Below are 243,793 nucleotides of genomic sequence, written 5' to 3' on the forward strand. Positions count from 1 at the left end.
CAATTGACAAACCTGTATTGAGACATCATTATCACTCAGAGTCCATAGTTTAGCTCAGGGTTCAGTCTTGGGGTTGTACATTCTATGGCTTTGGACAAATGCATAATGACATTTATCCACCATTATAGTATCGTACAGAGTGTTTCTACTGCCCTAAAAATCCTCTGTGCTCCACCTATCCATCCCTCCAAGAGCTCTTCCTATTTTTAAAATAACAACGATAGTAATGATGATAATGAGTATAATGTGCACAGCTCAATGCATTGCAATAAATGGTAAACTCTAAGGACATCATATTACATTACGATAATGATCAGAATAAAATGCATAATGGAAATATATCATAATAATAATATCCATGTAAGGATTAAACAGGAAGAGCTATCTGCAGCAATAAACACACACTAATTTAAGCTCTGAACGCCTTAGTAATAGTCCTTGACCTTGGCTACACATTGGAATTACCTGTGGAACTTAAGAAATTCCCAGTGTCTTGTTCCCACCCCTCGGGATTCTGAGTTAATTAGTCTGGGATATGGTCCATGCTAGTCATGTTCTCTAGGTGTTTCCACTGTGCAGCCAAGTTTGAAACCCATGGCCTTGGAGCTCGCTACTCAAGGTGTGGTCCTCCCACCAGCCACAGCAGCAGCACCTGGGAGCTTATTAGAAATGTACAGTCTCAGGCTCCTCCTTAGACCTGAGGAATTAGAATTTGCAGTTTCACAAGACCCCTAGGTGATTTTGTGCACATTACAATCTGAGCAATGGCTGAGTGTGGTGGCTCAAGCCTGTAATCCCAGCACTTTGGGATGCCAAAGTGAGTGGACTGCTTGAGCCCGGGGCAACTTGGTGAAACCCTGTCTCTACAAGAAAAAAAAAATAGCCAGAGGTTGGTGGTGCGCACCTGTAGTCCCAGCTACTCGGGAAGCTGAGGTGGGAGGATTGCTTGAGCCCGGGAGTTTGAGGCCAGCCTGGGCAACATAGGGAGATCCCATATCTACAAAAATAAAAATAAAATTAGCCAGGAATGGTGGCACATGCCTGTGGTTGCAGCTACTCAGGAGGCTGAGGCGGGAGGATCGCTTGAACCCAGGAGGTTGAGGCTGCAGTGAGCTGTGATCCCGCCACTGCACTCCAGCCTGGGCAACGGAGGGAGACTCTTCCAAATAATAATAATTATTATAGTTATAACAACATCTGAGCAGCACTGCCTGGGGCACCTCATCACCTGCCCCCAGGCCACCTCCCCTACCCCTGCCCAGTGGTTGTGTTCCTCAGCCCCTCAGCAGCTCTCCATGTCGAGCAGTTTTTCTTTCCTTTTCTTTTTTTTTTTTTTTTTTTTTGAGACAGAGTCTTGCTCTGTTGCCCAGGCTGGAGTGCAGTGGTGCGATCTCAGCTCACTGCAACCTCGGCCTCCCAGGTTCAAGCAATTTTCCTGCCTCAGCCTCCCGAGTAGCTGGGATTATAGGCGCGTACCACCACGCCCAGCTAATTTCTTTGTATTTTTAGTAGAGACAGGGTTTCACCATGTTAGCCAGGATGGTCTCGATCTCCTGACCTCGTGATCCACCTGCCTCGGCCTCCCAAAGTGCTGGGATTACAGGCATGAGCCACCGCGCCCGGCGTCGAGCAGTTTTTCGATCACTTTCCTCTCTTGGCTTTCAGGACGCCACACACCCCTTTGGTTTTATACATTTCTGGCTCCTTTGCAATTTTTTCCTTGATTCTTCTCCTCTACTGACCTGTAAATGCTTGAATGCCCAAGGTCGGTGTTGGGTCCTCTCCTTCGCTGTCACATTCTATCTTTGGGTGTCCTCACCTGATTCCATGGTTTTAGATACCATCTATTTCAATGTAATTTTGTGGCTCCTGAGCCATGAGTAGTGTTGGGAAAATAAGTACCTGTGTCAGGGCCGACTTCAGGGACAGGTGGCCTGTGCAGCCCCTCATTTGATTCAATGCTCTGTGGTCACTGTCTTGAAATTTGCAAGTATTTTTGAGCAAGGGGCTGTGCATTTCCATTCTGCGTGGGATTTGCATTTGCAATTTGCATAATTTGCCCTGCAAATGATGTTGCTTGTCCTGACCTCTGCTCTACCAAGACTCCCAGGAGCGGGGAGCTCCCTGAAGGAGCAAAGAAGCTTGGAGTCAAAAAACGGCACAGCATGCCCACCATGAGCTTCCCCCACCCCAACTTATTCCTCTTCCAGGCTTACCCCTTTTTGGCAAATGGCACCCCCAATATTCTGCTTTTCAAGCCAAGAATCCTTGATCACTGTTTGCTCAACTCCACATGTATCCATCAACCTCTGAAATACATTTTGACACTGTCCCCTTCCTCTGCAGCTCAAGCCCTCCTTGTGTCTTGCTGGGGCATTTGTAACTGGTTCCCCCTGCCTCCTCTTGCCTCCAGAGCAGCCAGAATGGCCCTTGGTGGGAATGGGGGAGGAGGAGGTCGGATCTCAGCGTTCCTTAGGGAACACCTCCAATGGCTTCCTCCCTGCAGCCCCTGCTGACTCATTTCCTTCCTCCCTACCGCTCCTTCCTCTTGCACCCCACCCTCCAGCTAGACTGAGGGTCCTTCAGTGCTTTCCTCTGGGGTCTTTGCACAGGCTGTTCCCCTGCTTGGAACACTCTCCCTTCCCCCATCCACACCCTCCATCCCCCACAGGGCTGACTTCCAAGCTTCCCACAGCCCTTCCCCTGAACAGCCTTCCCTGACGCCCTTTCCCACTTGGGGCTGGTTGTACCCTGAGCTCCCCTGGGCCCTGGGGATCCCCATCCAGAACTTTTCTATTTTCATTTTCTTATTTTTGAGACAGGGTATCACTGTGTTGCTAGAGTGCAGTGGCATGATCTCGGCTTACTGCAACCTCTGCCTCCCAGGTTCAAGTGATTCTCCTGCCTCAGCCTCCCAAGTAGCTGGGATTACAGGCGCACACCATCACGCCCAGCTAATTTTTTGTATTTTTAGTAGAGACAAGGTTTCACCATTTTGGCCAGGCTGGTCTCGAACTCCTCACCTCAAGTGATCCGCCCACCTCAGCCTCTCAAAATGCTGGGATTACAGGCGTGAGCCACTGCACGGGGCCCAGAACTTTTCACACGCAATGCATTTTGATTACTTGCTTTCATGCCCATAGCCTCTGCTAGACTCTAATTTCCCTGAAAGGAAGGGCCATGTCTTTCCTGTTCACTTGTATCCCTGATCCCTAGCACTGCTCCTAGGACACAGTCAGGGCTTATTCAGTCTTTGTTGAATGAATGAGTGAACGAGTGAATTCCCCCAGCCTTTGCTGCTTCTCTAGCTCTGCTCATAGGCCAGAGTCCTGAGCAATGGGCCATTCTCTTATTTCCCAGGCTGGGGCCTCACTACAGTAGTCACCTACCATGCACCCATGGGGATAGTGCTAGGGACATAAACACAGTCCCATGAGCAGCCAAGAAAACTGCTGTCTCTTCTGGTCCCTTTGGTGACAGCTGCCTACCTGTGCCAATCCCTCTAGTGATCCTTTGGGGCTGTGGCTTCATTCCTCAGGTCCCTCCAGGCCACCTACCAGTGTAGCCATTGTGATCAGCTGCTCCCCATCCCCATTGCCCTGGCTGCCTGTGCTGGAGCTGGCTGTTTTCCCAACTCTGCATTCAGTGACAACCCATTGGTGGCTTGAAATCAGCCATGGTGTGAATATTTACACCATGGAAACTGGCAAATGCTACAAATTAGGGCCTTGCTGTTGAGGAGCTGGTCTACCAGCACCCCACTGGGTTCCATTCTGACTGCAGATCCAACACTCATTCAGACCCCTTGGGCTTTGACAGCCCTACTCTGTACCCAGCTTGACCAGGCTTCTCTCCTTCAGATAGAATCCAGTTACATTGGCCCCCAATCCCACCCACCAGACAGCAGGTATAGGACAAGACCATGAGCCTTCCCCAGAGCCTGGTCTGCTGGAAGACTAGCAGAAGGAACAACCATAGACCCCCTCAGCCCACCTAGCTCAGAAACAGTCTTTGAGATGGGCACTTCTGGCCTCTGCCCACCTCTTAGGGCACCTCCCCAGCTCTTACTGTCAAGCTGCACCTCTGGTGTGGATGTCACCCAGGGGACCCCTTTTTCTCATGGCCTCTCCATGCTCTAGCCACATGTGCATACCACCTCTCTCTGTCCTACTGGGCCACCCAGCCAGACTGCCTGGCACCCAGAGACCTTGCTTTCTCTTTTTACAGTATGACTATTGGCTTATTGATTATTTTACCCATTATTTTAATACATTTGGCCCCTGAACAATGCAGGAATTAGGGACATTAACCCCCTGCGTACTTGAAAATCCATGTATAACTTTTGACTGTCCTCAAACTTAACTACTGATAGCCTACTGTTGACCAGAAGCCTTACCGATAACAGTTGATTAGCGCATATCTTTTATGTTATGTGTTATAGACCGAATTCTTACAACAAAGTAAGCTTCAGAAAAGAAAATGTTATTAGGGAAATCATAAAGCAGAGAATATGTATGTACTATTCGTTAAGTCGAAGTGGATCATCATAAAGGCCTTCATCCTTATCATCTTCACGCTGAGTAGGCTGGGGAGGAGGAGGAGGGGTTGGTCTTGCTGTCTTGGGTGAAAGAAATGGAAGAGGTGGAGGAGGCAGAAGGGGAGGCGGGAGAGCAGGTAAACTCGGTGTAACTTTTATTTGAAAAAATTCACGTGTTGGCAGGGCACGGTGGCTCATGCCTGTAATCCCAGCACTTTTGGAGGCCAAGGTAAGGGGATTGCTTGAGCCCAGGAGTTTGAGATCAGCCTGGGCAACATGGTGAAACCCCATCTCTACAAAAAAATACAAAAAAAATTAGCCAGGCATGAAGGCACACACCTGTAGTCCCAGCTACTGGGGAGGCTGAAGTGGGAGGATCACTTGAGCCTGGGAGGCAGAGGTTGCAGTGAGCTCAGATCTCGTACCACTGCACTCCAGCATGGGTGACAGAGTGAGACTCTGTCTCAGAAAAACAAACAAAAAAAAGGCCGGGCGCAGTGGCTCACGCCTGTAATCCCAACACTTTGGGAGGCCGAGGCAGGCAAATCACGAGGTCAGGAGATCGAGACCATCCTGGCTAATACGGTGAAACTCCATCTCTACTAAAAATACAAAAAATTAGCCGGGGGTGGTGGCAGGCGCCTGTAGTCCCAGCTACTCGGGAGGCTGAGGCAGGAGAATGGCATGAACCTGGGAGGCGGAGCTGGCAGTGAGCTGAGATCACGCCACTGCACTCTAGCCTGGGTGACAGAGTGAGACTCCGTCTCAAAAAAAAAAAAAAAAAAGAAAAAAGAAAAAAGAGAAAAGAAAAGAAAAAAATCCACATGTAAGAGGACTCACACAGCTCAAAACCCATCTTGTTCAAGGGTCAACTATAGTTGTATTCATAATTAATATTTAATTAAAATAAATTAATACTTAATAAGTAATTACTGAGGCCGGGTGAGGTAGCTCATGCCTGTAATCCCAGCACTTTGGGAGGCCGAGGCAGGCAGATCACCTGCGGTCAGGAGTTTGAGACCAGCCTGGCCAACATGGTGAAACCCCATCTCTACTAAAAATATAAAATTAGCTGGGTGTGGTGGCACATGCCTGTAATCCCAGCTACTCGGGAGGCTGAGGCAGGAGAATCACTTGAACCAGGGAGACAGAGGTTGCAGTGAACTGAGATAACGCCAATGTACTCCAGCCTGGGCAAAAAAAAAGAGTGACACTCTGTCTCAAAAAATAAATAAATAAAAATAAGTAATTACTATTGCTTGGTTATTTTTAATTATCATCCCACCCTCATAACAAAAGCAAAGTGTATGCACATACACACATATGTAAGTAAAGGGAGCTTTGAGAGCCGGCCCCAGTAATTTTAAAATTCTACCTTCTTTCCAAGTGGTCAACAGTTCTCAGACTCGTCCTGGGAAGGGGGCAGTTGCACACACACTGATGGCCTTTTGCTCACACAAAGCTCCTGTGTTCTGGAATGAATAAGCTGCACAAAGAGACACTAAAGGGACCCACAGAACGCTGACGAAGGCTGTCGCCCTTGTGGGCAGTTTCATCACAAGAGGAGGCTTGTGTGTGTCCGGGGGCAGAGTTAAAGCTGGAGGCTTCAAGGATTGCTCTCGGCCTCATCCCACTCCTGGCTGCGGAGCCTCAGTCATTTGTTCATTCACTCATTCATTCTTTATCGCCACAGACCCTGTCCTAGGTACAGGAGATTCGGTGGTGAACAAAACTGTCAAGGCCCCTGTACTCATGGAGATTATAGTCTGATGTTCGTGGCAGACAAAAATCAGGTCAAGAAACAAAAATGACTACAAAATATGATAAGTTCTCTAAGGGAAATAAACAGAGTGCCAAGATGTAGAAGAAGGGAGACTTGCATTAGATTGGAGGAGGAGGTCAGGTGTGGTGGCTCACGCCTGTAATCCCAGCACTTTTGGAGGCTGAGGCAGGCAGTTCACCTGAGGTCAGGAGTTCAAGACCAGCCTGGCCAACATGGTGAAACCCCCGTCTCTACCAAAAATATAAAAAATTAGCTGGATGTGGTGGTGTGTGCCTGTAATCCCAGCTACTCAGGAAGCTGAGGCAGGAGAATCACTTGAACCCTGGAGGCAGAGGTTTTAGTGAGCCCAGATCATGCCACTGCACTCCAGCCTGGGTGACAGACTGAGACTCCATCTCAAAAAAAAAAAAAAATCTATCTAGATCTAGATCTAGATATAGGAGGAAGAATCAGAGCTGGCTCTCTGAATTGGACCTGAAGCATGAGAAGCAGTCTCAGGAAGAGCTGTTCAGGCAGAGGGCACAGCATGTGTCAAGGGCCTGAGGCAGCAGGAGGCAGCCAGTGGGGCTGGAAAGCAGGGATTCTCAGGAAAGTGAGTCTGGAGAGACTGGCCAGGCTGGGAAGAGCCTGCGGGCTACAGTGAGAATGTGGGTTTTGCTCTTAATGACCTGACCCATTGGCTTCCCAATGGTCTGTGCTGTTCCAGCAAGGAGCAGGCCTGGCATTGGGCAGGGTTTCTTTTACATTTGCTGAACATACGAGTGAGCCAGGCCCCTCTGCAGGAGCTGAGGCTAGGGACGGGATAACAGAGAGGAGGTTGAGCAGGGGCCAGGAGAAAGGGGAGAGGCCTGGGCTGGGGCGGTGGCCTCGGGGGCTGCAAAGGAGGCAGATGGAGAAATGCGTGAGGACAAAACCTGTGGACTTGCGGAAGGAGGTGTCAGGGAAGTAGGGAAGTGGGAGACAGAGCCAGGGTGACTCAGAGGTTTCTGGTGGGGCAGCCCTGGCAAATCTGATCACAGGGGCCACCCCTGCTATGTCTCAGGTCAAGATTGTTGGTTTTTCTTCCTTTCTTTTTTTTGAGATGGAGTCTCTCTCTATGGCCCAGGCTGGAGAGCAACGGCACAATCTCGGCTTACTGCAACCTCCACCTCCCAGGTTCAAGTGATTCTCTTGCCTCAGCCTCCCAAGTAGCTGGGATTACAGGCACCTGCCACCACACCTGGCTAATTTTTGTATTTTTAGTATAGACAGCATTTCACCATATTGGTCAGGCTGGTCTTGAACTCCTGACCTCAGGTGATCTACCCACCTCAGCCTCCCAAAGTGCTGGGATTACAGGTGTGAGCCACCACAGCTGGCCTGCTGGTTTTTTAAAACATAATTTTTACTCTGTATGTGTGATGTTGACAACATGATGCTATATAGAGAGAGAGTCAGGTGGTTACTGTAGCAAGGCAGATGAACATACCTATCATCTCACAGTTACTTCTTTAAAATGCATGATGAGAGCAGCTAAAATCTGCTTGTTTAACAGAAATCCCCAATACAATACAATTTTATGAACTTCAGCCCTCACAGCGCCTGTTAGATCTCTTGGCTCCTTCATCCTTTATACCTGCTATTTTGTATCCTTTTGACCCACATCTCCCCATTTCCACCTCCCACCCCACCCCTGTAACCACTGCTTCATTCTCTGTGTATTGAGACAGAGAATCTTTTGAAAAAATGTTCCACATATCAGCGAGATCATGCAACATTTTTCCTCCTGTGTCTGGCTTATTTCACCTGCGTAACGTCCTGCAGGTCCATTCGTGTTGTGGCAAATGACAGAATCTCCTTTTTTAAAGCTGAATTATATTCCATTGTACATATATATCACATTTTCTTTATCCATTCATCTATCAATGGGCATTGAGATTGTCTCCGTATCTTGGCTATTGTGAATAATGTGGCAATGAACATGGGAGTGCAGACTTCTTTCCAAGGTGACTCCATCTCTGATATGGTTTGGATCTGTGTCCCCCACCTAAATCTCATGTCGAATAGTAATCCCCAGTGTTGGAGGAAGGGCCTGATGGGAGGTGATTGGCTCATGGGGACAGAGTTCTCATGAATGGCTTAGCGCGCTTGGTACTGTATAGTGAGTGAGTTCTCACAAGATCTGGTTGTTTAAAAGTGTGCAGCACCTCCTCCCTCTCTCTCTTTCTCTCTTCCTCCTGCTCCTGCCGTGTAAGATGCCAGCTCTGGCTTTGCCCCTCCACCATGAGTAAAAGCTCCCTAGGCCTCCCCAGAAGCAGACGTCACCATGCTTCCTGTACAGACTACAGAATTGTGAGCCAATGACACCTCCTTTCGTTATAAATTACCCAGTCTCAGGTATTTCTTTATTGCAACGCAAAAACGGACTAATACAATCTCCTTTGGGTATATATCCAGAAGAGGGATTGCTTGGTCCCGTGGTAGTTCTATTTTTGATTTCTTTAGGAACCTCCACACTGTTCTCCATAGTGGCTGTGCTAATCTATATTTCCACCAACATTGTACTGGGGTTGCCTTTTTTCCACACCCTCACTAACATTTGCTGTCACTTGTCTTTGTGATAACAGCCATCCTTACTATGAGGTGGTATCTCATGGTAATTTTAATTTGCATTTCCTTATGATAATGATTTTGAGCACCTTTTCATATACCTATTGGCCATTTTTATATCTTCTTTGGAGAAATATCTGTACAGGTCATTTGCCCAATTTTAAAATTGGATTATTTGTTTTTCTGCTATTGAGTTGTAAGAGTTCTTTATAAGTTTTGGATGTCAATCCCTTATCACATATGTGGTTGGCAATGATTTTTTCCCAGTCCATTAGTTGTCTCTTCATTTTATTGATTGCTTCCTTTGTTGTGCAGAAGTTTTTTTTTTAATGTAGTCTCATTTACTTATTTTTGTTCTTATAGCCTGAGTTTTTTGTGTGATGTCCAAAAAATTATTGCCAAGGGCAATGCTGAGGAGCTTTTCCCCTGTGTCTAGGAGACTTTATGGTTTCAGAAAGAGTCTAGGAGAGTGTAGGAGCTTTATGGTTTCAGGTCTTACATTTAGGTCTTTGATCCATTTTGGATTGATGTTTGCATATGGTATAAGATAAGGGTTCAATTTTATTCTTTTGCATATGGAAATCCAAATTTCCATTTGGATTTCCATTTATTGAAGAGACTATCTGTTCCCCATTGTGTCCTCTTGGTGCTCTTATCAATAACTGATTGACCATATATGTTTGGATTTATTTCTGGGCTCTCTGTTTTGTTCCATCAGTCTATGTTTCTGTTTTTATGTTAATAACATACTGTTTTAATCATTGTAGCTTTGTAATATAATTTAAATCAGGCCAGGTACAGTGGCCCACACCTGTAATCCCACCACTTTGAGAGGCCAAGGTGGGTGGATCACCTGAGGTCAGGAGTTAGAGACCAGCCTGGCCAACATGGTGAAACCCTGTCTACTAAAAATACAAAAAATTAGCTTGTCGTGGTGGTGCGCGCCTGTAGTCCCAGCTACTCAGGAGGCTGAAGCAGGAGAATCTCTTGAACCTGGGAGGCAGAGGTTGCAGTGAGCCAAGATTGCGCTACTGCACTCCAGCCTGGGTGACAAACAAGAGCAAAACTCTGTCTAAAAAAAAAAAAAAATCAGGAAGTATGATGCCTCTTTATTTTTCTTTCTCAGTATTTCTTTGGCTATTCAGGTTTTTTTTGTGGTTCCACATGAATTTTAAAATTGTTTCTTCTATTTCTGTGAAAATGTCATTGCAATTTTGGTAGAGATTGTATTAAACCTGTACATTGCTTTGGGTATGGACATTTTAGATAACCTAGAGGAAATGGTTACATTCCTAGAAAAATGTAACTTACCAAGATTGAATTGGAGGAAACAGAAAGCTTGAACACACTAATAACAAAGGGATTGAACAAGTGTATTAAGCCATTTTCACATTGCTATGAAGAAATATCTGAGACTAGGTAATTTGTAAGAAAAGAGGTTCCGTTGGCTCACGGTTCTGCAGGCTGTACAGGAAGGATAATATTGGCATCTGCTTCTGGGGAGACCTCAGGAAACTTACAATCATGGCGGAAGGTGAAGGGGGAGCCAGGCCTCTCACATCATGGGAGCAGGAGCAAGAGAGAGAGGGGGAGGTGCCACAGACTTTAAAATGACCAGATCTCAGGAGAGCTCACTCACTATGGTGAGGGCAGCACCAAGGGGATGGTACTAAGCCATTCATGAGAAATCCACCCTCATGATCCCATCACCTCCCACCAGGCCACACCTCCAACACTGGGGATTACGTTTCAATATGAGATTTGGGTGGGGACAACATCCAAACTGTATCAAAAAGTAATTTAAAATCTTCCAACAAAGAAAAGCCTAGGACCAGATGGCTTCATAGCTGAATTCGGCCAGCCATTCATAGAATTATTACCAGTTCTTCTTAAACTCTACCAAAAAAATAGAGCTAGAGGAAATACTTCCAAACACATGTTATGAGCCAGAATCACCTTAATACCTAAGCCAGACAAAGATACCACACAAAAAAATGAAGTTACAGGCCGATCTCTATAATGAACATCAATGCAAAAATCCTCAATAAAATATAAACAAGCCAAAATCAACAACACACAAAAAAGACTACACATCATGACCAAGCAGGGTCTATTTCTGACAGGCAAGACTGGTTTAACGTGCACAAATCAATCAATGTGGTACGTTACGTTAACAGAATGAAAGATAAAAACCACACGATCATCTCAGTTGAAACAGAAAAAGCACTTGACCAAGTTCAGCATCCTTTCTAGATAAAAACTCTTAACAGTTCTGGCAGAGGAAGAAAGTTTCTCAACACAATAGAGGCCATTAATGAAAAAATCACAGCTAACGCCATAATTAATGGGGGAAAATCAAAAACTTTCCTACTGAAATCTAGAACAAGGCATGGATGCCCACTCTCTCCACTTCTATTCAACATGGTGCTGGAAGTACAAGCAAGAGCAATCAGACAAGAAAAAGAAATAAAAGTCATCTAAATCAGAAAGGAAAATGATCTCTATTTGCAGATGACATGATTCTATATACAGAAAATCCCAAAGATTCTCCACAAAAAACCCTGTTAGATCTAATAAATAAATTCAGCAAAGTCATAGGATGCAAAATCACACACAAAAGTCAATAGCAGATCTATACAAAAACAACAGCCTAGGTGAAAAAGAAATCAAGAAAACAATCTTATTTACAATGGCATTAAAAAAATACCGAGGAATAAATTTAACCAAGGAGGTGTAATAGTTGTATACTGAAAACTAGAAAGCATTGATAAAGAAGATGAAGATCCAAATAAATGGAAAGCTATTTCATGCTCATGGATGAGAAGAATTAATATTATTAATATCTGTACACCCAAAACAGTCTGTATTATTAATCTGTACACCCAAAACAATGTACAGATTTAATGCAATGAGGTCAGGGGGTTTTAATTGCAAGTAAAAAAAAAAAGAAAGAAAGAAAGCTTCTTCAAAACAGCCCAAGAAGAGAAGGGGATTTATTAAAACAGGAGGGTCCCAGAGATCCAAGGCTGGACATGCATCAGCTTCAGGAAGGCAGGAGTAGGGACCCAGAAAGTTGTCAGGAGACCTGGAGGTAGTGTCTTAGGCTCCTTGTGACTATCTCTCTTTTTATCTCAGTCTTCCTCCTTATTTTCCTTCCTTTCTCTCTCCCTCTCCCCGTCCCTTGTCTCAGTATCTCTCCTGCATGACTGCCTCTTTCTATCTTTTTTCTGCCTCTCTGCCTGTCTCTGTCTCTCTCTCCCATAACTGCATTTCAACGTTTCCATGATTGAGTCTTCTCTCTGCCATTCTATGAGCATGTGGCCAGCCCAGCCCAGCTTTATGCCTCCTTTCAAATAACCAGCCAGGAAGGCAACCCAGTATCTCTGATTCTCAAGGCCAGAGTCACTGGAGAAAGAAGCTGATTGGCTCAGCTTGAATCAGCCTGCACCTCTGGTCTAATCAGCTGTCGCTAGGGGAGCAGAGAGGTACAAATATGGCCCCTGAGGCTCCACCTCGGGGAGAGGAGGATATAAGAAAACGGAGCCAGAGGGCTGGCCAGGAGCACAGATGCCCACCACACCTGCCTGTCCAGCTGGACCCTCTCAGAGATGGGTTTTGACCTGAATTGAGCTTTGGTCCTCTTGGCCCCTTGGCCACGGTCATGTAGACTGCTAGCTGAGCTTCATTCCCTTCATCTCTGCACATGGTACTTCCCTTCTCTGAGTCTCTGCTTCCTCATTTGTGAAATGATAGTAACAGCCCCTCCCAGTGGGGTGGTTGCAAGGCCACATGAAGTTATGTGGGCAGAGGACCCAAGGCCCTGCTGGCCACAGTGACCATGACACATCTGAATTCCCTAAAGTCCTACAGTTCCCGTGGTCCTCACCTACCTGCGCCACTCCTCCCTTCTTCCCCTACCTCCACCATCTTCCCCCACTGCCAGTATGGGCCCAGGATGCTTGTGGTTACAACCAGTGAGATCTACCTCCCTCTACCACCACCCACATATCACTAATTTGAGAAACACACACCAGGGTGCCTGGGTTTAGCTGTTGAAACCACACATTCTGACCATCTTCTCAGTCCACTGAGCCTCCGTGGTCAGCCTGGCTGAGCTCTTTGTGGACCAGACATTGTTCTGCGGTCCCCACTCTAAAATCAGGTGGGGGACACTAGGCAGCATTAAGGAAGCATTAGTGCCTATAGGATATCAGACACCCCAGATGCCCCAGGGCTCTCCTGGATTGCTGCCCTACACACTATGGACAGATGCAACTGTTGATGTCATTTCTTTTTTTTTTTTTTTTTTAATTTGAGACAGCGTCTTGCTCTGTCACTCAGGCTGGAGTGCAGTGGTGCCATCTTGGCTCACTGCAACCTCCACCTCCCAGGTTCAAGTGATTCTCCTGCCTCAGTCTCTCAAGTAGCTGGGACTACAGGCATGCACCACCACACCTGGCTAATTTTTGTGTTTTTGGTAGAGACGGGGTTTTGCCATGTTGGCAAGGTTGGTTTTGAACTCCCGACCTCAAGTCATCCACCCACCTCAGCCTCCCAAATTGCTGTGATTACAGGCATGAGACACCACACCTGGCCCATTTCTTCTTATTTTTGTTATTTTCTTATTTATTAAGCCAGTGTTCCCTACTGCCTACTCTCTTCTTACTGGAGGCTGACCACTGGGGACTTCTGTATCTATGGAAGATGTGGGTATTGAACTTGGGAACCTCAGGCCATGACGTAAGGCTGAACAGGCCTTACCATGTCCTTTGGGTGCAAGAAGATCACGTGGAGAGGCACATCCAGCACCCAGCCCCAAGGCCCACCTCCTTGTCCCAGAACCCTAGTCCACCACAAACCTCCCACCTTGTGCCCCGACAAGAGAGTTCAGGTTGTTCCCAAATGGAGTCTTCCATGGACCTATGAATCTGACCAGGGCACCTCAGCTGGGCTGGCCTCTGAGCATGTTTTTTGTTTTATGTTTTCTTTTTGAGACAGAGTCTTGTTCTGTTGCCCAGGCTGGAATGCAGTGGCACGGTCTCGGCTCACTGCAACCACTGCCTCCCAGGTTCAAGCGTTTCTCCCAGCCCAGCCTCCAGGTAACTGGGATTACACGTGCCCACCACCACACCCAGCTAATTTTTGTATTTTTAGTAGAGCTGGGGTTTCACCACATTGGCCAGGCTGATCTTGAACTCTTGGTGACTCGCCTGCCTTGGCCTCTCAAAGAACTGGGATTACAGGCATGAGCCACTGCACCCAGGCCCTGACCTCTGAGCCTTTGCTGCACCAGCCTCTGTTCCACACAAACCTTGCCTGTACCTTGACCCAGCACCAGACCCTTCCTGACAGCTCCAGCCCCTAAGACCCAGGGGTCTGCGACGGAATGCTTTATGCTCACTCAGGAGGTTCCTACCTGGAGGTGCTTAAGCCCCAATGCAGAAGTTGATGAAGCTGCTTTCTAAGTTCAAAAACCTACAACTAGCTTTTCCCTTGGGTGCAGCACACACCTCGGCAGGAGGATGGGGTTGGGGGTTCAAGTCCCAGCCACCACCTCAAGTCTGGAACTCTCCTTTTCGTTCAGGCCCTATTGCTTACTCCAGAATCCATATTTTCTCATGGTACATTCCCCCTAGGAGGCCCTGCAGCCACCCACCCCACCCACAACCCAGCTTCCATCTCGGCTGCAAGTAGAAAAACTCTAACTCGACTGGTAGACACTCCTGTCTCACAGAGGGGAACACTGAAGGCCAGCAGGGCTGTTCCCGGGTCAGTTATGTCCGTGGCTGCATGATAAGTTGGGGTACTGGTCCGTAAATATTCACAGGCCTCCATCTGCCCTGGATGAGTATACATCCTGAATGGTGTGCCGGGTTTGGTCATGTGACTCTCATCAGCAATTGGAATGTGAGTCAATTTCTTTTTTTTTTTTTTTGCTTTTTTGAGAAAGGGACTTTATCCATTGCCCTGGCTGGTGTGCAGTGGGACAATCATAGTTCACTGTAGCCTCAAACTCCTAGGCTCAAGTGATCCTCCTGCCTCAGCCTCCAAGTAGCCGGGAATACAAGTGCCCACCACCATGCCCAGCAAATTTTTAAATTTTTTTTAGAGACGGGGGTCTCACTATGTTGCCCAGGCTGGTCCCAAACTCTTGGGCTTAAGCAATACACTTGCCTAGGCCTCCCAAAGTGCTGGGATTAAAGGCATAAGCAACCATGACTGGTCATCCAAGGCCTTACATGTGCTCATGTGAGTTGACTCAGCCCCTCGCACTCCTGAGACCTGCCATGAGAAGAATTCATCCCAGCTGTAGCATCCCTTCAGCCTGGTTCCCAGAATAAACACACTGGGGGAAGACCAGAGCCCAGCCTGCAGCCTGACGCAGCGGGGGCCAGCCCATTCTAGGTTGGCTAAACCACATCAACTTGCTCGCCTATGACCTGGGAGCCTGAGACAAGACTGCACTGGTCACTGAGTTTGGGGAGGGCTGTTTGCAGCATTATTGTAGCAACAGCTGACTAGTTCATGTGTTCATGGCAGGTTCACTTTGTCCTCAAGCCTGTCCCCAAAGGTCATGGATGGCTGCTGCAGGGCCGGGAGTTATGTCTTCAGTCACGCAGAGAGGCAAGCGAAGGGGGCAGCTTTTCCTCTTGCCATATATCTTTTCGTTTGTTTTATTTTTAGACTGGAGTGCTGGAGTGCAGTGGCGCGATCTCAGCTCACTGCAACCTCTGCTTCCCAGGCTCAAGCAATTCTCCTGCCTCAGCCTCCCGTGTAGCTGGGATTACAGGTGCGAGCCACTACTGCCCAGCTAATTTTTGTAGTTTTTAGTAGAGACGGGGTTTCACCATGTTGGTCAGGCTCGTCTCGAACACCTGACCTCAAGTGATCCACCTGCCTCGGCCTCCCAAAGTGCTGGGATTACAGGCGTGAGCCACCACGCCCAGCCCTTCCGTTCCTTAAATTCAGTCCTAACTTTTCGTTTTTGATCAAAGGGAATGTTTCCCTCTCCCCAGTAGGCATCTCCTCCTGTCTAAGGAGCAGAGTCCTGTTGCCCAGGCCCTGATCGATCACTGGCAAGAGGGATGAAATCATCCCAATAGGTTCACCTTGGTGCCCATTTCCTCCCTCCTTGTGGCCAGAAAGGGAGCCCGTGAATCACAGGGGCACCCAGTGGTCAACCCAAATCAGATTTCCGTCAGTTAGGACAGAAGTGGAGCAGGGCAATTGAGTGGGAACCCACAGGGCTGGCCACTGACTCCTGCTGCCCCAGGAAACCAGTGATCAAATGTTAGATGTGTGAAGCATATGTCAAATGCATCAGTGGAAAAACAGCACTGTGGTTCTTGTTTCCTGCAATTCCAGTAGGTCCTCCCTGCATTTACATCTCTAAGGCAGTGGGGGACTGCCAGGTTGTCATTCACAGGCCCCCCCTTTTTTTTCTGAGATGGAGTCTCGCTCTGTCACCCAGGCTGGAGTGCAGCAGCATGATCTCGGCTCACTGCAACCTCCATCTCCCAGGTTCAAGCCTCCTGCCTCAGTCTCCCGAGTAGCTGGGATTACAGGCACACAACACCATGCCTGGGTAATTTTTGTATTATTAGTAGAGATGGGGTTTCAACATGTTGGCCATGTTTGTCTTGAACTCCTGACCTCAGGTGATCCACCTGCCTCAGCCTCCCAAAGTACTGGGATTACAGGCATGAGCCACTGTGCCTGGCCTTATAGGACCATTTTGAAAAACAACATATAAAATGGATAAAGTCAGAGATACTCTAGTTCCTAGGGGATATTGGTTGGGGGGGTGGGGGAGTAGAAGCCCAATTTTCTCTGCCTTCCTCTTCACTCCCTCCTACTGAGGACCCCAAGAGACATTGTCAAAAAAACCCAGGATTCTGTCAAAGTCATTTAGGAAATTATTGGAAAGCAGAAACAGAGCTCACATTTTCTGAGTATCTACTACATTCTAGGCAATTGGGCACAGATTTGCTTGGAAAATATCCTCTATGCTCATTTTAAGAAGAAATGAATCATTGTCTGGGGCCCTACCATAGCAGTAGAGCCAGGATTAAAAACCAGATGCCTGGGCCGGGCGTGGTGGCTCACACCTGTAATCCCAGCACTTTGGGAGGCCGAGACAGGCAAATCACGAGGTCGGGAGATTGAGACCATTCTGGCTAACACGGTGAAACTGCGTCTCTACTAAAAATACAAAAAGTTAGCCAGGCGAGGTGGCAAGCGCCTGTAGTCCCAGCTACTTCGGAGGCTGAGGCAGGAGAATGGCGTGAACCTGGGAGGCGGAGCTTGCAGTGAGCCAAGATGGCGCCACTGCACTCCAGCCTGGGCGACAGAGACAGACTCCGTCTCAAAAAAAAAAAAAAAAAAAAAAAAGAAAGAAAAAGAAAAAAAGAAACCAGATGTCTGCCTCCAAAACCCATTTTTGGTCTCAGTCACAGAGCAGTAACCCTCAACTCAGCTAAGGGCTGGCCTTGGGATGGTCCCCAAGCTGGGCGTTTTGGAAACAGCGCCCATTCTGGAGCCTTGTGGTGGGTGATTTTGGAGAGGCCTGGGTTTGAGCTCCAGCGGTGAATACAACTTGCTATGCGGCCTTGGGCGAGTCTCTTCACCTCTTTCAATCTCGGTTTCCTTATCTGCAAAATGAATTGTTGGGTCCTTACATCTGTGACATCTTAGGACCTAAATTTAGCCCACTCCAGTTGGCCTGGATTGATAGCTGCTGGGTGAGCCCTCCCACAGCGAGGAGGCAGGAACAGCATTGAAGGGCCTGGGCCTCCCAGAGAGGAAGTGAAACTGGAGGCCTCTGCCTTCTTCCACCCTCTCTCCACCCTCACGCACTGCCACCTTCTGAACTAATTGAAACCCAGCCAGAGTGGGCCCCCGCCAGTGACTCAGCCCCTGGCCCTATCTGATTGTCAAAGTCAATTCCTAGAAGTTGAAGAGAAGTCACTTCTCTTCTGCTGCCATTGCTACCACCTCCCACTGCAAGATGAGTTCTAATTCTGTCCTTCAACCACACTCAGGAGGAAGGCAGTGAAGACACAAGGGGCTTTCAGGGGAAAGTCTGGGTTTGATGTGCGGAGGCTGGGCAGTGCTGGAAGGGGTGAGGGAGGAAGGGGACCGTCCTTGTCATGGTTGGAAACATGATGTGCAAAGGTGGGGAGGGGGTGGGGGCAGGCAATATCTCAGCTTGCCACTTATCAGCTGTGTGACCTTGGACACATTCCATCATCTCTCTTTGCCTCAGTTGTACATCAAATAAACAGGAAAGCCCTCCTTCCCAATTTCACTTCTTAGTAGTAACCGCCGCTAGTGGTTCAGAGTTGCAGATACCAATCCAGAAGAGCAGAAATGAAGATGGGAATTGAGATGGAAAGTAGATAGATGGGCACAGAGTGGCTGACTCTACACACAGCGGTGGGGTCATGCTGCGCTGGACAGTGGGGACAAGGGGAAGAGTGCGGGCTCTGCTCTGAAGAACTTGGCTTTGAAGAATTTTCTACCTCCTTCACTGAACTCCAAGAGAACATAAACCCAACAAGGCAGGAACTCTGCCTGTCTTACCCAGCAAGATACCCCCAGCACCTGGGCTTGTGCCTGGCACACAGGCACTTGAACAGAGGAACATCAGGAGGCAGAGAAGCTAGAGACCTGGCTGCTGCCCCTTGACTGTAAGGTAAGCCGGCAGGTACTGGACAATAGCACCTGGTACCCGGTTTCCAAGCGCAAAATGCACATGTCTGCTGCTTCACTTCTGTCTTCCAAATCTTACTCAAAATGTATTTTTTTTTTTTTTTGAAACAGAGTCTTGCTCTGTCGCCCAGGCTGGAGTGCAGTGACACGATCTCGGCTTACAGCAACCTCTGCCTCATGGGTTCAAGGGATTCTCCTGCCTTAGCCTCATGAGTAGCTGGGATTACAGGTGCCCACCACCATGCCTGGCTAATTTTTGTATTTTTAGTAGAGATGGGGTTTTGCCATGTTGGCCAGGCTGGTCTCAAACCCCTGACCTCAGGTGATCCGCCCACCTTGGCCTCCCAAAGTGCTGGGATTACAGGCGTGAACCACCGTGGCTGGCCTCAAAATGTCTTATGACCAACACTACCCCAGAGCTATGCAGGGAAGGGAATCTGGGAAACATAGTTTCAGTTTAGTCAAGTTGTCACAATACAAAGCCACCTCAGTTCAGATAATCAAGACACCTTCAGATTGTACTGTGACAGACAGCAGGAGCGCTAACATAATCTGGGATTTAGACAGTGACTGTGGACTGATGTCTGCCCAATGTGAATACGCACTGCTCTCACCCACCTTTCCGACGGGGATAGAAAAGAATACACTCTACAGATCAATAGCCACATACTAAGAGCCAGAGGTGATGACAATCTGTTCAATTAATATGCCACATCTGGCATAGCAGCTGTGATTGGTCCTACCACTTAGTTATATTTGCAGTGATTTACCATCTTCTGCCATGATCCACCAGGTTTTTGTTTTTTGTTTTTTTTCTGGATAGAGTTTTGCTCTTGTTTCCCAGGCTGGAGTGCAGTGGTGCAATCTTGGCTCACCGCAACCTCCGCCTCCAGGGCTCAAGTGATTTTCCTGCCTCAGCCTCCCGAGTAGCTGGGATTACAGGTATGCGCCACCACACCCAGCTAATTTTGTATTTTTAGTAGAAATAGGGTTTCTCCGTGTTGGTCAGGCTGGTCTCGAACTCCTGACCGCAGGTGATCCACCTGCCTCAGCCTCCCAAAGTGCTGGGATTACAGGCATGAGCCACCACGCCCGGCTACCACCAGGTTTTTACAAAGGTTCTCTTGGTGACCTAAATGGGGGTATGATAGGAACCACCACTCCTGCATCCTTTAAGTCTTTGAGGGTGGCTCTCGTCTCTGCAATTGCTTCTAATATGCGGTATCACTTCTGATTTACTATCTTAGCCAGGCTGGGGCAGTCCATTCTGACATATCCACCTCTATGAGCCTTTTTTTTTTTTTTTGACAGAGTCTCACTCTGTTACCCAGTCTGGAGTATAGAGGCACAGTCATGGTTCACTGCAGCCTCAACCTCCTGGGCTCAAGCAATCTTCCCACCTCAGCCTCCTAAGTAGCTGGGACTACAGGTGTGTATCACCACACCTGGCTAACTTTTCTATTTTTTGAAGAGATGAGGTCTCACTATGTTGCCCAGGCTTGTCTTGAACTGGATTCAAGCAACCCTCTCACTTCAGCCTCCCAAGGTGCTGGGATTGCAGGAATGTACCACTGTGCCTGGCCAGCTTTTTCATTCCTTCCTTGAAACTTTGCCATGGCAGTTTTGTCATCTCTATCTCATTTGCTGTAGGCTCACTTCATGTCCAAGCCTCAAGTAGCCATCTCAGCAGCATTATAGAATGGGACCAGGGCTCTGGAGTCACAGGAGAGTGTTCCATATATCCTCATATCCATATGACCTTATATCCTCTGTCCTCTAATATAGGATGATCACTCCCAGGGGTGTTCTCCTAGTCCCTACAAGTACACATGAGCCAGCTCCTGCACAATTCATCTCCTACTAAAGAAACTTTAGACCGTGCCAAGACCTGACCCTAGTTATTGGTCTGAATAGCAGTTGGGAAAAATTGAGGATGTTGTAGAAGAATCCACATTATCTTGAGAAGCAAATCATCCACCTCAGGTGAGGTTTTGCATTATCTCCCATCAAGGGGAGGCTGCTCTTCTCTAGCAAAGAGGATGGGGGGACCACTTCTACCAGTCCAGACTTTCAGGGGAATCTGAGGGTCCGGTTTAACAGGAATACCCACACAAATGTTCCCCTCCTAGGTTTCAGGGTCCCAGTCTTTCCCTATTGGCTCTCTGATTTCAGCATAGAAGTCTTTCTGGAGTTGTGAATTTAGCCCCCTGTGTACTGCCACTACTCTTTCAATCAGATCTTAGGTCTGATTTTCAGCACAGTCTGCCTTCTGGCTTCAGGAGTTAATGGTCTATTTCAGCACCACCCTGTAAGTCTTCTGGCTTTCATACTGGGACAGAAATTGATAGTTGGCTAATCTGAGCCTGCCATTTTCTTTGTTTAGGGCTTTAATTGCAGTTAACTTCAGCCAAACACCTCAGCAATCCTTGCAGTTACCATTGCCCCCCTATCTCTCAAGTGCTAGAGATATACCACTGTGTTTCCTTCCACCTACAAATCTTCCCAATGCAATCAGGTAAGAGCCTTAGCAAGGCTGAGGCTACAGCACACCAGGGGTTACCACCACTTCACTTACCACCAGCAATGTGGTTTTTATTGCCATCTTGACTGTGAGTGATTGCGTCCGAGAAGCCCATCTTGAGAATCTACTTCCCAGGACCATTTGCAATACCACCTGTCTCAGGTTATGTTCCCCTGGAAGCAGATCCTGAGACGAGGATTAAGTGTAAGGAGCTAGTTTATTTTAAAGCTGATCTCAGGAAATAACAATAGGGAAATGGGGAAGCAACACAAAGAAGGAAAAGCAATAAAGTATACATGTTAATAAGCAGGCTCCCACTATGGGCAACTAAGGCTCCATGTCATCAGGGAACTGTCAGAGTAGAACATGCCCTAGAGCTGTCCTACTCAAGGGGAAAGGAAGCTGGTATATTTATCCTTCCACTCCTATGAACCCTTGGCTGAATGCTATTCCTGAGGGTGTTAACAACCCCACGCTTCTGGCCTCAGCCAACCAACTCTGCAATATGGTGAAGAGGAAGCACTCAGGCAGAAAATCAATCACAGGTGCTTGTGCAGGACACCATCTGCATGTACCAGAAAATCAAGTACCCAGGGGATCTGGGTGGGGCACTGACTGCAGCAACAGGTCTATTGAGAGTACAAGATATACATGCATTGCAATTATAAAAGAACAAAAAGAGCGAAGTTACTGAAAGCTTACTATGTTTAAGCATTTTACATGCTGTTAACTCCTTTCATCTTCATAATAACACTGTTAGTTGACTACTATTAGGATCTCCATTTTACAGGTGAGGAAACTGAGACACGGAGATACTAAGACGTGGAGATACTTGCCCAACATCCCACAGCAAGTAAATCACTATTCTTCTAGCTCCATGAGGGCTGTTGACTGTTCATCGATGTATATTTGGTGATTTTGTTCACCAATGTATATTTAATAGACATTTAATGTATCTTTGCTTTGTAAAATGTATATTTACAATGTATATTTAATAGATTAAATGAATGATGAGATAATCTCGTATGTATGTGCAGTGTGCTCCTCGAGGACTGGAACTGGATCTTTTGGTCTTGGTATTCAGAGCACCTAGCACTCAATGAGAATTTATTGAATAAACGAGTGAATGACTTAGGAAGAGGCTGAGAACTGGAAGTCTCTTCCTCTGCCACAAATAACTGTGAGAGCTTGGCTAAGTCACCTCCCTGGCTTGGCTTCAGTTCCCCACTCTAGAAACACCCCACACCACACTTGCCTCGTACCCTTGCAGACCCTTGCTTAAGTACCACCACTGCCATAATTCTTGGACTCTCATCGGCACTACCAGTCCATTGGCCCCACCTCTTCTCACTATCCATTGGTCCCCTCCTGGCTTCCTTCCTCTACTTGAGTGATTCAATTTCACCCCATCATCTTCCCTTGGTGTGTGAGTTTCCTACGGCAGATGTAACAAATTACCAGAAACTGCATGGCCTCAAGCAAAGCAGTCTATTCTCTCACTGCTCTGGAGGCCAGAAGTCTGAAATCAAGGCGGCAGCAGGGCCGAACTCCCTCTGAAGTCTCTAGAGGAGAACCTTCCTCATCTCTTCCAACTTCTGGCTCCAGGTGTACCTTGGCTTGGGGCTGCATAACTACAGTCTCTCCTCCATCTTTACATGACCTTTTCTTCCTCTGTGTCTTGTCTTCTGTTTTTTTTTGTGTGTGTGGTTGTTATTCTTGTTTTTTTTGTTTTGTTTAGAGAGAGTCTCTCTCTGTTGCCCAGGCTAGAGTGCAGTGGCGCCATCTCGGCTTACTGCAACCTCTGCCTCCTGGGTTCAAGCGATTCTCATGCCTCGGCCTCCTGAGACGCTGGGATTACAGGCACCCACCACCACACCCAGCTAATTTTTTGTATTTTTTAGTAGAGTCAGGGTTTCGCCAAGTTGGCCAGGCTGGTCTTGAACTCCGGACCTCAAGTGGACCCACCTGTCTTGGCCTCCCAAAGTGCTGGGATTACAGACTTGAGCCACCTCGCCCGGCTGTCTTCTATCTTTATAAGGACACTGTCATTGGATTCAGGGTCTACAGGAATAAACCAGGATGATCTCATCCTGAGATCTTTAATTACATCTCCATAATTCAATTACATCTCCAAAGACCCCCACCCCCTCTTTTTTTTTTTTTTTTTGAGACAGAGTCTTGCTCTGTCGCCCAGGCTGGAGAGTGGTGGTGCCATCCTGGCTCACTGCAATTCCACCTCCCAGGTTCAAGTGATTCTCCTGCCTCAACCTCCCGAGTAGTTGGGATTACAGGTGCACACCACCATGCCTGGCTAATTTTTTTGTTTGTATTTTTAGTAGAGATGGGGTTTTGCCATGTTGGCCAGGCTGGTCTTGAACTCCTGACCTCAAGTGATCCACCTGCCTTGGCCTCCCAAAGTGCTGGGATTACAGGCGTGAGCCACCACGCCTGGCCCAAAGACCCTTTTTCTAAATAAAGCTACATTCACAGGTTCTGGGGAGTTTGGCTGTGGACATATCTCTTTGAGGGCACCATTCAATTTACTACACCCGGTGACTTCCTGACTCTATGTGCCTGTGCCATCCCACCCAATTGAGTATCACTGGAGAAAATCACACAACTAAGCTTCCGGGTTTCACTCTAAATTCATGACCACAGACCTCAAATGGGCACCTCAAGCTGCCCCACAGAGCCTTCTGTGTTTCTCTTTTCTGGAGTAAGCATTTCCTATCTTTTCACTTTTCAAATGTATTACCCCCTTGCCACCCCATCTGTCTCAATAGGTAACCATGCCCCAAATACCACTGATGGAACAGATGCTCAAGAGGCGTGACTGCCTTCTTGGTCTTGCCCCATCCCTGTGAACCTATCGCATCTGCCTTGGTCTTTGCATCCTCCTTCCAGGCATCCAGAGGCCATGTCCCTTCCCTTCCCAGAGGCCAATGCCATTACTTGTGCTCTGAATCCCATTCCTTCTTGCCTTTTGTTTTGTTTGTTTCTTTGAGACACAGTCACTCTGTCGCCCACGCCTGTGTCATGCAGTGGCGCTATCTCGGCTCACTGCAACCTCTGCCTCCTGGGTTCAAGTGATTCTCCTGCCTCAGCCTCCCAAGTAGCTGGGACTACAGGCGCATGCCACCAAGACCGGACAATTTTTGTATTTTTGGTAGAGACTGTCTCTACCAGTCTTGAACTCCTGACCACCTGATCCGCCCACCTCAGCTTCCCGAAGTGCTGGGATTACAGGTGTGAGCCGCTGCATCCACCCTGCTTCCCCCCTTTTTAAGGGCTTGAATCCTATTGTGTGTTCCTCATCAGTACCTCCCTCTCCTGTTAGCCCACAGACCTGCTCCAGGGTGCTGCATCTTGAAAACTCCTCCCACCTTGGGCCGTTCCCCTCCCTTCCTCCTCTCATTATCTTGGTAAAGCTGCCTCTGACTCCTCACCTCCCATCTTCCTTTCCTTAGCCCAACCCTATTGCCTCTATTCCTCTGAACAGAGTCCTAGGGCTCCCGGGAGGCCCTGTAGGAGTAAAGGCAGGAGGTAAGGGGCTCCAGGCCCTCCACTTCTCTCCAGCCTCAGCAGTGGAACACTCATCTGTTCAAACTAGGCTATTCCAGCCCGAGCCACCGAGACCCCCTGTTCCATCACTCCGAATGGAATCTCAGCCTCTCTTCCTTATGAGGCTTTGTTTTGGGGATGCACTTCTTGATTCTTGGTTTGGGCCTAATTTCAGCCAGTTCACAGTGGTTTGAGCTGAATTAGGACAAATACAACCAGCCACTGCCAGCTTCAAATGGTTTGAATCAGCTAGATCAGTTTACCAGTTCACTGAGCTCAGATGGATTTCAGTGATCCATTGTGGCTAAAATCAGGCCAACCCAGAGAGTTGAGAATGGGCCCAGTTAGAGAGACCCCATGACAGGATGGAGCTGGAGTCACTTCCAAACCTGTTTGCTGGTTTCATCTAGTTTGCTCTGGTCATAGTGAGCTTTTGAAGTGTCTTGGGGGTGGAGGGGGACACCATAAATTTATGCTTGGAAAAAAATTTCAAAATGTTTGGAAACCACCGGGGGAATAATTACTAAGATGTCCAGTCCTGCTCTCTATGGTTTTAAATGCTAAGGGAAGGCCAGTGTTGATGTCCATTTTATTTTTATTTTTATTTTTTGAGATGGAGTCCCACTGTGTCGCCCAGGCTGGAGCGTAGTGGTGTGATTCCAGCTCACTGAAACCTCCGCCTCCCAGGTTCAAGCAATTCTCCTGCCTCAGCCTCCCAAGCAGTTGGGATTACAAGCGCCCGCCACCACATTCAGCTAATTTTTGTATTTTTAGTAGAGATGGGGTTTTGCCATGTTGGCCAGGCTGGTCTCAAACTCCTGACCTCAGGTGATCCACCCGCCTTGGCCTCCCAAACTGCTGGGATTCCAGACGTGAGCCACTGTGCCTGGCCCATTTTATTTATTTTTTATTAAGTTTTAGAGCTTTCATTTTTCATTTTTTCACTTTAATTTTTATTTTTAAACACTTTACTTTCTTTAGAGCAGTTTTTTGTTTACAGGAAAAGAAGCAGAAAGCGCAGAGAATTCCCATATACCCCACCACCTCCAACCCCACTATTTCACCTATTATGAACATCTTGAATTACTGTGGTACATTTGTTACAATTGGTGAGCAGTATTAACACATTATTATTGACTAAAGTCCATAGTTCACACCGGGACTCACTGTAGAATACATGACACAAATGTATAATGCATGATGACTCATGTATACAGATTTAATGTACAATGACTAACATATAATGACAAGCACCCACCATGACAGCGTCATGCAAAATAGATTCACTGCTCCAAAATCCCCTGTACTCCACCTCGTCATCTCCCCTCCCTTCCTCCACCCCCAACTTCTGGCAATCACCAATCTTTTTTTTTCTTACTGTTTTAATAGTTTTGCCTTTTCCAGAGTGCCATATAGTTGGAATCATACAGTATGTTGCCTTGTCAGACTGGCTTCTTTCACCCAGTAATATGCATTTCCAGCTCCTCCATGCTCTTTCATGACGTAATAGTTCATTTCTTTTTTTTATTGTGGTAAAATATACATAATATAAAATTTTTCATTTTAAGCTTTTTTTTTTTTTTTGAGACGGAGTCTAGCTCTGTGGCCTAGGCTGGAGTGCAATGGCGTGATCTCGACTCACTGCAAAATCTGCCTACCAGGTTCAAATGATTCTCCTGCCAAGTAGCTGGGATTACGGGTACTCACCAACACACCCGGCTAATTTTTGTATTTTTAGTAGAGACGGGGTTTCACCATGTTAGCCAGGCTGGTCTCAAACTCCTGACCTCAAGTGATCCACTTGCCTCGGCCTCCCAAAGTGCTGGGATTACAGGCGTGAGCCACCACACCCGGCCTCATTTTAACCATTTTGAAGTGGTATGAAGTACATTCAAATTGTCGTGCCACCATCCGTCACCCAAACCGAAATCCATAACCATTAAATCGTAACTCCTCATTCCTACAGCCTGTTTCTTTTCATTACGGGATAATATTCCATTGTCTGGATGGGCCACAGTTTGTTTATCCACTCACCTATTGAAGGACGTCTTGGTTCTTCCCACATCTTGCCAATTATAAATGAAGCTGCTATAAATATTTGTGTGCAGATTTTTGTGTGCACATAAGTTTTCAAGTCATTTGGGTAAACACAAGGAGTGTGATTGCAGGGCCTCTGTCTGACCTTATTTCATCAACCACACTGAGCACCTGCAGTGCGGCAGGAGCCAGGCCCAACACTCTATGTCTGTTACCTTATTTAATAACAGCCCACAATACAGCCGGGCACAGTGGCTCACGCCTGTAATCTCAGCACTTTGGGAGGCCAAGGCGGGTGGATCACGTGAGGTCAGGAGTTCGAGACCAGCCTGGCCAACATAATGAAACCCTGTCTCTACTAAAAATACAAAAAAATTAGCCGGGCATGGTTGTGCACACTTGTAGTCCCAGCTACACTGGAGGCTGAGGCAGGAGAATCGCTTGAACCCAGGAGACGGAGGTTGCAGTGAGCCAAGATCATGCCACTGCACTCCAGCCTGGGTGATAGAGCAAGACTCTGACTCAAAAAAACAAACAAAAAAACCCCCACAATAACCCTGAAAACAGACGCTGTTATCCCCAAATTACTGAGGAGCAAACTGAGGCTCAAGGAAGTGAAAAAAACTTATCCGTGGTCACATATCTGTGAACTGGCATGGCCAGGATGCCAATCCAAGCTTTCAGATTTAGAGAAATGTGCATGACTGAGAGTTGGGGCAGAGAGATTATTTCCAGCTTTCTTTTCTAACCGTTTTTTTTGTTGCTCCTTTTCTCCTTTTGACAAAACAAACCAGTTTGTTTTCCGATCTGATTGTTCTCAAAGGAATGTCCTTTCCTTCTCGGTTACTCTCGGTTTAATTGGAATAGTCCTCTGACTCAGGAATGACCTACTTTTGGTTAATAAAGAAACCTCTCCACCCCCACAAACACTGTCCTGTGAGTCCCCTTCCTCACCCAGCCGCATCCCTGGACTCACTTGGAAACAGCTCCTGGTTGTGGAAAAACAAACATCTTCAAGTGGATAAATCCCTTTATCTTATGAGACCTTCTCCCAAGTGTATGTCCTGTGATTGTGGGGTCCCCGGGGAGACCCAGAATCAGGGCAGGCACGTCGGGAAGTGTTGCAGGCAGCAACCACCATGGGTGGTTTTCTTTATGGTCCATAGTGTTCATGGGCAATAGAGCTGAAGTTCACAGGGTCACGTCACCCTGTATCCAAAGGAAAACACAACCAGTAAAGAGACTGCACCCACCCATGCCAACAGCTCAGCCAGGCCCAGTCAGTACCCCCCAGTGGCCTCCCCTTCCTTCCCCACCCCAGCCCATTCTCTCCATCCCCAAGCCCCCTTAAGTACCAATAATGGAAGTGCTTACCAGGCCCCGCAACAATTCACCCTTATCTTTTATTTATAGCTGACAAAGCTCCAAGCAGGAAAAATATAATCACACTTTAAATAATGGAAGTTGTAGGTATTAGAGCTACACGGGCAGTTACCGGAGTTGCAGCGATGTCTCCCTGCAGACCTGACGGGGCGCATGCCGACTACATTTTTAATTTTTAAAACATATTTCTTCCCAAATTATTCTGCATTACCGAGGAGCCACATTTATGGGGGTGATAAATTACTGTAATAAAGTGCCTTTTCCTCAAATATATAGGAGGTAGGCGCGTTGAGCACAGCCCAGCACAGGCAGCCCCAAGACAGCGGCAAGAAGTCCCAATGCCTCCCTCCTCGCTTTAATTATTTGGCTGATGTGTCCTACATTTTTAATACAGTCACAAGTTTTCTTTAAGCAAAGAATTCGAACCAGGCACTAATTTGTATTTGTGTATGCTGGTGCCTGGGAAGACATACGTATGTGAGTATCTGTGTGTGTACCCTTGGGCAGTGAGACATGCGTGATTGCAAACCAATGTAATGTGCGTGTGTGAGCATGTCTGCAAATATGCATGCATGTTTACCTGTGCAAGTGTAGGGGGGCAGCTTGTGGATGCCCAGATATGACCCACACGTGTGGATGCCCAGGAGTATGAACAGATCTCTGACTGTATGGGGCATGCACGTATGAGCACATTTACATGGATATATGTGCATTAGCTAAAGACGCATTTTTGTGTAGACCTGTGTGCACTGTACACATAGCATGCATGGATTTGTGCATGTCAGAGCACACTAGTGTGGACGTATGTGTTCAGGCATGTTTTTCTAGGCTGATCTGCCTTCTTGCAGACCTTTGTGTGCCTTTGAATCATTTCTTCTTCATTGAACCACCTCCCCTTCTGTCTTCCCTCCTTCCCCAAACAGTGAAGCACTGAGGCTAAGCCAGAGACTCTGAGGTCAGACTGACTGGGTTCAAATCTCAGCTCTGCCTCTTATTAGCTATATAATCTCAAGCAAACCATCTGGTGCCTCAGTTTCCCCATCTATAAAATGGGGTTCATATGAAGAGTAGTTACCTTGTAGGGCTGCTGGGAAGATGAATGGGTTTAATACACAGAAAGTGCCACATGTGTAGTGAGCACGAGCGCTTCCTCCTTCCTGTTGGACATAGCACACGCTTCCTTGGGAAGTTACATGCTAGAGGGAGCCAAGGGTGGGGAAGCCACGATCCTGTGAGGCAGTGGCCTAGCTCAGCGCCTACCCTCCTCCTGCCCCAGCTCATCTGGTGGGAGGAGAGCCATGGCGGAGGGCGGGTGAGCACTCAGCTACACAAGTTTGTGGGTGCTCGAGGGCAAGGCTATGCCCACTTCATCTCTGCTCCCCTGGCCCCAGCACAGGGTCTGGCAGAGTGAGCACCATGGGCATTTGCCATCTGGACAAAAATGTGAACAGGTGAATGGGAGGGGAGATGGGGTAGAAGATGAGTGTCAGTGGCTTATTTGGGAGATGGTGATCACAGGAAGTAGGAGAGAGGGAGTAGGGACAGTGGGGCAGGGAAGAGAGAAAAGCCAATAAGGGTCTTTCTGTGCAAATGAGCAGGTCCCTGGGTGGGCATACGGGGCTCAGTTCCACTGGGGCCCCACCAAGGATCTTTACTGCCCGCCACTCCTTCCTGAGGGAGGGCCTCCCCTGGGGACTTTTGCAGCCCGGACATTTCTCTGTTACCCTGCATGAACTTGATCGCTGGGAGCTCCTGTGGTGCCAGAGAAAGCCCAGGCAGGGGACTAGGAGTGAGAACATGTAGTGGGGACAGTCCACTGCAGGGCAGGGAACTCATAGGTGGACCGAGGAGATACAGGCCATGCATCAACAGAAGCTGCTACAGGGCCTTGTTGAACATCCAGATCCACAGATGGACCTGAGGGTGGACGCATCTGCCTGTGGATGGCGACACGTGTACTACTCCTGGCCTGAGATTCACAAACTCAGGGCTCCTTTCCCTTCCCCACAAACATCCCCCAACCTCCTTGATTCTGCATGTGCTGCTCCTCCTGCCTGGAAAGGCCTTCAGCTACAACCAACCTGAAACATTCCTTTAGGCATCTGTTCGGGCTCCGCTCAAATATCATCTTGTGCACCAAGCCTTCCGGTCAAAAGGAATCCCTTCCTCCCCTGCAGTCCCCTGGGGGCTTCCCTTGAACCCCAAACATGACCCTTACTGGCAGCCATCTGGTGTTATAACAACATAGAGGCTGACACATCTGTCCCCCACCAGCCATGGGCTCCTCAAGAACAAAGAGCATGTCTGTGTCACAGCTGTACCCCCAGTGCCCAACACAGAGCCCAGCGTGGATGCAGTGCCTCAGTTTCCTCACATGGATCATGGGGGATAATGGCATCCACTTCATCCTGTCCTGGGGAGGGTCTGATGAGTGAATGTGTTTAGACTGCTATACTTGGAGCAATGCCTGGCACTAGGGAAGCATCGGACACATGTTATTCTCATCAATGTGGTTCTGAATAGACTTGGAAGACCCGGGTGAAAGCAGTGCCAGCTTCTGTGGGGCACCTACAACTGCCCTCTGTCACCCTGTTTTACAGATGAGCACACTGAGGCCCGGGAAGGGTCACACAGCTAGACAGGGCAGAGCCAGGACCTGAGTCCAGGTCTGTGGCCACAGTGCCTGTGTCCTCTCCTGCACCATGATGCTGCAGGCCCTCTCTGTCTCTCTCTGTCTCTGTTTCCGCCTCCCTAACATTCTCCCCACCCAGGTGTAGCTCTCCAGAGGCTGTCGCAGGTAGTGGATGAAACATGGACTTTTTTTTTTTTTTTTTTTGAGACAGAGTGCGGTGGTGCGATCTCGGCTCACTGCAACATTTGCCTCCCAGGTTCAAGCTATTCTCCTGCCTCAGTCTCCCGAGTAGCTGGGATTACAGGGGCCCGCCACCACGCCGGCTAATTTTTGTATTTTTAGTAAAGATGAGGTTTCACCATGTTTGCCAGGCTGGTCTCGAACTCCTGACCTCATGATCCGCCTGCCTCAGCCTCCCAAAGTGCTGGGATTCCAGAAATGAGCCACTGCGCCCAGTCGGACATTGATTTTTAACAAACATGGGTTCAAATCCTGGTCTGCCATTCACCAGCTATGTGACCGTGTTTGGCCTGTGGCATCCGCTCCCTGAGCCTCAGTTTCTCCACCGTCTCCTCAGGACTTGAGGATGCTGTCTAAAGGCAGATTTGCCATAGCACTACAAAAGTGTCAGCTTTGGGGCTCCTCACTTGCACAGGCCCCTTTGGAATACAAATTCACTTTCATAGGTAAGTTTGAATTTGATTCTTTTGTCTTCAAGCTCCCCACTCCAGTCTACCCCAAGACTGTCTCAGATCCTTCCAGCCGGGATGAAAGACCAGGGGCAGTGTGGCAGAGCACCCGCGTTTACCCCACTCCCATACTCTGCCCAGAGGTTGGGTCCTGTCCACTGTCAGGCCTCATGTCACAGATGGGGACACAGGGGCCTGGCAGGGCGAAGGGACTTCAGGAGATCATACAATAGGTTAGTGTCACAGCCGGACTTGGAGCCACGTCTCCCAGCTTCAAGGCTCCCTATTGTGCTGTGGGGAAGGGGTGCACAGGGCTGGCCCGGGGACAGGGCCTGTTCCTCACTTATGAGTGCCGTGGGCTGGGGCTCAGAGGGTGACTTGGTGCCTTGTAAGGGGGCCAGGGGCAGTTGTGGGTGGGTGTGTCCGGGGATTGCTGCTAAAATAAGTAGCGGCTTCCTCTGAAACGCCTCTGTGGTCTGTGGAGGGGAAGGAAGTGGAGGACCGGAAACAGGGGAGGCAGAGGGGTGAGAGGCTGAAACTTCTGCCAGCATAGCAGAGACCAAGCTGGGCACCCCCCACCCACCCAGACACAACATTTGGCCTCCGCCAGGCTGCAGCCTTGGGGCTGCAACCAGGAGGGCCTGGGAAGCTCAGGCCCAGCCCTAATATGGCCACCCAGAGGCTAGAGAATCCCTCTAGGTTGCTCCTGGCTGGCTGGGCTTCTTCCCTTCCTCAAGACACCAGTCACTTCACGCGCCATTCTCTTTGCCAGGAATGCCCTTCTCTACATTTTCCTTTAGAGCCCAACACCGATGTCACCTCTTCTGGGAAGCCTTCCCTGACCACTCACCACACACACACACACACACACACACACACACACACACAGAAGCAGGACAAGACAGCCGCAGACCTTCACCATGAATAGTGGCATTCATTGTGATAGTGGTGTCCACCCAGTGCTTCATGTTTATGAACCGCTCTGCATGGATGATCTCATTGAATGTTTACAAAAACACAATGTGTGGTTCTATCAATAGCTTCATGTTACAGATGAGTGAACCAAGGCTCAGAGATGAGCAACTTCCCCAAGGTGGCATAGTCAGAAAATGGCTGAGTGGGGAGTGTGACCCAGGTCTGACTCCACAGCTAGGTCATTGAACCATGCACCATCCTCTTAGACTGGGATGGGAACAGTGTTGTGCAACATGCCTGCTCCAAGGAGGCTGCATTGTGACCCTAGCAAAGCTTCATTTTCAGCCTTGCCCTTCCCAGCACCCCTGGAGTAGCTGGGAGCTATAGAGTACTCTAGGGAGAGAGGGAAACCAGCTTGTAATGAGGAAGCATTTCCATGTAAACATTTCTGGTAAACTGTGTGAAGAGATCTCAGAAGTATCTCTAAGCCCTTGATACTGTCTTGGGTTTTGTTTCCTCCTTCTAAATAAATGCTTTTGAATCTAATTTTGTATTCTGTTTCTACAGATGGGGCTTCCAAAATTGAAAAGCTTCAGACTTCACAAATCCTAGGTCCACCCTGCGGTGCCCTGTGACTTAACCACTGCACTGCCTGGGCCCGCCCAGCCCTCTCCAAAGCCCGCTCTCACTGTACTGGGGTTTTCTATTTATGGATCTGCCCTGCTACCCGCCACTCCCACAACCCCCACCCATAGATGGGCCATGAGCTCCTCATGGGCAGAGGGCGAGCCCTGGTTTCTTGGTACCCTAGGGACTGCTTGGTACATAGAAGCCCAGGACAGATTTGTTACATGAGGGAATAAAGGAATAAATGAATGAGTGAATGAATGAATATGGATCCCTTCAATGCCATCAGGAAGTATGAGAGATACAACTCCAGCTTTAAAACTCCAGGTCAGCTGGGCATGGTGGCTCACCCTTGTAATCCCAATACTTTTGGAGACTGAGGTGGGCGGATCGCTTGGGCCCAGGAGTTCAAGACCAGCCTGGGCAACATGGTAAAACCCCATCTCTACAAAAATTAGCTGGGCGTTGTGGCATGCACCTGTCATCCCAGCTACTCGAGAGGCTGAGGTGGGAGAATTGCTTGAGCCCCGTTAGTGGAGACTGCAGTGAACTGTGATCACACCACTGTACTGCACTGCAGCCTGGGCGACAGAGTGAGACGCTGTCTCAAAAAAAACCTCAAGGTCCATCTCCCTGTGTGCCAACCCTGCATGGGTGTTGAGGGTGACTGATAATTTGGACACGGTTCAGCTGAAGCCAGTCTCTAGCAAGGAGGCCCAAAGCCCCTCCGGTCACTCTGCTCCCTACAGAGGCAGCACTCTAGGCCCCAGGCCTGGACCTCAAGCCTGCAGCAGGGCCCCTGGCCACCCCCTATAGCCTTGGAAGCCCCTGAGAAGAGGCCCTTTAGTGCAGCTGCAGCAGGTCAGACGCCTCCTCTGGAGAAGAAGGAAATGAAAGTGCTGTGGTGGGTGAGTCATCAGAGTGTGCCTCTGGAAGGATTGATGCCATGAGTGGCATAAGGGGGACAGGCTGGGAGGGAAGAGACACCAGGGTTAGGAGCCCTTTTAGTATCCTCCAGGAAGGCCCCACCTCACCTCCCGGCCCCTCCCAGACACTGGGGTCTTCAGCTTGGAGAAGAGAATGCCTTGGAGATGCCACCTTTGTCCTAGTCTCTGAAGTGGGTAGAAATTAGACACGGTCCACAGCAGAGGGGGAAGATGGAGCCAGATGGGGAGGTCACAGAGGCTAACTGGTTGCCACCAGGGCCGGGCTCTGGTGGGCTGGCTGCTGCCTGGCAGTAATGAGGGCCAACAGCAAGTAGGGTGGTCTCCTGCCATGGGTCAGGATGTGGATTCTGGATTTGAACCTCATGTCCTTAAACCCCGGCTCTGCCCCTCACGAGCTGCAGGATCCCAGGCAAGTGGCTTCCCCTCTCCACACCCTCTCCTTCCTCTGCTGTAGAGTGAGATCATAGCACTTAATGCATAGGATGAGCAGGACACGATTAGATACATTAATGTATGTAAAGTGCATAGAAGAGTGCCCGTTCCCAGGAAACCCACAATGAACGGTAACTATTGTATCAGGCAGCATCTCATCAGGAAGCCTGAAATGTCCTAGGTTTTGAACAGAAGGGATTTAATACAGGGGCTTGTCTTCCAATGGAAGGACTGAGAAACAAAACAGGGAATGGTGCAGCCGCCCAGGGATAGGACTTTGCAGTCATATTCTACTTCCTACTGATGCTCATCCTCAACCTAGTTGCTTTAGGTCTCAGAGCTTCAATGTTTTCACATGTAAAAATGGGAATAAAAAGGACTTTTTAAAAATTTTTATTTATTTTTATTTTTTTAGATGGAGTCTTGCAGTCGTATTCTACTTCCTATTGATGCTCATCCTCAACCTAGTTGCTTTATGTCTCAGAGCTTCAATATTTTCACATGTAAAAATGGGAATAAAAAGGAGCTTTTTTTAATTATTATTTTTTATTTTTTAAGATGGAGTCTCGCTCTGTCGCCCAGGCTGGAGTGCAGTGGCATGATCTCGACTTACTGCAACCTCCGCCTCCTGGGTTCAAACAATTCTCCTGCCTCAGCCTCCCTAGTAGCTGGGATTACAGGCATGTGCTACCACACCCGGCTAATTTTTGTATTTTTAGTAGAGACAAGGTTTCGCCATGTTGGCCAGGCTGGTCTCCAACTTCTGACCTCAGGTGATCCGCCCACTTTGGCCTCCCAAAGTGCTGGGATTGCAGGTATGAACCACCGAGCCCGGCCGATATTTTGGTGTTTTGTTTGTTTGTTTGTTTTTTTTGAGATGGAATCTCACTCTGTCATCCAGGCTGGAGTGCAGTGGCGCGATCTCGGCTCACTGCAAGCTCTGCTTCCTGGGTTCAGGCTATTCTCCTGCCTCGGCCTCCCGAGTAGCTGGGACTACAGGCACCTGCAACCACGCCCAGCTAATTTTTTGTATTTTTAGTAAAGATGGGGTTTCACTGTGTTAGCCAAGATGGTCTCGATCTCCTGACCTCGTGATCCGCCCGCCTCGGCCTCCCAAAGTGCTGGGATTACAGGCGTGAGCCACCACACCCAGCCGATATTTTGTTTTTAAGGATGAAATAGGATAATGTAGGTAGAGTGTTTGGTAGAGTGCTGGCTCAGTGTAAGGACTCAACAATGATCCTAGCAATCGCTTATGCAACACACTAGTTCTCACGACAGTTCTATGAAGCAAGTAATATGATCACTATGACTCCCATTTAACAGAAGAGAAAACTGAGGCATGGAGAGATCAAGTCATGCAACTAGTAAGTGGCAGAGCTGATCTGAACCAAACTGTTGGGCTCCTAAGTCCCACCCTTAACCATTACGCTATGCCCCCTTCCCATTTCACCATCAACAGCTCTCTCCCCAGTCAGCCTCACTCAAGCTCAACGCCTCTCTCCTTCTCAGAATTTTACCCAGGGCTTCCAACTCAGATCAATAACCAGCATCTGCTCCCAAGGGTAATACCTGACACCTGACTTCTCACCTTTTTCCCAGGCCTGGGGCCCTGGAGTCACCAGGGTTTGAGTCCTGACTCTGCCCATTTTCCAGCCGCGGAGCTTGTAGAAGGCACTTCTCTTCCTGAAGCTTCCATTTCCTCCTCTGCAGCATGGGGAGGGAGGCTTGTCCTAAATTTGTTGGCCTGTGGTGGAGACAACTTGAAGCCACACTCACGGAGCACGTCGCACTGGAAGCGTGTGTGTGTTCAGTGTGTTCCCTGGAAGCGTATGTGTGTTCAGTCCATGAAACTCTGATCAACAGTTAATCATATCCCCAGAGTCCTGGGGACACTGCCAAGTATTTCTTTGCTTTTCCTAACATGTTCTCAGCCCCTGCAGTGTGCATCACGGGCAAGTGTGCTGGGCAGTCCTGTGTGCTTGCCCCTCTCCTGCAAACTGCTTTTCCCAGTTTCCTTTGCCAACTGGCTTCCTGTTAGGTTGGGCCAAGGGGAAGCACTGGCAGGAGATTGGAGCATGGGAGGAGGGGACGATCTGGGTATTTCTCCCTCCCTCTGCTTAGGGAGGGAATGGGAGTGGCCTTTCCCCAGCACAGGCTGCTCTCTTCTGTGTCTTTGGCTTCTCTAGAACCACCCGGTCATCCGCAGTTCCAAGTCTCCAGGTGGCTGGCTCTGATGATTCAAGTTACTCCTGGGCAGTATCACTGCCTCTTCCTTTTGTCTCTCCACCCCTAAGTGGTAGCACCTTTTGCCATTGTGGAACAAGCAATTGCCTCACCATTTGCTGTTTGGCTTTTCAGCTCTTCCCTCTTCCAGGTAACCAATTCCCTATATTAAATTTACTCTGTTGGAAATACCTAGAGTTGTTTCTGTTTTTCTGACTGGCCTTGAATTTTACAGTGGGCATCTTCGGCCCAAGAATTGTCTCCCTCTGCTCCACTTACAGAGTTTTTATCCTAGAGGGGCAGCATCAGACCCCTGAGGTCATGTCACAGGCAGGACTAATGGAAGAGGCTCTAGCTCCTTCTAGCTCTTTGCAGTAAACTTACTACAAGACAGAAAAGCTTTCTCATGCTACCACTGACTGTCTCTTGTGACATAGGTGGAGTAGCATTGCGCTACTGTGCTATCTCTCTACTTCACCTTCCTGAAGACTTATTGCACAAAGGGTGGGTGAAGCTGTTGAGAACCAGGGCAGAGAAGAAAGTAGTGAAGGGGGCAAAGAAGCCCTTCCTGTCATACTAGCAAAGTGCCTAGTACAGGGTAGGCATTCAGCAGGGTATCCATTCCTTCCCCTTCAGCATCTGTTGAAAATCAGGCTGGAGCCTCAAATATTGGAACCAGCCCTAAGGGGAATGAAGGCTCGTTCTGTGTCAAGACAGCTGCCCCAGGGTTCCACTCCTTAAGGAACAAAGGAGTGGGGACAGACTCCTTTCTGTGAGTAGAGGGGTGGTACTGCCTCCCACCTAGTGTCTCTGGGATTCCTTTTGGAGGCTGCTGACAGCGGTCCTCTCACCTTGGCCTCCCCACCCCCGTCTGCCCTTCCAGGTTCCTGGGCAGAGGTCCCATGAGTCAGTCCCCTCCCTCCAGCCCATGGTGGTGACTCGCCAGACGGAAGACAGCGGGTCCCTCAGGCCCTTGCTGGGCCTGCCCTATCCCAGGATCTGGGTCCCTAGCTTCATCTGTCACTTCAAAGCTTCCTGTCCCTCAGCCAGGGACTGACGTAAATTCTAGGCGTTCTGGGCTCTCACTTTCCTCGTGTTTGCATGTTCTTTGCGATGTGGTATCCAAGCCGCTGCAGAGGTAGGAGGAGCCTGAGGATTCATCCAGTCCAACCTCCTCCTATGCGGTTCAGATGGGAAAACTGAGGTTCAGAATAGAGACTTGCTGGAAGCCTGAAAGTCACTGACAGGTTGGTAGGGGCACAGGGGGTGAATCGTGTGACAAACTGGGCCAAAGCTCCAGGGACACGGGTCCTACACTGGCACTTGCATGGACATCCATGTTACCTGCACTCATGTGTAGTAAAGAGGTCATGCGTGTTTATAAACCATAGTATCACTACAGAGATCACAGGCCCAGCAAATGGGGCTCACACAGGCATGCACACGTACACAGATGTGTATCCTCAATGGTAAACATGCCCACCCACCATTGTGCACACATACGTGTATTTACACCTGCATGCACACTCATCGGCACACAATCAGAGCCACACACCTGCATGTGCCCCCACAGAATCACATGTGTGTGCAGTCTCACCTATCTGCACTCTGCCATGGGCCCCATTACATATATGTATGCAAACAGATAACACACACACATATCAATCGACAGGATGACTCACACACGAGGACACACGTCATACCCCCACAGACTAGTGCATGGACCACACTGCAGGCACAAAGCAGCATCCAGCATCCGACAGCCTGCCAGTGTCACTCCTCTGAGAGTAACCACAGCTCCATGCACAGGCAGAGGCAACTCAGTTCACAGGTGCCACCTGTCCACATGCAGATGCAGACACACACACACACACACACACACACACACACTCTCTGACAGCTCCCCATTGCCCAGCCTCCTCCACTGACTCCCCACAGCCAAGTGCTCTGACACCCTCCTTGGTGGGACCCTCTCTCTTCAAGGGACCCAGAGCCACCTGGCTGTCTTTGGAACTAAGCAAGCACCCTGCCTACCCCCAGCCTTGTCCCCTAAACTGGGTGGTTTAGGTCTGAGGGGTGGGGAGAAGGCTGCCCAGAGTCCAAAGTTCAGGGGCCAACATCTTGTTTGCAGGCGCTAGTGGAAATTGCACAACCTGCCAGCTGGGTGACTTGGACTTATTGTCTCCTAGTTCCCCTTGGCTGCAGGCCCAAGCCCAGCCAGTGACCTGTTTCTCTGGAAGAGGGTGGGGAAGGTGGTTCCTCCCTCCCCTGCCTGGGGAACTGGTGGCCCTCCCTGGGGGCTGGTGGCTGGTCCCCAGCTATGTGTGCAACACACCTGACACTGAGATGCACAGAACTCAGCATCCAACCTGTCCTTTCCCGGATAGGAAACTGAAGCTCGGGGAAGGAAAGGCTTGCCCAGGGTCACCCAGCAAGGAGGAGGCCCAGCGGGACTGGAACTCAGGCTTAGTTTCCTTTCTTTTCTTTTCTTTTTTTTTTTTTTTTTTTGAGATGGAGTCTCACTCTGGCCCAGGCTGGAGTGCAGTGGCGTGATCTTAGCTCACTGCAACCTCTACCTCCTGGGTTCAAGAGATTCTCCTGCCTCAGCTTCCTGAGTAGCTGGGATTATAGGCACATGCCACCACACCCAGCTAATTTTTAAATATTTTTAGTAGAGACAGGGTTTCACCATGTTAGCCAGTCTGGTCTCAAACTCCTGACCTCAGGTGATCTGCCCGCCTCGGTCCGTCAAAGTGCTGGGATTACAGGTGTGAGCTACCGCACCCAGCTCAGTTTTCTTTCAAACCCTTTATCAAAAGAAATATAATCCAAAGCCAGACAGTACTAATGCAAATGAGCAGAGCTACCGTGGGTGCAAAAGGAAGGGACCCCAGAGCCCGTGAGTAGAGACCACTTTCCCTTTCCACAGCTACCATGGCTAAGTCATTAGTCAAAGGATCACTGTGCCATATCACCAGATCATTGAGCTTAACAAGTCTATCCCGACTTAAAACATTTTATTTATTTATTTATTTTTGAGACAGGGCCTTGCTCTTGTCACTCAGGCTGGAATGCAGTGGTGCAATCTCAACTCACTGCAGCCTCAACTTCCCGGACTCCACCCATCCTCCTGCCTCAGTCTCCCAGGTAGCTGGGACCACAGGCATGCACCACCACACCAGGCTAATTTTTGTATGTTTTGTAGAGATGGGGTTTCGCCATGTTGCCCAGGCTGGTCTCAAACTCCTGGTCTCAAGCGATCTGCTCACCTTGGCCTCCCGAAGTGCTAGGACTACAGGCGTGAGCCACCCCAGTGAGCTTTTTTTCATTTTGTTTTAATTTGTAAAAGTTCCCACTGTGTGCATGAAATGAATTAGCAAGGCCATCACGGCTACAGGGATTCAGGATCTGGGGCCTTCAGATCCCTCTCACCTCTGGGACCTGCAGCCCAGACTGGGCTTAGATCTCTATTCTGTTCCTCTCCAGTGGCAGCATCAGGGACATGGCGTAGAGACAAACTGAACATTCCTGAAAATCCAAGAAATCTTCTAAAGCTTTAAAAACCCATCCCATGCCTGCCTGCCTTTTCCCTCTCCCCTTCGCTGCCTTTCTGTATCTCTCCCTTCTTTCCTTTCTTCCTCCTACCTGCCTTCCTTTCTCAGTGCATTCGGTCAAAATCATGAGGCTCGAGGATGACAGTCACAGTGGCCCTTGTGAGGGTGGACCTCGGCGGCAGCCTGCTGGAATCAAAGATGGGTATGCACCGGGGTGGAGCAGAGGTATAGCTTAGCATGGACAAGAGGATTCAGGTTTCTCCTTGATGAGGCAGGGAGGCACAGATGCAGAAAGGAGGAAACCAGCTGGGCGCGGTGGCTCACACGAGTAATCTCAGCACTTTGGGAGACCGAGGCAGGTGGACCACCTGAGGTCAGGAGTTCAAGACCAGCCTGGCCAACATGGTGAAACCCCGTCTCTACTAAAAAATACGAAAATTAGCCAGATGTGGTGGTGTGCACCTGCAGTCCCAGCTACTCAGGAGGCTGAGGCAGGAGAATTGCTTGAACCCAGGAGGCAGAAGTTGCAGTGAGCTGAGATTGTGACACTGCACTCCAGCCTAGGCAACAAGAGCAAGACTCTGTCTAAAAAAAAAAAGAAAGCCAGGTGCAGTGGCTTACACCTATAATCCCAGGACACTTTGGGAGGCCAAGGCCTGTGGATCACTTTGTAGCAGGACGAGCCGCAGACAAAACTCCTCAGACACCGAGTTAAAGAAGGAAGGGGTTTATTCGGCCGGGGGCATTGGCAAGACTCCTGTCTCAAGAGCCGAGCTCCCTGAGTGAGCAATTCCTGTCCCTTTTAAGGGCTCACAACTCTAAGGGGGTGCATGTGAGAGGGTCGTGATCGATTGAGCAAGCAGGGGGTACGTGACTGGGGGCTGCATGCACCGGTAATTAGATCAGACCAAAACAGGATAGGGATTTTCACAGTGCTTTTCTGTACAATGTCTGTAGTCTATAGATAACATAACCGATTAGGTCAGGGATCGATATTTAACTACCAGGCCCAGGGTGTGGCACCAGGCTGTCTGCTTGTGGATTTCATTTCTGCCTTTTAGTTTTTACTTTTTCTTTCTTTGGAGGCAGAAATTGGGCATAAGACAATATGAGGGGTGGTCTCCTCCCTTAACTTGACGTCAGCAGTTCAAGACCAGCCTGGCCAACATGGGGAAACTTCATCTCTACTAAAAAATACAAAAATTAGCCATGTGTGGTGGTGCGTGCCTGTAATCCCAGGTACTCAGGAGGCTGAGGCAGGAGAATCACTTGAACCCAGGAGGCAGAGGTTACAGTGAGTCGAGATCACACCACTGCACTCCAGCCTGGGTGACAGAGTAAGACTCCATCTCAGAAAAAAAAAAAGGAGGAAACTGAAGAAGCCTGTGGTGTTGGGCTGGAGTTGGAGCTCTCAGTGAGAACGCATGGTGAGAATGTGTGTTTATGTGGAGAGAGAGAATATAGACAGAAAGGTGTGTCTATATATATACATGTATATGCACCTGCATGCATATGTGTATACATATATGCATATTTGATGTGTGTGTGTGTGTGTGTGTGTGTGTGTATTTTTCAGCTCTGTTCACCAAGAAGGTCTGGGAGCAGCAATGCTCTGCTAGCAATGAACATACCCGGTGCCAAGATCTTGTCAAAATACCATTTGGAGGAAGGCTGAGTCCTGGCTGGGAGGGAGGAAGAACAAGATGAACCTGGAACACCTTGTTGTGGCAAAAAGTCACTAAGCATTCAAAGCATGGTGTGGACATGTCAAAGGGACACAGGGGCCAGCTGGATGGGGCCACACCAAATCTGGTGTAACTGAAAAATCAAAATTAATAATGATAGCAATGAATGATAACCCACTGAATAAAATAGAAACCCCTGACTCCAACTGCTATAAACAAAAAGCGAATAAGTAACCGGACAGAAGAGAAAGCTTTTCCTGACAGTAGAATGCCAAATCATACAGAAAGAAGGAAAACCACCTTTGGCAAATATGATCATAATTATTATTTCAGGTAAGAAACATTGATGGAACCAGGTTAAAACTAGGGATGTAAATGGAGTGAAGAACAGGATATTAGCTTAGCACTGGAGCCCCGGAGTTCCAGTTCAGCCTGGGCAATATAGCTTGAGCCTATCTCTAAATAAATAAATAGACAGAAAATGAACACTTCTAGGAAAAACAGAAAGCTGCACAAGAGAACAAATGCAATCACAGTACTCTACATGGCTGGGCTATCAACACTGTTCACATGGCCACAAAATAAACTCCCAATATTTATCTAACCAAAAATTATGAGATGAGATGATCATATAAGGAAGATGGTACCAGGGGAAGTAGGGGCAGGGTGTTATGGGAAGCAAATTCTAATCTTCCAGAGTAAGAAGAGATTAGATTATACATAAAACTGAAAGTCAAGAAATAACAGTATAGACATGTGATAACAGTGGAAGCATAAAGGCAAATAAAAAAGAAACTTGTTTCTTGTTAAAAAGCAGTTACCTCTGATGGTTGGGAACTGGGAGCAAAGATGGATTAGACAGGAGACAGCTGTTTTTCATTGTTAAGTCTTGCAGAATAAAATGCATGTAAAATTTTTTGAAAGTGAAATCAAAATATAAAAATATAATTAAAAGAAATACATGTTTAGGCCAGGCACGGTGGCTCATGCCTGTAATCCCAGCACTTTGCGGGGCCGAGGTGGGTGGATCACTTGTGGTCAGGAGTTCGAGACCAGCCTGGCCAACACGGTGAAACCCCATATCTACTAAAAATACAAAAATTAGCCGGGCGTGGGGGCACACTCCTATAGTCCCAGCTACTCAGGAGGCTGAGGCAGGAGAATCACTTGAGCCCAGGAGGCAGAGGTTGCAGTGAGCTGAGATCACACCACTGCACCCCAGCCTGGGTGGCAGAACAAGACTCCTTCTCAAAAAAAAAAGAGAAATACATTTTGAGATAAGCAGTAAATTTGGATAATCGGTTGAGTTGACCATTTAACAAAATCTTCAAAGGATCCTTCAGATGCTAAAGTTCTGATAAGACAGAAAATTACTTTTTTTCACAGGTTTTTTAAAACAATCAGTCTAAAAGCTAAAGTTCCCATGTGATACTGTGAAAAACATATTCATAGGATATTATTTAAGAAGAATAGACTGGGTACAGTGGCTCATGCCTATAATCCCAGCACTTTGGGAGGCTGAGGTGGGCGGATCACGAGGTCAAGAGATTGAGACTATCCTGGCTAACATGGTGAAACCCTGTCTCTACTAAAAATACAAAAATTAGCTGGACGTGGTGGCACATGCCTGTAGTTCCAGCTACTCAGGAGGCTAAGGCAGGAGAATCACTTGAACCCGGGAGGCAGAGGTTGCAGTGAGCTGAGATCGTGCCACTGCACTCCAGTCTGGTGACAGAGTGAGACTCCATCTAAAAGAAGGAGGAGGAGGAGGAGGAGGAGAAGAAGAAGAGGAAGAGGAAGAGGAAGAAGAAGAAGAGGAAGAAGAAGGAGAAGAGGAGCACTAGAAGAGCAAATGTATTATGACCCTTAACTTTGGACAAATTAAATAGTCCTTAAAATGGAATATATCCATTGGAAGAATGTACATTAAACATAATTTTAAAATTTTTCTTTTTTTTTTTTTTTTGAGACGGAGTTTCACTCTTGTCACCCAGGCTGGAGTGCAATGGCACAGTCTCGGCTCACTGCAACCTCTGCCTGCCGGGTTCATGTGATTCTCCTGCCTCAGCCTCCTGAGTAGCTGGGATTGGAGGTGTGTACCACCACGCCCGTAGAGGTGGGGTTTTGTTCACCATGTTGGCCAAGCTGATCTCGAACTCCTGACTTCAGGTGAACCACCCTCCTCAGCCTCCCAAAGTGCTGGGATTACAGGAGTGAGCCACCACGCCAGCCAAAAAGAATATTTCTTAAACAAGTTTTTGAAAAACCAGTCAATTTGGTAATATGAGGCAGTGGTCCTTCAATGAGCTTTCGGAGAACTGCCTTTTGTCCAATCGGCCTTTGAAGGTGTGGCAGCTTCCCCCACACCTGAAGGAGGTCCCACCCCAGGACACAGGCCCTGGCCTTGGGCATGGCAGGCCAGTCTCCCCCAGACCCACCCACTGGCAGCCTCCCAGCAGGAGGGAACTCACACTCCTCACAACAGCACTTTGTGGTGTAAATACAAAACCCCATTTTACAGATGAGAAAATGGAGTCTTGAAGAAGTGAATTGACTTGCCCAGCACCTCATAGTCAAAAAGTAATCAAACTGGACTTGGCGCACAGGTTGACAAACCCCAAGGCCAGGCTTCTCTCCTTGCTCCCCCAACCCTTGGATCTCCCACCTGCTGGCGCCAGACCTAATTAGGAGCTCTGCTGGCCCCTGAGGTGGGTTGAGAGGTGGGTGTGTCATTAGACTGTGAGATTCTGGAAGCTCCCGCCATGTGTCATTATGTCTAATTACATGAGTTCAGGCTTCTGCGTGGGCTGGTGGAGCCAGAGTGTCTCCGTGCCCAGGAGGCCAGGGAATTTCTGCAGCCAAGAAGTGGATGAGAGGCCGCTGAAGGACCCTGGTAACGTGTTCCCCAAATCTCCTGGAGAAAGCCAAGTTCCAGGCCCCTCCCAGAGGCAGAAGGGTGGCCCTGATGGGGAGTTGGGGTCTGTCCATGCTTCTCGGGGTGCACTTAACCAGACTCCTACCTGGGCAGGGGATAGAGTAGAAGGAAATGGCTGCATGAGGGGCACAGCCCCTAGTCCCCTCATCCCAGCCCCAGACAGACAGACAGACAGACAGACAGACAGACAGACAGACTCACACATGCATATGCACACACCAAACACAGAAACATGGTGTTGGAACAAATATCCGGACTTTTTTTTTTTTTTTTTTTTGTAGATGAATCTTGCTCTGTCACCCAGGCTGGATGGAGTGCAATGGCATAATCTTGGCTCACTGCAACCTCTGCCCCACAATGGGTTCAAGCGATTCTCCTGCCTCACCCTCCCAAGTAGCTGGGATTAAAGGGGCCCACCACCACACCCAGCTAATTTTTGTATTTTTAGTAGAGACAAGGTTTCACCATGTTGGCCAGGCTGGTCTAACTTCTGACCTCAGGTGATCCACCCACGTCGGCCTCCCAAAGTGCTGGGATTACAGGCATGAGCCACTGTGCCCAGCCAAATATCTGGACCTTTGAGTAAAGAGCTGCTTACACTTTCATCACTTCCACTGGGTGTTCACTCTGGGGGAAAGGCAAGTGAGAAGGAACATGGAACAGGGACAGAACGTGGTCATTGCCCTCCCCAGGCAGACATGGGTGAGGGAGGCAATCTTTCGCACATGCTCATTTAATAAGCAGGTATTGGCCAGGCGTGGTGGCTCATGCCTGTAATCCCAGCACTTTGGGAGGTCGAGGCGGGTGGATCACAAGGTCGGGCATTCAAGACCAGCCTGGCCAAGATGGTGAAACCCCATCTGTACTAAAAATACAAAAATTAGCCATGCGTGGTGGCAGGCACTTGTAATCCCAGCTACTCAGAAGGCTGAGGCAGAGAATTGCTTGAACCCGGGAGGCGGAGGTTGCAGTGAGCCTAGATTGGGCCACTGTACTCCAGCCTGGACAGAGTGAGACTCCATCTCAAAAAAAAAAAAGAAAAAAAAAAAAAGCAGGTATTGAGTGACTTCTGTGTGCCAGGCATTGTTCTAGGCATTGGGGTTATAAAATAAAGTCCCTGTTCTCAAGGGGAGAGAGAGAGTAACCATACATTAAATATGTAATGTACCAGATGGTGACAAGCAGAGTGAGGGTGAGCGGCCACTGCTCATAGATGATTATCTGTCTGGAGAAACAGTCAAATCTTTCCCCACTGACTTCCTAAACCCCGAGGATAGATGGAGAAATGACTTGGGGAACAGAAAAAAGGACCCACCACCCCAGGTGCCTCCTCCTCCTTCTCCTCTTCTACTCCCTCTCCTCTAATGTTGTTTTTCCTTTAAAAGTTACTTAAAACAGACCAGGTGCAGTGGCTCACATCTGTAATCCCAGCACTTTGGTAGAGCGAGGTGGGAGGATCACTTAAGGCCAAGAGTTTGAGACCAGCCTGGCCAACATGGCAAAACCCCATCTTTACAAAAAATACAAAAATTAGCCAGGCATAGTGGTGTGCACCTGTAATCCCAGCTGTTTGGGAGGCTAAGGCACAAGAATCACTTGATCCTGAGAGGCAGAGGTTGCAGTGAGTGGCGATCAGGTCATGGCACTCCAGCCTGGGTGACAGAGAGAGATTTTGTCTTCAAAAAATATACAAATAGATTTTTTAAAACAGTTACTTAAAACATACGGGAGGTGTAGAAAATTGTATGACAAATACTCATGTACCTGCTACCCATGTTAAAAAATGAAACTTTAGGCTTGTAAAAAAATAAAAATTGGCTGGGCGCAGTGGCTCATGCCTGTAATCCCAGCACTTTGGGAGGCCAAGGCAGGCAAATCAAGAGGTCAGGAGTTCGAGATCAGCCTGACCAACATGGTGAAACCCCGTCTCTACTAAAAAGGCAAAAATTAGCTGGGTGTGGTGGCGTGGGCCTGTAATCCTAGCTACTCAAGAGGCTGAGGCAGGAGAATTGCTTGAACCGGGAGGCAGAGGTTGCAGTGAGCCAAGATTGTGCCACTGCACTCCAGCCTGGGCAACAGAGCGAGACTCTGTCTTGAAAAAAAAAAAAAAAAACAACTTACAAATATAATCAAAGGTCCCCATGTTAGCCAGGAAAGGCTCGGTTACACTGTAGTAACAAACAAACTCCAAATTTCAGTTGCTTTAAACGACAAACGTCTGTTTCTATCGCATTCTCGATCCAGCAAGTGTTGACTAGATTGGGCTATATTCATTGTAGTCTCATAGGAACCCAGTCTGAGGGATGCTCCACTATTTATGATGCTGTCATCTCAGCAAAAGCCTTCAAGGTTCACCAGGTAAGGAAAGGAGCGAGAAGACTCAGGTGCTAGCTCTTAGATGTTTCCATTTGGAAGTGGAATGTGTCAGTTCTCCTCACGTTTCATTGGCTAAAGCAAGTCATGTGTCCATGTCCAACTTTGAAGGGGAAGTGAAGTATAATCCTCTCACGAGCTCAGAAGAGAACTGACATGGTGGTGAGCATTGTTAATACCTACCACTTTTCTTATTCCATTTCCATCTACCCTTCACTCCCAGCAATAAGACCCATCTAGAAGTTGTTGTACATCCTTTTCACCTGTGGATTTTAAAAAACTTTTAGTATGCCTGTATACATCAACAAAGAATATATAGAAAAAAATCTGCCAGGTGCGGTGGCTCATGCCTGTAATCCCAGCACTTTGGGAGGCCGAGGCAGGCAGATCACTTGATGTCAGGATTTCGAGATCAGCCTGGCCCACCTGGTGAAACCTGTCTCTATAAACAATACAAAAATTAGCCAGGTGTGATGGCACATGCCTGTAATCCCAGCTACTGGGGAGGCTGAGGCACGAGAATTGCTTGAACCCAGGAGGCGGAGGTTGCAGTGAGCCGAGATCACGCCAATGCATTCCAGCCTGATTGACAGAGCAAGACTCAGTCTCAAAAAAAAAAAAAAAGTATGTATATATATATATATATATATAGAGAGAGAGAGAGAGAGAGAGAGAGAGAGAGAGAGAAAGAAATCACAAAGAAAACCAGAAAATATTTTGAGCTGAATAACAATGAAAATGTAACATATCAAAGCCTATGTGATACAGATAAAGCAATACAATAAAGGGAAATTTATAACATTAAATGGCTTTATTCAAAAGGAAGAAAGTCCCAAAATAAATACATTTACTAAGCTTCCACCTTTAGGAACTAGACAAAGAAGAGCAAATTAAACCCAAAGCAGGTAGAAAGAAAGAAATAAGATAAGAGTAGAAATCAATGACTAGAAAACAGAAAAACAAGAGAGAAAATAAATGAAACCACAAGCTGGCTCTTCGAAAACATCAACATTGATAAACCTCATCTTCAATCAGTAGAAAAGAGAAAGACACAGGCCGGGTGCAGTGGCTCATGCCTGTAATCCCAGCACTTTGGGAGGCCGAGGTGGGAGGATCACGAGGGGAGGAGATTGAGACCATCCTGTCTAAAATAGTGAAACCCTGTCTCTACTAAAAATACAAAAAATTAGCCAGATGTGGTGGCGTGTGCCTGAAGTCCCAGCTACTCGGGAGGCTGAGGCAGGAGTATTGCTTGAACCCAGGAGGTAGAGTTTGCAGTGAGCCGAGACAGTGCCATTGCACTCTAGCCTGGGCGACAGAGCGAGACTCCGTCTCAAAAAAAAAAAAAAAAAAAGACACAAATTACCAACAAGAAAAATGAAAGGCTGGGTGCAGTGGCTCTGCCTGTAATCCCAACACTTTGGGAGGCTGAGGCAGGAGGATTGCTTAAAGCCAGGAATTCAAAACCAGCCTGGGCAACACAGTGAGACCCTGTCTCTACAAAAAATAAAAAAATTCGCTGGGTGTGGTGGCTCGTGTTTGTAGTCTTAGCTACTTGGGAGGCTGAGGTGGGAGAATCCCTTGAGTCTAGGAGGTCAAGGCTGCAGTGAGCTATGATAGCGCCATTACACTCCAGCCTGAGTGACAGAGCAAGACCTTGTCTCAAAAAAAAAAAAAGAAAGAAAGAAAGAGAGGGCATCCCTACACATCCTATGAACATTAAAAAGATAATAAGGAAATATTGTGCCCAAAGTTATGACCACAAATTTGACAACTTAGATGAAGTGGACACATTCCTTGAAAGACACGAACTAGCAAAGTTCTCAAGAAGAAAGAGAGGGAAGCAGAAAAGATAACTATTGGGTACTGGGCTTCATAGCTGGGTGATGAAACAACCTGTACAACAAACCCCCATGACACATGTTTACCTGTGTAACAAACCTTCACGTGTACCCCCAAACCTAAAATACAAGTTTTTAAAAAGAGGGAAAACATTACTTTTTCTCTCTTTCAGTTTGAGAATCTAGCAGTTAAATTTTTTTTTTTTTTTTTTTTTTTTTTGAGACGGAGTCTTGCTCTGTTGCCCAGGCTGGAATACAGGGGCGCGATCTTGGCTCACTGCAAGCTCCGCTTCCCGGGTTCACATCATTCTCCTGCCTCAGCCTCCCCAGCAGCTGGGACTACAGGCGCCCACCACCACGCCCAGCTAATTTTTTGTATTTTTAGTAGAGACAGGGTTTCACTGTGTTAGCCAGGATGGTCTCGATCTCCTGACCTTGTGATCCTCCCACCTCAGCCTCCCAAAGTGCTGGGATTACAGGCGTGAGCCACCACGCCCGGCCTACAATTTTATTATGTGGATATGTATGTTAGCTATTTCATGTTAGCATATATGTAGCAAAACCAATAAAACTGTCATCAGCATTGAAATAATGAAATGTGTTGGCTTTTATTTTTTGAGACAGAGTCTAGCTCTGTTGCCCAGGCTGGAATGCCGTGGCATGATCTCAGCTCACTGCAACCTTTACCTCACCGGTTCAAGCCATTCTCATGCCTCAGCCTCCCGACTACCTGGGATTACAGGCGTGTGCCACCACGCCCAGCTAATTTTTGTATTTTTAGAAGAGACAGAGTTTTGCCATGTTGGGCAGCCTGGTCTCAAGCTCCTGACCTCAAGTGATCCACTTACCTCAGCCTCCCAAAGTGCTGGGATTACAGGCGTGAGCCACCATACTCGGCCTTTTTTTTTTTTTTGTAAGACAGGGTTTCATTCTGTGGTCCAGGCTGGAGTGCAGTGAAGCAATCTCGGCTCACTGCAACCTCCACTTCCTGGGTTCAAGTGATTCTCCTGGCTCAGCATCCCGAGTAGCTGGGATTACAGGCGCGTGACACCACACCCAGCTAATTTTTGTATTTTTAGTAGAGATGGGGTTTTACCATGTTGGTCGGGCTGGTCTTAAACTCCCGACCTCAAGTGATCTTTCCTCCTCGGCCTCCCAAAGTGCCAGGATGACAGGCGTGAGCCACTGTGCCCAGCCATAATATGTTTGGCTTTGAGTACACTGTTTAAATAAAGCAACACCTAAGGGTATCACTGGGAGGTCTATGAAATAGGCTGAAGTACTAAAAACCAAGCAAAAATAGTAAGAAAAGCTGAGAAAGAAACATGGAAAGGAAAAAAAAAGGAGTGAAAAAAGATTGGCAATGTAGTGCCTCACCAAGAAAATGTCTTTCATGCTGTTTAGTGATATTCTTGGTTAAAAAATTTCTAAAAGCTGTGGAAAGCAAGTCAAATTTTGTTCTAGCCTTCTGCTGGGAAAACATTAGGTAACAAATATGCCTCAAATCTATTGTTTTCCAAAATATTGTGTTCGTGCTTGAAATATGCCATTGCCAAATAAAGTCTATTTTTGATATATATAAAAAAAGAAGAAACAGAAAACCTAAATAGTCCTATACATCAATTAAGGAATAGAAATTCATAGTAAAAACTTTCTCATGGAAAAATTTCCCAGCCCAGATGGCTTCACTGGTGAATTTTATCAGTTAAATTTATTTTAAAAGAAATATTAATTCTACAGAAACTCTTCCAGAATGTAGAAGGAGAGAGCAAAACTCCTAACTAATTCTATGAACTCAGAATTACCCTGATACTAAAGCATGACAAAGATACAAGAAAAGAAAGCTATAGACCTATATCCCTAATGAATACAGATACAAAAATCTTTAACAAAACATTAGCAAATCAAATCTAGTAACATACAGAAAGGATAATATATGAAGACCAAGTAGGGTTTATCTCAGGAATGCAAGGTTGGTCCAACATTCAAAAATAAATCAATGTAACTCAACATATCAATAGACATAAAAAGAAAAACTATATGGTCATCTTTTTTTTTTTTCTGTCACCCAGGCTGGAGTGCAGTGGTGCGAGAAAAACTATATGATCATCTTAATAGAGGCAGAAAAAACATTTGATCAAAATTTACTCATGATTTTTACAAAAGAAATTTTCAGCAAACTAGAAATAGAAGGGAACTTTCACAATCAGATAAATAATATCTACAATAAGACCTACAGCTAACACTATACTTAATAATGAAAGATTGCTTTCCCACTAAGATTGGGAACAATGCAAGGATCTCTACTGCTGCCACTTTTATTCAGCATTGTACTAGATGTCCTAGATAGTACAATACAACAAACAAGCAAATAAATAAATACATAAATAAATGGCCAACAGATTGGAAAGGATTAAGTGAAACTGTTTGTAGAGAACATGGTATCTACATGGAAATATATACTACAAAGCTAATAGAAATATGTGAATTTAGCAAGGTTGTAAGATACAGGGCCAATATGCAAAGTCTATTGTATTTCTACATTAGAGTAATTTTAAAATTTAACATTGAAATTAAAAACCAGCTGGGCGCGGTGGCTCACACCTGTAATCCCAGCACTTTGGGAGGCCAAGGTGGGTGAATTACGAGGTCAGGAGATCAAGACCATCCAGTTGAAACCGGATGTTGAAACACCGTCTCTATTAAAAATATATAAAAAAAAATTAGCCAGGTGTGGTGGCAGGCACCTGTAGTCCCAGCTACTCGGGAGGCTGAGGCAACAGAATGGCATGAACCTGGGAGTTGGAGCTTGCAGTGAGCCGAGATTTCGCCACTGCACTCCAGCCTGGGGGCCAGAGCAAGACTCTGTCTCAAAAAAAAAAAAAAAAAAAGAAGAAGAAATTAAAAACCAATACCATTTACAATAGCATTAAAAATATGAAAAGTTAAGGGACAAATATCATGAAATAGGATTTGTACATTGAAAACGGAAAATCATTACCAAGAGAAATTTTTAAAAATCTAAATAAAAGGAGAAATATACCATGTTCATGGTGAGAAGACTCACTACTTTACCAAAATATTAACAATTCTGAAGAATTATGTTAGTACTTTCCTAATTGATATTGCAATTTCAATCAAAATCCCGGCAGGCTTTTTTTTTTTTTGGTAGATATTGATAAGCTGTTTCTAAATTATATATGGAAGTGCAAAGGACCTAGAATAGCCAAAACAATTCTGAAAAAGAAGGAAGAAGTTGGAGAACTCACATTACTTTATTTCAAGACTTACTATAAAGCTACTATATGCAAGACAGCATGGTGATAGCGTAAGCTTAGACCTATGGATCAGTGGAACAGAAATGAGTCCAGAAATAGACCAATATCCATTTGGTCAGTTGATTTTTGACAAAGGAACCAAGGTAATTTCAATGGAGAAAGAATAGTCTTCTCAACAAATGGTGAAGAAACAATTAGACATCCATATCCAAAAAAAAGAACCTCAACCCTTACCTCTCACACCATGTAAAACTTCAAATGGATCATAGACTTAAATAGAATATAAACCTTCAAAGAGATAATAAAGGAAGATATCTTTGTGACCTTGATAGATAAAGATTATTTAAACAGGATGCAAATAACATAAACCATAAAAGTCAAAAATTGAAAAATTATCCTTCAAAATTAAAAACTTTTCCTTTATGAAAGTCACTGTTGGAAAAATAAAAAGACAAGCCAAAGACTGGGAGAAAATGTCTGATAAGTAACTGGTCTCCAAAATTTTAAAATAACTCATAACTCAATAATTAGAAGACAAACTAAACAACAATAAAATAGTCAAGTGCTTTGAAGAGGCGCTTCTTCAAAGACAAATGGATGGCAAATAAGTGCATAAAATTCAACATCATTATTCATTAGGTAAATGCAAAATAAAGCCACAATGACCAAGTGCTACACACTTACAGAATGGCTAACATTTTTAATACTAACAATACAAAGTGCTGGTGAGGATGTAGAGCAGCTAGAATATATATTGCTGTCAGGGATACAAAATTGTACAACCATACTGGGAAACAGTTTGACAGGTTTTTTATTTCTTTAATAGATGAACCTTGAAAACATTACGCTAAGTGGAAGAAGCCAGTCACAAAAGATGTATTATCTGATTCCATTTTCTGAAATTTCCAGAATGGGTCAATCCAGAGAGATAGACAGTTGATTAGTGGTTGCTTGATGCTTGGTGGGGAAGGGGTGATTTCTCTTTTGGTGACGAAAATTTCTTAAAATTGACTGTGGCGATGGTTGCACATATCCGTGACTATACAACAAACAAACACCGAATTGTACTCTTTAAATGGATCAAGTGGCTTGTGCGCTAATTATATCTCAATAAAGCTGTTGTTTTTTTTTTTAAATAAAAATATTGAGCTAGGTGAATCTTCACATTTCTCCCACTCTCCATTTCCTATCTCCACAGTTTTTCTTTTTTCCAACAAGTATTTCTTGGCTGCTCCCAAGCAATTCTTGTTTCCAGTTCTCTCTCTCTTCCTTTTCCCCCGTCAAATGTTCCTGCATCAGCCCATAACCTGAATGGCCAAAGAAAGGATTCTCCTGGGGAGTGGTGGGTGCAAGAGAAGCTACAAGGCAAACACAGAATTCTCGTTCTCCATGGGGCAGGCCTTGGGCCCCAGGACCAGGATTAGGTAAGGCGAGTGAGGTATCCAGGACCCAAGATAAAAAGAGGTGCTCACCCAGGGCATGTAAGTGAAGGTCGGCTCCTGAGAACGGATGCATCCTTACATCTTTTTTTTTTTGTAGTAAAACACACATAACAGAAAATTTACCGGTTCAACCATTTTTTTGGTTTTGTTGTTGTTTTTGTTTTTTGTTGTTGATGTTGTTGTTGTTTGAGATGGGTCTCGCTCTGTCGCTAGGCTGGAGTGCAATGGTGCGATCTCAGCTCACTGCAACCTCCGCCTCCTGGGTTCAAGCGATCCTCCTGCCTCAGCCTCCCGAGTAACTGGGACTCGAGTGCGCCACCATGCCCAGCTAATTTTTCGTATTTTGGGTAGAGACGGGGTTTCACCATGTTGACGAGGATGATCTCAATCTCTTGACCTTGTGATCCTCCCACCTTGGACTCCCAAAGTGCTCGGATTACAGGTGTGAGCCACTGCGCTGGGCCAGTTCAATCATTTTAAAGTGTATAATCAGTGGTTTTCGGTACATTCACAATGTGTGGAACCAGCACAACATTGTCTAATTCTAAGACATTTTCTTTTTTCCTTTTCTTTTCTTCTTGGTTTTTGTTTTGTTTTGTTTTGAGACAGGTTCTCGCTTTGTCACTCAGGCTGGAGTACAGTGGTGCAATCGTGGCTCACTGCAGCCTCAACCTCTCAGGCACAGGTAATCCTCCCACCTCAGCTTCCTGAATAGCTGAAACCACAGGTGTGTGCCACCACACCCTGCTAATGTTTAAATTATCTGTAGAGACGGAGCCTCACTATGTTGCCCAGGCTGCTCTCAAACTCCTGGGCTCAACTAATGTGTTTGCCTTGGCCTCTTAAAGTGCTGGGATTACAGGCATGAGCCACTGCACCCAGCCCCAAGACATTTTCATTACCCTAAAAGAAAACCCTTTAGTCACAGGTATGGTTCTGGGTGTGAGCTGGCTTTGTGATCTGTGGAGCTGAGGGTAGAAGCTTCCATTTGAAAGTCTGCTCAAGTGGCTGCTGGAATGTGGCTGGACTTCAGGTAGACTATACCTTAGTTGGCTCTACAGAGGCATCTAAGAAGTTGTCCAGAATTTGAAGTTCTACAAAAGGAGACCCATTTACAATACACACAAGGGAGCTGACTATTGAAAAGAAGCCAGCAGTGAATCCTTTGGTGTGCCTTTGTGTTGAATAAATTGGAATTTTTATAGATTGGGTTTGCAGCTCAACCAAGTTCTGAAAAGTGTGAGTCCAAACCACATAGAGGTGAAGGTGGCAGGACTCAAGTTTCTATGGTTTTAAGGGTACAGGGACTTTCTCCTGGACAATAATCTCATCTAAGAGAAGCCTAGGGCCTCCCACGTGGGCTCGTAGAGAGAAGGCTCCAGACTACAGAGAAAAGGGGAAACTGTGTTTTCCCCGCCCACAGAGACTGAAGGTCAGACCAGATCATGCTAAAGCAAGAAGACTTGGTACTCTTCCCTGGGGAATTTGTAGGTTACCAAGATTGGCAGGGAAGGGGAGGAGAACCAGGGATGTTCTAGAGTGTCACTCAATCCCCATGTATGGAGGGAACATTAACCCTGTGTCACACACTTGGCACTTGGTACTTATTATTCCATTTAATTTCCCCAGCAATCCCTTCACTTACAGGCAAAGCCTGCAATTATCAACAAGGTAAAGTGGCTGACCAAGGCCATAAGCAAGTCAAGCCCTGGGGCTAGGATTGGAACCCAGATCTCATGGCTCGAGTCTTGAGGCTGGCTCCACCAAGCCACTGTGAAGTCCCCCTGAGAGCAACCAAGAGCCAGGCATGTCGGGGGTAACGGGACCAGAGAGGATGTTCTCAGTGGGAAGTGCTAATGTGACCCTGTGGGAGGGACATTCCTGTCTTGTCTTTTTGGTTTGTTTTGGAAAGTCCCACATCTTTTGCAGAACTGCTTCCTGGTATCCCTGTCTGGAATTTACACCAAGGACAGCCAAAGGCCGAGATTGGCTTAGAGGCCTGAGGAGTGGAGATCAGAGAAAAGGGTCAGTCCATCCTGTGCAGCCTTCCCGGCCTGGGCCCCTGTGAGTCGATGGAGGAAATCAGTGGCCGTCGTTCCCCTATCCCTACCCTGAGAAGGGGTACTGGAGGCCCTGGGAAAGCCCCCTGAGCTAAGAGGGATCTTCCTTGCCCAAAAATAGCTGCCTGGGATTCAAAGAGACTGCATGGGAAGAGGAGGAACTTCAGATTCAGACCTGGGTTCAAATCCTGGTTCCATCCCTTACTTGCTGGGTGACCTTGGCCAATGTCCCTCACTTCTCTGCACCTTGGTTTCTCCATCTGTAAAGTGGGATCAACCATCATCCTATGGAAGGGGCCAGTCCACAGGAAACATCTCTCATCAGGGAGTGGGAGCTGTTAGGAGGTTTCTCAGCATTCCTCCAGCTTCTAGAAGCCCCCTTCCAAGGAGTAAAACCTGTGCCTAAAGTGCTAGTGCTCTGGCCTAGGCACTGGCTTGGCCCTGGGGAGCTACCATGATGGATCAGTTATGGTCCCTGCCCTTTGGGAGCTCAAAGTCTAGGGAGGGGGACAGAGCCTAAGCAGGCAGAGCCACACGTGGGATAGGGCTACAGCAGAAGGACACACAGAGGCCCCGATAGGGAAGGAGGATCCTGCCTGGGGTCAGGGAAGACTCCACAGGGACAGAGACTGCGGGCGAGAGTCTAAATCTTTAATAACCTGTTTGTCATAGTCACTGACCAATCAGAAAGGACACTGGCTGTAAACAATCCACAGGACCCACCAGTGTCTACCAGCTGATGATTAATGCCCTGGGAAGGGGCATTGATTGGGGTGCTGGCGGATGAATAAGAGTTCTTTCAACAAGTGGGAAGAAAGGGCACCCCAGGCAAAGGGATCACTACGTGCTCAATCCTGGTGACAGGAAAAACCATGGCTGGAGCATAAGATGTGTTGGGGGAAGGTGGGGCATGACAGCAGAGAGGGTCTCAAATGCCACTAAGTTTGGGAGACACAGTTAGGACTTCTCTGATGTGGCACTCCACACTGGTGACCCAGCTGAACAGGCACTGCAGTGAGAGTTTTCAGAGTCTGGACACGCCTCCTCTCCCAGGTCCACGACATCTACATGGGGCAGAGCTCTTACTAGGGGTCCAGGCTCAGGCTCCATTCTCTTGGGAGAGGGGCTGGCAAGATGGGTCAGGAAGAGAGGCTCAGCCAAGGGGCTCTAGAGAGCCTGTTGAGTGGGGAAACTGAGGCCAATGCTCAGATGTATAAGTGGGATCAAATCAGTGGGAGGTGGAGACACTGGTGACCTAAGCTTCCCTGAGCTTCCCTGGCTTTGAGTCCTCCCCTTAGAGTGGCACTGAGGCCTTCTGTTAGCTCAGGGAAAACTCAAGGATGTTTTAAGGGTCGGGTTCTAGCACCAGCTCTGCTGATGATGAGCTGCGACCTTGAGTAAGGCACGGACCCCTCTGGGCATGAGAGACCCTGTTGATCGCTTCCTTGGAAATGGAAGGTGTCCCAGGCTGATCCTGTTCTGCCAGTCTCCCTGACCTGGCATCATGGAGAATGCAAGGGCTTCAGATTCAGGCAGAGCTGAGTTTGAATCTCTGCTTTGGAAATGGACTGGGTGTTTGACTTGGACCAAGTGCTAAGCTCTGGGCCTTTATTTCCTCATCTACAAAACAAGGAATTGATTGGTGAGGTCAGCGTTGAATGGAATAAATGAAAAACTCTGGTGGGGGGAGGGGGACGGCTGGGCACAGTGGCTCACGCCTGTAATCCCAGCACTTTGGGAGGCCGAGGTGGGCGGATCACCTGAGGTCAGGAGTCCAAGACCAGTGTGGGCAACACGGCGAAACCCCGTCTCTATTAAAAATACAAAAATTAGCTGGGCATGGTGGTGCATGTCTGTAATCTCAGCTACTCAGGAGGCTGAACCAGGAGAATCACTTGAACCCGGGAGGCGGAGGTTGCAGTGAGCCAAGATCGCGCCATTGCACTTCAGCCTGTGTGACAAGAGTGAAACGCCTCTCGAAAATAAAAAATAAAAAAAAGAAAAAAGAAAGAAAAGAAAAAGAAAAAACTCTGGGGACTGGAGCCAAAATAGTAAAAGGAGGTGGTAGAGAGCCTTGCTTCCCCCCTCACCTCCTATGAGGTGCCCTCTGCTTGCAGAATCTCTCAGCAGCGGGACTTTTGCAGAAGCTGCAGGTCAGTGGTGAGTGAGGAGGGAGGCTGTATCATTGATTGTTCTCCCAGGACACTTTGAGCATGAAAGGGGGCACCGTTAGTAATAAACAGCCATAAACCTGGGCTGTCCCAAGGAAACCAGAGTTTATGATGCCCCTGGTGATGAGTGGAGATTCAGAAATTGAAATGGAGAGGCGGAAGCGGGGACACGATTGAGGAGGGATGTGAGCAGGTGCCAGGTGGCGCAGCCTTTGGAGAGAGGGTGTGGTGCCCAAGTAGGCTTTGGGAGGCTTTTCTGCAGGAGGTACCGATTCACTCCCCTCTTCTGGGTCCCAGGTGAACTTCAGGAAAGAGCAGCTTTGCTTTGCAGCAGTTTGGGAGCTGGATTGGGGCTGGATACATTTTGTAACCTTATGCCTCTGCATGCTGGTTGGCTGCTTCACTTTTTTCTTGGTTATAACTTCCTGCAGAGACTGGTCTTCGGCTGGGAGCAGGAAGGCCCCCTTAGAGTTGGGTTAGGAAAGTAAAGAGGCTTTTATGATGCCTAGAAGGCAGTAGCTGCTCAGTAAATGTTCATCCCCTGCCATCTTAATCAGCAAGGGCCTTTGCTCTGGGGCCCTGGTCCACGGTTGCTTCAAGCCCCCAGAGGAACCGCTGCCTTCATACTCCTCCAGATGGTCTAAGCCCTCCTGCCTCCCACCCCTGCCACACACGAATGCTGAACCTAGGAGTGCAGGAAGTCCTCTGAGAGCCTGCTGGATCAGTTTCCTTTCCGCTTCCTTTCTCTTCCTCTCCGGTGAGGGCTGGGACGCAGCTGGCGGAGTTGGGGGGGTTCTCCCCCAGACTGCTTCTCTGCACAGCCCCCTTAACGCGTCACTCACAGGGCCTGCATTCCTCCATCCTTAATGCCTCCTCTGGGAACACAGGCTTCCAGAAACCTGAGATGACCAACCAGCCGGTGCAGGCCAGAGGGAGAAGGGCCCAGACGGTGAGGGGGAGAGTGAGGGGCTTGACTTCTGCCTTTGCTGAAAAGAGAAACCGCAGGCCTCCCCCTCTGCTTTCAGCTTCTGGGACTTCTAGACCAGGGAGCAAAAAAGCACTGGCTCTTGCCAAACCCACTTAGGGAGATGGAAAAGGAACAATGGCATAATAGTTTGTAAAGGTGGAAGATCTTTTGTCATATACACCAGGTACAAAGGTTTTCATACTGAGGACCCTTTACTGTCCCTTTAGGCTTCTAGAACAATAGGGCAAACTACTAGCAGAACCAAAAACAGAGAGGTGAACTAGGATTAAGTAATGGCTCCCAACAACCGCCTTGCAACTCCCAAATATTTAATAAGCAGCTCTTATTTAATAATCAGCTCCTGCCAGCCAATGTACACCAGCTCTAGCATACCACTGGTCCTATCTATCCCCCTCTCAGGCCCTGATCACCTGAGGTAGGGAGTTTGAGACCAGCCTGGCCAACATGGTGAAACCCTGACTCTACTAAAAATACAAGATTAGCTGGGAGTGGTGGCGGGCGTCTGTAATCCCAGCTACTCAGGAGGCTGAGGCAGGAGAATCACTTGAACCTGGGAGGCAGAGGTTGCAATGAGCCAAGATTGCGCCACTGCACTCCAGCCTGGGCGACAGAGAAAGACTCCGTCTCAAAAATAAAAATAAAAAATAATAATCCTGGCCACACAGCCAGGAAGCAGAGGTTCAAACCCAGGTTGGTTTCACAGCATCGCATCACCTCCCAAGTGTATATGGCCAGGTACAGTTGGAAGCATCCCCACTCCTGCACCCTTCTCCCTGGTTAACTAGTGAAACTCTTCCCTTGGGGATTTTATTCATTCCATTGATGTAAGCCCGTCCCCACCTCACTACACTCTTGCAGTCTTAAAATTATGGCTCACTAGGCCCAAAAGGATCTTTAGAAATTAATTTGTCCAATTCTTTTCCCTATGGATGGGGAAACCGAGGTTCAGAAAGAAGACAAGGCTTGCTTGTATCAGCCCTAGATCTCCTGAGGCAGAGCACTTCAGTGCAAAGGGTCTTATCAGACAGACCTGGCCTCAAGTCCTGACTCTGACATTTACTTTCTGGGCCACCTTGGCTAGCAGACATCACTTTGCTGTTCTTTGTGTGTGTGTGTGTGTTTTTTTTTTTTTTGAGACAAGGTCTTGTTCTGTCACCCAGGCTGGAGTGCAGTGGCACGATCACAGCTCACTGCAGCCTTTATTTCCTGGGCTCAAGCAATCCTTCCACCTCAGCCTCCCGAGTAGCAGGAACTATAGGTGTGCACCCCCATGCCTGGCTGATTTTTATGTTTTTCGTAGAGATGGGGCCTCATTATGTTGCCCAGGCTGGTCTCGAACCCCTGGGCCCAAGCAATTCTCCCACCTCAGCCTGCTCCCAAAGTGCTGAGATTACAGGTGTGAGCCACCACGCCCAGTCAAAGTCGCTTTTTAATTTTTATTATTTATTTATTTTATTTATTTATTTTTGATGGAGTCTCACTCTGTTGCCCAGACTGGAGGGCAGTGGCAAGACCTTGGCTCACGGCAACCTCTGCCTCCCAGGTTCAAGTTTTCTCCTGCCGCAGCTTCCCAAGTAGCTGGGATTACAGGCACCCGCCACCGTGTCCAGCTAATTGTTGCATTTTTAATAGGGACAGGATTTTGCCATGTTGGCCAGGCTGGTCTCAAACTCCTGGCCTCAGGTGATCCACCCGCTTCGGCCTTCCAAAGTGCTGAGATTACAGGTGTGAGCCTGGCCTATGCTACTTTTTTGAGCCTCAGTTTCCTCATCTATTAAGTGGAGATCATAATACCTTCACTGACGGGTTGTTGTAAATATTCAAAGAGGTCCCAGGTTGGGATGCAGCAGCCTCATTCCTGGCATGCAGCGAGTGCTCATGCAGGCAGCCTTCCTTCTCCCCAGCAAAGGAAAATGGAATCTTAAGGCTCTGAGACCAGGGTCATTCCTTTATGGAGCCTGAGAGGGGGATAGATAGGACCAGTGAGTGGTATGCTAGAACTGGTGTGCATTGATGGGCGGGAGCTGATTACTAAATAAGAGCTGCTTATTAAATATTTGGGAGTTGTTTTTGGGAGTTTTATATCAGCCATGGTAGAAGTATTTTTTACACCACAGAAATCAGCAAACTCTACGAATGAAGGATTTTGTTTTTTATTTGTATTTATTTTATTTATTTGTTTATCTATCTTTAAGATGGAGTCTCTGCTGCCCAGGCTGGAGTGCAGTGGTACAATCTCAGCTTACTGCAACCTCCACCTCCCAGATTCAAGTGATTCTCCTTCCTCAGCCTCCCAAGTAGCTGGGATTACAAGCATGTGCCACCACACCCAGCTAATTTTTGTACATATATATATTTTTCAGTAGAGATGGGGTTTCACCATATTGGCCAGGCTGGTCTTGAACTCCTGACCTCAAGTGATAGTTTTTTTTTTTTTTTTAAATAAAGGCCTATATGGCCGAGCACGGTGGCTCATGCCTGTAATCCCAACAGTTTGGGAGGCCAAGGCGGGTGAATCACTTGAGGCCAGCAGTTTGAGACCAGCCTGGCCAACATGGCGAAACCTCGTCTCTACTAAAAATACAAAAATTAGCTGAGTGTGGTGGTGCATGCCTGTAATTCCAGCCACTAGGGAGGCTGAAGCAAGAGAATCACTTGAACCCAAGAGATGGAGGTTTCAGTGAGCTGAGATTGTGCCAGTGCACTCCAGCCTGGGTGATGGAGTGAGACTATCTCAAAATAAATAAAAATAAATAAATACATAAAGGCCTATAGTATGGAATTTTTATTTTATTTATTTATTTTTTGAGATGGAGTCTTGCTCTGTCACCCAGGCTGGGGTGCAGTGGCGCGATCTCGGCTCACTGCAAGCTCCGCCTCCTGGGTTCACGCCATTCTCCTGCCTCAGCCTCCCGAGTAGCTGGGACTACAGGCGCCCGCCACCACACCCAGCTAATTTTTTGTATTTTTAGTAGAGACGGGGTTTCACCGTGTTAGCCAGGATGGTCTCGATCTCCTGACCTCGTGATCTGCCCGCCTCGACCTCCCAAAATGCTGGGATTACAGGTTTGAGCCACCGTGCCCGGCCTATGGTATGGAATTTTTCAGTGGTAGGAAGTGATTGAGGGGATCATTATGATAGTCAACCAAAGAAAAAAAATCACAATGTATAAATTTGGAAAAGGAGAGGAGACTTTGTTTCTTATAAAATGTTGTAGCCTGCAAGGGGGCCATCCCACAAGCAGGGAAATGTGTCTTCGGATAAGACCAGAGACTGTTGCTTCAAAGGAGGAGGGGTTGGGGTAGAAGCTTGATGCTGAACAGGTTGCCTAAACAACATATATATTTAACAGGTTACAAAAGAATATTTATGAAGATGGTCATGACACATGTGAATTGAACAAACAGGTATGTAACATAGGACCCATGTTCATTTCGGGATGCAGACTTAACAGTTAAATGTTTCATAATTAGGCCCTATAAGTCAAAAGGTCTTTTCGAACACAAGGCACATAAGTGCACCATCTCCATAAATTCACCAGGGCCCGTCTACAGTCGGTGGTCTTTTTATCAGGAGAAAGTTACTGAAGTTAGTCTCTTGTATAGTGAAAGTTGTAGTTATGGTTGGTGGACCAGTAAGTCAGTATTTGTGAGTTGGATGAATTGCAATTGTTTTAATATTAATATTATTTTGAGGCCAGTGTTTGTTTAGTTGTCAGAGAAAAAGACAAAGCTTGTGGCAGTTAAAACACAGTTTATTTTTGAACTGTAGGGTGTTTGACTTAACCCTTGCCTGGCATGGCCTTAGGTCTTGTTTATAATTTTTTTTAATAGGGTCTCACTCTGTTGCCCAGGCTGGAGTGCAGTGGCATAATCTTGGCTCGCTGCAACCTCCGCCTCCTGGTTCAAGCAATTCTCCTGCCTCAGCTTCCCAAGTAGCTGGGACTACAGGCACGTGCCACCACACCCAGCTACTTTTTGTATTTTGAGTAGAAACGGGGTTTTACCATGTTGGCCAGGCTAGTCTCAAACTCCTGACCTCAAGTGATCCACCTGTCTTGGCCTCCCAAAGTGCTGGGATTACAGGTGGAAGCCACCACACTCGGCCTATAATTTGGTATTTTGTTGTTACTAAGAGTCTGTTTTGTCAGTCATATGATCTCTATTTTAACATTAATGTTGGAGGCGGGACAGGGTGGCTCACTCCTGCCTGTAATCCAAGCACTTTGGGAGGCCAAAGCGGACAGATCACTTGAGGCTAGGAGTTCAAGACCAGCCTGGGCAACATGGCGAAACCCTGCCTCTACTAAAAATACAAAAATTAGCCGGATGTGGTGGCGTATACCTCTAATCTCAGCTACTTGGGAGGCTGAGGCATAAGAATCCCTTGACCCTGAGGCAGAGGTTGCAGTGAGCCGAGATCACACCATTGCACTCTAGCCTGGGCAACAGAGCAAGACTCTGTCTCAAAAAATAAATAAATAAATAAATAAGTGACTCTTGGGCTTCCTGTGCTAGCCAAATGTATCTGCATGTCTGCTATGAATTGCAGCTTTCCTACGTCCCAACTGTGTGACCTTGGGCGAGTCACTTTACCTCTCTGAACCTTTTCTGTGTGTGTGGTGGGGAAACTGAGGCAAATTCCCAGCTATATATGTATCTATAAAGGATAACCCTGACACTCGCCTCATAGGCTTGTTGGAATAATGAAATGAGATGACGTATGGAAAATGTGAAGTGCTAGGCTCTGAGCTCGATGAACAATTGGTATTGATATTATTTCAGCCACATGCTGATTCAGTGTCTTCCCATACAGAACTGTAACCTGGTGAGAAAGACGTTAACACCTACAGTTTCCTAATGAGGCTCCAAGGCTCTGAGAAGTGAAGTGACTTGTTCAAGGCCATAGTGCTAGAAGGTGGCAGAACCAAGCTTTGAACCCTGGTCTGATTGGCTCCAAGGCTGGGGCTCTGCCAAGATTCCCTGGCCTCAGTCCAGCTCTGGGGGGCTGACTGCAGAGCAGGGGTTGTGGTATTTGGCCACAGGCTGCAGGCAGAATGTATACGGTCAAACGGCCACCTATCCTAGGGGCCTGCCTGAGCAACTCGTCTCAGATCCTGAAGTCTGCAGCTTTGAGCCATGCGGCTCACACATGCCTCCTTCTTTGGGGGCTCCGGAGCCCCAGATTTACTGCCTTTCCTCCAGTGTGCCTCTCTAGCCACTCATCCTATTTCGGGGGAATCACCCCAAAACAGCAAGCACCACCCCCAACCAGGTCCCTCAGAATACCATTTGAATGGTGGAAGGAGACTTTCTTTCTTTTTTTTTTGAAGCAGGGTCTCACTGTGTCGCCCAGGCTGGAGAGCAGAGGCGAAATCATAGCTCACTGCCACCTCAAACTCCTAAGCTCAAGTGATCCCCATACCTCAGCCTCCCGAGTAGCTGGAACCACGGGCATGTGCCACTATGCACAGCTAATTTATTTTTATCTTTTGTTTTTCTCTCTCTTTTTTTTTTTTTTTTTGTAGAGACGGGGTCTTAATATGTTGCCTAGGCTGGTCTCAAACTCCTGGCCACAAGCCACCCTCCCACCTCAGCTTCCCAGAGCACTGGAATTTCAGCCATGAGCCACCATGCCAGCCCTAATTTTCTTTCTTGATGATGGGTTAGACCCTGGCCACTTACAGTCCTGGTATGGAGGGCAGGTTTGGAGCTGAGGGGAGGGAGTAGAAGTACCCAGACCCTGGAAAGCCCCTTCTTGAAGAATCTTCTCTGATTCCCTGCCCCTGCCCTCTTCCTACCCGCTCCCATCCCTGTTTTGCCAGGTTCCTCCTCTGGTTCCTTCTCTCCACTCCACCCCCCAAGACAAGCCTGGCGTGTCCTGATGCCTGGAAAAATTACACCCATTCCCAGCCAACCAGGGCCAGGGCTGAGAAACCTACAACCAAATGCCTGCCTCTTCCTTCAGAACAGTTGCTTCACATTTGGGATTTGGGGTTGATGGACAGATGATGTCATTGGCCCCAAATCCAAGGGGCCTCTTGCCTCCATCTGCTCTGAGAGCAGCCAGCCCTACCGGGCATGCAGAGGAGGCCTCGAGCTCACAAGAGAGACTCACTCCAGCCACATCAGCCAGGAGTTTCAGGAAGGGTGTCTGGGCCCCCTCACTCATCTCCAAAGCCAAGGGGTTACCTGGACACCTGGAGAAGAAATATGGCCAGGGTGGGACCCAGCAGACTCAGTTCATTTATTCCCCTACACCGTCATGCTTGGTAGCACACAGAAAATTGGAACACAGATTCTGAGCCTGTCAGACATCCTGCTACAAAGTGTGCTTGAGCCAGGTGCAGTGGCTCATGCCTGTAATCCCAACACTTTGGGAGGCTGACGTAGTTGGATTGCTTGAGCTCAGGAGTTTGAGACCAGCCTGGCAACATGGCGAAGCCTCATCTCTACAAAAAATAGCAAAATGTACTGGGCGTGGTGCTCACGTCTATAATCGCAGACTTTGGGAGGCTGAAGCGGGTGGATCACCTGAGGTTGGGAGTTTGAGACCAGCCTGGCCAATGTGGCAAAACCCTGTTTCTACTAAAAATACAAAAATTGGCTGGGTATGGTGGCACACACCTGTAATCCCAGCTACTTGGGAGGCTGAGGCAGGAGGATTGCTTGAACCCAGGAGGCAGAGGTTGCAGTGAGCCAAGATCGTGCCACTGCACTCCAGCCTGGACAACAGAGTGAGACTCTGTCTTAAAAAAAAAAAAATTAGCTGGGTGTGGTTGTACATGCCTGTAGTCCCAGCTACTTGGGAGGCTGAGGTGGGAGGATTGCTTGAGCCTGAGAGGTTGAGGCTGCAGTGAGCTATGATCACGCCACTGCACTCCAGCCTGGTGACAGAGTGAGACCCTGTCTCAAAAAACAAACAAACAAAACAAAACAACAAAGTGTGTTTGAGACAAACTGGTTAATCTCTCTGAGCATCAGTTTTCTCCTGTGCATGTTTTCTCACCTGAGACACGGATATCCACATCAGAGAGCTGGTGCTGGTGCTACCTACATGCAGGACTCAGTGCCTGAATGAGTGAGAGGCTGTTTGTTCATGTATTTAGTCACCTGCCTGTTATTGTTTCATGTGACATGAAATTCAGGGTGGCCATATAATTTATTATCTGATCCTGGCCACTTGTGAGTGTGAAAAGCGGCACTGGTTTTTTTTGTTTGTTTGTTTGTATTTTGTTTTTTGAGATGGAGTCTCGCTCTGTCGCCCAGGCTGGAGTGCAGTGGCATGATCTCAGTTCACTGCAACCCCTGCCTCCCGGGCTCAAGCGATTCTCCTGCCTCAGCCTCCCGAGTAGCTGGGATGACAGGCACGTGCCACCACACCCAGCTAATTTTTGTATTTTTAGTAGAGATGGGGTTTCACCGTGTTGGCCAGGCTGGTCTTGAACTCCTAACCTCAGGTGATCCACCTGACTTGGCCTCTCAAAGTCCTGGGATTACAGGTGTGAGCCACCGCACCCAGCCAGGGGGTACTATTATTAATTATGCCAGGACAGTAGGCATCACCCAGGACCATCCTGTGGGCACAGGTGATTCTTTGTTGGGAGAGAGTTCCAGTTTTCCCAGAAGGATTCATTTGCTCTCGTCGAATAATCTTGTGATTATTAACAGCAACCCCTTTCCCTCTGCAAGTGTCCTGCTTTGGATGATCAACTTTAGGGTCACCTTGGTTGTCTGCAAAGGCCACTGCATTGGGGGATTCATTTTTTACACTATACAAAAAGAGGGCGTCTTGTCTGCTGGGCCCTTCGCCACATACTGATGTCTGGGTGTCCCGCCAAGAACTTCCAGGAGAGTTTAAGCAGTTAAGTCACATTTTTAGGAGCAGCAAACCCTGCTGGCTGCAGAAGGAGTTGGGACCCTCTCCGTCTCCTCCCCAGCCCTGCCACCACTCCCTGTGTGACCCCAGGCCAGTTCCTGCCTAGCACAATGTGGGGATGGGTCTCCAAGAGTCCTGTCAACCTTGATCTTCTAAGATTTCCTGTTACCCGATGACCCTGGGGAATTTCAGTAAAAATTGGGATGCAAGAAACATCACACCATCATATGGCTCACTGGTCACATCATGAATCCTAGGTCTTCCCTGTGCCAGGCTCTGGGCAGCTGCTGGAAGCCAAGGCATATCCATCAACACTCCTGCTTCATGGGAGGAGAGTGACGAAGCCAGCAACAGATCGGCCTATTCAACTCAGCATCAGGAGAGAACAGGTGCCAGAAAGCAAGCAGGGATACAGTCCCAGTGTACTGTGAGCTTACAAACGCCTTCAAAGGCCAAAATCACATTCCCCCAATACCCCATTGCCATGTCTGTTGCCCCTCAGCAGCCAGAAACTCCTACTCTCTTCCTGAGGAGCACAGTGATTTTGAGGGTTTCTCTGGGGGACTGACATCGCACCAACTCTTTTGTGATTTTAGTATTCATGGTCTGTGAGTCTCAGTCTCCTCATCTGTACAATGGGCAACAATCTCTACCTCAAAGTGCAGTTGAGAGTATCAGGTAAGGGAACAGACAGGAAATGCAGTTCATATGCAGTTCATGGTGATCCCTGCAGGCCGTAGGATTTGAGTCTGCTAGTTGAAACGGCAGATGTTAGAGCGGGTGGTGGAGGGAAGTTCAGGGAGGTGCGGGGAGGTGGGAAATCAGAGAGTGCATTTCTGCCTCTTGATAGCTGCGTGGCCTTGAGCAAGTCCCATCTGTAAAGTGAGGGTGGGAATGAAAATCCTTGATAACTTCTTTTTTTCCCACATTCCAGAAACCACCTGGGGTGTGGGGTCTCCAACCGTGTAGGGTGAGGACTCAGAGTTGGCAGCAGTCACTGCCAAAGGCAGGAGGAGATAACCGGTTAGCAGGCCCTGTCACAAGAACAGCAACGCATGAAAGACAAAATGCTTCCCTGCGGCAGGAAGAGCCGATGACACACTGCATTTAAAGTATTCCTCCAAGCCCCACCTCATTCTTCCCGGATCCTCTAGCCTTGGAGCACAGCCTCCAACTCTTCACTGAGCATTTTCAGGAGTACAATCTCAGGCGACTACCCCAATCCTGCAAGAGAGGCTGCCTGCCCCGCTTTGACAGATGAGGAAACTGAGGCCCACAGTGGGGAAATGGATGGCAGGAACTTGAACTGCAAAGAAGAGGCAGACTGAGTTTTCAAGTCTCAAAAGAACCTATGTCTGGACTCTTAAAACAACTCTACAGATGCCTGGAGCAGAGAGTTTTAAAAATTAGCTCCAAAGCTAACCTCATATACAGGCATGGGGACCCGTGGAGAGAGTACTCTTCTCTTCCTCTCCAATGTTCCTGTCCCCAACCAGACCATAAAATCTTGAGGGCAGGGGCCATGGCTGAAACTTCTATTCTCTCCCACAATATTTAGAACAGTACACAGAGTGTTTGCTCTATGCGGATTAAACAGAGCAGATGCTTGCTCTATGTGGATTTTTTTTTGTGTGTGTGAGACAGAGTCTCACTCTGTCGCCCAGGCTGGAGTGCAATGGTGCAGTCTCGGGCTCACTGCAACCTCTGCCTCCTGGGTTCAAGCGATTCTTCTGTCTCAGCCTCCTGAGTAGCTGGGATTACAGGTGCCCGCCACCACACCCAGCTAATTTTTGCATTTTTAGTAGAGACAGAGTTTCACTATGTTGGCCAGGCTGGTCTTGAACTCCTGACTTCATATGATCCACCCACCCTGGCCTCTCAAAATGCTGGGATTACAGGCGTGAGCCACCTCGCCCGGCCTCTATGTGAATTAAATGCAAATCGTTTGGAATACTATGCAGTCATATAAAAGGAAACAGTTTTTCTGGAGCTAACAGGAAATGGTCTCCAAGAAGTGAAGAAAACATAAGATACACAATAGTGTAGATTGTATGCTATTATATGAGCAAAAAATAAGAAGAAATACATATACATTCACATACAAATGACCATATACACGTGCATACATATATACACGCCCACACAAAACACACTGTCTGGGACAGCATGTATTTGGCAACATTGGCTCCCTCCAGGGATAAGAACCAGGTGGCTGGGAGATAGGGGTAGAAAGGACACTTTTCACTTTGTTCCCTTCTGTGCCTTTTGAATTTTGAACTGTGGGCAAGTATTATCTATTCAAGAAACAAATTAAACATTTTTTAAGTTAAATAACCAAAAATGAGCCGGCTACTTTATAAAGTGAGCCACATGATGATGTGATGTCTCCTACATCCCTATCCTGACCGAAATTCCCCAGGGTCATCGAGTAACAGGAAATCTTAGAAGATCAAGGTTGACAGGACTCTTGGAGACCCATCCCCACATTGTGCTAGGCAGGAACTGGCCTGGGGTCACACAGGGAGTGGTGGCAGGGCTGGGGAGGAGACGGAGAGGGTCCCAACTCCTTCTGCAGCCAGCAGAGTTTGCTGCTCCTAAAAATGTGACTTAACTGCTTAAACTCTCCTGGAAGTTCTTGGCGGGACACCCAGACATCAGTATGTGGCGAAGGGCCCAGCAGACAAGACGCCCTCTTTTTGTATAATGTAAAAAATGAATCCCCCAATGCAGTGGCCTTTGCAGACAACCAAGGTGACCCTAAAGTTGATCATCCAAAGCAAGACACTTGCAGAGGGAAAGGGGTTGCTGTTAATAATCACAAGATTATTCGACGAGAGCAAATGAATCCTTCTGGGAAAACTGGAACTCTCTCCCCACAAAAAATCCCATCGCAGGGAAGCTGGCAAGAAGATATTTTGTAACAAAGGGACTTCAAAGGAACATGGCCTGATTCTAAGTTCTTCTTGCCTCTCCTCTCTCTCCCACTACCCCCTCCCCCAAAACTAACAACAATAAAGGACTTGAGTTAACCTGGATTCAAATCCTGACTATTTTCTGAGCCTCGGTTTCTTCATCTATAAAACATAAATCATGACCCCTATCTCCAGGGATGCTGTAAGAATTAACTGTCTCATACAGATGCAGAGAAGGTACCCGGCAAGCGGTAGTTTCTCTTCCCTTCGTGCAGAGAAATAATGAAACAACACACACTGAATCCTGAAACTCTTTGGGGGTGAACGGAGACAGACTTTCTCCCAGACCAGATGAACAACGCCTCGGTGGGCAGAAGTGTGAGGCACCGTGTGCAGGGAGACGCTCATCCTAATTCTGGGTGTCATTTTGCAAAGCACTGCTTCACGATGACTCATTTTGGGACTCCCTAAAAACTCCTTTGAGTTAAAAACAAAAGTTGAGTGGGGTTCAGCTTGCATTGTACCTTATCACTCCACTGTGCCCTCGTCAGGGTAGCAGAGTACTGCAGGGAATTCAAGGATCTCTGAGCAGGTTAACCCTGATATTTGCCCCATAGCGTCACCAGGAGCTGGGACCATCTGCACAGGGCCCAGGACAGAGGGAAAGAAGTGGCCATGAGGGATGGAGGAGAAGGAGGAAGGCCAGGAAAATGGGGTGCATGGGCCTCCCCCACCCTGCTCCCATCTAAGGGGGAGGGGGACCCCCGATGCAAAAGCATTCCTGGGTCCTCCTACCCATCCCTGCTTTATTTCTTCATCAAACTTTTTTTTTTTTTTGAAACAGAGTCTTGCTCTGTTGTCCAGGCTGGAATGCAGTGGCATGATCTCAGTTCACTGCAATCTCGGCCTCCTAGGGTCAAGCAATTCTCCAGCCTCAGCCTCCTGAGTAGCTGGGATTACAGGCATGTGCCACCATGCCCAGCTAATTTTTTTATTTTTAGTAGAGATGGGGTTTCGCCATGTTGGCCAGGCTGGTCTTGAACTCCTGACCTCAGGTGATCCACCACCTCGGCCTCCCAAAGTGCTGGGATTACAGGGTGAGCCACTGTGCCTGGTCTCCACCAAACTTCTTATCTTTGAAATGCCAGACATTCACAGTGTCTTCCTCCCATCCCACTCTCCCACCTTGGCTGAAGCCCCAAGAGAGTCAGGGCTAGATTTTGTTCACTCCTGTATCCCAGAACAAGGCTTCTTTATTCCCCTAACACTCAGCCTGCCTGCAGCCAGACCTACCTCTGTTGATTATCACTGGCTGTGTGACCTGGGACAAATTGCTTGACCTCTCTGAGCCTCGGTTTCCTAACTGGAAAATGAGGACATCACAAGTATCTGTCATAGGGGTTCTGTGAAGCTGGGGAAGGGCTTTGCAAGCAGTAAAGTCTTACACAGATATTGTGTGTTGGGGGTGGGGGCAGTCCTTTTCCTCCCAGTGGCCTGGTGTGGCTCTCAAAGTTTCCTTCAAAAGGGAGTTTCTGGTTCTTGCTCTGTAGCTTAACTGAATAGCTGCCAGAGCATGGGACCTGCCCTCCACACAGTGGGCCCCTACTGACTTCTCCCACTCCCTCATTCAGGCCTCTGCTCAGATGTCACCTCATCAGAAAGGCCTTCCCCCAGCACCCCCTATAAAAAAGCACCCCTGGGTCCTCCTACCCTTCCCTGAGTTATTTCTCCATCAAACTTTTTTTTTTTTTTTTTTTGAGACGGAGTCTCGCTCTGTCGCCCAGGCTGAAGTGCAGTGGCGCGATCTCGGCTCACTGCAAACTCCGCCTCCCGGGTTCACGCCATTCTCCTGCCTCAGCCTCCTGAGTAGCTGGGACTACAGGCGCCGGCCACCACGCCCTGCTATTTTTTTTGTATTTTTAGTAGAGACAGGGTTTCACTGTGTTATCCAGGATGGTCTCGATCTCCTGACCTCGTGATCCGCCGGCCTCGGCCTCCCAAAGTGCTGGGATTACAGGCGTGAGCCACCGTGCCCGGCCCAAACTTACTATCCTTGAAATGGCAGATATTCACAGTGTCTTCCTCCCACCCCATCCCTCCCCCTTGACTGAAGCCCCAAGAAAAGGCCATATTTTGTTCACTCCTTTATCCCAGTGCCTAGAAAAGTACCTGGCCCATGGAAGGTGCTCATAGATGTGTCAGGTGAACCAATGAATGAACTAATGTTTGCTGCACGAATATGGCCAGTATCACAAATCCTCTAGTAACACTGCAATACGCTGTCTCAGAACTTTGATTTCTTTCTATTATTTGTTGCAGTGTTTATTTCTTCTATTTAACTTTTCAATCTGTCTGACATTTATTGTGCTGTATATCATGTGAGGCAAGGCTGTAAACAGATCTCCAGCTAAACGGCTAAACAATTTGCAGAACAATCCATTTCCTCCCCATTGGTTTGTGATGTCTGCATTTTCATCCACAAGAGCTGGGACCAGGCCTGCTCCTGTGGGCCAGCTGCTGCCTGGTCTGCCCTCTTGTTCCAGAAGCCCAGGGCTATGCTGTTCCTGAGGCAGGGCTGCCTAGTGATTGGACATACAGGCACTGGAATTAGACAATCTGCCGTCCGCTTTCCAGCTCAACCACTTACCATCTGGGTGACTTTGAACAAAAGAATTTGCTTTTTATTGTTGTTGTCCAGGCTGGAGTGCAGTGGTGTGATCATAGCTCACTGCAGCTGCTAACTCCTATGCTCAAGAGATCCTCCCGCCTCAGCCTCCCGAGTAGCTGGGACTGCAGGCAGGCACTACCACACCCAGCTAATTCTTACATTTTTCTGTAGACATGGGGTTTTGCCATATTGCCCAGGCTGGCCTCAAACTCCTGGCCTCAAGGCATCCTCCCACCTCAGCCTCCCATAGTACTGGGATTACAGGTGTGAGCCACCGCACCCAGCCTGAAATTTCATTTCTAAGCCTCAAAGCCCATCTGTAAAATGGGCACAAGGGTAACGTTGGCACACGTGGTGGACGCTCAGTTGGTGTCATTATTACAGATCACAGCCAGTTGAAGCACTTCCATTCATTTGGCAAACAGAAGCCAGACAGGCATTCACCCTGTGCCAAGTACAGTGCTGTGCCCAAGCAGGCAGTCAGCGTCCCTGGCTCCAGCCCTCCTGGGGTGCAGCACAATTTTGAACGTGGAGGGGAAGCAGCAGGGGTGGAAACGGCCCAGCCAGGAGCGGCCGCTCTCGGTGCGGGGAGGAGGTGAAGTGAGAACTGAGCTGCTTGGGTCTCAGGGAGGCTCTGATTTCTAGAGGGGGTGTTCAACATTCTTTAGTAGGGACTTTTACTACTTCCAGAAACCTCTGTACATTGGCTCTTGCTGGTCCCCCGGGGGCCACAGGAAGTGGGAGCTCCAGATGAAGAGTCGCTGGCACTTTGAGGGCAGGGGGCAGGGCTTTCCCCTCATCGGAATACTCTTGGAGCCTACTTCAGTGCCCGCATTCAGCTGGCGCACAATAAGTGCTTGTTACTGTGCCAATTTCAGTATGACTAGGGCTGTGGCAGAAGCAATGCTAGGCGATGGGGAATCCGAAGACGCACTTGGAGGAGTCCAAGGGTTGGCTGACTGCAGACCCTCATCGTAAGTCTAGAGCCGGAGAAGATGGGGAGACGCCGGCTTGCGCCCTGTGAGTCTGGGCCTCAGTCTTCCCATCTCTGAAATGGGGAAGGGGTTCCTCGGCCGAGCTGATCGGCCGCAGAACTCGGCGGAGTCGAGGGGTCCAGGCCCAGGAAGGACGCCGCCGGGGCGCCCCCCGCCCCTCAAGCTTGCGTGGCGGCAGCGCGCACGAGCGCTGGGGGCGGCGCGGCCCCGCGGCGGGGAGGGGCGGGCGCGCGCGCGCGCGGGCCCGCGCAGGCGGCGGCGGCGGCGGAACCGAGCTGACGGGCGTGAGGCCGCTGCGCCGCCAACTCGTGTGGGACGCACCGCTCCAGCCGCCCGCGGGCCCGCGCACCGGTCCCCCCGCGGCAGCCGAGCCCGCCCGCGCGCCGGTGAGTGGCCTGGGGCTGGGGTCGGGCCGGTGGGGCCCCGCGAGCCGGGAAAGGGCGGGGGCCAGGCGGCGGGGCCGTCACCCCCAGCCGGGCCGAGGACGGGCGCGCGCCCAGAGCTCCGCGGGGGAGAGCGGGAGGCGGGCGCGCGTGTGGCCGCGCGGGGCTGAGCGTGTCGGCGGCCAGGCGGGCGGGGGCGGCGTGTCCGCGTGTCCCGGGGTGTGCGCGTCCCCGGCGGGTGTGCGTGTGCACCCCGGAGCGTCTGGTGGCGTTGTTGGGGTGAGTGCGTGCGGGGACGCGGGCATGGCTCCCCGCTACCCACTTCCCGAGTGGGGACGACGGGCGGAGGAGTGTGCCGGGCGCCGCAGGGAGTACGTGCGGGTCTCAGGGAGTGTGTGTGTGCACGTGTGTGCATTCCAAAGTGATTTGTGTGCAAGCACATGCGTGAGCCTAGAAGGGCGAAAGTGTGCCTGTGTGGGTGTGAGTATAACGAGTGTGCAGGACCGTGCGAGCGTGTTTATTACTGAGGTTGAGGGGCCCCCTTTGCCCCCACCAGGCCTTTGCACAGTGATGGCCCCCGAGCCAGGGAGCCCGTGGAGAGAGAAGCGGCCTGGCATGTGCTGGGGGTCGGGGCTGGGCCTGATCTGGTGAAACAGGGGCTGGGAGGGCAGACTCAGAGCCTGGCTGGGCCTGACAGAGGCAAAGGTCTTAGAGCCAGGCTGTGGCAGGGCCACTGGCAGGACCCTCTCTGCACACACAGGCTGGGCGAGCGGAGGCTGTGGTGGGCCCCTCGGCCGGCCACCCGAGGACGTGTGTTTTCCTAAATATCCTCCGGGCTCTCCTGTCTTTGTTTTTGTCTCTCTCCAGCCAGGCCTGGGGGGCTGACCCTAGACTTGCCTGTGTATATGGGGGCCTCTCTGCCTGCCCTGCTAAGTAGACGGATCTTTTGATTTATTTATACCTCGCCTAGGCTCCAAGTGTGAATCCCAGGACAGTAACAAATTGATCACAGCGGGCTTGGGACACCAGCTTCCGAGGTCTGTCCTTGCAGTTTTGACTGACAGGCTTTTGTGTGTGTGCGCGCTCTCTAACTGTTGAAAATCTTTGCAGTTGAAAGTCTTAATTGCTTTAAGGCAAACTTTAGAAACTCCAGAGCTCCCTAGTTGCTCTGACTTTTCCAAATTCAGCTTGCCTTTTTTGGGGGAAAATGTCGCCTTAGTTTGGTGTACAGTACGTGCAGGCAGGTCTTGGAGGCACGTTTAAAAACCCTGTCGTTAATGGAAGAAGAATTTCATTGAAAGGGACGCAGAGCCATCTGGAAGCGCCTGCCCCGGACTCAGCGAGTTTGAGCTTACCGAGTGAACTTTGGACGTCTTCTTTTAGCAAACAAAACCTGGAAGGAAGCAAAAAAGACCCATATTCTTTTTCTTTTTTCTCCTGAAAATGAAAAAAAGAAAACACCTTCTGGGTTTGCTGGAAATGCCCCCTCTCCTTCCCCCATCAAGGCCAAGCCCTCCCTGCGTCCCCCACCCCCAAATAAAATATGCCTGTGGGGAGCCGTGGAGTGAGTCACTCCCTGGCAGAGAGCCTGACGGGCAAACATTTGGGAAGGTTCTTGCCTAACTTCCCAGAAGAAAAGGCCCAGGATTTAAAATGGTCCCTGTGGTTTGTCAGCCTCTGCTGTCCCGTCTGCTTCGGAAATGACTAAAAAGTAGTTTGTATCTCCACAAAATAAAGTCTCAGACTGAAGGCCTTAGACCCAGGTTGGTCTGGATTTAGAGCTGTTTAGGTTTCCAGAAATGGAGCGCCCGGCTTCAACTGGTGGCATTTCTGGTGGGTTTGAACAAGGACAGAGGAGGGAAATGGGGAGGAAGTTCCCTTTTGCGGAGCAGAAGGGGCTGTGTGCTGGGAGCCGTTCTGGGGGTGTGAATCTCCCATTGGTCTTCTGTGACAGAAAATGCTTTTGGTTTTGTGCACAAGGAAACTGAGGCACACGGGGGTCAAGCCTGTGTCCTGGGGCAGCTGAGAGGAGGTGGGGGCAGAATCCGAAGTCACCTGCCCAGCTTCACAGCCTTTCCTCTTTCCATTGCACTTGGGATGTGGTATTTGACTGGCTAAGGTGCACAGACCTAGTGCTGAGTACTTTAGCACACATCCGTTCATTTTCTGCTCATCGTAGATAGGGTTTATTATCCCCATTTCACAAATAAGAAAACCGAGGTTCAGAGACATGACTTGCATAATTTCGTTAAAGTAGCACCACGACAGATGGTCCCCATTTATTTTTATTTATTTATTTATTTATTTTTGAGACAGAGTCTCACTCTGTTGCCCAGGCTGGAGTACAGTGGTGCAATCTCAGCTCACTGCACCCTCTGCCTCCTGGGTTCAAGTGAGCCTCCTGCCTCAGCCTCCTGAGTAGCTGGGATTACAGGCCCGTGCCACCACACCCAGATAATTTTTGTATTTTTAGTAGAGATGGGGTTTCACCGTGTTGGGCCAGCCAGCCTGGTCTCGAACTCCTGACCTCAGGTGATCTGCCCGCCTTGGCCTCCCAAAGTGCTGGAATTACAGGCATGAGCCACCATGCCCGGCCATGTCCCCATTTACTGAGGATATACTGTGTGCTAGGTCTGGTGCCGTATTTCACCCAGTCCACTCACCAACACTGAGATGGGAGCTGTCACGATGCCCATTTACAGATGAGGAAACCGGGGCACAGAGAGATGAGAGAATGCGCCAAAGACCATGTGCTAATACGCAGCAGAGCTGGATTTGAACCCAGGCTTGTCTGAGCAGAGCCCATGGTCTCCCCACTGTACTAGGAAGCTTAGCAGGCACTGTGGGCTGGGTGCCTGGCCTGTGCTGAGGCTCAGTGTCATTTTCCTGATCTTACAGAGAGGGAGGTTAAGTAACTTGGGCAGGGTCATAAACCCGCAAATGGCAGAGTCGGGATTCAAACCTATGTCTCTGATTCCAGAGTTCCTCACCTTAAACCACATCTGGCTGCCTTTGTCGTGCTTTGCTCCTGTTGCATGCTACAAAGCCAAGTAGGTTAAGACAGGCTAAGTTCCTGCAGGGCTGGGTTGCCCGAGACCTGGGAGAAGTCTTCCAGAAGGCACTGCTGGCCTTCCTCGCCCAGAGCCAGAGCTACTGGAGAGAAAGGGCCTCCGTTCACATTTTTTCTTTTCTTTAAGTGCCCCAGATACTTTTCATAAGGGAAGTGTCAAAACAATTGTCAAAAGGAGAAGAATATTTCCTTCCTCTTCTCAGGCTAGACCAAGCAAGGGAGTTGGAGGGTGGAGAGTGGAGGGCTCTGGTGAATCATCCAAGATTAAATACGGGTAGGCACTGCCAGGTTTGTGTGGAGATGAGGCTGGGACACTGTTCGCAGGAAGAGTCCGGTGTTCTGACTCCCTGATGTCACCTTCATGGGCCTGACTCACAGTCCTAAATATCTGACAGCGATAGTGATCACTTGTAGGTAGGCTTCTTGTCACTTGTCGTTTAAGTCACCTGCCTGCCTTTTTTCCCTGCTCATTTCCATTTCGATCACGGCTTCTACTACATGTGCTTGAAATGAATGTTGTGTGTGAGGACCTGTGTGGTTTGGGCCGTGTTGTGCCCCCCTGCCAGTGTCCTTCGGTGTTGAAAGGAAAAGGTATTTCTCTCCCTTCCATGTGTATTCTGCAAATTGACGAACATTTGCAAATTGCTTTGAGATGCGTTAATTTAAGGTGTGAAATAATAGATCTTGTGCGAAGGCTCAGCCACATTTCTGGCATTGATGGATTTTTCTCCCGTCTGGCCTGTGATTTGGGGAGGTAAAAATAGTCCTTTTTTCCACATTTTTATCTTTTTTTTTTTTTTTTTTTTTTGCTGTCATCATTCTTAGGAAGTGGTGTGCACATGCCATGGAACTTTACATGGAACATGGAGCTCTGGGGAGCAGGAGTGCTCTTGGAGTGAGGGGTGGTCTGCGGTGGCCCAGGCATCCCCTGGCTGTCCGTGAGATGGCTTTGAAATGAGCAGGCACTGTTGAGGGCCTCAGTGGCTTTTTGGTATTTAGCTGTCTTTTCACTTATGACTCTTGGGTAATGGCAAGATAACTTTTGGGGAAAATGTTAGTTTAAAAAGAAAAAAAATCAGGCCAGCACTTTCACTCATTCCTGTCTGAGCTGGTCCCTTCCTTTGGCCAAAGCTGAACTAAACCAATGGCCTTCTCAGACTCGACTTCCAGACAGAGGAGCCGACATTGGGGCAAATCAGTTGGTGGTGTAATTTCCTGTGACGTTAACTTTGGGAACTTGAACTTGGAGTGGGAGCTAGCATTTTGACATCTGTCCCTCTAACAGGACTTGCTTGTGTGGAAACAGACCCCCACATACACGGGCTGCGCCATTGTCTCCAATTCTGGATTTTTCCACAGATGACTTCTCGGGTGGTCTGGTGGTAAAGGCACAGGTCTTCTAGCCAGGCCTTTTGGCCTCCAGCAAGGGCAGGATCACAGCACCCCACCAGACCTGACTGGCCACTGGCACTATAGCTGTGGCTGGCGAGTTGGGGGGCCATGGGAATTGAAAGATGGGGTGGCCGAGATCTGAAATGCATTCAGTTGCAATGGCCTGGATCTGCATGGAGCCGTTCTTTCTTTCTCTTAGACATCTGCGTGATGGTGACCTCATAGAAAAGAAAAAAGGGGCTTTATGTAGGAATTCCATAGAGTGTGAAGGAATTTGGACGGGAAGGGGGAGGGAAGTTGCCATTCAGAGCCTGCAGTGCCTGCATTTTCCCCAAATTGTTTAACCCTCATGCTTCAGAATTAGGCTGAGGTTTGCGGGGTGGGTCATGTTGACCTGGGTGAACAGAGATCCCTTTAAGAAGAACTTCTTCATGTTCCAGAGGCGCGTTCTTACTGCAGGTGAATGGCAGTATGGGAATTAGTCCACAGGCCCCTTCTCGAATGCCTGCCCTCTCTTGTTCCTTGTCCTCAACGTCTTTGAAACTTGGGCTTGTTGGGAAGACACCTGCAAAAGGATGGGTGCACATGACCTTCAGCTCTAATGAATCCAAGCTGCTGATGAGGACTTCACTGGGCTCCCAATCCAGAGAGCTTCGCACACACCCACTGCGGTTGAGACGAACACTGGGTTTATTTATTGTGGACTTTTGGAGTCTGAAGGACTCTTGCCACCCATCTGTTTCACAGAACAGAACCTGAGGCTCAGAGAGAGCAAGGCGCTCCCCCACAACTGCATTGAGAGCCTGAGCCCGGGCACCCGATGGAGTGAGTGAGGCTGGAGTCCCAGACCTGCCTCTCACGAGCACGTCGCCCACTGAGCCTCAGCGTCATCATCTGGAAAACAGGGACAATATTATGGCCTCAGAAGCTTTGGGGGAGGAACTAAGTGAAATAATGCATTTCAGATGCTCAGCACCTTGTAAGTGCTTGATGCTCATTCCCCAAGATTACATGAGAGACATGGAAAATCTTTAATGACCAAGGACCCACCCAGGGTCACTCAGCCGGGACCCTTGGTCCGTGGCCCAGAGTGTCTCCAGTGCCCCTGCATTGAGGCCCTATACAAGGCCAGAAGCAGGTGCCGGGGACCCCTCTGGATTCCACCAGAGCACCTTCCTAGGATCATGGCTCCCAAAACGGAAGGGAAGGAGACAGCGCAGTTTGCAAAGAGGCAGGATTTAAGCACCAGGGTGGCCCTGTGGCGCCTCAGGAAAATGTTTGCCTGTCAGTATCTGCTCTCGTTCCCACCTGCCCCCACAAGGCGAGGCCATAAGTCCTCGGCGTGGTGTTGGAGGGTCTCTGAAGGCCCTGAGAGCTGTGTCAGCCACTGTGTGTTATGAAGCGAGGCAGATGTTTTGTTAATTATTTACACAGCGTCGGCCCCGCGGAGGACTGCGCTGACAGGAGCGGCTGTCACAGGTCTGGCCGTGGGGCAGAAGTGAGCAGCCCTCTTCCCCCAGCAGTCCTCCTGAAAAGGTCTGCATGGCAAGGCCTGAGGGAGTCCTGCACATTTTGTGCCCCCGCCCCCCCAAAGCCATTTGGGTTTCCCTTAAACTGGCTTGTTTTCCTGAGCCGGTGGAGAGATCCTTGTCCTCCGGAAGTGGCCATCGCTCTGGGGCGGCTTCTCTGCCAGCTCGTCACACCGTAGACCCAGCTGTAGTCTGTGTGGTGGGAGAGGGTGTCACCAGGCTCTGGAGGTCTACTCCTCTGTAGTCACCTCATGCAAGCAGGGCTTCACAGGGGCCCAGCCTCTATTCCCTCATCTGGAAAACGGGCCAGTAACACCAGGCACCAGCCCCGTGATCCTCAGGCACCCTTGGGGGTGATCTGCCTTAGAAATTCAACTTTAGGATTAGAATTCTGCTAAGAGGTACCATATGACAAAAAAGGTAATGTAAAAATCACAAAGACCAGGACAGGCTCACGCCTGTAATCCCAGCACTTTGAGAGGCCGAGGCGGGCAGATCACTTGAGGTCAGGAGTTTGAGACCAGCCTAGCCAACATGGCAAAACCCCATCGCTACTAAAAATACGAAAAATTAGCTGGGCGTGGTGGTGGACACCTTTAATCCCAGCTACTCGGGAGCCTGAGGAGCCTGAGGCGTGAGAATCACTTGAACCTGGGAGACGGAGGCTGCAGTGAGCTGAGATCGTGCCACTACACTCCAACCTGGGCAACAGAGTGAGACTCTGTATCAAAAAAAAAAAAAAAAAAAAAGAGTTCTGCAAAGAATGGCGTCTGGCATCAGAGCTTTCCCTGAAAGGCCAGTAAGGATGAGGAACGTGAGCTCCAGGGAGGCGAAGGGGGCAAACCCACCTCCCTGTTGCCTGTTTTACATAAGAGGGTTTTGCATAGGAATCATTTTAAGATACATGAAATAGCCAGAATAGATAAATCCACATAGACCGAAAGCAGATTGGTGGTTTCCAGGGCCTTTGGGGAGGGGAGACTGGGGAGCGACTGTTTAAGGGACATGGGTTTTTATTGGGGTGACGCAGATGTTTTGGAACTGGATGAAGGTGGTGGTTGCACAACATTGTGATTGTAATACATCCCATCCAGCGGTTTGCTTTAAAATGGTTAACTATATCTGAGAAAAATGTTAAACAGAAAGGTTTTGGCCAGGCACGGTGGCTCATGCCTGCAATCTCAGCACTTTGGGAGGCCGAGGCAGGCGGATCACGAGGTGAGGAGTTTGAGACCAGCCTGACCAATATGGTGAAACCCCATCTCTACTAAAAATACAAAAATTAGCTGGGCGTGGTGGCGTGTGCCTGTAATCCCAGCTACTCGGGAGGCTGAGGCAGGAGAATCACTTGAACCCAGGAGGCGGAGGTTGCAGTGAGCCGAGATGGCACCACTGCACTCCAGCTTGGGCAATAGAGTGAGACTCTGTCTCAAAAAAAAAAAAAGACAAGTTTCTCTTGCTTTAAAAAAAAAAAACCTCTCCTTTTACAGATGGGGACACTGAGGCCTAAGAGAGACATCATGACCAGCCTCAGGTCCCACATGCAGCCTGCTGCTCTGTAGCCTAAATCAGATCACTGTCCCAGCTTTCAAGTCAAGGCTCTGGTTGTGACACCTGGGCCTGGACTGCAGGTGGAAAGTTTTGATGGAAAAACACAGACCGTCCACTGTCCTATGGGCTAAGTGGACTCTCTTCTGCTAACCAGAGATGCTTGTGCTGGCTGGTGCGTGGCACATTATCTCATTCCTTCATGACGTATGTCCGGATGGAAGTCCTGGGTCAGGCATTGTGCTGGGAGCCCACACGAAGACCCTCTAATGGCCCCACCCATTGGCCTCTCACCACCTGGTGGGGACAGAGGCTGTCACAACCCCTTCTTAGGTGCTCTTGATCAATTTGCAGGTGGCATCTTTTGGAATGTACTCTCTGGGGAAGTAGGAGAGCTTCCGGCAGTGAGGGGTGTTTAAACCCACCTGGAAGGAGACGTGGGGTTTGCCAGAGGGCTGAGAGGGCTGGGGTAAAGGGCAGGTAGACACCAAGGTGGGGAGGCAGGTGGGGCCGGGGAGTGAGAGCTGGGGCTGTGGAACTTCCTCCTGCTTCCTTGGCATTTGTTCCTGTCGGTAGATGGCCTTACCAGGCACTTACTGTGGACCATGTTCTAATCTAACCCTTAACCTGAGGGAACTCACTTCATCGTCCCAGTGATGCCGTGATGTGGGTACCATTATGCCCACTTTATAGATGAGGAAACAGAGACCGAGAGAGTCCAGGATCTGTGGTGCTTGACGAACATCAGTCTGAGTGCTGTGAGGACACTCACAGCATGGGGGTCTGAGCTGAAAATCGGAGGACAGAGGCTGCCCTCCGGAAGTGACCAGGATGTGTCCTCAGGAAGTGACCAGCTGCCGGTCAGGGCCTGTGTGAGGGCCCTCAGGCAGCTGGAAGGAACAGCGTGCACCCAGGTACCATGCCAGGGCCCCTGAGCATCCGTCTTGTCATCGCATAGTTGTAACCTGCCTCACAGACTGAACATGCACTCTAGAAGGGGATGATGGGACTTGGTCTGTGGACCACAACAGTGTTCTCCATGCCCAGCATTGTGCCTGGCACATAGGAGGAGCTCAATTAATATTTGTTGAGTGAATGGGAAGTTTTAAGTAGGCACACGGCCGGATCCTTGGGGAATGTTTATATGGAGTGAACGAATCTGTTAGCAAACGTTCCTCACTCCCCTCAGTGGGCTGCGCAGGGCTGCATAGGGCTGCGTTGAGCTGAGCTGGCCCTGCCCTGGGAGAAGAGGTTTCTTAGAGAAATGCTCATCCTCGAATTATTCCAATGAGAGGAACCTAAGCCCAGAAGGGCTCTACCTCCCAGAGTTACAGGCTGTCCTTCCTATGCCGCTTCCCTGCAGAGGCAGCTCCCACATGTCTGCATAGGAGGGCTTTGGGTTGGAATGGGTTAGTGCTGTGTCTTAAAGCTGCATTTTCTACCAAGCACACGCTTATTTTGTTTAGAGGGCATATCTTTTGGGGTTGCTTTGAGGAAAGGCTAACCAAGCCACCTCTGAGCACAGACGTGACTTTTCGGCAAATGAGCAGGACCCCAGATTCCACCCTATCTTAGAAAGTAGGAAACCCAGCATTGAAAGAGGAAAGATTCTGTAGCTGTTGTGGCCTTGGCGAGCCACCAGGGTGGGTGCCCAGATGGCAGGATCACTGGGCACCACCACACGGAAGAGAGCAAAGGAGAGGGAGCCCGCCCCTGGGCTTGGCGGGTCCGGTCGAGTCCGCCTGGATTCAGTTACACCAGGACTTCGAGTGGGCACGGCGTGCTGGACTGAGTCAGTGTGTGTACATTTCCTTTGCTCGTCTCCCCGGGGAATGTAGTGGCCTTTTGTGTGTGTTTCAAATGCCAGCCTCCTTACCTAACCCAAGAGGAAATGAGGACTGGATTTTGTCTGTGCAGAGGCTGGGACAAGTGTGGGAGCCGCCTGCTCTTGGAGCCAGCCTGGTGGTGACAGCGTGGCATTTGGAAAACATTCTGTGGTTTTCCCCAAGGGGTGATAGGCATACCAGGTGCTGGGCCGCCCCTGGGCTGGGCACTGGGACCCTGAAATGAGGAAGCCCCGTGACCAGGTTTCACGATGCCATTCAGCAAGGAATGGCTGAGCACCACACGCCTTCTTGGCCCCTGGGGAAACACACAGGAATCAGATGAGGTCCCTGCCCCGTCTTCCTGGGGAAACATGCAGAGAAAGTACTTGTACTCTGAGCTAACACCTTTCACTCGCACAGACCTTTATGGTGTTCTGTGTCTTCAGACATTGATCTCCTGTAGGTGAGACACATCATGGCCCCACTTTCCAGACTCCCTCCCAAACAGGCTGTGATCTGTAGAAGTATTTAGTGCCATTCAGGGACAGGAGAGGCGGTTTGGAAGATGCTGTTTGCTGTGCGAAGTCCCTGGATGCTCAAATGGCTTATGGGGTGGCATCTTTGAAATTACACAGTCCTGAAAATTTCAGGACATATGGTCACTGTGCTGTGCTAATGTTAGCAATTGAGATATTTAATGACCCAGAAAAAACCCCTTTTCCTACCCAGCGCAGGTTACTGGAGAGCCTTTATTTCTCAGGAGGAGGGTCTTACACAGTGTAATTTGGACCAGCAGATAGGGAGTCATTATCCCTCATTCATTTATTAGCTAATTAAGTGGTTTATCTGGTCACACATTTACTCCTTCAATTGCCATTCATCCAGCACTGTTTGCTGATGTACCTGGCCTGGTGCTGGGTACTGGGGGTGGAATGAAACAGAACAAATATGACTGAGTCCCTACTGTGTGCCAGCCCATAGGGTGTGCTGTGTGCCACAGGTGAATGCATTCACTTCCCGGTGGACGTTTAACAACCACCTATCGTGTGGAGACTCATGGAGATGCAGAAATGCAAATGGCAGTCTGTAGTGGTTTGGACACTTGCGGTGTTTTGATGGGGTCTTTAGTCCTGGCTCTCTCTCTGCTTGCTGTGATATACCCAGTCAGCCACTGTTCACAGGCCACGTGGTGACGTCCCCAGAATGAACCAGAAACAATCCAGATGCCCCAGGAACCGACGTGAGAACAAGGCATCCCCTTCACACGTTGTGTCTCAGTTCAGCGTCTTGCCACCACCCAGCATTTTGAGACAGAATGTGAGATCGCGTGGTTGGCTAAATACATAAATATTTTATGTCTCGATATTCTGAAAATGAAGCCCAAATGCACAGAACTGCAGCACATCAGTGCTATAGATCATATGTTATAATAATCTGATGACATGTTGTTTAAATATTTATGGACTGATGCGACATGACAATGGGGGAGAGAGGAGGCTCGCAGCAGAGTCTCGGCAGATGCGGGAAGGAGGGAGCCGATTCCTGTGATCCCGAGAAGCGTCACAGGACACCTGGGTTTCTGATGTGATGTTTTGGGGTTTTATGACAAAAACAGTGGCTGACATTTATTGAGCGCTTGCCAAGTGCTGTACCCTTCACTGATACCATGTCATTGAATCATCACAGCATCCCCAGAGGGTGGGGCTCTTATTAACCCCAAGTTACAGAGGGGAAACTGAAGCCCAGGGCAAGTCAGTGGTCCACCCCAGACCCCACAGCTAGTGAGTGGCCCAGGAGCAAATCCAGGCTGACCCCATTCTGCATTCTAGCCCTTAATTACTGTGCCGTGCTGCTCTAGGGGTGACAGGTCATATCCGAAAACCCCCCACCCCTGCTTGGATGACCCCTTGCTTGGTACTAACTGGACTTTTTTTTTTTTTTTTGAGATGGAGTTTCACTCTTGTCACCCAGGCTGGAGTGCAATGGCACGATCTTGGCTCACCGCAACCTCAGCCTCCCAGGTTCAAGCGATTCTCCTGCCTCAGCCTCCCGAGTAGCTGGGATTATAGGCACCCACCACCACGCCCGGCTAATTTTTTTTTGTATTTTTAGTAGAGACGGGTTTCACCTTGTTGGCCAGGCTGGTCTCGAACTCCTGACCTCAAGTGATCCGCCTGCCTCAGTGGACTTTCTAAATCACAGGAAAGGAAGGTGATGTCTGTAAAATGTCGGATGGGATTGGGAGGCACAAGGAATGAATAGCTTAGGAGGGGCAGGGAGACGTGTGGAAGGGCCACTGCAGCCCGGTGCCTGGCACATAGTAGGTGCTCAGGAAATGTGGTTCTTGAGCCTCTGTCCTTCTCTTTGTTGTTGGTTTTGCAGAGTCATTAAGGGAGTTTACTGCAGACTATCCCCCATACAAGTGTCCTGTGGCCCCTGAGCCTTTGCCTCAGCCTCTCCCTCTCCCTGCGGTGCCCTGGGAGGAATCAACTGACAGCCCTTTCAGTCTCCCACAGTCCAGCCAGTTAAATCAAGGTGTTCCCCTTTTATAGAGGAGTCTCCTAGAGCCAACCGCAGCATCCCTGCCTTTGGGAGCCACCTGGAATGTGCCAGCTGCAGTGGCTGTTCCTTCCACACCCCCCTTGCTGTCTGTGGGGCTTGCCACTGAGGGCTCCATCCCCCCGCATCTGCTGCCATTGGTCCTGCCTGTTGCGTTACTGCTCTGTGCCCTGGAGCCCCTCCAGCACAGACGCCTCGAAAGGTTGATCAGACATCCTCAGCACCTGGAGTGGGGCCTAGCACACAAGACGGCAATGAACGGCCAACCCTAGAAGTTCAACCCACAAGACCTGCAGGGCAGGGGCTGAGTGTCCGAGAAGCCTCTTGGGAAGTGATGGTCTTAGACCTAGTGGTGTCTTCCCATTCTGCAGAGGCCTAGGGGTGTCCCCAGGTCCCCAGAGTGGGAGGGGAAGGGTCAGAAGTCCATGGAAATGAAACACAGGGCCAGCTACAAAATTTATGGGGCCCAGTGCAAAATGAAAATGCAAGTTCCCTTGTTCAAAAAGCAGTAAAAAAAAAAAAAAAGTTTTTTCCTTTCCTTTGCAGTCTCTTTCCATCTGTCATGATGTTTTTTGTTTGCTATTTAATGTCTTACTCCCTGGACACAAGATACTTTCAGGGTGAGTGCATACCTCACAGGTGCGGGTGCACCTGCCCCTGCCTCTCCTGCCTGCATCTGGGCCCCTGCTGCAGGTAGCGGGTGGCAGAGGTTGCTGGGTGCGGGAGCAGGCAGCTGAGTACCTGTCCTGGGGAGGCAGCTGAGACTCTGTGCTGCCAGCATGTGCTCCATTATTCCACCAGACTCCACTTAACACAGATTCAAAGATGACATGAAGCATTTCAGGACAGTGAAAGCACAGCATGAAGCCCTACGCTTGGGGCTCCCTTCTTAGGGCAGGGCCGGGTCACCTGGACATGAAGCCAGCCTGATGGGAGGGGCCGTAGCACCCACACACACATTTCACACAGAGCAAGGACCTTTTGTTGGTTTTCTCCATGGAGCTGGGGCCAGATCTGATTTGAAGGGAAAGTTCTGTGTTAAGCACTGTCTACAGACTGCTGGCCCAGCAGGTTAGTTGGCCAGCCAGGGGCTCTCCCTCTTCATCCTGAGCCTCTGGTGCCAAAGACACACCATGGTCAGCCCTCCCTGACTTAATCTCTCACACCATTGCCAGAGATTGTTGCACTAACAAACCCATCCCCTCTGACTTCCGCTCCTTGAGTGACAAGGGTCAGAAATTAAGTGGCGCAGTTGCCAACCTTCTCACTCGGGAACAGCGCCAAACACGTGGTGCCCCAGAGATCAGAGAGGGTGAGGAGCTCGGATTCCACCAGCCACCACGCTGTTCCCAGCCCCAAAATGGGGAGGCTCAGCAGCCACAGGGAGTGACGTCTGGTTACTCTGAAAACACGGACGAGGAGGCTCAGGTGAGGGGTACTTACTTAGTACCCACCGTGCACCGGAGACCCGGCCAACTACTTTCCGTGTGTTGCCTTCGTTAATCCTTGTGACACCTTTGAGCTGATCCTGTTTTTCAGATGAAGTTAACTGAGGCTCAGAGAATGAAGCTGCCAGTCCAAAGCCATAAGCCACACACTTTAGAAACTGAGATTTGAACCCAGGCCCGGCTGGCCCCAAAGTTAGTGCTCTTTGCACGTGAATCCCAGGCACACTGGCTGGCTGAGGTCCATCCCTGGCTGGGCCTCTTGCCCCCGCGTCTGCTGCATCTGCGTGGGTGCAGGACAGGGGCCAGACCTCAGCGCTGCTGCCTGTCTACTCCTGCCCCTGAGCAGTCACCCTTGTTCTTGGCAGGGAGCAGATCTCAGGGCCACGGCTCCAGCTTTTCTCCTGCAAGGCCTGGCCAGCTCTGTGGCTGTACTTATGCCCAGAGAGACAGGTGGCAGCGGCAGAGTTAGGCACACCTGGCTGTGAGTCACACCCACCTTGTGCTCCTCGTGTCTCTTGGGCTTGTCACCGCCCACTCAGGCCTCTGTTTTCCCGTTTGTGGAGCAAGGGGTAATAGCAGTTCCTGTCTCTGGGGCAGTTTTCCCAAACTATTGTGGTAAGGGTGTATAGTCCTCAGTTCCACGCCAGGCCCAGAAAAGGCATTTGATACTCTGTGTTGATGGTAAACGACATAGTATGGGGTGAGATCGGAGCTTGGTGGCCCCTGTGACACTCGGGAGCACTACCCCAGGCCAGGGCATGTTGGCAGGCTCTCAGTCCAGAGCTGCCCTCCCTAAGGAATTCATCCCTTCCTTGTTTTCTTTGTTCATTCATTTCATCCCACAGAGCCAGGCGCTCTGTTGAGATACAGTAATGAGCCCCAGGCATGAAGTCCCTGCCTGCACAGGGCTGGTGTTGTGGTTCCTAAACAAGAAACAGGTGCAGGGTTCCTGGCCAGGCAGCGCTGGGGAGAGGTAGCTGGGACAGCGTGGTGGCCCATGGCTGCCACAAAGAATGGAGTTCCTTCAATCTCTTTCTTCCATTGAAGGGCAATCCCTGGGGATTTAACATGGTGCCTTTTGTGTGAGGTCCCAGCACTCCCAGGGTCCTGGGAAGGCCTCATCGGGCTTTGCTTTGCTTCAAGCTGTCTTTGAGAAATCAGTTTTTCCAGTTGCAATGTGGGAGTTTTCCCCAGGCTCTCCTGAGACTCACAACCGCTCCGCCTAACGCTGCTGGTCATGGGGACCTGCCTGGGCCAGGCCCTGGTCACATGTGATCGCATCGGCTTCTCTTGGTGACCTCGAGAGGCAGGTCCTATTAATTCATTTTACAGATGAGGGAAGGGAGGCTGAGTGAGGCTGCGTCATTTGCCGAAGAGCGCACAGTGTGCCCACTGCCAAGTCAGGATTTGAACCCACGCCCGTGGCTTCCAGACCACACTATCGGAACTACTCTGCCCTGGTGTGAATGGATGTTTTTTTTAATTCTCGGCAGCAGAAAAACCACAGATTCTGCTCAAAGCAGTAGACTCTCAGCGGCCCATGTGTCAGGGCCGTGCTGGGTGCTGCAGGAGGGCTCTGCAGAGAAGAATAGAGACAGACTGTTGGTGCTAAAATCGGCCTGAAAAATGACCGTTTCCGCATGAGCCGGGATTGCGTTGACTCCTTGCTCCAAGGCTGTGAGGTGTGTGGGGTTAGGTTCATGTGACAGATGAGGAAGTGGAGGCTCAGAGAGGCTGTGTGGCTTGCCGAGGTCACACAGCCCCGGGCGGCCTTATTCCACATCCACCTGCTCTGTCTGCCATCATCTATGGTGGTCTCCGGACTAGCTTGGGCCTCCCCAACTCCCTCATTTGGATAAACTGAGGCCTAACGAACAATTCAGGGCTTGATCCCGAACGGGGGAGGGGACGGAACCCTTTGCATACTTGTGGAAATGGACACTCATTCCACAGCGAAACTGCCTTCAAAATGCCAGTGATTCTCAGGGCAGGAGAAGACCTAAGAAATGAAAGCGGGCAGGAGAAGACCTAAGAAATGAAAGCGGGCAGTCAGGGCACGTGTGTCTGTGACAGCAGAAGGGCCCGTGTCCACCCTTCCTGGGACCGACAGCCAGGGTGATGGGGTTTTATAGCATCTGGAACAGGCAAGCCTTTTATAAGAAAATGTTTCCAAAGCTGTCCCGTCCCACCGTTGGCAAGCAGTCCTTAAACGGCAAAGAAACAGCCGTGCTCCGCATTCACGAAATGGTGAGCTGGCATTTAGGCCATTTATTTAAAGCGGGAGTTGAGGAGGCTAAAGACTTCAGTTCTGAGCGGCGGCTCACGGCCTCGCTGCAGCAGGGGAGCGTAATCTTCAGGGTTTTCTTCCCATTTACGGGTTTTTTTGTTGTTGTATATTTGTAAAATGAGGCTTCTGCTGGCAAAAGCAGGTTTTAGCGAGTGCGGCGGCTCTTTCAGGACCTAATAAGGCCCCAACGGAGGGTGAATTCCTGCAACACTTTCCTTCCCCACAGGCCCCCCCCCCCATTCCGTCTTGCCTCATACACTTTGGGCACAGGGTACCATTCATCTTGCTTCCCATTAATGGAATTACCGCCATCACTTCTGCGGAATGAGATGGGCCCTTTGGAACTGCCTTGGGGACAGAGGCAGGATTGGCCGCTGGGCAGTTTTGCTTAGAGGGGAAGGGAAAGAAAGAGAGGGAGAGAAAACTCTTACAAATGGATGCTTCCTTGGGTGGTAAAGATCCTTGGCCGTGGAGGGCAGAGGCCGCAGGGCCCATCCAATTTGCTTCCTACTCATGTCCCGTGTGAGCCTCGCTGTGGCAGGGCATGTGATGGCCCCAGTGGCAGATGTGAATGAACGGGGCTTGACACCTGTGTACCACAGCCCCTTGACTTCAGAAGAAGGGAAGGAGGGACCCAGCATTTATGGACTGCTGACAGATGCCTGGCACTGTATGCTGGCCAAAATTTGGGGAGTGGTATCTCTGTCCTCATTTTTAGATGAAACAGCAGAGGCCCAGAGAGTGTAGACACTTGCTTTGAGTCACACAGCTCATGAGCAGTAGCGCTAAAGTTTGAACCTCAGTCTGTCCATTTTCATGGAGGACCAGCAGTGCCCCTCCTTGAGGCTCCAGAAGCAGCAGATTGCGGACTCACAGTCTGGGTACCTGTCAGCAGTCTGTCCCAGCATCACCTCCCAATTCCCCAAGAAAGTGGGCAGACATCTGGAAGGTTTTTGCTTTCATGTAAGAATGCTGATCGAGGACAATGCTGAATATCATGTATTCCACCCGGACATCTGATAGAATTTCAGGGGTCTGGGATCCTGAGAATGAGGGAGGGAGGTCGGGAGCTGACCTGTCTGACACACTGTGCTTGCCATTCTGCATGTCCGTTTGCAGCAAGGCTGGCAGTCATTGTCCTCTCCAGTGCCGGCTCTGATAGATTGATAGGGGCTGCCCGAGATGCCATGTTGAGAAGGCTTTGGAGACTGGCATTGATTAGCAGTGTTTCCTGTGTGCACAGGAATGAAAAGATGGGTGTGAAAAGGACCAGACCTAACTTAGTACAATTCTTAACCTGAGCAGGGACCCCAGGGGCACCAGCCCTGCTTAGTTCTTGTGATTAGTTCATTGTGTGCCTCACCACACTTCCATCCCAGTAAACTCCAGGAGGGCGAGACTGTGCACAGTGCACAGTGGGAATTCCACAGATAACAGAAGGAAGGATTGATGAAGGCTCTGTAGCCCCCAGAGAGCCAACAGTTGGAATCCTACAGTGAGTGTTTTTAAAAACATTATTTTAAACTTCTAGGGATGAGATGTAGGTGCCCACTTATTTAAACCAGAGCCATTTCATCCATGTCACTAACTTGCTGGATGTCTTTTGAGTCTTGGTTTCACCTGCCTGAGCCTCGGTTTCCTCATCTTCACTCCCAGCACTGTGGAGGGGTGACCTGCTTGATGACGGTCGTGGAGCCCAGAACCCATGGGTAATGGGGTCAGCATTCAGAAGTGTCAGCTCCAGCTGCCTGCCCCCGCCTACCAGGCCCTGTCCTCTGCCGGGCGGAGCTCCAGGTTCTCTGGGTCTGTAATGCTTTCCATCTCACTTCTCAAACATCACTGCTTCTGGGGAGTCTCCTCTGACTTCAGCACACTGCTTAGAAACCCCTGGTTGGTGCCTCCATAGCCCCATCTGCATCTTCCCCAGCATGGCCCCCGACCCTGTGAGGCCCACTAATGGCCAGTCCCCTGCCCCGGGATCCCCTCCAGGGCTGGGACTGGCCCACTTTCCTCTGTGGTCCCAGTGCTCAGCCCAGGGCCTGGCCTGGCAAAGGCCTCGGTGACGGTAATGAAGAGAGGGAGCAATGCACCCTTCATTTGTTCCTCAGGCCTGTGGCCATGGGGACGGCTGAGATGCTGAGACCACTGTGTCCAAAGCCCAGGCCTTTTTTGGGGACAGATAGGTCAGCGGGACGGATGGAACCAGCTCTGTGACTCACACACCCGTTGTGCCTGCTACGGTGATCCTTTAAAGGACAGTTGGGTTTGATCCTGTGGGAGGTGGGTGTTTGGAAAGGTTTTGAGCAGGGGAGTGGCCCCCCTGAAGCAGAGTGTGGCCCGTGGAGGCTGGCGGGCTGGGAGGATGCTGTGAACTTCAGGAGAGATGAGGGGGAACGGGGCTGCCCTGGGGAGAGTGGGAAGAAGTGGGGAGCAGCCTGGAATAGTGCCGGGCAGCTGGTGTCCACAGCCTGAGCTCCTACCTGGATACCCCTGGATCAGGGAGCAAAGAATTCAGGGCTGCAAGTCAGAAAAAATGCTCCAGGGGCTTCAGTGGCTCCAGAGTCTCAGGAATCATCTCTGGATGGGTGACTGGGGCAAGGGTGGGCTGAGGCCCTGGTCTTAGTCTCCTCACCAGTCAGGGAGGGCAATGTGCTTTTTGCCCTTGACTCTCCTCTGACCCTGGCCCTCCATACCTGGATCTGGCTTGGGGGCAGGGTGAGGCCGAGGCCCACAGAAGCCATAGGGTCAGCCGAAGAGCAGGAGTGGAAAAAGAAAAATCACGAAGCAATAATGAGCCCGTGGCACATCGAAGGGGCCATTGAATCCCCGTGGACTCAGGACGACAGTGGCCAGAGCAGTGGTTGTCTGTGTGTGGCTGGAGTGTGTGCAGAGGGGCCAGTGCTTGAGCCTGAATCTTCACAGCCCTTCCTCCACACATGCAAATCCTAACAGTATGTTATTATTGATATGTAAATATTAGCAATTAGCTTTTTAAACAATAATTCCTCCTCCTGCTGCTATTGTGGCTTGCTCATCAGAGCACCCTTCAGATCAGTAGGAGTTGGCCAGGTGGCGAAGGCCTGCAGTTAGAGCATGGGGAGACTGCGTGAGCAGGGTGCAGAGGTGGGAAACAGCAGTTGCAGGAACCCGTAAGTGGCTCCGTGGAGCTGACGTGGTGGAGGACAGACGTCACCTGGGCTTGGGCTTGATGGGTCAAGGGGTCTTAGGTGCTAAGCTCAGGAGGGATGGCAACCTGGAAACCTTGAAGGTGGGTAAGGAAGGGGAGATGGGGTCTTAGGAATATGTTTCTGGTGGCGTGTGTGGAAAATGACGGTGCTAAGGCTGGGAGGACTTAGAGGCCAGTGGGGAGGCCCAGGTGCTGATGCCACTGTGGACATTCCTGAGCCTCTCAGCTACCTGAGGCCGCACTGCCACCCAGAAAGAATCCTTGGCTGGGCTGGGCGTGGTGACTCACACTTGTAATTCCAGCACTTTGGGAGGCCAAGGCGGGTGGATTGCTTGAGGCTAGGAGTTCGAAACCAGCCTGGCCAACATGGTGAAACCCCATCTCTACTAAAAATAACAAAAATTAGCCAGGCATGGTGGCACACACCTGTAATCCCAGCTACTTGGGAGGCTGAGGCAGGAGAATCTCTTGAACATGGGAGGCGGAGGTTGCAGTGAGCCGAGATCGTGCCATTGCACTCCAACCTGGGCAACAGAGTGAGGCTCCATCTCAAAAACAAAACAAAGAATCCTCACCTCTTTCTCCCGTCCCACCACCTGCTCCTACCCTTTCCTGCTGGGTGTTGGGGCGGTGGAGAGCTCTCACCTTGGCACCCTCAGCCTCTCTCGGCTTTCCTGTGTAAAACCAGGCTGATGCCTGCCGACTTGTGAGAATAAATGATAAAATCTGTGATGCTCCCAGTGCTGCCTGGGGAGAGGAAGGAAAGTGTTGTCTTCCCTAAATTCCTATTTCTGCGTGTCATTTATTCTCTTCCCTGTCAGAGAAGCTGTTTTGATTCCTGGGGACAAGAGAGGCCCGCGTTCATGGGAGTGCACCTGCAAGCCCCATCCAGGCAGGTTGGTGGCCACGGAGTTCATTTGTATCCCCAATTTCCAGGCTGCCTCGTGAATCTGCAAGAGCCCTGCTCCTCATGTGCTGTGGAGAGCGCATCGTGTTGTCCTTGTGACTGATTTCTGATCCTCCCTGCATTTATTTGTTTATTTGGGTCTGAGAAGTCCGAGGTGAAACTGTGAGAAGGGGCACCTTTGAGTTTTAATACAGGATGCACCATCATATAAGGACACTTTGGTCAACAGCAGACTGTGTATGTGACGTTGGTCCCATAAGATTATAATGCCATCTTTTGACTGTACCTTTCCACGTGTAGACACACAAATACTGACCATTTCATTACTGTCGACTGCAGTACTCGGTACAGGACCACGCGTTACAGGTGTGTAGCCCAGGAGCGACAGGCGACACCCTATAGCCTAGGTGCGGGGGAGGCGAGACCGTCTGGGTTTGTGTAAGTCAACTCCAAGATGTTCACACAGTGACAAAATCGCCTCATGATGCATTTCTCAGAGTGTGTCCCTGTCACTAAGCGATGTGTGACTGTTTATATCTGTGGCACTTTCTATGCGTTGGGGGCATGGGCTGGGTTTGTAGGTTCCCCTAGGTGAGCAGGAGTGTCCCAGGCATTGAGGAGGGCTGTTCCCAGGTCTGTCTAGGCGTCGTTTTCCATGGAGGAGAGGTTGCTCAGGAAAGTGAGCCCAGGCTAGCCCACAAGCCCTCACTCCCTCGCAGACCCAGGTAGCTGCAGGAGGATTCTAGAGGAGACTGGGTTCTGCCCACCAACAAGGGGCTCAGCCACACACCCCCACCCCTGGCCCACCACAGGACTTAGTGCCACTTGGGATGCGGTCAGAATGTTTTTAGGTTGAATGGGTGCATGAGGGTGGGGAGACGCATGCGTCAGATACCGGCTGGATGACTTCATGTATGTTGGTTGACACATTTTACAGCTGGGGATACTGAGACTCAGAGAGGCAGAGGGTCTTGGCTAAGATGCCCAGCAAAGAAGTCTTCATACCACATCTGACTCCCCACTCCCTTGAGAGCTCCTATCACCTAAAGCACCCGCCGCACCTCCTGCCTCAGTGCTGGGGAGGATCAGTGGAGACCAGGGTGGGGGGACCAAGCACGATCTCGGACCTCCTGTGTACTGGGGCACTTTGCCCACACAATCTCATCTTCGGTAGATCTCTTTCCTGGTTTTCTGATCACAAAATTGAGGCTTAGAGAGGTGATCAGTCTGGGCGAAGTTTCCCAGCAAGTAGGTGGAGTGTCCCATATTTCAATTCTGGCCTGGCCTGGAGAGGACACTTGCCTGCTGGACCAGGTCGAGGATGGGGGGCTTCGACCCGTCTTGGTGGGATAGCCTGGGCTATGATATCGGAGGCATCACTTTCCCACCAAGAAAGAGCAGGAGGGTCTTTATGGGGGCAAACAGGGCAGGGAGCTCCCCCTCGGACCCCTGGGAAACATGGGGCTAGTTTGGACCGGACACCAGCCCAGTCCCTTTGCAGCTTGCTCCAGCCTTTCTCTTCCCTTTTTTTGTTTTTTTTTGAGATGGAGTCTCGCTCTGTTGCCCAGGCTGGAGTGCAGTGGCACGATCTCGGCTCACTGCAACCTCTGCCCCCCGGGTTCAAGTGATTCTCCTGCCTCAGCCACCCGAGTAGCTGGGACTGCAGGCACATACCACCATGCCCGGCTAATTTTTGTATTTTTAGTAGAGGCAGGGATTTCACCATGTTGGCCAGGCTGGTCTTGAACTCCTGACCTCAAGTGATTCACCCACCTCGACCTCCCAAAGTGCTGGGATTACAGGCGTGAGCCGCTGCGCCTGGCCCGGCCTTTCTGACTTCACCTGCCCCACCTGTGCAGTGGGAGGACAGGAGAACCCCTTTGTCTGTTGAGTGCTGATTATGTGCCAAGGAATTTGCTGCATGATCTGATCTGATGGCCCCAGCGACTCTTTGAAACCCAGCCCCTTATTGGCACCACCCAGTCACTCCCTGGCTGCATTTCCCTCAAGGCACGTATCGCTGTTTGAAATGACCATGTCTGTTCACTCTCGTGTCTGTGTCTACCTCCCAACCACGCAAAACCTGTGGGAGGGGAAGGCCTTCTCTGGCTTGCCCGTTCCTGTGTCCCCAACCCCTCGGACAGTGCATGGCTTTACGAGCTTCTCAAGAAATGCTTGGCAAATGATGGCAGAATGGGTTAACCCTGGTTTTCTCAAAAAGGGAATGGAGGCCCACAGAGGGCAGGCCCATCCCTGGGTCACACCGCCAGGGCAGGATTGGTGCCCCTGCCTGTCCAGGGTCAGCTGGGGCTTCTCTCACTGACCAGCTTTGAGCCTGGAATTCCAGGTGTGCCTGGCTGTGTCCTTGCAGGTTCACACCGCCCAAAGAAACTTCCAGTCCACACTTGTGGCTTTGGATCAGCTCAGAAAAAGTGTGTCCTGTGACTGCTCGAGGAATCTGGGCATTTAGCCCAGAAAAGAGTGTGTTTCCTGGCTTCCTGAGAACTGGGGCCCACCCTGCCCCCGGTCTAGGCGTGCAGAACAGGAGGGAGGGGAGTTGAAATTGGGGCCTGGAAGGGTATGGCGTCAGACCTTATCATCTGAGTGAGGCTTGCTGCTCACGCGGAGACTGTCCCGGCCGAGCACTCCAGGAGAGGGTATCCCTACCATCGGAGCGTCCTTAGAGATGGCAGCGGCGCCTGGAGTTGCTGGAGAAGAAACATTCCTCATGCTCATGCGAATGTTTCCCTGGGCTGCTGTCCCAGCACTGGGTACCGTGGGGCAGACATGGGTGTGACGTTTTCCAAGCATGAGGTGACCAGTGTCCATTGGGTCATCAGGCCTCCAAGGCCACATGTTTGGAAAGCTATTCCTGGAGCACCAGGCATCTGGCCCCTCACTCTGTGGCCAGGCACGGGTTTATGAGGGGACCCTGCAGAGAGCTGGGGTCCTCAGCCTTGACATCTGCACATTGTGTATAATTTCACGCTTTGCTTTGCTTTTTTCTCTTCATTTTTTTCTTTTTTTGAGACAGGGTCTTGCTCTGTTGCCCAGGCTGGAGTGTAGTGGTGTGATCTCGGCTCACTGCAGCCTTGACTTCCTGGGCTCAAGGGATCCTCCCACCTCAGCCTCCCAAGCAGCTGGTGCTACAGGTGCATGCCACCACAGCCAGCTAATTTTTGTATTTGTTGTGGAGATGGGGTTTCTCCATATGTTGGCCAGGCTGGTCTCGAACTCCTGACCTCAGGTGATCCACCCACCTCAGCCTCACAAAGCGCTGAGATTACAGGCATGAGCCACCGCACCCTGTCTGCTTTGTTTTTCTTGAGAAAGATCAGAGTTTCCCTGCTGCATCTCCCGCTTTTCGCTTGTGTTTTCTTTTCTTTCTCACCAGCGGGCTGCCTGGTGACTGACCTGGGGGCCTCCTCCCTCAGACCAGGAAATCACCCAGTACTCAGAGAGGGTTCACTAGAATTACCCCCATGTTCACTGGAATATACTGGTCACATTTCTGAGAGGGAGACCCCCTTTTTGTACTCATAGGAGAGTGGAGGAGGTCGGCCATGCTTCTCCTCAGCCAGGATTGAAAAAGTCACCTAGCATAGTGGCCTGAGTCCACTGGTTCCCAAATCCCAGACCCAGGCCAGGCCTAGGGCTGTGTGAAGTCTTCCACGGACCCACAGTGAAATAAGAAAAGGAAGGCCTGGCTTGGCATAGCTACTTTCCATGTCAGCTGTTTTTTCTTTTCTTTTTTTTTTTTTTGGAGGCGGAGTCTCACTCTGTCTCCCAGACTGGAGTACAGTGGTGCGATCCCAGCTCACTGCAAGCTCCATCTCCAGGGTTGAAGCGATTCTCCTGCTTCAGCCTCCTGAGTAGCTGGGATTACAGGTGCCTGCCACCACACCCAGCTAATTTTGTATTTTAGTAGAAACAGGGTTTTACCATGCTAGCCAGGCTGATCTCGAACTCCCGACCTCAGGTGATCTGCCTACCTCAGCCTCCCAAAGTGCTGGGATTACAGGCATGAGCCACCATACCCGGCCTGTCCTTTCTTTTATGAAAGATGGTGATACTAGGTAGACGTTTTATTTTAGATGCTGGAAAAATGTGGCAACCTATGTCTGTCTTCAAAATTTGGGAGAAGCTGTCCAGGCCTGTGACACCTCCAGGCCCAGAAGCCATTGATGTGCTTCTGCACCCCAGACACAGAAGTGGAGCCCGGGGCAGACTTTGTTGCCTCAAGAACCTCTGAGTCATGGCCACACGTGAGCCTCCAGCTCTGCCCTGGTGTGCGGTGGTGCGTATTGGCTTCCTAGGGATATTATAACAAATTACTGCAAACTGGGTGCTTGAAAACAATAGAAATTCATTCTCTCATGGAGAATCCTGGAGGCGCGATGCCTGAAATCAGGCTGGTGGCAGGCTCAGTTCCCGTGGAGGCTCTGACAAAGCACCTGCCATGCCTTTTTCTGGCTTCTGGCAGGCGCCAGCCACCCTCCTTGTTCCTTGTTCCTTGTTCTGTGTTCCGTGTTCCGTGGCTTGTCCACACGTCCCTCCAGTGCTCGCCTCTGTTGCCACATGGCCTTCTTCCTTGTGCGTCTGTCTCTGTGTACATCCCTCATAGAAAGACACCCGTCATTGAATTTGGGCCACCCTAATCCCATGTGACCCCAGCTTAACTTGATTAGTATCTCCAAGTAAGGGCCTATGCCCCAGTTCCAGATAGACAAGTGTTTGGGGGAAACATTACTCTGGGGGCATAAGGGATGAGGAGGGCAGATCCGGGGAGCCTGCCCTCATTCCCAGGAGGAGACGGGAGACCAAGGAGCAGAGTCTGGTGGGGGAACGCTGTCACCACAGCAAGGGCCAGGCTGGGGCCACAGGGGGTGGGTCAGACACGCCCACTGAATACTCAGGGGCACAGGGGAGGGCCGGGGTCTCCCTGACTCTCTGCATCCCAGATTCGTTCCTACACTTTCATACAGGCCCCAAAGACAAGTGCTGAGTAGATCTTGGTCTTCGGCACGATGTTTTTTAAAAACAGGCTTGCAGCATTTGGTCCTTTGGTGGCACCAGCCAGGACCACTGAGGGCTGAGAACGTCTCAGCGCCCAGCACAGGCCGCCAGCCCTGGCTTTGCTCTTTTGGGTTGGAGAGCGGCCCCTCCCAGTAATGACAGGGCCCCGCCATTCCCGGCAGCGCCCACCAGCACAGCCTCCCCCGCTTTGTGGACAAAGGGCAGCCTGTGGGGCAGGAAGGAGGGAATCCAGCCTCCCCTGTTCCCCCAGAGGCCTTTATCTATTTTGGCAAAGGCCCTGTGATCAGACGTTTCCGCCCTGACAGCTCCCTGCCAAGTGATCTCAAGCAAGGGAGTCCCAGAGCCCTGCTGAGCCCCACTTCTCTCCTGTGAAGTAGGAGGCACAGTTCCAGCCCTGTCCCTCTCAGGAAGCCTGGGGATGACAAGGCAAACTCTTCCCGTGCCTAGCCCAGGGCCTGGCACATAGTAGGTGCTCAGTCAATACTGAATGAGAGAGAGCATCTTGGAGCCCAGAACGTAAATTTCATGCCACTCCTGCGACAGAGCCTCAGTGGAGCCTCTTGGGAAGGAGAATCTATAGGCATTTCCTTCCCTACATCCTGAGGACACAGTTAGCTGAGACGACCGGGCAGGGGTGGGGAAGTTGAGTGTGCGCGTGTAGCATTGGACAGAGGACAGAGGCTGCTAAGCTGCATCTCAGGCATTGATTGGTCACATGACCCATTGAGTAAAACCCACCTAGACTTGGTATGGCGGGAGGGAGGGTCATGTGCAGGGAGCCCTGGAAGGGAGCCTGGAGAGCTGGGTGCCAGCCCTGGCTCTGCACCCCTTACCAGCCATGTGCAGGTCGTGGCAGTGCCCTGTGGATCCTACTTCCTAGCCTCCCCTCTGCAGGCTTGATGCCACTACTGTCATTTCGGCCTCTATCCCACAATTCACACAGGGCTTGCCTCACCTCCAGGCCTTTGCACGTGCCATGCCCTCTGCCTGGAGTGCCCTGCCCCCATTCCTCCACTCAGAGCTGCTTCCCGTTCTGAGGAAAAATCTCATGCCCCAGGTAGACTGCACGCACATTTCCCTGTGTTTCCACACCCTGCTTTGCAGAGCAGTGGGCACCCTGGTTGTAGTTTAAGGGACGCCTGAGAGCCCCATTGAGGATGGAGATTGGTCCCCCTTGTCTGGCACACGCTTGGTGCCCAGCACTTGTGTGTCCATTGAGTGAGCAAATAATGGAATGTCTGGAGGCATGTGACGCCTCTGCTGTGTGGCTTGGTTTCCTCATCTTTAAAATACCAGATGTGGGCCAGGCACAGTGGCTTCCGCCTATAATCCCAGCACTTTGGGAGGCTGAGGCGGGAGGATCACCTGAGGTTGGGAGTTCGAGACCAGCCTGGCCAACATGTTGAAACCCTGTCTCTACTAAAAATACAAAAATTGGCCAGGTGTGGTGGTGCATATCTGTAATCCCAGCTACTTGGGAGGCTGAGACACGAGAATTGCTTGAACTACGGAGGTGGAGGTTGCAGTGAGCCAAGATGGCACCACTGCACTCCATACTGGGCGAAGAGTGAGACTCCGTCTCAAAAATAAATAAATAAATAAAATAAAATACTGGATGTGGACTGGCGGAGTCCTTGGGGATCTGGTGAAACATGAGGCCTCAAGTGAGCGGACTCAGGTCTTTCCTGCTCCCAGGAGTGGAATGGGAGTGTGGCAGTGACCACGCAAACGTTTGTTTAATGATTATTCAATGTTGACCCAAAACTATGAACAAAGCTCCGGGGATTTTCTGGGCGTTCAGCACAAAATTCCCAGTTAATGGGTTCCAGTGCTTAAAAAGGCAGGACTGAGGCGGTCTCTATGGAGTTGTTCTGACTGCAGCTGGGCCCTGTCCTTCCACACCTGCCCCTGTAGGATTTCTCTGCTCTTGCATGTCTAGTGGGAGCTTCCCTTAATGACACAGTATCTGCCAAGATTCATCCCCAACTCCAGGCTGGCACCAGTGTTCAAGCCCCTGCCTCTGCTGTCTCCCAGGTCTTCAAATTTGCATCACTCTGACTCTCAGTTTCCCCATCTGCAAAATGAAGGCAGGAATACCCACCTCATGGGGTGAGCCAGTGGACCCAAATACATGGTGCAGTAGGTGCCACGGAGTAGTGGCACGTGATTTTGTGGCTGTTAGTGTGAGTATTCCTTATTTTAGAGAGTGGAGGAAAACAGATCAGCAGATTGTTTAAGCCAAAAAATGTCTGTTGTCTGAAGAATTTCGTTTTGGAAGGCAAGCCCGGGTTTTGGGTCAGAACCGTATTCCCTCAGGAACAGCACGGTTGAATGTCGAGGCATATTTTACAGGCTTGGTGACCGCTCAAGCCTTTGAGCCCTCCATGCGGGTGCTCTGAGGTCAGACTTTTCGGGAAGCCCTCACACAGCTGGTCTGCTTGTCGCGTTGGTAGCACCGTTTCCACAGAGCAGGCTCTGTTTGGCTATGAATAGATGTTTTTCTCACTCTTTTCTTGGATGCCTGAATGGCAGGCTCCCCTCCTGCAGTCTCAGAGGCCGACCTGCATGTAAAACTCCAAGCGGACATCAGAGTGGGGTCGTGTGTTCCTGCCTGGACTTGAGGCTCTCAGCAAGGCTCAAAGAGCTGGGTCGATGGCCGCCATGACCCAGGGAGCCTCCCGAGAGTCTCCCAGGCTATAGTTTCTAAAGGCTACTGAGTGAACTGAAGAAATCAGAGTTCATGGAAGAGGCAGCAGATCGGAGCAACAGCCGAGATCGAGGAGGATGGTTCAGGATCTCCAAACACAGGCCCGCTGGCTCCACGGTGTCCAAGCCGCAGATGCAAAACCTGTTAGGACAGGAAGGACACGAGACAGCAGCCAGGGCCGGCCGCAGGCAGGAGGGCCGGGCCACCAGCAGTTAGGAGTGTGGGTTCTGGAGCCACACAACCTGGGTTCAGATCCCAGTTTTTCCACCTCTATTGGGCAGCGTACTGTAAGCCTCAGTTTTCCCCTTCTGTAAAACGGAGATAATAATTTACCTGTCTCACAAGGCTGTTATGAGGATTAAAGTAAGTTAACATCACTCAAGTGCATAGAATGATGCTGGGTACATACTAAATAAATACAGATAAACTGAGGCCCAGAGAGGGCAAGGGACTTCGCTGTGGTCACTCAGCAAGTCATTGGGGCAGCCAAGGCTGAAACTCATGACTCCTAGTCTCGTGAACGGTTCCCCCTCCCTGCCCTCCCCCTCAGTCAGACTTTTTCAACACTGCCTTTTGCAAAGGAAATCGCGTGACCCTTCAGCCCACAAGAATTCCGACTGCACAGAATGTCTGAAACCTCTTCGGGCTGGCTGGGGGCCTTGTTGCAATTCTATTCAGCTGTTAGTTCTTTTTTTCCCCTCTCTTTCTTTTAAAGCTCTATAGGATCCTCCTTTCCCTTCTCCACAAATAGAAAAATTAACCTCTTGACAAAGGAGTTGGAAGACTTGAGTCCCTGCTGTGTGTCCCGGAACCAATCCCCCAGCCTTAGGTTCCCCGGCTGTGAAATGAGAAGGTGTCCCCTGTTGACAGGGAGGTGGCCCCACCTGCCAGTCTGTGATTGCCACAGAGACAAGCCAGCTGAGAGGTGCCACCTCGGACGAAGGTCGGGTGAGTGCTGATTAAACAAAATCTGGTGACGCATCCTTCTAAGAAGCGAGGCGAAACCCACCAGAGATGCTGCGTACTTCTGCCCACCTCCTCGTGTCAAAGGTGATTTGAGTCATCAGACTGGCCTGCACTTTTCTCGCTCTCCTGTTTCCTTGTAGTGCTCCTGAGCTCCTGAGCCACTCGGGGCTGAGGCCCGGGGGCCAGTCGTGTCCCGTCTGCAGGCCCGAGGGCGTTAGACCTGAGGGGCCTGGTCACCTTCTGATTTCTGCTGGGCACCCCAGCCATGAGCTCCAGAGGCTGCCAGCCTAGGGTGTGAATCTGTCTCCGAAGCTGCTGACACGAGTAGGGACTTCCCCTCTCTGAGCTTTAGTTTTCTCATCTGTGAAATGGGTGCATGAGCCCTGCCTGGCAGGGTGAGATGAGGTACACAAGCCCTATCCTACTTCACTCCCCTCTTCCTTCCTGCTGAGAGGCCCTGGCTCACCTGGGATCCAGCTGGGGCACAGCAGGTGTTGATATGTCCAAGTCCTCCCTGGCTGCGGGGGACAGAGGGACAGCTGGCCACACCGGGAAGCCTGGGGACAGACCCTGGGACATCAGGGTCAGGAGCGTCCAGGGTGCAGCCCCCTTGGCCTAGTGATGGGGATCCCTAGGGGAAAGACCTAGGGGCCAGGAGGTCATGGAGACAAGACTCAAACCCAGGATTGGGGCCCCCAGGTCCTCCTGTCCTTTGTGTAGGCTCACTTTCAGGTTACCCTGGCACCAGCAGGGGCCAGCCTGGTTGGGCCTGGGAATTCAGAGGTGGGTGCCAAGGTGGGCCTGGAGCACGACGTAGGCAAATGCGGGGCCAAGCCCCACCTTGCTACCCGCTGATAAGGGGCCTTGGGCAAGTCATGGCCACTCCTGAGCCCCCATCTCCTCATCTCAAAAATGAACATCATTCCCACTCTTCCCACCTTTCAAGGTTGTCAGGAGGCTCCCTACGATAGTGTGGACAAAAGTCACTCTGCAGACCATCAAGAACTGCCCAGGCCAGATGTGGTGGCTCATGCCTGTAATCCCAACACTTTGGGAGGCTGAGGTGGGTGGATCACCTGAGGTCAGGAGTTTGAGACCAGCCTGGCCAACATGGTGAAACCCCGTCTCTACTAAAAATAGAAAGATTTGCTGGGTGTAGTGGCATGTAGGTATAACCCTGGATGCTTGGGAGGGTGAGGCAGGAGAATCTCTTGAACCTGGGAGGTGGAGGTTGCAGTGAGCCAAGATTGCACCATTGCACTCCAGCCTAGGTGACAGAGCGACACTGTCTCAAAAAAGAAAAAAAAAAAAAACCGCCCAGAAGAAATGTGTCATGTCACCCTCTGGGGCATTTCTGTATCCCTGCCACCAAGACAGAGTCTGGTATGGAATAGGTGCTTAGTAAGTGTTGAATAAATGAATGATAAAAGTTACCTATTACATACCGAGTGTCACCCAGGGAAATTTCCATAAAGTGTCCTCATCTTCATAGCAACCGCAGGAGTTTAGGTATGACCCATTTTACAGATAAGGAAGCTGAGGCTCAGAAAGTGAAATTACTTACTGAAGGTCACACTGCAAGTGGCTGAGGAAGTCAGGATTCACACCTGTCTCTTGAGTCCACGTCCTTTCAGGTGCTCAGGTGCCCACTGGGTTATTCCTTCCCTGGGGTACGCTGGTGAGTGTTCAACAAACAGTTCTAGGATGAGGGAGATTTGTACACACCTCTGACTTCTAGCATTTGCCAGTTCCCATGGTGTAAAGATTCTCACCATGGCTGATTTCAAGCAACCAGTGTGATATCAGCTGTCTCACAAAATCCCTGCCCCCACGAGCCAGAAGCCAGCTTAGTGCACCCCCATAGCTCTCTCATTTGCACAGCCCCTTGCTCGCCCAAGGACAGCCACAGAGTTAAGAGTGTCCCTCGAGGCTGAAACAACAGACCAGAACTAAGCCAATGGCTTGGGTGGGAGTACCTGTGCCTGTAGACCCCAGCCCTGTCTACCAGAGACCGTGGAGCTCCCTGGGGTGTCAAAATCACACAAAGACTTGGTTGGATGGATGAGACCTGAGGATGGATCTGCAGGATCGAGACTGGAATATTAAGCCCTGCCAGCCCCATGGTGTGCGATATTCCTGCCAGGCCTGGAGCAGAGCCCTGTAAACGCCGGGATATAATGGACAATAAAAGTCGCCAGAAAACAGTGACTCTCCTAGGACCCCTGTCATCTCTGCCCCATGCTGCTGCTGGAACCATGAGCCCTGTGATCATGAGGCACAATCGTCATGTAAATATATAGGGTCTCTCACCAGCCACGGGCCAAGATTTATTTTATGGAGACAGTGGGGGAGGGGGCCAGCTCAGTTTCATTGTCCTGGTAACTTTGTAAAATGCTTTGCCATCACTTCCCAGCTCCTGGGAGGATGCAGCAGGAGCCGTGCAGCCTGTCTCACCCTCCCAAAAGGGGGATCCCCAGAGGCCCTGGACACCTCCTTCCAGGTCCACAGGCCCAAAGGCCTGGTGTCCATAAGGCTGGGGTTCCCTGGAAAGTGGGTTTCTGGAAATACTTGTTGCAGCGATATCGCTGTTGCATGAGTGCTGGTTGTTTATGATAACAGGAATCATAACAGTGGCAGTACCCACATTGATTGATTGAGACAGAGTCTCACTCCATCACCCAGGCTGGAGTGCAGTGGCACGACCTCAATTCACTGCAACCTCTGCCTCCTGGGTTCAAGTGATTCTCTTGCCTCAGCCTCCTGAGCAGCTGGGATTATGGGTGCCCGCCCCCACGCCCAGCTAATTTTTTGTATTTTTAGTAAAGATGGGGTTTTGCCATGTTGGCCAGGCTGCTCTCGAACTCCTGACCTCAAGTGATCCACTCACCTCGGCCTCCCAAAGTGCTGGGATTACAGGCGTGAGCCACCCTGCTCAGCCCAGTACCCACATTTATTAAGCTCTTCTGCATACCTGGGCCCTGATAGTCCTGGGCTGGTATTTTACCTGCATGTAAAATACCTCACTTGGTCCTCACGGCAACCCTACAAGATGGGTCCTACTGTGACTCCTAGTTTATAGAAGAGGGAACTGCAAAGGGACGACCCTGGGACTGGCCCAGGCTCACATGGGCGGATGGAGGCAGCACCGGATTTGCACTCAGGGCTCTCAGACCCCTGAGCCTGCTGCCTCTCCACCTCCCCAGAGCCTGGCCTGCTCTTCCCAGATCCAGGACACTGCCTCCCTGCAGCCCCTTTCATTGCCCCACGTTGAAATTAACAGCCCCTTCTGTGATTCAGCAACGCAGTTAAGCACTTTGGGGTTTTTTGGTTGGTGTTTTGTTTTTTGTTTTTTTAGAAACAGGGTCTTGCTCTTTCACCCAGGTGGAGTGCAGTGGCACAATACTAGCTCTCCACAGCCTTGAACTCCTGGGCTTAAGTGATCCTTCCATCTCAGCCTTCCAAAGTGCTAGGATTACAGGTGTGAGCCACCATGCCTGACCTAGTTAAGACTTTGATTGGAACCACCCCCCCCACCCACACACACACACACTCCATCTGCTCCTTCGATGAGGGGAGGGTGCTCTGGACACACTGCTGAGGATATCCAGGTCAGGACTCAGGCCTGCATTCCCATCCAAGCTCTGCCTCTGCAGCTAGGACTCCCTGAGGCTCAGCTTCCTCATCTGTCAAATGGGTACACTGTCTGCCATCCAGGGTTGTTTTGTGAGCACACAGGCTGGCACTATCCCTGAAGGATCTGGCCCAGCACCCGACACTGATGGGTGTCCTGGAGGCATGCCCCCATATACACACCTCCATGGCTGTGTGTTGGGGAGCCCAGGAGGCATCCAAGCCACAGCCCCACGTCGCTATGGCTACTATGCATGAGGAAGGCAGTGTGCAGGGGCTGGAGGGCTCAGAAGTGATCCAGGGTCCAAGAACAAATTCCCTTAGCAATTCCAGACCAAAAAGATCTGGTTTTCTAGTGCCCGGAAATGAGCATGTGATTAAAATACAGGATCCCCAGTTTAATTTCAGAGCAACCCAGTGAGTCACGGATCCTCTGTCAGCCATATAAGAAACATCTGCACAAGAAGGGCACTTCTAGACTGTGGAGTCCAACCCACTCATGTTGCAGGTAGGGAAACTGAGGCCCAGAGATAGCCTGTGACTTTCCGAAGACCATGCAGCCCTATGGGAGTCCGGGCTGTATGAGTCCTGGGCCACCAGACCACACACAGCACAGCTCAGAGCACAAGCCACTCCTGCGGAGCTAAAAATGGCCACATACTTCCTAAGCCCAACTCCAGGGTTCAGTGAGGATACTGGTCAGGAGAGCAACACAGGAAGGTGCAGGGGTTGCCATGGCGTGGCCCCAGATGCTGTGACTATGTGCCAGCCCCATCACACCGTATGGGTGGTAGGACTGGGCAAAGAAGATGCCATCACCCGGATGCACTGAGCTGTGCACAGCTGCGTGGCGATTGTGCTGGGGGCTCACGGTGACTCTCAGGAGGCCCTGGCCTGGCCTATCTGGAGCCTTCTCTGTGAAATGAGGCTGGTAACACCCACTAGCAGGGTTGTAGGGGACATGGATCTGTGGCCACCTCCTCAAGGGGTGCCGCACGCACCAGGTCCTGACTGGGAGTCCAGCCCCCAGGACCTGTGGACGGCTGGCCTGGGCCCAGCCTCAGCCCCCAAGGGTGCTGGCACCTGGTATGTGCCTGACAGTTGGGGCTGGCTGGCGGGAAGGTGTGTGTCAGGTGGCAGAGCCTTGGTGCCAGGATCTCACTCACGCGTCCTCCAGGGCCTTAGCTGCCGTATGCCTGTGTCAGTCCCAGTGGCGATGAGCTGCAGATGGGGCACAGGGGTGGTTTGCCCAGGGCAGAAGTGGCTCATTCTGAAAAAGGAAGCAGGTGCTGGCCATGGAGAGCCCCGCTTGGGGACCAAGGGCTGGGGCTGGCCTGCAGAGCCCAGATTCCTCTCACAGACTGGGTGGCGAGGGGTCTGTCTGGTCTCTGTGCCCTTGATCCCACGGTGTCCTGTACTGGGAATCCCCTTCCCCTTTATTCCAAACCCTGCTGGTCCTTCTGGGCCACCTCAGGTTTTCTACCTGTTGTCCGAAGCTCCCCGTGACCTGGCCCAGCCAGAAGCAGCAGCCATGGGTTCTTTTCCTGAGCAGCTTCATGCTTTTTTTGGCTTGTGGGTAGCAGTTCCAGGGCCTGCTCCTGGGGACCTGTAAGAACAGGAACTGTGTCTGAGTCATTGCAGGGTCCTAAAGGGAAGACAGGAACACTCCACATCCTCTGATCCTGGACCCGCACCCTCGTTTTGGAGAATGCAGGGCCCGAATAAGGATGCAATAACAATCAAATAACAACCCCACTGATGGGGTATCTGCTATGTGCCTGGCCTGGCCCTAAGCTCTTTCGACTCGTGCGATGTCGTGTAATCCACCAGCACCCCGGGGAGTAGATACTACCCTTGTCCCTGTTTTACCCATGAGAACGCAGGTGCACACAGCTGGGACGTGGCTAAGCCAGAACTTGAACCAGGACTGCCGCCTGCCAGGGCTTTCATCTCATGGGCAACCAAGGATTTGGGCCCAGTTTACAAAGGAGAGAATAGAAAGGGTTAAGCTTTTAAAGGAACAGCAAGGGCCGGGCACAGTGGCTCTCGCCTGTAATCTCAGCACTTTGGGAGGCCGAGGCCAGCAGATCACCTGAGGTCAGGAGTTCGAGACCAGCCTGACCAACATGGAGAAACCCCGTCTCTACTAAAAATACAAAATTAGCTGGGCGTGGTGGTGGGTGCCTGTAATCCCAACTGCTCGGGAGCCTGAGGCAGGAGAATCACTTGAACCTGGGAGGCGGAGGTTGCGGTGAGCCAAGATCATGCTGCTGCACTCCAGCCTGGGCAACAAGAGTGAAACTCCATCTCAAATAAATAAATAAACAGACAGCAAGAACGGTTATGCTTTTCAGCATTTTGCTGGGCTCCAGTGTGGATAGGTGGGGAGCGAGCACAGGACCAAAGGAAAGGACCCTTGTCCCTCCCTGAGCCTACACCAGTCTAATCGGGTGGCGCTGCCATCAGATTCCAGTCCCTGGTGAGCAGGGGGCTCCGTGGCGGCTGTGACAAGTTCCATTCGCCTTGGAGGTGGCAGCCGGAGCTATTTTTAGAGCAGCGCGTGGTGGGGGAGTTTCCTTTTGGCGGTGTCTGGGGACTGGAGTCTTGGGAAGGGGAAGTCCCATGCAGAGACAGAGGCCCTTCTTCCTGCACCCACCCCAGCCCAGAGAGGCCACCCAGCTCCCTGGAGGCCCAGGCACCTCATGTCTGCCCTCAACCCAGAGCGGAGCAGACCTTCCCTGGAGCTTCTCAGGAGCCACTTCAAAAGGTACCCAGACGTTCTCTGCCTCCTGCTATGGGAACCGCTTGCTCTCAGGGGTGTGTCCAGCGAGGGATGGAGAACCAGGCCCCAGGGACCTCCAGGGCTGGGGCTCCAGGGACCTCGACCTGGCTGCACCTCTGCCACCCACCGCTGGCTCAACCACCTGCTGGTGGGGCTGCCCATTCGGCCCGTCCCACCAGCCTGGCAGGACCTTTGCCACTAGCCTGGGACAGGGGTGGCTGCTGACGGCTGGTTTCACATTGAGTAATCCCCCGGCTTGGCCAGTACTTCTGAGTTTCCAGGGAAGCAGAAAAAGCAATTCTTTCTCTAGGGTGGGTTTTGTCTGCCCCTTCCTGCCTGTAGGAAGGAGAGAAAATTAGGGGAGGCCAGGGGCTTGAAAGCTTTCCCTGCATGGAGGCCGCTGGATGGGATTCTAGATGCTCACCTGGGACCCAGGGTGAGCTTTTTACAAACACCGAAGCCCTCCAGCCCCCGGGGCTGTTCCACTTGGTCGTCCTTCCACTGTCGGTCAGCAGGGTAGTAGCTGCGGTTCTGCTCTGAAATCCATCCCTTCCCTTAAGCCCCAGCCTCTCTCCAGTGGTCCCCCTGGCATGAGTTGGTCTGGGGGGCCAGGCTTCTCCCTCCTGGCCTCAGGTGTGTCTGTACTGAGTCAGCAACCAGTTACCCAGCCTCTCCTCTGCCACCTGCTGGGGCCATGGAGAGAGTGGTTTAGTCTCTACCCTGAAGGACATTCCCATGTTCAAGGGGAGTAAGACACATGAATTAGAGACAGCACGGGGGAGTAGGCTGTGGAGCTGGGAGTGACTGGGTGAGTCCAGGAAGGCTGCCTGGAGGAGATGTCCAGGAGAGAAGTTTGCTGGGAGGCAGCTCATTCCAGGCAGGAGGAGCAGAGCCTGCCAAGGCCTCGAGGTGAGAGCAAGATCGTTTCCCAGGCAGGCAGGGGTCTCTGGGATGGTGGGCCTGCTAGCAGGCCTGGGACTCCTAGAGTGAGACTGCAGCTTTCCCCAGCTGCATTGTGGTCGCCAAGGATCACCTCAGGCAAATGATTAAAATGCAGACTTTGGAGAGGGTTGGATCTGAGTTCAAAAACAGGCCATGCTGCTTATCAGCTGCATGAGCTCGACAAGTCATTTAACTTCTCTGCACCTCAGTTTCTTCATCTGTAAAAATGAAGGGCTTGCAGACCTCACAGCAGGGATGTGCTGAGCTGCTGCCTGCAGTGCCTGACACAGAGGAAGCCCTCAGCAGATCTCAGCTTCATCTTCAGGGAGGCTGGGAGTGGACCCAGCATTGACCAGGTTCCAGAGTCAAGAACCTTCTGGGCAGAAGCCAAATGCTTTGTTGCTCCTTTAACTGAGGGACAAGATGTTTATAGCTTCTGCTTTTTTTTTCTTCCAGAATTGGGTTTTATTACCCGAGGAGGAAGTGAAAGGTGATTGGGATGCTCCTGGATTTTCAAAAAGGCACTGGGAACCCTGCAGTGTGTGGCCCAGTTGGTTTTAAATCGCCAGTGACTTTTGTCTGATCTATGACCACAGGGATGCTGAGCCCTCAGCAGAGGTTCCTTGGGGTTGCGGGAGGGTGGGGAAAGCCGCCTCCACCTACTAGTCAGAGATTCATTCTGCCAACTCCCCCTGGGTGCCCACTTTTCATGGGACCCTGGGTGAGGCACTGAAGGTTTAGAGATGACTGCAAGGGTCAGTCCCTGCCCTTAAAGGCTGGCAGAGGAGGCAGACATGGTGTCACAGGAAGCAGTTTGTGTCCTCAACAGCCTACCTTTAGGGAGAAACGTGTGTAGATGCCACCAGATGGGAAAGGGAAGAAGGGGCCTTGGTGCCCCCTGGCTGCCCACTGTGTGCTCACAGAGTCCTCGCAGCCTCCCTGCAAGCTCGGGCTGTTCCTTTTTGTGGATGGGGACGTTTAAGGCTCAGGGAGGGGATGGGACTTCCCCAAGGTCCCATAAGAAGTGCCAAGACTATGGCCGGGTGTGGTGGCTCACACCTGTAATCCCAGCACCTTGAGAGGCCAAGGTGGGAGGATCACCTGAGGTCAGTAGTTCGAGACCAGCCTGACTAACATGGCAAAACCCCGTCTCTACTAAAAATACAAAAATTAGCTGGGCATGATGGTGTGTGCTTGTAATCTCAGCTACTCGGGAGTCTGAGTAGTGTGTTAGTTCCTCCCTGCCAGCCAGTCTGCCTGGGTATGGTAATCCTTCCAGCCCCTGGGCTTATGCTAAGTTTCTTTCTATAATTGCTCCATCTGGCTGGTCTGAGAAGCAGGTTCAAATGGCAGGAGAATTGCTTGAACCCAGGAGGCAGAGGTTGCAGTGAGCAGAGATCGCGCCATTGCACTCAAGCCTGGGTGACAAAGCAAGACTCCATCTCAAAAAAAAAAAAAAAAAAGAAGTGCCAAGATGAAGGAGGGGCGAGAGATCTGGTCCTGGCAGATGAGTGGGACTTTGCCCATTGAGAAGCACCGATGGGTTTTTAGTCCAAGGCTGGTGTGTGGAACGACGTGGAAGGACCAGGGTGCTGTGTTGCTGGGGAGGGAGACCGCTCATTTAATATGGCTGCATGCAAGGCCTGGGGGATGTTGGGGGCAAATGCCTGAGGGCAGGCTCGTGTCAGGTGGTCAGGGAATGGCTTGCTCTAGTGTGCGGACCTTTTGCTGTGGAGTTTCGGAAGAGATTGGCAGGTTCAGCCTTGTGCGTTAGGAAAACCTTTCCATGGTGGGCTGGAGGCTGGCTACAGGGGAGTGTGGAGGCTGAAGGTAACTGTAGGGACCCAATGAGAAGGGACAAGGCCAGCACAGGGTGGAGGCCCTGGGGTGAGTGAAGACATTTGGAGGAAGAATGGGTGGGACTGGATGAAGACCAGGTGTGGGCCCTGGGGGAGGGCAAGGCATCCGGAGGCTACAGCGGCCCTGTTTCTGGGTGGGCACCGTGTGGCCCCCAGTCAGCTGGCCTCCTGATCCTGCAGGCCCACCCTGGGGGAGGCCCCACCACCCTGAGGAAGGGGGCAGCGGGGAACCTGTCTGCATGGCCACCTTCCAGGAGTGGCTTATGGTCCTGCATCCCTGCACCTTCGAGCAGCCAGGCTTCCACTGGTCATGGAGCTGCAGAATCCGGGCAGGATGCATGGCTTTGCAGGTGGAGGGCTGGGGCGAGCATGAGGGAACACAGGACCCAGCCGGAAACCAGACTCCATCTGTGGCTTGTCCCCTCCAGCTCGACAGGCCCCCATGACTCTGGCCTGAGATCGGGCTGCTTCCTGTCAAGTGATGAATGGGCAATGTCTGCTTATCCTGAGACCAGACGAGAAGGGGGGCTGGGGCTGGGGAAGGGCCCAGCAGCCAGAGCCACAGCTCTAGGCCAGAATTCATTCATTCAGTCATTTATTCACACCCTCTTCCAAGGCAGTTTGGACCAAGGCAGACTTGGTTTCGAGTGTCAGTTCTGCCTGCCACCTGCTGTGTGACCTGGCACCCGTCACTCAACCTGTCTGAACTTTGGTTTCTCTTCTGAACAGTGTGGATCACAGCGGCACCCGCCTAGGGGTCTGTAAGTGTGAACGAGGTACAAGCGGCACTGGGCACCTGCCTGGCGTATGTGTGGTGCACGCTGTGTTGGCGGGGACTGTTATTCTGGTCCTCCCTGCCAGCCAGTCTGCCTGGGCGTGGCATTCCTTACAGCCCCTGGGCTTGCGATGAGTTTCTTTCTGTAATTGCTCAGTCTGGCTAGTCTGAGAAGCAGGTTCAAATGGCAGCTCCCTCCCGACTCAACTTTGGCAAGCCATGTTTCTCCTTGGAGCCTTAGTTTCCTCATCAGCAAAACGAGGGTGATGGTACTTTGCAGGTTTCTTGGGAAATGCCGTTTTACCCGTGGATGTTGGCTGATGTTGAAGTTGGTCCAGCCTTGACCCAGCCAGTGGCCAGTGCAGTGAACTGTCCTTGCCGGGCCTCCGATCTCCAGCTCCCTAGGGCACATGTCGGGCAGTGGAGCCTCTGCAGGCTGGCTGAAGGCTCCAGGCAGTGGACATCCATCCTAGGCTCCTGCCACCAGGAGCCAACTGGACCAACAGACATCGCCCCTGGTGCTGGCGCTGGTGCTGCCAGTACCATTCACTCGGGGCAGAGAGAAAGCTGTGTGTGCCTGAGTGTGAAGCCACAGGGACAGCTTCCTGCTTTAGGGAAAACAACCTGTGAAGCTGTCCTCTCGGCTGAAGGCACAGAGGAGGGGCCTTGCTCAGGGAAACTGGGGAGGAGTACAGTGTCTGGCCAAGGCTGACCTCCAAGGCCAAGAGTGTGGTTCTCCCTGGGCTTGGCAACACCTGTCAGTCTGGGAGCCACAACTGCCTTTGCCACCTCTACCCTCTGCTTCAGTGGACAGAACGAGACAGAACGAGCCTGGTGGACATTAGATGACCCCTGACCATGTCTGTGCACGTGCACACACAGGAGCAGGAGAGGCAGTCAGGACACACACTGTTACCACCTCCGGGGTTCAGAGCAAGGAGAGGTGTTAAGATCCAGTATATGAATGCACTTCCATGGACCCCAGTACACATGGACCCTTGCAAGCTCATGCCCCCAAACCTGCTCCAAGCAGGGTCCTTGGACAGAGCCCTCCTGGTGTCTGAAGTCATGCGTCACTAGCCGGGCCACGATGAGCCACCGTTCTCCATGAAGTGTGGCATTTGACAGGAGGCACAGGAGGGACTTCCCCCTAGGTGAAGTTTCCAAAAATTCAGAGGCAAGGGCCACATGACAGCCTTGGTCAGAAAGACCACTTGGAACCTCAGAGCCAGCCCATTACAGCAGCTGATCCCTTCCAGCAGGTGCCTGGATTAAACCCAAGCGCTCATGTCTCCCTAGGGTCACAGCCCACGTTAGTGAGAGCCTCATCCATGGCCGGGCAGGGTGCGGCACAGCAGCTTTGCAGAGGCAGCCACGGCTCACAGAGATGATGAAGACGTTTGCTCCAGAGCAGTCCTAAAGAAGCCATGCAGCATAGGACATAGAGCAGCGATCTTGGGTCCAACAGCCCCAGCTGTGTCACTTAACAGCTGTGTTACCTGGGGCAGGGATGACCCTGGGCAAGTCCCTGCCTCAGGCCCTGTGTCTGTCACATGGAGGTGATCACTCCTCCATTGTACAAGTGAGGGTTAGCTTCAATAGCTAAATAGCCTCTTAGCTAAAGCCTCAGAGGTCTCTTCCCATGTGCCAGGCTCTGTGCTAAGGAGTTTACAGTGACCCTAAGAGGAAGATCTGACTGTTAGCCCATTTTCCAGATGAAGAAACTGAGACGCAGCGTGGTTAGATGAAACCAGGCCAGGACCTGGACTCCCTCAGTCCAGCTCCCCGCCAGCCTCACTGAACCCTGAGGCTCCTCCCAATCTGGTCCCTCGGTGCCTGGGGACACACAGCACACGGCAGCCTAAAGCCAGGAACCTGAGCTGGGAAGCCTCACTGTGCAGCTATCCACAGTGCCTTGCAAAATGTAGGGCCCTTGCTTGAGGCAGAAGAAAAGCCCTCTTTGAGGTGGTGTTCAGTGTGGCCTGCAGCTCTGGGTCTTGCATTCCATGGATTTTTGGCCCCTGACTTGGGCTTGGCAGCTACTACCTCATTGTTCTGCAACTTGGCAGGAGCCGCGGGATCCCAGGGATGGGCAGTCCTCAGTGTTACCCGGAGGTGCCTGCACGCATGTGCTAAGGGTCTTTTCCCTGCTCCCTGTGGCTCGTCCTTCCACGTCCCCTTTGCCTTGGTCTTTCTGCATCTGAACGCCCTAAGAAGCAGTTTCTGGCAGGAACTTCCGGAGCAAAGGGCTTGGGTTTCTGTTGGGGTGTGGACCAATAGAACAAGATGCCCTAAAATCCAATACCCATGGAGAGCCCCAAGAGGCAGTGGATTCCTTGGAACAAAGAGGGGGTTTAGAGTCACTGAGATCTGGATTTGAATCCTTTCTCTGCAGCTTATCAGCCTAATGGCATTGAGCCTCTTTTCCTCTGAGCCTCGGTTTCCTCATCTATAAAATGGGTCTGCCAACAGCCCCGAGGGTGAATGGGAAAGACCTGGCCCACAGGAACCCTCATCCCTTCCTTTTTCCCTTCCTCCTTCCCCCCACGCCTCCCCGCCTCCTTCCCCTCAGCAGGGACCCTCTCTGGCTTTCGGTGGGCAGGGGCTTGCAGAGTCCTCCGCGGCTGCTGCTTTCCTAGAACAAGGAACATCAACACCCGCCGGCTCCTCCCTGGAGGCTAACAGTGCCTCAGGTTCTGTTAGGTTCTGGACAGAGCAGCTCGTAATGACTGGGGTTTGGCAGCAAAGGCAGTGTAGACGGTGGTGCTGCATCAGCTTGCTGTGGTCAGTGGGGCAGAGTCTCCGGGGGCTCCTGCCCCTGGGGACCCTGTGGAGGAAAGGGGCCCTTGTGGTCCGCCAGCCCTGAGATCACCCCTGTGCATCAGCAGCACAGGCCCGATTCTCAAGTGGAGAGAGGGCCCATTCTGGGTGGAGCCAGCTGGAAAGGTGATGGTGTTGCTGTGTAAGAACCTGCGGGGAGTGCAGTGCTGTAGTTTTGGACAAATATGCAGTTGTTGGTTCAAATCCTGGCTCCTTTTGTCTGTGATCCTTGGGACCCGGGCAAATCTCTTAACCTCTTCGTGCCTCAGTTTTCTCATCTGTGAAATGGGACCATAACAGTCCTTACCTCATGGGGTTGTTGACAAAATGAGATGGGCTAATAGAGGTGAAGAGCATAGGGCAGGACCCAGCATGATCAGGGCCCTGCAATTATTAGCTCTTATTCCCAGTCCCCCTTGCACTGCTTCTGGAGCCCTGCCCATGTGAGGCCACAGGTGAGCTCCTGAGAGTGTGCAGACCATGGCCTCTGGCCACAGCTGTTGGAGAATGCGGTCAACGCCACGTGGGGAGGGATGACATTCCCAAGCACCTGCTAGGCTCCTCCCCAGTGGTATTTGCCCAAGGTCTCAGCTGGTGAGTGACAGGGTCAAGATTCCACTGCCACAGTTTCCAGTACATGGGAGGCCCTGGGGCAGGTGGGCAGGTAAGCCGATGTGTGCATGGGTCTCGCGGGGGTGACCTGTGGGCCGAGGCTGGTGCTTTCTGAGATAAAGATGGAACCTTCTCACTGAAGACAGTTCTCCACTCTTTCCCTGGAGGTATCCCTAAGGGCAGAGGACGGTGAACATGTCACCCCGAGGGGTCTGGGGGTGCAGCTGGAAGCAGCTGCGGAGCCTGCAGGAGGCTCGGTTTTATCTTCAAATTCATGCGCATTTTACATTCTGCTCCCTCTCATATTCCCCCTAACAAAGATGCCTGGGGAAGGTGCTCGTGTTTATCTGTTTATCCTGGGGCTCTTTATACCCTGGGTCTTCCACTGTATCACCTGGGGATGTCACCTGCACTCCAGTGCAGGAACTTGGCACAAATGGTGGAGACACTGAGGGTGCCATGGTCCCATCTGCATTTGAGGGCTTGGCAGGGAGAGCACTGAGCGCTGGGAGTCCCAGGTGGGAGATGAGGCCTGTGCTGAGGCAGAGGCAGGGGTGGGGAGGGAAGAGGCAGGTGCACCCATAATGCCCCTCCATGTGACACTGATCTGACAGTGCTCTGTGTGCACAGATTAAAAAGACAGCAAGAGACCTACTGACTGATCTGTCCACACTAGGATGAACCACATCAAATGACCAAGCCTGTGGGTCAAAGTTGGTTGAGTTTCTGCAGCTTCCCAAGCAGGAGACTGCATGATCCAGGCTTGGCAGGACTTGCAACCAGCGAGGGCCCCCCTGACCCTGAGTTGGGCGTGTTCTGCAGTCCATACCATCCACTTCCCTGTGGTCTCATGTCCTGTCATCTATTTTGAGAGAGCAGGTTTACCCCAGAACAGTCTGTGGAAGGTGTGGGGCAGGGAGGGGAGCTGGGCTGCCCTGAGGACACAGAGGGAGAAGGGTGCTGGGAGCCAGTCTGCAAGTTCTGGGGAGTCTCAGGGTGCCTTTGAGGGCACAACTTGGGAGGCCAAGCTCAGCGGGCGAGTTAGGGTTTGGTGGACATCTTTGACACGTCAAAGGGCGTCACAGACATCCCTGGAGCCTGAGAGGTCTGGTCGGCCAACCACTGTAGCTGGAAACAGACTACAGTGGGGAGGAAGGAAGAGTGACTTGCACCCTGAGACACAGTGACCGGACCCCTAGGAGCTGGCTGTGACAGCCCAACAGGTGTTGATGCCTTTCCCACCTCCTGGAACACCCCCTTGTTAATGGGGACGTGGGTCTACCTGGGAGGGAGTGGCAGGGCTGCTGGCCTAGCAGACCGGGGGAAGACTCTTGGTTTGGAATTTGACTGGGGCGTAGGTGACCAGGTGAGACAGCAGGAGGCGGGGTCTGTCTGGAGAGAGATGACATCTTTGGCTGGGTCCTCCAGAAGCCAAACCTGAGATGGGGATATGTAGGCATGGGATTTATGAAGTGCCCCTGGGGGGACCACCCAGGGAGGAGGGAGGGCAAGGCCAGGAATGGGCAGGAGACGGACCAGAGGTTCCTTCTCAGACAAAACCCGCTGACCGTGCCGGGGGCTCTAGGGTGCGAGTCACATCTCGGAGGGCCCCGACCTGAGACAGGGGACTGGCTTTCATCCTCACCCCCTCAGCTGTTGAATAAGGGCCACCGCAGGGGGGCCCTCCATTCCTCAGGACTTCTGGCTCTCCAGGGGTACAGCTGAACTGCTCCAGGAGCCTAGGCCAGGCCTCAAGGGGTTCTGCCTAGGATGTGGTCACACGAGAGGTGCCCCTCGGGACATCCAGGGCTTGTCTGGGAGAAGGAGCAGCGGCCAGAAACAGGGGCCCCATCACATGCGTGATCTAGTCCCTTCCATGCACACCATGTGGGATCCCTGGCACGCAGGAGGTGCTGCAGAAATGCTTGTGGGGTGAGTGCAGGTCTCTCCTCCTGGGGAGGAGGAGGGCTTTTCCCCTGGCATCAGGAAGGATCCCGGTGGCTGGGTCACGCAGCTTCTATGCAGATAACCTCAGACCCTGCCCCAGAAGCACTTGTCTGATGGGGGAGGCCAGAGGCTAAAATATTGGGGGAGATGCTCAGATGGCCTTGAGCTCAGGACTGGGCACACAGTGGGTGCTTAACCAGGGACCTGTGGCTGCTGTGACTACCTATGACCAGCATCTCTGGCTCTCCCAGGGCAGCCCAAGCCCTGGAGGCTGAGGGGGGCTGTTCCTTTGCACAGGGGTCTAAGTAGGATGGCAAACAGGACCTCTTGGCCCTGGCCTTCCCTGTGTCACACATGTGGTGCGCCAGGGCCCAGCCAGGACGAGGATGTAGGTTCCTTCCCACAGCAGCTGTCTGCAGCCTGACCCAGGCCTTTCTCTTCTGAGCACCCAGGCTGCCCGCATGGGTATAGGTGGGGGTGACAATGGGGGATAGGGGTACAGAACTGCTCCCCAAGAAGCAGGGGCAGTGCTGTGGAAAGAACAAGCCTTTGGACTCCAGCAAATGTGGTTGAATCCGGTGTCTTCCTTCCTGGCCTTGGGGGCTGCTGATGGACGTTTCCCTGCCTGGAGCCTCTTCCATTGGGGATAATCCTAGTGACTTAGGACAGTCTAACAGAAGGAGACTGTGTCACCCGGGGGTGTCAAGTTGTAGCCCTGCCACTTCAGAGCTGGGTGACTGTGGGCAAATTACTGAACAGCTTTGCACCTCAGCTCACGCATCTGTAAAATGGGGTGAGCGAAAGTCCCTCCTCCTTCTGAGGATCTCAAAGAGAAAGTGAACAGGCTGCTGTTTTCTGTTGCAGGTCGTGCCCTCGTGAGGCTGGCATGCAGGATGGCAGGACAGCCCGGCCACATGCCCCATGGAGGGAGTTCCAACAACCTCTGTCACACCCTGGGGCCTGTGCATCCTCCTGACCCACAGGTAAGCCCCTTACCTTTGTCTGCAGCACACTGAAGAGTTCCCAAGGAATACAGATCCCTGAGCCTCCTTTGTCCAAACTCCTACTGGTGGAAACCCTTCAGCTCCCTGAAACAGAACCTCTTTTTGAATGCTCCCAGTGACGGGGAGCTCACTACCAAATCTAGTGAGCTCATCATTGAATTCAGTAATACTCAGAGAAGCCTCCTCTGCCAAGCTCTAGGCTGGGACCCTGGACCCTGATCCTGCCCCTGGAGTGTTCCAAGTGGATGGAACAGCTTTATCTCAGGGATCAGCATGGATGGAAGAGTACAGAGGGTGCTGTGGAGGCCCTGAGAACAGCGAGGGACTCAGAGGAATGGGCTGACTGTACTGCGGGTCAGAAAATTCTTTCTTACAGTGAGCCAACATTGCCTCCCATTTTGGTCTTAACTGTGTTTCAGCCCCCTTCAGCCTCTTCTAGAAGCAACCGAGTTTGGGAGAACACTGGCTTCTTAACGCCTGCCTCACGCTCTCTGTAGATACCTTGGAGAGCCAGGCAGGCTTCAGCAGCTTTTCTGAAGGTGACTTCTAGGTTTCTGAACTGCCTTGTGCACCCCATGCTGCCCGGGCCTGGCACGCCCTCTCTGACCCCTCTTCCAAGTCAGTGCAAATGCTGCTCCCTCTGGGGAGACCTCCACTTCCACCCTGCTCTCTGCTCTGGGCTGCCCGCGCACCTGTGTCCACACACCTGGGCGATGCCCGTGATCATGTCTCACTGGGGCACTAGTTCCTGGGTCTGCCTTACTTTATAGACCAAGAGCTCCCCTGGAGCGGGGCTTTGCTGGTGGGACGATCCCACGCCGGGCACAGAGGGGCCCTACATGCTCACTGAGTTAAGGAACTATGGATGCGTGTGCGGTGTACCCATGTGGGACGGGGCTGTGTGCAAGACACACTCCGGTCTGCTCTTAGGAAGCACACAGCCTCATGGGAGAGAAAGATAAGGAACTGAGCAGAAGAACCTTGCGGGCCTAGGGAGCCCAGCAAGGCACCTGATCCAGGGCCAGAGAGGCTTCCTCATGGAAGTGGCATGCAAAGGCCTGGAGGGGACAGAGAGCTTGTCTGGGCAGGTCGAGCAGAGCCAGATCCTGTAGGGTCCTGTGGCCAGCTTAGAATGATGAAAAGTTCTCTTATATGCTGTTGGCTTTTTGTCCAAAGGATGTGAGACCTAAATTCAGGGGAGGCTCAGAGATAGCCACCCTCCTGAGCCATGGAGGGCTTGATTACAGCTTCTAACTGCCTAATCCCTCTTGGAAGACTTCAGATTGGCTGATGTTTGACCTCAATGGCAAGGTCGCCATGTACAGTTGTACAGGTTATGCACTGCACAAAGCTTCTAGGCTAAGGAGGCTGGTAGGTCTGAAATCTTTCTCCTGTGCTTGCATTATCACCAAGTCATGCTCCCTGGTGGACAGCTGCATCAGCCAAAGGAGGGCAGTGATGCTGCAGATTGACACAGAGGCGACACCTGAGCTAATGGACACTGTGTTTGTGTGCGTATCTGGTGGGGGTGTGTGTATATGCATACACACAAGCATGCAGAGGGTCCATGGGGCATCTATGCTATTTGTACTCATGCAGGGGCCCATTTCCTAGGTAGAATCTGAGGAGGCAGATCCCATAAAGCTAGAAAGCCCCAGGACACTGTGGGTCCAGAGTCTACCAGGACATGGTGCTGATGGCTGGGGGCAGCAGGGCCTCCTCGGGTAATGTAGCAATTTGTCATATTAAGTCATTCACTAACAATTGAATCCCCCTTGATTAATCTCCCAGAATTAGCCAGTTGCATTTTGAGCAATTAGGGTTAATTACAACCTCATTTGGCAGAGGAGAGGGCCCCGTAATTATTTCACGAGCAAGGCGAAGAGGCGGTGGGCTGCGGTGGCAGCGTTCGCGACGTCTCGTCGCACATGTTGGAGAGGGTAATGACATAGTTAAGTGTAATTAGTTACGATTACTCGGAGCTGGGCTGCTCTGGGCAGCGGCTGTCGGGCAATGATGCACCCAGTCCCACCAGCATCTGGCTGGGTTTGCAGAATGGAGGCGCAAGGCCACCCATGTGCTGCGCCGGCTCCAGGTTGGGATGGGAATGGAGGACTTTCTCCTCGGCTCCTGAAGCCTTGGGGATTTAAACACTGTCTGGGGAGACATCCCAGCCGTGTCTCGCCTGTTTCAGGACATAGAAATGCCTGGAATTAATGGGCCAGGCATTTTCCTTGATAGCAGGAGGCACCGCTGCTTCCCTGAAACCATCCTCAGCGGAAGGAGCCAGGCTAAGAATGCTTTGATGTGGGCCAGGCTGGTTCCACACCCAGCTCTTGGACTCTCATTAGCCTGGTGAGACTGGGAAAGCAACCTCTCTGAGCCTCAGTTTCCTCATCTATAAAATGGGATAATAATGCTGCTTCCCGCATGAGGCAGCTGTGAAGACTAAGTGAGATAGTTACTGTAAACATCCAACACAGCACCTCACATCGTGGGTACTGAGGAAATGGTATGTCATGGATCTTATATTTTAAAAACCATTTCTGTTTTCATAGCTAAAGACCTCCGAGCTGGATAATACCCCCAGTGTAGAAAGAAAGAAACTACAAACACCCGAACTGTGGTTTTTGTTAACCTGCTATGACCAAGGCTAGTGGCTTGTTCATTTCAGGAAGCTTTCTAGCCTTGAGAGCCAGCAGCACACGAAAAAATATTTGCTGAATGCGGCAGAACCATATATGAAATTCATATATACTTAGGAAAGCTGAACATGCTTGGTTTTATAGAGATTTCTAATGAATGAATGAATGGAATTGAGGAAAGAAGCTTAAAATGCCTCATGCTTTAAAAATTTTACCAGTGTGCTGCAGAGAGCTTTTATTGGGAATGAAGCGTAAGCCTCACCCGACACACTAAGAACCACGTGAATTTCCAAGAAGGGGAAAGGTATTCTTGCCTGAGAAAGCCCCGGCTAATGTGTCTTCCATCTGGAAGGTCTTTGCAAACCCAGTTGGGATGTGCCAAGTTCAGTTATATTTGGGTGCTCTTCCGACAGAACTTTGCAGGGGATGGGGTCAGCTCTTTCTAGGTGTGCATTGCACAGGCCAAAATCTTTATCAGAATCTTCCCAAAGCAGTGATGCTAGTTGGTTAAGGTTTAATGACCAAATATCAATGGCTATTAAAATTCAGTTAGTGGGCCGGGCACGGTGGCTCACGCCTGTAATCCCAGCACTTTGGGAGGCCAAGGTGGATGGATCACCTGAGGTCTGGAGTTCAAGACCAGCCTGGGCAACATGGTGAAACCCTGTCTCTACTAAAAATATAAAAATTAGCTGGGCTTGGTGGTGTTCACCTGTAATCTCAGCTACTCGGGAGGCCAAGGCATGAGAATCGCTTCAACCCGGGAGGCAGAGGTTGCAGTGAACCGAGATTGCACCATTGTACTCCAGCCTGGGCAATAGAGTGAGATTCCATCTCAAAAAAAAAAAAGAAAAAGAAAAGAAATTCAGTGTCTGCTAACTGTTGTCAATTCAGCAACTGTTTTTTGATTTTTTTTTTTCTGCCATGGGAAGTGCCCAGTGCCTGCCTTTGGGGGGCTCCCAGTCTGCTGAGAAGCTCTGCATGTTGCAGAGGTGGAAGCTCCCTGGGAGGGTGGACAGATGCTGGGAGAGCCCAGAGAATGGGGAGGCCAGTCTGCTAGATGGATCATCAGGAATTTGGGGTAGGACAGGGAGAGGCCCCAGACCTGAAGGTGCATGCCAATCAGGTTAGAGAAGGTGTTGAAATACCTATGCTTAGAGAAGGTAAAAGAATGTATGGTGTTTATGAAGGTCTCAAATCCATACTGTCTCATTTGAAATTGAATCTGTAGCAAATGAGGAGCCCAATATGAGTTTTCAGGTGGCAAGAGGGTACTTGGGTTGGGTTCTAGATAGATCACTGGTGGCTGGTACTCAAGGCTCAGGGAAGGTAAAAATAGGGAGGTAAGGAGGGCCCTTCTTCACCAGGTGAGATGATGCCTCATGGGGCTGCAGCACTGGGGGCTGGACATGGGGAGAGAGGGTTCCAGAGACTTCCAGGGGAAAGCAGCTGCACTTGGTAATGGAAGGGATGAGGGAGGGGGGGTGTCAGGAGTGGCAGCTGGATCTCTTTGTGGTTTCGCCGTTTATGTCTCTGCTTGTGAGTCGTCGGAGCTGGTTCCAGATCATCTTTCGTATGTTTAAGCTTAGGTTTTTCCAGACTCTGTTAATGAGAATTGTCCTGGGGGAGCCACAAAGATTTAGATCGTTTTGGATTTTGTTATTAGGAGTCTTCCCTGCGATGGGCATTGGCTCACTGATCTCATGAGCCAGGGGCCCACGGAGTGCGGTGCAGACGTCTTAGCTGAGCCAGTAATGGTGGTGTTTGTACAAACAGCCCAGTGCCTGGGACTCATCTCACTTAGTACTCCTGCTGACTCAGAGGAGTTGCTTACTCAATGCTCCATTTTGCAGGGAAGGAAGCTGATGTCATAATCTACCATCACACCGTCAAGGGGCAGAGTTGGGATTGGGTCCAGGCCCGTGGGACCCCACAGTGCCCCTTTGGGCAGCTAGGTCTTTGAAAGGGAAGATTGGCTTTGGGTCTGAAGTTAGCCAGATCGTGAGGAGCTGAGCTGAGCTGGCCTCAGAAGAAGTCCGACAATGTGGAGTCTTTGTAAATCGTGCCCTTTTGTGCAACACAGATTTAAAATATATCGCTATATACACATCTACCAAATCCATTAGAGGTTCCCTACCCACGGTGTCAGATGTCTTTAAAGGTGAAATTCGTTTATAAGAAATGTCATCCTGATGAAGTGTGCTTTTTAAAATCATAGAAACGGTTGCCTTAAAATTAATGATGCATTGCAAATATCAGGGAAAAAAAGACCCATCCAGTGTAAAGATGATTAAAATTCAGGTCAGAAGTCTGACTTAGTCAGGCTAAATTTTTTAATGAGATTTCAGAAAATTAATTGGGCGAATGCATTTTTATTTTTTTAGCATGTAATTTTATGCTCCTGTTTAAAAAAAAAAGATTTGTCTATGGCTGAGGCTGATTGTGGTTCAAACATTTTAAACTCAAATTAGCGCAGGGTGGGGGGTGTTTGTGGCCTAATTTGATCTGACTTGGAGAAGAGAGCGTGGGTTTCTCAGAGCTTTCTGGGTGGGGGTAGCTACAGTGGTCTGAGACATCCTCCCTGCCCCCCAGTCTCCCAGTCATGCCCTGCCTCTTCCTGAGAAGGCCAGCGACATTTCTTGGGAGGTGGGATTGGGATGGTGGTGGCTCGGGGACCTCGGCCATCTGATTGGCTCCTGCTCACCAATTTCCTGCTGCTCCCCAGGGCCCTTGTTCCAGCGGTTCCTCCATCCTCCTCCTCTCAAATCCCATGTGCCTGCCCCAGGCAGCCCAGGCCTCCTCCCTCGTGCCCGCGGTGACAGGCAGCACAGCGAGTGGTGACGCTGCAGGGTCAGCCTCCCTGTCCCCCAGCCCCTTGATCCGTCTCCTCTGCCTTTGGGGAGAGCTGAGGGGCTCCGTGCCCTGGCAGAGGGGCCCGAGGAGTCAGAGGTGGCCTCCTATGGTGTTGCCCCACAGCGCAGCCCTGGAAGGGAGGCTGAGGGCGGCTCTTGCCTAGCATGGTCCCTTGACAAATGGTCCTGGGTGACAAAGTCGCAAGGTTGTGTCTCTTACCTGCCCGCAGGAGCACGTCAGCCCCACCGCCTCACTGCAGCCCCCAAGGTTACTGCCACCTGCCGAGGGGTGGGAATGGCAGAGTGATGATATCAACAGCCAAGAACCCCTGGGCTTGTCCACTGCTCAGGCCGTCCCAGCCCCCGGGGAAGCAGATCCACCACTAGGCCCATTCGACAGATAGCAGCACAATCACCGTCACCACAACAACTGGAGAATGACATGTCCCAGCACCTAGTGCCAGGCCCTTCTTCCAAGGGCTTGCATTTGCTCATCCATTTAACCCCCAGCAGCCCCCTGAAGGGGATACTGTTATGATCTCCTCAGTTTCCAAAGAGGAAACTGAGGCCCAGAAGGCTTGCCCAAGGCCCACAGCCGGGAAGTGGCAGAATTGAGGTTTGAGCCCCAGCCTCCAGGCCCCAGCATTGGAGTCTCAACATCAGAGCCAGAGCAGTGGTTACCCCTCTGCCAACTCGTGCCCTGGGGTGGGGTTGGGGGTGTTATTTTCCCCAGGAGCCACAACAGGGTTTCACACAGAGCAGGGACAGTGAGCAACAGAAACCAGTTTTCTGGGCTGGGCGCGGTAGCTCACGCCTGTAATCCCAGCACTTTGGGAGGCCGAGGCGGGTGGATCACCTGAGGTCAGGCGTTCAAGACCAGCCTGGCCAACATGGTGAAACCCCATCTCTACTAAAAATACAAAAAATTTAGCCGGGTGTGGTGGCGGGTGCCTGCTACTCCCCAGCTACTTGGGAGGCTGAGGCAGGAGAATCGCTTGAACCCGGGATTCAAGCGGGAGGCGGAGATTGCAATGAGCCAAGATCGCGCCACAGCGCTCCAGCCTGGGCGACAAGAGCAAAACTCTATCTCAAAAAAAAAAAGAAACCAGTTTTCTGAAAGGCCATCGGGGTGGTCGGTCATTAGTCAGCAGTGATCACATTTGGGGCCACCCTGGGCGCACTGTTCTGGGGCCAGCCCCATGCCCGTGTTGCAGTTTAGAGCCACACAGACACTTATCACCAACATCATCTTCCAGAGTCCTCAGAGAAATCCTGGAGCCGGCATTACTGTGCCTATGTGTGGACGACCAGCCCAGGGTCACTTGGCTGCAGGGGCGAAAGTAGAACTTGCGGGGAGCTGACCCAGGAGCGGGGGGAGGTCTTGGAGGTGGCAGCAGAGAGCAGCCAGGCCTTCCAGGCCAAGGACACAGTTCACCCTTTCCCTTCTGCTGGGAGCCCCCAGGTGCACCAGGGCCAGGACTCTGCTGGCCCGGGCAGCTGCCCCCAGGAGCCTGGTGTCTCGAGGTGCCCTACACCTGAGCAGAGACCACCCTGGGGACAGCGTCCCATGGCAGCCCTGGGAGTGCAGTGGTGCCCCAGAGCCTGCTGGACCATGTCCCCAGCACACGTGCTCCGTCTAGGAGGCTGCCCCACCAGAGGAGCTGGCCTCTAATTGGGTCGGATGGACTGTGACAAGAAATGCAAATCTGGGTCATCCATATGCATGTGAGCAGCTGGAGCCCCAGCCACCTCCACCCACATCCACCAGGAGCTTCGGCCCCACTGTGGAGCTGCACAGTGTAGCCTCCCAGGACAGGCAGTGTTGGGAACCCCGGCCAGATTCCCACTAGACACAGTAAGAAGCCTGGTCTTCCAGGGCAAAGACCCTCAGGGATCACTTCCTCCAAACCCTTCACTGTGCCTGGGGGGAACTGAGGCCCAAGAGGGGAGGGAGCCCACCCCCATCACCAGCAGTGCAGCTGGCTCTAGATCTGACAGGGAGTTCTAGCCTGTTTCCTGATTTGCGAGATGGGATTCATAACCCTTGCTTCATGAAGCTATTAGGAGTTTGGAGACATAGAGTTGTCTAAGCAGCTGGAAACTGGCACATAGTAGGTGTCTAATGTACAACACCTCATGGTTATTTTTATGAGTACGTGCGATTCCTCTAAGTGCTCAGAAAGCCGCCCTGGCTATTTATGAGGGTATGTGATTTTGGCTGCATTCCTAGAGGTGACGGCGTCTGAGTCACAGAGTCCCACTGTGCGCCAGGTCGTGTCAGGCACATTCCATGTGTCATTCCACAAACATGCTCCAAGCAGTTGCTCTGGGCAGGGTCAGAGCCTCAGTGCAGAGGACGTGGAGGGGACTAGACGGGGGCCCTCTTTTGAAGAGGCCGGTGGCAGGGCCTGGGGCGGGGCCTGGGGCAGGGCTCAGGTGACTGAAAGAATGGAGGCTGGAGCAGGAAGTGGCAGGCCTGGCTGGTCAGGGGGTCTTGAGCGAAAAGCCGAGGAGGGATCTGAGCTGAGAGCCCACCCGATATGGAGCAAGGGCTTGGGCACCACAGTCCCCAGTCCTGGGGTCACACCCCAGCTCTGCTGTTCTTTGCTCCCTGATCAGAACAGGTCACTGCTACCCTCCAAGCCTCAGATTCCTGAAGTGGGGACAGCAGTGAGGCCCACTCACCGGGTTGTTCTGAGGACCCAAAGAGTGGGCACTTGGGCAGTGTCTGCACAGAGCCCAGCATGCAGTAGACACTCGGGATGCCTGCTCTTCTTAGGTGGGTGCTCTGTGTACAGGTGTATTTACCCGACAGACATTAGCACATGGTGGATAAAATCATCATCTTCCTCCTCCAGCAGCCCTCCAGATCGGGTCCTCCGGCAGGACCCACCATGAGAGGTAATTAGGCCTCGAGGCTTCAAAGTCAAGGTTGGCCCAGCCCTCACCTTGCTGTGTGCTGTGAGGCCTGGACTCCCATCACTCACTCCTGCAGGAGGGTGTTCTGTAGAGTTCCCTCAGCCAAATCTGGAAGAGACGTTTTCTTTTTTTTGAGATGGAGTCCCACCGTCACCCAGGCTAAAGTGCAGTAGCATGATCTCGGCCAACTGCAGCCTCCGCCTCCAAGGTTCAAACAGTTCTCCTGCCTCGGCCTCCCAAATGGCTGGGATTTACAGGCACACACCACCACACCCAGCTAATTTTTGTATTTTTACAAAAATTTTTTGGCCAGGCTGGTCTCAAACTCCTGACCTTAAGTGATCGCCCGCCTCAGCCTCCCAGAGTGCTGGGATTACAGGCGTGAGCCACCGCGCCTGGCCTGGAAGAGACATTTTCACTTTACTTTTTCCCCTGCTTTTCCAGTGAGTTTCTATTATTCATTAAGTCATGATTCAGGGTCCCAGAGTAGGGATCACCACGTAACCGGGTTCCTCTCAGGCACTCTGGGAGAAGGACAGAGAAGTCGATGGACCCAGCTTAGACCTGCCCAGGAGACATGCCCCTGCTCCACAGGCATCTCAGGCTGAGACCCAGCTGGTCCGGCCAGCAGTTCCTGGTGTTTCCAGGTGGGGAAGCAGCTGTCAGAAGGGCCAGTCCTGTAGTTCTCGGTTTGGTCTTGATGCCTTCCGCCAGGGTGCTGACTCCTACAGACGCCCCGGTGCAGTGCCCAGCTCAGTGTGACCCTCACCAAAGGCCCATTTCATGCTAGAAAGTTGAACTGCTTGTTCCTGCTTCAGTGGGGGCGGTGGCATGGATCCGGGTGATGTGGGCATGGCTGGCCCCTCTGGGCCCCAGTTGCCTCATCTGGCAAATGGAGACACAGCCGGGCCCATCTCACCGTAGGGCAGGCCAGAGATGTGGCATCCTCTCCCCTTGTCTGTCTCCTCCTTCCCTGGCCCAGTGTTGGCGCCGCCTCCTGCCCTTTCCTGAGGACTCACTGCACAGGTGTCCTGGGGCCCTCCTGGCCACTGTGGCCTCACCTGGAGGCTCCACCCCTGGGCAGGTCCTAGCGCAGGATCATGTGTTCCAGTGCTGGCCTCGCAGAGTCTGTGGAGCTCTGGTTTCTTCACGACACCCTAAAAAAGGTAGTTTATCTAAAGGATGGGCTCAGAGTGTAAGGCTGCACCTTTTTTTCAGAGGTGGACAGAGTCTCCATCACCCAGGCTGGAGTGCAGTGGCATGATCTCTGCTCACTGCAACCTCTGCCACCTGGATTCAAGCGATTCTCGTGCCTCAGCCTCCTGAGTAGCTGGAATTATAGGCATGTGCCACCACACCCAGCTAATTTTTATATTTTTAGTGGAGACGGGGTTTCGCCATGTTGGCCAGGCTGGTCTCGAACTCCTGACCTCTCGAACTCCTGCCTCAGCTCCCAAAGTGCTGGGATTACAGGCATGAGCCACCACCCCTGGCCAAGGCTACGAATATTAACCTCGTTTTTCTTGTCTGAGATGGGGAACGGCTGCCCCAGGAAGGGAACTTGCCATTTCTTATGATGACATGGGGCATTTTGCATGGTGGCCACGGGCTGGGGATACCTGAGCTGCACCCGGCTTACCGGACCCCAATTGGGCATCAAGGATTCAGGAGAGGATGAGATGGGGAAGGCCCATGATCCCACGGAGCTAGCCCCCGGGGATGGGACTCAGAGACAGCAAACAAACAAGCAGTCAGATAATGAAGGTGGTGATGAGGGCAGTGGGGAGCGTGAACAGCCTGTTTTTCACCTGCACTGGGGGTCCTTGAGGGGACCCAGGGGACCCTGTGCAGAAAGCCCCTGGGGGGCTGCCTGGGAGGCTCCGAGAGCAGGGTTGGCAGCAGAGTCCCTCCTTCACTTTAGAGGGTGCTTTTGGGGTGCTGGGGCTCTAGGGGTCATCCCCAGGCCTCTGCTCCAGCCTGGCTGCTCACGGAGGCCCTCTGTCCCCACTTCCAGAGGCACCTCAACACCCTGTCTTTTCGCTGCTCGTTGGCGGACTTCCAGATCGAAAAGAAGATAGGCCGAGGACAGTTCAGCGAGGTGTACAAGGCCACCTGCCTGCTGGACAGGAAGACGGTGGCTCTGAAGAAGGTGCAGGTGAGCTGACGACCCATGGGGTCAAAGCTGCATCTCGGGAGGCGGTCTCTGCATCTGGACGGGGTGCCCAGGCTAGTCCCTTCTCTCCCCTCCTCTGTGAACGAGGGAAACAGCACCCAACTCATTGGGTTACAGAGAGAACCAGGTGGACTCCTGTTGATGAAAGTTCACTGTGAACTGCAAAGGAAAAGAAAAGCGAGCATGCATTGAGCGCCTGCTGTGTACTGGGTCATGCAAGGAGCACATGGAGCCTCTCAACAGTCCCGTGGGTGGGGATTGTCATTTCATCTCTCAGATGAGGAAAATCTCATAACCCCCCAGGGCCCCAGGGTGAGTCGTAGGGGAGCTGAGGTTCATACCATGTCCACCCATCCTTGCGCCTGCGGTTGCTCCACAGTTCTGGGCCTCCTGCCTTCTGCGTCCCTCCTAAATGGAGGAAGTAGGTCAAGCGGCAAAGTCACGACAGGAGCCATGTCCATGAGAGCCGCTGGGCCCGTCTGAACACAGCTTCGCTGGAGGAAATGGCTTTAAATCCTCCAGCAAAGCTTCTCAAGCCCCTTGATTTGCTTACTTGTCCTTAAAGAACAAGATTGAGAGCCTAGGCAGAGGAGGCCCGGGAGAGAGAATGGCGTCGGGGAAATGGGGAGAGAACACCAGCAGCTTCAGGGCGCTGGAGGAGTAGCGGGGTCCTCTGTCCAAAAAAGGACCAGTTTCTGTCTTGATTTTGTTTTTGTTTTTTTTTTTTTGAGACAGAGTCTCAGTCTGTCACCCAGGCTGGAGTGCAGTGGTGTGATCAGCTCACTGCAACCTCTGCCTCCCAGGTTCAAGCAATTCCCCTGCCTAGGTCTCTTGAGTAGCTGGGAGTACAGGCATGCACCACCACACCCAGCTAATTTTTATATTTTTAGTAGAGACGGGGTTTCACCATGTTGGCCAGACTGGTCTTGAACTCCTGACCTCAAGTGATCCACCCACCTCAGCCTCTCTGGGATTACAGGTGTGAGCCACTGTGCCCGGCCCTCTCTCTCCATCTTCTGGGGAGGGGCTCACCTGGGCTCTCTGTCTTGGTTCTTTAGTGCCACGATGGGTTTTGTGGTGGGACAGTGCTGGGGGGACCCCCAGTGAGCAAGCCCTACAGGGGCTGGGGGCGCAGGGGGGTCACGGAGTCCCTCGGTGAGGCGGTGGGAGAGCCGGGACTGGAAAGCAGACCCCGTGGCCCCCTTTGGGACACTGGACACAGATTGTAACCACTCTATTTCTCTTTTTCCTCTCACCCAAGATCTTTGAGATGATGGACGCCAAGGCGAGGCAGGACTGCGTCAAGGAGATCGGCCTCTTGAAGGTGAGAGCCCTGGGCCAAGCGGGAGCCTTGCCTCCTCGGGAGGTTCTGGGGCCCTGGCTGGGCCACATCATGTCCATCACAGCCCTTGGGTGCCAGGAATCCGCAGCCCCTGCTAAGTTAACAGACGATAGCTTTCTAGGGGCAGCGGCTGGTGTGTTTTCTCCTGGCCAGGCAGGAGCGGCCCCTGTCTCATCACTCTGCCCAGCCATCGGGGTCGCTGCCTACAGACTTTCCTCCTTGCTGCACGCCCCTCCTGCTTGTACATGGCAGTACCCGGCATAGAAGTCCAGCAGCCCTGACCCTGCCTCGCAGTGGCCTATGGACCAGGCTTGGCCAGGGGAGGAGTTCAGTGTGGGGGCCACATCCAGACTGCAGCTTGTCTGGCTCTGCCTCTGTCTCCATGTCTGTCTCCCTCTTTTTCTCTTTCTCATCCTCTTTCCATCTCTCCTCTCAGCCTTTTTCTTTGGTTTTGTTGTTGTTGTTGGTTTTTTTTTTTTTTTTTAGAGGCAAAGTCTGTTGCCTGGACTGTAGTGCAGTGGCGTGATCATAGCTCACTGCAGCCTCAAACTCCTGGGCTCAAGCAATCCTCCCGCCTCAGTTTCCCAAGTAGCTGGGACCACAGGCACATGCCACCACACCTGATTTTTATTTTTTATTTTATTTCTTTTTTTTTTTTTTGAGACGGAGTTTTGCTCTTGTTGCCCAGGCTGGAGTGCAGTGGCACAATCTCTGCTCACTGCAATCCCCACCTTCTTGGTTCAAGCAGTTCTCCTGTCTCAGTCTCCTGGGATTACAGGCACCCACCACCTCACCCAGCTAATTTTCATATTTTTAGTAGAGACAGGGTTTCACCATGTTGGCCAGCCTGGTCTCGACCTCCTGACCTCAGGTGATCCATCCACCTCAGCCTCCCAAAGTGCTGGGATTACAGGCGTGAGCTACCACGCCCGGCTAAATGTTTAATTTTTTGTAGAGACGAGGTCTCATTATATTGCCCAGGCTGGTCTCAAACTCCTGAGGCCTCAAGCAATCCTCTCATCTCAGCCTCCCAAAGTGCTGGCATTACAGGCGGGAGCCACCGCGCCCAGCCCCCCATATTGGAAAAAGAGAAACATACTGGATTTGCTCGGCAGTTTCCAACAAAGTGGGACTGCTGGTGGCAGGGATGCCCGCCGAAGCCACAGCTGCAGAATTTCAGATTAGCAGTTTATTCTGCCACACCCTGTCCTGTGTTCTCAGGCCTTGGTCCTGCCCTTGGGGACTTCCAGGCTGGTGGGGAAGCAGGTGGGGAGCAGATGGTGACCTTCTAGGGTGATGCAGATTGACTGGTGGGCCAGGAGCCCCGGGGAAACCCGCTTCCTGGGCAGGCCTCACAGAGGCCAGGGCACCATCCCAGAATCTGGAAGGCCGAAGTGAGCCTTCTTCCAGGCACCGCAGCAGCGTGGATTATAGGAGGTTGGGGAGACAGAAGGCTGGACATGGCAGCAGGGCCAGATACACACTCAGAACAAAAGGGGAGACCCTGAAGTGGCTGCAAGTCGGGGGGCCATGGCTGGGTGTGAGTTGTGAGTGCCTGCTCTGGTGGCCCCTGGCCACAGTGGGTGATGGAGTCAAGGCTGGAGGCAGGAGGTGTCCTTACCACTAACTATTATAGGTCAAAAAATATCCCTCGAAAACATTGTTTAAATGTTTAAGTAATGGTCAGCTTGCTGCCACTTACCCAGCCCTGAGGAATGTTTGTCGTGATCACCCACTGCCCCCTCCCCACCTCATGTGCCCTTCTCCCCGAGTGAAGGAACCCACAGGTGAGCATGCTGAGCACAGCCTGGTCTGGTCCCTGGTCACACAGATGTGCCACCGCAGCCCCTGCCTTGCAGGAGCCTGAGCCTGGCGTAAGCCCACCTGGCTGCGGAGGGGATTCGGCCCCTTCTCCAGGGCTGCCGTGCAGCCAAGGGCGCCAAGCCTGGGTTTCAGAGGACACACCCCTCGCTCACTAGCTGTGTGGTTGTGGGCCAGCCATGGGCCTCTCAGGACCTCACTTTCCTCATCTGTGAAGGGGGCGTGATGACAACAGGGACGCTGGAGGAGTCAGTGAGGAAACATGTCTAACGAGCTCGGGGCAGCGCTGGTGTGTGGTACGCTCACTGCCCAAGGCCACCCAGTCGTCCTGGTTGCCACTTCTGCCCGCCAATGCCAGCCGCCTTCCAGAACACAGGTCCCACTCCACAGGTAGCCCATGGGAAGTCAACAGGATGTGCCAGGGCACGAGGTGCTTCCTACAAAACAAAAGGAAACGTGGTTCTTGGAGGGGTGACTGTTGACATATCATATCATTCATGCCAAGAACCCAAACCCAAAACCTCTCAAGTGCAGGGGCTGGTGGGGTCAGCAGCTGCCAAGCGTGGGACAAGAAGGTGGGTCCTGTTGGAATGCAGGCGTGTGTTCATTCATTCTGTGCAATTTCTGAGCACCACTGAATGCTGGACACCAGGATGCATCCCAGGGGGAAGACAGATCATAGACAGACACTCTGTGTTACATCCGAGAGGGCCTGGAGCTTGGGAGCAGAGCCCCTGATGGCAGAGATTCAAAGGACAGGGACCCTTACTCTCAGCTCTCCCTCCCTTCCCTCTGGCCACCACCACAGCCAGACAAAGCCCAACCACGTTGTGTCTGCAGCACCTTCCCTGTCCCTGGCCCAAGTGTGTCCCCTTCCAGACCCACCTGGGCCCACCAAGAGGCCACAGGCTGTGAAGTGGACACTCCATATGGACCAGGTTCTAGACTCAGCTCGGCCCCTGCTTGCTGTGGACCCGTGGCTGATCCCTTCCCCTCTCTGGACCTTGGGGATTTAGCCCAATGGACATCTGGAGTCCATTTCTGCCTGTGCCTCTGTAGACTGCCTGGGCATTTAAGGGAGCCCTTCCTTAACCCCTTGCCCTCAGACGTGCAGGGAAACGGTGGAGGAAACTCCCTCCTACCCTCCCCAGGAACCAGCGCCTCCTTGATGGGGCTTTGCTTCCTACCCAACCCCTCTCATTTCTCCGTTGTTGGAGAAACTGTCATGCCTGGACTGCTGATGACCTGGGCAGTTTTTGGGGAGTCCTCCCTGAGAGGGTGTGAGATTTCCTGGTGACATAATGAGGTGAAGTTCAAGAGGAGGGTGAAGGAGCAGGGTGTTCCCATTTATCCTAGTAGCAGTTTGCCCACGCCGTAGGTCGTGTCTTAGAGATTTGAAGGCACTTTCAACTTGCCATTCACTCGCGTTGACACTTTCTTTGGTAACTGAAAAACATGTCTATGGAGCGTAATGTGTGCTGAGGGCAGCGATGTGATGGCCAGTGTTCGCGCAGGATGGCCTTCTCAACACAAAATCTGGGCAAGAGGATTTTCCTTTTTCTTTTTTTTTTTTTTTTTTTGATACAGGGTCTTGCTCTGTCACCCAGGCTGGAGTGCAGTGGCGCGATCTTGGCTCACTACAACCTCTGAGTAGCTGGAATAACAGGTGTGCACCACCACACCCGGCTAATTTTTGTATTTTTGTAGAGACGGGGTTTCGCCATGTTGGCCAGGCTGGTCTTGAACACCTGACCTCAGGCGATCCACCCACCTCGACCTCCTAAAGTGCTGGGATTACAGACATGAGCCACCACGTCTGGCCCACCTTCTTTTTTAAATTTCCATTTTTATTTTAGATTCAGAGGGTACACATGCATGTTTGTTGCAAGAGTATATTGTGTGATGCTGAGATTTGGGCTTCTGATCCCGTCATGCAGATAGTGAACATCGTACCCAGTAGGAAGTTTTTCAGCCCTTGCCCCACTCCCGCCCCCTCTTGTAGAGCCCAGTGTGTCTACTGTTTTCATCTTTATGTCTGTGTGTACCCAGGATTTAGCTCCCACTTATAAAAGTGAGAACATGCAGTATAGATGTGTTTCTGTTAATTCTCTTAAGATAATGGCCTCCTGCTGCATCCATGTTGCTGCAAAGGACATGACTTTTATTCTTTTTTGTGGCTGCATAACATTCCATGGTATACATGTACCACATTTTTTTTATCCAGCCCACCATTTCTGGGCACGTAGATCGATTCGGTGTCTTTGCTATTGTGAATAGCGCTGTGATGAACATACAAACCCATGTGTCTTTTTGGTAGAACCATTTATATTCCTTTGGGTATATACCCAGTAATGGAATTGCTGGGTCAAATGGTAGTTCTATTTTTAGTTCTTTGAGAAATTTCCAGACTTTGTTCCACGGTGTCTGAACAAATTTACATTCCTACCGACAGTATATAAGTGTTCCCTTTTCTTCGCAGCCTCACCAACATCTGTTATTTTTTGACTTTGTAATAATTGCCATTCTGACTGGTGTGAAATGGTATCTCATTGTAATTTTTTTTTTTTTTTGAGACTGGGTCACACCCTATCATCTAAGCTGGAGTACAGTGGTGTGATCACAGCTCACTGCAGCATCAACCTCCCAGGATCAAGTGATCTTCCCACCTTAACCTCCCAAGTAGCTTGGGCTACAGGCCTGTACCACGAAGCCCAGCTAATTTTTTTTTGTAGTGACAAGGTCTCACTCTGTTGCCCAGGCTGTTCTCAAACTCCTGAGCTCAAGCAGTCCTCCCGCTTCAGCCTCATGAAGTGCTGGCATTATAGGCATGAGCCCCTGCACCCAGCCTATTGTGGTTTTGATTTACATTTCTCTGATGATTAGTGATGTTGGGCATTTTTTTCCTGTTTGTTAGTTGCATGTAAGTCTTCTTTTGAAGAATCACTGTTCATGTCCTCTAACTACTTTTTATTTTATTTTTATTTATTTTTTATTTTGAGACAGAGTCTTGCTCTGCTACCCAGGCTGGAGTGCAGTGGCACGATCTTGGCTCACTGCAACCACCGTCTCCTGGGTTCAAGCGATTCTCCCGTCTCAGCCTCCTGAGTAGCTGGGATTACAGGCACCTGCCATCATGCTTGGCTAATTTTTGTATTTTAGTAGAGAGAGAGTTTCACCATGTTGGCCAGGCTGGTCTTGAACTCCTGACTTCAGGTGATCCGCCCACCTTGGCCTCCCAAAGTGCTAGGATTACAGGCATGAGCCACCGCGCCCAGCCTATTTACTTATTTTTTTTTTTATTTTTATGTTTTTTAGACAGAATCTCGCTCTGTCACCCAAACTGGAGTGCAGTGGCACAATCTCAGCTCACTGCAACCTCCGCCTCCCAGGTTCAAGCGATTCTCCTGCCTCAACCTCTCGAGTAGCTGTGACTACAGGCACCTGCCACCATGCCTGGCTAATTTTTGTATTTTTAGTAGAAATAGGGTTTTGCCATGTTGGCCAGGCTGGTCTCGAACTCCTGATCTCAAGTGATCCACCCACCTTCGCCTCCCAAAGTGCTGGGATTACAGGCGTGAGCCACCATGCCCAGCCTCTGCTCACTTTTTAATGTTTTTTTTTTTTTTCTTATTGATTTAAGTTCCTTATAGATTCTGGATATTAGTCTTTTGTCAGATGCATAGTTTATGAATGTTTTCTCCCATTCTGTCAATTGTCTGTTTACTCTGTTGATCATTTCTTTTGCCATGCAGAAGCTCTTTCATTTAATTATGTCCCACTTGTCAGTTTTTGGTTTTGTTGCAATGGTTTTTAAGGATTTGGTCATAAATTCTTGTCAAGGCTAATGCTGAGAAAGGTATTTCCTAGGTTTTCTTCTAGGATTTTTATAGTTTGAGGTCTTACAGTTAAGTCTTTAATCAATCTTGAGCTACTTTTTACACATGGTGAAAGGTAGGGGTTCCGTTTCATTCTTCTGCATATAGCTAGCCAGTTAATTGAGTAGGGAGTCCTTTCCCCATTGCTTATTTTTGTCAACTTTGTTGAAGATCAGGTGGTTGTAGGTGTGCTGCTTTATTTCTGGGTTCTGTATTCTGTTCCATTGGTCTATGTATCTATTTTTGTACCAGTACCATGCTGTTTTGGTTACCGTAGCCTTGTAGTATAGTTTGAAGTCCAGTAATGTGATGCTTCCAGGTTTGTTCTTTTTGCTTAGTATTGCTTTGTGTGCTGCCTTCTGAAGTCCAGTCACCCTGTGTAAATTACCTACATTTGTTACTGACCAAGGTGCTTCCACAGGGGAGCCTGCTGCTGAGATGGCAACAGGGCTTCCTCCCAGCCACCCCTGGGAACCAGGGTTGAATGTGCCACACCTGCGTCCTGAGCTGTGCAGGTTGCCTGCCTGGTTCCTCGGAGTGGTGTCTGGATGTTCACTGAGCCACAGTGCTGCTGGCTGAGGGGCAGGCAGGGGCCAGCACCTTGGTCCAGAACAGGGGCTTGAGGACTTGGACAGGCAGTGGGCGCCATAGCAGAGAGGGATCAGTCTCTGGGGGGACCTGGTGAGAGGATGGACACATGGGGAGGAACTGGGGCCAGTGGCTGAGACTGCCCTGGCCCCCAGGGCCCACACATGGGGGGCTGACTTGGGGAATGAATGAATGAATAGGGGCTTGCATGGCTCTGTAACATCTGCCCAGGCTCTCCTCATTTTAGAATCCATGGATGGGCACAGTGCATCCTTCTCCCAGCCACTTCCAGGCCTTTTGGGAAATATGCTCACTATCGGCCTCTGGTGGTCGGCTGGTGTCTGGACTAGGCTGACCACACCCACACCAGGGCAGGATATTCGAGTCCCCTCTGCTTTCCCAGATCCTGGAGTCACTTCGATATAAACAGTCAGCTTTGTTATGAACAGATGCCAGGGGCTCCTCTTAGCCTGGAGGGCCTGACTTCCAGCCAGGGGGGCACCGTTCTGTCCAGCTCCATGCTCCACTTCAGCAAACATGCAGGCTGTGGTGTGAAGGACAGAGGCAGGGTCTCAGCATGAGCAAATGAGCCAGGCGGCTCTCATGCCTCCAGAGATTTTTTTTCAAGATTTCACTAGGGCCAGGCATGGTGGCATGCAGCCGTAGTCCCAGCTGCTCAGGAGGGTGAGGTGGGAGGATCGCTTGAACCTAGAAGTTCAGTTTCAGCCAGGGCAACATAGTGAGATCCTATCTCTACAAAAAATATTTTTTTAAAAAAATGATTTCACAAGAGATAGGTCAGGGATTGAGAAAGAGTGGGAAGGATGAAGGGAGGAGATGATCCTTCTGAGGAGCACCTGCAGGCTGGCCGTGTCTGGGCACAGGGACAGAGAGGTGGGGCCCAATGCCGCCCTCAGGGTCTGGGTGGTGAGGAGGAGGGGGAGGGTCTTTTCCACAAGTCCATGCTTAGTCTCACGTAGCTCTGTGCAGCTGCCCTGTTACACATTTCAAGAGTATTGACCCGTGTCATCTTCACAACTATGCTTCAAAACATTATGCCAGTTTTACAGATGAGGAATCTGAGACTTGGGGATGCAAAGTGGCTTTCCCAGTGTCACCCAGGCCTTCCTGACTCCCCAGCACAGGCCTTTCTTTCCCTGGGACCCACTTCTCTAGCAAATGCCAGGGCCTCAGTGACCGGGTGCCAGCAGGGTGCCAGTGGCAGACAGACACTGGGTCTGTCCCATCTTCACTGGTGCCCCCTCCCATCTTTCTCTCCTCATGCAGCAACTGAACCACCCAAATATCATCAAGTATTTGGACTCGTTTATTGAAGACAACGAGCTGAACATTGTGCTGGAGTTGGCTGATGCAGGGGACCTCTCGCAGATGATCAAGGTGAGCGCCTGGCGGGGTGGGGGTGCTGGGGGCTGCGCAGATCTGGAGCCAAAGGTGGCAGTCGGCCTTCAGCCCAGTCCCACAATGCTCTGCCCTTAGCCAGAGGCGGCCGCCCAGGGACGCTGGGCCCACCTGAGGATGCCCACAGGCCTCAGCTGCAGTCTGGTGAGGGCCTCTCAGGGTCCGTCCCCAGCTGCTGTTGCTGGAGGCCTCTTTCTTTCCATTGGCCTCAGGGAAGCTCAGCTCAAAAGAGCCCATGTGCAAAAGCAAGGCGAAGGTGATGCCAAGACAGGATGGTGGCTGGGAGGGGGCCAGCCATGGGCAGAAGGAACCCCTCTGGCCGCCCCCAGTGCCCCAGCCTACCACAGGCACATGAGCCACTTCTCCTGCCTCATGGAAGGAGCAGGGGCAGCACCCCGTTTGGTCAGACCCCAGCTCTTGGGAAAGCGTCTTGTAGATCCACTATCTCATTTTAAATAAGGGGAAAACTGAGCCCAGAGAGGTTAAGAGACTTGCCTGAGGATACCCAGCATTGTGGGGACAGAGCCATGCCTGTGGCCCAGGTCTCTTTTCCTGGTCTGGGACCCTTCGGTGGACATGGTCCCAAGATGCTCTCCCCAGCCCTAGAGGGGGAACTTCATTTCCATTTTATGGCCGACACCCAGGCCTGGGGTCTTAAAGAGATTGAGTGACCGTTCGACTCACATGGGCAGGCTCAGCACCAGGACTGGCTCATGCTCCGCACCCCTGCATACATCTCCACCTGCCTCATCCCACCACCCAGGGCACAGGGCGGGGTCCACCATGAGTCTGGTGTCCAGGACCACTGCAGCTTCAGTGAAACAGCAGCACCTCCTGCCAGCCTCCACCCAGCCCAGTATGCTCACACGTCCCTCACCAAGCCCCCGCTGTCCTCAGATAGCAAAGCTCAGAAAGGTCTAGTCTCCTGCCCAAGGCAGCTCAGCCTCTAGGTGGAGGCCCCCAGGCCTGCCTGACCCCCAGGCCCAAACCCTCAGCCCCTACTCCACTGCTCCTTAGTGGAGGTCCTCACGTCCCTACTGGCTTGGACCTCTGTCCCCAGGGCCCTGCTGTGGCCCCATCACCTCTCTCCCCTGGATGCAGCCTGCCTGCTCCCAAGTGAGGCTGGGCCCTGCTCAAGCCCTCACCCTGCTCACAGCCGCACTTGGAAACGGGGCTGGATGTGGGTTCTCTGTCTTTCCCATCAGGCACTGGGGATTGAGCAATTGCTCGGTGCTCTTCTGAAATTTGGCTCCTAGGAATACAGGCGTCACTGGGAAGTGGCATTACTTGAGCTGTTATCACCTGCTCTTACATTTCCGTTGACATATTAATGCCTTTGCAGGGATGTTAATCTGCACACAGATCCCTGGTGGGAACAGATGTGCTAGATCATGTCTTAGCTCTTCCTCTCCCCCGCCCTCGCTTTACTTGTTTCTCCTTCACACGTTCCCTTGCTGAACATACAAGCATCGTGCATCCACTGTGTGCCAGCCCTCATGCCAAGAACTAGGGATGCCGCCAGCATGGCTACTGCCCTCAGGGATCCCAGATTCTAACAGGAAAACAGACCCTCAAATGAGTAGTTAGGAGCCAGTGTGAACAAGCCATGTGCAGGGCCCGTGGGAGTCAGGGAAGGCTTCCTGGAGGAGGTGACACTGAGCTGGGCCATTAGGGGAGTTGGGCTGTCCAGAAGCAGAAACGGTCCAGCAAGGATGGGAAAGGGAAGGGACCTGAGATGGAGACCACCGGATCACGCAGGGACTGTTGCTCCAGGCTCGGGATCCAGGACCAGGCCCTAAGGTCAGAGAAGCTTCCTAAGATTCATGGCAGTGAACAAACATGGTCAGCTCTGTATTCTAGAAGAAAGACTGGAGACCGGGTGGAAGGAGAGGTGAGGGCAGGGACGGAGGAGGAGCAGGAGGTGAAGGAGAGGCCTCTCCCTGCTGCCACATGGGAACTCAGCCCGTGGAGAGGACACCTCACCCTCTCAGCCCCAGTGGAGCCCAGACACTGCGGCCTCTCAGTCCATTGAGTGAGGGTGCAGTCAGACAGGCAGATGGGGGGCTGGGGCTGGGCAAATCCCTCTTCCCTGAACCTCAGTTTCCACCCCGTCCCCGGGAACCTCTTTGAGGGAGCATTGCGGGAAACCCAGGCCAGGTGCAGTCTCCCTCAGCTGAGAGAGAAGAGGAGACATGGGGGCATTCTATCCAGCATCCCTCCTCTATGCCAGGCCTGGGATGGGGTGTCTCCTTCCCCCTGCACCCCTTCCTTGGCTTCCCCAGAGCCAACACTGGCTCAGGGTTCAAGTCAGTCATGAACCCAGCAGGATTGAGTCTAGGATAGATGTGGCCTCAGTTTCTGAGCAGCCACCTGGCCCCCCACGCCTCAGGTCCTTCCTCCTCACCTGGCATGGTGCTGCCTCCCACAGTCCCCCCCCCCCCCCCCCCGCTGTCCCTGCCTGCTCCCATTCCCTCCAGCCCGGCTCAGGGGCCCTCACCTGCAGAGCTGGCTCAGTGCAGCCACCAGCAGGGGAGGCCTGGCAGTGCTGAGACCCACCAGAGTAAGACACATCCCCTGGATGACCTCTGGCGGGTCCCTGTGCCTCAGTTTTCTCATCTGTAACATACCAGCACAGTGCCTGGGGCTTGGTGGGAGCTTGGTTCCCCTGGTTCTGCCTGCTCTCAGGCCACCTCTGGGTTTCCAGAGGAACAGGGGACACCCCGTGGTCGCCCCACTGGCCTCAGAGGCTGTCAGGCAGCAGGGCTTGTGTCCCAAGAGCCTGCAGCCTCAAGGGCTGAGCCGCAACATCACAGCCACGGTGCCCGAGTTATTTACGAGGAAGAGTGAATCTAGGAGCTGCCGTAGCCCCAGAACCCACCAGAGACTCTGCGCCTCCCCACTAAATGTCAGACAGAGCTTATAGGACGTGACATTTAGAAAATCACCACTCTCGGCCACGCGCATCCCTGCTTAAATGCTGTAATGAGGATTCACTCACATCACAGCATGAATAACATCCCGGCCTGGCCCACCACAGGCCTGGAGGTGGCCTAGGGGTGGGGTCTGTGCTGAGACCTGGGACGGCTCACCCGAGAGGGCCTCCCAGAATTGCACCTCAGAAGAGCCTCGAGGGGATTTACGGCGAGGCCAGGGGCTCCCCACTGCGACTGTCCCACCGTGGGAAGCACCCAGACCTGGGTCCCAGCTGGGTGCTGGGTGACCTTGGGCATGTTCCCTCTGAGCTCAGTCTCCCATATCAATGGTTACTGGTGTTATTAGAAGTGGGCTAAGGGGGCCAGGCGTGGTGGCTCATGCCTATAATTCCAGCACTTTGGAAGGCTGAGGCAGGCAGATCACCTGAGGTCAGGAGTTCGAGACCAGCCTGGCCAACTTGGTGAAACCCCGTCTCTACTAAAAATACAAAAAATAGCTGGGTGTGGTGGCGCACACCTGTAATCCCAGCTACTCAGGAGACTGAGGCAGGAGAATTGCTTGAACCCGGGAGGTGGAGGTTGCAGTGAGCTGAGATCACGCCACTGCACTCCAGCCTGGGCGACAGAGGGAGACTCCATCTCAAAAAAAAAAAAGAAGTGGGCTAAGGACTTGGGCTTTCTAGGTGGGAGGCCTGGGGCTGAGCTGTGTTTCTGCCTTTTTCTGCGTGGCCCTCAGTTTCGTTTCCCCGTCTGTAAGATGGGCCTAGCCCTCCCTCTTCCGCCCGGCATGGTGGCCACACCCTGCAGGTGGTCCGAAAGTGCCGGCCCAGGTCCTTTCCTCCACCCACACCCCTTCCCAGGCCAGTGTGTCCTGGTCAGTTCCCAGCTTCCCAGCACCAGAGCAGCTGCCCTGAGCAGCAGGCCCACAGCGCCGCCTCTGCCTGCTTTGGGGAAAGGTGGTTGCTTTGAAGCAAAAAGCCCCTGAACAAAAAGCTGGTATGCAGGTAGCTGGTGAAGAAGTCCTGCCCCACAGGCATGGACCTGGCACCTGAGAGCCACCCCCGTCTCGAGCTGAGCCGTGGCTGTCACGTGCTCTGGGCCTGCCCTCTCCAGGACCTTCTGTTACTTACAGCTCACTCAGTGCGGCCGGGGGCCTTTACTTTTTGTTTTCTTCCTGGAGCACTAAATACGTTTTCCCAGGCAGTGAAGCAGACTGATGCCCGTTGGAACTGGGGTTCCGTTTGAGTGCGCCAAGCCCATTTCCTCAAGGTTCTCGCCGCGTTTGTTAAGAATTCCAGTGCACTGAGGTCTGCTGGTTCCAAGGAGATGGTGGCAGCTGTGATTTAACCACCACGTGTGTCCTGGGTGCCACCCTCCTGGGCCAGGCTGGGGCTGGGGACAGGGAGAATCCACACCCATTTCAGTCCTGCAAGGAGTGCCCTGTCGGGGGTGTGTCCAGGAGGTTCTGGAAAAATGCAGTTGAGGGCCACTTTCAGCGTGTTTGAGCTGGGTGTCCATGCAGCAAAGCCATCCGGACACGCCAGGCCTGTCTGGCCCTCACGGAGCTTGCTGGGTGGGGACAGGGTGGCCGCGGAGAACCATTCAGGCAGAAGTAGAGGCGTGGACACAGCACTCTTGGTTCTGGGCTTATTGTTTGCTCAGTGGCTCAATCCCCTCCCCGCCCCGCCACCAGGCACCAGTTACCCACTGGGGAAAGGACAGAGGCAGTGCCCTGTGGCCACCTGCCTCCAAGCCCGCTCACCTGGGCCTATCCCTCTGCTTGTCTCCCCTGCTGCAGTACTTTAAGAAGCAGAAGCGGCTCATCCCAGAGAGGACAGTGTGGAAGTACTTTGTGCAGCTGTGCAGCGCCGTGGAACACATGCATTCACGCCGGGTGATGCACCGAGGTACGTGCCACCCGCCAGGAGCCCCCCGGAGCCACCCGGAGCCCAAGTGCCCCTGGAGCCCAGGAAGACACTTCCTCATGGCTCCTCCAGGGTCCTCAGGGTCAGCCCCTTGAGGAAGTTGGACCTCTCTGTGTTCCCCAGGCAGGGGGGCTGTCCAGCAGCCGCACACACAGGTGCCCGGGTCAGGGTCCTCCCCGAGGTGGAAAGTGACATGAGCCCCGGGGGGCAGGGGCCCCGCTTGGCACACCACTTCCAGTTCCCCACAGCAGCCTGGGAGGGAGGTCAGGGGAAGCCTCGCGCAGAGGGGACTTTCATGGGGACTTTGCCGTCTCAGCGGGCTGGGCTGAGAAGGGGAGGCACCTGAGAGGGGTGTTTCCACAGTTGACATCACTCCGAGTTGTGAGAAAGGAGCCTGCTGGGTACCCGGCAGGGCACGGGGTCCTTTACGTGGGCTGCTTCATGGACACCTCCATTCCTTCACTCTACCTGTATCTCTCGGTGTTGCTGTATTCGAGGTCCCACCATCGCCGGCGGGTACGGCACTGGGTGCCCCACTGAGCACTTTGTTCATTCATTACACAGATTTTCCCTGAGGGCCTCCTGTGCGCAAGGCACTGTTCTAGGCATGGAGGATACAGCTCTAGAGCAGGAAACAGGAGCACAAAAACCCCTGCTCTCTTAAGCCTCACAGCAGCTCTGTGAAGTTGGTGGAGGGAGACCCATTTTACATATGAAGAAACTGAGGCTCAGAAATGGTCAATTTCCCAAGGTCCCACAGCCAGAGCCAGGACAGGGCCTTGCCCTGAGGGAGCAGGACCTGGCTAGGCCTCACCTCACCTAGAGCTCCCCCTTCCTCTCATCCTACCCCACCTACCCCAAGCCTCCTACCCCACACCAATCTCCTTCTCCTCGCCCTGCAGACATCAAGCCTGCCAACGTGTTCATCACAGCCACGGGCGTCGTGAAGCTCGGTGACCTTGGTCTGGGCCGCTTCTTCAGCTCTGAGACCACCGCAGCCCACTCCCTAGGTAAGGGGGACCTGTCTGTGCCCCAGCAGCCCCCAGCGGTCCTGGTGACCATGCAGGGAAACGCAAACATTCTCCGCACGTGTGTTTGGTCAGTTAGTGCAGGAAGATGCCTTTTTTAAGCCCCAGAGTTTTCTCATCTGTTCAGAATAGTGACCCAGAAGGGAGTCAGCTGTGGCCAGAGGAGCCCAGCTGGGGCTTCCCACACCCTCTGATCACCTCCCGGCCCTTGCGGGAGAAGCTGACTGAGCCGGTTGCTTGGAGCCGGGGGCGTGTCTGTGGCACAGAGCAGTCATCCCCCCACTGCTGTGAGTGTCCCGTTCACGGGCAGCACCCTGGGCCCATCCCTCCTAGGGCGTGGACATTTGCACTGTTCCTAGTTTTTGGCTTTTAAACCGGCGGTTTTGAGGCTGTGGGGACCAGGTGCCTGCCAGGGAGGAGGTGACATTGTAGCTGGACCATAAAGGGTGACCAGATGCTGTTGGGACAGGGAAGGGGAGGGAGCAGTGTTCCAGGAAGGAGTGGGTGAGCCTCGGTGTGCGGCTGAGCTTGGCTTCGCCACAGACCAGGGTCCTTGCAGGAGCGGCATGAAAGGCGGGCAGGGCCTTGAACTGTGAGCTCAGTGGGCTGGACACCACCCTATGGGTCGGGGGGTGCTGAAGGGCTGGACTCGGGAAGAGACTTGGTCAGATACGTGTTTGGGGGACAGGTGAAGCAATGGCAAGCTTCAGTATCCACACACTGGGTATGTAACCAAATGTGAAACTTGGAATGCTGTACGATGGGGGATTTTTCATTTAGTGAGAACACAGGAACCAAGAAAGCCCCCGCTTCCCCACCAGTGGAACACAGGAGCAGGGTCTCCTGTGCGTTACTACAAGGCTGTCTGGGTTTCACCACGCCCATCTGTGGGAACATTTCCCAGAGGCCCATGGAGTGGGCGAGGGCCCTTGCTTTCTCAGGGCTAGTTCCTGGCTCTTTGAGGCGTGTTTGCAGAGGGAGGTGCCCCCAGGCCCACCCCCTGTGTGCTGCGCCCACCAGCATCCGCTTCCCCAGGAGGGAGCTGGGCCCCAGGAGCTGCCCGCCGCCTCCTTGAACACTGCCCCATTCCAGCTCATTTCCGTCCCACTCATGGCTCAAGCCAGGACGTCTCCTCTCCCCAGACCCCCGAGTGCCTGCAGCAAGCGGGGTGTGAGAGAGAGCAGCATTGTCTGGGCAGAGGCACTTTCTGGAAGTCACAGTGTCCTGTGGAAAGTGTCACTGTTCACACAGGTTCCAGAGAGACTCTCAGCGCGTCGCACACACTTAGGAGAAATGTACGAGCCTAGAGACCAGCGGCTCCCAGTAACTGATGGAGCCAGCGGGGGTGCCGGGGAGGGGGTTGTTTTGAAACTCTCGTCCCCACCTGGCCAGGCCTCAGGAGCTCTTCCTTTAGCTCCAAAGGGAAGATGTGTCAGGACCCACCCCCCAGGGAGTATGGGATGCTCCACTCATGCCCCTGACAGCCTCAAGCATCCAGCGATCCTTCCCTTTAGCAGAGGAAGAATCAGAAATCCAGGCACTCGAGAGATTTTTCCGAGGTCACATGGCAGCAGGCCTCTCCTTCCAGAACCCACGCTGCTTCCAGGAAACGAGGGCTGCGGGCCTCGGCGGATACTGTTGGAGTTCCCCTTTGGGGACCCGGGCCACTGACTCTCCGTTGCTGGAAGGAAGCCTTGTCTTTCCTTGTCCCCTCAAACATTTACTTCCCTTTTGAAAAACCAAGTGTTTCTGGTCAGTTTGGGACTATCTGCCTGTGTGGTTGAAGGGCTTCGAAAAGACCGGGAAATTCAAGGGAAGCTGTCGATGAGAAGAGTTAAAACCGCTGCCTCCTGTCCCCTGTCAGTCAGCACCGAGCCTGTCTCTGTCCCACTGCAGAAAAAAGACTGCGGCGCTCCGTCAGAGCCGGTTAGGATCGCATCATTAGGAATGGGCAGAGATGCGTCTCATCCGACAGTATGATTTTATTGACTTGGACTGGTGCACTTATTATATTAATGAGAAGGAATTGGAACTTGGGAGAAGGCCGCCCTCATAAGCCGGGCTCTTCCCGAGCCCTCCGAGCACCGACCAGGCCACATGATGGGTGGAAGGAGCCCTCCTGGAGCCCGTCCCCACTCCGGGCTGTGTGCCCGGCATCCAGGAGAGATGCCCAATGAACTGAGGCCTGCACGGAGCTGAGCAAGTCCCTGCCAGCAGGACAAGCTCCCAGAACCAAGGGCCTGCACCCACCAGGTTCTAGGATGGTGACAGTGCCGAGCCAAAGCCCAGGACCTGTATCTCCAAGACCCAGGGGAAAGACCCCTTCCACCAAGAGGTTTTGCAAACAGCTGACTAAGTCTTGCACACACGTTTGGTTGGGCAAGAGATTGAACTAATTACCACTGCATCGGGACTCAGGAGGGGCACAGGGCCAGGGACACTTCACACCCTGTGCGTGGGGATGAATTATGCATCTGCCGCATCTCATGTGCACCTACTATGTGGGGATGCTGTGGTGGCAGCCACGTTGCCCCGGCAACCACCTCCTCTCCTAAGGCTGCTGACCCAAGAGCTGGGCTTATATAAATCTGGTCTCCTCCCACTTCCCCCCTCCCTGGGCCCCCTCCCCGCCTCTGTATTTGCTAACACGAGGCTGGCATGAAAGGGCATTAGTCAGTGCCATGGTCGGGCTGACAGGTGCGGTACCCAGCGGTGGCAGAGCGGCTGCCTCGGTGTCAGAAATAGGAGCCGTAATTAGAGCGCGGAACAGAATGAGCGTCAGACGAATTACCAGGCAGCAGATCATATTTGTCAGGAAGGATTGCATACATAAAAATTAAGTGACAGTACACGCCGGCGTAATGCAGGAAAAATGAAAGATTTGCCTATACACAGCTCACAAGCTACAAGCAAGTGTCTCGCTCCGAGCAACGGCAGCAGCTGCAAGACAAATCACGGGGCTGGGAGAGCGGGCGGGCAAGCCTGGCTCCTCGGCTGTAGTGACAGGGCAGTCTCGGTGACAGGCAGCCACGGGTGACAGGGCGGGAATGGAGGCTGGTCACACCCAGGCCCGTGCAGGGCCCGTGCTGCCTCTTGGGGGCTGGGGGAGCAAGTCTAGTTGGGGGTGAACCCATCAGGTACTCGAGGTCAGGGCCCTGCTGGGCCTCCCAGGGCTTAGCCTGGCCCTGAGGCGCAAACACCTTCCTTCTCCTTCCTTGAGCAAACTGCCTGGCCCTGGGCTGTGTGCCGGGGATATGCGATTCTGCAGCTTTCGAGGGGACAGACACAGTCCATGCCAGGTGGCATGGTGAGGGGACAGGTGGGACTGCCTCTTGGGGCCCACTGTGGGCAGGCAGGGCAGGCATGGGGCTCCGTGATTCTAAACAGAGCCCCAGGGAGCCCAGGGTGGCCGGGAGCCCAGACTGGCCCCACCCCTCCCAGAGCCGCCCTCACTTCATTACTCTGTAGCCACTGAACTCACTGAAAAGATGAGTTAAAGACGGAGAAAAAAGAGTTCAAAAAACATTTTGCTTTTTCGTTGGCCGGGCATGGTGGCTCTCGCCTGTGATCTCAGCACTTTGGGAGGCTGAGGCAGGCAGATCACTTGAGGTCAGGAGTTTGAGACCAGCCTGGCCAATATGGTGAAACCTCATCTCTACTAAAAATAGCAAAAAAATTAGCCGGGCGTGGTGGTGCACACCTGTAATCCCAGCTACTCAGGAGGCTGAGGCAGGAGAATTGCTTGAACCCGGCAGGCGAAGGTTGCGGTGAGCCGAGGTGGCACCATTGCACTCCAGCCTGGGTGAGTGACTCCGTCTCAAAAAAAAAAAAAAAATTCAAAAAAAAACCCATTTTGCTCATTTTGCTTTTTTGTAAATCATCACAAGGCTTATTATTATCCCATCTTACAGATTAGGAAACTGAGGCCCAGGGAAGTAAGAGACCACATCCCTGTGGTCACCCAGCAGCCAGGTACCAGAGCCCCACGGGAAATCAGCTCAAGTTGAAGAGCCCTTCTCCGGGCATCAGCCTGCAGCATGGCCCAGGGAGGGTTTGGGTTGTGGGTGCCCAGGGATGGGGTCGAGAGAGGATCCCCAGTGAGACCTCAGGTGCGAGGAACACCTAAGGCTCTGAGCGCTCCATCCCTGAGGAAAAGCCCACCTGACCTCGCCAGCAGCAGGTGTTGGTGGAGGACCTGGAGCTTATCCTGGGCCCCACAGGGAAGGACAGAGCCTCCTCTCATGGTGTGTGTCAGCACTGCCTTGCAGGGGATCACACCACGCTGTGATGCGTCTGTGCCCAGGCCTGGCACGGGGGCCCTTGTGGAACATTTGCTGAGTGGATGGACGACCTTCATGGCCAGGCATCCCTGGGGACACCCGTCAGTGCAGGCGCGGAGGGCCATGCAGATGCATCCCAGGCTGCGTCCTGCCCCAGCTCCACCCTGCGTCCCATCCCAACAGTGCAGGATGCCTGGGAATGATCCTGTCAGTCCCTCGGGCCCAGAATCCCTGCCTCAGCAGATGGATCTCAGGCCTGAGTTTCAGCCGAGGTTCTGAGCACTAACACCTGGGTGGCAGTCACAGGTCTGCCACATTCCTGGCATTTTCAGGGGCACAGACTGTTAGGAAGAGATGAGCCTGATGCCAAGAGGGGAGGGGAAGAGAGGGAAGGGCCTTAAGGGGCCAGCAAGTGAGGAGTCAATCTGGACCTGGGATGTAAACTCCAGCTCTTTGGTTCATTCATTCATTCATCCATTCGACGAGGATCTGTGCTGGGCCTGGGCCATTCCCCGGGAAGGCTGGCTTGGCCCCTGCCTTTGTGGAAGATACAGCCTGGTAGGAGAATCCATTTAGTCTTCACCATGAACCAAACACTCCTCCAACAATTGCTTCTCATTTTCCAGAGAGGGAAACCAAGTCTGCAGAGGTCGGGGGGGACCCTCTGTTTTCCTGATGGGGAGACCGAGGCTGAGAGAGAGTTTCTGTTCTCAGCCAGAGAGTGGAGGAAGCAGGTCCAGCCCAGCCAGCTCCAGCTCCACGTCACTGCTGTCCCCACCTGCCCCTGTCTGTCCCATGGAGGATTCAGTGCCAAGGCACAGCCACCCAGCCCGATGTCCCGCCGGCTGGACGGATGTCAGCAAGGAGACCGCGTTCCTCCAGCTGCTTTCCAATCCACCATCTGGGGAAGAGGGGCAGCTTGCAGACACCAGCCTCCCCTGCCTGTGAAATCTGCCTTTTTCATAGCTAATGAACATGTTTCAAACACCGAGAGCATTTCAAAACACGGCAAAGTTTGTTTTGACAGGATCGGCGCATCTTGGGGAAGCGGGGCCCCTTTAATCAGCCTCGCTCTTTCAGATCCCACATTCTCCTCTGATATCTGCTGGGTTTGAAATTGGGAGTTCTAGGTAAAGATTCCAGGAAGGTCAGGGTTTGTCAGGCTCTTCTTTCATACACACAGCTCCGTCCCCCACCAAGAGGAGGGGGCGGTGGGAGTCTCTGGGAGGGACATGGAAACCCAGGCTGCACAGGGCTCTGCCTCTGCGTCTCGGCATCGCCGGGAGATGGACCGGGATAAGGCCCGGGCTGCGCTGCACACAGAGGTCGTCCTGGGCAGGACCCTGTCTGTGGAGGCCCCTCCACCTGCCAGCTTCGCCGACTCCTCCTCAGAATCCCAGCTCCCCTGGTGTCTGGGGATGCATCCTCCAGTGGCCCCCTGCAAGCTGGGGGTTTCTTTGAAATCTTTCGTTTTATCTTCAAAACTCATGCAAGTTGGGCATTGTGCTCGGTAGTGTCTGAGTGGCTGTTGTCAGCATAGACACCAGGCTTTACGTGACTTATTCCCAGACAAGTTGCCATCACAGGAAGAGGTGCTGTATCTGCTCCTGTAGCTTCACACAGCCCTAGCTGCAGTCTGGGCCACCCTGCCCCCAGTGAGACACAGCACCCTGACTTTAAGATAGAAGGGAGAGCTGCCCCTCCCCTGGGTCAGGGGGTTGGGGAACCTGCCGGGAGGCGGGGACCTGAGGACCCTGTGCTGCCCGGCTCAGGATGGGCCAAGCCTCTCTCAGTTAAGGCTTCACCAGTTCCTTCACTTTCTTTACTTTCTGTTGCACAGATGCTCACCATGCGTCTGAGAGTGAGGTGGGTGAATGAGGCCTTTTGGCAGCTCCTTTTAGATGGGAACTAACAGTAACATCTCTTGTAAGGATACAGGGTCCAGGTTCCACCCCTGGAGATTGTGGCCCCCAGGTCTGGGGTTGGACTGGAGATCCAGATTTTTAACCAGCCTTTCCAGGCAGTTCAGCTGCAGTGTGGATCAGTTCAGTCCTTTCTTGATAGACACGGTCAACTGGCTGTTTCTGAATACTTCCTGGGACAGGCAACTAACTCCCTGCCTCCTGATGGGCCCACTCCTGCAAGGTCCCAGCAGGATTAAGGCTCAATTAATCTTAGTTGGAGGTGGGCAGGTGGCTGGCTGGATGGATGGGTGATGGACAGACTGATGGATGAATGAATGGGGGATGGATGGATAGCTGGATGGACGATAGACAATTATGGATGTTGGACAGTTGAGTGGATTGATGAATGGATGGCAATTTGCAACACTAGCATCTTAGAAGAAAGCTCCAAATTGCATTTGGGTGTTTGCCTTTTCTCCTTACACCAGTGGAAATGGGGTAAGCAGAAAGAGCAGTGAGGTGGCAGAGGAGAGGGTGAAGAGAGGAGGGGACGGAGGCCTGGTGCCCCAAACCTCTCTCTGCCCATGTGCCCAGGCTTTCAATATAAAGCCAGGCTGAGACAGGGATCTGTCGGCCTGCCTTGGAGCCCCAGCAGAGGGAGAAGGTGGTGACGGAACAAAGGGACAAACCTAATGTTTGGGTCCTGCTGAGCAGCCGGCTCTCCCTGGCCAGGGGCGGGGACCTTAAAGGAGCCCGCAAGGTGGCAAAGGGAACAGCACATGCAAAGGCACAGAGGCGAGTGGAAAAGCAGGCTGGGGCTGGGGCTGGAGCGGCCGCTGTGGGCGGACCCGGGCTGAGGGCCAGGCACTCCAAGCCCTTGCTTTCCGATGGTCCTGGCCAAGGCAGCGCCAGGCCACAGCCCGGCCCCAGTGTAGGTGACCTCTCCCCACAGCATCCCTCCTGCAGAGGCCCAGGCAGATCCACAGTGAGCAGAGGAGACTGAGGGTGGGAAGAGCCTGTAGGGTCAGACAGGAAGGGGCTTGGCCAGGGGTCTGAAGAGTGCGGTGTTAGCCAGACAGTGGACAGTGGTGTCTCTCACTGGGGACAGGACTCCCTGCCTCCATCTGTCCCCTGCCATCTCTGTGTGCACCCCATCAGCCCTACATCATTGTCCAACCTGTAGGCACATCCATCCATAGCACCCGGGTGCTGGAATCCACTTACATTTGTCCTGAGGTTCCTACTGTTCACCGAGAACTGTATGTTTCATCCCATGGTTGGCTACGACAAGCCATCCATTTCACACTGGCCTGTTCCTTTACTTTTGCTCCCTCCTGACCAAAATATACAAGGTGTTGCTACTGGAAGTTGCAATTTGCTTTCCCAATAGAACCCCACATGGATTCATATGTTGACTGACAGCCCTTTCTGCTGAGTAGCGGTTAGCCCCTGGCTTCGCTCATCAAGTATGCATAGAGGATGACACCTTTCTCATAAGCAGCGCTTTAAGTGAGGGCTGCTGTGGTTGTTTGGGGATTATTGCCATGAAAAGGAGCTTGGTATCCTGATAAAGCAATAATCACATTTCAGACAGTTGAGCTCCGGGCAGCCATCAGTTAAATAAGCAGCCATCAGTTAAATAAGCAGTGTGTTCAACTGCAAGGAAGAATTGTGGGCAGTGGCATGTGCCACCACATAGCTTACAGGCAGGCGGATTCATTCATCCAGTAAGCGGACGCCCACAAGGCACCCACTATGAGCCGTCCTGCGCAGGGTACTGGGATGCAGCAACAAACAAGGTCCTGCCCCTGGGGATTCACAGCCCGGAGCAGAGATTTCCAACACCATTACAGCCTCTCCAAAAACCGCGAGGTAGTTCTTCATCCATCTCCATTCAGATAAGAAAAACAAGGCTGGATGCAGTGGCTCAGGCCTATAATCCAAACACTTCAGGAGACCAAAGTGGGAGGATCGTTTGAGGCCAGGAGTTTGAGACCAGCCTGGGCAACATAGTGAGAACCTCTCTCTACAAAGAATTTTAGGTGGGGCGTGGTGGCTCATGCCTGTAATTCCAGCAATTTGGGAGGCCAAAGCGGGCAGATACCCAAGGTCAAGAGTTCGAGACGAACCTGGACAACATAGCGAAACCCGTCTTTACTAAAAATACAAAAATTAGCCAGGGCATGGTGGTATGCACCTGTGGTCCCAGCTACTAGAGAGGCTGAGGCAGGAAAATCACTTGAACCCAGGAGGCAGAGGTTGCAGTGAGCCAAGATAGCGCCACTGCACTTCAGCCTGGGCGACAGAGCGAGACCCTGTCTTGAAAAAAAAAAAAAGAAAGAAGAAGAAAGACAAAACAAGAATATAATGAAGTTCAAAATGTTAAACTTGTTCAGTTTTGTAAAGAACTGTCCTCAGTTTTGAGAAATGGGTTTTCTAAATCATGCCAAGCTGTCTTCTTTTAAAAATCGTACTGACTGACACTAAGTGGCAGTTGGGGGCTTTGTGTTTTTTAAATGCCCTTCCTTCATGAAATTAAAAGTTACCTGTGTTTTTCCCGAAATCTCCTGACCGTGAAACCCTGAGGCCTGGGCCCGGTGCCTTCTGAGTCCAGCCCCTGAATGGTCCATTCTCCTCCCAGGGTCCTGGGTCCCCTCCTCCTCGTGTCACAGGCCACATCTCAGCCAGCCTTTGCCACGCTGGGACTCCAGCTCACCACAGAGACTGGTTAGGACAGCAGCAGCCTCTGTCACATGACATGGTGTCTCCAGGCCAGTGAAAATGTTCTCAGTTTAGCGACCTTAAAAATCCAGGCCAGGCTGGGCGCAGTGGCTCACACCTATAATCCCAGCACTTTGGGAGGCCGAGGCAGACGGATCACCTGAGGTCAGGAGTTCAAGACCAGCTTGACCAACATGGTGAAACTCTGTCTCTACTAAAAATATAAAAATTAGCTGGGTGTGGTGGCATGTGCTTGTAATCAATCCCAGCTACTCAGGAGGCTGAGGCATGAGATTCACTTCAACCCGGAAGGCAGAGGTGATCGCGCCACTGCACTCCAGCCTGGGCGATAGAGCGAGACTCTGTTTTAGAAAAAAAAAAAAAAAAAATTCCGGGCCTATGCCTCCAGAATAGCCATCCACTCAATGGGCTGATAGGAGAATGTCAGGTTACAGGACCAGATTCCTGGGCTCCACTCCAGACCTGCTAAATCAGCCCATCTGCTGAGGTTTTCATGCCTCTGGTGATGGAGAGCTCACTCCCTCAGGAAATCCTCCCATCTTTGCACAGTTCCAGCTCATCCAATATGTGCCCTGCTGCCCAGAGATAACCCTACAGGCGCTGGGAGGTCAGGGCACAGCCTTCCACAATTTCCTCAGTGTTGGCCTTTCCTGCGGGGAGAAGAGGGACCCTGAGGACAGGCCCTGAAGCCCTCTGGCTTCCCTCTTGGCAGCAGAGCCCCATCTTCACCATTAACACCTTTTTCCTCTTTCACTTTTTAACTGAGGTATAATATACATACAGTGAAGCTCCTGGAGCCCTTCCTGGTCACCACTCCTATAGAGTAGCTTTTCCTGTTCTTGAATTTCACATAAATGAAATACAGTAATATGCTCTTTTGTGCCTGGTTTCTTTTACCCAGCATTATGTCCATGAGCTGCATTCATTTTGTCGTGTATAACTGAGGTTTGTTCTTTTGCAGTGCTGTACAGTATCCCATTGTGTGAACAGACTGCAGTTTATCAATTGATCCAACATTTGTTTCCAGTTTTTGCTATTACAAACAAAGCCACTCTGCACATTCTTGATTGTGTCTTTTGATGGACGGAAGCACTCATTTGGGCATCTACCTAGGAGCGGAATTGCTGGGTTATAGTGTTGGCAGTGTTTGGCCATGGTAGAAACCAGCTGATGGTCTTTCAAAGTAGTTGTACCATTTTACCTTCTCATCAGCAAAGTGTGGACATTCCAGGTGCTCCACACATCGCCAACCTTGTTTTTCTTTAACTTTGGTTTTTTTGTCTTTAAGCATTCAGATGGGTGCGTAGTTGTACCTTATTGTGTTTTGTTTTTGTTTTTGTTTTTTGTTTTGAGACAGAGTCTCACTCACTCTCTCATCTGGGCTGGAGTGCAGTGGCATGATCTTGGCTCACTGCAGCCTCCACCTCCTGGGTTCAAGGGTTTCTCCTGCCTCAGCCTCCTGAGTAGCTGGGATGACAGGCGTGCACCACCATGCCTGGCTAATTTTTGTGTTTTTAGTAGAGATGGGGTTTCACCATGTTGGCCATGCTGGTCTCAAACTCCTGACCTCAAGTAATTCACACACCTCGGCCTCCCAAAGTGGTGGGTTTATAGGCGTGAGCCACCATGCCTGGCCGCTCATTGTGTTTTAAGTTGCCCTTCCCTGACGAGTAGTAACAAAAGTAGCCTCGCTTCGTGTGCTTCTTGGCCACTGGGATATTCTCTTTTGTGAAGTGCCTGTTCGAGGCTTTTGCTCATTTGAATAAGGGGGTAGTTTGTCTCTTACGTATTGATTTACAGAAGCTTTGAAATATGTTCTGTAAAGAGTCCATTGGCAGGTGTATGTGTTGGGAGGATTTTCTCCCAGTCTGTGGCTTGCCTTTTAACTCTGGTGTGGTTTGATGAACTGAAGTTCCTAGTTTTAGTGCCTTACACACGTTTCCTTTTTGGTTAGTGCCTTTTCCATCCTGTTTAAGAGATCTCGGCCAACGCCGAGTCTGGACAGGCTAATTGGTGGGTGGCCATGGGCAGAGCTAAGTGCTCAGTTTCTGGAGCCTGAGGGTCTGGGTTTGAACTAATTCCTGCCACTCTCATGCAAACCTCTTCACCCGTCTGAGCCTCAGTTTCTCCATCTGGAAAATGGAGATACTGCCTCATAGCACTGTTGGGAACAGAAATGAGCTGACACATGGAAGATCTTGGTCAGCCTCCACAGTGATGGTTTTTTCACTCTTCAGAGCCTGATCCTGACTCTTGGGGATTCAGACAGTCCCCTTAAAGGACATGTGGTCAGTTGCTTCCCCCAGCCGGGCTGAGGCATCCCCTTCCCCTGGGCAGCTGGCAGAAACACCAACCCCCAACTCTCCAGCCTCATCCTGATTCTTTTTTTTTTTTTTTTTTTTGAGCCCGAATCTCACTCTGTTGCCCAGGCTGGAGTGCAGTGGCGCGATCTTGGCTCTCTGCAACCTCCGCCTCCCTGGTTCAAGTGATTCTCCTGCCTCAGCCTCCTGAGTAGCTAGGATTATAGGTGTCTGCCACTACGCCCAGCTAATTTTTGCATTTTTAGTAGAGACGGGGTTTCGCCATGTTGTCCACCCACCTTGGCCTCCCAGAGTGCTGGGATTACAGGCGTGAGCCATGGCGCCCAGCCTCCCAGCCTGATTCTTGGTCTCGGTGGGTCCAGGGAATCTGCTTCAAGTCCCCGGCACCCCAGGTGTTTAGTGCCCTGCTAGCATGGGAACCTCTAATCTGATCCAGCTGCTCATCTGACAGAGGAAGGCACAGGCCCAGAGAAGGGAAAGGGGCTGCTCAGAAACCGAGGCACAGTCTCTCCCCAGCCCCCGTGTGCCCTCCCTCCAACCTCACCTCTGTGCCCTGCCCCTGCCCTACATGGAGCGTAAGCAGCCCCCCTTGCTGTGTTGCAGTGGGGACGCCCTACTACATGTCACCGGAGAGGATCCATGAGAACGGCTACAACTTCAAGTCCGACATCTGGTCCCTGGGCTGTCTGCTGTACGAGGTGAGTCTCTGCCCACGGCTCAGCAGCATTTGGTGGGACATGCGTGGGGAGTGCCCAGTTAGGACAGGGCTCACCCTACCAGCTCAGGGTTGGAACCCAGGAATGTCACATCTACCTGAGGCATCGGTACCACCAGGGCCCTGTCCTTCACCCTCCTCAGCCCCACATGGGGCCTGGTCTGCAGGGCCAGGCTGGCGGAGGCTGTTAGGGGGTGGACAGCAGTGGGCGGGGTCCGGGAAGGGAAGACAGAGGGAGCACAGGCCAGGCATCTGATCCCCAGCTGCCCCTGCCCCCGTCGTCCTGGTAACCACATTAACACACCGGCGATTCTGTTCATCGTTTATTATGGGTCAGGCCCCGTGCAGGGCACCCGGGGTCAGGAGAGGAGTCAGACTTGCCTCATGCCCCTGAATCGCTCTCCACTGACAGGTGGCCACCCCCTCCAGGCCCAGAAATGTGGGTCTCCCTAAAGACCACCACCTCTCCCCTGAGCTGTGAAATGGAGCTAGGGGATGGCCACTTCCAGACCTGGTGGCCTGCCTGGACAAAGGGACAGGAACATTTCTGAGTTTCGGTGAACCCAGACGTGAGACAATAAGAATAAATGGAAGCCCCCCACCCATTTTATCCAGCCACACTGGGGCCCCAGGTGATGAGGGGTGTGGGGAGCGTGAGCCACTCTTGGCCATGAAGCTCTTGTAGCCGCTGGCAGGAAGGAGGCCTAAGCTCTCCGGTGTCCAGGTTGGCAGCCACACAAGCTCCCCCCGCCCCTAGACCACTAAAGGCTGGGTGGCTCCGGGATTCCATCCACCTGGCTGAGCCCCTCCTCATCTATAAGATGGGAACAGGACCACCTGTCTTACATTGTCCTCAGTCCTGATAAATGACAGATAGGAAAGGGCTCTGGAAACTCCCCCCGAGGCTGTTAGACACCAAGCCTGGCTTAGTTTTACAGTTGGAACCCTGATTGTTTTTCTGCTTTCCCTGGAGCTGACTTGAGCAGATGTGGGGTCTGGCTTGGAGCTGACGCACTGAAAGAACTTCAGTCTCAGCTGCTGTGGCTGGTGACAGTCCACAGCAGTGATGCTCAGGACAGTGTGTCCAGGGCCTGCCTCGAGTGCTGCGCAGTTGTCCACAGAGCCTGATTGCTCTGTCCCCTTGGGATCATCGACTCTGAGGCTGACCTCACAGCCCTTGTGCGTGAACTTGAGGGCTACGCTGCCCACCGCTGGGCCACGTGGGACCCGTGGCCGCTCTCATGGCCAGGGTCTTGTGGCCAGGGTCTTTCGGTGGTGAGATTTCCCCTCCCCACATTACAGATTGAGACTATGAGTTCAAAACTCTGATCTGTTTGCAGGGTTTAAACTTCACAGCATCTTTTGTTTTTTTGAGACATAGTCTCACTCTGTCGCCCGGGGTTGGAGGGCAGTGGCGCAATCTCGGCTCACTGCAGCCTCCACCTCCCAGGTTCAAGCAATTATCCTGCCTTAGTCTCCCAAGTAGCTGGGACTACAGACGCCCGCCACCCCACCCGGCAAATTTTCGTATTTTTTGGTAGAGACGGGGTTTCACCATGTTAGCCAGGCTGGCAGCATCTTTCTTTATAAGCCAGTGACCTGCTATATTTCATTTTAACAGACTGGCTGGAGGTGTGGTCCTTGTAGAACTGGTGCTTGGGACCCCTTCTCCCGGGGCTTAGCAGATGCGGGTGACAAGAAGGTGGGACCCCTTCTCCTGGGGCTTAACATGCAGGTGACAAGAGGGTGGGACGCCTTCTCCCGGGGCTCAGCAGATGTGGGTGACAAGAGGGTCTGTGGGTGAGTCTGGCCCTGACAGAGCTGGGAAGCAGGCCAGGTGCTCTTTCCAGGACTCCACAGGGCATCGGTTGAGGAGGAGCTCTTTGAATGAGGACCTAGCTGGAGCAGCCGTGGCGAGTGTGTAGTGGATGGGAGAGGGCCCCACAGGTGGAAGGGGGACAAGCCATTTGTCCTCCCTGCCTCCGTCTCTCCTGGGTGGGTTGGGGTGGCTAGTGTGGAGCAGGGTGTGTGGGTGAGCTTGGGGGAGGGCAGTGGATGTAGGAGAGAATTTGGAGGGAAGTCAGTGTCTTTAGCCACAGGAGATAAGACATGTAAGTCCAAACTCTTCTGAGACAGGAGGAAACCTGCTGGTGTAGGGCCCTGTGTGCCTGCACATTCTGAACTGCCCCTGGGAGGGTGCGTGCCTGTTGTTTTGCGGAGAAGATGTTAAATCCAGGTGGGGAAAGCCCTGCTTGAGGAGACTTGCTGAGTGGCACAGAGCCACCGTGCTGCTGGTGTGTGTCCCCCAGGAGGAGTCATGAGTTCCAGTCTCTCTGGGACTCCTCTAAGTCTAGGCACTTACGCAGGTGGCCACTCTGGCCACCAAGGTCGCTGAGGCTAGCAGTAGAGTCACGCCCATGTCACCTACTAACCTGGCTGTCCCTGGGCTCAGGGCTCCAGGGTCACCACCCTGCCCCCACCTGCCCTAGGGTCTGAGGAGGGGATGCAGACCCACCTGTAAGTGGGCATCGTTCACCCGGTGTCAGATCCTGAGGGGCGGAGACGGCGTTCTAGGTCTCCCAAGGCCCGGGCAAATGCCCGCAGCATAATGGACGGTCGGGGAGCACAATTTTGAATTAGAGCACGTTTCTGTGTGTAGGCAGCTCACTTACCAACTCACTTTCATCCAAATCCCAGCTCCAGGGCCCACCCACGGAAGGATCCAGGCAAGTCGGCCCCTCCCGGGTGGGCTTCAGGTGTCCCATATGTAGAATGAATTCCCAGCCCACCTTGTCATAGTGAGGAAGGAATGAGGCCCTGGGATGAGGCGCCCGAGTCAGAGAAGGCCCTCGGGCCTGTCCACCAGCCGCAGGCCAAGCACGGGCACTTCTGCCTGCCTCCGGCACGAGGCTCCTGCAGCTTGCCACATTTCCCTTTTTGCTTGGGCCAGCGGGAAGCCAAAGTGCAGCCCAGCCTCAGTCCCCGAGGAGGCTCCGCTTTGTCCTGCTTTCCTCATGTGTCTCGTCCCTGGGTCAGATGGCTTTTTGTTTCTTTTTCCATTCTGCTTTGTGTTTTTGTAAGCTGCTTCCTGTCTCCCATGAACCATGGGCTCCCAACACATAAACACACACACAGCACATGAACACACACACAGGCTGGCCAGGCTGACAGAGCTGTGCCCACTTCCCCAGGGCTGGGGCCAGGAGGCCAGCAGCTGGCTCACTCTGCCTGTGCCAGGCTCTCCACTCGAGAACCAGCCCTGTGGTTCCCAGCCCCGTTCCCTGCCTCAGTCTTTGTGTCGGTTCTGCAGAGGCAGGCACAGCCCATCCTGTGCCAGGCCTCACTGAATTCTGGGTCGGGCAGTCCTCCTCCAAGTCCTCATTTGTGGGCACCTAAATGTGCATCTCATGAGGCAGTCCCGCCTTTGTGGCTCCCTGGCATTGAGGCTCGGGTTACGCCGAGCTGACTCATTTGTTGGAGTGAGTGGGGCTGTGCGGCTCGCAGCTGGGGGAGCTGGACCACAGCCGGGGGGCGGCGAGGAGATGGATCTCAGCCGGGGGGTGGTACGGGGGATGGATCGCAGCAAGGGGTGGTGCGGGGGGACAGATCGCAGCCAGGGGTGGATACCAGTAAGCAGTAGGAAGTGAATGAAACACAGCAGTCAAGCCCTCAGGGGATTGGCGTCCTCAGGGACGTCAGGCGCTGACCTAACCCTAGCAGCCCCAGCCTCACACAGCAGCAGGCTGCTGTGGCCACCCGTGGCCGGCCCATCCAGGGGTGATGGGGCAGGGGCTCTGTGCCAGGTGACCCCCTCCCCACTCCTGCAGCCCCGAAAGGAGAAGGGGAAGGGGAAGGTAAAGCAGGCGTTTCCCCAGCAGACAGGGAGGAGAGCCACATCTGAGCCCACGGCCGTGTAATTGGAGAGAGGCCTCCCGCAGTCACGCCCAGAGCCTCCCGCCCCACAGCCTGTGGTGTCTTCCAGGGGCACCAGCCTGAAGAGCTGTGACAAAGCCCCCCGCCCTCTCCGGACAACAGCTGAGGATCCTGCACAGGGCACATACCCAGGTCACCTGGGCCCTGGTGACAGACACAGACGGAGAAAACCTGCCCTTCCCCAAGCCCCAGTGCAGCCCGGAAGGCTCAAAAGCCCCTGTGCTCATCCCTGTGGCTGCAGTGACAGATGCCACCACGCCGACGGCTTCAAGCAACATAAGTTTACTCTCTTAGATCTCATGGATTCTGGAGGCCAGATGTCCAAAATCAGTCTCGCTGGGCTAAGTCAACGTGTCAGCGGGCAGGCGCCTTTTGGAGGTTCTGGGGGCGAATGTTTCCTTGTGTTTTCCATGGAAAATGGAGAGGCCACCCGCGGTCCTCGGTCCCCGCCTCATGTCACCACAGCCTCTGGTGTGCGTCAGCCTGGCATCTTCCCCTCTTCTGTGCCCTTCTCTCTTGGGCTCCCTCTCGTGAGGGCTCTTGTGGCTACGTTGGGGCCCACCTGGATAATGCCCCCATCTCAGGAGCCAACATTTAATCACAGCTGCAAAATCCTGTTTGCCCTATAAGGTGTCATTTACAAGTCCCAAAAATTCAGTGATGGACGTCTTTGGGGCCCACCATTGAGTCCCCCATACCCTCTCTCACACCTGGGCATCAGCTGTTACTGAGGACCTCCTGTGGCCACCAGAGTTGCTGGCGCTGACCCCAGCTATTGGGAGCCACCACAAAGCCCGGCACCTGGCCCTCGGGTGGGGCCCCAGCGGAGTGTCTTGAAGAGGCTGGAATCAGGAGCGCTGGCCCGAACATGGAGTGAATCATAAGACTCGCAGGCCAGGCGGTGGGGAGCCCCCGGTGGGAGCTGGAAGCAACAATGCCCGAGCTTGGGATATCGGAAGGTCGGGCTCTGTTCTCATTACCCAGGTGCCCATGGAGGTGCCCAGCGGGCTGCCTGCTCTGCAAGACTGATTTTTATCTATGTGGGAGCTTAGCTGCAAGTACAGAGCTAGAGGAATTGGCTCATTCAGTGCCAGTCCCAGGATCCTCATTAGGGGGCCTCCTCGCAGCAGCCTTGAGGAGCCCAGCTGGGACTGAGACCCAGCGAGACAACGGACTCAAGGGGAAGATCCACGGAACCTTGGCCGGGACACTGCTTTGGAATCCTGCTCAGATGGCGGAGCGGCCTGGACGCCCCTCTGCGGTGGAGGAGCAGGGCTGCAGACCTCCTGGCCTCCAGTCACCCTTCAGTCTGGGACGTGCTCGAGAGACACTGGGTGACGAGATGGGTGTCTGAGGCCCTGACAGGCAGGAGTCAGATCCCGCTTGTCCCTCTGACATCTCAGATCACACACCAGCTTTTCTGAGCCCTCCCGGTGGGGGCCAGGGCCCACCTGCCCCTTTTTCTTTGGCTATATGTCACCCTGATAACACCAGAGAGAAGAGTTTGGCATTTGAGGAGCAGTGCTGAGAGCCATGGCCTCGGCAGTTCTAACGAGGCCCCAGACAGTGAGTCCTCTCTGTTTCGACCAGTCAGAGGCTGGGTGGTCACTGGTAGAAGGAGATCTCGCCGTCCAGGGTAATCGTTCTAATCCCCGCAGCCCAGAGCTTCCTTCACAGCCCGTCGCCCTGATGAGGGTGGAAGGCCTGTGGCCGGCAGCGGACTGGGGGCAGGCTGGGGCGGATGGAGGAGGCCTGTTCCTGGGGAAGGCCGAGAGGGGTCCTCTGGCATAGCTCACTGCTGACCCCATTCAAAAGGGTTTTCTGAAACGATGTGGAGAAAGTGCTGGAAAGAGCAGAGACATGATCGGAAGTGGATGCCAGCTTGGGGGCTCAATGCTCCCCTCAGTGTTCTGGGGCCTTTGGAGTTCCCAGCAGCGAGGTTTATAAAATTCACATCAAATGGGCATGATCTGAAGTTGAAGATCGGCGGATTCCTCTCTCTGGGGTCAGCCACATGAAAAACCAGGGCCTGCGTTCACAGGACCAACACTCAAAATGTCCCTCCTATGTTGCACAGTAACAGTCCAGGAAAATCCACATTAATCCTCCAGCTGCAACTCGGGGCACCCAGATCACCCCAGGTGACTGTCCTGGAGTCTCAGCTGCTCTCTTTATGGCAACAGATGTCCTTTGAAAATGCCTGATGAACCCTTTGCACCCGAGAGTCTCGTTTTAATTCCTGGACATGCGTCACCCGGGTGGTGCCTTTGGCAGACTCCCAGCCCGCTCCCGGTCAGGTCAGCAGACCCCAAAATGGGCAGGGCCTCTGCATCCTCACACTTCCCCTGCCTGGCCAGACCCTCCCTGTAGCCCTCCTCCAAGGGTGGGTTTCAGGCTCCACATGTGTTCCCAGCCCTTCTCCGAGGGGCCCAAGCTCCCAGCCGCGGGAAGACAGAGGTGATGCCGTCCCTAAATACCCACCTGAAGGCACTTGGCCTGGCCTGGGCTCCTGGTCCCGAGGGTGCTGAACCTGGGGCTGAGGAAAGCCCACAGTCTCCAGGCTGCACTCAGCAGCCTGCAAGCCCCAAAGGCCTTTGCAGCCCCAAAGGCCACCTGCAAACCCAAGGATGGTGCCAGGCTCTGAAGCTCCTCCACGCCCTCCTGAAGGAGGCAGGCCCTTGGGGTCACCAGACCTGTTCATGGACCAACAGAGAATGGGGCAAGACCAGGAAAAACCCAAGCTGACGGGCACCCTCAAACCCTGCCACCAAGGACTCCTCCCCGCTCAGCCTCTGGGGCGCAAGGCCAAGTGACGACAGTTCCCCAGGTATCCCAGGGCCCCTCGGTAGAAGCCCAGGAGCCCTTGGCCAAGGAGCCAGAGCAGGGTGGCCCTGGCAGCCTGGCCCCTCCGAGGGGGAACCGGGGCCAAACAGCAGGAGGGCACTCGCCCGACGGCACTTCACTAGCCAGAGGCATTGGGCCTCGGGGGGCGGTCCAGGAGGCAGTCAGCCACAGTGAGCTGGAGTGATGAGAAGCTCTTTCCCATTATGGGTTCATAATGGGGCCAGCGGGTGCCACGCTGGGCTGCTGTGCCACCGCCTCAGGGCCACTGTGGCCCCTGCACACCCCCTTGAGGAGTCCCCTGTGAGTGCTCTGAGTGGTGGGGCGGCCTGGCAGCACCCTGACAGCTGAGAACTCACAGGGGGCCACCGCCCCACAGGCCTTTCGCTCCCCCGTGGCTGTGGCCGGCCTTCAGGGCAGAACCGGTGCCGCAGGCCTCACCTCATCACAGGTGGTCATGGCCCCGCTGGTGGTGCCTCTTCCGTGTGCCAGCCCAAGCCTCGCCACAGGCCTGTGGGTGGGGACATTTTACAAATGAGGAAACTGAAGTCCAGACACGCAGCGAGTGCAGAGCTGGGGTCGGGACAGAGCTAGGGCTGGCTGTGGAGCCAGGCGGTTCCCTCCAACAAGCTGCTGCGCACCTCTATCCAGGGGCAGGAGGCTGCCTCCCTCCCTCCAGAACCCCCTGCTCCCCCTGCCCTGATATCTGCAGCTGGCTTCCACAGGCAGCAGCTCTGCGAGGGGCTGGGGAGAACAGCCACAGTGAAATGCCTCACCCTTCTCCGGCCCACCCCACCCCAAAATGTCAGTCCACAGGTAAGGAAAGCTCCCTGAACCTGTGGGGCACAGAGACCTGCCCCTGCGGGCATCTTGGAAATCGCGTTTTATGGAAGTAAGACCGTGCACTCGGCAACCTGCCACATGGAGCCTGGGTCCCCGGGCTGAGGTGGGAGCAAGGTGGTAACTGGCTCGCAGCATCCAGCTGCCCTTCTTTATTGCCTTTAAAGTTTTGTCACCGAAACCCTCGTGCCCACTTAATCCAGTGATAGAACCAGGGTAGTGTTGCGCCTGCTCCTCTGTTGAACCCCAGCATGCTCGGTGATTCGGGGGAGAAGTCCTGCTGGACTCGCCGCAGTCGGGACCAGAGAGAACCCATGCCCCAATCTGGAGCAGCCTCCTCCTCTCCAGTCCTTCTGAGCCTTGAGGCCGAAAGCTTATCTTCTCTGTCCCTGTCCTTTGCAGATGGCAGCCCTCCAGAGCCCCTTCTATGGAGATAAGATGAATCTCTTCTCCCTGTGCCAGAAGATCGAGCAGTGTGACTACCCCCCACTCCCCGGGGAGCACTACTCCGAGAAGGTGAGTTTGCAGGAGCCGGAGGCCTCACCAGCCCCGGGAGTCCACCGAGGCTTATGAGGGCCGCTCCAAAACACCACAGCTGTGGGGCTGAGGTTAGGCTCACTTTACATGGTGCAGAAAGGGAGCTTTCTGGAAAAGTGACTTGGAGAGGGGAAAGTAGGTGATCGCACTGAAGAAGGGGTTTCACCATGCAGCTCCAGTGTGGGACCCCCAGGTAGGAACCAGTGGGACGTGGCCCTTGGCACACCTCCACCTGTTCAGCTCCCAACTCGGTGCTCCAGTGGGAGGCCCACTGCTGCAGGTCCCCAGGACAGGGTCTGTGCTGTGCCAGACATGGGAACAGATACAGGGGCAGGATGCAGCAGGCCTGGCGTCTCCGTACCGCCGATGGTGGCCATTCTGCTCCTATGACAGGAAACTACGGCCTGGTTCAGTCAGTGCTCGCGAAATGTCATGTGACCCCTATTTCTGTTCAAGGCAGGAGGACCGGTCAGTTTCCTCCTTCTGATGTAACAGACTTAACACCCTGGGCTTCTACTGTCAACATTTTACACTGGCTGCAGGAGCCGTGGACACAGCTCCGATGGGTCTGGCGTGGGGCTGTGTCAGTTACTAGGAATGTCTGAATATCTTCTTCCTCGACTCCATCACCGTGAAGATGGGACTAATAGATAATCTCCTTGGTGGAGAATCGTGAGAAGAAAGGACAGGTTTCCTGGCATAGCAGGGTCAAAAGTGTAGACACATGTTCACACACTCTCTGCACTGTTCCTAGGTGAGTCACCTAACCTCCCTGAGTCTGTTTCTTCACCTATACAATGGGGATAATATTAAATCTTCCACACAGGATCAGCATAAGGATTAAGGTAAGGCACCAGGCTAACACTGCCACCGCCATCCAAAGTAGCCAATGGATGGGGCCTGGCTCAGTCAGTGCTCACTAAATGTCATGTGACCCTTATTTCTGTTCAAGGTCAACGCTAGTGGGTGAGTCTGGGGCCTCCCCAGGCCCACCCCATAGGACCACAGGCCATCACCTTGCGATAATAACAGCTCATGTTCAGACTTCCTGAGTTGAATCTTCCCCTCACCCGTTTACCAATAAGGACCAGACAGACACAGGCAAGTTAAAAAGACTGGTGAGGCAGGATCTGAACCCAGACGTCCAGCCACGGAGCCGTAAGTTAAAAAGACCAGTGAGGCAGGATGTGAACCCAGACGCCCAGCCACGGAGCCATCCTGCTTCTTGATGGCATGTCTCTGGTGGCCCATCAGTTAGCTGGGGTGAGGCTCTGGAAGGAGTGCCTCTGCCCCGGCCAAGCTGCACAGGGCAGTTCTGGGTGCTCCGCTTGTGTCCAGGTGGGAGGCTCCTCGTGGGGCGCCTGTGCTGAGCCTGTGCTTGCTGGCGTTGCGGACTCCAGGGCTAGGGAAGCTCAAGTGTCAGGCGCTGCACGATGCCCTTCTTCTCCTGGCTCCCAAGTTCTGACCTGCACCTTTGGAGGAAGTATTTCTGCTTCCCAGTGGGAGAAAACACAAGTTGCATCTCTTTACAAAGTTAATAGTTGCCATTTGCTTTTTCCTTTCTCATCTTCTGAATTCAGACTTGTGTATGATTCGGAAGCTTGAAGCTGTGCAGGTGGAGCTGGTGACAACTCTGTGCTTTGGCTGTCAGTGTAGAAATGGGAGCCGCCCTCTCTGCTTCAGTTATGAGGCTGAAATGAACATTGAAGCCCCTGTCCCAAGTCAGCCCTTTCCTGGCCACGAGCCCCCACTCCCTGGAGCACTGGCTCCCTCTGGGCCCCGTGCTTAGGAGTGAGAGGTGGTGCTCAGGAGCCCCTCAGCACACCCTATTTTAAAGTTATATCACCGCTTAGAAATGAAAATAAGACACTTTAACTTTTCTCTTGAATTCTGAAAATTTCAAACATGCACTTATTGCCAGCTGTGCGTGTACTTCATAAATTAGTTCAGGTCACAGACACTTCACCTGAATCTGGTTTTCTTGGGTTTATTTTAACCTGTCAGAGGCCAACCACAGGTACCTTCCCCCAAATATTGTAAGGTTCAGAAAACAGCTGTCTCGTCCATAGGCGACCTCAGACTGCAGGAGTGGCCTAGCAGGCTGCAGGCCCCGTGTCACCTGGGCTTCTCGGTTGCAAGGCATGCACACAGGTGCGAGGGGATACCCTAAGGCTCTGCGGCCCAGGGAGAAAATGCCCCATTAGCTGAGAGGAGCCCTAGTCTACAGGAAGCCCAGGCCCCACCCCTCAGCCTAAGGGGCCTGCACAGCAGTAGCCCCCGGGCCTCCAGAACGTCCCGTGGGCCCTTGCCAGACTCCCTGAGTGTGGCCACTGAGACCACCAGAGCCCCCTCTGGTTCAGGACCACCCAGCTTCCTGCTGCTGCTGCTGCGGCTGCTGCGGCCTGCGGGGCTGGCCACCCCTCCAGCAGCAGGTATTTAAATGAAAACCAATGGCTGTGAGCCCGTGATGCGGGGTAAGATGTAGGCATTTTAAGGTCATTATTTTAATTACCATTAAAATAATTGGCACTCCGGCTATCAGAAGAACGGAGGCGATCAGAGGCGCAAGGCGCCCCTCCCCCACCTCGGGGCGGGAGCAGCCTTCAGTGCCTGTATAATTAAAAGCTCCGTCTTTCATGAGCACAATAAAGGGGCCGGGGGTGGGCAGACTGCAGCCCTGCTGCATGTTAATGCGTTTATTATGATCAATAAGCCCTTGCCTTGAGTTTTGTCCTCTGGTTTGGGCATCTGCGTGACTGACAGCAGACTCAAACACACACACACACACAAATTTGCCCAATGGTGTGGACAGCTACAAGTTCAAAATTATTTGGAGGTTAACCATTCTTAGGGTCTCAAAGCACAGCCTTTGGGACTAGACAGGCCTAGGAGGGGTACTGGCTAGCCCTTGGGAGCCATGCGGCTGCTCACTCCTTACTTGCCCCAGCTAAACACCGTTCTTCAGCTCTAACGGGGACAACGGGACCGTCTAGTTGCTCTGAGGATGAAGTGCCTTCATGCAGACAGACTGTGGAGTGCGGAGCCTCAGTAAGGCTGCTTTCTTGAGAATAACACACCGCTCTCTTCCCTGCAGTTACGAGAACTGGTCAGCATGTGCATCTACCCTGACCCCGACCAGAGACCTGACATCGGATACGTGCACCAGGTGGCCAAGCAGATGCACGTCTGGATGTCCAGCACCTGAGCGTGGATGCACCGTGCCTTATCAAAGCCAGCACCACTTTGCCTTACTTGAGTCGTCCTTCCCTTCAAGTGGCCACCTGGTAGCCTAGAACAGCTAAGACCACAGGATTCAGCAGGTTCCCCAAAAGGCTTGCCCAGCCTTACAGCAGATGCTGAAGGCAGAGCAGCTGAGGGAGGGGCACTGGCCACATGTCACTGATGGTCAAATTCCAAAGTCCTTTCTTTATACTGTTGTGGACAATCTCAGCTAGGTTAAATAAGGGCAGGTGGTTCAGCGAGCCACGGCAGCCCCCTGTATCTGGATTGTAATGTGAATCTTTAGGGTAATTCCTCCAGTGACCTGTCAAGGCTTATGCTAACAAACAGGAGACTTGCAGGAGACCGTGTGATTTGTGTAGTGAGCCTTTGAGAATGGTTAGTACCGAGTTCAGTTTAGTTCTTAGTATCTTTTCAATCAAGCTGTGTGCTTAATTTACTCTGTTGTAAAGGGATAAAGTGGAAATCATTTTTTTCCGTGGAGTGGTGATTCTGCTAACATTTGTATCTACATTTTATAACTTGGTGAGTGACAATGAGAGCCCTGCACCTGTCCAGAGCGTCACAGGCAAAAGGCATCAGGAAGCAGGAGCAGCATCTTCCTGGCAGCCAGGCTGGGCGTCTTCTCCTGGACACCTGCTGTGTACCAGGAACTTCGTCACCTCCTTGAATGCTGGCGGTTCACTTCATGATCGGTGTTAAGCATTTTCCTCCATGGGAAGGAAGCATGGGATATAAAAAAGCTAAGGTCTGTCCTTTACAAATTCTGGTTCTGCAACTGCCTAGCGTGACTTTGGGCTTGGGCAAGTTTCTTAGCCGTTCTGAGCCTTCATTTCCTCATCTGCACAATGAGATTAATAGTACCTAGCTACCTTCAGGATTGCTGACAGAATTTGAAATAAAATATGCAAGTTAGCTAATACAAAGTAGATAATCCAAAAATGGTAGCCACTCACCCTTCGCCAACTGAAGTCCATGGACCACGGAAGTCGAGAATTAATGTACACCTGTATCATGTGTAGGAAACCAGAAATGTGTTCCTTATTTCTTGTTCCCAAACAGGATTAACTGTGAAGACTAATTTATAAATGTGAACCTAAGAAAACTCCAGCTCTGAAGGAAATCATTTGAATTTTGTTTTTGTACGTAAAGTTAACCTTCCAGTTGTCTGAGCTGTCGTCACTGACTTCATGACAGTCTGGCCCTCCAGAAAAGAGCAGCGTTGGCATCGGGCAGGTGATTCCTGACACCTGCTGCCTGCAGGCATTCACTGACCAGGCCTTTCCTGGAGGAAACACCCAGGGCCAGGCGGCTGCTGTTTCCGCGCGTGGACTCGGATCTGCTGTGACACCGTCGGCCCGACAGTCTCTCCACATGCAGCCTTTCCTCTGTACTTTTCTCCATAGTTGAAATAAAACAGGGTGACTGGGAGTTACTTAGAATTCATGAAGATTTTAAAATGGCTTTGGAGATTCTGCTTTTAAACCAGTAGATCCAAAACTTAAACAGCGTCTGCAGCACAATTTCTTGAGGAACCTTGAAAAACACAACTTCCCAGGCCCCATTCAGTAATCCCAGGATTTCTTTAAGCTCCTCAAATAATTTTGATAACTCATCAGCCGAGTTTCTGCCCTCATGAGGTAATTCCATTTTTCTCCCCAGCCTGCTCCTGGCAGCTGTAACACAGGAGCTGGCCTGAGAGCACATTCACCCTGGAATGTTCTCTCCACAGAACAATCAAGTCCCTGTCGCCTGCCTAGTGCTTACCACTGAAGATTTTTCTGATTCCAGACCAACTTTTTGCCAATATTCTGCTTCCAGCTCTCTGAGCCCCTGCCGTGTCTCCCCAACACTGCCAGCCCCAGCACGCAATCAACCTACTTTGTGCATGCCATCCGCTTTCCACACTGTGAGAACAACCTGCCCAATTGGACCCTCTGGAGGCGCATGATCTCAGCCACTCACCAGGCCTGAGTGTTTGTGAAATGATCATGTGCTACTTACTACAAAACCGTAACCCCAAAACATTCCTTTTATTTGTGTGAAGCCGGCCAAAGTGAGGTCCACCCACCTTCACACAGCTCTGGCGGTGCACCTGCTCACCTTCTCTTGGTTCTCAGAACTGAGCTGGGCTTGAGAACTCAGCTTTGGCTTTGCCATTTCTTTCCTACTTGGCTGCTGAGGTGGAGGCTGTGCTGCACTTTTATCACCCCATTTCAAAACCCAACCAAACCTGAGGCCACCCCGAACAAAGTCAGCCAGCAAAAAGGGTAGGTATCGATTGATGTTCACCCACCTGAAGCCTCAAGGGAGTCCCACTCTGACTTCTGACAGCAGACGGAACCTATCTGTCCCCAGGAGGGGCGCATGGCTCCTACGCTCTCCTGAGCCTAGGCCAGTGCTCAAGGAGGATCAGCACCCTGAAGGGCCAGGCCAATGGCCTTAGCAGCCCCCGACTGCCCCCAAAAACACCACACAGTGCCCGGACCTCAGCTGCCCAATTTGGTTTTTGTTTTTTATTGAGTTTCATTCAGCAAACACTAGCCACATGAATGTCTTACTGGGCATCAATGCCCACCCTCTTCCAGAACCGCAGCCAGCCACCCACTGATGCCATTCAGGAAGTGTCCATTGTTTGGACTGTTTCTTCCAGCACCTCAATCTCCAGAGGAGTGATTTTCTCAGTGAGGACTGCAGTAGTCCCTTTCTCACACCTGTACCGGCCAAGCCTAGTAAGAGGAAAACAAAAACACAGTTAGGATTCTCCTCAAGGTGCCAGAGGGCAGGAGGCAGTGAAAATAAATATTCAGGCGAGGCAGTGAGCAGGCTGGACCGGAATCTTGGCTCTCCCGATCCCAGCTCTGTGATCTTGGGGGATTCAACTTCCTCAGTTCACAAGTGCTGCAAAATGGAGGTGCCTGGGAGGCAGAGTGTCGTTAGTGAACACGGCACCTGGCCCTTGGTGGACACGTGACTCTCCCCCCACCCCACCATCCCCAGCAAGTGCTGGGAAGCACTTGGTCCCTTGACATTAATCTTCAACCTCCCTACAGTACCGTTCAGAGACAGCAGGAAGCAAATCCCATCATTACACAAGCGAAGGGCATGACTGCTCTTCCGTGCAGCAACAAGAATGACTTAACTGTTACCTTAGACACTGTACAAACATCTGGAAGCATAAACAGTGTAAAAAAAATGTGCAGCCAGACTCTGGGCTTGTCATTTCAGACCACTCTCAAGTCTCAAGAAAAGTTAACTGTCCCTTTCAAGGACACGGTGGGTCCCCACTAGGACACACCCAACACCTTCTTCCTGGAGTTAATCTGGCAGAGGTTTCTTTGAGCACCAGACCGTCTAGAAGATACATATTTGGGCTGTTAATGCTCACAGTGGGTCAGGAATTAGGATACTGTCAAATGGCAGCACACAACCAACTGTTCCTCTGCTCTAGCCCCAGCTCGGGTAATATCTCTGTCAAACTTGCTGTCCCTTCAGGAACTACCAGAAGGCTGCTGGCTGTGCCATGACCTTGTGCTCCAGGAACACCCATCCTCTCCCCTGGGCACATGGGCTAAAAGAGGGAGCAGGAAGCAGAACAAGGAGGGCAACTTCCACAGTTCTGCATCCAGGTCAGGAGTACGGTCAGCCCAGAGCGGCCTGCCTTTACTCTGCCAAGCCTCCCCCCACCCCCACTCTCTTAAAGAATCCAAGCAGAAGTACCTTTGAACAATGTGTCCCCACCCCATCGTTTGAGGACGCCTCTCATTCCTCACACGCTGGAACCTTGGTGGCAGCGTGCAGTCTTGGAGCCAAAGTCCCACGTGGCCTCTGTGTGCCTGACTCCTCTGAACCACCCCTCAGTGTCTCTGGGAGGCTTGGACACACAAGAGCCTCACCACTGTGGTGACAGTGCCCGATTTCGGCAGCACGCATTCAGAGCTTCCGCCTTACGTGCCAGTGGACTGCAAGACCGTGTGCTGGAGGGCTGCGAGCAGAGGAGGCAGCAGGGACTTGCCAGGCAAGGCCCACACTGGCGCAGGGCACGGGACGCTTCCTCAGGCCTATCGCCCTGCCCTCACCCTAGCATCCACCCTGGGAAGGGCTCCCCTAACTCAGGCAGTGCCCCCATATTCAGTCACTGGCAAAGAAGACAACAGGGAGAGTCCAGGGAGCTTGGACACTTGCTGCCCTTGGCCCCAGGACACCGATGGGGAGCAGGCTCCCTGCAGGTTACTGCACACCCACCACGCGCCCAGCACCTTCTGGATCACCTTGCTGATTTTTCACAAGCAGCCGCAAGGCGGTTTTCTTTCTGTTCTTGGGTGTTTAGCGCCTCTGTTTACAAGCGGAGCAGCCCACGTCCCAGGAAGTAGGATGTGGCACTGCTGCACTCCCTGTGGATGAGGACTCCTGTGCTCAGCACAGGTTCCCTAGGCAACCACTTCTCACTGGCCCAAACGTGGCTTTCAGAGTCCTCGCCCAGGACCCTGTCCAGCCTGAATGGTGTAACCATTCCCTACCCCATCACCGCTTCACCATGGACTTGCTCAAATCACGCATCTTGCAAAATAACCAGCGAAGCAGGCTACATGGAGTACTTGGCTCCTGCCTACCTGGAGCTGGGCAAAGCCCGGTTCCCCAACACAGCTCTGGGCCTGAAAGGTGGCTTGCCTTCCTGCTAAAGGCCCGAGGGACTTCGTGGGCTCATTAGAGGTCATCTGGTTTAGCTCCATTTCCAAGACAGACTGATTTGCTGGAAGCCACCAAGCCAGCCACCAACACTCCCCAACCCCAGTGCCAGAGCTCTCTGGCGCCGTGCTGCCCCACCCCATCAAGAGCCCACTGAGCTTCAGCAAGGTTGAGTGCAGCCCACAGTGAATACCTGCTGGTTCTGAACGTTCCATTCCTTCCTTGTGAATTACTCCTGATGTGGAGTTGTGTGTGCAGTGGGAGATGGAAGCAAGCCTGCAGAAGGTGGTGCTCACTTCCTCTGGGCTAGCCAGGGAGCTGGGTGGGAGCCGTAGTTGATAAATGCCCTGTGCTGCACCCAGATGCTGCAGCTGGAAGCAGCACTCAGGGAGCCCATCCTGAGCTGCTCAGGCTCCCAGAAGAGGTCAGGAGCCACAGGACGGTCAAGCAGCCGGACAATCACGAGACACTACAAACGAGCTGCTCCTCTGACACATGCTAGCCACCAGGTTTGGAAACCTTCCAGTTCTGCTCAGCAAATCAACTAGAACCTTCTCCCACTGCTCTGAGTCTGGGCTGCACCACTGAGCCGAGGGGCCCACTTGGCATGTAGCTCAGGCTCAACGGCACAACTCCCTGTAGCACAGCACACACACACTAGCTCCCAAGGCCACCTCTGGGAGGCTGTTAGCATTGCTGACTTACACCCAGTTAGGAATCTCGGGGCACTCTGAGGGAAAGTGCTGGAGCTGCCCTGAAAAATGCACCTTCTCACAGAAATCGGGGGATTCTTTAAGACACTTGAGAAAGGACAGCAGATGATCCAAACCTCTCCACCCCACCTCCCCGCCTAGGGCTCTTTCCTGGGCCACCCTCCACCTCTCCCATCAAATTAAATCACTTTCCTACACCTGACAGCAGCCCACTGTCATAAAGCAAGTAACAAGCCGAAGGTCTGTGTGGGAGGCTGATTTGGGAACACTGGATGCACTTAATGTGGAAAGAACCAGGAACACTCCGTCCAGATGCCATGGAGATACCAAGGGGGGCCACGACGCCAGGGGACCCAGGAAGAACTTCGTCTCCTTCACTCACCTGGTCCCCTTCTTGTTGGGCACTGTGTATGGGCGGAGAAAATCCAGCTTGTTCTTGCTGATGACGCAGAGGTCAATGTTGCTTCCGGAGCCCAGGTCGTTGAAGATGCCAGCTGCGATGGCTTCGCTCACCAGCTTCTTGGCTTCTTCCTCCTGAGAAACAGAATGGCAGCAATAATGTCCCCGGCCAATCGAGGGCCTGCTCTGACATCCGCAATGTACTTCCACTAGCAGTGCGCAAGACCTCCCGAGAGACAGGTGTTTTTAATGCCCATCTCACAGATGAGGAAAAGATCTCAAAGTACCTTGATGACTTACCCCAAGTTCCCGACCCCGGCCTTTAAAACTCTTTATGCATGCACCCGCCTCTTGACCACATTTGACAATCACCACAAAACGATGGGCTGACAGTTACTAGAGAGTTAGTAACTTACCTTGAAAAGGGCCAGGTAGTAAATATTTTAGGCTTTGTAGCCAAAAGTCTACCACACCTACTCAACTCCGTCACGCTAGCACAAAACAGCCACACACAAATACATTAAAAAATGGGTACAACTGTGTTCCAATAAAACTCTATTAGCAACAGGCAGTGGGTCAGCTCTGGGCCACTGACTGCAGTTTACTAACCAACCCCTGATCAAGAATGTCCAACAATAGCTAAAAGTTACTTGAGAAAGTCAGCACTGTAGGGAGAAGAAACTAACACCAAAACACAAGCCAGTAGTTCTGGGGAAATGCTGGCAAACCAAGGGCGGGACCTCTCGCCCAAAATAATCTGTCTCTCCTCCTAAGGAACCTATAAGTTCACTGAAGTAATCCATTACTTTGAATCACTCTCTCCTTTGCCCCACCTTTAAGCACAAATCCCCATCCCTAATAGTTACTGGTGAACAGATGGACTCATCCCTTTCTTATCCAAGAAGCCCTATCACATGCTATGTCCTATACCAGGAGCTAGGGCTGCAGAGGTGGATGAAGCCCCCAAATCCCTGCCTCCTAGGGGCTTACAGTCCAGCGGGGGCATCTGACCCAAGTAAGTACAGTGCAGGGTGAGGCTGGCTAAAGAGCACGTGAAAAGGAGCTGGGAACACAGCTGGTCAGCAGAGCTTCAGGGAGGGCTGAAGGACAGGCTGCACACAAGGCACTCAGAAAACAGCAGTGAAACAGAAGGCAGGCAGCAACGGCAGTGGTACTGGATCTGGGGAACACCAAGTTCAAGCTCTATATACAAACGAGGACAAAAATGAACCAGGCTCCCTGAAAGCAGGAAATCTAACCTGTGCTACGGCGCCTTCCCAATCCACGAGGGCGTGAGAGTACATACACATGCAAGTGCACTCCAGCACTCACCCAAGCAACACCCTTGGAGAACCCAGACTCCAGGCCCAAATCCAGCCTGAGACCCTCAAAGGGCAGATCCGCTAACCTCAAGTTTTCAGAAGATCTGAACCCATTCGGGGCTCCTGCTCCTCTGCCTGCCCCATGCCAGACCAGGATTCCAGTGACATAAATGCCCTCCACAGACTCAGAAGGACAGAGAAGGTTCTGCTGGAAGTGGGCTTCTCAGCAAACCAGCAGATAGGGGTTCCTTTGATATTTATACCCCAGGTTTTCTCACTCTCACGTGACATCTATGTGGGGCCAGTGAAGCCAATTCTTCTTTTGTACATATGCAGTCCTGTAAGAATACATTCAAACAGGATCCGCTAATTAGGAATTTTCTCCTGGAATTCTCAACAGTCTATGGGGCCAGAAGCTTTCCACAAACCAGTGAAGGTGGTAGCAAAGAAAGCCTCTTAGATGAGGAGCTGGCAGCAGCTGCTATCTAGATAGACAGCAAAAACCAACCACTAATTCAGCAAACGCAACTTCATTCCTAACCGCTTCCCTTTAAATGGCCTTCGGTGTGTGTGTGCACATGGGCACACGTGTGGGGAGAATCATACTTATTCCCCTGTTGCCGGCCTACCACCTCTGCTCCCCCTTCTCTTCTCTACCATTTAACTATTTCCTCTGCTTTGTTTCTCATCACTGCTGCTGGTGTCTAGAGCCAGCCAGCAGTACCTGGCAGACATTGCAACCCTGCGGGCAGCGCTTAGGACTGCACATTTACCTTTCCCAAATGATCTGGGTAGATGGGGACAGGTGAAGACTTGGGGAAATGGAAATATACGAATGACATGAGACATGCATATCTAGTGTCAATCCATTCGACTGGGCACAGGACAGCAGACTGCTGACAGTGCTATGTAAGATTACGAGTGATCCTCTATTTTGCAAACAGTCTGTAAGTAACTGATAAAACTTTAAAATATGCAAATTTTAAAATTATATAGTTTGATTTACTCATCAAATTATCATGTATGCTGTTATTTAAGTATAAATAAAGGCTTTTTTAAATTGGGAAAATACATCTTTTAAATTCCTTTCCTCCCCACCAATTCTAGGGAAGATCATTCCTTAAGGAAGAAAATCTCGTCTCTCACTTTTTCCCCCCAGTCCCACCCCATGTCTCATATACATATGGCTGAAGATGTTAGGAGATGGAATGAAATTTAGATTTATGGAGCACCTATATGCTCACTAAATCAATCAATCAACATCTGTCAGCACTCTTAACATGCCAAGCACTGAGTTGGGCACTTTGATGATCATCATGTTCACCCCTGCCCCCAACCATCTTTTGATGTTGGTATGGTCAGAAACTCTGGCTGACAGTCAGTGACTTACACAAGGTCACACAGCTGGTAAACAAAAAACAGTAAAACAGGCCCATCAGGCCCCAGAGCCAGAAGGCCGCAGCACCACACCAACTTGCAAGTGACCTTCCTTGGGCCGGGGGCTCCTCAGCTAGTCCCTGACTCAAGGCCGTGTCATTCACGCCCCACCACCAAAGAGCCTTAAGACCTGGGCAAATTTCAGAGAAGGAGGATGCTGTTTGCCGGTTTCTCTCTGGGCCAACCAGCAGCTCCTCTGATGGTCACTCCCACTGGGGGTTGGAGGGCAGTGTTTCCCAAAATACCCAAGACTACCACTGCAAGGGCCTTCCTCATTCTCAACCAAGTTAGGGCAACATTTCTACAGTGCAACGCCAGATCAATATTAAGATCTAAGGTCTTATTTAACATATCCCTCCCTTAACACCCCAAACCCTCAAAATCGAAAGAGGGTGGAAATGACCAAAGGCTCTACTGTCCACCCACTATTTACACAGTTAATGTCTTTAACACATACCTATAGGGACCTACTATGTTCCAGGAACTGCTTCAATGTTGAATACTGTCTCTGACTACAGTATTTCCATACACAGAATTCTAGACACGTATGCAAATATGCTACTGGGCATATTCATACTGTGTTTTCTTTATAGTGGAATTTCACAATTAAACAACTTTTGTCTTTAACATGTGCTACCAAATATTTAAGAAAACTATCAAGAAAAACCACAAACTAAAGGCAAGAGGTGGGGAAAACACCACATTTGTATGTCTCCAGCCCACAATAAGCACAAGAAGCACTGTCTCTTCCTTTAGGATTAGTTCTTCGTAGGGAAACTGCACCTCCCTTTTCTGGAAGATGCAGAGTGACCTAGGGCCTGGGCAGCATCTGCCTGGGGACAGCTGCTACAGAGGGGCCTTGACAAGGGCCCTGCAGAGCCCATGACCCCAGCTGGTCAGGCCCAGGTGCGATGCTCTCTCCCACAGCCAGGGAGGCATCTGCCCCCAGCCAGCTGCCTATGCATTTATGTTGCAGGTCACAAGGGAACCTCAGTGTGGAGATGGGCGAGTAGGATTTACCCTCGTTACCAAAAAATGGCCCTCCAGGCTAACAGCACCTTCCTTTTGCTTTCAGACGCCAGCTAAAAGATCACCATGACCCTGATGATTAAACACCAGCTGGGGAACCCAGGTTCAAGGAGACATGGAGGTAGACAGAATGGGTTTGAATCCCCAGTCTACTACTTACTGCTGGGCAACCCTGGACAAGTCACTACACCTCTCTGAGTTTACTCTCCCGCTCTGTAATATAATGATAATAAATCCAACTTCACAAGATTACTAACAAATTAGAAATAAAGGCACAGAAAGCACCTGCTATAGTTTCTGGCACATAGCTACTGCTTAATAAATGGCAAGTTATTTAGTAAAGCAAGCCAGAGGGCTCCTAAAAACACAACTTCTCTCTAAGCAGCGACTGCCTATACCAAACCCCAGGCCAGGACAAGGAGGGCCAAACAAACCTGCTGACAAATCTTCACACAGTGCCATACAGAAGTTCCTATAATAATTAATCCAAGCAAAAAGCACACTCCCTAAAAGTTCAGAGAATATAAAAGGAACACTTCTTGCTTTATGGCTGCAAAGACCAAACTAACTGGGAATATCAGTCCCCCGGGCCACCCCTGCTTCTTAAATGAGATTACAATAAGAGTGATGTACTGTACTACAAGTCAGCTGTGACAAGCAGCACTTTATAGAGCTATCTGTTTGTCTCCATCACCGCATCGCACAATGTGTCCCTGGACTCCAATGTGCAGTTCCATTTACCGCTACATGACAAATGGGCAGCACTTGTAAAAGGCACAAAGAGGTCCACGTCGGCCACGTAATGGTCACCACAGCTGTACCCGAGTGCTTGAGGGGACAAAACAGACCCCCAAGTTCATTAAACTGACCAGTAATGGATCTTTCAAAAAGTGCCTTAGGAATCGTACAGAAAAGGCTAAAATAAATAACTCAGCATGGAAGGCTAATCTGAAATGGTGTTTGATAAATTATTTATAACACGGGCAATTGTCTGCATTTAATATTGGAGCTACTAGTAGCATCTTTAAAAGATGATTTATGTGTTGTAATGCTATTAAACTTTATATTGGCCCACTGCTAGCTATAAAGTCTGCTGAGATTTAGAGAATGAGTTTTAAACTGTCACTGCAACATCATAGGAGATGGAGACTGTATTAAATCTTTACTTTAAACCTGTTATCTAGAGAGTTGCATTTTGTAGATACTCACAAACTGATAGATTACCTCGGCATCCACTACAGTGCAGGTCCAAAATAGTACTGCCAAGAAACTTTTTCCGCATTATTCTTGTCTACAGCTACAATCGAATTTCTCTTCTCACTTAAGTGATTTTTAGATTGGGAATGTCACCAGAGAAAAATGTAGCTGTGCCAGCCAATAGGCACTCTGGACAGTTCGGCATCAAATTAATACTCTTTAAATACACTCTCTTCATTTGACTGTTCAGCTATGCATCTGAACACTGCTTTACTTACATTGGAGGCAGGCAAAATATTAAATATGCACTTGACTGAAAACCTAACAGACTATTTTATACACAGCTTTGGAATGTGAAAATTCATGTATATGGCAAGTCATCTGACATAACTGATTTGTAACTAAAATTTTTAAAATAATTTAAAAAGAAATAAAATTGGTTATTTGCCGGCAAATATATTGTTTATGTAGCTGAAGAGCTGGCATAGGGGGCAGAAAACAAAGAGATACTCAGCCTTTTTCCTGAGGAACAGGGCTCCCCCAACTCTAAGGGTTTTCAGGGCAGCACCCAAGTGTCCCTTGCCTTCTGTGCCACCTCCATGCCAGGAGGAAGGGGTGCAGCTCTCCTGCCTTTGCTGGGGGAAACAAGAATGTGGATGGCATCACAGCGGAATCCTCACAACTTCCATCCATTTCCCTGTGTCTTGCTGAATCTATATTTAGTTCCATTAGTTCACAACCATTTGCTCCATTAACCACTAAGGATTTAACTCGTAAGAAGTGAGGCAGGGGAGGGTTGGGGAGATGCTGGCCAAAGGATACAACATCTCAGATAGAAGGAGTAAGTTCAAGAGATCCATTGTACAATACAGTGGTTATAGTTAATAACAATGTATTGTATTCTTGAAAAATAGCTAAGAAAGATTTAAGTGTTCTCACCACAAAAAAAAATTTGAGGTAATGCATGTTAATATATTAGCTTGACTTCGCCATTCCACAATGTACACAAATTTCAAAACATCATTTGCATATGGTAAGTATATACAGTTTTTATTGCCAAGCCAAATAATTTTTTTAAAAAGAAGGCAATCCAAATGCAGCTTGGAAAATCTTCATTATCTTTTGTCACTTTGATTTGAAATAGCAAAAAAATTCCATTCCTCTGATGATCTAGAGCAGAACAGATAAAAGTCTGGGTGTGATGAGAATTTGGACTCTAAAGAGAGACGATGAAAATTCTGAACGTCAGGGGGTCCGCCCTACACCTTCTCCATCTTTGTATCCCAGGGAACTAGCCTGGTGCTTGGCATGTAGGTCAACAAATGAAAAAACGAAACGTTCACTTCAAATGCATGCATGGCTCTGCCAAACTCAAAGACTCTGAAATCATGAGAGAGACCCCTACCAAATGGGGCAATTCCCAAACTGCACCAGTCCCAACTGGAGACCATTCAAAGACAAGCGCTTGAGAGGAAGAGGTCTGAACACGATGTGTTTGTTGGGGGCCTGCTGACAGGCTAAGGCTCTGACTCTGCCACTGATGTGGCCTGAAGACTCATTAATGGTTGATGGTTGAATACAATTGAAAGAGCTCAAAAAAGTGTTTGAAACAGTCTCCGTGAAAGCAGTATGCTCCCTGCACTGAGTCACAGACTTGACGTATCCCGTGTATAGCCACATATTTTACGGTAGAAAATTTTTTTTTTCCAGACTGGGCTGTGTGACAAGAGCAAAGGTGTCTAGAGTTTGGGGTCTGGCCTGAGCTTTCTGGATGAATACGCCTGCCTGTGTGAACACCTAGGAATTCAGCAGAGCTGAGCTGCAGCTGGTGCTGGGCATGCTTAGAGCCGGGAGTGAGCCAGTGACTGCATCTTTAAGGCCTAGCTGGTGTTGCCATTTCTTTCCTTGATAGCTTTTTTTTTTGGTACCAGGATCTGGGTGACACAAATAATGAAGGAAAAACTTGCTGTGGGTGCAGGAGTTTTAGGTGTTTTAAGTGGGAATGGGAAGGGGTGTTCATGTTCACGGAATTGCCAGCCAGGTCTGTCCTAGGTCACTGAGTGATGCCTGTCAGAACTCGCAGCCAGGAAGAGATGTCAGTGGCTGCATGGCCACAATGAGCTGGAAAAGGGTAGCCCAGAATGAAGACAGCCCTGGACAGCGGGTCACTCTCTGAGCCAAAGAGTGTCCTTCGTAAGTATGAGAATAATGCCTCTGTCCAAGGAATAAAATGAGAGAAATGACCCCGACACAGCAATTTCACAAACAGGATGGTTAGCAAGTCCTAGGGTCGAAGAAAACAGGCAAGGGTATGAGAGAACTAACACCAGGCACCTGCCACACCCCCAGGTCTGAGCCAAACACTTGCATTATTTATTGAATTCCCAACTGCTGGTACAGATGAGGAAACTGGGGCTCTCAGAAAGGTTGGCTGATGCACTCAAAGGCACACGGCTGTGTACAAGCAGGAGAGTCGGGGATGCATGCTAGGTTAGTGCCTGGAACCACCAAAGCCTGTCTTCCTATCCCACCATTAGGAAAATCTGTGGCGGCCAAGTGGTTTTGCTGGAATCCGTGACAGTGTATGGAAGGAAAAATACCTAAGCTTCCAGAGGGAAAAGAACCAAAAGAGACAAGAACATATTGCTTTCCACAAGGAGAAGAAATCAATGTTCACAGCATATGTGTATACAAATATATATTTCCAAGGCTGCATTGAATCAAATGTAATCAGAGAAAAAAAAAAAAACAAGAAAGCCTGGGTTTAAAGAAAAGTGAGAAATATGCTCAACAATCCTCAAAATGAAAACCAGGCTGCGGCAGATACTAATAAGATCCTCATCACATTTCTCTCTCTGCAAAAACAACGTGGCCAGTGATAACTCTGGCAATAAACTCCTGGAGCCACTGAAAGGGCTATCACCTGAAAACAGAGAGAAATGAAGTGAATCTGTTCCATGGGTCACAACAAAGCAGCAGCCAGCACTAGAATTTCTCAGGATAAGGAGAGTAAGCAATGACAGAAATCCAGTCCTGTCAGAAGCAGAGACTGAAATCAGGGTCTGAGACCAGCAGAGGAGCCACGTTCCCACCTCCAACATCTGGATAGGACAAAACCACTGCTAGATGCTGGGCACATGTGGGAAGGCTATCACAGGCACTATGTTATATGACATGATCCTGCTTCCACAGCCTGACAAGGCCCAGGCAGAACCAGAAGGAGATCCAAGGAAGTACAGAGTGCTCTTGTTCTAGGAAGTTTAAAGATGGCCAAAATGAGGCAAATTTCAAATGATGCAAAACTCCTGCAAAATGGCCAGGTTAGCTTAGCTCAGCAAGCATGCACGAGTGGCCTGCTATGAACGCACCGCACACGCTGTGCTGAAACAATGGAGACAGGCCTGAACACAGAGCCTGCCCATGAGAATTGTGGAGCCCAGAAGGGGAAACAAGGAGATAATCTCATTACAATGAGGTAAGAGCTAGCTAGAGACAGGCCTGACAAAGGAGCCACAGATGGACACGGGTCTCGTGGGGTGCAGGTGATGGAGACTGGGCAGGGTCTTGTAATGTGAGTGTAAGGTAGCCAAGTCAAAGGGCAGACGTGTAGGCAGGAGGACGGCCGTGGACATGGGAAGGAGAAAGGCTGGTCGAGTAGGTAGTTCAGTGTGGCTGATTGCAGAGAACCTCACAGGCTATACAGACAGCCCACCCTTTATGCTAAGCAGCAGGCAGACATGAAAATTTCTACCTGGAAAATGATGTACAGTCATGCACCATGTAACATTTTGGACAACAACGGACTGCACATACAACAGTGGCCCCATAAAATTATCATGAAGCTAAGAGAACTCCTCCAGGCTGGCTATAGGGGCTCACACCTGTGACCCTGTAACACTGGGAGTCCTGAGCTCAGAAGCTCGAGACCAGCCTGGGCAACATAGTGAGACCCTGTCTCTATAAAATAAAAAAAATTAGCCAGGTGTGGTGATGTGCACCTGTAGTCTCAGCTACTTGGGAGGCTGAGGTGGGAGGATTACTTGAGCCTGGGAGGTTCAGGTTGCAGTGAGCTGTGATCGTGCCACCACACTCCAGTCTGGGAGACAGAGCAAGACCTTGTCTCAAAAAACGAGAGAGAAAGGAGAGAAAGAGAGAGAGATTACTATCACTTTCTACCTTCCAGTGAGGTAAGATGTGGACGCAGAAGACGGTGATACTGATGGCCCTGGCCCTGCAAAGGTCTACACCAATGTGTGTGTTTGTGCCTTAGTTTTTAACAAAACGTCTAAAAGGTAAAAAATAAAAATAAAAAAATTTTTTAATAGAAAAAAGCTTATAGGCCGGGCATGATGGCGCATGCCTGTAATCCCAGCACTTTGGGAGGCCAAAGCAGGAGCATCACCGGAGGTCAAGAGTTTGAGACCAGCCTGGCTAACATGGTGAAACCCCGTCTCTACTAAAAATACAAAAATTAGCTGGGCGTGGTGATGCGCGCCTGCTGTCCCAGCTACTGAGGAGGCTGAGGCAGGAGAATCGCTTGAACCTGGGAGGTGGAGGTTGCAGTGAGCTGAGATCATGTCCTGCACTCCAACCTGGGCAAGACTCTGGCTCAAAAAACAAAGTCTATAACAAAAGAGCTTACAGACTAAGGATATAAAGAAAAATATTTTGTACAGCTGTACAATGTGCTTGTGTTTTAAGTTAAGCGTTGTAAGGGTCAAAAACTTTTAAAAATTTACAAACAAGTAAAAAGGTTACAGTAATTGCCGAAATTTTTGTGTGTGTAAATTTAGTGTAGCCTAAGTGTCCAGTGTTGATAAAGTCTACAGTAGTGTACAGTAACAGCCTAGGCCTTCACATTCACTCACCACCCACTCACTGACTCACCCACAGCAATTTCTAGTTTTGCAAGATCCATTCGTGGTAAGTGCCCTAGACAGATACACCATTTTTTATCTCTTATACTATACATTTACTGTACCTTTTCTCCATTTATATGTTTAGATACAGAGATACTGTTGTGTTACAGCTGCTGACAGTATTCAGCACAGTAACATGCTGTACAGGCTTGTAGCCCAGGAGCAACAGGTTGCACCATAGTGTACAGATGTGCGGAAGGCCAGACCATCTAGGTGTGTGTAAGTACATCCTATGACATTCACGTGATGACAGAATCACCTAAGGATGCATTTCTCAGAATGTGTCCCCGTCGTTAAGCAACACATAACTGTAGTTCGACCTGTGCTTTTTGAAACGACGACAGGGAAGCCGTGAGGGAGGAAATGCCAAAGGCAGGAGACCGGAGAGGAGTTGATGATAATATTCTCAATGAGAGATGGTGGCGGGGAAGCAGGGCCAGGGAGGAGGATCAGCAGCAGAGCAGATGTGGGTGAGGAGGAAGCAGCAGCCAGGTGAAAGTGCAGGATGGAAAGATGTGGAGGGTGCCACCTGGACTTCTAGCCTCAGTCACAGGTGCTGACCACCCCTCTGAACAAACACAGCCTTTACACAAAGGCCTTTCATAACTTCTTGGCAATTATTTTTCTGGTGGTTGATGAGAAGACAATGGCTGACTTCTCATCAACCCACCCAAATAGAAATGATTCTATTTCCCCCCACTGCACCAGGAGGAGCTAACGCAGATACTTCTCCATGAGACCTCCAGGCACACGCGGTATTCGGATAAACTCTCTGTTACTTAGGTGGGAGGAGGGGGTCTCAAAAAGGCATAAGGAAACTTCAGGGCTCTGGAGCTGATGAATATAGTCACTATATTGACTGTGGTCATGGGGGGCAGGGGAGGCAATGCTTGACAGAGGCAAAGAATTTGACAGAATACAGATATGAATCTAGTCCTGTGACTTACCAGCGGTGTGACCTCAGTGATAAAAGTCACTCCACATTTTTAAGTTCCAATTTCCCCATCTGCAAAGGAGGACCTAAAACCCCCAAGCACCAGGATGCTCATGAGGATTATACGAAGTGTCATGCCCAGGAGATGCTGGGCCACGGTGCCTGCAGTGCAGGAAATCCACAATGAATGCTAACTTCACCTGATCCTGCCCATCTCCAACGCTCACAAACACAATTACCAAGGCAAAAGGCTTCAGGGCAACTGATACGAACCTAGTACTTCTCTTTTTCAACCCCCATTTAAAAGCAAATAAGTTATGACAGCGGTCGTCATACTGCAAATGAAATTCAATATATTGCCATAAAATCTTTGTTCATATGCACATCTTCCATATAGAATTACCGCCATTTCGGTGAGAAGTGTAAGTACCACATTTTCATTTATTCTCTTTGACCAAAAATTATATTCTAAAAAGACGCAGAAAAAGAAGGCAGACTTACTGTGTGCAGGCTCTGTGCCAAGTACCTGATTCCACACATTTACCCAAACAACGCTTTAAGGTGCTTTGGTTTTTTCCACCCAAGAAAACAAAACCTCCAGTCTCCAAAAATACAAATGATACCATCAAGTCTTTAAGTAAATTTAATTTATAAATCACTTGCGGGTTTCTCTTTTTAAAGTACTTTACCTCTAAAATTATTTCACAGTTGCAAATAAATTGCTTAAATTATGCTACCCTAACATTCCAACACTCATCTGGCTTGTTACATGTGGTAAAATTAAACACCTCCTGATGAATTCCTCTACTACAGAATCTAGTCATCGAATCCCACGGCAAAGAACTATCAAATTCACTGCATCAAAACTACATCCAAACATTGACATTTCCCTAAAATACATGTAATAAAACCTCTCAGCAAACAGAATCAGTCAAATTATTTTCGGCCATCCCGTATGTCAATAAAAAAAGATATCATTTAATTTTCCCATCTGGCCATTTGTTGATTGTAAATCTTAACTGAAACCGACCAAGAAAGCAAAGGCACTTTAATTTTCTTTGAAAGTTTCAGGACAAGAGGTAGTCAGAGACTCAGAGAGTAAACTCTTGTTACACCTGATGAGCATTTTACAAACACGGTCCTCGTAATGATCCCTTCAAGTACCGACTTCAGTCCACTTCATGAGAGTGAGAGTTTTACATCTTACAAACTGGGGCTACAGGGGTTACACAAGAGGCAAAAATCAATCTTCCAACCCAGGCCTCTTCAGAGCCCACGCGTGCACGCTCCACCCAGCCCATTCTTACCGCGCTATCCCCTAATTCCATTCAGCTGAGTTAAAAGCCAGTGTATTTGTCAAGGAACCAAAGTTAATGAGTCTTTACGTCTTCTTAATATTCTGTTATCACCAAGGTTCTGATTCTAGAAAAACTACGTTCCAACATGACAGGGTGACAATGACGGCGAGAATGACCACATTCTACAGATAAAATATTCACTGCAAATATTTTTAAAAATCTGTACCACTAGGTGGAATTTTAAAATATCTATTTAGTACAACTTCCTATCATTTCTTGGTTTCTGCACAATTTCAGGGTTAGGGGAGGGTAGTATAAATTACCTAACAGACACCCACAAGTAACATTATCTGTTAAGGTTAAAACTTTAACTACCTTCCTGAGGTATGCTGCTGGGGTCTCATTACAGCAGGTAATCTCAAATTCCGCCATGCACAACACACTAAGTACCAGCATCTCCCAATTATACTGCAACGTAAATCTCAAAGGACATTTGAAAAGTCTACACAGCTCCTGCACCCACTGCCAAAACACAAGCACCTCTAATGGAACGTGGCAGCTTTCTAAACTAAATATTCACATGCAGGGACAGGGATGCTAAGCTCCGGCCTTACCTCACACTGAAGAGCGGATGCTAATTAAAAGGCCACACTGACTCGGGAAATGACCGCCTGGACAACTTTAAACACTGTCTGCCATTTCCCTTCCCAGCTGTCCCAACTTCCAGGACTGCACAACTAAGAGGCAGAGCAGGGGCCCCTGTGCCTCTGGACATAACATTCCTGTCCGGAATGGTCTCCTTCTCTTCTGCCTCCCTGTCCCACCTTTCCTCACGCCCCAAGACCAAAAGCAATTCAAGTGAGGAGTCACATGCAATTTGAGGCGGCCTTACAGTCCCCCCAGATAGAGTCCATCGGCTCCTCTTCCACCGCACCCCTACTGCCCACTGTGTGGGTACCGTTCTCGACTTTTCATGCCATAGTCCCTGCTTGTGGGCCTGTGCACCCCTCTAGGTTGTAAAGTCACTAAGAAAGGGACCATGTCTTAAAACCAGGCACAGGCCTGATCAACAAAACTCAAGGTGAATGGCATGCAAGCCCACCCTTCACATCTCTGAAGGACCACCGTCTATCAACAGCTTACAGAGGGCTTAATGGCAACCCCAGTGGCAACACAGATCTCTTCTGGTGGCGCAGATGCCAAGAAACTTCCCCTACTACACTCTGCCTTTGCCAGTTTTGATGTGCCTTAGGAGTTTTTGAGAAAGAGCACCCTTTTTTTTTTTTTTTTTAAAAAGCTTTCACAATAGCAGAAGGTATCCAGGGTATATTTGTTCCTACCATAATCATTTGGCTATTTTTAGAACTGTTTTTACTTCGGCTAAGCAAAACCTACACTTGATATAGGCTGTCATGGGAAAAAAAAAAAAAAACCTGTCATAAAAGTAGTAATGGCTTTGAAATATCTCATCCAAGCCAACTTTATTCTCATCCCTCTTAAGAATCGCCAGTCCCTTCAAATATTGGCAGTTCCGTTTATTCAGATCTTCCGATACATAAAATTTGCTGACTTTTCCCCCCTTGAGTTGATATAGATACATAAAAACTGCAAAGCTTTGTTTTTTCTTGGCTAGAAACAAAACTTCTCTGCCTGCCTGTGTAAAATACAGGGGCATTTTTAAATTACCATATGCTTTAGATCAGAAGGTAAAAACAGTACAGTAGCAATTTAAAACCTTCCAGCCTGTGAAAGCTGACAATTAACTCAGTGAAATACGGTCCAAGCCCTCACTACCCCCAATTCTTGTAGGCAGTGGTCTCAATTAACACCTAAATGCCCTGCATTAGAAGGTTTACCATTTTATATTTTAGGTTTATTTACATATATCATGTAAACCTACACAGGTACTACATTTAAATATTTGGCCCCAAATATTATTTTAAACTTAATTTTCCACAGAGCTAATAAAAAGAAGAAAAATCTTTGCTAAAATTCTTCATCATGCTTCAGTGTATATTAGCAAATGTGCTGCAGTGTGTGACTGTCTTGCACACCCACGAGCCGACCACCCCCCCTTTCTGATATCGCACACCACACAAGTACAATAAACCATGTGAATATTTCATGCCGCTGTGAAATATGCTGGATTATCAATTCAACATCTGCTGTCTTTAGGGTCCGGGAGTCCCGCAGAGACATTTTCAATTTGTAATTGAGTTCTATGCTGAATTAATCAGCAGTTTATCTTTTTTACTAAAATAATGTCTTCACCACTAACCCAGATTTACATTAACAATTTATGCCAAATTACCTGCCAAGGCAAAACTTACAAGATTCTAAGCTACAAACCAGTAACAGTCCTATATTTCATTTCTTGTATTTCTTTAACCCATATACAAGAAAGTGGAAATCCATTGTTCCAAGAGCTTGCGAAACTCTAACCCCAGATGATGACCTCTTGGATTTGTAACAGAGCCTCACTTTTCATGGTGAAATTCGTGCTGGTTTCCTCCTCTCCCCCTGAAAATCACTGTTCAATAAGTGGTTATGATTCCAAATTTTTACCAAATAGAATTCTAAAATGAAATAAAGCCAGTGAATAACAAAAGAGTATCGTTTATTATTTTCCCAAGGAAAATCTTCCCATTCTAAATCTTGGCTTGGCTCAAGTAACAGAAAAAAGACAACCTAGATAAAGGAAGGATTTTTAGTGCTTATTATGTGCCTGAGACCCAAGTTAGCAAAGGCAATTCAATTTGAAGAGAGCGGTGAAGTCCCATTTTCTCTTTGATATCACGACACAGAACATTTCATTAGCAATATCTTCCTTTCAATTCCACCTGTACAGTTAAGTCTCCAAACACTTATGAATTCAACACTATCTCTGAAGCTAGCTCTCACCTCTCTCTCTGATTCATCTCTGGTCACAAGACCAGAAGTTTTTTGCTGCTGGACTTTTGCCACAGGTGCCAGCAGACAACATACTTCATGAAATATTTCTCCTATATGGTGTATGTCCCCCTACATTTCAGTTCTAGGAAATATGTAAAGCAAAAACATTTCAAATGGAACACCTGCTCCAAAGAAATGCATCATAAATAATTACCTGTCAACTACAGAATAGAATACCTATCCCTTCTTTTCTATCTACTTTGCCAATAGCTGCACAAGGAATCCCCACCACCATACACAACAGCCTCTCTCAGTACTGCCTCTGCATTACAGCACCAAGCCTAACAGCTTGCAATCACTTGGAACCCATAACTATCTGCTGATGACATAACTGGTTACGTGAGAATATGAAATTCAGTGTTTACACAGCAGGGCAGAAGACATGACAGAATTTTCAGAAATATTTTTGGGAGAAAAATCAACAAAGTCAATAACAAAGCCAATATACCATTTGTTGATATCCTTTCATTACTCCTCTAAGAACTGGAAATAGAGACCTTCAAAATGCATACAGTCACTTTCCTAAGATTTGTTGATTCTTGAATTCCAGAGACCTAGCCCCAAGAAGAATCCATTCCCCGCTTATGGAGATTTTTGGTAAACTATGCCTTTCCTTTTCTGTTTCCTTCCATCTAACCCCCTTTTATTTCCTGAAATTCAATGGGAATAAGTCACACTTTCTAAAATTTCCTTCAACCCTTCCCCAAAATATCCCACTTTCAACTTCAACTTTTAATAAAGGCAGAATGCGATGGCAAGGGTAGAAATGAGGACCAGCCACCACCATTAACTGGGGTTCTGAAGATAGAGAGATGAGGAAGACACAGACTTGGACAGAAGAATACACATTCAGTGGCCACTTCTAAGTCCAGGAAGACTAATGAATCCTAGAGAATCAAGAAAGAAAGAAGCAATTACTTCTAAAATTCCAAACCCTGTATGGTAGGAAGCAAAGTCCTGCTCTTGAATCAGGTGAAAGACCGCATAAAATTTCTACCTGCTCTGTAAGATGCCACAAAATTCAAAAAGCAAGAAGACTGAAGACAGCAGCCTTAACTCAAGAAGTCCCTTCCTACCTCTCCAAAGCTGGCCACCAGTGGGCTCCAATGCACAGAACAAGCTCACTTCTTAAAAGGGGGACAACTCAAAATATCTGGTGCTGCTGGGAACCTTTCACCTTCAACAGTGTTTCTCAACATCATCTATTCTAAAGACATAATGGGTAATTTTCCAAATCACCCACTGAACCATAAATGCCAACTTCAATAACTGTTCATTTCTAAAATTAACTGGTTAATAGCACCATTAGAAATCACTACTTAGAATAATTCCATACAGGATCCCAGGGATTGTATGTTAGGGTTCAGACTTCTCTAAAACCTAGCGTTTTATGTTAAATAAAGCCAGAGAGAAAATTACTGGGGAAAACTGATACATCTTTTGATCCAATAATAAAGACAATTTATTATGTCTAATGCTTCAGGTCTTAAGGAAAGCCAATAAGCAGGAATTATGACCAAAAGCAAATGACAGAAATAGCCTCAGGGAGAGCCTCTGAAAAGGCCCTTTCAATATTTAAACAAATGTACAATCATCAACCCAATTACGGCACAAATCCAGTGTAAAAGGAAGCACGTGAAATGTTTCAATTGTCCCATCTAAACGTTTCCATAGTTGCACTAGTTCTTAACAAAAAATCCATCAAAACCACAATAAGATACCAATTCACACACACCCACCAGGATGACTACAATCCAAAAGATGATAAGTCTTGGTGAACTATCAAGGATAGAGGATATATGGAAGGATATATGGAAAGGAGGACAAATGGAAATCGAAACCTTCACACACTGCTAGTGGCACAGACGCTTTGGAAAACTCTGGCAGTTCCACAAAAGGTTAAACATAGAGTAACTATATGACCTGGCAATCTTGCTCCTAGAATTTCTCTTCCCAAGAGAAATCATATGTCCATACAAAAACTTGTACACCAATGTTCATAGCAGCATTATAAATATAGTCAAATAGTGAAAACAATCCAAATGTCCAACTAATGAATAAGTAAAATGTGGTATGTCCATACAACAGAATACTATTTGACCATCAAAAAGAAATAAAATACTGATACATGCTACAACACGGGTGAAATATTACACGAAGTGAAAGAAGCTAGGCACAAAAGACCACATATTATACAATTATATTTACATGAAATGTCCAGAATAGGCAAGTGTACAGAGACAGTGGATTAGTTATTGCCTAGGGCTGGGAAGGTTGGGGGAAAATGGGGAGTGATAGCTAATAAGAATGGAGTTATTATTTTTTTAAGGTGATGGAAATGTCCTAAGATTGATTGTGGTAATAGCTGTACATCTCTATGAATACACCAAAAACCACTGAACTACACACTTAGAACAGGTGAACTGCATAGGTGTGAATTATCAATGAAGCTGTTATTACATAGTAATAGAACTAGGTATCCCACACTTTTAGAATAGTAGAGCTAAAAAAGTAGTCAAAACATCTGATTAGTTACAAGTCAATCAATAAACTCACACTTTAATATTAACTTTTTTAAAGCTAAGACACCAGCCCAGTGGCTTGTGCCTGTAATTCCAGCTACTGAGGAGGCTGAGACAGGCAGATCACTGGAGGCCAGGAGTTCAAGACTAGCCTGGACAGCATAGTGAGACCACTTATCTAAAAATTTTTTTTAAATTAGCTGAGCATGGTAGCACCCTCCTGTATTCCAGCTACTTGGGAGGCTCAGGCAGAAGGATCCCTTGAACCCAGGCATTCAAGGCTGCAGTGAGTTTTAAGTGTGCCACTGCACTCCAGCCTTAGCAACAGAGCAAGATCCCATCTCTAAAAAATACAAATAAATAAAGCTAGGGATTGGCCAGGCACGGTGGCTCATGCCTGTAATCCCAGCACTTCAGGAGGCTGAGGTGGCAGATCACCTGAAGTCAGGAGTTCGAGACCAGCCTGGCCAATATGGCGAAACACCATCTCTACTAAAAATACAAAAATCAGCCGGGCATGGTGGCGCACACCTGTAATCCCAGCTACTTAGGAGGCTGAGCCAAGAGAATCACTTGAACCCAGGAAATGGAGGTTGCAGGCAACAGAGTGAGACTCCATCTCAAAAGAAAAGAAAAAAAAAAAAAAGCTAGGGATTACAATAAACAAAAATACCAGCATAAATCCTTACCCTTTTTTTCTTTCTGAGACAGGGTCTCGCTCTGTCGCCCCAGGCTGAAGTGCAATGGCACAACTCACTGCAGCTTTGACTGCCCTGGCTCAAGCGATCCTCTCTCGCCTCAGCCTCCTGAGTAGCTGAGACTATAGGGATGTACCACCGTACCCAGCTAAATTTTTCTGGTTTTTTTTTTGTTAGAGACAGGGTTTCGTCATGTTGCCCAGGCTGGTCTCAAACTCCTGAACTCAACCGATCCACCCGTCTTGGCCTCCCAGAATGCTGGGATTACAGGCATGAGCCACGGTGCCTGGCCTAGCATAAATCCTTAAAAGCATTTAATGAGAAAATAATTTTGGGTCTAAATACAATTTTTCCCCCCAGACAAACAAGATACCAAAACAGATGTAACAACCAAATATAACCTTAAAACCTAAAAATCTGGAGAAGTGAGTCAAGTTCAGCTCATTAAGCTGACACCTATTAAAGCGCCATAAGAAAAACAGCCTGAAACACCATCAAAACAGATAAGAAAATCATTGTTTATAATAGTTAGCGAAGGTCGAGGTTTTTTTGGTTTAATTTTGCATTTACTTAAAACTCTGTGTTTGATGCCAACAGGGTTCAAGTTGCACAGGAAGGTGCTTCGGCTAAACACGGATAGTCTTCCTTGATCTCCATTGTCTGCTGTGTGGGTTCCGCCAGCAAACCTCCCAGCGAGTGGTCACCTTCCTATGGAGTCATTAAACCTCTGAATGTCAGCTGGTGGGATTAGCCAGCAGCTTCCACACCTGAGCCCCCGTGGCAGGGACAGAGGCATTTGGATCAAGATCACTAATGAATACAGAATTCATATGCCGCTTGTCAGGGCTCCTGAGCTCACAGTCGCACAGATGCAACCTAAATAAGACGGAGGACAGAACAATCGTTGACGAAGATTAAAAAGTTTTGGCAGTTGGGAAAAAAATAGCACCTCATTATTCAAATATGATAGTCTTGCTTATTTTTTTTTATTTTTGTTCAAGTTATTCATGATTCACCTCAAATGGACAAATGCCATTCACCAATATTTAAAGACTTCTTGGTCTCATTACTAAATTTGAAGAGGGCTGTGCTGTCTGTACATCAGCTATATGGAGAAAACAGCTCTCTTGTAAATAATATTTGAAAATTTTAGGGGAATAAAACAATCACAAGCTATTTAGGGTGGAGGGCAGTTTAAAAATGAAATAAAAATCTAGAATTAAAAGAAAAAAATGATCTTCCAAAGCCAAGTGATTTTATTACATTTACTAACATCTCTGTATCTCTGACTTCCTTAAACTTTTCTGTTCCTGGGTTCCCTCCAATCAGAGCTGCCAAAGAGCTTTACACACCTTGTCTGACACTTGCTTGGCTTTCTGCCGTCTTCACAAGACCTCATCAGAGAAAAGGAACAGCCCAGGCAGCCCACACCTCTGCTCACCTGGAATAAGATGTCTTTCCCAGTCTTGTTAAAGAATTACAGGAATAAGAAAGTGTTAAAGAATTAAAGGAATAAGATGTCTTTCCCACCCTGTTATGAAAGAACGACAAAGAGGCAGATATAGCCCAGTGGCTGAACCCATCGGAGGGCTCTAACATCAGGCTGACCAGGGTTCAGACTCTGAGTCTTCCACTGAGTGTGTGACCTCTGGCCAGTTATCTGACTCCCTACGGCCCAATTTTCTTCTCTACAAAATGAAGACAACAAAGTACTGACCTCAAGGAATTGCTGAAAAGTAAATGAAATAATATACCATTGTCTATGACCACCACTTATGCCTGTCTCCAATATTACGCTTGCAGATAAGAAGGACTGTATCTATCTATATCACGCTATAAATTCACCAAGCCTGATGCCAGCACAAATAATCACATTAGTCGTTGCTATGCGATGTTTGTATCCTACTATTGAATAACTAAAAAAATAAAACCAGCTGCCGTATTTTAGAGCCAATTTTGTGTGAGCCACCATCTAAGGTGTTTCTACAGGCCGCATCTAACGCTCACAGCAACGTGCAGGCAGGTCTCTGTTCCGATCGTACAGACGAGGATGCCCCTCTTCCCAGAGTCCTGCTGTAAGGACAGAGGAAACAGACCTGCAGGCCAATCCTCTAGCTCCCAAGCCCCATGCCCCTTTCCATGCAACCATATTGAACTCATATTATGTTCTCTTTTGGGACCATTCTAAATGCCAAATTGCACAATTTTTTAATCAAAATAATGCAGATCTCTCACACTATTGTCCATCTGCAAAGCACAAATGAACCTGCAACTCAGTGTCTTCCTAATACTGAACTTATAAAAAAAACACACACACAGTTACTTCTAAGATTTGCTGTCAGAAAACCATATTGGTATCAACTCTCATTATTTAAAGTGGATCTATAGCTGCCTGCAATGACAGATTAATTCTGTTTCCTCAGTAGCTAGGTGTTTGGCATCACGTTTGTGAGGTAACCACAAGCCTTTAGGGTGATAGCTGCTCACATCTTTAGCAATCTATAAGGGCTTCTCTAGAGGCCAACACTTGCTGAGTGATGAAATATGACTCCATAAATCAGACGGCTGAAGTGGCGCTTGTATACGTCACCACCCATCTTCATAGCTTCTCTCTGAAGGGTATAGGGTAGGAGCTCATCCCTCGGTATTGCAACCAGAGAAAGGACCATCACAGTTGGCATTGACTAAGCATGTGCTACTTAAAACTGAAGACACACTAAGACTAGGAAAAAAAAAGATCCTGCTGGTGTTAGCACGCCTCAGGCAGTGGTAGAAGCTTCAGCAACTCATCTTCAAAAGGCAGAGAGCCAGAGCTCTAGAAACCTGCAAAAATTGGCTAAGCCTGCAGTCTTCATTGCTTTAAGTTGAGCATCTTCAAAGTCTAGAATTCTAACTGTAGGGCACAGCAGCTGCCACTGCAGATCTGATCCTCTCAGCTTTTGGCAGCTCTCAACTTGAGATTCTAGCAAAAGAATTTTTCAAGTTGCTATTATTGCCTGTCATGGATTTATAAATATTGTGCACTATCTGCTGTGGCATGGCTCTCATGGGACGCCAGAGCATGCCAAATGCATAACAGAATGAAAAACAGTTTCTATTCTTCAAATAAATGCTAATTTTTTTTAACTGTGCTCACACGATGTGTTTGGTGACCAACTTCAATAGTACAGAATATGTATCAGAGAGGGGGGAAAAAAGCTGATTGTCTTTTCCAGCAGCATTCAGCTGCTACTTTCATTAAGCTTGTTTAATTAGATTCCAGATGCTAATTTGCAAGTCGATACCAGAGGGTGCAGGACAGTTTGCCTTTGAATCATCTCCCTGTGATGTGAGGGTCCTGCGCACACCACTACCCTTCAGCAGCCCTCGCAAGATATTCTGACAATTAGTGCAAAGAGGGGCCAGTATTGATCTTGACAGACTAAATATTAATCTTCTACCCATTTTAATGAATTGTAATCTCCAAGAGTTTAAATTTCTCACTAGGCCAAAGGAAAACATCCCTTCTTACAAAGAAATAGAAGGAAAACTAACCTACATTATCAGATTCATTTAATTCTCTCTCCCCCTTAAATAAAATCCATGTTTCATTTTAGCAATTTTAGCAATTTTCAAGATACGTATCTGCCAAGCTAATGCCATATTTCCAGGTATCATGATCAAACTCCTTGTTTTTAACTGGAAAATGGACTGAAAATGCCCCAGCATGGTTATCACTAGTTTTCCTGTCCAGCTAAGCTAGCCTGTGGGTAACAACCAGGACCAGGAGCTGAATTCTTATACCAGCCTTAACAATAGAGAAGAAAAAATCTGGGGGAATGCTCTGAGCAATTCATCATCACCAAAAAAACCTCTCATATAACTGACCCCTTGTCATCAGGTCAACTTACACATTTCAAAATCCCCTATTCTGGTAATACATTGGTACAGTGTCTGAATAAGCACCTTCACTGATAAAAATAAAGCATGAGATTTATCAGCAGTAAGTAATACAATTTTTTATGCCTTCATTTCCATCACAGCTAAGTACTGTGAACACTAAAGGAGAAATTATCAAACTGTTTCAAAGGAAGGTTACTCTCAGAACCACTAAGTAAAGTTGTGTTTAACACTTTTCTATCAACCCATTCAACACACACTGGCTGAATACCTACTATGCACCAGTCACCATGCTAGGGCAAGGGAACAGAAACGACCAGGTGTATGCACAGTCCCTGCCCAAGAAGAATTCAGGCTCACACCAAGGGAACAAACAAAAAAATGAAAATTAGAAGACCACTCAAGGTAGCGTTTAGGCCAAAACTGGGTGAGACTTTTTGAAGATTTTTAACGTGCCCTAAACTCACATGGTTAGTTGAAACTCAGGAACTGAGGACTTTTACTTGAGGCAAGTCATGGCTCAGATAACTTAAAACAGCAGAAGCCCATCTTGGGCATTTGTGAATCCCAGCTGGGTTTCACTCTTCTGCTTTTTTGGCCTGTAATTTCCCAATGAGCATTTGCCCTTTGCCCCATCTTCATTTTCCCTGTGTCCTTAATGGGGTGTTTGCTTTGCTGACTCTGTGCCCCAATACTGCACGCTATTTGAGAAGTGTACTGGTTATCGTCCTCTGTTACCTTGAAAAGATGGTTCAGCACTTTCTAGATAAGAAGAAGAGAAGGTCCCTTCCATTTCCCAGGTGGTTTTGATAACTCAGACTTAGCTCAGGGTTATCCTACTGTCTCAAGGCAACACACACATACTGAACCTCAGGAGCTAAGAACAGAAATGACTTCATGGCCCCTTCCCTCAAGGAGCTCCCTCTCTCACTGGCATGGAGGAGATGCCTCTGAAAACAGCCAGAAAACAACAGGACAGGTGTGTACAGTGCAGCACAGGGATACAAATAAATGAAGCAGCAACAGGGTACTGCTGGCGGGCACCAGTGGTAAGGAGTCCACGGCCAGCCAGTGCACGCTATATTCAAAGAACAGTGAGCAGACAAGAATGGCCAAAGGGAACCTATGTTCCCCCAAAGTTTAATCCCTGGGCTTACATGTGATGGTGATATATGAACCATTTTTATTTCTATTAACAGTATGTACCCACTTTCATGTGTCTTGAAGGAAAATATAGGCTGGCCATGGTGGCTCATCTGAGCCCAGGAGTTTGAGACCATCCTGGGCAACATAGTGAGACTTCATCTCTACTAAAATGCAAAAAAATCTGCCAAGCGTGGTGGCACACAACTATAGTCCCAGCTACTTGGGAGGCAGAGGCAAGAAGCTCACTTGAGCCTGGGAAGTCGAGGCTGCAGTGAGCCCTGGTCATGCCACTGCACTCCAGCCTGGGTAACAGAGCAAGATCCTGTCTTAAAAAAAGAAAAAGAAAAGAAAAATAGAACCAGTACATCAAACCCAGGATTTCAGATATAAACTGTATTTTAAAAATAAATTCAAGTTAAAAAGGTGAATCAAAGTGGTTGTTGGAAAGATGGAGAATGGAACTGACTGGAAAGGGGCCCTCAGGGGTAAAGGAAATATTCTCTATCTTCATTTGAGTGCCAAAACCCATTGAACTCTACACTCAAGATCTGTGCACTTTATTATATGTAAATTATACCTTAATTTGGGTTAATTTAAATTTTCAAAAAAATTAATAGAGCAGGTGGCACCTGGATATGGCAGAAACCTTAAATGTAGTGTGTAAATGACAACTTCAAAACGCAGTGATAGGTTGGCCCTGCCCAATAAATGTTCTAGTAGTTACAGTTTAAAAATAGAATTAGATGATATTTTATTAATATTTTTATTCAGCCAATATACTTGAAACAGTACCATTTAACATATAATCAGTATAAAAGTTATTGAGGTATTTTAAAAGCTTCCTGTATTAAGTCTCTGAAACCTGGTGTGCGTTTTCCACTTACAGACCCTCTCAACTGACATTTCAAACGCTCGATAACCACGTAAGGTTAGCGCTGGACAGTGCAGCTAGAGATGACGGGAACACAAGACAGGTTTTTAAGGAGGGAGGAACTTGTATTCCATAAATACTATAGTCCAAAGGCCCAGCACTATCCAAAGTACAGGTTTGTAGATCAGGAAACAAAGACTTTGGGCTTCCTCTAATTTGTTATTTGTTTTAACAATAAAGCCAAGAGTTTGTTTCATAAGTCTGGCCTAAAAATTACTGTTGGTTAAACAATTTGTTATTACAACAGCCTAAAACTGCCCCTTTGCAAAGCAATTCTCCGTGAGTGAGTGGCAGTTACTGTCCTGGCAACCCATTCGAGGTGTGAAAGGCAGCAGTGCTGTTCTCCTGGCTTTCTGTCTGAGACACATCCAGAAGCCTTTCCACACTGAAAGGAAACAGCAGGCTTAGTCACCCAATTCTGTGGTCTCTAATTAGGCAAGAAAAGTTATCCAGGGCTTTCTGACACAGAAACAAAGTCTCCCTGGAAAGAAGGAAAATTAAAAGTTGGCAAATTTTAAACCAAAACGTCTTTGTTGTCATGAGTTCTATACAGACGCAGAACCAGAAATGACAGACACTTTGGCGGAATCTAAAATGGTGTCCTCTCAACTCTGCTAGGCAGTCTCAGCCTTCATTTAATATTCACCAAAAGCAAACAGTGTGGTTAGCACAGTTAGTGGCTTGGTCTTCACAATAAATGTTTCCTACTATTAACATCTCTTTAGATTTTTAAACAATTAATCTGCTGACAGCTGTTATTCTATTATGTGCCTCTGTTTACTTTTAAACTCAACCACTAAAGAAGAAGGTACCACCTTCACCTTAATAAAGTGATTTTCGGCCAGGCATGGTGGCTCACACCTGTAATCCCAGCACTTTGGGAGGCCAAGGTAGGCAGATTGCTTGAGCTTAGGAGTTCCAGACCCACCCGGGCAGCATGGTGAAACCCAGTCTCTACAAGAATTGCTTGAACCCAGGAGGCAGAGGTTGCAGTGAGCCGAGATCATGCCACTGCACTCCAGCCTGGATGACAGAGTGAGACTCTGTCTCTCCCTCTTTTCTTTTCTTTTTTTTTTTTTTTGAGACAAAGTCTGGCTCTGTCACCCAGGCTGGAATGCAGTGGTATGATCTCGGCTCGCTGCAACCTCCGCCTCCCAGGTTCAAGTGATTCTCCTTCCTCAGCCTCCCGAGTAGCTGGGATTACAGGCGCCCGCTACCACGCCCAGCTAATTTTTTGTATTTTTAGTAGAGACAGGTTTCACCATGTTGGTCAGGCTGGTCTCGAACTCCTGACCTCAAGTGATCCACCCGCCTCGGCCTCCCAAAGTGTTGGGATTATAGGCATGAGCCGCTGCGCCCAGTCAAGACTCTGTCTCTAAAATAAATAAAGTGATTTTCACTGATTGTCAGTGTGCATGTGGTTTCAATAACAAGTGAATAAAAAACAGTAACCTAAAATTGTCCATTTAAATAATCAATGTGAAATAAGAATATGGCCAACCTGTTTCAAGGTCTCACAGCTAATGCTCCCAGTTATGGACACAACTGATCTAAGAAACATTCTTCATATTGATAATATCAATTTTATTGAAAGGATGCTGACATTCCCCTTTACTTCCCAAAATCACATCAAATATTCAATTCACAGCCTTTGAACCATTTCAAATCCAAACTCTAAATAAGGTAAAATTATTTTGGTGGAGTGTTAAAGTCACTTCTAATGTACCTCATACTCTCAACTTTTCCTACAATTCTCATTTTTCTTTAACATACGGAAGTCCCACTCAACTGGAAATAGACAAAGCTTTCAGGAAGATTTGAAAAGATTAATGTGTTTTAAAGAAGGGTTTGGCATTACTGAGGTGATTTTCTAAACAAAACTCAAGAGTACGCCTCCTTGTACCTCTGTGAGTTCTAATGGATGTGCAGAACCTTAGGAACTCCTCTCCTATAGTTAGAAAACTGGGGAACTTTTTTTTTCTTTTCTTTTTCTTTTTTAAGTGACCTAGTATTAATATATCCTATTTTTTCTCTGTATTTAAGAAGGCCAAATAGAAAACAATGCTGATATGGGAGTAACTGTTCACATTGAGAAATGAGAACAGAATCCCAATCTCATTTATTGTCTATACTTGGACCTGTTTACCATTCTTCATTGGAACATTAAGAATTTTTAGTGTAAAACACCTAAATTCTATACACTATGTTTTAATTCCTGCAGCTATCCGAGAAGCGAAGAAATCTAGCCGAGTGACCAAGTCACTTATATGAGCTATCCCCATGTACCGAGGGTAGGTATCGCAGTTTCCAGCAGCAGAAAACCCCTGTCTGTCCTGGCTGATCAGTATCTTTAATCCTACTTTCTCTGGCTTTGACAGCACTTGGTCCAAACCTAAAGGGCAGAGAGAGTTTCAGAGTTCCAATGACACTTGGTGCTCCAATGACAATGAGATGATGGAAGAACAAAATATTTTTAATAAGCGATCTTTTCCAAAGATGACTGGACATAAGGCACTGTCAAAAAGCAATTCCCAGAGACACCCTCTGGTCCCTCAACAATACTGCAAAGTCAGAAATGGCAAAAACCTACATATTAAGAAATAGGATAAACCACTCATAAACTACCTATTAATTGTTGAAAAGAAGTTGATACTCCCCATCAAAAAATTAACAACCATCAAAAAAGCTTATGTGACAAATGCTGGCTTAGCGGCAAGATGTAGTGACGTGGAGGAGTAACGTGGTACCATGATGGATCCAGGCATATTCAACATTCCTGCGACAGTGACCATGGAAGAGCTGTGCATTTGTCCTGAAGATGTAGGGGGTGGCAGGGTGGAGACAATCTGTCATTAAAGTAGACTTAAGTGGAGTATCATTCAGAAGATACCACCTTCCCCCACCACCAAAGAAAATACAATAAAAGAATCTCTCATACATGTATCTGAGACACTAGATCATTACACTCTGAGATGATTCCCCCACATGCGTGGTCTCGCCCCCATCTTCTGCCAGATGCAGAATCACCTATAGGGATTTTTAAAACTGCCTCCATTTTCAGGTCACGTCTCTGTAACATGCAAAGACATACACAGTTTTTCTGTTCTTAGTAAGAACAGAAAAACCTGTCATTTTGAGATATCGTGACACAGAAAGCTTGGTGCACAAGAAAACATTCCACGTTACCACCACATTTACAGTCAAGAAGATTCCTAGACAGCCCAAAGCCCAGAGCAAAAAGCTGGATAGCGCTGGCGCCTCAAGCCCAAGGAAGGGCACAGCTGGGCCACTACAAAAGGAAGCTGGTCTCTTCGGCAAACAGACCATCTGTGCCAAAGAACATTCCAACTAACAACAGTGCTGTACAAGCTCGGGAGGAATCAGCAATCAATTTGTAAATGTTCAAGATAAAACCAGAAAAATCTTTGAAAGAATAAAACTGCAGGGACTTACATACCTCCATGTCTGGCCTAAACTTATCTTCAAATACAGCCATTGCTGCCAACGAGCCAGAACCTGTAAGAAAAAGGTGCACTTTTAGTGTATTTTATGATATCCCAGCTTATCCATCTCAAGTTTACCTAGGGGCAAGAAAAACAGCAAAACATGCCCAGTGTCTCATTCAAGTACAGTGTAAATATTAATTCTACAGGGCCACATAAACCAGGTAAAAACAGTGCTCTTCAAAAGCCTGGAGTCACACTTACCACTATCTAAGGTAAATCTGCAACTGGTCCTACTTCCACCACTGACAGGTATAATTGTAAATTATTCACAATAAAATGCTGAAGCATGAAAATAAGGTTATGGAGAATTTGGATTTTTTTCAAACAGTGACTGCCACATAATTTCCCGTGTTCTATGCTGTGAGTCTAGTGCTCCATATTGTGCCTTGGCAGGCTGCTGGGTATAGCGCTAAATACCAAGCCAGTTCCAAAGAAAAGATTGTTTTAATGAGCTGGCCCTGGTAGAGTCACCTTGACACGCAGGGAAGAAACTACCGCACCAGCAATGGTAATAGGACTGCGAGCAGCAGTCACCAGGTTATTCCAGCTACAACTGTAAAACACTTTATTATGTGGCATTTATTTGGAGCTATTATTTTTAGTTTGTACTTTGAAGAGTAACAGCTGAATAGACAAAATGACAGACAAAGAAACAAAAATTTATTATCACAATAGCAAATGGCTGAAAGGTTATGCTGCATAGATATTAACAGATAGCAAATTTATCCCTACAAAAGTAGGATGTAAAGGCATTACAAATAAGCGTGGGCTCCCTTTGAATGGATGCAAAAGGCAGCTAAGCACTCCTTGAAAATTTAAATTTGCTTTGTTCAAAAACCAGAGAATCTTTAGAAAATCATCATCTTGTCTTTACAGGTCCTGGCAATATTTCAGGATACTCCACTTTTGGAGAGAGGATAGAGTTGCCCACAATTTTTTACTCCAATTAGAAGATTTTTTTGGCATTTATTACTTTTTAACTTGTTTTGCATAACACTATCTATTTAGCTGGGTCACAGAGAAAACCATATTTTCTATTTAAAATGATTTGTGTACATCGCTTGACCACCTCAATGGTTTAGCAAAGGAAAAAGGCAGCGATTAAACAGTTTCAAATGAGGTGTCCTGCTGATTTTATCAAGTCTGCTGAATGTATAATGAAAAAGGAGAAGCTGACAGCAACGCCGCATTGAGAAAATACAGACTACCTTATCTGAACCATTTAAGGAGGTCCAATTATAGATCAAATTTAAAGGGTAGAAACAGCAGATTTACAGACACAAATCAATGAACATGGTAATCCCGATGAATATGACAGATACTCCTGTTAGGGAATATTGCTGCGGTTGAGGATCATTACCTTCACAGTACCGGATATATCACATCTAAAGCAGTAGGAAGCGTCAAGTGTAGACCAGCATTACAAGCAATGACTATTCATTTAGGCTTTGGGAGCAAAAGGCAACCCCATTTTCCCCCCACTCACAATTTTTTTCTCCTAACAACAACAACAAAAAAAACTAAAATGGTGATCTAAAGGGACATTAAAAGCCCTCTGAAAAGGAGATAGAAATTAAACAGATATAAAACTAGTACACTCAGATAAAACTAGCACATATGCGAGAGCAAATTCAGCAAAACAAACCTCTAAATTTCAAAGTAAACATGTCCTTGAAGATGTGGAAACAGGGTCAAACTCCACCAACGTTCTGTGAGTCACGCGTTTACTCTGAGATTCAGGGGTCAAGGGGGAAAGTAACCTAAGTTGCTGTTTTCAGGCCCAGGTGAGAACCAGTCTCAGACTTACTAGTAAAAGCAATCTGGTTTTGTGTGGAAAGCGAAAGACAGCTGCCATGAACGAACAAGGCAACTGCAAATGAAGAATCTCAGCAAAAAATACTTCTAGATATAGACCAGTCCTGCACGGCATTGGTGAGCAGACTGGCCTCTTCCAACAGAGTCCAAGAATATCTCCATGAAGAGCACAAGGGTAATCAACCAGAGGCCAGAAATAAACATTTAAAAAAGGACAGGGAGAAGGCAGGTATTTAGCTAGGAGCTAACAACTTGTGGAAAACTGTAACGAATTGTTAAAAAAGAAAAACAAGCTTACCTTAAAAGCATTTTTCCTTAAAAATCACTAGCTGTTTTTTTCTCTGGGGCCATTCCTTTCTTTGGCAGTTTCACAGTAATTTTTTTGTTTGTTTTATTCTTTTTCCTAGGCACATATATTTCCTTCTGCTCAGCTTCACTCAATAATTTAAGAAATGAAAAATATTTCCCTCCCCAAATAATTATTTCTTTAAAACCTTTTTCCTGGCTGGGCGTGGTGGCTCACCGCCTGTAATCCCAGCACTTTGGGAGGCCGAGGTGGGCGGATCACGAGGTCAGGAGATTGAGACCATCCTGGCTAGCACAGTGAAACGCTGTCTCTACTAAAAATACAAAAAAATTAGCCAGGCATGGTGGCGAGTGCCTGTAGTCCCAGCTACGCGGGAGGCTGAGGCAGGAGAATGGCATGAACCCGGGAGGCAGAGTTTGCAGTGAGCCCAGATTGCGCCACCGCACTCCAGCCTGAGCGACAGAGCGAGACTCAGTCTCAAACCAACAAACAAACAAAAAACCTTTTTCCTACCTAGAAACAATACTACAGACAAAATTTCTATAAGTGGAAATAACACACTAAACGCACAGACTCTTGGAACAAAAGAGTTTCTCCAATGTGGGGAGGCTCTCTACATTATCAGACAGGCAATTTTGTTGTTTTGTTTTGAAGAGCTGAAAGGTATAAGACAAGTAAACATAGGCCTTGGGGCTTTTACTACTCTGTATTTCTGGCTTCCCCTTTTTATACCTCAAAAAATATACACACACACACACTCTCTCTCTCTCTTACTTGAGAAATTTTCTGAAAAGCAGGAGCTTCCCAACCTGATTCTGCTTCCCATGAAATCAAAGACAAGAGGGCCCCAAAATAAACTTGAAAAGAAAGGGAAATTCAACATTAAAAATAATTTCTAAATCACCTGCAAATTAGCTCCTGCTCCTAGCTTTTCAGGAAAGGAGGACTTTGGCGCCCCCTTTTCAGAAATACACAGAAGTGTTTGGAGATAGAAAACCTGTCAACAGGTTTGTAGGTACTTCTGAATGTGTGTCTGCATTTAGAAAACTGGGGTGAGAATTTCAAATACAACTGCAATTGCCTGAAGTGACAAGAGAACATAATTTCAAGGCAATGCAGTGGGAGACACAAGGAACAAGAAGTTGGCCATTAAAAACAAAACAAAACAAAACAAAAAGATGGTAAACTCAGACCAGTATTCTTTAAAGATAATTCATTTCATTCAAGTTTCCTAGATACTGGTCCAACATCCAAAACTATATAGAGTAAATCACCAGTCAAATGCCATTCCAGTACAGCCACTATGAGACCTGTAAAACATTAATATAGTATATCCTCTTTTCCCTATAAACCACCAATAATGCCCTGAGACATTTTGTTATTTCAGCATCAACTACCTAAGTTGGCACTCTCTTCATAAACAAAACCAAGGCGAAAATCTTTTGAAGGATCATTTGCTCTGATTTTTTATTCCAAAAGTAGAGACATCTTAGATATCAGAACTGTCTGGTTTCCCATTAAAGAACAGATACACAGAAAAGCCAGGGGACAGTGTGGCCAGGACTGGGCCTCTGCTGTACACTCGAGTATGCCAGTGAAGGAAAGGCATGTCAGAGAGGACGTGCCCTCCACAAATGCAGGCTATGCTCCAAGAGCAAGGGTGAGGCCTCAGAGAACTTACTCCAGTCAGGAGGAGAAGGAAGCCAAAGAGAAGAACAAGGGCCTTCTGCTGAGCACCCGTCAGGTGCCATGCGGCCTATTTTAGGTCATTTCATCATCCTCATAGCAACCCACTAACGTGAGAAAGCTCCTTGTCTAGGACTACAGGAAACAAGCACAGGGGCGGGATTCCTGTCTCAGCTGCGACCCTATGTCGCACTCTCATACAGAAAGTCCCATATGCTACAATACAGTTGAGAGAGGACATGCAAGACCTTCCATGACCAGGTTTCTACCTCCTTCGGCTCCCTCCCGTCCCCCATACACACCCCGATACTCCACCAACACCACACTGCCCATGATTTCCTAAATGCCCATGCCAGTTCAAGCCTATCTCACAGAGCACATGGCAGTCCACAGAACTCCCAGTCACCCTTCAAACTCCAGCTAAGAGATCACTTCTTCCTAGAATCCTTCCTTGGTCACCCCCCTCCACAGGGTTTATCACTCTCATCTCTGCAACTTGTCCATCCTTTCATATCTGCAGCCTCCATCCCCAACAGTCTCTGACACATGGCAGCATTAGGAGAGACACTCATTGAATTAAGCTGCACTAAAAGTGAGGCCAACTACCCAAATGAGGGAGCCAAAAAAAACTCTGAGCTGCCCCTGAAGGCGTGAGGATAGCAGTAAATGCCTGGATAAGGTGTAAAGCAATATTTATCGCCTAGTTTACCATACTAGGCTGAATATAAGACAAACTCAAGTGTAGAGCCAGTCCAATTTTCAAAAAGGAAAAAGGGCCTTAAAAACCACAAAACCAAGTCCTATTATATGTCCCAGTGCAGTCCAAACCACTGCGATATCACAGGAGTGAACGGCCTTTCCTGGATTTCTGCATTATATTAATACTACTGACGCTCTCCGTCTCATCAGTAGTTTCCATGAAGCTGCTCCTTAGCAACCTTCACCAAGCCTGCCTTTTCAGCACACCCACGGTTACTGAGTACCCAGTATTGCTTCCAGAACAAAGCTCTTTAAAACAGAAAAACAAGGTGCAATTCAGTGACCAGCACTTAGAGAAGTGAATATAAGTGAGGACACTATGATGGCTACCTAGTCCCCTCAGACTAACCTCCTGCATCCACTGCCCTCCCGCAAGCCCACCTACACATCCTGCTCAACAGCCGCCACCCCAACCCACCAAGAAGCCGGGCTGTGGAGAGACAGGGAGGCAGGGAGGACAAATGTCTCTTTCCCTTTCACCTGCAGGGCACTCCCCCATCCACTGCAGACACTCCACAGCTGCTCCAGTTAGGTCCTCATTCAAAGCTCCTCCTGCAACAGATGCCCTGTGGAGTCCTGGAAAGAGCACCTGGCCTCCTTCCCAGCTCTGTCAAGGCTGGACTCACCCACAGACCCTCTTGTCACCCACATCTGCTGAGCCCCGGGAGAAGGGGTCCCACCCTCTTGTCACCTGCATCTGCTACGCCCCGGGAGAATGGGTCCCAAGCACCAGTTCCACAAGGACCACACCTCCAGCCAGTTTGTTAAAATGAAACATCTTATAATAGCAGGCCCACTGGCTTATAAACAAAATTACTAGCTCCTCTAAGAATGTAAAATAAAAGCCCTAAAACTCCGAAAAATACATGCAACATGCAGAACATTAATAACTAAAAAGAGCTCACAGATAAATACATCAAGACTCCAATGGAGAAGACAGTAGTTTACAAAAGAGAAAAGGCAGAGGCCTATATACATTAAGCAATACTGATCAAGTTCACTAGCAATCAAAGAAATATGAATTCAAGTAAAATAACTACCTTTTGCCTTTTAAATTAGCAAAGATTAAAAAGAATAATAGTGCTGACAAAGGTGTGATCAAATGGGTACTCTGACACACTTGGAGAAGCAGAAATGGATAGAACTCTTCTAATGGGCAATGTAGAAACATCAATTGGAAATCATACAGCTATACATACCCACCAAACCAGCAAATCTCTTAGGGACTTATTCTAAAGAAACACATGGACAAGTACCCAAGTCACGTATCTTAAAAGATCATTGTTTAGATTAAAGGGGAAAAAAAATACCTGGAAGTAAATGTAAAGGTTCAACAATCAGGAGCCAGGGAAAATAAACAATAAAATACTATACACACAGACATTAAACATGACGAAGTAGAAGTACATTTTTTTGGCAATGGGAAGATATCCATGCCTTAGTATTTAGTGGGGGAAAAACATGTTCTAAAGCAAAATTAACAGACACACTTATGCACCATATATTATACAAACCTGGAAGCACATAAATCAAAATATTAAGCTTATTTCTGGGTGGTGCTATTTTTTGTTTACTTGTATTTTTTAATTTTTCTTCAAAGTGCATGCATTAATAGCAATTTTTTAAGGTATAAAAAATTGGAGAAAATCCAACATTGTGAGGGGATGGAAAAAACAAGCAAAAAACCAAGACTTTGCTAGCTGTCACAGTCTTTCCGTATAACAGCAGCAGCAGGCAGCTTATTCCTTAAATTTGTATACAAGGGCCTAAAGGTCAATCCATGCATGAGTCAACAGACCCAAAGAACAGCAGCAATCAATCATCACAAACAAATACACCATGTCTCTCCTGCCCACCGTCCTTAGGAGGGCTTCCTTAGGACTGTCTTAGAGATACAGTCATCTTAATAATGAAGTCCTCTGAGCGTTTCAGCATGGGGCTAGACCCCACTTATCCAGAAGTGTACTCTTGGCAAACACAGCACTGAACAAACTACAACAGATGCACACGGTACTTAAGAACTTTCACAGCACAGTCACATCAGTTTTGTTTGCTCTTCAGGCATGGCAAGTAGTAGTAGTCCCATTTTACAAAAGAAGAATAAAGCTCAGAGATAAGGAACGTGCCCAGATCACACAGCCAGTGATAAGCAAATCTGGGATTCTGAAGCCAGATCTTTCTGAATTTAAAGTGTGTGATGTTCTTTCCATTCCACCACGTTTGCCTCTTAAATAGCAAAGCCAAATGCTTGAAATCAAGATTAGCAAGTAAGCCTGGGAGATGGAGCTATCTTTTCTTAGCTCCCCACCCCAAAAAAGCATGCTTTCAAACTTGCTTTTTCTTTAGATTTCAGCTCAACGATTACCACACACATCTGGATATAGTTAATTTGTGTTGTTTTGCTTGGAAATTCAAATGAGACTGGAATTTAGTTAAATGTTTTAAATGATTAAACATATGCCATTCACTGTTTAGCAATGCCCCTCAAGTATCTGTTATAACAGCATTTATTTTAAAACAGCCTCATTCAAAAAAAAAAAAAAACTAAAATTAGTCTCCATTTTCTAAAACCTCTGAAGGTGTTTCGATCTTAGCTTACCAGGATTAGTAATTCACTTTGAAACTCACTTTTTCTGAGAGAACAATCCAATTCTGGATGAAATCTGAAATTTTACAATCTAGATATTGCTTTTACTTGTTCTGTACATTTAAACGTGTTATTTTTCTATGTCAGAGTTCACTAAAATACTCAACAAACTTAGCAATTCTATAATCTATGTTATTAGATATGCTAAAGAAACAGTAAAAGACTGAAATAATTTCCTAAAATCTGCTGCTTCTAAGTCAAAAGCTAGGAAGGACCTGAAAGGTAGAAATTTGCTTTTTCTAATAAGGTGCTCACTAACTCTCAAACTGGGGAAGGGGAAAACATTCGTTAAGGGTCTTAGGTCCTGGACCCTGAACTCAAGTACTGGGAGTATTTGCCCCTTTTACAGACAAGGAAATTGAGACTCAACTGGTTCCAAATAGTTTGCCCATGGCAAGAATCAATGAGAAGCAGAGCCAAGATTTAAACCTAGGTCCTATTCTGAAGCATGGGTTCTCAAGCTCATGCACCCTTCAGAAGGGCAACTTCCCACTCTTTCTTCAAACAATCCATTCCCAGGTGCCCACGCAGCAGCAGCAGGCTCTGGGAACACCAAAAGGCACAAGAGGTGGCCCAGCCCTGGCGCTCCCTAGCTGGGCACATCACCCCGAGCTCTGCAAAGCTGCCAAAGTTGCTCCAGGAGGCACAAGCAACTGCATCAAGCACAACGTGAATGCTGCGACCGGAAACCGAGCGGCCCAGCAGCCCTACCGAACTAGGTTCCTTCCCCGCACAAGGGGCAGGGGAGAGGAGGCACCTTCCTCAAAGGGTGGCCCGTGTAAAGCAAAATGCTGGGGACACTAAAAGTTCAAGAAAAGCTGGCTGATGAAATTCCTCTCCGACAAGGTCCTGGCCCTCCAGGCAGCTATTTTATACAATCACTCTCAGCAAGTCCCAGGGTTGGCAGCTTTCATGGAAACAGAGGTCTTCAGAATTTCTTTCTCAAAGTCATGAAGTTATGAGAGGCAGCAGGAAATGGATTTCTACTGCTTTTCCCCAAATCAATTTAACCAGATCGTCTCAGGAAAAAAAGCTGCTCCTTCTGCTAAAAAGCGGTCCATTTTATGCAGCCAAGGACCTGTTTGCCACCGTGGCCTGCCAAGGTGTAAGATGTATGCGGCGATAACAGAGTCACGCACAGGACTTTCTAATCCATCAGTGTCAGCTCTCCCTGACAGAGCGCTTACTCACACTTACTTGCTCATTGTTAGTCAACTGGCCACTCATCCTGGGTAAAATTTGGTGCTTTCCACAGACCCACAAACTGGGATCATTTTTCACTCCATTCCTGCCTCCAAGGCCTCATCTCCTGGTACTGGTGCTTGCTCTGGAGGCCAACAATGCCAATGTGTGCAGAGCTGATTGATGAATATAAAACAAGGCGGGCGCCAGGGGACCATATCCAGCCACTAGAGAGCAGTGGAGCACCTCTCACTGCTCGGTAAAACAGACGCAGGCTTTAAATGGTTTAATTGTATGCATGCATTTCATTATAAGTCCTGGCCAAAAGCTTCCTGGCGAGGCAAGCCAAGCAATCAGACAATCTTGCATCGCTTGCTGAAATCCAGATTTGTCCTTTGTCAGCATAAACAGTTTAATTTGACGTTTTCACTCCTGAGTAAGCACTGAGTATTACATTTAAACCCCTCATGAGGGAGAAGAATGCTTCCTTTTCATCAGCAAATGTACCTCAATGTCAAAGTCTACCTTTTATTCCCAATGAATTTAAAAAAGTATTCCATTTAATTTGCTAAAAATATTTGTAAGCATCCAACAATTTCAGTCAAAAACTAATTCCTCAAAAAACGGAGTTCCTTTTCTAAATGTAATATAGTCAAAGAGGAGTTAAATTTTACCCTAATAATTTAAACCACCACTTGAAGGGAACAGGGATTTTTCTTATAATTGCAACTGCAACATCTCATTGACCTGACAGGTTATAAACACTTATTCTTCAGAAAAGACTAACAATCAGGGCATCAGGGCCTAAAATGTGAAAGGTTTTATTTCATTAATGCATTTTAATGAAATGTCACAAGATATGGAGAAAGAACATTTTTTCCTTAAAACATAGGTGTCACCTACCCCTGTTTACAGGACAAAATGGAGGACGAAAATGACTCTAAAATGCACCTATCTTAATCAGTCCCCTGCACCATGAGGCCACACAGGGAAACCGAAGCTGAGTGCAAGGCATACACCCTGCCCTGCTGCCGCAGGAATGCAGGGCAGTGGCAGCTGGCAAGTCTCTTAAAGGTCCCCTTTACTCAGGTCCATATTTCAAAATAACTTCCCAAACTTCAGGGCATTCCACTTTAATTGATGGACTAGACGGTATTATTTTCATTGTATGGACGGAAGCAGCTAAAATTCACAGAAAGGAAGGAGGCTACCCAAAGTCATGCAGCCAGGAATGGCAGCATGGGTACATGAACCCAGATCCGGTTAACAGCAAATCCCTCATTCTGTGAACTACACAGTGAGAAGCCTTCTGATGCCTAAGATGACTTTCCACGTAGTCTGACCAATGAGGAAGTAAAAGCATCAAGCACTAGGTCATAAGCATATAAAGGCACTTTCCTTTAGCAGGCGCGACTCTGGTCCAATTCTGAAACAAGAGCAGATAAAGATGAGCTAGTTAACCTCACTCTCTCTCAGTGGGGTTTAAAGCAAAGAACTTTAAACTGAGCATTTCCTTTAACTGTTCTGAAAAGTGCTCTGGCAAGGGCTGTTACTTGGCTGTAGGCTAAGGACAATTCAAATCAGGAGACTTTGTGGTAAAATGTCAGAGCAGGGAAAAAAGGAAGAAGAGCACCCATACATTAATTCAATACCTCACCATTTCGTCTATAAAAGGTGTTTAATTTTTTTTACACAGAATCAAGAACAAAATCCAATCTAATTAGAATAAATTAAGAACTGGCAAGGGCTGACTATATTACATTTCCTGTAACAATATGAATTTTAGAAGTAAATATTTTCTCATTTCCTGATATCACTGCACCATCTATTGGCTTAGTACCACCTTTGCAGCAACCAAAAAACAAGATGCATTCATTCAACTTTCACGGGCTTTTGGTTCCCAGTTGTTTTATTCCTGACACTCCACTGCAACATAATTTTAAGATATAAAATCCATTCAATGCACATTTTAAATCTTCTAAAATGCATCTTACATTAATCAAAGCAGGAAAAAGTGCCAGAGAAATCCTGACACAGAGAGCTACACACAGAAAAATGTATTGACACTAAGACTATCAAAATACTATGCACCAAACATCTACTACATGCTACATACAAAAGACTTTTATGTTTGGTATCTCACTTCATGCTCACACATGAAGTAAGTATTACAGAAGAAATCAATGTTCACAGTCAAACAGCTAAATGAATGTTGGACTTAAGATCTGAACCCAGGCTAAGCATAGTGGCTCATGCCTATAATCCCCGCACTCTGGGAGGCCAACGCAGGAGGATCACTTAAGACCAGAAGTTCCAGACCAGCCTGAAAAACACAGTGAGACCCCGTCTCTACCAAAAAAAGAAAGAAATTTAAAAAAAAAATCAGTGGTGGTGCGCCCATAGTCCCAACTACTTGGGAGGCAGAGGTAGGAGGATCACTTGAGCTCAGGAGTTTGAGGGTACAGTGAGCTATAATCACACCACTGCATTTCAGCCTGGCGACAGAGCAAGACCCTGCCCCTAAAAAATAAAAACAAATAAGTTAATTAATATTTTTTAAAATATCAGAACTCTATTTGACTTCAAAAACCCGTTTTCATGCAGCCACACTGCCTCAAAAAATGGCCAAAAGTAACATATTCACATAAAAAGCACACAGTGATGTACAGAGTGTGCACACATAAAACGCGACACTTCAGCACCCCAATAACCCTGTGACCTTCCCAAGTCAAAAAAAGTAGCTTCATTTTAGAAACAGGGGTTATGAAGTTCCAGAGGTTAGGTGACTAGGCTCTGGTCAAGCAGAGCTGGGACCAAAGCGAGGGCTTCCACCTCTTTTTCTAGAATCCTAAGTGATACTTTGTTCAGGGGTTTACAGAAAAGCCCGCTCCAGGCAGTCACTGGCTATGTGGACAAAGCTCCTGCTGGAATAGGGTCTCCTACACCAGCACAGCTCCTCCCTTGCCCAGCCCCTGGCCCACAGAGAGCAGGGACACAGGGGAAATCCAGTTCCAATGGAGACACATGCTTCTAAAGCCTCTTATACACAGTCAACCACATGGCTGACCCCAGAGCAGGCAGAAGAATTTCCAGCAACACACGGCTATGAAGTCCATATATACATGCCCTCTGAGGTTTTTATGAAGTAAACATGATGCTAAATTCGCACCCAATTTAACAGTTGAAAATGAATACAGAAGAAACATTTGCCTCTTAAAGTGCACTAATTTGATCCAGTGCAGGATAACTTTCAAAATCAAGTCATGTGGAGATATCAAAATATCTATACAAAGGTTGTACTTGAGTATAAAAATACAGAAAAGGTTGTACTTTAGCATAAAAATATAGAAAAGGTTGTACTTTAGTGTAAAAATACAGAAAAGGCTGTACTTTAGCGTAATGATGGCAAATCTGAACTCCCTATCCATGTTCCTAAGTTCTCACTTAATTGTTAATTTTAAGATTCTTCTGCCCACAAGGTGAGACATCCAGCATGCTTACTACTCTGTCCCACATCTTCCTCACTGCTTGGGGGCCCTGTAAACTGGGACTTAGTAGGTGCATTCCAGTAATTAGGAAACTGTATAACCAGTTTATCTGGAGAGAGAATTTTACCTGGATGGCCCTGGCAGTGACCCCAAGTCCTCCCTAATGGTGCATACCAATGTTTATTCCTTAAGTTAGTATTCCTAAATTGTCCAAGGACCTCATTTTCAGGAATGTCATGCTTGAAATTTTATTCATGTTAATTCTCTATGTGGATAAGAAGGCAAAAACAAAAATTTTATATACCTTGCCAATGCTGCTACAAGGAACACTGCCAAGCTAATAGCAAAAGATGGTCCCCAAGCTTCTTCTGACACTACTTCAGCTTGCCTAATAAAGAAAAGCTGGCAAGTTCAAAGAATAAGCTAATTAATCTGAGAATTAAAAGAACCCACATTATGTCTATAAGAACATAACTAAAATGCTTTCCCTTTCTTAATAAAGTCAAAAAATCTTGCCTAGCTTTTAACAATCAAATGAATCGATCACCAGTAGCCTCTTACAAATTACTCTCTTAAAAAAGAAGTAAATGAAACCAAAGGGATCCTTTTTCTTTTCGGAGAATAAGCCACATGCCATGTACCAACAGGAAAAAGTCAGAGACTGAGGTTCCCATTCCCACTCACATACTTCCTTACTTGTGGTACAAGTAACCTCTCTGAGCCTCAGTTTTCTCATCTTCAAGACAGGGATGATGGCACCCACCTCACAGTGGTGCAAAGATTGTATCAGTGAAGCATCCCACAACAGGTGTAGGTGCTATAGCCGGATGAACGCTGCTCTCATTATGGTCAATGTGATATTCACAAAGAAGGTTTTAGGGCAGAAGCTGTCTAGGGGCCACACCACCAGGAGTCGGTTATATTAGTCTCCCAAGTAAACTCTCAGGAAGGCCAGTCCTCAGAGACAAGGCTCCTGGACCCAACGCTCAATGCAGATCAAGCTGTGCCGCAAGTTAAAGTTGCGCAAGACAAGACAGGTGTCTTCTATTCAATGTAAATTAAGAGCAGCCTTCAGGCGCCTGGCTAGTAGCCAATACAGGCCCATGGGTAGACAAAATTTAGACACCCTTGTCTTCCGGTTAATTTATAGCTTCCAGCTCTTACTGTCAAATCACTCAGAAAAAAAGAAAAAAAAAGATTAATTACAAAGTTTTGCTTTTATTCTTCATAATAAAAAACTCACAATCTAACTAAAACATGAGAATTCAGATGAAATATTCATTTTCTCACTTAAGCTGCAATTACAGAAAGCCTTGATTCCACAGTGAATGCTAATGTTCCATGGAGGCATTTCATTTAGGAGGACCTTCTATTTTATCTGGAGTGTGAGGTTTGGTTTGTACCTCACTCAAAATAATAAGCATGAATTAAAACAAAATCCAGCCAGGCACAGTGGCTCATGCCTGTAATCCCAGCACTTTGGGAGGCTGAGGCGGGTGGATCACTTGAGGTCAGGAGTTCAAGACCAGCCTGGCCAACACGGTGAAACCCTGTCTCTACTAAAAATACAAAAATTAGCAGGGTGTGGCTAATTATAGGCACACGCCTGTAATCCAAGCTACTCGGGAGGCGGAGGCAGGATCACTTGAACCCAGGAGGTGGAGGTTGCAGTGAGCCGAAATCGAGCCACTGAACTCCAGCCTGGGCAACAGAGCAAGACTCCATCTCAAAAAAAAAAAAAAAAAAAAAAAAAACACCACCAAATTTTGGCAATTCTGAGTTCTCTCTCAATACCCAACTCCTCACTCCCTCAAAAGGAAAGGAAAGGGTAAAGGCGGCAGGGAGGGGAGGGGTGAAAGAAAGGAAGGGAAGGGAAAGAAAAAAGAAGAGACAAAACAACAACAAAAATCAAACTCAGGAAGAAAGCCAGCCCTGCACAGCTACGACCACGGAACAGCGGCTGAAATACGACCACGGAACAGCGGCTGAAAGAAGCTGAGAGAGTCACAGACACAAAGCCCAGGCCAGTACAAAACCGTGATCTTACATTCTCTGTCAAGAGCTCCTCTTCACAATGGACTTGGATTGGAAAGAAACAAAAAGGAAAAATCACGTTGTTTTTGGGTAGTAAAATTGTGGAGATATATATGCATATATATAGTTTAATTTCCTTTGCTGCAATAAGGCTGTTTCAGTAAATACTGTTTTCAACATGCAGGACAGAGAACCTATGCAGAGAACAGTCAAAAATACAAAAACAAATAAGTGCCCTTCGGGAATCTGTATAAATATTTTTAGTATTCAGAAGCAAGGCTTAATAGCTAAGTGAAATCACATCTGTAGGATGATAAAATCACAGCAGCTGTGTTGTACTGGGGCTTGCCACAGATGGAAGACAAGGGTTCAAATCCCAGCTTTGTCACTTATGGGGCTGAGTGACACTAGGTAAGTTGCTAAATCTCTCTAACCTTCAGGTTTCTCGTCAGTAAAATAGCAATAATAGCATCCCTTACACTGAATTTTAACTGAAAATAATGTGCCAGCACCCAGCAGACTCTGGCACAGAGACATTCCCATAAATATGCTTTAAATTCAAAATAATACTAAGCTTTAACCAAAAAAAAAAAGTAAAAGGACCTGTCACATTTACAACACTTATAGCTAAACTGGGACCACACGAATGGAACACAATCTAAACCAACTGCATTCCAGGGGTACTGCAAACTGCTAGTTCACAAACAATGAACAGCGGCTAAGGTTTCTAACACTAAGTTTCAGACATTCTTTAGCACAAACAAGTTGGAGAATCAGAAAATTAATTCACCATCAAATATTCATTGAGATGCACAGTGCTCCGTGAGAACCCTGAGAGTGAGGCACAGAAGCTGCTCTCAGAGGTCTAGAATTGTGCAGGGGCAGGAGGGACAATGCCTAGGGGAAGCAAAGTGGGGCCAAGGGGGGAGTCCTGGGATCCTGCTTCACTCCTGGGAGGGACTTGCTAACTCCGCCAGGGGCAGCCAGGAGGGAATGGCTTCTGGGCCACACTCAGGATGAGGAGGAGGAACACTCCAGGCAGAAAACGTGTTTCTGAAAGGAGGCAGCAACGGGTGTTAGGCTCTCTTCAGAGGAGGGCGAGGGGACTGCTGCCACAGAAGCCCAGGGCACAAGGGAAGGAAGAACAGGAAATGAGATGAGAAAAAGGGCCTAGAGCCCAACTGAAAAGGGAGATGGCCCCAAATGAAGGCGTGACTGCAACACTGCAGCCAAGAGCCAGCAAGGAGCTAGCGCTGAGGAACGTCAGGAGAGAATGGTGACAGAAACCCAGGATGTGGCCCAGGGGTTAGCTGCTGTCTGAGAGGTCTCTGTAATGACAGTGGCCATCCCTACCGCCACCACCACTGGATTCATCCTCACCCTCAACATTTCTGGCCAGGATGCAAGCTCCCTCCCTGCCCCAGGCCTCTCAGGCCAGTGCTCCCCACAGCTGTCAGCTGCTTCTTCTAACAAGCGAACCTAATCCTTTCCTTCCCTGGCTTGAAAGAGCAGGAGACCTCCAGGACAAAATCAAAACAGCTCTGCCTGCAGCGTCTGGACCCCCGAGGCCTGCTTTCCAGCCTTGCCTCTGCTCCAAACTCCCAACATCCATCCCTCTTCCACCCTCCCCATCTTTGCTTCTGCTGCACCCCCTGCATGGGTCCCTTGCCCCACCCCCACTCACTGCTCCTGCCGCACCCATGCAGCAAACTCTGGCCTTTCAGTGCTTAACCAAACGGAGCCCTTGTGCACCACAGGCCTGAGGTCTATCCCTCGGGGGTAAGGGGTGCACAGCAAATTCCTACTCATCCCTCAGGCATTTAAGTGTTCTTTCTTCCCACTTTCACCCATCAGACTGGCAAAAATACTCAGCATCCGTGAGGTGGTGGGAGACAAGCGTCCTTGTATTCTCTAGTGGGAGTATAAACTCGTGCCAGCTTTTTGGACAGCAATTTGGCAATAGCTCTCAAAAGGTAAAATGCACTGTCCCTTTTCTGGGCTGCCCAGCAGCTGTATTTCCTGCCTCTGTCCAGAGAATTCCACTGCCATCTGAGCTGAGGCTGAGCTTCACCAATCAGAAGCACCCACCTTCCCCATGAGGAACTCTCTGGTGGTGGAAGGGATGGCAGGAAGGCTCAGTTCTGCGACAGCCAGGGTCCGGCACCAGCTGTGCCTGCAGCATAGACTGAGACACTGTTCTTGGCCCCAAACCCAGTTCTTGCCCTCCCAACTACGTTGTGAGCCACCTGCTATACTTTTCTCAAAAATCCCTCTTTTCCTTAAATCATCCAGTTACTCAACTGCTTGCAACAGAGAATTCTGGCCGAAACGTGTACACCTTAATCCAGAAATTCCACTGCTAAGAATTTATCTAAATGAAGTACGTATTTATACAAGTAGACCAAGACACATTTGTTACCAAAATATGAAAAACAAGATATTCATCAGAAGAAGAATGGGTCAGCAAGCATGGTGTAGCCACATAATGCAATTCTGTACAGCCTGCTGTTATTACAGAAATTCTATAGGCCCACGTAAGCTGATACAAACACTTCTTCAAAACAAGTTAATAGTAAGGGAAGAATATTATGTATAGCATGAGCTCATTTGTGTTTTTTAAAGGGGTAACTTGATGACAGAGAAGGAGATACGTGAAAGTGTATGGTAACACATTTTCTGGAAAAAAATATAAACAATTCTTAACAGTGGTTACTCTGGAGGGATGTGAAGGAGACTTTTCTTATAGTTCTTTGTCCCACTTGAATGTTCTGTCATGTTAATAAATTATGTTCATTAGAAAATGCTTGAATGTCACTTGCTCAGAAAGGACTTCCCAAGCACCCACCAGCCACACACTCCTTCCTATTATCCTCTCTAATGACTGTTCTTTTCCTCTGGGGCACTTATCACAATGCATTCTTCTAGGTTCATGTGAATTTACCTGTCTAATACCTGTTTCCCTCACAAGACTACAGGCTCTGAGGCAGGCGCTGTGTTGACCACTAATCTTCCCAGCTCCTAGCAAAGTGCTCCGCACTAGTGATGCTAAATACACATCGGACAATGAATGAAGAGATCCAATCCTACTTCTAAGACTCGGCTCAAGTGAAGTTCTTCCTGAATTACCCCAGCTTGGAAGTGATCCTTTCTCCCTTGGGTCCCCCCCCCGCCCTCATCAGTGTGTACATCTGTCTCCCCCATTAGACTGAGTATCTGAGGACAAACACCCTGATATTCACTTCTATCTGTGCTGCCTGCTATAGTGCCTTTACACAGAAGGCACTCACTAAAGAGCTGATGAGGCCGGGTGCAGTGGCTCACACCTGTAATCCTAGCACTTTGGGAGGCAGAGGCCAGCAGATCATGAGGTCAGGAGTTCCATATCAGCCTGGCCAACACAGTGAAATCCCCTCTACTAAAAATACAAAAATTAGCTGGGCATGGTGGTGCGTGCCTATAGTCCCAGCTACACGGGAGGCTGAGGCAAGAGAATCACTTGAACCCGGGAGGCAGAGGTTGCAGCGAGCAGAGATTACGCCACTGCACACCAGACCAGGGTGACAGTGCAAGACTTAGTCTCAAAAAAAAAAAAAAAAGAGCTGATAAATGAGTGGAGGAACAAACAAGACCTCAAAGTAACAATTTACTTGGGTATTAAAATCAGATGTTACTGATGTCTCATTCTCCTTAATCTGGCATTTTAGGGCAGCAAAACTAGTCTGTGTGGAGTCAGTGGTTTCTAAATAGAATTCTCCTATAAACTCAAGAGCTGTGAACCCATCACCCGGAACTCAAGTGAGACTTGGACAAACAGGAGGTCACTCTTGGCCAGGAAAAAGCACAAAGTGGGGCGGCAGAAGTGAAATGGGCAGACACAAAGCTGTTTACCTACTCACTTTCAACAACTTTTCCTAACTCAGCTTTATGCTCATGACACAAATTACCACAGTTCACAGGCAAGAGAAACCAATTTTCCCATTTTACAAATGAAGCTGCTTTGTATCAATGTCAAACTTCTTAAATTTGATGACTTTATCAAGGTGACAGAAGAGAACATCTTGAAGGATTCAGAGGTGAAAGGTTGTGGTGCCTGCTATTTACCCTCAAATGGTTCCCCACACACACGAAACAATGATAGTAATAACAATGTGTGTGTGAGAGGCAGAACAAATGTGTCAAAATGCTAACAACTGACACATCTGAGTAAAGGACAGATCAGTGTTTGTTGAACATTACTGTTACTTTTCTGTAAGTCTGAAATTTAAGTAAAAAAAAGAAAAAATAAAACTACCTAATAGAAAAGGTTATTCCACCTTTACCACCATTTAAAGGTATCAGATGGGGAGAAATAAAAGCAATACTTTGATGGAGATACCTAATACCTTTGAATAAAGCAATTCAGAACAATTCTAAAATTACCATAAGTATCTTCATTTTAGGATAACTGCAAAGATTCATCCGTATGGTATCTGGGGGTAAATCATTCTCCCCAACAAACAGTGAACATCTGTTATATAAAAACCTCGTAACAGGCTAGGTAACAACACAATGGCATAGCAAAGTCTCAAACTGGCAATTTCCAAACTACTCAAGGCAGCAGTTTTCCTAGATGTGGAGCCAAGACACCAAGACAGAAAATATTAAGAGGTAAATGACAGCTGGAAAAACACCAGCTACACGATACACACAACCTGTTCAAATTTCTGGACCTATGCAATTTGACCCAGAAGCAATAACGTAAATGTTAGAACTTGAAAATCCCAATTCTTCTAAATATAATTTTATCACTATTTTTTGCAGTCATTAAAAAAAAAAAAAATTATCAGCCACCTGTAATCCCAGCACTTTGGGAGGCTGCAGCAGGCAGATCACCTGAGCCCAGGAGTTCGAGACCAACCTGGGCAGCATGGCAAAATCCCTTCTCTACAAAAAATACAAAAATTAGATGGGTGTGGCAGAATACGGCTGTAGTCACAGCTACTCAGGAGGCTGAGGTGGGTGGATCACCTGAGCCCGTGGAAGTGGAGGTGGCAGTGAGCTGTGATTGCACCACTGTACTCCAGCCTGTGCAGCAGAGTGAGAACCTGCCAAAAAAATCTCCTAATCTAGCAGCTAGAGCTAAAACATAAATGCAAAAAGTTGGTTAGCAAATGAGGAAGAGAGGGGGGCAAAAAAATAACTACTATTTATAGGCCAGGCATTGGAGCACATGCTTTATATACGTTATTTCCAACCATTACAACTTGGTGTGGTAGGTATTACCGATACCACTTCACAGGTAAGGAAATTGAGGTTCAGACAGAAATCAAATACCCCAATCCCTCAGAGATTAAGTAGTAAAGAAGGACCACAATCACTCCTCTAGGTCAAAATGTACCCGCCAAGTTTCAATGTGAGGCTTCTACTCTAGAATTCTACTCAAATCTCACCTTCTCCATAAGACCTGTCCTTTTTTTTTTTTTTTTTTTTAAAACAGACAGGGTCTCGCTCTGTTGCCCAGGATGTAGTACAACGGCTTGATCACAGCTCACTGCAACCTCAAACTCCTGGGCTCATACAATCCTTCTGCCTCAGGCTCCCGAGCAACTGGAACTACAGGCACACACCACCACACTCAGCTTATATATATATATGGCACAGACCGGGTCTTGCTATGTTGCCTAGGCTGGTCTTACCCCTGGCCTCAAGCAACCCTCCCACCTCAGGCTCCTAAAGCACTGGATTACAGGCATGAGCCACCGTGCCTGGCCCTGATCTTTCTATTTAACACTGCCATCTGCCTCCACCCCAGCCCCTGCCCACAACTCCCAAGTCCCCTTATCATGTGTGAATTTAATTTTTTGTTTTACGATCATTGCAAATTCATATGCAGATGTAAAAAATAGAGCATTTCCATATGAACTTGACTCAGTTTCTCTCAAAGATAATATCTTGTGTAACTATAGTACAATACCATCTGTATTACTTTTTTTCTTAGTATCACTTTCTAATACAGGCTGAGTAGCCCTTATCCAAAATGCCAGGGACCAGAAGTGTTTCAGATTTCAGGTTTTGGAATATCTACATTATACTCACCCAATTCAGCATCCCTAATCCAAAAATCCAGAATCAAAAATGCTCCAATGAGGCTGGGCAGAGTGGCTCATACCTATAATCCATCCAAGCATTTTGGGAGGCCAAGGTGGGCAGATTACTTGAGGTCAGGAGTTTGACACCAGCCTGGCCAACATGGTGAAACCCCATCTCTACTAAAACTACAAAAAATTAGCCGGGCATGGTGGCGCGCGCCTATCATTCCAGCTACTTGGGAGGCTGAGGCAGAAGAATCACTTGAACCCGGGAAGCAGAGGTTGCAGTGAGCCAAGATCATGCCACTGCACTCCAGCCTGGGCTACAGAGCAAAACTCCATCTCAAAAAAGAAAAAATAATAAAAATAAAAATGTTACAATGAGTATCATGTTAGCACTCAAAAACTTTAGGATTTTGGAGCTTTTCAGATTTCAGACTATAAAAAATATATTGTATAAAAAATATATTGTATAAAAAATGTTATACAACCTGTGTATTACATTTATATGTAAGTATATTTATAATACCTGTGTATTAATTTATAATACCTGTGTATTATAAATATACTTCTCACAGTTGTTTATTGTCTATTTACCCTCACTAAAATACAAAATCCTTGAGAGCAGGAATCACTATCAGAATTGTGTTGACTGCTGTATAGCAAGCACCTAGAACACGGCCTAATCTGTAGCAGGAACTCAGTATACATTTGCTGAATGAATCAAAGCATTGTATTGCACCTCCTCTTCTAAGAGAAAACAGACCAGCTCTTCAAGATACCATCTTGGTAAGTAAGAGTACTCTGAAACATCAGGAAAACGTTACACTCACCCATGGTGACATAAGGCAACTTATCAGTTGATCCGTGAGGATAGATGCTGTAGAGGTGAGGTCCAGTAACATCTACTCCCCCTAAAACTAGGGCTGCACCAATGTAACCTTGATACCTGGTGATCAGAGTATGCATAAGAAAAAAAACATGAGTCCACAAAGCATCACTGTAACTTAGCCAAAAGTTGCATGAGAAGTCAGATAACAAAAAGTTTTCCTTAAGACTGTTTCATTAAGGGGTTATTGTTTTGATGGGAACAAAAAAGGGAAGGGAACATTAGATGAACATCTACTATCAACCAGTATAAACTATAAATTATGTGAGGCACTCTACACACCTCATTTCAGCTCAGCCTCACAGACCCCATTATTATTATTTTTTTGAGACAGGGTCTCATTGTGTCACCCAGGCTGGAGTACAGTGGTATTATCATGGCTCACTGCAGCCTCAACCTCCCCAGGCTCAAGCGATCCTCCCACCTCAGCCTCCTGAGTAGCTGGGACTACAGGTGTGCACCACCACACCTGGCTAATTTTTGTATTTTTTTGGAGAGATGGGGTCTCGCCAAATTGCCCAGGTTGGTCTCAAACTCCTGGACTCAAGCAATCCTCCCACCTTGGCCTCCCAAAGTGCTGGGATTACAGGTGTGAGCCACCACACCTAGCCCACAGTCCCCTTTAAAAGACAACATTATCATTCCTATTTTAGAAAAGAGAAAACCAACACAGAGACATTAAGAACTTGCCCGGTCTCAGAACCAAATTGGACTGACTCCAAAGATTATCAGCACTTTTCCCATCACACCTCTCTGTGATCAGCACATAAGCTACCTCCACAGTTAACAATGACGAGGTGCTAAGCTCAGCTGTTCCACTGTTCAAATTATCAACCTGGCCACAAAGGCCAGGCATGGTGGCTCACACCTATAATCCCAGCACTTTAGGAGGCCGAGGTGGGCGAATCACTTGAGTCCAGGAGTTCAAGACCAGCCTGGGCAATATGGCGAGACCCTGTCTACAAAAAAATACAAAAAATTAGCAAGGCGTGGTGGCATGTACCTGTAGTCCCAGATACTTGGGAGGCTAAGGTGAGAGGATCCCTTGAGCCCGGGAGGCAGAGGTTGCAGTGAGCCATGTACACGCCACTGCACTCCAGCCAGGACAGAGCAAGAGTTGTCTCAAAAAAAAAAAAAAAGTATCAACCTTACCACAGCCCAAACAGAAAAATGGCTCATGTCAAAACACCTCTGCCTTTGAATTAACCCGTATTTTAATTACATATATGAACTCGTATCAAAAAAAAAGTATTTCATCATTCAGGAAAGTGAATATTAAAATAACTCCACGATAGCCTAAGAAACCACTGCTACTACACACAGGATAAACTTACACTTCCTCAGGAACATCACAGGAATACATTTTCCACCTACCCCATCTCCACTTAATTGTGCACATATTTGTTCCTTTGGACCCTTTTTTTCCATTTCTATGGATTCCTTTCCCTGTATTTGGTACAGCTTTTTACCATTAGGAGGCTAATGTTACTCCTAACGTGGGAGGCTGAGGCATGAGAATCGCTTGAACCTGGGTGGCCGAGGTTGCAGTGAGCCGAGGTCGCATCACTGCACTCCAGCCTGGGCGACAGAGTGAGACTTAGTCCCAAAAAATAAAAAAAAGGGTGCAGCACCAGCATGGCACATGTATACATATGTAACTAACCTGCACATTGTGCACATGTACCCTAAAACTTAAAGTATAATAATAAAATAAAAAATAAAAATAAATTAATTAATTAATTTAAAAAATCAAAAGAATTAGATCTATATTCGTCAACATAAATTGCTCTCAATTTATCTAGCTGTGCTAGATAAACATGCTGGATTTAAAGTTCTCCACTGTGAGCCTTTAGCTCTTTGGGAAGGAAAACAAAACTGACACATACTGAATTTGCCAAACGATGTAATTATTAAAATACAAACAAATTAACATGAGAACCAAAGTCATAACTTTAGACTGTCTGAGACATAGCCACACATCCAGAAGTGCTCTAAGTAAACAGAACAGTGGTCCAATACTTGCCCTGTTCCTTGATTACCAAATTGTTATTTCAAAAAGAACCTTCCATTTATAAGTAAAAACTTCAAGAACTTCCTAGGAAAAGATTTTAGAAGTAGCCTAAAAAGAGAATAGAGCCCCAGACAAGGGAAGAAACTGGTCCAAGGCCACACGTGTGAGCTAGCAGCAGGGTCAGACTAGGGCCAAGGGCTCCAGGAAGAGAAGCCATAATCACCAGTCCCACCACCCTCAACTAGTCCAGTGCCTATTCCACTATGCCAACTGTCTACTGAATAGGGTGTTTAAATAAAGTTAATAATAATCAGCTACTTGCCTTCTGAGCTAAAATATAAACTGTTAGATGCCTTTAAAATAATCAAGATGTTTTGGCAAATTATTGAAGTCATTAAAATTTTAAGAATTTATTGATCCACAAATTCTATTACCAGGACTCTATTCTAAGGATATAAACAGACAAATATACAGAAATGAATGCACAAGGATGTTTACAACAGCATTGTTTATGATGATTAAAAAAGTGGAAACAGCCAGAAGGAGAAATGGCTAAACTGATCCAACTGTACAACAGAACATCACACAATCATTAAAAATCATGCTAAGCCAAGTGTGGTGGCTCACGCCTGTAATCCCAAAACCTAGGGAGGTCATGGCAGGAGGATTACTTGAGGCCAGGAGTTTGAGACCAGCCTAAGCAACATAGTGAGACATCGTCTACAAAAAGTTTAAAAAAACAAACACAACAAAAAATTAGACAAACATGGTGGCGTGGGCCTTTAGTCCCAGCTACTCAGGAGGCTGAGGCGAGCAGATGACTTGAGCCTAGAATTTTAAGGCTCAAGTCATCCACCATGCACTGCCTTTAAGTGAGCCATGATCATGCCACTGCACTCCAGCCTGGGCAACAGAAAGAGACCCTATCTAAACTCAAATAAAATTTAACAACCATGCTGCATTTTCTCCTGCCCTACTGATGGTAGTACAACGTTTATCAAGGGAGAGCTTTGACAACATCTCTCAAAATGTTAAATGTGCAAAACTAAATAAATGTGCATTTATTCTAGAATACAGGCTAAGGAATTAAATCACATGCGTACCCAAGGGTTCTATGTTCCAAAGGTTCATAGAATACCTAATAATACCTTAAATACCTTAAAATGGGCAATATCATTAATGTTCAAAAATTAGTTAAGTTGTAACATAGCCACAAAACGGATACTATGACACCACCAAAAATTATGATACTGATTAATGGTTCTTAAGCTTTTACGGGTCACAGAGCCCTCTTAAAAATCGATTAAAATTGTGGAAATTTTCCCCCATAAGAGTACACACATTTTTTCTGATTTCAGGAGAGTTACAAGTATTCAGAACTTCTCTATGGGCTCAAGAGAAAAACTCATCTACTGACAGGAACAATATTTGTAACATACTATTATGTAAACAAGGGAAATTATAAAACAACACATACAAGGATATATATCTAGAACAAAAGGTATGAAAAAACAGATCTTCAAAAATTTACAGTGTATGTGTCTAAGTGGCAGAACTTCAGGTGGCATTTACTTCCTTCTATCCAGGTTTCTAGTGTCTACGTTTTTTACAATTATCATATATTATTTTTATAATTTTAAAAACAGTTATTTTCATTTTGAAATGCCCTAGTATACAACCCATTCAAGATGCACTGTTAGGTGAAAAGACTAGGCTATACTATAGTCAGTACAAGTATAATCCCATTTTTTAAATATTACTGAACTTATTTTCAAAACCTTGAAGGGTGTGTAACAATCTCTTAGCACTAACTGCTTGTGGGTGGCAGGAATCCAGGTAGTTTTTTACATTCTTTTTGTTCGTATCTTCCAGCTTTGTTTTGTTTTTACCATGAACATGTACTAGCAATATACAAAGAAGAGAGGAAGGGAAGAACTTAAAAGACAGAAGACTGGAATAACACACACCAAACCAAGACTGATGCTCCCTGAATGGCAAAATTTTCATTTTGTTCTTTGGCCTTTTCAGTATTTTCTAAATTTCCTACAATAAATGTACATTATGTTTATAAGAAAAAAAAGTTACAATGTAAGAGCCTCTACGTATTCAAGTAATAGTTTCCAGAACACAGAACAGCATTTCACTAACATTTTTATGAAACTCAACAAGGAGGCTCCATGCTCACAGAACAAGCATTACTTACATCAACTACATCTAGCCATGATAGGTGTGAGATAAAGGCAGTGCTTAAGTAAGGGAAAAGACATCACTTCTGTTTATCAAACCTTATTTTCTCACTGACTCACATACAAGGAATGGGCTGTTCAGGAAAAAAAGTACAGCAGTACCAAGAACACCTTGTACTCTTTTTCAGACTGAATTTTACAGGGCTCTAACTACGCAGTATGCTCTGTAGTATGCAAGGTCAGAGCCTAGCTTCTTTATTCCTGTCCTCCTCAAAAGTCAGACAGACAGAAACTATTATCCTCATTTTATTGAGAAAGAATCACCCAAATTTACACGACAGTCAGCGCTGTAGGTGGGAGATGAACCAAAGTTCTAAAGTCAAATCCTAAACTCTTTCCTTATACCACTCTCATTTTACGTAACTCACCAAAAATGTTAAGAGGACATAAAAGACTGTAATTACGCTGGTTTATATTTTTAAATGTTCCTCTCAAATTTTGATAAAATTTAACTTTTACAAAGTATCTTGAACTAAAAAATGACAAAACACTGAAAAAAGAAAATTTAGAATTTTTTTTTTTTTTTTTTTTTGAGACGGAGTCTCGCACTTTCACCCAGGCTGGAGTACAGTGGCACAATCTCAGCTCACTGCCAAGCTCCACCTCCCGGGTTCACGCCATTCTCCTGTAGCTAGGACTACAGGTGCCCGCCACCACGCCTGGCTAATTTTTTGTAATTTTAGTAGAGATGGGGTTTCACCATGTTAGCCAGGATGGTCTCAATCTCCTGACCTCGTGATCTGCCTGCCTCGGCCCCCCAAAGTGCTGAGATCACAGGCATGAGCCACCGCGCCCGGCCGAGACGTTAGGATTCTTAAAACATTCTAAAGTGATTAACAGAAACATTTGCTAGATTTTTTTTGCTAATTGTTTTAAATGACATTACAAAGAATCTTGAAACATCCTATTTGCAGCAATTTTACAAGCTTAAAAATTGCCTTTATTACATAGACACATTGTGTAGAAAAAGTTTTCAAAGAAGCCTTATATATAATGTACCAAGCAAGCCACCAGAGGGAGCTTTATATTTAAAATTAAAATCCACAAATCTCTTCAGAAATCTGATCAATAGGTGTGCTTTAACAAGTTCTACTCACTGTACTGGAAGAATTTGGTTGGCAATAATTCTCCTGGATTAGAATAATGATACGTACACAAACATAGAGCAGCAATTGGATAGACTAGGCTTCCTATCCATATGACTCTAGGCTTTGGTCTCATTTGTAAAATGGGAACTATACTACTGGCCTTGCTACAGGGCTACACTCAACCTCATATACACTACTGAAAACCCACAGGCCATGCTAGACACATAGATTAGGACCCGCGAATTATCAGGAAGGCCAGGGCCCTGAAGGGAACAGTGAAGTGAGCCAGGCAGAGAAAGTGACAGAGCACCCACTCCCACTTCTAAGGCAACAACCACCAATGAGTTCCCGAAGATTATGGCCACGTGTTTCCAATGTTTTCAAAAGACAGAAATCTAGACTTTTTTTTTTTTTTTTTTTTTGAGACGGAGTCTTGCTCTGTCACCCAGGCTAGAGTGCAGTGGCGTGATCTTGGCTCACTGCAACCTCCACCTTCCAGGTTCAAGCGATTCTCCTGTCTCAGCCTCCCAAGTAGCTAGGATTACAGGCGAGTGCCACCATGCCCGGCTATTTTTGTACTTTTAGTAAAGACATTTCACCATGTTGACCAGGCTGGTCTCGAACTCCTTACCTCAGGTGATCCGCCAACCTTGGCCTCCCAAAGTGCTGGGAATACGTGTGCCACCATGCCAAGCCAAAATCTAGACTTTTAATTCAAATCTCTCCATTTATAATTGTTAGCCACTATTTAAAGAAAAAAAAAAAAAGGCCATATGACCCAAACAAATTTCCCTACAAGCTGATGGCCTATGAGCCACCAGTTTAAAATCTTTACTGTGTATCCATGCTCCCCTTTAATTCTCACAACAATCCCGCTAGGGGCAGGTATTATGATATCCATTCTACACAGAAGGAAAAAGGCAAAGAATTTGTTAAAGGTAAGGCAAGTCCCAAAAGGAGAAGCCAGTATTCCAACCCAAGACTAAATGCCCAGGCTACTTCTCCTATAATCACTGCCTCTCTTATGAGAAGCAAATGAGAAAATGCACTTTGAAAACTGCCAAGACCCATACAAACATAAAGTAATGACGCAATTATTAAAGGAGAAAGAAACAAAACTACTAATATGAGCTGTGAGTCAGCAGAGAATGAAGGTCAGGTCAGACAAGCTACTGCACCTCTTTAAACCTCAATTTCTTCACTTACAAATAGGAGACGCTAATAGCCCCTATCTCAGAGTTAAAAGGATGAGATCGCGCATAAAGCACTTTAGCATAGGTCCTGGAACAGTGTAAGAGGTAGATAAAGGTTGGTTAATATTATCATACCCACTGACAGCCAATTATAAATACCACTTTTCATTCACTGTTATTTTGCCCCTAAAGGGAGTGGGTGGGGGGAAGGAAGGAGAGACAATCATTTGGGTTTGTGTTTATGGGGAGGAGAGAGTAGTTTCACAAGACAAATTCATAGTTCCTCCAGTTATAACTTTCTTACTGTGAACAAAAAAGTTTCTCTTATCCAGTAATATCCCTATGCTCCAGGAAATGACTCAACTGGTGACATGTGATTTACTCATGAAAAAAATCAGGCCCCAGAAATTCAGATGCACTATCAAAAACCATTTAAAATGGCTCTTTAATATAACAACTGATTTCTGGAACAAAATGTGTATTTCTGAATGTGTTTTTGCTACTTTCCAGGCTTCCCTTGACTGAAAAAAATCTAAGATATGAGAAGAAGATACTAATAGGAATCCCCATTCTGGAAACTTACCTGAAAAGCATCTGCTTCAGCATTCTATTGGCTGTCACAACTCTGGGAAGACGGCCAGTGGAGAGGGAGTGGAGCTCCAAGTTGGAAGAAATGAGCTGGGTTGTCATGTCTGTGTCTGCAGCTGTCCCAGCACCACAACAACTGAAAAATCCAATTAGAAATTTAGCTGAAATCCAATTACCAGAGGGCTCAATTAGAAGTAGTGGGTTCTTGGATAACTTCCATGAAGTTCAGGTACACAGAGAGATGTTTTTGAGTGTATCTATGCTGTAACTTCTCTGTTTAGTCAACCTTAAATAAACAGAAAATTGAGAATATGCATCTAGTTATATGCAAATACATTATCTATGACCCAATGGAACATATGAAATTATTGGTTTCTGTGATAACAGAGTGTGCATTTCATTAACGCTACAAATATACCCAAGTTGTACAGAAGTGCAAGGTGTGTTAAGTCTTGCAATTCAACATCTACCAAGTATTTACTATCAGATACCAGTAATTACACTAAGCACTGGGAATAAAAATATGAGAGGCCTTGTGCTCAATTTCAAAGTTGAGTGTAAGATACACAAGAAGACAAAAATTATAACACATAATTTAATACACAGTAATAGCATAGGTACAAAATCCTATGGGAAACCGGAGGAGAAGGTAATTGATTTTGATCATTAAGAAAAGGTTTCAGGCTGGGCATGACGGCTCATGCCTGTAATCCCAGCAGTTTGTGAGACCCAGGCAGGAGGATCACTTGAGGCCAGAAGATCAAGATCAGCCTGGGCAACATAGTGAGACCGCATCTCTCCCAAAAAAAAAAAAAAAAAAAAAAGAACAAAAAAATGTTTAAAAAAAAGAAAGAAAAGGTTATATATGAGCTGGAATAAAAACACTCTACAAGCAGAGAAGGCAGAGTTTCTAAATAGAATCTCACATAAGCAACAGTAGAATAGCTTGGAGATGAGGGAAATAGGGACAGTTCAGACGTAACTGGAGCACAGGGTGACGGCAACTGAAAAAGAGGCTTGAAGGGTAGGCTTTCTATGAGACTGTGCAAGGCCACAAATTTTGATTTTTATCCTAAAAGCTGTGTGGAAATGTGACAAGTCTCTTGAAAAGCTTTTTAAGAAAGGGATGCCATCAGATCTATGTTTTACAAAATCCAATATGGCAGAAGAGTGAACAATAGGATGCCTAAGAGAGGCCAATTAAATGGTAACTGCAATAGTCCAGCTAAGAAAAAAGAACCTCTATGGTTCAAGTTAATGTTTGAAAAAAAGAAAAAGAAAAAAGAACCCAAACTAGAGCCTTAGCAAAGGAAAGGATAGGAGGGAATGGATTCAAGAGGCACAGAGACGGCAAAACTGGCTACCAATTCAATTGGAGACTGAAGCAAAGAGAGGACTTGAAGTGATTAGCTTAGGTAACAGGTGGATGGAAATGCCATTTAAGGGAGATAGAAAATACAGGTTGAACAACAGGTTTTAGTAAGGAGCACAGGAAGGTCAATTTTTAGCCCTGACATGTTTGAAAATATAAGAGTTATTCAAACGAATCAATACTTACTAAATATTAGGAGATATGAAATGTATTTTTGAACAGTTCTTGTCAGCAACAACCATCCCTTCAGTTGCTCTTGTATCTGCTCCAAGAACTATGCCATCCTATTAAAAAAAAAGTTTTTAAACAATTTTACAAATATAAACCAACCACAACTCTCCATTCTACTTTAGGGAATACTATGTTGGCCATACCACATGCTCCCCTAATCTCAAAACGCCAGCCAAAACTCATACCAAAAATATTGTGCTACATTTTCAGGATTTAAGAAAAGGTTTCTTAGTAAATGCTACTAATTGAATCCTGAGTAGGTAAGAATTATTCCCATTTTCAAGTGAGGCTCAGGTGTCGGGTAAATTCCTTGCAAATCAGAGCTAATCTGGAAAAAACCTGGATTAAGACTCAGGAATCTTTCCATTAAATTAGCCATCACTATCAATTTCCTTTTAAAACACGTTGCTTTTCTTTAAAACATGTTGCACAGGTAATCATTATCCCTTTTGACGTTTGCAACAATTTAAGGCAGGAGTTATCTCCATTCGATGCATCTGAAGGTGTCTCTGTGAGAAGGAAAGTGAGCTGCCCGAAGTTGGAATCAGCATTATAGAGTTCAAAGGTGAGGCAGACCTGTCTGACCCCAAATCTCGTGATCTCCCATCACACACTTCGGCTTCCTAAACTAGTAAATTAAGAAGCTAACTGACCTGTTAAAAAAAAAAAGAAAAAAAAAAACCTCAGCAAAGTGACGAAAGAACATAAACTGTTAAGGAGCACACAAAACCTGACAAAAGCAGTCGCTCCTGAAAGACGGTCTCCTGATGTATTCTATAGCATTTGCCTTTCCAGACCGAGCCGGGAGAGACAGAGGAAGCCAAGTGTTCTGATTCCTGTTGCCGGTTCAGTCACTGCTGCTCTTAGCCTAACCCGGCTTACCTTATAGACCACCCCAGCGATGGTCGTGCCAGTTTTGCGGGCCTTTGGAAGCTTGTATCCCCTCTTTGCAAAATCGGCTTCCAAGACGGCATTCCTGAGAGCAAATGAGAGAATCAAGTGTTGAAGGGCAGGACCACATCGCGCAGCACTGGCATGAAAAGTGCCTAACAGAGAACTCAGGAAAGCTGCTACTTGTTTTCACGCCCATCTGTTTAATGAATCCTCCCACCATGAGCACTGTTCTCCCGTTTTCCAACGAAGACAGTCTCACAGAGGGGCCGTGACGTGCCTTAGGAGACGGAGATAAACGGTGGCCGAGAGCGCTGGGAAGGTGGGAGACCAGACCCGGCTTCAGGAGAAACCCACGCCCAGGCCCTGATTCCCCTGAGTCACACTAGCCGCGGGCCACAGGCCCCGCCATGCACTCTTCCCTCAGAATTCTCGTATCATACCTTGGCCCAGCTCCCACCCGAGCACCGCACTCTTCTCCCTCCCTGAACCAAGCCCCAAGCAAGGCGGCACCTGCGGCAGTTATCAAAAGAGAAGCCTCCAACTGGTGGAGCATACACCGACACAGCCGCCATCTTCCCAAGAAAGCACTTCCGGGCCGGAGGCGGGTGCAAACAAAAAGAGCCGAGCACTTCCGGCGTCGCTGGCAACTGGGGCTGAAGGGGCGGGGCAAACGCCGCACTAGAACGATTGATCTTAGAGATTCTGGTTCCTAGAGAGGCCAGAGATGTTTGAAGTATATCGCCCTAAGTGGTACGGAGGAGAAAGTGACACCCGGAACCGGGAAAGGACTTGTCCAAGGTGAACGCACCAGCGACCAGGTCTCCTGCCGCTCAGACTGGACTTGTTTCTACCGTTAATTTGGTTCTGCGGTGCTTCGGAGACAGACACACCCAAGTCCCAGGCACAGCCCCACCACCCCCTTGCGTTAAGCAAGTCTCTTCAACTCTCTGAATCTGTTTCCTCCACTATCAGATGGAGATTACAACCTAGCTCAAAAGGCTGCTGTAGAATTGCCATTTAGTCTGTGAAAAGAAGCTCAACATGATTAGTCATAGGGTGAATGCAAAGCACGACCACAGCGGGATCCCACTTCGCACCCACTAGGATGGCCATAAACAAAAAGACAGAAAAGCGCAAGGGTTGCGAGAGTGTGGAGAAATTGGAACCCGAATACACGGCTGGTGAGAATGCAAAACGGTGCGGCTGCCCCGGAAAACAATTTGGCAATTCCCCAAAAAGTAGTACCCTCTTAGATATGCACCCGAGAGGTGCATTCACAAAAACTTCTACAAAGGTGAGGTAGAAGGCAGGCCTCCATTCAGAGATGGGGCTGAGATACCTGACCAAATTGAGGACTAGTTAAAACAGGGCCTGGGCGGAAGCTGTCTTCCCTAAGATTCGCTCACCAGCCGGCCAAGTCAGTTTACCGTTGCCATGGCAACACTCGTGCGTTAACGCCCCTTTCCATGGCAGTGGCACCATAAACCAAAAGTTACTACCCCTTCCCTAGAAATGCCTGCATAAACCACCCCTTAATCTGCATGTAATTAAAAGTGTGTATAAATATGACAGCAAAACTGCCCTGACACTCTGCCTAAGAGGGTATCCCTGCTCTGCAGGAGCAGTCATGGAGCTGTAACGCCGCCACTTCAATAAAGCCGTTTTCTTCTGCCTCTAACTTGCCCTTGAATTCTTTCTTGGGCAAAGCCAAGAACCCTTGTGGGCTCAGCCCCACTTTGGGGCTTACCTGCCCTGAGTCAAAAGGGGTCTCATCGGCCGGGCGCGGTGGCTCACGCCTGTAATCCCAGCACTTTGGGAGGCCGAGGTGGGCGGATCACGAGGTCAGGAGATTGAGACCATCCTAGCTAACACGGTGAAACTCTGTCTTTACTAAAAATACAAAAACTTAGCCGGGCATGGTGGTGGGCGCCTGTAGTCCCAGCTAGTCAGGAGGCTGAGGCAGGAGAATCGCTCGAACCAGGGAGGCAGAGGTTGCAGTGAGCCGAGATCACACCACTGCACTCCAGCCTGGGCAACAGAGCAGAGACTCTGTCTCAAAAAAAAAGGAGGGAGCGGGGGTCTCATTACTCACAATAGCCAAATAATGGAAACAACCCAAATGTCCATCTACTGATGAATGGATAAACAAAATACGGTAAATTCATATAATGGAATATTATTAGGCCATAAAGAAGTCTGAAGCACAGATACATGTTACAACAGGGATGGACCTTGGAAATATACTGAGGGAAAGAAGCCAGGCACAAAAGGCCACATAGTGTATCATTACATGTATGTGAAGTGTTCTTAATAGGCAAATCCACAGACAGAAAGTAGACGTGTGGTTGCTAAGGGTTAGGGGAGGAGGAGAGAATGGGTAGGGACTGTTTAGTGGGCACAGAGTTTTTGGAAAATGATGAAAATGTTCTGGAATTACATAGTGGTATTGGTTGCACGATATTACGAATACACTAAAAACCACTGAGTTGCACACTTTAAAATGGTTAAAATGGTGACTTCTATGTTAGGTGAATTTTATTTTATTTATTTTATTTTATTTATTTTTTTTTTTGAGACTCGGTCTCCCTCTGTCACCCAGGCCGGAGTGCAGTGGCATGATCTCAGCTCACTGCAACCTCCACCTCCTGGGTTCAAGTGATTCTCATGCCTCAGCCTCCCAAGTAGCTGGGATTACAGGCATACGCCACCATGCCTGACTAATTTTTGTATTTTTAGTAGAGACGGGGTTTCACCACGTTGGCCAGGCTGGTCTCGGACTCCAGACCTCAAGTGATCCGCCCGCCTCGGCCTCCCAAAGTGCTGGGATTACAGGCATGAGCCACAATGCCTTGCCAGTGAATTTCATTTTAATAAGGCTATTGTGAGTATTAAACATTGTACATGAAGACCATCTGTCTTAGCATGTAGAAGCTTCTTATAGTTATTATTATTAATACATTCATTTCATCCTGTCAACAAACCTAAGAGATAACTATGTAATTCAACTCATTTTACTGAGGGAATTGAAGGCTCCTTTTACAGCCTGAATGACTGTGGAATGAATTAATTTATTCACTCAACAAATATTTATTGAGCTCCTGTTATGCGTCAGACATGGTTCTAGGTGCAAATGAATGAATGAAGCACCTAGAACCAGTGTCTATCACAACTGTGTGTTTAATAAACATTTGTCAAAGGTTGAATTCCCTTTCGTTACCTCTCTGAGTTTTCTGCTGAAATGAGGAAAATAAATTCATATTCTGCAATTCTAGCCCCTAGTAACTCAGTAGCTGATCTTACTTGGAAGTATTCCAAATGGATTGAACTTGATTTGATATTACAGAGGTAATCAAGTTAAAAATGAGGTCACTAGGCCCTAATCCAACAGGACTGGCGTCCTTATAAAAATTGGAAATTTGGGTCGGGCATAGTGGCTCACACCTGTAATCCCAACACTTTGGGAGGCCAAGGCAGGTGGATCACTTGAGATCAGGAGTTCAAGACCAGCCTGGCCAACATGGTGAAACCCTGTCTCTACTAAAAATACAAAAATTAGCTGAGCATTGCGGTGGGCGCCTGTAATCCCAGCTACTCAAGAGGCTGAGGCAGGGGAATCACTCGAACCTGGGAGGCAGAGGTTGCAGTGAGCCAAAATCATGCCACTGCACTCCAGCCTGGGCAACAAAGAGAGACTCCGTGTAAAAAAAAAAAAAAATTCATATAGGGAGAACCCTATATGAAGATGAAGGTAGAGACTGGAGTGATGATTCTATGGGCCAAGGAATGCCAAAAGTTGCCATCAAACCACCAGAAGCTAGGCGCCAGGTCTGGAACAGTCTCCCTCACGGCTCTCAGAAGAAGCAACTTTGCAGACACCTTGCTTTGGACTTCCACCCTCCAGAATGGTGAGACAATAAATTTCTGGTGTTTCAGCCACCCAGATCGTGGTACTTTGTTATAACAGAGCTAGGAAACTCAGACACCTCCTGAGCTCACAGTCCAGGGGAGGAGAGGAAGTCTCAGAAAAGAAAGACTCCCAGCACTGTGTGCCAACTGCCAGGCGGGGGAAGTATGGGAATGCGAGTTGGGGGCATGCACTCTAGGGAAGCCTAGAGGCTCAGACAGTGTGGAGCCCATCGGGACGACAAGGCAAGAGGGTCAGGCATGTGGGCGAAGGCTTGAGATGTGCCAAAAACAAAACCAAACCAAAAACCCTGGACATGGTTTTTAGGAAACAGTCGTGAGGCTTCTGCAGTGGCACCTGCAGCCTTCGGGGGGTGGTGGCGGGTGCCTGAGTCCTGCTGTAGGGTCTCAGTGGGAGCTAGAGAAGCCAGGGCCCAGCCAGGCGCGGTGGCTCACGCCTGTAATCCCAGCACTTTGGGAGGCCCAGGCAGGCAGATCACTTGAGGTCAGGTGTTCAAGACTAGCGTGGCCAGCATGGTGAAACCCTGTCTCTACTAAAAATACAAAAATTAGTTGGGCGTGGTGGCGCTCGCTTGTAATCTCAGCTACTTGGGAGGCTGAGGTGGGAGGATTGCTTGAACCTGGGAGGCAGAGGTTGCAGTGAGCTGAGATCGCACCACTGCACTCCAGCCTGGGCAACAAAGCCAGGGTCTGTTTCAAAAAAAAAAAAGAAAGAAAGAGAAGCCAGGGCCCCTGGCACAGCACAGAGAGCTAGGGAAGCCATTGTAGAAATGATCTGTGACTTCGGTTTGCTTGAGGGGACTTTCTCTTCCTACCTGGGTTTCTTTGGTATCTTTTTTTTCATACCCAGACTGAGCTGAGGAGGGGACATTGTTTCCTCTTATAGCCTCTGGAGGTGGCCCCGCAGAGGCACTCAGAGCCCAGCAGAGGGCGACCAAGAGCCTCCAGGCGGCCTGGACGTAAAACACGGGAGTCAGCCGGGCGGGGATGGGGCAGCGGGGCGGGGATGGGGCAGCCAGGCGGGGATGGAGGCAGCCTCTGCACCTCCAGGCATGTGGAGGGCAGCCCTAGATCCCTAGCACTCAGAGATCCCCGCTTGGCCTCCCTGCCCAGCATGCCTGCTGCCCCCTGGGACTGCAGCCCAGCCCAGCTGGCCCTCCCCTGGGCCTGGACACAGTCCCACTTCATCCCTGGCAGTGCTACCAACCCCAGCTCACCAGTGAAGCCACCACTTCTGCTGTGGATTTGGCTGGGTGACCTCAGGAGAGCCATCAGGCTCTCTGTGCCTCAGTTCCCAAATAACAGTAACAACCAACAGTCCCTGAGAGCACTCAACATCCTGGGCTTGGACCCAGCCATTCTGTGTGCAGGATCTCATGATCACCCTGGACACCTAGAATGTGCCAGGCAGTAGGAAAGCACAATCAAGAGACAGACACAGAGCCTGTCCTCAGGGAGCTGGCAGTCCCCAGGGACCAGGCATCATGGCCCCACTTTATAGATGAGGCAACCAAGGCCCGGAGAGGTGAAGTCACTAGCTCAAGGTCGTACTGCTGATATGAGTTGAGAGTCAAACCACACCCCTCCCAGCCCCAGACCACACACAGCACCACTTTCCCCACCCCTGACAATAAGGGCCCAACTGGAACCCAAGTTCCCACCGGAACCCAAGTTCCCTCGTATTCTGCCAGCACACAGGTGGGGTTTCCTCCTCCAGGACTCAGGCCAGCTCAGCTACTTGCCAGCTGCAGGACCTTAGGCTGGTGTCTTCACCTCTCTGAAGCTCAGTTTCGTCATCTGTAAAATGAGAGACTATTGTAGTGCTTATCCTGCCTCACATGCATCGAATAAGAACACGCATCGTAAACTATACAGCACTTCATGTATTCATTATTTATTAAACCCTTCCTTGGTGCCAAGCTTGGTGCCAACTCTGTGCTAGATGACAGCCTTGGGGGCATTGGTCTGGCGTCTAGGCCTCCAGTTCACTGTGCTAAGTGCCCTAAAGGACACGAGCCAGAGCACAGCCAGAGAAAGAGCTTCCAAGTCTGCCTGAGGCTGCGGGTGGGCACCCAGAGAACAAGAGTTAGCATCAAGACCGGGAGACAAGGGTGCATCTCATGCTGCTGAGAGCTCAGCTGTGCGTGGCCCCGGCATCACCCTGGATTTTCCAAGAGCCCAATAAGCAGCACCCTCCACCCCACCCACCCTGCAGGCTGCCCAGGAACCCAGCATGGGACAGGCCCTCAAAGGCCCACCTGCATCCTCTGTCAGGATAAACACATCTGAGGGTGCACCCTTCAAGGAGACTTGGCCATCTTCCTCTTGCAGGGAAAGCAGCCCATGATGCTCCTGGTTGCCATGGCAACTGGGCCCTTGTTTTTCCTTCTTCATAAATAAGCTATAAATAGACAGGGCAGACCTGGGCACCTTCCTTTGCATAAATTACAGCAGCTGCTCCAGGCTCCAGGGCCCCTGGCACAGCACCCAGGTGCCGAGCCTCGCTGCATGGGCCACAGAAACACAGCTCCCATGGGAGGGGCACAGCACGGCACAGGGCAGCATCTCAAAGTGTGGATTCCCACCACCCACTCCAGACTCTGTTGGGGTGCTGAGCAGATTTTAGGGCCCACCTGAGACCTCCAGAATCCCCACCACTGTGAGCAAGGCCTGGGATGGGTGGGCCCTGAGTTTGCCAACCCCAGCTGCTGGTGAGCAGGAGGGGGCATTCCTCCCTTCTTCCTATCCAGGGCCTGTTCAAGTCACAATGAAATCATGAGAATACTCCCCACTTCCTCAGTGGGTTCGAACGTCCAAACACTCTCCCCACCTGGTTTAATCATCATGTTTAACATCTATTTACCGAATCCTTTCTTTATGCCAGGTGCTATGGTAAGCACCTTCCATGCCACAATCCAATTCATTCACCAAAACACCGTCTGAGGTTTCCAGCTTACAGGTAGGGGACTCTCCACTTGGAGACATGAGGTGTAACACAAGGTCACACAGTCGGTTAGCAAGAGAACTGGAATTTGAACCCAAGCCTGTCCTGGTTGAAGCTCATGTTCTTAATCCCAGCCTCTCCTTTCAGCATACCTGATTCTCTTAATAATTTCCGAGGGAGGGAACAGCAGGTGGGATCCTTTAAGGGGGAAGGAACAGAAAAAGGAGCTGAGACTCAGAAGGACCAGGGCCAAACCCACGGCCTCACAGGGAGGACAGTCAAGGCTGAGACTTGTGTCTGTGGAAGGCAGGCTGCAGAGAGTGGAATTACTTTCCCCATAGAGGGGAAGATTTGGGGAGACACAATTACCTGGTGGGCCTGGGCAGACTTCTTGGAGGAGGTGAAGCTAAAACAGAGTCTTGGAGAATGGCAGTGGAGAGAAGGAAAAAAGCATTCAAGACAGAGAGAGCAGCTTAGATAAAGGCTCAGAGGTATGGTAGTGCTGTCAGGCTGGCAGGGTAGCAGGCAGATCAGTCCGGTTATGGGCCAGGGGCAATGTGGCCAGCTGGCCAGGCCCCAGTTAAGAAGGGCCTTGTAGAGGCCAGGCGTGGTGGCTCATGCCTGTAATCCCAGCACTTTGGGAAGCTGAGGTGGGCAGATCACCTGAGGTCAGGAGTTCAAGACCAGCCTGGCTAAGATGGTGAAACCCTGTCTCTACGAAAAATACCAAAAAAATTAGCCGGGCTTGGTGGTGCACATCTGTAATCTCAGCTACTTGGGAGGCTCAGGCATGAGAATCGCTTGAACCCAGAAAGTGGAGGTTACAGTGAGCCAAGATTTCACCACTGCACTCCAGTCTGGGCGACAGAGTGACACTGTCTCAAAATAAAAAAGAAGAAAATCTCTGTAGGCTGGCTCAGAAGCCTGGGCCTATCGCAAGGGCATTGGGAAGCCATCAATTTTTTTTTTTTTTTTTTTTTTTTTTCTGAGATGGAGTCTTGCTCTGTCACCCAGGCTGAAGTGCAGTAGTGGGATCTCTGCTCACTGCAGCCTCCGCCTCCCGGGTTCAAGCAATTCTCCTGCCTCAGCCTCCCAAGTAGCTAGGATTATAGGTGTGCACCACCACACCCAGCTGATTTTTGTATTTTTATAGAGATGGGGTTTCACCATATTGGCCAGGCTGGCCTTGAACTCCTGACCTCAAGCGATCCACCCACCTTGGCCTCCCAAAGTGCTGGGATTAGAGGCGTGAGCCACCACCCCAGCCTCCATGGAATGTTTTTGAGCAGAGAATCAACATGACCTCTAGAGAAAACGGGCTTCCTGCTTGACATGGGGGTTTGAACAAGGCCCATCACCCAGGGACAAGGTATTCTGAAGGCTGCTGAACCACGGGTGCTTTCTCCATCAAATCTTGCAGGATCCGTCTCTGAACGTGTCTCCCGGACCCAGACACATCCAGCCCCATTATCTTCTCCATGCTTCAGACCTGCCTCGCCCTAGGTAAATGCTGCTCCATTCATTCACTCATTCATTCACTCCTTCAGACGTTCCTTACATAAACTCCAATCCTGTGTCTGATACCATGCGACTCACAAGAAAACAAAGACTCTGCCCTCAAGAGAAATGGATACAGAAATAAATAAGCAAGTAAAAGGATCAGAAGGTTCTGATAGAGACTGTGTGGGTTACAGAGACTCCAAGGAGAGAAAAAGTCAACTCCCCCAGGGGAGGAACAGCAGCAGCAAATGCTCTGAGGAAAACAGGAGACTGTAAACAGGATGCAGAAGAGGAGCAGGGGTTGGCTAGCTGGGGTTGCAGCGAGAAGAGAGTGGGCAATTCCAGAAGGAGGGGATGGTGTGAGCAGACCCGTGGAGGCGGGAAACAGCTGGGCTTGTTGGAGAACAGAAGATGAGAGGAGTAAGAGGGCGTGGGCAGCTGGAAACCCGGCATCCCAGAGTAGGAGGCAGGGGACAGAGGCTGACACATCGCAGTGTGTGAAAACCACTCCAGCAGCCCGTGGGAGGACGGATGGACAGGGAGAGAATGAAAGTGGGAGAGCAGGGGCGGTGGGGGTGCCCCGGCCACAGACCAGGGAGGAGAGGAAGGTAGCCTGAAGTAGGGCGGTGACAGTGACAACAGTGAGAGGGAACAGTCACTGGAGATATGACAGAGGCCAGATAGACAGCACGTGGTTGAAGCTTGGATGTTAAAGAGAGGTAAAAGGAGGAGTCGACGTTGTTCTCCGGGTTATCTGACTTTGGTAGCAGGAAGGTCCACGTGGGTGCCTTGGGGACACGTTGCATTGGAGGTCCCCATGGGTCCCTGGAGCTCAAGAGAAGGGTCTGGGCTGGGGAGAGAGTTGCAGGAGTTCTCCAACAGCAGCGAGAAGGCTGTGGAAGTCCCAAATGTGAAGACATCACGGGAGAGAAGAGAGCTAGGGATGGTCCCATGTGTCAGGCAAGTAAAGACCAGGTGGGCGAAGAGTGGAGTGAAGGGGAACTAGAGGAGAGTGACATCACAGCCGCCAAGATCAGAGTGCCCGGAGACGCAGGGAGAGCACCTGAGTCCAGCACCACAGACTCCAGCAAGCAAGAGGAGGACAGAACTGTGTCCATGGGGCCATCAGGTCTGACAAAGACCTTTTCTGTAATGACAATACTCAGTCTTAGGGATGATCTGGCAAGATGAGCACCTTTAAGGGTTGTTAGTAGGAAGGCAAAATGGTATAATAGGAGCTTCTGGAAAGCTCTTTGCCAGAATAGTTCACGATCCTTGAAAAAGTTCAGAATATTTGACCCCAACATTCCCCTTCTAGGGATCTATCTTCAGTCAAAGATTGGTGTATAAAGACAGTCATCATAGAGGTCAGGTGTGGTGGCTCATGCCTGTAATCCCAGCACTTTGGGAAGCCGAGGCAGGAGGATCACTTGAGGCCTGGAGTTTGAGATCAGCCTGGGCAACATGGTGAGACCTCATCTCTGCAAAAAATAGAAAAATTGGCCAGGCAAAGTGGCAAGCACCTGCAGTCCCAGCTGCTCAAGAGGTTGAGGTGGGAGGATCACTTGAGTCCAGGAGCTCGAGGCTGCAGTGAGCTGTGATTGTGTTACCACACTCCAACCTAGGCGACATAGTGCGACCCCATCTCTGAAAAAAAAAAAAAAAAAAAGGTTCATTGTAGCATTATTTATAGTGGATTATATATTGAATAATGAAGTACATATTGGATACTGAAATGGATTAATTATTATAATATATAGCAATATTATAATGAAAATCTAGAAACCACTTTAATGTCAAACAACGGGAGAATAGTTAACTAGTTTATATGAAATCTATGAGGCCAATAAAAATTGTCTTCAATGCATGTTTAAGGACAGAAGAAAGAATGAGAAAATGGACACAATGTGTATGGTTTTATGTGTGCGGGGTGTACATTCTTTATGTTAAAAAAAAGTCCTATTATTAATAGTGGTAATTCCTTGCTGGTGGGATTTCAGCAAGGATTTTTTTTTCAAATTTTCAAGTTCTCTACATATTTATTACTTTTTGCCTCCAAATTATCATTGTGAAGTTTTTCAGAGCTTCAGAAAGCTACAAGGATGGTTCAGTAAACACACAGAGACCCTTTATCCCAGATTTACCATTTTCTCTTCTCTATCTCGCTCTGAACCATTTGAAAATTACACAACACAGTCGGGCGTGGTGGCTCATGCCTGTAATCCCAGCACTTTGGGAGGCCGAGGTGGGTGAATCACCTGAGGTCGGGAGTTCAAGACCAGCCTGGCCGACATGGTGAAACACCATCTCTACTAAAAATACAGAAAATTAGCCAGGCATGGTGGTGGACTCCTGTAATCCCAGCTACTCAGGAGGCTGAGACAGGAGAATCACTTGAACCCAGGAGGCAGAGGCTGCAGTAAGCTGAGATCACACCACCGCACTCCAACCTGGTCAACAAGAGTGAAACTCTGTCTCAAAAAAATAAATTTTATATATATATATGTGTGTGTGTGTGTGTGTGTGTGTGTGTGTGTATACACACATATGTATATATTTAAAAAAAAAAAAGAAAATTACCCAACACTCCACCCCTAAATACTTAACCGTGAATCTCCAAAAACAAGTTCATTCTCCTATACAACCACAATGCCATTCTAGGAATTCACTGTTATTTAATTTTCAATCCACATTCAAATTTCCCCTATTGTCCCAGGAATAACTTTCATAACTTTTGTGATCCAGCATTCAACCAGGGACCCCACACTGAATTCAGTCGCCATCACTCTTCAGCCTCCTTCAACCTGGAACAATCCTCCAGGCTTTTTTTTTTTTGTCTTTCATGAAGAGGTCAGGCCAGTTGTTCTGAAGAATGCTCCTCAGTGAGGACTTGCTTGGCGACTCTGGTGAGCGTTTTTGCAGGAGCACCTTGTGATGACACCTGTCCTTCTCAGGGCTTCACGGGAAGGGCGCGTGATATTGACTTCCCCCGATATTTGTGGTGTTAAGTCTCATCGTTTAGTTAAGGTAGTGCCTGTCAGATTTCTGCATTTATAAAGGTAACTTTTTCCCTTTGTAATTAAAAAGTAACATGTGGGTGATTCTTGGAGGCTGTATGGATATCTCATTCCCAATGGTCTTTTGCCCAGCGGTGTTTAACAGCCACCAACAATTCTTGCCTGAATCCATTATGATCATGTGTTTGTGAGAGGCCATTCTCTGTGTCTATCCCTGCCCTTAGCCAGAACCCTTCTGTCCCCTCTGGGTTGTTTGTTTGTTTGGAGACAGGATTGTGGTCTGTCACCCAACCTGGAGTGCAGTGGTACCATCGTGGTTCATTGCAGCCTCTGCCTCCTGGGCTCCAGCAATTATCCCACCTCAGCCTCCCAAGTAGTTGAGACTACAGACATGTGCCACCATGCCCGGCTAATTTTTTAATGTTTTGTAGAGTCAGGGATCTCACTATGTTGCCCAAGGTGGTCTCAAATTCCTGGCCTCAAGTGATCCTCCTGGATCACTTGAGGATTTGGGAGGTGCTTTGGGATCATAGGCGTGAGCCACCATGCTCGGCCTCCTTGTTTTTTTGAATTCTAGGTTTCTTTTTTCTATGTGTTATAATCTAGTCTTATTTTAATCATTTAAAAATCATTTATTATCTCCAATTCTCCCATTTATTATCTCTAATTATTTTTTTAAATCATTTTTATCTCCAATTCTCCCAAATGTGGCCGGTGGGAGTGCCTTCAGAGTGGCTCCCTGCCAGCTTGAGTTATTTGTTTTCTGGCCCAGTGAGATGGCCTCGTGGAGGAATCACACGAGCCAGAGAAATGACCCCTCAACTCCAGACCCACTGGGAGGCTGGAAGGAAGTCTGCAGGCACCAAGGGAAGCAGCAG

The 243,793-nt window shown here is 49.4% G+C and overlaps 2 protein-coding genes and 1 long non-coding RNA gene across 12 annotated transcripts; 2 read left to right on the forward strand and 1 right to left on the reverse strand.

Annotated features, from left to right (window-relative positions):
* The first annotated feature begins 73,601 nt into the window (after positions 1-73,601).
* On the forward strand, positions 73,602-178,702 carry NEK6 (NIMA related kinase 6). 6 transcript variants are annotated; one of them, XM_054501519.2, is made up of 10 exons: positions 73,602-73,757; positions 118,449-118,567; positions 129,019-129,159; positions 130,439-130,501; positions 138,091-138,201; positions 142,954-143,062; positions 143,983-144,090; positions 155,959-156,053; positions 164,087-164,200; positions 167,316-168,921. In XM_054501519.2, exons 2-10 carry the CDS (start codon positions 118,478-118,480, stop codon positions 167,424-167,426), a joined length of 942 nt encoding a protein of 313 aa, XP_054357494.1. In that variant the 5' UTR covers positions 73,602-73,757; positions 118,449-118,477; the 3' UTR covers positions 167,427-168,921. The 6 variants fall into 6 exon arrangements, with proteins under 6 accessions (XP_054357494.1, XP_054357497.1, XP_054357498.1 ...); XM_054501522.2 differs by lacking the exon at positions 167,316-168,921 and adding an exon at positions 177,097-178,702 and having other exon boundaries at positions 73,625-73,757; XM_054501523.2 differs by lacking the exon at positions 73,602-73,757 and adding an exon at positions 73,933-74,033.
* LOC134737927 (uncharacterized) lies at positions 164,270-166,181 on the forward strand. The gene is made up of 2 exons (XR_010123369.1): positions 164,270-165,066; positions 165,174-166,181. It is a non-coding gene; the product is annotated as an uncharacterized LOC134737927 (long non-coding RNA).
* Positions 169,951-233,200, reverse strand: PSMB7 (proteasome 20S subunit beta 7). Of its 5 annotated transcripts, none has more exons than XM_054501526.1 (10): positions 232,870-232,945; positions 232,339-232,552; positions 232,041-232,239; positions 231,519-231,612; positions 230,592-230,689; positions 229,029-229,169; positions 221,852-221,967; positions 200,984-201,042; positions 173,246-173,397; positions 169,951-170,190 (listed from the first exon to the last, which is right to left on the reverse strand). In XM_054501526.1, the coding sequence occupies exons 3-10, from the start codon at positions 232,100-232,102 to the stop codon at positions 170,079-170,081; spliced, it is 834 nt and encodes a 277-aa protein (XP_054357501.1). In that variant the 5' UTR covers positions 232,103-232,239; positions 232,339-232,552; positions 232,870-232,945; the 3' UTR covers positions 169,951-170,078. The 5 variants fall into 5 exon arrangements, with proteins under 5 accessions (XP_054357501.1, XP_054357504.1, XP_054357503.1 ...); XM_054501529.1 differs by having other exon boundaries at positions 232,776-232,941; XM_054501528.1 differs by having other exon boundaries at positions 232,339-232,945.
* Between the last annotated feature and the right edge of the window lie 10,593 nt (positions 233,201-243,793).

Source organism: Pongo pygmaeus, chromosome 13 (assembly GCF_028885625.2).
Source record: "Pongo pygmaeus isolate AG05252 chromosome 13, NHGRI_mPonPyg2-v2.0_pri, whole genome shotgun sequence".
In the NCBI taxonomy this organism is placed as follows: domain Eukaryota; kingdom Metazoa; phylum Chordata; class Mammalia; order Primates; family Hominidae; genus Pongo; species Pongo pygmaeus.

Excerpts from the sequence above, each read along its gene's own strand:
- NEK6 (XM_054501519.2), top strand. The coding sequence starts at position 118,478 with ATGGCAGGACAGCCCGGCCACATGCCCCATGGAGGGAGTTCCAACAAC. Across the intron at positions 118,568-129,018 it reads TGCATCCTCCTGACCCACAG|AGGCACCTCAACACCCTGTC; the intron begins GTAAGCCCCTTA and ends CCCCACTTCCAG. Across the intron at positions 156,054-164,086 it reads TGGGCTGTCTGCTGTACGAG|ATGGCAGCCCTCCAGAGCCC; the intron begins GTGAGTCTCTGC and ends TGTCCTTTGCAG.
- PSMB7 (XM_054501525.1), bottom strand. The coding sequence starts at position 232,102 with ATGGCGGCTGTGTCGGTGTATGCTCCACCAGTTGGAGGCTTCTCTTTT. Across the intron at positions 231,613-232,040 it reads TCTTTTGATAACTGCCGCAG|GAATGCCGTCTTGGAAGCCG; the intron begins GTGCCGCCTTGC and ends ATTTGCTCTCAG. Across the intron at positions 201,043-221,851 it reads GTTGCCTTATGTCACCATGG|GTTCTGGCTCGTTGGCAGCA; the intron begins GTGAGTGTAACG and ends TTTTTCTTACAG.